The 248,214-nt window shown below is 43.5% G+C and overlaps 4 protein-coding genes, 1 long non-coding RNA gene and 1 pseudogene across 14 annotated transcripts; 3 read left to right on the forward strand and 3 right to left on the reverse strand.

The window, feature by feature from the left end:
- Positions 1-6,945: 6,945 nt before the first annotated feature.
- On the reverse strand, positions 6,946-7,197 carry LOC123862249 (small ribosomal subunit protein eS27-like). Its single transcript, XM_045901841.1, has one exon. The coding sequence runs from the start codon at positions 7,195-7,197 to the stop codon at positions 6,946-6,948; it is 252 nt and encodes an 83-aa protein (XP_045757797.1).
- Positions 7,198-22,833: 15,636 nt separating this feature from the next.
- BNC1 (basonuclin zinc finger protein 1) lies at positions 22,834-51,070 on the forward strand. Its single transcript, XM_045901842.2, has 5 exons — positions 22,834-22,959; positions 39,183-39,282; positions 40,624-40,859; positions 42,664-44,525; positions 48,905-51,070. The coding sequence occupies exons 1-5, from the start codon at positions 22,861-22,863 to the stop codon at positions 49,584-49,586; spliced, it is 2,979 nt and encodes a 992-aa protein (XP_045757798.1). The 5' UTR covers positions 22,834-22,860; the 3' UTR covers positions 49,587-51,070.
- Positions 36,312-36,932, reverse strand: LOC123862251 (ATP synthase subunit d, mitochondrial-like; annotated as a pseudogene).
- A 52,931-nt stretch (positions 51,071-104,001) lies between the features above and the next one.
- Positions 104,002-185,557, forward strand: HDGFL3 (HDGF like 3). The gene is made up of 6 exons (XM_045899311.3): positions 104,002-104,497; positions 157,104-157,180; positions 162,685-162,823; positions 163,161-163,319; positions 167,230-167,376; positions 180,968-185,557. Exons 1-6 carry the CDS (start codon positions 104,414-104,416, stop codon positions 180,971-180,973), a joined length of 612 nt encoding a protein of 203 aa, XP_045755267.1. The 5' UTR covers positions 104,002-104,413; the 3' UTR covers positions 180,974-185,557.
- Positions 182,869-210,055, reverse strand: TM6SF1 (transmembrane 6 superfamily member 1). Of its 10 annotated transcripts, none has more exons than XM_064569813.1 (11): positions 209,881-210,055; positions 206,144-206,222; positions 204,793-204,896; positions 201,555-201,652; positions 197,570-197,673; positions 195,874-195,956; positions 195,142-195,263; positions 193,344-193,448; positions 191,153-191,245; positions 190,849-190,968; positions 182,869-183,760 (listed from the first exon to the last, which is right to left on the reverse strand). In XM_064569813.1, the coding sequence occupies exons 4-11, from the start codon at positions 201,573-201,575 to the stop codon at positions 183,569-183,571; spliced, it is 840 nt and encodes a 279-aa protein (XP_064425883.1). In that variant the 5' UTR covers positions 201,576-201,652; positions 204,793-204,896; positions 206,144-206,222; positions 209,881-210,055; the 3' UTR covers positions 182,869-183,568. The 10 variants fall into 10 exon arrangements, with proteins under 10 accessions (XP_064425883.1, XP_064425885.1, XP_064425878.1 ...); XM_064569815.1 differs by lacking the exon at positions 206,144-206,222 and adding an exon at positions 205,324-205,481 and having other exon boundaries at positions 209,881-210,048; XM_064569808.1 differs by lacking the exon at positions 206,144-206,222 and having other exon boundaries at positions 209,881-210,021.
- A 63-nt stretch (positions 210,056-210,118) lies between these two features.
- On the forward strand, positions 210,119-215,439 carry LOC123841514 (uncharacterized). The gene is made up of 4 exons (XR_010404807.1): positions 210,119-210,203; positions 210,758-211,011; positions 212,289-212,425; positions 215,059-215,439. It is a non-coding gene; the product is annotated as an uncharacterized LOC123841514 (long non-coding RNA).
- The last annotated feature ends 32,775 nt before the right edge of the window (positions 215,440-248,214 follow it).

Raw genomic sequence — 248,214 nt, forward strand, 5'->3', positions numbered from 1 at the left:
GATCTATAACATCATGAAGGTATTACTCTCCCATTTTACAGGTGGGAAAATGGGGATACCTAGCCCTGGGGCCATAAAAACCCTACTTGGTAACTCTGGCTGCAGTTGAATTTATTTTAATAAACACTCAGCGTCTGTTAATGCAGTCTGCAGAGGGCTCTGTTCCAGAACAGCCCTAACGATTGCTTACAGCCAGAATGTACCGCTGATGGGTCAGTGACTGTGCCGCACTGGTTGGTAAACGTTCGCCCTTAGAATTAACGGACATATATTAGGCACCAGGCACTTTGTCCGACCACTGCTGTTGCTAGATCCACAACAAAGGTGAACAAGGTGCGGCCGCCACGCTCGAAGGCTCATGCCTCGAGGGGGAAGTGGATGCTGCAGCACTCACAACGGGGTATGTTGCACAATCGAAGAGGGTGTAAGCTGAGTGTGTGAGACCATCAAGAGGGCAGCATGGGGCGCCTGGGTGGCTCAGTTGGTTAAGCGACTGCCTTCGGCTCAGGTCGTGATCCCGGGGTCCTGGGATCGAGTCCCGCATCGGGCTCCCTGCTCGGCAGGGAGCCTGCTTCTGCCTCTGACCCTCCTGTCTCATGCTGTTTCTCTCTCGCTCGCTCTCTAATAAATAAATAAATAAAATCTTTAAAAAGAAAAAAAAGAGGGCAGCATGTACTTCGACCTGCAGACACCAAGGAAGGCTCACAGAGCAAGAGATATTTAGACCGGCATCTTGAAAGATGAGTAGGCGTTTCCCAGGCAGAGGAGGGGGAGAGTGGGTGGAGGTAACCTGCTAAGCAAAGGCACCGAGGTGCCCCACGGCCCAGCGTGTTTGGAAAACTTGGCTTTGAGTCAGGAAAAGAATTCTAGATTCCCTTGAACGTCACTTTATCCTGCTTACCTATGAACCTAATGGTTCTGAATGGCCTCGATAATTTTTTTCAGTATGTGGCCCATCGAGGTGAGTTGCAGATGAGTTTTCCAGCTGCAAAGACGGAGCTCACGGCCACAGCATCTCTCTTCTGTTACCCAGCACCCCTTCTTTTCAAATAGCATTCCAGAAATCTAAAAGGGACCCTTATCTCCAGCAGAAAGTAATCTCTTTTCCTCTCTCACTGTATACATATATATATATGTATACACACACACAAACACATAATTAGCCCCACTGGCGTTGCTAATTACCTTACATTGGCTAATTCCAATGGCAGCATAATTAAAAAAAAATCACAGGAAAAAGATGGAAATCCCAGAAAAAGGAGCACATAATGTAAACACTAATACTCGGGATATTTGCTTAAACTCGTCTTGGGACAGAGCCTAAGTCATTCCACTGATCAATACACTCACATGAATGTCTGTCATTCCTCTTGTCCAAGTCTCTTAAAATCCACACTCTGTCGCTTCCCCTGGAAAAAAAGATTTTTTTCAACGCTGTTGAATTCAGAAATTACGGATTTTTATATTCAAGCCCTGTGAGTTATCTAAAGGCTTTTATTTGATCTGATTATGGCTCCACCTTCTTAAGTGAATGCATCCTCAGAAGTAGCATCGCCTTGTCCGAGATCAGCCGAAATGTCTGTGCATGATCCTGCACTTCTCCTTTCCACGTGCATGTGTGTTAGCCCGAAGCAATGTACATGACTTTGATATTCTTCAATATATGCAAGCTTAATTACAAACTTAGGGGCCTAGGGTAGGTCAGCCCTTCATTATCATTAATGAACCTTCTTCATCTGTACTGAGAGACCTCTAATTGGGTTTATTTCTTAAAGTAGGCATGAAAGCATCCTTCAGAAGTATACTTTGCCAATCTACTTTGTGGGGTAAACCTGCTAATCCACGCAAGCTGGAGGACCCGCGGAAGATAAATAAGGTTCATGACATGAGCTGGTTGAGGAAGCCACAATGAAAATCCACTACATTGCAACATATACTTGGTTCATTAATCTGTAAGTAGAACCTGGCCTTAATTATTCATGATAATAGCCCTTAATATACTAGTCCGCCACAGCGTATTTTGTATCAGTAATGGAGGTCTCTGTCCTTTACGAACTTATTACAACTCTCTGCTATTAAATCTTCATGGAGAGGTGGGGTAAGAGCCTGGCCAGGGTTTTCATGGGAATGTCATGTTCGAAGCGTAATAACCAGGCTTTACTGTTCTGGAGAGACTTTCATCCTAAGGATCTCAAAGCGCTTTACAAGCCTCCATTAGTGCCAGGAACACCCCGAAGTTACCCTGGTTTTACTATCTTTGTTTTATAGGTGAAGAAACAAGACCCAGGCTGGTGAAGTGACTTGCCCAAGGTCACGAAACAGATCAACCAGACATCTTGCAGGGCTCAGGCAGGTTTAGGTGGTGACTGGTTTTCTCCCGAAGAAACCACTTGAGTGTCTTTTTGAGCTAAAGTCACCGTGGCCGTGGCTTTCAGTGTGTGGGTGGCCCCCCCCCACCTGGTACTCCGGCACGTTCCAGGCACTTAACAGACCCTCGGTGCCTGCTGAAGGGAGAGACTAACAATCATCCTGCTGGTGCTTCCGATGATTCAAAATGCCTTGTGAGTTACTCAGACTCTTTTTTTTCACAATTTCTGTCCCACTTGGTCTAGCTTATGGAGAGTCCTGCGAAGTATGCTAAATATGCCACCACTCTTACTTTCATATCACACTAAGCAGAAGTGAGTGTTTGCAGGGTTTTGCTCTTAGGAAGAGACAGACAGAGATTGCCATGCCCCATATTATAGGATATTAATAAAAGACCTTCGCTCAAGGCAGGCTCTGCTGTTGTTTTGGAGAGTTCTAGATAATTAAGTGGTAGGTTCTCCTGCTAAGTCCAGCTATACTTTCTAAAGCCTCAAGCTTCAAGAAAATGGAGAAAGAGCTTTGAAAAAGGTATTTTTTTTAATGCCTAGTGACATGTAGACTACGGATCCTACTTTGAGGTTGGTGAGGGTGGATCTTTTTTGTTTGTTTTGCTTTAAATGTGTGTATTTGAACCCAGCTCAGATTTACATTTAAGACATTTTTAAAAGCGTCCGCACTCCCCGTTGTGTGGAATGCCAGGAAACGGGTTCATTCCACGAGGAATGAGCTTTCAGCTCTGTCCTTTGTGACAGATTCCAGAGCGTCTCTACCTTCAGGCAGGCGGGTCACCAGGCCGCTCCGCTGACCCCCCCTAACCTGTACCAGGCTGTCGGCAAGCACTCCTGTCAGCTCTGTTTACTCTGGCAAGACTGATGGCATCCAGGTGGATTTCCCAACCCCCGCGCCTCCTCACTCCGCCCCCACCGCTCCTCTCCGACCCACAGCCCCTCGGCCTTTGCCGGTTGCAGAGATCCCCGTGCAAGCCCGGGCTTCTGGCTCGGCTTCTAGGAGAGCAGGCCCGAGGCGGGGCGGCCACCTGAGTCCTCCACCCCCCTCCCCCCCAGCCATCACCCCCTGCCCCAGCCCCAGAGCGTGTCCTCTGGCCTCTGGGAGAATGTGCCTTTGTGCTTGTCACTGCCCTGGCTTCTCTCTGGACACAGTCACTGGCCTGGGAGGGCTGTGCTGTCAGGCAGATAATCCTGTGAAGCATCTGGAAGGGCCTGGTCAGGAGATGCTCAGCTCAAGAATGTCAGGAGGAGATGGAAGGGTGCCGGAGCCGGGCTCCCGGCTCGGGCCGAGGGTAAACAGGCTGTTTCCTGGTGCACGCAGCCTCGGGTCGGCCGGCACCCTGGGCTGGTGATTGCTGGTGACCTTCAGGACTCGGGATCACCGTGACTGTTAGGTACTGAGAAGTGTTGTTAGGCTTTCCCGGACGTGGCGCTGAGCACTAGGGTCTCGACCACGAGTAAGGCTCTGTTCCCCGGGGAATGTGTGTGTGTGGAGGCGGGGAAGGAGGGGGGCAAGTTAAAAGATAGGAAAGCAAACACTAAACTCCATGCTACAGAATCCGGAAAGGGAGTGGAGAGGGTGTCCAAAGGCACAAAAGGGACGGGGACATGGGGGCTGGAAAGGAGAGCATACCTGACAGAAGAGCAGAGGTGTGTTCAGGGACCGTGGCAGAGGGATGTCTGGTGCAAGGGTTCGCATATGGGGGGTGGGGCGGTGAGGGGTCTGGGAGAAGAGGGTCTTGAGTGCCAGGCAGAGGGGTTATTCAGCAGGCGAAAAGAAAAATGTTCTGGAAGGATTAGCCAGGAAGGTGGGAGACTGGCATGATCCAGGCGGTGTTCTAGAAAATTAATCTGGCATCAGTGTGTAGGTGGAAAGAGACTGAGAGCAGGAAGCCGGTTGATGATAGGAACCCACACATGATTTGATAAGGCCTGCTTAACCTGTTCACAGTCGAGAGCTTTCTTCAACCCCAGAGCCTCCACACCCTTCCATGGTGACCTTCATTCATCCCTCAGGTCTTGGCCACTTCTTCTGGGGAGACCTCCCTGACTGACCCCACCTTAGGCAGGGTTCCCCAAAGCCCCCTTGCTTTGTCCCAATGACCTCATTGTGTTTTATGTGTGGTTAAAACAACAACGACAAACACCACCTAACATAAAATTTACCATCTTCACTATTTAAATATACAGCTCAGTCATGTTAAGTAAAATCACCATTTTGTGCACGAAGCACCACCATCCATCTCTAGAACTCATTTATCTTGCAAAACTGAAATTCCGTATCCATCTACAGCTCCCCTTTTCCCTCTCCCCCAGCCCCTGGCCACCACCCTTCTGCTTTCTGTCTCTGTGAATTTAACTACCCTTAGGTACCTCATATAACAAGTGGAATCATACAGTACTTGTCTTTTAGTCTAGCCAGTGTTTGGCTACTTCACTTAATGTAATGTCCTCAAGGTTCATCCGTATGATAGCATGTGACAGGATTTCCATCCTTTGTAAGGTGAAATAATATTCCATTCCGTAAATATCCACGATAGATAGATAGATAGATAGATAGATAGATAGATAGATAGATGATAGATAGATCATATTTTGTTTACCCATTCACCCATTCATGAAAACTGGCAGACTTTTTATTTTTAGATAAAATGGACTCTGATAGAATAAAACAGAACAGAATAAAAATAGGAGAGTGCATTCTTGTAATAAGGGTATGTATTGAGTTGAGAGCCCCTTATCAGAACGCCTATATAACAAGGTTGGCAAGATGGGAAACAAAATTTAGGAACATGAAAACTCCCTCCTCTCTCTTGTGTAACAGCGCAAGTGGGCAGGGGGGGTATGGATGACTTTTCTCACCTCAAACCACCAAAATGAGCAAAAGAGGAGTGAGAAAGTGCTACTTCTCCCGGCCACATTTTTGCAGGCATTTTCCACCCCGTGGCACTCTCTGTGTGGCAATATGCATGGGCTGGCTGACTAGAACCAGTCCTCCTACCTGCGTGATCCTAGAGGCACTCACCGAATCAGAATGTAGTCTTCTGCTACTCAGCTTTCCTGGCCACTGAAGGCCCAATTTAGGAGCCATGAGCCTTTTGCCTCTCGGCGTCCTTCCATTTTATGCTCCTCGCACCACATTTTTTTTTTTTAAGATTTTATTTAGTTATTTTGAGAGAGAGAGAATGAGAGAGAGCAAGCACATGAGAGGGGGGAGGGTCAGAGGGAGAAGCAGACCCCCCGCCAAGCAGGGAGCCCGATGCGGGACTCGATCCCGGGACTTCAGGATCATGACCTGAGCCGAAGGCAGTCGCTTAACCAACGGAGCCACCCAGGCGCCCCCTTGCACCGCATATTAAACCCTGGACAGGAGTCCTTCCTTAAGAGCAGGACAGTTGTCTGAAAGGTTTATACCTTGCAGCCACAAAGTGTAAGGAGGGACACACACACACACACACACACATGCACACACACCCTGGGGCCACAGAAGCAAAGGGGAGAGGTTGCAATCATACCTTGGTGACTGTGGGATGGTAAGGAGAGGATATGGGGGTAACCATCACCTCAAATCTTTTCCCTAGCCATCGGCAGAGACACCACCACCACCTCCACCGTATTTTCCCTTTGTTCTGGCTGTTACACAGATGTGGAATGATGTAAGTGTGCACTGAGGTCCGGGGCCTCCGTGGATGCAGCGAGGTCCTCTGTTGACCTATGTCTGGCGCCCTTGATTGCCCGCAGGCCCCAGGACTGCACTGGACCGGGAACAGAGTCATTAATAAATACCCCTGCCTGAGAAAACCAACCAAATCTGTATAAACAAGAACTGTGAGCTGGAAATCACACTGGTAGTTGGTTAACATAATAGTCACATCCCTTGAGATACATCTACAATTCAAAGATCCATAAGGCATTTAGGTGTAGATAAAAGCTGCGGTTGGGATGCTAATGTGTAATATGATTATGCTAATTTTCAATATAGGTGATACCATAGAAATTCAAAATTAAAGAACCATATCTGACACTTGCTTGTTGTAGGTGAACTTTAAAATTGCTCTGGGAACTCAGAACACCTTACTGAGATGTAGAGACACCGAAGACATGAATTGATACTGAACTTCCAATATAAATTATACATTTAGAAGCAGGACTCCAGTCAAAATAGGGTTAAGGTCATACTTTGAGATCCTCTTTACCTCGACAGGTGACAATGATAGATAAAATGTAAAAACGAAACTCAACAAATGCGTAGCCAAGCTCAAAAAGAAAACAAATAATTCCAAGGACTCTAAATTATTCAGAAATACTAGCTGACAAGTGGTAAGCAAAGTTGATGGGTTCAAAAGTACCCCATGAGAGACAGGAGACCAAAGCCAGGATCGTTACAAAACAGCCCAGATTCAAACACTGGTGGCTTCTCTCCAGCCCAGGATACCAGGTGGAGCTTCTCCCACATCCCTAGGTAGGTGGCTTCTTAAGAGCCAGAGGTCCAGGTGATAGTCTTAGCATATTTTTTAGCCAAAATGTGATTATTGGAATGATTTCCCACTCGCCTTGATTCGGGGTGCTTTTAGTGCTGCTTCCTTACAAAGAAGCAACCTTCTGTAAGCCTTGCTTTCCCTCCTGTAGGCTGGCAAAGGACAGTGGGGCAGCCAACCCACACAACCGCTGTTTGTGCATGGCTAAAGATGGTGATGATTTTATAGCATCCTGGGCACTTCACACCCATGAGGTAGGAATTGGGGCTCTGTACCAGGCCCTTCTTCTTGGGCTTCCTCTTTTCTTCCAGGGATGGGTGGAGGAGGTCCTTCACAAGGGGCATGTTCTTGTGGGGAGGTCGTTACCACCAGAAAGGCCATATTTTTCTTCCAGGCTTCCTTAATGGGTCAGGGAGTCCCACTTCAATCTCAATTGTATATAGTGATCCTAGATCTGATTACGACTCTTGCATTAAGTTTTAAATCAACAGTGAGTAGGTGAATTCACTCCAGCTGACATGACAAGAATACAGCTGCCTGAAAATGACTATAAGATGACAATTTTAGGGTCTTCAGAGGGATAAGTGAATGAATAACATCCATAAAAGGATAAAAAAGCTATGAAACAAAACAGGCAGAAACAAAGCAAGAACAGGAGAATATGAAAAAGAATGTATAATAAATCTTAGAACTGAAAAATATATTCACTAAGGCAAAAAAAAAGTATTCCTCTGTATTGGACACAAAAAGAAAAGTAGCAGATTGAGAGATAGTACGAGGAATTTACCCAGCACAATAAAGATAGATTACAAAGAGAGTTCAGAACACAGGGGATGGATAGAGAGGTTCCAGCAAGTTCTAGCATAGATCTAATAATAGTCTGAAGTAAGAGGATGGTGAAGATGAGAACAACAGTTGAAAAATGTTGGCTGAGATTTTTTCCTCATAGTGAAAGAATAAACACACCGAATACAGAGCATGCAAGTAAATCATTCCTAGATACATCATATGAAGCTGCAAAAAATCAAGGATAAAAAGGAAAAAAAACATCAAAGTGACATTAGAGGCAAGACGGATTCTGCAACGGGGTATTAGACCAAGAGTGGACCACTCACGAGCAGTATCAGAAGCCAGAAGACTTACAATGGAATAATGTGGTCGATGTGCTAAAAGAAAAAAAGAATCTGTTCAGAATTCTAAAGTATCGTTCACAAGTAAGAGCAAAAGAAAAGCTTTTTCAGATTTGCAAAGTCAAAGGGCACTTGCCCTTCACAGATCCTCACTGAAAAGACTACCAAAGGACTTAATTCAGCAAGAAGAAAAGTGAACCCAAAGGGATGGGATGGAGTATGAAAAAAGAAAGCCCAAATGAGGGGCAAGGTATAAGGATAGATGAACTGTGGACTGTAAATTTGGGTAGAAGTTATCCGAAGATGTTTAAGATAAGAAGGAAATGTTGTAACATGAGCCAACACAAAGAAATAATTCACCAGCATGAATAAGAAAACACTTGGTCTGCACTAGATTTGCTCTGTTCAGCCATCCACCAGAAGTGGGCTGAGCAACCTGCACCTATTGATTGATTATACTCCAGTCTTATTCCAAGAAAGATTTAGGTTAGCTAACCTGCAGCTATTCCTGGTCTTCGTTTTCAGATCCAGGAACTTCCTAAGGGAGTCATTGGCAGCCTTTTGGTTGAACCTCTGGCACCACTCCCAGGGAGAGCTCTCCGTGTTCAAATGAATCATGGGATGTGGGTTTTTTTGTTGTTTTTTAGAAATCCAGTCCCTCTAGGCTTCCAGACAAACACACTAAAGACTTTTAGAAAAACTCAAAGGAACATGGGACCTATGAAAAAATTCCGCAGCAACTGAAGACTATGGAAGACCCCAAAGGAAAATCTTCCTCTTCACATAGGTTAACATGAAGATAAAGCTGCTTTCTATTTCCAATGAGATAAAGAAATTCATTATGCCAATAAACAGGTCAGCACAAAAAGGGAATGCCACAAAATTATTCCCATAATAGCTGAGATTGGGTCTTCATTAAAAGCAGTAAGAGAGAATGAAAACTGCAGAGAAGCTCTTCATCCAAATAGATGATAATACCAAGCATTATATACCAAAAGCTGGATAAATCAATACAAAATATTTTAAATGAAGCAAAAGAAGACAATATATATGAAGAGGAGGACACTGACCTGACCACCAAACTGTGAATAAAACTTTCCTGATAGGAGCGCCTGGGTGGCTCAGTCGTTAAGAGTCTGCCTTTGGCTCAGGTCGTGATCCCAGGGTCCTGGGATCGAGCCCCGCATCGGGCTCCCTGCTCCGCGGGAAGCCTGCTTCTCCCTCTCCCACTCCCCCTGCTTATGTTCCCTCTCTCGCTGTGTCTCTCTCTGTCAAATAAATAAATAAAATCTTTAAAAAACAAAAACAAAAAACCAAAAATCTTTCCTGATACAGAAGGAACAGCTGATTAAGAATAGATTAGAGACTCCTGGCTGGGTCGGTCCATGGGCGTGTGACTCTTAATCTCAGGGTTGTGACTTCAAGCCCCATGTTGGGCATGGAGCCTACTTTAAAATAAAATTTTAAAAAAGAATAGGTTATAAAAGTTCCCAGAATTTGGCAGGGAAAAAATTGACTTTGGAAATCAGGAGGACTTGCCTTATCCCAGATAAGAGCAATAAAAAGGAAATAATATTAATACATATCCTCATGTATTCTTTAACCTCAAGGGGAAAAAATACTCAAAAGGGTTAAAAATCAAGCTTGCTTTATATGTCTCTTCTGAAATAGCCAACGTTCAAATAGAAGAAATGCCTATAGTCCAATAAGATGTAGACGTGACCCACGAGGATTTCATTTCTAGTCATGGGTTGTTCATATATAAGGGAAATTGAAAGACATTTTAAGATTTGCAGAGACTCAAAAGTATCAATAAGCTTAGTACTGTGTATGCAGATATTCTTCAAGAGTGTTCAAGTCATTGGTCAGAATTAGTGAAGGAACTATTAACTGGGAAGTTATGATTACAAAAAAAAATAGTGATTGTTACTGAAATCAAGTTATGGACTTAAGTATAAAAATCTACGTTAGGTTTTTACAATGAACAGGGGGAAAGTGATACTGTTATCTAAATAACTGATACAGATATTGGAACAGAAGGAAAATCCTTTTAAAAGAATAAAAAGAGGATGTTTTATATTGCAGTGTGCAGCTCTGAAGAGGACTCCATAGAGCCCCTCCCCCGGGGTGTTCAGGTCTTTGTGAAATCTCCCTACGCTGCCGTGTGAGAGGGACACTCTTCTAACAGAGTGGAGCAGAAGGGATGGAATGTCACCTCTGAGATTAGGTTCCAGAACGACTCTGGCTTCCATCTTGCTCACCATGTCTTGTTCTCTCTTGCTTTCTCCCTTGCTCGCTCTGAGCAAAGCACCACCATGTTGAGCTGCCCCCATGGATAGACCCACGTGGCAAGAAACTGTAACTCTGACAAACAGCCAGCCAGGATCTGACGCCTGCCAACAGCCGCATGAGTGAGCTTGGAAGTGGATCTTTTGAGGCCTGCCAATAGCCACATGGGGGAGCTTGGAAGCAAATGCTCCCCCAGTTGACTGCAGTCTTACTGGAGACTGAGCCAGAGGACCCCCAGCTAAGCCATGGTCCCGAGACTAAATAGTTAGTTGTCTTGAGCCACCCCATTTTAGGATAATTTGTTACATGGCAATATATAGCTATAATCTGATTAGATTTTCAACTTTAGAAGAACAGGAAAGGTAAGGAAAGAAGAAGGAGGCTCAGGAGGGCATAATATTTCTTTTTTCCATGAAGGGGAGTCAGAAGATACCAGCTTTGGCTGAGTACAGGACAGAAGTTTACAAAATGTTTCAAGAAAATTGTTACTGGGTGAACAATATGGTGAGGGGCTTCCAAGTAGCCAAAAGTAAACAGGGTTCCTTTCATATGTCAGCACAGAAACAGAGAGAAAGACTAAAGGAAGCACATCACGAAGAAATCTTTCAAGTCAGAACAAGGGTAGCGCTTAGATCGGGTGCTATTTTAGAGAGCCAGGATACTCAAGTTCGTTTAAAAAAGAGAATGCAACAATATAGACTTATTCCATAAACAAGCATCTATTGAGTGCCTTCTGGGATACCTGGTGAGCTGGGCAGATTTCTATCTGATGGTGAATACAAATAAGCCATTGCAACACGGAATAGTAAGTGCAACAACCAGAAAAGTACAGAACATAAGAAAGCTGATTGATGGGACTCTTTCTACCTTGGTATTGTTAACCCTTTCAGTCTGGGACTACCCACAGCTCAGCACCCTCCTCCAAGTAGCCTTCAAGATTCCCAAGCCCTAACCCTAACACACACACACACAGGACTGCAATGAAAACTTTTAATTCACTGTTATCAGGTTGTGATTAAATAGAGTTTGCACACAAAAAAAGAATTCAAGAATAGAGAATATGCGTAATACAACTTTAAGGTAGAATTAGGAGATGATATTTAATAAGCAGAAACACAAGTTATTTTTGACAAAGCCCTGTGAATAAATTCACACAAGTAGAAATTACATCAGCCATAATCTCTGGTCATAATGTCGTAAAGTAAGAAATCATAAGCTAAAGACAAAAAAAAAAAAAAAGCCATCAATCAACTGGAAAGCCTTATGTAATATCTGGCTCACAGGAAAATAACATAAGAAGAGAGGGTTTAGAAAAAAAGGTTATGGAAATATTACACAAGAAGACACAGGAAATGTGACTAATGATATACCAGCGTTGAACTAACAGAATGAAATTATTTTTTGAAAGAATTTAGCATTCAATGTAAGCTGCTAGAAATAGAATGAAAAAGAACTCCTAAGGAAAATAAGAGGAAGGAAATAATAAAGATGAAAGAAGCTGACTCTGAAGAAACAATTAACATGGACAAGATAGTGGCCAATCCCTTAAGAGGACAAAAAGGAAACACAACCAGAATTGAGACAATTGACATAAGGAGAGCGACGATGTATTTTAAAGTTATTATGTGATTGTACATAACTATGTACAAACTATGTATGGGATTTTAAAATAGCAATTAGGTGGACATTGCTCCCTAGAAGTAAATAAATAATTGAAGTAGAAGAAGCAGGAAACTCAGAAAGAAGAAAACGAGTTGAAAAAACAGTTGTGGGCGCATGGGTGGCTCAGTCGTTAAGCGTCTGCCTTCGGCTCAGGTCATGATCCCGGGGTCCTGGGATCGAGTCCCGCATCGGGCTCCTCGCTCAGCACAGAGCCTGCCTCTCCCTCTGCCTGCCTGCCACTCCCCCTGCTTATGCTCTCTCTCTCTCTCACTCTCTCTGTGTCAAATAAACAAATAAAATCTTTTTTAAAAAAAAAGAAAAAACAGTTGTAAAAACAAAACTTCTACCCCTGTCGCCAGGTATCAGGAAGAAGTGAGTAGAAAGGTAGATGCTGTCAAATCTTACAGAAGCAGATCATTTCCATGTTAGAAAAACTCTTCCATCGCACTGGGGAAAATGGGCAGCTACCAGCTGATTGTACAAAATAAACATGTCTAAGGAGTCCAGACTTCCCTGACTTCACATACACCTACTACAAGCCAATTTCCTTTATATAAATACAAAACCTAAAATGGATGGAATGCCATGGGACGTGGACTATACAGTCCTACATCATTTATTGGGTACCTATTGCTGGGCACAGGGGGTACTCCGACACCATGCTAAACCCTGGGAAATCCTATGTCAGTAAGATACGGTCCTTGCCATCCAGGAGCTCATGGTCTCATGGAGAGGAGACACATTAAAAACAACAACAACAACAATAATTAAAATGTGTTACATGCAAATGAAATCATTCTCAGAGTGTAGCGTGGAGTGGGGACATCTAGCCCAGCAAGGAAAGGTTAAACAGGGGGCTCCCGGTAAAGATTTCCCCAGAGGACAGTGTGCTTGAGCTAAGTCTCAAGGAAGAGTAGAAATTAGCCAAAAGGGAGGTGCGGGGAGTGATGCTCTACCTCAGTGCGTGAGGCTATCCCAGGCATGGGGGACAGGCATTCTTAGAACAATCTATGCACCTCGATGGTCTTTGCCTCCCGTTTCTCACGTTGATTTCATCGGGTCTAAACCAAAAGTGGCAGAGCATGAAGCATAAGCAAAGCAGGTGGCTGTGGACAGAACTTGAGAAACATGAAAAGGGCAGGTGGAGGAAGAGGAGCCCATGAAGGACATGGAATAATAGTGAGAGGAACAAACAAAACCAGGAGTACAGGAGGCCATGGCAAGCAGGGAGACGGTGGTCCACAGAGACCAGTACGGGGGAGAGTGCGAGCAACTGAGGAAGGCCTGCTAGATTAGAAATCAAGGATCGAGATGGGAAGTGCAGACGAGTTTGAAAAGCTGGGGCAACAAGAGAAAGTGGACGCGGTGTGAGATCAAGGGAATGTTCTGGGTTTGGCTTTCAAGGTTGTTTCAGATATTTGCTGCTACATACCAAACCGCTCTAAAACTTAGGACTTAAATCAAGGATTTTTTATTTCTCAGGATTCTGTGAATGAATACGGCAGCTCTTCCACTGGTCTCCCCTGTGGTCACTCTCGGGGCTGTATACAGCTGGTGGGTCACCTGCTTGGGAAGGTGGGGACACTAGGCTTCTCTGTCTGCAGAGAGTGGTCTCAGATCCTCTCTCCCAGAGTGGTCACTCACGCTCCAGGGTCTCTGCCACATGGCCATTCTCTCTAGCAGGACAGTCTATAGACTTTCTTAGATATGGTGGCCGGGCTCCCAAAGGGAATAATCCAAGAGAGGTAAGCTCAGCATGCACACACTTGCCAAGGTTCTGCTTGCACCACACCTGCTAAATGACCTTTTACCCAAAACGAACTACATGATCAAGCCTAGAGTCCACCTGGAAGGGGACTACTCAAGGGTGTGCACACGGGGAGAACGGGGAGGGGAGATCTATGGATACAGTAGTCCATTATCAGGGTGTTTTTTTCCCTTAATATGGGAGAGAGTTAAAAATGTTTATAGGTGGAACCCAGGCTAATTGAAAGGGAGGCATTGAAGATACAATCAAAAGAGATTCTTACTAATAGGGTCCCCGAGGATGTGCTTGGTGGGAGGACAGAGAGGAACACCATCCTCTGAGGCTGGGAGAAGAGAGATTAAAAAGGGGTTGGGGATGTGTTTTGGTTAAATCGCTGAGGGGAGGAAAAGGGGGGGGTGTCCATGGAAATGCGGCACTGGGGTAGAGATTCGACGTGTGGGAACACCAACTCCACCGCCATCTTGCTTCTCCATCAACACTCAGTCTGCATGTTGAAGCCAAGGAGGCCGATTATAGTATTGATCTGGGTATAGAACTTGGTTGTTGGATGCTGCAGGAGGATAGTGGTGCCAGGGAATTGTGGGTTACTGGAGAGAGTTATCTGAATCATAGAAACAGGGTTCTGAGTCCGTTGGTCAGAAAGAGAGGCCAGGAGAGAACTGATAGAGGATAGAGCCAGGGAACTGGAGGTCTCTCTAGATTCAAAATACACTCAGGTGTGAGGGAAGATGGGAGAAAGAGAAGAGAAGGTGAAGCCCAAGGAGGGCCAAGGATTGTAGGGCTGGATTATGGGATGGGCAGACCACGTGAACATGGATATCCAGGAATTAACGAAGGCCCCAGTGGGGCGCCAAGCTGTAAGCCAGTCCCCAGTGTCAGCAATGAGTGAAGGGGGTGACAGGAAGGGACAGTCCTGCTGAGGGGCTGTTCGTGAAGGCAGGGACTGGGTCTGTTGTATCCTCGGGCACCGGAACAGTGCCTGGCACCTAGAAGCACTCAGTACTAAGAGTTATTTGTGGAATAAACAAATGACTCCTATCCTCAATTTACGGGTAAGAAAACCGGGGCTCCCGAAGGTTGAATGTATTGCTCCAAGTTACACCGCTAGGGTTCAGCCAGCCAGCGCGTCCTACCTCCTTACCAAACCACACTGTGGATTTCCTTCTCAACCCTCCAAGAGGCAGCTCATGATTTTATTATCTCAAAACTATTTAAATGGCATTTGTCATTCCTTGGGCACTGGGATGGACTATCCCGAAGTTGAATGAATACAGGGAGTGGTTTTATAAAAAAAAAAAAAAAATCTTCCTTGAGGCCTAGAGGGATTTACTCACTTATTGGAAATACATCACATGTCTTTTCCAGGCACATCCAAGGAAGCTGGTCCTGTAACCATATCCTTGCCAGTTGGCCAACATTTCATTATTCTCTCTTCTTCTGCGGTCATGGTCTCATCTTCTTTGTTAAGACTCAGAAAATCAGGAAGAAATACATACACACATGAGAGCTGTCCACCCATTAGTCACCATAGCTTTTTCCACAGACTCTGTAGGATTAAAGAAATTAATTAGCCTTCAGCCAAGCAGATCTGAGGCTGTTCAAGCCTTCCTATCATCCTTAAAGAAAAATGAAAACATCTCCCCAAAGGCTATTGTCCGTTATGGAATCCAACTTAAGAAGGAGGGTGGCGACATGCTCCTCTTTCCCACTGGACCAAAATTTCAAAGCTTCAAATGTGTGGTAAATCTAACCAAAGATAAAGATTTGCAGGTGTTTTTTTGCATAAAAGCAAGAAGGGCAGATGTATCTGGAACGTGCTTCTAGCCAAATGGGACATCTGCAATCCATTAGGGGTGTCCCGAAGAGAGAAAGTGAGAGGAGAGGTTCAAGCAGAAAGCCTGCTCTGTAGAAACACGAGCATGAAGATGTGTGTGGACCCGGCCGTCAGGATCTGAAGACCCCGGGCTTCTACAAAACGTTACCTTTCCAGGGGTAAACTCACATCTCTGCCAAATACCCCAGTTCCTCTTTTTTCTCTCCTCCTCCCAAGTTATCTTTGAAATGTCAGTGCCTTCTCTTTACTCAAGTACACCTACATGTTTTAGTGTTTAAGACTTGGCAGTCACCTCAGATAAAGAGAACATTCCCCTTGGAACGCGCAGACTTTCCTTTCCCAACACTCATGAAGAACGACCCGTGTCCTGACTCGGCTTCTTGCACTGCAGCAGAACAAAGCAAAATTGTCACCAGGGGCATTACTTGCGGGTTACTCACTGGCTGTTACACACCTTGCTTCAGACTCCCAAGGAAACCACTAGCTTTTATTAAAGCGTGTGTAACAAAGCCTCTTGCAAAATACCCATGGCTGTGAACATGATGGGAAGGTGTGTAACTCCAGAATGGGCATGAAGAAAGTCACTGGATTTTGTTCAAATCGAGGATCATTGCCCAGGGCTTGCTTTTGGCCTCCTTTTCGCGGCCTGCCGTTGAACTTCAGTGACTGGGCCCGAATGGAGCGTCCCGTGGAACAAGGGGGCTCCTTAAATACGTTCCTTCACTGAGCGGACCAGGTCTCTTTCCTGTGGAACGGCTCTTCCGTGCTTACTGGCCTTTTGATAAACTATTAGTGCTGGGGCCTTTTGTTAATGACTAAACTCCTGGTGACAGGGGGGAAAAAAAAAAAACCCGGCCTGTTGAAACTTGTGTTGTAATTTGAGGATTAAAAGCCACACCTCTGGGAAACATCAGTATCAAAGCTGATTCGGTGTGGAAGACAAGGTGTTAGAAGCCACAGTTTGACAAAGTGGATTTCCAAGTGCAGTTAGCAATTACATTTGTAGAAGTCCTCAATTATGCCATTTACAAGAAAGTACTTTTAAGAAGCTACAAGTCAGGAATGTGTTTTTAAATCTCTTCATTTACACATTTATAGGGAAAGCCCATATTTATGAAGCACCTACTGGTAAAGAACCCTGTGCTAGCTACCGTGAAAAGCAACAGATCTTACTCTCCAAAATCTCAAAAGCCAAGGAAGAAAAGTCTCTTCAAAAATGAAAATATGTAGTCAGTGCATTTCTGGAAAATACTTAAGATCAAGGAGAAAATCATGACTCCAGCATCAACGTGCTCTGATTGGAAGAACCTCCTCACTTGGCCCAGGGTTTGTGGATTGAGGGCCTGTATCAGAAGAGTGTCTCCTGACCCTCTTGATTACCAGTGTCATCTAAAAGTGAAAGAACAAAGACTGTTACGCCAGAGGACACTTAGTATTTCATTTATCCTTCATCCCAAAATAATCTTCCAGTAAACCTGAATGTAAGTTTCTGTATCAGTTGAGGACCTTTCTACTCACAAAATGAACAACAACAACAAAAAATCTCACATTGGCTTAAATGATAAAAATGATTTAATTGTTCACAAATTTAAAAGGCCAAAGGCTTCAGGCATGGTTTGATCAGGGCTTCAGCTGACTTTACCCGCAATTCTCTCAACTCTACTCAACTCCATGTGTCAGTTCCATTCCCTTTCTGATTCTCCTTTATTATCACAGGATGCTGCCAGGAACAATAGGGATCACATGGCTTTTTTCTTCACAACTGTAGGAAAAGAACAACTTGGCTTCTCATGACCACCAAACAAAAGTCCTGAGCTTTGAGCTGATTGGGCCACTCTGGAGCCAATCTCTGTGGCCAGAAAAATATCTGGGTGCTGATTGGTTTACGCACGGGTTACCTACACCAATCACCTGTGGGATTGAGGTTGGGTACCTCCCCAGAGGATGTGGCTGCTACCTGCTAGGGGAGGAATAGAACAGAGGTTTGAGGAGGCAATCCCAGCGTAATGTCTGCTACAGTCCTTTTTTATACACAGAGTCTGGATCACTAATTGATTTTTATTCACTATCAGATACAAGCTCTGTAAAGAGAAATCCATTTCCTCTATAAACTTGCCAAGTCAGATATTTAAAGATGGCTTTACTTTTTCAAAAACATAGCAAAATAGGTTAACTCTGTTTGTTTTTTCATAGCTCTCTTTCCCTGAAGAATACATTGAAAACCCCAAAGAAATGTTTTTGAAGTTTGATGTAAGTTAGTAATTGAGGATGATTTAAAATCTGTCCTATAGCCCATCTTCCCTAGCCCTTTCTTCCCAATTTCCAAAAGCAACATGAAACCAAGTTGGAATTCTCTGTTACAGAAACCCAAATATTTTCTCCAAAGGTTTAGATAATGGGTCATTAAAGGTGCAGGAGGCGCCACATTCCAAGGTATGATGAACCTGAAAACTTTCCTTCTGATGCATGTTCACCAGCCTCCCAAAACTTATCAAAGCAGCGCCTGTCCTGTCCTCATAAAACTCCCCCCAAATTCATCAGCTCCACATGCCAAGTGCCAGTTGCAGGGATGTTCCACAATATTTGTTCTACGCTTCAGTTGGAAATAGAGCCCCTTCAGTTCAGAGATGTAATTGGAGTAGTCAATTGGAAATAGAGCCCCTTCAGTTCAGAGATGTAATTGGAGTAGTCAATAGAGTGTCCAGGGAGGAGTCCGCCTGTGACCGTTTCCTCCCACCACCTTGGTGAGGAGAGAATGAGCTATTTAGAGGGAAGATCACAGCCTTGAGTGTGGAAAGGCCACGGAAGACAGACTCCCTACACCCCAGACATACCAAAACAACGGTAGCCAAACTTGCAATGCTTTCCCCCAAGCCTTCCACTTGGAAGAAGCATCATGAGCTTTCACCTTGTCCAGGCGGGAAATGAGTATTCTTTCCTGGTTACAGAGGGCGCCCCAACTGCATCCCGGGCACTGGCATTCAGGGAAGCCCCTTGGTAGAATCAGGCTTGGGTTTGTTTTTAGCTTGGAATTGACGACTGTAGGTATCACTTCCTCACTGGAGATCTGGCCGGCTGGGCTACCATAAGCCACAGTGCAAGGCACGGTGCATTCCTCTCTGTATTGCAGCAGGACGCGCAGGCCACTTTGGTCCCTTCGACCCCTTCCGCTGTGTGGAAGATGAAGGAGCAGGAACAGTCCTCGGCCGCCAAAGTCCTGCACCACCTCTGGAATGGCTTCATCTCTCTCTCAATAGGGAGCAGCCCTGGGGCCAGAGGGAAGAACTTGCACACCTGAGCAGACCTGAGGCAGGCCGGCCTGCCCCCCAGCAGGCAGCTGGGGCTGGGGGCGGGGGGGGGGTAGCTTGGCCCGAACGCTGCTTAGTCAGGCTCCCATGCTGAGCTGAGCTGCAGATGTGCCCAGACCTGCCACCACCAGGTGTCGGCGTCTGGGCCGGGAGGTGACGGCACAAATGAGGCTCTTGCCTCCTGCTGTTTCCCAACACTGTCCCCGGAGGAATGTGGAAGACTCAGGCAAGGCCATCTTTGACGGCCTCTGACACAGCCATAGCTCTCTGGCCACCCTGCCACGTCCAAAGCCTCGGCCCATCCTGGCCCTTTGACCCTCACACAGTGCTGCCCACAGCCCCAGGGCCGGCTCCTCCCCGAGCCACAGGGAGGCTCAGGTGGGAGGCAGCTGCCCACCTGCTCTGCTCCAATACACGGCTTTCATCACTACTGCCCAAACCTCCCAAGCTAAAGGTGTTTCTTTTCTTTTTAATACAATGCTCCCATGATTTAAAATGCCTTTGTTGTTGTTGTTGTTAAAAAAATCGTTTTTGAAATTCATTTGTCCCCACTGGGGAAAAATTTCACACTTCCCAAGGAGAAGCTATTCTGTATTTAACAGAATTATTAATGACTAGCACAAGTCTTCCCCAAGTGTAAATATTGGAAAAGCTTACCAGCCCATTAGTGGACTTCCGATGCAACACAAAAAGGTCGTTACTCATCTCTGTGTGGCTTCTGAGAATTCCGTTTTAAGCTCAGGCAGGCTGTGAGCCGTTTGCCATCAAGACTTAATAGACACTCTACAAAAGTTCACTGCACACCTACTATGTACTAAGCCCAGGCCTCAAGAAGACGACCCTGTACGTAGCAGAAGGTGCAAATGAACAGCGCATTGGCCAGATTCAGCCTGCAACCATATTTTGTTTGTCTCGCACCATATCTATCAAAAATTTGAATTAGTTGCCAACTTCTAAATATCAGAATATTTCCAGCTTCTCTTGAAAACTCAGGAAATCTGGCAAAACCGAGCTCACATTCCTGGCTAACAACTGCCCACTTCAGACAGGTGCAAGCGCTCGGTTCACACAGCCCCCATCTGCCCTGCGTCCCTCCGACTTAACCTGCCCAGACCCTCAGCATCTTGCAGCGTATGTCAGGGTGGGCAGTCAAGGCACACCCATCCACCCACCCCGTGAAAGGCCTCACTCAGACACAGAGCAACCCAACCTGGTCTCTCAGTTAAGAAGAGCTGCTTCACGCCTCCAAAGAACAGCTCCCACAGTTTTTCTGATTTTGTGTCTTCTCAGCTTTTCCTCTTTTCAATAAAGATTTTTTTTTTAAATCCCTGGTAATGTAAAGTTCGGGGAAACATTCTGTTTTTAGGGCTACAACAAGGAATTGAACACAAAAGGAAAATGACAAGCTGGAGCACAGAAAGCAACAAGCGAGGACTTTGAGAGCAGGATGGGCACTCGGGGAGGCCCCCGTTGGCCAGATGAAGAGGCTGAGGCCTTGAGAAGGTGAAAGCCATGCCCAGGTCCCACTACTGAGCGGCAGGAGAACAGAAGCTTGATCTGAACAGTCTTTACCCAGCCGGTGACATATTCTTTTTACACGGAGGGGTGGTTTCTCTGTCCCAGCTTCTGCTTCTGTGTTTCCAAGGAATGGCAGAGAAGCCCACCAGATCTGGAAATAAATGTGAGGATTGATTTCACAAGTCGCACGGTAACATCAGATACAGGATTCTAAATGAACCTGCAGAAAATTAATTAGCAATTTTCATCTAGACCTACTGATTCCCTAGATGTGGGTCAAAATTGTCGTATTTGAAGAAATGTGTCTGTTGATCCTGATGGTGTGTGTTGGGAGAGGCGGCCTGTTTGGATGTTTTTCAAATTATATATTGCCAAAATCTTCCTTGTGTTTTTAACCAGGAATAGAGTTAAACAGGTTCATCTTAATATTTGTTGCTAGTGGAAAATTTTGCTAAAGCAAATATAATTATTCAGTTGCAACTGACACAAAGATGCTGACCAACACTCTTCTATTGGACATACTCAAGGTACTAAAAGTGGACCACTGCCTGGGACTTAAAACATTTTGGTGTATTTCTAATAAGCATATATGGCCATTCAATAATACTGCAGCCAAGAACTCCTCTGTAACAAACTGAAATTAATTCAAAAGCCAGCTTTATGTCCAGCAGAAAGGAGGGGAAGAGAGCAGCCTTTGTAGAACAGAGACGATCCTACTTAGCCCCACCAGTCTGGCCAGGGACACAGTTTCATGCCTACTTTTGTAGACGAGGACAGTGAGCCAAGACAGCCGACGTCCTCGGCCAGTTTCCAATTGCTGGGAACTGGCTACACCTGGGTCATTCTAACTCCAAACCCTGAGCTTTGTCTACTACAGTGGCTCAGAGCACGGAAGCCACTGAGAGGAGCAAGGGGTTGGTGGGGCCGGGGAGACTTCTGAGAGGCGGTGACATTTGAGAAAGACCTTGAAGGATACTTTGGGTCACAACGGGCAGAGAAGAGAGGAGCACAAAGGCCTCAAGGCTGAACCCCGGAAGGGAGGGGGAAGTGCACAGAAAAACGGAAGGTGAGGAGTTTAGGTTTGGAATTCACAAAGCAAAGCTTCATCATAAAGTTTCCATGTGCAAAAACATGAATCCTCCCAACACCTGTAAGACAGGCAGCCTCACACCTACAACGAAGGGCCCCACACTGCAGACCAGGACACTTAGGTGGCCAGAAGGCCAGGAATGTGTGTCCAGCCTTGGGAGAGGCAGCAGGGCCCTCTGGACCCCAAGGAGCCGGCGGACCACACTTTCTTGCACGTACACCCTGTTGGCCCCTTTCCCTCCCCTTCCCCTCAGAGCTCTGCGCCTTTCAGAGCCAGAACCAGGCGCCGCTGTCTGCCTGACTGCAATGCGTTTCTTCCTTCCCACTCACATCTTCTCCCCGAGCCTGAGATTAAGGACGGGTTTTGTCTCCTGCCCCAGGATCGACACCCGCAGCAAGGTAGGTAGAATAAACTGCAACACGAGGAAATAGGGCCCCATCTCCCCCACCCAGTCCGGCCTTCAGACAGTCTTTTTAGGGAACTGAAAAGGGAGGGGAGAGAAGGCCTGAGTCTGCTCAGGTTCCGTGTCTGCCCGCCCAGGGGCGTTAGAAGAGCTGCGTCCTGCCTCAGCAGCTGTGGGCCATCTCTGCCAGCTCCTCGGCGGGGTGAAGCCTCGTGGGTTCTCAGGCCCAGGAAGCCGGTTCTCCCAAAGGCTCCGCCCCATCTGCTCCTGGGGGCCAAGCTCCTGTTCGGTTTTCCCAGGACATTTAACTTCCCTTTCTCCTTAGCGCCCTATAGGAGGGGTAAAAATAGGATCCCATTTTACAGCGGAAGCAACTGAGGCTCTGCGAAGTCACTTGTCCTGGGACAGCGGTTCGCCTGGGCCTGGAACTCCCAGCACACAGGGAAGGGGGTGCTTTCCGAGTTCTTAGAGCCTCCTGGGACCCCCTCTCTCCACCTGCTGGGACACGTGCCCACACCTCCTCTGGAAATAAACTTCCCGGGGGCGAGGGGGGCGCCGCCGGCTCCTTGGCCGCGGTGGGACCCCGCGGCGCCCCCGGGGTCGGGAGGGCGGCGGAATCATCCCCCGAGACCCGAGCCAGGGAACTTCAGAGCGCTTCGCCCTTCCCCGCAGAGGCAAACACGGACACGTCCGTGTCTTCGCCGACAAGTGCCTTCAAGCCCGGCGGGCGCAGACACCTCCGCGCCGGCCGCCGGCGAGGTCTCCGCTGCCGGCGGGGGCACGGCCTCGCGCCAGCTGCGCCGAGTTAGCGCGTTCGCCGGCCGCCCGAGCGGGAGGCACTTCCCGGGCGGCGCGGCGGCCCGCGGGGGCGGGGCGGCGGGGCACCCCCCGGGGCGCCAGGGGGCGGGCGTGCGGGCACACGCGGTGCGCGGCGGGCGGGCGGGGGCCGGGGCGCCCGGGGAGCCGCCCACTTGGCCGCAGCGGGCCCCGACGGCCGGAGCTTGGATGCGGCGGCGCCGGCCGAGCCGCGGCGGACGCGGGGCGGCCCGGGCCGGGGACACGCGCCGGCAGTGCCGGCGCTCCAGCGGCCGCGGGATGGCCGAGGTAAGCGCGGCTCTCAGCCCCCTCTGCGCGCGGGGTGGGGCGGGGGCCGGGCGGGGGCGCAGCTCGGGCCGGGCTCGCTCGGCCGCCGGGGGCGCGTCCCGGCCCACCTCCGAGGCCACCTGCGCGGCGGGGCGGCCTGGGGCGCTGGGACCCGTCGCCGCCCGACGTCCCTGAGCCGCAGGCGCGCGCGCGGGCCAGGCGGGCCCCGGCGCCCCCGGTACGGCCTGGGCGCGTCCGAGGCGCGGGGCCCGGGGAGCGTCGGGGCGCCCTCCCGCCGGGGCTGCGGGCTCGGGCGGCCACGGCGAGCGCGCCTCCCCCGCACCCCTGCCGGCGCCCCGGCGCCTCCGGTGAAAGTCCGAGGTCGTTCGCACGGCTTGAACGGCTGCCGTTCACAACGGGCCGTCTTCCTCCCCGGATTTTGTTTCTGGGGAACTAAGCGCGCGGTAACCCCCGGTCTGAGAGATGCGGGGCCCGGCGCGCCGGATCTTTTGTGAAGCGCTGCGGCGCGCGGCGCGGACGGGTCGCCCCGCGAGCCCCCCGGGACGCGAGGGCGCGGAGGGGGCGCGGAGGGGGCGCGGAGGGGGCGCGGCCCCACGGGTGCCCGCGCTGCAGCCGCCGAGCGCGCGGGTGGAAGCCGGACCCGCCGGCGGCCGGCCCCTCCGCGGTGCTCATTTGCCTGCGAGTGCCCGGCGCCGCCCGGGGCGCGGGGTCTCCCGGGGCTGCGCGCCCGGGGCTGGAACTCGGGCCGGGGAGGCGGCCGCGTCGGCTCGGCCCCGAGGGCCGGGGCTTGGGGGCCAGGGGGGTGGGATGGGGGCGCCTCCTGCCCCCTGCGCCCTCGCGCGCCCCCCGCCAAACCCCGGCCCCGCCGGCCGCCGCGTCGGGTCGGCCCCAAGGGCCGGGGCTTGGGGGCCAGGGGGGTGGGATGGGGGCGCCTCCTGCCCCCTGCGCCCTCGCGCGCCCCCCGCCAAACCCCGGCCCCGCCGGCCGCCTGGCTTTGCATCAGCCTCCACGGATTTGTCAGCCAGATGTGACAAGATCGCGGAGAGGCGAGGGAAGGAGGAGATCTGATATTAATCAGTGCATAGCTCGGAGCCAAACTTTCTCAGATGCGGTGTGGGAACATGCTCTTCTCATTTAAGGCATCCCTTGTGGCTGTGGGGCTGCCACCGGTCGTGGTTTGACAGTTAAATGGAATGCCAACGAGCAGCCGTAATTGTAGGAGTAAAATTGTGTGTGTTGGGGCGGGGGGGGGGGCGGTTAGACACTCTAAGGTTCAGTTATGTCCCCTAGTTTTATGGCCGTGCTCACCGCAGTTCTCTGAAGACAGGGCATTTAAATCGGGCCAGACGCCTGGTCGCAGCCAGGCCTCTGCTGTTAACACTTAAGGGGCCTAGAAGAGGCCCGGTGTCCTGGGAATCCCTGTCAGTGAGTGAGTGTGAGAGTGTGTGTGCGCGTGTGTGTGCAGGGGAAGACGTGTGTTCCTGCAGCTTTGGGCTGACACAGCAGAGCTAGCAGCGATTTTTTTTTTTTTTTAATATATTCCCATCAAAGTGACCAAGATTTCGGCTTGAAAGTGAATTGAAAACCAGCATTTGGCAGATCACCTTATTCCTTTCTTTCTGGCGCCTTTTCATTCCCAGTTTATCGTTTTAATTTGCAGAGTTCATGGAGCCTTTTCGAACGATCTCTTAGACTCGTCGCTTGCAGATGCGTGCTTATGTGTTAAAACTTTTGTTCGTCGCTTGCAGATGCGTGCTTATGTGTTAAAACTTTTGTTCAGTGGTAAATATCCTGGCTTCTCCGTTGTCCCTTCCCAAATCCATTGATATATATTATGAAAGCCTCATCTGCGGTGTTAATAAGTCAGAATAGCATTTTCTCGTGTGGCGCGTAAAACAACATGACTTTGCAAACACGACCAGTTGTCCAGGATTTGATTTTTGCTTTCAGTGGGTGTGGAAAGATAACCACCACGTCTGCTATGATAAGTCTTGATAAATAACTTTATCCTTTCTGGCAGACCTAAAAGAGTGAGATGTGAGTCATCATTTGATTTCTCATCCGATAGGTTTGCTAACTTGAATTTCACCAAGAAAGCATGAGGATTTCAACTCAGCTGTTGGTTTGAACGTGTTGGTGTTGCAGTTCAATGCCAAGGAAGGGTGGTGAGCTCTCCAGCGAGCGCCGGCACGGCTCGTGCTCTGGGAACTCGTAATTATGTTCAGACATCTGCGTAGTTTAATTTGGAAAATCATCTGTACCTGTAAATGCTATTGCATTCAGAATAGTAAGGATTGAACCACACATCCCTCCTTCAGTCAGAAAGTGGTTAGCCGGGAGGGGTTATATAGCCCTTGATATTCGCTGGGGTGAGCAGACCTCTGTCTGCTCTAGTTATAATTCACATTAGAAATATTAACCAACATGAAATAATTCCCGTGGAAGCATAAGGTTTGCACAGGGCGTGATTTTTATTTATTCGTTCATTTTTAACATCTCTGTCCTGAAATGGTTAGGCCGGCATCCCAGGCCCATATTCCGTATCTCAGAACCATCAGCTTGGAAAGAAGAAAGATCCACCCCAGTGGGTGAGAAAAACCATACAAGTTTCCCCGTGGAACAAATAATAATTGTCCTTTAAGCATACTGTTATCATTTATGAATGTCTAGGGATAAATATAAACATTTTAAAAGTTCAGTTTGTCGGTAAAATTAAACCGCAGCATACGGGGTGAGGGGCAGAAGTGTCTTTTAGTCTTTGTATATGGCTTTAGAAGTTATTTTGACAGTGGCCATTAAAAAAGTTGCCCCGAAGGTTCCACAGGTAAATTACTTGCAGGAGGAGCATGTTTTACCCCAGGGTGAATTTTCACCTCTACAAATGTCACTTAGAGTGAGTTACTTTTGTCAGAAACAGCCCTGTTTAAAAAGAACTAGAAGTACCCCAAGTAAGATGAAATTTCAATTGCTGAGCCACCCATTTTTTTTATATATCTAAAATCAAGATTTAGAGAACCAATAAATTTTTTTAATTACCTTACTCCAAATATCCTACTGCAGATTTTTAAAATTGTATTTATTTATTTACCTCTTTTATTTTCGATGCCTTATCTGAGAGATGTTAAAAGATAACTGGGTTCGGTGCAGAAGAGACATCTGGAAAGTTTTGTGTGTGTGTGTGTGTTTTTTTTTTTTCTTTTAAATTGGTTTCCACCTGAAAACCTTATTTCCTCTTAATCTTGTCATTCTTTGAAGCTCTTTTTCTTAATTCTGAAAATTCTCAGTTTCCGGTGTAGCCCCCCTCTGCATAGACACATGCCTATTTTATCCCAAAAAGGGTGAATCAAAACAAAGAGCAGACCTGTTTTGCCGCAGTCCGATTTGGGGCCTTCTCAAACTTCATATAGGTGAGCCAGGCAAAAGGGCTCTCGCCATTCTCATCCACGCTTGGGTTCATTACTATAAACCAGCCTAACCCATCATAGGAGAAGTTTGCCTTGGGGGGATGATAATTTCACTCCGCTAACGTGGAGGGGAATGGTTGTCTCAGTGAAGGAAAACTTTAATTCAGGCTACTAACTTTTTCTTGCATATGGTTATATTTGCTGTCTCCTCTTACAGATTACTTGTATGATCCTTCCACACACTCAAACAAACATCACAATTATTTTCCAGCCCTCCACCAGCTTCCAGAAGCCTTGTCCCGGTCCTGTAGCCCTCTGACTGTTTCTTGCATTATTCATTACAAAGGTAAAATTTTTATATGGACCTCTCGAACATTTCATGATACAGCATGCTGGATTTTAAGGCAGGGATCAGGACGGCATAACTCGCTAACTCTGGTCTTTTCTCTTTAAAAATTTCATTTTGAAAATCTAGGGTTGCTTTTATTTATTTATTTTTCCCCCTTCGTTCTTAAACTCTAGTTCTCGTTAAGTCCTTAAAAGAAACATCTGCAGAATTTTCCTTAGAAATGTTCACAATTTCATTATCTTGCCGTGGTGGGCACCATACGCAAAGTTGCATCGCCTGTGTGACTGGCCACCTTATCCTAAATTATCCTCAAGTATAAATGTCTTTTTTTGTGTGTTGGTTTTTGTTTTTTATTCCCCCTGACTCTGTTGCGTTCAGAAGTTCCTGCACAGTCCGTTAACATCCCTCCGTTTTTTGTTATCAAAGGTTTCTGAAGACTGCCTCGGAGGTCCTCCCAAATTTGGGTTATAAAGGAGGGAGAAAAAAATGTGTCCATTGTCATTTATATTTTCGTATAGTTTTTTGTTATTGTTAGGTTGCCTTATTTTTTTTTAATGAAGAAATATTTGGTTTGGTTCGTAAGGTAACATTTGGATGTTTTTCTAGTTTTTGTGTTTTCTGTTTTCAGAACTAATAATTTTAAGAAAAAAGGGCACAGCTGTTCAATTATTTTGGCACAGTTTATACTTTGGTTTATAGAGATCAAAAGAACAAGTATTTTCCCCCACCATCCTCTTTGAACTAAGCAACAAGAGAACAAGGCAAGGGTGTCCCGCATACTTTCTACTCACAGGTAGACTTGGCCCAACATCTGTGCCCTGGGTTCTATCTCCCCTCTGCCCCTCCTCTGCCAGACCCTTCTCCATGCTCTCTTTCTTCCTTGGCCTCTCTTCTCAGCCCCGTGCTTGCAGTGAGAAAGCAGACTCTGTTGTTTTTGTATTGCAAATGATGCCTACCTGGTTTGGGAGGCTTCTCAGGGCCCTTTTTTCAACTGTGCTCATGGTAAAGGGTGTCCCCTAGTTGTTGGGAATCCAGATGGTTCCATGAAGCCAACAGAGAGATGCCTGGCTGCCCATCTGGACAGCCCACACCCATCTCACCCCATTGCCTCTCGAGGTGTGTTCCCCTGGCCCAGGGCAGAAACCTCTGGTCTGTGGCCGGGCCTCCTGGCCTTGACACATGGGGACAGGATGAGCCTAGGACCGTGGCATTTCCTGCACACGGTGAGGAGAGCACACCTCCTCCGGCCTCATAGAGCGCCTAAAAAAAATTAACCGTAACTCTTTAATGTCATTAAATTCCCAGTCCGTGTTCAAATGCCCTTGATTGTCTGGCAAGCCTTATTTAACCATTGATGGGTCCAAATCAAGATCCAGAGAAGATCCCTACAGTGTCTCTCTTCATGTGTCGGTTTAGACTTTTTTCCTCGCAGTTTCTCTGTGGGAAAAGCTGGTCCATTTGTTCTGTAGGATGCTCCCCAGTCTGGATTAGCGATTACTTCCTCATGGTATTGTTTACATTGTGGTTATTCCTCTGTCCCTGTGTTTTCTGGTCACCGGAGTTGACCGAGGGGCTTGATCTGATTCAGATTTGAATGTTTTCCACAAGAGCACACCGTCCACAGTAGTACCTATCTTTCCATCCAGGGGCAAATGGCCTGGTCGTCATCTTTTATATTAGGACTTGTGGAATTCTAATTCTTCATTCATTTATTCACTGGACACTTCTCTAAAGGGAATCTCTGTCTCATCAGAGGTTTGGTTACCCGGAAATACAGTTGTATAAAAAAGATATATACTTGATTCTTTCCCTCTGTTTACCAGTTTGGGGAACAATTCATTGGTTTCCTAAAGGCGGCCAATGAGCCTTTCTTTTGTCTTTAGTATCTTTTGAATTGCTAGATTCTAATATAGTGAATGACTCACGCCAATTTTTGACGAGCCATATTGTCTGCTCTGCGATTCTTGACCAGTCGAGTTGTATGGCTTTCTTCCTCCGGTGAAGACATGAGCTCCCTTAGGGCAGACGCTGAGAGATCCTCGTCTTTTTATCCCCAGGAGGCTCCCTACAATTACCAGTGCATAGTAGATGCTTTAAAAACAAAAACCACCAGCAACAACAAAAGCAATTTGTTAAATAAATTGGTACCGTTCTGTTGAACTTCTCATGGAGGAAGATGGCATGAGACTAACGTCTGGTCTTGTGTCTCTCTCTCTAGGCCGCCTTCAGTCCAGGGCCACCTGCAGCCTCCCCTGAAAGGCCCTCATGGCTTCTCTCCTCTCTTCTTCCCCGTTGTCCTTGTTGCCCATCTGGCAAATGGGGATACTATTTTCAGAATCCTAGTTGTGCTTCTGTGGGTTTGTATATGTAAGGAAAACTTAAAAATTGAAAGAAGGCACAGAAAAATGAGAGAACAGGAGGCAGGGAGCAAAAAAATCCAATTCTCACAAAAGACCTAAGAAGTTACAAAATGTGTGTAAGAGGTAGATGCCGAGCGGCCCAAAGAGCAGTTTGGTAGAGACCTCCCTCCCTTGAATGATGCAGTGTCCTGAACCACGACGCCTAGCCCTGCAGCCACAGTGAGAATGGGGTGATGATTTCACTTTGGGAGAAACCAGGTCCTCACCCCACAAGCTGAGGGTGGTCCTTAGAAGACGTTGTGTAGTATAAATCCTGACTGGCAGTTTTTGATCTGCACTGTAGCCTTCCAAGACGCAAACATATTAATGATTGTCTGTATCAACACTTACAAATATAACTTGGAAAAACCTGAATCAGCTTTATGCTAAAGGTTGGTGACTTAAAAAGTTATTTGTGATTTAGCAGATTGGCTCCTTTGATTTTAAGTTAGGGAATTATGATTCTTACCACTGAGAGTCTGGCACAGTCTTAGAATCTCACACTTAAGACATGACTACAGACTCTAAACTTGGCCTCGGTGATTTCTCCTCATTAGCCACTTTCCACATGATTTTTTATGTGGCCCTCTGCATGGCCAGCAGGACAGTCGGTGTGTAAATTAGGAACTACATCCTGCTGCTAGTATAAGCTCCTAACCGTCACCATCCTTTCCGTGCAACCTTCCTTAGGACATGACCTCAGAGTTGCCTCATGGTCACAAAATGGCATCTACAGTCCAGCCATCATATTCTTGTTCCAAGAAGGAAGAATGAGGAGAAGCAAAGAAGTCTCTCCACTGAGTCAGCTCCCATTTACAAGGAGCTTTCTGTAAAGCTCCACCTAGCAACTTCCACGTGCATACCACTGGCCAATGCTTAGTCACCCGGCCACCCACAGAGACTCAGAAAGGAAGATCCCGCGAAAGGCTGTTGGGTGGGCATCTATAATTAGTGAGCACAGCGCCACTGCCTCGTTCTTTCACTCATTCTTCTCTCAGCTAGTCCCAGTGGAGGGCCTACAGAGTATCAGGCCCCCTGCTAGCTGCTGGGTGCTAGGTTAGGGTTCATGGGTTCCTCGCCTCTTTTAGGAGTGATTCATTGTGTCACAATGTTTATGGAGGATTTTATAATAGGTATTTTTGGTAGCTCTGTCTGTGTTGAGTCAGGCCACCAGAGCCCAGAGGACCCAAGAACCTTGGTGTGGGCCTTGTCCAGCAACACTCCCATCGTACGGATAGTTCTTTTCAGCTCTTAGCTGTATATCCTCATTAATATGGCTAATAGGGGGGCGCCTGGGTGGCTCAGCCGTTAAGCGTCTGCCTTTGGCTCAAGTCATGATCCCAGGGTCCTGCGATCGAGCCCCGCATCAGGCTCCCTGCTCCGCGGGAAGCCTGCTTCTCCCTCTCCCACTCCCCTTGCTTGTGTTCCGAACCTCTCTCACTGTGTCTCTCTCTGTCAAATAAATAAAATCTTAAAAAATATATATATATATATATGGCTAATAGGCCTCTGAGGTCGGCAGAAACAGATCCCCAGCCCTTTGTAGGCAAAGGCTCCAAGGCATGGAGCTGAAGGTTCTGTGGCTTAATGGAAAGGAAGACCTAAGTCAGCTGAAGCCAGTTGTAGGTTTTACTGCCTCCCAGTGGAAGATGCTCAGTGAGGGGCAGGGAGCGCAGGCTCCCCACCTCTGCATCCAGAGGGACTCTTTTTAACACAGGCAGAGCAAACTCAGTTCGTATTTTTTTATAAAGGATTACTTAGGGGACGCCTGGGTGGCTCAGTCGGTTAAGCATCTGCCTTCAGCTCAGGTCATGATCCCAGGGTCCTGGGAACGAGTCCCACATCAGGCTCCCTGCTCAGTGGAGAGCCTGCTTCTCCCTCTGCCACTCCCCCTGCTTGTGCTCTCTCGCGTGCTCTGTCAAATTAATTTTTTAAAAAGATTACTTAGAACAAAATCCAGACTCCTTGGCCTGTCCCACAAGATCCTATGCAGAGTGCTCTCTCCCACCTCTCTGACCCACGTTTTCTACGGTTAACCTTACTAACTCACTCCATCTACAGACTCCTTTTCTGTTCCTAAGCACTCAGCCTCTTCGTGCCTCAGAGCCTTTGCACTGACTATGCCCTCTGCCCTAAAACACTTCTTCCCTCTCCACTTCTTCACTGGCTCCTTGGTGTCCCTTGGATTCAGTTCAGCTCTCGCCTCTTCAAAAGTCTCCAACAATGACCTTATCTAAGGGGCACTTACTTATACCCCTAGCCCTCCATGCCACCCAGTAAAATTGCTAGCATAGCTTTCGGTTTAGTTTATTCATAGCACTACCTTACTCTGAACTGGTACTGTTTATTGTTTATTTTCTGTCTTCCTCTAGATTGTAAGTCCCTGGAGGGCAGGGACCTCGTTGGTCTTGTTCAACACTTTAACCCCAGAGTTTAGAACAGTGCCTGGCTCATTAACGTTCAGTAACTGTGTATTCATGTATTATAAGTGAAGTTCCTTTGTGGTGTGAAACTTCACTGTCCTTATCTGCAGAATGTGGATGATAATGCCTGACTCCCAGAGTTGCTGTAGGAATTAAATGAAACCATAAATGTTAGTGCCATATACTGATATTTCAATATAGAACCTACCTCCAGTATCCAGATTAGAGACCACCCTGACAGCCCGTGAGTTCCTCAGCTTCCTCATCCATAAAATGGGGACAGTCATACCTGCCTCCCGGGAGGTGGTGATGAAGAAATGAGACCGTACAGGGGCCTGCTTAGTGCAGTACCTCACACGCAGTGAAATGCTCAGGAAAGCTCACCAACTGTGACTTTGGGAAAATTACGAATCTTCCGTAAATATAAGTTTCCTGGGAAGAATGCCCTCCTCACAGCCGCGTAGTGAGGGTCGAATGAGGACAGCTGTGAAAGCTTGCCACCACATGAAAGGCCAGGTGCTGTAAGAACATCCAGTCTCACCATTGGACTCACAGTGTCGAGGAGAACTTTCTGTGATGGTGGGAGTGCCCTGTATGTCCACCGTCCAGTATGGTGGCCACGAAACCACGTGTGTCTGCTGAGCACTTGAAATGTGGCTGGTGTGACCAAAGAATTGAACTTTTCATTGTTTCATTTTTATTAATTTAAGTTTAAATAGGCTGGGTGCCTGGGTGGCTCAGCCGGTTGAACATCGGCCTTCAGCTCAGGTCATGATCCCAGGGCCTCTAATTTTTCTTCTTCCTCTTGCATTCTATCCCTAAGACTATCCCCCTGAGTTTATCCTCAGGGATAGGAAAATATCTGCATGCGCTAAAGATGAAATCAGCTTTAAAGTGGACGGTTTTTACTCTCAAGCTCAAGCATTCAGATCCGGTCAGAGGCCTTGCACCATCCAGCCACGGATGTCTAGGCATTGACCCCGCTGTGTGTCTGGGCCGGCGGCTGTCAGTATCTCCCCAAATGGAGGGTAGACCAGGGGTGTCTGCAGAAGGAAGTGGGACCCTCGAGCTTACCTAAAAATGAGGTCATAACTTTCCATCCCACAGACTGCAAGTCACGGATGCATCCGTCACATACTAGGTGTGTCAGTAACTTCTGGATGAATGAAGGAGCAGATGATAGCTACAAAAAAAGCAAACCAGAATTTTGAATGTTGATTCGTAGCACATCAAAGTGACTAATAACAATTCGGAAATAGTCTGATTAAAATGAGTGCATAAAAAGCAATAATCATGTCTTGATGAGTTCAGAATGTTGTAAACATCTGCTTTATGTTTCTGAAGAATGGAACAAGTGTTAGGATTCCAGGGGAAAGGATGTAAGTTTTAAGAGTTTTCCATATTGATTTGCATGAGTACTTTTCGTCCTGTAATTAGAATTTTTTTTGGTTTGATTTCATTTTAGAAGTTTTAATTTGTCTTTAGATAATGGTGCTATAATTTTTACCACACCATGGAATTCTGATATGGGTAGAAAAACTCAAGGGCCTTAATACTGGAAGTTTTCTGAGGCACCGTAATTAGCTTTTTTTAGCTCATAAATAATTCCTCCGAGATTTATTTCCATGGATGTTTAATGAGCTTTATTAAGCCTTATTCAAATAGGTTCATATAGAGCCACATGAATATTTCTAATAAAACAGCATTCATACATTGAATTTATACATAAAGCTGCTTAAAATTCTGTCCCCAAACTAAAAGCTGCGAAAACTGAATAGTCAGGTTCGGCCAGTGGGTCTCAACTGGAGGCAGTTTTGCCCCACGGGCATTTGGCAATGTCTGGGGAGGATTTTGGTTTTCACAACTGGAAGAGGGAGAGGCGTTTCTGTGGTGTCTGATGGGTAGAGACCAGGGATGCTGCTGGTCATCGTACAATGCCCAGGACGGCCACCGCAAAGAGTTACGTGACTCAAGATGTCAGTCATCCTGGAGTTGAAGAACCCTGAGTCAGGTGTCAAAGAGATACAGAAGAAGTGAGTTTCAATCTTAGGCGATGAAATGTGCTTGGGCTTGTTCCCTCTGTAGCTTTGTTGTGCTGGGCCTGAGATGGGCTCACCCAGAGCTTCCCGGGGCTTTGCCCGAGCGAGAGCCTCTTAAGCAAAATCTTCAGGAAAGCAAGAAGTGTGTGCTCCCGGACATCTTTCTGTGCGTGAAGCGGGTCCTATTCTCTGAATAAATGAATGTGAGTTCACTCTGTGTTGTTCCAGCGTCTTGCTTGCAAACAGCGAATGGCATCTTGAGGGACAGGGTCCAAAATAAGGATTTTTTTTGTCCTTTTAAAAATTTCCTTTAAAGCAGTCATATTTATCAAAATGTAGGTTGTGAAATATTCCAGAGGCTTAGTACAGAGTATGCTGGGAGCTGTTGAGAATACAGATGGCTGGTTCCTGGGTCAGCTGGTGTTGAGAGTCACAGGGTTGTTTGAGAATCTGGACAGCACGTTAGGTATGCTACCGACAATGGGCCGTTCTTGTTGGGACCGCGTGTAATAGAACTTAAACCAGTACTCGTTTTTATCTTTCCAGTCAAAGGATATTATGTCATCATGTGCATAGGAATCTAGATGTATGTGTTCAGTACAGAGGAGTAGAATCTCTATAACCGAAAGGCGAAATAATTTCTGGCACAGTATTTCTCAATCTTTTCTTCATTAGGAGACTGGATTTTTTTTTTTTTTCCCTAATTGTGCCTCCCCCAGTGAAATTTTAGTATACCATATACTGTGTTTCTGTTCATGTATATGTATCTGTGTTTTGTACGTAAAGTGATTATTTTTTTTACCTCCCCCCAAGAACTAGTTTTCACCCCACTGGAATGATACCACCCCTGATAAGAGTGCATGCATTATTACAGTAAGAGGTGGTTGTGATCACAGGGACTTCTTTGTAGGATATTGCATGGCTTTACAAAGAGCAAAGACGTTTTCTGTTTTCTGATACATGTTTTCTCTTTTCTGTGTTGTGATCCTTCTGGAAGGGATCAGGAAACACCATTACTCTCTGCTGCATACCTCAGTTATGAGCAGCCCTGTTCCTTCACCTGAAAATCTCATCTAGTTGCTCTGTTCAGGCCCATGGTAACCCGAAAGGAATCATAAATAACCGTCACATCAGGGAGATTTTAGCCTGTATTCAAGCAAAGTCACTGATTGGGGTGGGGGACTTTATTTTTTAGAACACTTTCAGATTCACAGCAAAATTGAAAGTAAAGATTTCCCATACACTCGTGTCCTCACACATGCATAGCCACCCTATTATCCACATCCCCCACCGGAGAGTTGTCACATTTGTGACAACTGATGAACCTACATGGACATGTCATCATCACCCAAAGTCCGTGGTTTACCTTAGAATTCACTCTTGGTGCTGTACATCCTACGGGTTTGGACAAATGTATGATGACATGTCTCCGTCATTATAGTATCATACGGAGTATTTTCACTGCCCTAAAAATCCTCTGTGTTCTCCCTGACCCCTGGCAAGCACTGTTCTTTTTACTGCCTCCATAGTTTTGCCTTTTCCAATGCTGCAGTCATATAGTGTGTAGACTTTTCAGATTGACTTCTTCCACTTAGTAATATGTACTGAAGTTTCCTCCATGTCTCTTCATGGCTTGGTGGCTCATGTCTTTTTAGCGCTGGGTAATATTCCATTGCCTGGATGGACCACAGTGTACTTACCTATTCACCCACTGAAGGGCATCTTGGTTGCTTCCAAGTTTTGGCAATCATGAATAAAGCTGCTGCTATAAATATGTGCATGCAGGTTTTCGTGTGGACATACGTTTTCAGCTTCTTTTGGTAAATACCAAGGAATGTGATGGCTGGGTTGTATGGTAAGAATATGTTTAGTTTTGTAAGAAACCACCAAACTGTCTTCCAGAGTGGCTGCACCATTTTGCATTCCCGCTAGTAGTGAATGAGAGTCTCTGTTGCTCTCCTGATGAGCATTTGGTGTTGTCAGGGTTCTGGGCTTTGGCCATTCTAACAGGTGTGTAGAGGACTGGCTTTTTTTTTTTTTTTTTCAGTAATATTTCTATTGAGATATAATTTACTGACTATAAAATTCATCCTTATAAAGTCTATAACTGAGTGGTTTCACTATATTCACAGAGTTGTGCAACCATCACTACTATGTAATTTTAGAACATCTTCACCTTAAAAAGCAACTCTGGTCAAAATTTAAAACATCTGTACTTCAAAGGACACCATGAAGAAAGTGAAAAGATAATCCAAGGGCAGGAGAAAACATTTGCAAATTATCTGTTAAGGGACTTATACTAAGAATATATAAAGAACTCTTACAACTCAAAGCTAAAAGACAAACAGCCCAGTTAAAAATGAGCAAAGCCATCCGAACAGACGTGTCCCCAGGGAAGACCTACAAATGAATGGTCAATGAGCTCATGAAAAGATGCTGATCGCCATTAGCCATTGAGGAAATGCACATCAAAACCACAGTAAGATACCACTTCGTGCCCACTAGGCTAGCTCTTTCAAGACAGACAACAACAGTGTTGGGAAGGACATGGAGAAATTGGAACCATCCTACATTGCTGATGTGGATGCAGAAGAGTGCGCCGCTTTGGAAAAACCGTTTGATGGATTCTCAAGTTAAACAGAATTACTATACAATCCAGCAGCTCCATTCCTAGGAAGACCTAGAAATGAATACCTATGCCCATCATAAACATGTACACAGGGCTCCTTCTTTTTTTTTTCACCGTATCATTATTTTTAATGTCCAGCATTTACAATACGAGGGCCAGAGCTTTCTCCCCAACTCAAGTTTATAAATTCTCAATTGGCTTGTGAGGCCAATAGGGATACTTCTTCTTATCTAATTTGGTTTCTGGAAAGACTTCATTCAGGTCTTCAATGGTCATCTGATCAAATGGAATTATGTTCCTCATCTTCTCCAGCTCTTTTTCATATTCCTCAATCCTGGCCTTTGAGAGAGACAAAAACTCGGCACAACTTTTCACATCTTCTTTTTCTTCAGCATCCACCTGAACAGTATATTTATCCTCTGGCACAGGAACCTTCAGGGCATTAAACTTCTTCTCAAAGGCATCTACCAAACCAGCCTTCACCACATTGGCCTTGTAGTAAGCCCAGTCGATAGCAGGTGGTTTCTCAGGGAGAGTAGCCAACCTGGAGGTAAGGGTCTCATTGCAGGATTTCAGGGAGTTAGCAGTGGCCTTCTGGTTTCGGGGTATGATCTCCCCAAAAGCTACCCAGTCAATGGATTTTAGAGCAAGTTTTCACGCAGCCATCTTGAGATCCTTCACCGACCCCGGCGGCCCAGAGACCACAGCAGCAAGGAACGGAACTGGGTCCCACAGGCTCCTTCTGCAGGTGATGGAAATGTTCTAAAATCAGATCGTGATGTTTGCACAACTCTGTGAATATACTAAAAATCATTGAATTGGATACTTTAAGTGGGTGAATTGTGTGATATCTGAATTGTATCTCAATTTAAAGCTATTTTTTAAAAGATGAAAACAAACAAAAATAACAATATTCCTCCCCCCAATGCCACCCATTAACCGTCCCTCCTCACTCCTGCCCACTCCACGCAGCCCTGGTCACCGCTAGGCTGCTTCCGGCCTCAGTCGATTGACCTCCTCTTGACATTTCATGTGAATGGAATCCTACCACCTGTGACTTTCTTCCTTGGTTTATTTCACTGAGCGTGTTTTCAAGGTTCATACATGCTGTAGTATATGTCAGTACTTCATTTCTTTTTATGGCTGAATAGTCCATTGCATGGATACGCCCCATTTTGTTTATCCATTCATCAGTTGGTGGACACTGGGGTGGTTTTCAGTTTTTGACTATAAATAATGTAGCTATGCCCATTCGGGTACAAGCTTCTACGTGGGCCTGTGTTTTCATTTCTTTTGGGCGCATACCTAGGGGTGGAATTGCAGGGTCACATGGTAACCTCACGTTTAACTTTTTGAGGTACTGCCAGACTGGTTTTCCAAAGTCGATGTGCCATTTTACGTTCCCACCGGCAACTGATTTTTTTTTTTTTAAGATTTTATTTTTATTATTTATTTGACAGAGAGACACAGCGAGAGAGGGAACACAAGCAGGGGGAGTGGGAGAGGGAGAAGCAGGCTCCCCGCAGAGCGGGGAGCCCGACACGGGACTCGATCCCAGGACCCTGGGATCATGACCTGAGCCGAAGGCAGTCGCTTAACCGACTGAGCCACCCAGGTGCCCCTCGGCAACTGATTTTTAAGTGAAGACTAGTCACATTCTCCTTAAAGTGAGTTTCCCAAGTCCTGGGACAGAGTGTACCCTTTCCTGTCCCCACACGAGGCCACAGAGTCCCTTAACTGACAGATGGAGGTCCCCCCCAAACACGCACACCCCAGTTCAGGGAGGCTCTTCTGGGAGCTTCACTGATGCAGCTCCCCGGGGGAGCTTTTTCTCAATAATACATCACATTCCTCAGACCTCTATCCCCTTTGGAGGAATTCGTCTTAAAAATGCATGGGAAGCTTTGTTCTCAATACCAGAACTTAGCCGACACGTACCTTTGTGTATTCTCTTTCCGCCGAGTGAACGTGAACGTGCAGCTGGGCGTGCGCACGGGTCCACCCGCCTGGCCGGGCCTCGGCAGCCACGCAGCCCAGGGGGTGGAACCCGGGAGTCGTCCTCAGTGTGGTCGGCCTCGGCATGTCCTCTGTCCATGTGGACTTTTAGCCTCGGCCCACGTGGGGAAATAACTGTGTCCACATTTGGATGATTCTCCATTCAGATCATTCTCTCTCACTTGTTCCAGGACGGTCCCCGTGTAACTTTCGGGGGCGACTGCTTTGGTCAACTTAGAGATTGGTGAAGATGTGACTGTTCACCCTTTCTGTGCTCTTAATAACAAGCAAGGGGGCACCTGGGGGGCTCAGTCGGTTGAGCATCTGCCTTCGGCTCAGGTCATGATCCCAGAGTTCTGGGATCGAGCCGGGAGTCAGGCTCCCTTCTCAGCAGGGAGTCTGCTTGTCCCTCTGCTTCTCCCAGTACCCCCCCCCCCGTCGTGTGCTTTATTTTTTCTATAAATATTTCACTTTTTTAAAGATTCTTATTTATTTGTCAGATAGGGGGAGAGAGCACGCGCACAAGCAGGGGGAGTGGCAGGCAGAGGGAGAAGCAAACTCGCTGCAGAGCAGGGAGCCCGATGCGGGGCTCGATCCCAGGACCTTGAGATCCTGACCTGAGCTGAAGACAGACGCTTAACCGACTGAGCCACCCAGGCGTCCCTCTCTCTCTCTCTCTCTCTCTCTTTAATAAATGAATAAAATCTTAAAAAAAAAGATTAACAAGCAAGATACCTCTGTCCAGAATATTCCCACAGAGCGTGCTGATGGTCCCTGGCCCCCTGCCGCGCGCAGAGCCGCTGTGGGATGTGTTCGCCAGTCGCTCTTGGGTCCGGGGTCCGGGGCCTCCCGCCTGGGCCTGGCACGGCGTGGGCACACGCTGCCCCGTGGACGTTACCGGGCCGCGGCCCACGGCGGGTGTTGCGAGCGCGGCCGGGCCCCTGCGCACCACTCCCGTGCTCGCGGTCCGCGTTCTCTCTTGCAGGCCATCGGCTGCACCCTGGACTGTAGCTGCCAGAGTTTCAAACCCGGGAAGATAAACCACCGCCAGTGTGAGCAGTGCAGACACGGATGGGTGGCCCATGGTAACCTTATTTTTCCTCCTCCTCCCTCGGCCCCTCGTGTCCCCTCTGAATGACTTAGAGTAAATCGCGAACGGAGCTCATGCCTGAGAAGGACAGCCAACACGTGGGTGTCCCCGCTCTTGCCAGCCGCCAGGCTGAGAGCTTTCTGTATGGTCCCTTTTTGAAGCTTAAGGACGCTGCATGGTGGGTGGGGTCTTGTCTTAGCCCCGCTCTGCAGACAGAGAAGCAGGGGCTTCGGGGCGGTCCTCCTGCAGCAACAGAAATGTCCTGCGTTGTCCTAACGCAGCAGCCTCCAGGATTGCCGGGTAAAATGATTACTTTAGCCTACGTATGTCCCGGTGAATATTTTTAGGATAAACCTATCCCACTTACTCCCTGTTTATGTGAAATCCATGTTCACATTTCACCGGGCATCCTGTATTTTTTTTTTTTTTTTTTGTAATGGTTAAATAAGATACACTTTAAATTCCAGCCTAGAGAAATATCTTTTTTTTTTTTTTTTAGGTTTCGTTAGTTCTTTTTATTTTTTTTAATTTTATTTTGTTATGTTATGTTAATCACCATACATGACATCATTGCTTTTGGATGTAGTGTTCCATGATTCATTATTTTCGTATAACACTCAGTGCTCCATTCAATACATGCCCTCTTTAATACCCATCACCAGGCTAACCTGTCCCCCTCCCCCCCTCCCCTCTAGAACCCTCAGTTTGTCCCCGTATTTTTATTTGCTGATCCCACACTTAGCCCCATGTGGCTGCTGAATACTTGAAATGTGACCAGTGGGACTCTGAAGAACTGAATTTCTGATTTTATTTAATTTAAGAAATAAAATAATTTAAGAAAGTAAAAATAATTCCATAAAATTAAAAATCTAAATCTACAAAGCTGTGTGCAACCGAGGACTGTCGCATGGGACAGCGTAGATTTTGGCAGCTTAACTGGCCAAGCCTGACAGCCAGGACGTGGCAGACGAGGGGACGAACCCAGATCCATCCGATCCCCAAGCCCCAGCTCTTCACCAGCAGACCCTGTTCTGCCCGATTTTTCAGCCTTTTGATTCATGTGCCTGCCACCTTTGTCTTTATCCCTTTTCCTTGCACCTGCCCTACATGGGGCTGTTTCTCACCCCTTAGGGACAGGGACGGGAGAAAAGAAGTCTCAGGCCAGTTCATTTTATTTTAGAAATTCCTGTGAATAACGTAGAGCCTGGTAGCTGTTAGGATTGTGAGCCATTTGCCTATTCCCGTCGGAAAACATAGCGCTAGCCCACCCCCGTGCAGTGTTTCTCTGAGAAGTAAAAATCTTTATGAAGGGTGTTTCTTCGATTTGATTTTTCAGCTCTGAGCAAGCTGAGGATCCCCCCCGTGTATCCCACAAGCCAGGTAGAAATTGTCCAGCCCAATGTGGCGTTTGATATCAGCAGCCTCATGCTCTACGGGACCCAGGCCATCCCTGTCCGCCTGAAAATCCTATTGGACCGGCTCTTCAGTGTGCTGAAGCAAGATGAGGTGCTGCAGATCCTGCACGCGTTGGACTGGACCCTCCAGGATTACATCCGGGGATACGTGCTTCAGGTATGGGGAACATGGGCACGGTTCTCCTGGAATGTCTTCTCCAATCCACGTGCGTGTAACTGGTGTAACCCGGTTGCTCCAGCCGTGGGCAGGCATCCTTTCGTAATGGCTTGAACCCCCACCTGATGTTCTGGGAAGAATCTGGTGCTTTCCTTGATACCAGTGAAACTTCCAGACACGGGAGCATGGACATATTCTGTGATCTGGGTATTATCACTAAGCCGACTGTCCTACAGTGAAGCCTTGGCCCCCGGGTTACTATCCGCAGGCCACCTACGGACACAAGACTGAGGGTTTGGGGGTGAGAGGAGCATATGTTCCAGAAGCACATTGCAGAAGCTGGCCTTCCTTCCCAGGCTCCGTCACCCTGTGATGCGTCTGTGTTCTGGCTCCTGCTTGTTCTCTCTCCCCTTGATTCCCCTTTGGCCTCTTCACGTGTTCTCTGCATCCCTCCCTTGTGCCTTTAGCCCCTTCTCCCTGTCTGTTCCCTTGCAGAGTAGTCTTACGTCCTTCTAGACCTTGTCATGGAGGTAGGCCCTCGTGTTTCATATCCACAGGCAAAGAACATAATTTCCTGGGACGAATTATATCATTTCTGCGACGTAGGGAGCAATGACAGCTTTTTTTTTTTTTTTTACCCCTTGACACTCTACTAGAAAATGTCAAAATTTCAGTGAAATGGGGGGATGAATATACTTCCAAGACTAACATGCACTTGAGTCTTACCCCAGGTAGGCCATGTCATCATCAACACAAGCACTTAGTCTTTTATCAGCCTGGACCCTCTTCCAGTAAAATTTCTCAGGGCAGGTGAATTATCCCCATTTTCCAGTTGAAAAAGCCAGAGGCTCAGAGTGCTTCTGAATCTTGGCCAACGGCATTCAGGTCGTAAGTGGCAGACCCAGGATTCGAACCTGTTTCTTTTTGACTCTGAAGCCCATGATCATCCTGTGGAGGCGCGTTTGCTCACCTCGGGTGCAGGACCCCCAGCAGGCTAGAAGCAACCTTTTATGTAGGGTAGCATTATGATCTTACATTATGACATAGATCAATATTTAATGATCCTAATAATCTTGCTTTCTAGTGTTAGGATTAAAAATATGGAATCGATTACCTTGAACCTCTAGTGCATCAAAAATTTATGACGTTACATCCCTCATCATCTTCAAAACTCTTCCATGCATTGTGAAAAATCTCAGTAGGCCATCAAATACATGTTCTGTGATAAAATATTTATTGTAGTTTTGGGAAAAGTTAGGCCTTGCTAGAGTTTGAAAGATCTCCAACACGCCAGTGTAATTAAAGCTCTGCTTTTTGAACACGGGCGGTAGATCGATACGGGTTCATTTGTTTTCTGATGTTAGTTGCTGGGGAAGATTATTAACCTTGCAGCAAATAAATACTTGAGCTCTGTCTAGGTCTGACTGCTCCCTCCCTCCTTCTGAGACCTAGAAGTGACTACTGTTCAAACGATACAGATGTTCATTTTATAGTGGGGAAAGGTATGACACCGGATGCAAGACAACCAATTGGTTTGAAGTAAGATGGAAAAGAATCACTCAATTTCCCTTCGGCCGGAGTCCTAGCATTTTACTGCTCTCTTTTAGAGCACTGTTTACATTCGTGCAGTTGGTTTTCCGTGTAGGGTTTCTGGCCCAGGAGAGTAGCGTGAGTGGGGGGCTGGCCAGAGGGGGTGTCACCTTCTGATACTCACGTGTGCTAGTGGAGGCCCCGACCGTATGACCCCTTCTAGAGAAGAGGGTGCGGAGTAGGAAATTAATTGCGCTTCACGATTCTGGTTTAGGATGCGTCAGGAAAGGTGCTGGATCACTGGAGCATCATGACCAGTGAGGAAGAGGTGGCCACCCTGCAGCAGTTCCTTCGCTTTGGGGAGACCAAGTCCATCGTGGAGCTCATGGCGATCCAAGAGAAGGAGGAGCAGTCCATCATCCTCCCGCCGGCCGCGGCGAACGTGGACATCAGGGCGTTCATCGAGAGCTGCAACCATAGGAGCACCAGCCTGCCCGCCCCTGCGGACAAGGGGACCCCCAGCAGCCTGCACCCCTTTGAGAACCTCATAAGCAACATGACTTTCATGCTGCCCTTCCAGTTCTTCAACCCCGTGCCCCCCACGCTGATAGGGTCGCTGCCCGAACAGTACGTGCTGGAGCCGGGGCAGGACCAGAGTCAGGAGCCCAAACAGGAGATGCACGGCCCCTTCCCCGGCGGCGGCTTCTTAACCTCCAGTCCCGCGTCATTTCAGGCGGAAAAAGAGCCGTGTCTAAACTGCCCGGACACGGTTCCCAAAAAGGAAGACGGCGCCCCTTTGAGTGATTCCAGCCCCTACAACATTGTCACTAAGCTTGAAAGGACACAGTTGTCCCCCGAGGCCAAAGCGAGGCCCGAGAGGCACAGCCTGGGCGCCAAGAAGGGCCGCGTGTTCTGCATGGCGTGTGAGAAGACCTTCTACGACAAAGGCACGCTCAAGATCCACTACAACGCCGTGCACCTGAAGATCAAGCACAAGTGCACCATCGAGGGGTGCAACATGGTCTTCAGCTCCCTGAGGAGCCGGAACCGCCACAGTGCCAACCCCAACCCCCGGCTGCACATGCCCATGAACAGAAACAACAGGGACAGAGACCTGAGGAACGGCCTGCACCTGGCCGCCTCGGGGGGCTACGAGCGCCCGGGCTTCCCGGCCCCAGACTGCAGGCCCCTGCCTGGCTACGCGGCGTCCGGGGACGACCCGGGGGGCCAGCCGGCCTTCCCGAGCGTGGGGCAAAACGGGGTGCTTTTCCCCAACCTGAAGACGGTGCAGCCGGTCCTTCCTTTCTACCGCAGTCCGGCCACCCCGGCCGAGTTGGCGAACACCCCCGGCGTGCTCCCTTCTCTCCCTCTCCTGTCCTCTTCCATCCCAGAGCAGCTGGTTTCAAACGAAGGCCCGTTCGATGCCCTTCCCAAGAAGAAATCCCGCAAGTCCAGTATGCCCATCAAAATAGAGAAGGAGGCCGCGGGGGTAGCCAGTGACAAGAGGCACGCTCTCAGCTCAGACGAAGACGCGCCCCTGCGGGTGGCCGGGGATGACGAGCCCGAGGCCTGCAGCCCCCGGTCGTCGGACAGAGCTCCTGGGGCGCGGCACGCACAGTCCGGGGGCCCGGGCGCGCCCCTCCCGGAGGGGGAGAGGGTCTGCCGTCTAGACTCAGGGACGGAGTCGAGTGGAGCCACGAGCAGGACCCCCGAGCGGGCCACACGGCCCTCAGAGAGGGCGGCTGAGCAGAAGCCGGCCCTGACCGCCGTGCCAAGGGAGCCGGAGGCTGGTGGCCGCGAGCCTCGCCTCACAGCCGGGACAGAGCCCTGTGTCCCCTTCCCTGACTACATCCACCTGCAGCAGCGCCTGCTGGCTGGCGGGCTCTTCAGCGCTCTGTCCGGCGGAGGAATGGCTTTTCCTTGTTTCGAGGACGCCAGGGAGCAGGAACCCGTGGGTCAGCACGCGTTAGGGAGGCAGAAGGAAGACACTCGCTTCCAGTGTGACATCTGCAAGAAGACCTTCAAAAACGCTTGCGGTGTGAAAATGCACCACAAGAACATGCACGCTAAAGAAACGCACGTGTGCACGGTGGAGGGCTGCAGGGCCACCTTCCCCTCGCGCAGGAGCAGAGACAGGTAAGACGCATCTTGGCCATCATTTCTTCCAGAGCCGTGATGCCGAAACTCCAGCATGCACCCGAATCTCCGGGAGGGTTGCTGAAAACACACCCTTCTGAGCCCTGCCCGTAGAATTTCTGCTTCCGCGGGTATGGGATGAGGCCCGAGGGTTTGCGTTTCTGAGTTCCCAGGTCATACTCTCCTGCCATCCCAGGGACCACGGCTTGAGAAACACTGCTCTCTACATCCGCATGCTGGAATTTTCAGTTCCAGATCTAAACGCATTTGACCACAAAACCTGACCTTTTAAAGCACATGAGGCTGTGGGTTGTCTTGTTTTTTGTTGTGGTGGTGGTTTTTTTTAAAGTCTCCCTTTGTGTGGATTTTTTAAATTATACATTCAGTGCAGAAATACTCGTGGATTTATTACGGGGACATGAACAAAATAGTAGAGTTTATGCGTCACTCTGCCTTTCTCAAGTCTGAGAAACCCTGAATTCGGAAACGTGTCTGGCGCAGATGGTTTGGGATAAGGAATTATGAACTAGTCTCACATGGAGGGGGGGTTAAAGCATCACCAAAGACAACAAAACTTGTCTACTTTTCCATTTTATGATACGAAGCCCATCAAATGAAACGTTTTCTCTTACGTCCAGTTAACCAGCTACATTCGCAGGGAAGAACAACTGTGTGGTTGGAGAATGTTTCATTATTAAGCAATCAGAGAAGAGAGGCACTCATTAGCAGGTTACTTCGGGGGTTGTGATGTTGGTTGAAAGCTTGAGAAGTCTTTGGGTGGGGGGCATTCATGAGCCCCACACAGCGTCTCGCTGTTTGCCGAGCGCCCAGGCGGAGAGAGTCGGTCATCACTCTGGGACACAGCACCGGCCCAACTGCCTTGTGCTTTTCTTCATGAACTCAAGTCCCATCACCCCAGCCTGGGAAGGGGAGGACACGTATAACCCAGAGGTGACCCCCGGAGGCTTTAGGGGAAGGACTAGCTCTCCCAAGAAATGCAACGTGAAATATACCAAATGGTTTGCAGAATGGTAAAATGTTACATTTGCTCAGAGGAGCTTGACTTGATGCACTTGGGCGAGAACATCCTCCCATTGAGCTAAGAGGATAGAGCATGGGTGATATTAGTTAAAACTCCTGTTTCTGTTGCTGGCATGTTGAACCAGACCACCAGGGTCCCCAGATTAGCAAAGCTGTCCTTCTCCTTCGTCCTCCAAGAGGAGAGTTTGTTCATGAACGAGCTCTGTGTTGGAAGAAGAGACAGTCCCATCAATCGGATCATCCTTGATACTTATAATACCATTCTGGCCTACAGTGTGCACTAAATTAGAAGGCATATTGAATTTAACACTCGCCTTTGTCTTATATTTATTTTTTCATATATTTAATATTTTCTTATATTCTGAGCTATTTGTAGACACAGGTCTTCTCCCCCACCACAGGAAAGCATCTTGAATTCTAAATTTAGACTACTAGTTCTGGTGGTCTAGAACTTGGAACTCATTTTACCTAGAACTTGATTAAAATGGCAGCATTTTATCTTATTTTATATATTTTGAAGATTTTATTTATTTATTTTGACAGAGCACACAAGCAGGGGGAGCTCAGGCAGAGGGAGAAGCAGAGTCCCCGCGGAGCAGGGAGCCCGATGCGGGGCTCGACCGCGGGACCCTGGGATCACGACCCGAGCCGAAGGCAGGCGCTTAACCCACTGAGCTGCGCAGGCGCCCCAAAATGGCACCATTTTAAAAAGAGCTTTGTGGGCAGGCCGGGGGCCACCACCCTTTCTCCGGGCCAGCGATGAGAACTGTGTTATCAGGACAGGTGTCTTCCCCTCTTGAATCTGATGCCAACAGTAGTCAGTAGGAGCCCGCAGGAAGGGACTGGGACGATGCCGCGGATGCTTATTTAGCCAAAAAATATTTAAAAACCTTCTGTTAGGTGCTGTGGACACAGTCCCTGCTCACAAAGGCCAGTGGGGGAGACAGAGCAGTAAATAGGCGTTGACGGTTGATTGCAGCAGCCGCTATAATGGGAGAGAGAGACTGCTGTGGGCACGCAGTGGGGGCCCCTGACGAGACTCTTCTGAGAAGTTAGGGAGGGCTTCCTGGAGGAATAGGCATGACTAAACCAGCAGCTCTCAGACATTTTGGTCTCAGAGCCCCTTTTACAAATTCTTAGAACTTCAGGGCCCTCAAGAACTTGTCTATTTGGGTTTATAAGTTATCGATGTTCATTGCATTAGAAACCAAAACAGAAGAAAATTAATATTTATTTCATCACTTAAAATAATAAACCTATTATATGTTAACATACATAACATGAAAAACAAGGGGGAAAAAAAAACCGTACATAACATGTCATGAAAAATAACCCCGTTTTCCAGCACAAAAACTCCGTGAGAAGAGTGGCTTTGTCTTACATTTTTGCCAATCTCTGTAACGTCTGGCTTAGCAGAAAACAGTTGGTTTCTCACATCGGCTTCTGCCTTCAGCCTGTTCCAATACCACATGTCACGTAGCCTCTGGAAAACCACGGTAGGCTCATGAAGGAACGACAGTGGAAAAGATCATGTCTGAGTATCACGATGATGAGATGAGTTTTGACTTCAGGGCACCCCTGAAAAAAGCTCAGGGACCACGAGGGGTGCCCAGACCCTACTTTGAGAACCACTGGCCTGACGAGGCCAAAACGGAGGAGGAGGAGGGGGTGGGGATGGGGATGCTCGGCATCAGCAGTCCTGATAGCAACAGGAAGCCTGGCACGTGGCCCAGAGGGTTTTGCATTTGTGGTCGTCACTGGTTTTAGGAGACGTGGCACCTCGGGAAATGCACCTAACCCTCCAGGGCTTAAGGAGAAGGTTGGAGGATCCCACAGGTTCACTTCTGGTGTTCCTGGGGGACTCAGGCCCAGAGCTTTGCTTTGTTGTCTCAGGGACCTTCCTGTGCAAGGTTCCGGTAAACGTGTCTGACTTTTTTTCCTACCACTTATGTGCCAGGACCTGCGTGTCAATCCAGTGTCTGGTTTTCTGCCGACACATACCTGCCCCTTCTACCCAGAACGCCGACATAATCACAGGGCGGAGCTGCCATTGATAAGAGTTGTTTGCACAGTGGGTGATCTGGGAGCACGGCTCTGATTATGTCCAGAGAAAGAATGTGTAAGGGATAGAAGAGAGACGTGGAATAGCAGATTTGATACGTTTTATGAAATAAGACTGAGTTTCCCCCCACCCCACCCCACCCCAGCCCACCCCCACTGTGTCTTTGGAGGTTTCAAAGAGAAAACTCGATTCTTAGTTATTTTGGTGGGGGTGTTTTTCACCTGGTGGTCCTGGCAGGCATTCTGATCTGTACGGGTGGTGGGGGAGGTATTTTCTCTGTTTGGAATCGCTTTCCTATCACCTTTAAGCTCATACCCTCGCAGTTAGGGCTATTTTTGCCAGTCCGAAGTCAGCAGGGGATCTGCCAACATTGATTGACAAGTTACATCCAAATGATATTGTGTGAGCAAGAATGTGTCGTGATGGATACTCATTATCTGCCCTTCAGGAATAATCAGTGGGTAGAAGATTGGTGGTGGGTTCAGTGCTGCATTTGCAAAACTCCTGTCTGGTTTATTGTGAAACGTTGCAAATATGAACTGAACTTAAATTCTCTCTCTCTCTCTCTCTCTCTCACACACACACACACACACAATGTCTAGCCAATCAGATTTTCTCCCCTGTAGCACTTCTGTGGTCATGTGAGTGTGAATGCTGTAGACCCTGATGCCACATAGAAAATTTTAAATTTTCTAGGAACCACATTAAAGAAGTATAAAAAGACACAGGCGAAATAAGTCTTAATAATGTATTTTGTTTTAGTCAGTCTATCCAGATATCATTTCTGCGTATGACGCAGCCGTGTTTCAGGTGCTCACTCGTCCTGTGGGAGTAGCTATCCTCCTGGACAGTGCCGCTCTAGAGGGTATTTCTTGGTTTCATTGCAATAAAGTCCTCTGCTTAACTTATGGGGACGAGTGTTCTCTGGGATCCCCTGGTTCCAGGGTCCCAGGGGAAGTGACCTAATTGGAGTAGGCTGGCCGTCCTCAGTAGATGAGGTGCGGGAAGTTACATGTCCGTCACATGGTAGAAATTAAGAACTACATATTCCCAGCTTCCAGACGGCCGGCTTTCCTGGCCAGTGCTAACTTCCGACAGGCAGTGAACAGCCCTGGGCCATTGTCCACTGGACACATATTTCATCCCATCCCCTCTATGGTCACTCCTTCCACGCCACAAGATTTTTCTGGTATCTACCTAGTGTCTCCACTCGGAATGATGACTGTTTTTACAACAACAGCCCAACCCACCGCTAACCATGTTTTCACTCTTGTAGACACAGTTCAAACCTAAACCTCCACCAAAAAGTGTTGACCCAGAAAGCACTCGAGAGCCCCGAAGACCATTTCCATGCGGCTTACCTTCTGAAGGACGTGGCGAAGGAGACCTTCCAGGATGTGGCTTTCACGCAGCAAGCCTCCCAGACGTCTGTCATCTTCAAGGGAGCGAGTCGGATGGGCAGCCTGGTTTACCCGATAACCCAAGTCCACAGTGCCGGCCTGGAGAGCTACAACTCGGGTCCGCCAAGCGAGGGCACCGTCTTGGATCTGAGCACTACCTCGAGCATGAAGTCGGAGAGCAGCAACCATTCCTCTTGGGACTCAGACGGGGCCAGCGAGGAGGGCACCGTGCTCATGGAGGACAGCGATGGGAACTGTGACGGGCCGAACCTTGTCCCTGGGGAAGATGAGTACCCCATCTGTGTCCTGATGGACAAGGCTGACCAGAGCCTCGCCAGCCTGCCTTCTGGGTTGCCCATCACGTGTCACCTCTGCCAAAAGACGTACAGTAATAAAGGGACCTTCAGGGCTCACTACAAAACCGTGCACCTCCGGCAGCCCCACAAATGCAAGATCCCAGGCTGCAACACCACGTTCTCATCTGTCCGCAGCCGGAACAGACACAGCCAGAATCCCAACCTGCATAAAAGCCTGGCCTCCTCTCCCGGTCATCTATAGTAACAAGAGGGCGGACCGAGTCCGTGAGGAGAAGCGTTTACCCTAATTCAGGAGTGATAAGGGCTCTCATTTTGTTTAATAACGTTTGAGGCAAGCCGGGCAAAAGGTCTTGGAGTTGACTTTCTCGTCTTGTGCGGCGGGATGAGCAAAAGACAAGCCTTGTAGGAAGTCAACTTTAGGGGGCTGCCCTTCCTTGTTTTTTTTCTTAGCCCCAGGGGTTTTTCCCTGACATAACAAACACTGGCAGAAACACGGTTTTTTCCCACATTTGTTTACACATTCCCCGGGAGCGCGCCAGGTCTGCAAATTGACCGGGGGGCCCAGGACCTTGGGGCAGCTTGAAGTGAAGGGTCAGCTGAGTGTCCCGGGGAAGCAGACGGCCACCGCGGGTGAGGAGCCAGGCCCCAAGATCACATTTTTTCAGTTCCTGCTTTTAATGAGTCTGAAATCCAGACTCGGGGTTGGGAGTATGGCTTTTTGAGACTATGCCTCCGTTTGGAGAGGAGAGTTGCTTTTACTTTGTGTCTTCCCCTTCGGGGGTGTCATGGACCTTCAAGGAGCCCCGAGAGGAGGCAGGTGGGTTTCCAGCACGCAGGAACAAAGATGTTACGAGGATGTCTGTGCTCGCTGCGTGGCAAGCATTCAGGAAACCTAGTGGTCTTCAATTTAATTTAAAATGACTTTGGTAATATTTAATTTGTGTTTGTTACGTGAGTCATTGGGGTGAGTGCAGACGTGCCACAATGTGACCTCTGGGTCTCTGCTCGAGGGCAGAGCGAGGGCCGGCCTCAACTTGAGAGCGGCTGCCCGTTTCCATTCGGTGAACCTCGGAGTCTGGTCATTTCGGTCCCCTGTGGAAGGAGTGCAGGACCACCTGTAAATACTCGGCCGAAGCGTTTAGAGAATGCGGTTCTGATCTTCAGTTATCACTGGGTCCCTCAGCCCTCCTCCTTTTATAAATGCGTAAGGTTAGGAACATTCCAATGTACACGGTAGAAGAAAAGTAGGGCAGGACTGCCATACCATACGTCTTAATATTTAACTTATTCTGAAATATATTCCACACCATGGTACACATTTGCTATTGTAAAAAGGGAAGTTTCATCGGTCCTGTGAAAAGAGACCATCTCTTGAAATTTGGCATTTACGGTACTCGGGAGGGAGAAATTGACTTCTCGTTAAGACTTCAGGTGAACCGTCTTTTAAACTCACAGTGGATTTAAGTAATGAAAAACATCCTCAAAGAGAATTGGGGGTTATAAGAGAGAGGATTCCTCCGGCCCAAGGGTGAAAAAAGCCAACAACCTGTTATGGATTGTTTCAGCGTTTTGTTTTGTTTTTTTTAATAAATGTGACGACACTTGGTCTTGGCTTAAAGTAAAGATGTATCTTTCCACTGTTTTGTTACCCAGCTGTTTATTATTCCAGTTTGCCCAAAGTGGAACGATTTGTATACAAATGAGTTTTCTATGATTTAATAAAAATGTATGCCACACGTTTTTGTTTAAAGAGGCAAACATTCGGAAGACCGGTTTTGTCGGATGCACGGCGTGGTGTGAGGACACTGCAGTCATTCACACGCACACAAACGCGCTCGCGTGAATTTACGGAGCTGGAAACCCAGGGTGGGCGGGTGGGCACAGAACAGCATCGGTAAGTATGGCCACGCGGAAACAGGGAGGGCAGGTTTTAATACGTTCCAGAGGTGGGGAGTGGCTACTTGATGGGGAGGAGGGGCTGGCCATCAATTTATTATTAAGAAAAATACAAAACAAAGTGATTGTTGAAAAATTCCTGTGGTGTCAAAGATAAGTCTTCCAGGCGGTGCTGGAAGTCGAATGCAGTGAGCGATTTCTGCTGCTTTCATTCTTAAACGTGCAGGGTTTGGGGTTTTTTTTATTTTTAAAGATTTTATTGTATTTATTTGAGAGAGAGAGTGAGGGAGAGCACATGAGCATGGGGAGGGGTGGAGGGAGAGGGAGAAGCAGGCTCCCCGATGAGTGGGGACCCTGATGCGGAACTCGATCCCAGGACCCTGAGATCATGACCTGAGCCGAAGGCAGATTAAGTAACTGACTGAGCCACCCAGGTGCCCAGTTGCAGGGGGTTTTTTTTAAGCCAGTTTTTATAATTGATCTTTTAACTTCCTCACCTCTTTTACCTGCCCTTCCAATACACAGATAAAAGCATGATTCCCTTGAAGGAAAAATAAGAGGAAAACAGAGAGGGAGACACACCATAAGAGACTCTTAAGTCTAGGGAGCAAAGCGGGGGTCGCTGGAGGGGAGGGGGGTCAGTGGGGGGATGGGCGTTAAGGAGGGCACGTGATGGGATGAGCACTGGGTGTGATATGTAACTGATGAATCCCTGAACTCTACCTCTGAAACTAATAATACAATATATGTTAATTAAATTGAATTTAAATAATTAAAAAAAAAAAAAAAAACAGAAAAAGCATGATCCCCTCTACCCTCCAGCCCCCCTGTCAGGGGAGGCCCATGTCCCTGCTTCTTGGTGGGTTGAGAGGAAGAGGCGACCAGAGGGGGACATTCTCACCCTCCAGCACATGTGCCCGCCCGGTCTTCTAGGCCAGGCCGCCTCCTGCCCATATGGCCGCTGTAGCCTCCTAACTGGTCAGTCGTGCCCATGCTCGCCTCCTAGAGCAGCCGGAGTGGTCCTTCTAAGATGTAACCAGGTCACGTGGTGCCCCAGCTCAGAGCCCCACAGTGGCTGCCGTTAGCAGTTAGGATAAAATCCAGAGACTCTCAAGGTCAACGAGGTCGTACACCGCCCTCCTGCCCCTGCGACTTTTCCCTCCTCTTGCCCGCTCGCCTTTCATGACAGCCTCTGTGGGCTTTCTCTTCCCTCGTGGCAGCTACAGGAGCTGACTCACTTCCTGCTCTCAGAATTGGCTGGGAACCCTTCAGGGTCTCCCCCACTGGGCACCACCCCCCTGTCGATTTGTCCATCTTCACGCCTGTCCTCCTGGGGTCTCCTCTGGCCTGACTCTGCTGTCAGACCCCCCCCCCCGGGGTCTCCTTAGGCTGCACACTGCTCCCTGAGGCATCTGGGTCCCCTAGCTCAGCCTTTCTGATTCCACGGGCTTGTGCCTGTGGGTGGCTGCGTTCGTCTGAATCCCCCAAGAAGTGGATGCCAAGAGGACTCAACATGCAAGGGTTTTATTAAGAGAGAAAATACTATTGGAAACAGGCAGGGAGCTGGCAGACGGAGGGCAGGTCTGACCCCCGAGGGAAGGACAGAGGGAGGGAAGGTTGGGTGAAAGAATCCAAGGCTGCCATATAGTCTGCGGAGGGGTCAGCAAGGGCCCTGCAGAGGCTGTGACCGGGGTCAGCCGTCAGAGCAGCCCCCCATCTCCCCGGAGTGGGTTCCCTGGGAATTAACCCCTGCCACACTCAGTCTGGCTGTGAGCAGCCTGCAGGGGCACAGTACCTGGAGCCCTGGGCCAAGTCCTACCTTACTGAAGTCCCCGCGTTCTGTTCAAGGTGCATTCAAACTTGTATTTTTCTCTGGACTCAAAAGTAGTGTTCCTGCTCTTTCTGAAGGCTGATGCCCTCACTCACCCCGCCGGGTGCCTCAAGGATGGCGTCCCACCCCCTCTCCCCTCTCCCCTCTCCCCTCCTCATCCACCCCATCCTTTCTACCACTTCCATCTCTAGCCTGTGACTCTTGCAAGTCTCTCTCGTCTTAATGATTGAAAGAAAGAAAAAATAGCTCTCTGGACCCCATGCCCCTTCTGGTGACTCTTCTTCCCTTCTCTGTGGATAGCTGAGGTCCTTAGGATAGTCGATTTACCTCTCCCCAGATAGGCCTTATCCACAGGACACGCGTGGCCCTGTGGTGCACCCTGGTCCCTCCTCACGCTCATGCTCTCTGGGACGTCTCATTCATCCCCACGACTCCAACCATCTGCAGGCTGCACCTCCGGAGCTGCCCTCTTGACCAGCAGGTGCCCACTGGATATCAGAATTATCCACAACACCCCTGTCCAGCTCCACTGGGGCTGAACCCAATTTGTCATCCCCCCACCAATCAAACATCTTCCTCCTTTTGTTTCCTTGGATTGAGGTTCGAGGGAGCGGTGCCATTACCCGGCCGACCTTCACCGAGGCTCAAAGGGCACGGTGCGTGAAAAGTGCCCAGCACAGTGCCTGGCACGTAAGCGCTCACCACACGCTGGCTGTAAGCACCTTCACCATCATCATCTTCATCATCATCACCACCACGACCCTGGACTTTTCCTTCATCCCACTCCCAGCAGCAACCACCAGTCACCAAACTCCAATGAGTCCGCCTGCCGGCAAATGCCCTCAGATCCTCCCCCTTTTTCATGCTTGCGGCCGGTGTCTGTCCAACAAGGAAGGTCCTCTACGTCCCCCTTCCCTGAGAGCGGGGTAGCAGCCTCCCGCTGTCCATGATCCCTCAGACCCACCCGCCCCACAGCAGCCCCAGGGGGCTCCATCACGGCACAGGGCGGACTGCCCCCCGCCCTCCAGGCACTTCCCGCTGCCCCCGTGAGGGTGGGACCCCGCTAGGCTGGCCTCAGCCCAGCTGACCCCTGCGGTTGCCCCACAGGCCCGGGCTTGTGTGTCCCCAAGGCTCTGCATCTGTCGCTTTCTCTCCAGGAGCCACCTCTCCAGTCTCTGACCCCTAACCCTCCATCCTCCTCTGAGACCCAGGTCACGGGCCCTCCCTTCCAGGAAGCCCCTGGTGACCTCCCTCTCCTTCTCTCTCAGCGAGGAGTGAAGCGAGTCCTTCTGGGCACCCATGTGCTATCGGGGCTTTGCTCACAGATGTGCTTTACCCCACCCCCAGCCCTCATTTAGCAGCTCTGCTGTCAGCATTCACCCCTCACCAAGGGGCCTCCAGCTGCCGGTCAACAGATTGATCCAGAACCCACCTACTATGCGCCAGGCGCTGCTGAGCATACCGCGCTGAATGCATAGACACGGTGCGTGCCCCTCTGGCATTTAGAGCAAGGAGGGCAGGTATTAAACCTAAATAAATAATTAATAAATAAAGGGGGGCAGGTATTAAACCTAAATAAATAATAAAGAAATAAAGGGGGGCAGGTATTAAACCTAAAAAAATAATAAAGAAATAAAGGGGGCAGGTATTAAACCTAAAAAAATAATAAAGAAATAAAAGGGGGCAGGTATTAAACCTAAAAAAATAATAAAGAAATAAAGGGGGCAGGTATTAAACCTAAAAAAATAATAAAGAAATAAAGGGGGCAGGTATTAAACCTAAATAATTAATAAAGAAATAAAGGGGGGCAGGTATTAAACCTAAAAAATAATAAAGAAATAAAGGGGGCAGGTATTAAACCTAAAAAAATAATAAAGAAATAAAGGGGGGCAGGTATTAAACCTAAAAAAATAATAAAGAAATAAAGGGGGGCAGGTATTAAACCTAAAAAAATAATAAAGAAATAAAGGGGGCAGGTATTAAACCTAAAAAAATAATAAAGAAATAAAGGGGGCAGGTATTAAACCTAAATAATTAATAAAGAAATAAAGGAGAGCAGGTATTAAACCTAAAAAAATAATAAAGAAATAAAGGGGGCAGGTATTAAACCTAAATAAATAATAAAGAAAGAAAGGGGGGCAGGTGTTAAACCTAAAGAAATAATAAAGAAATAAAGGAGGGCAGGTGTTAAACCTAAAGAAATAATAAATAAATAAAGGGGGGCAGGTATTAAACCTAAATGAATATATAAATAAATAAACTTAAATAAATAAAAATTATAGAAGCTTAATTTCCAGAAGAAAGAGGTCTCGATCTCCGATTTGTCTCGCTAGCACCCCTCCTGGTCAGGCCTGAGGGCACAGGGTCGTGACCTCCCCATGACCTCTCCACCTCAAGGTTGGGCACTCTGGGTCTCCCTTCCGGGGCCCGGGGGGGTTACATAAACGTAACTTAACTGTCGATTGCCAGCACATTGCTAAACCTTCAGCCTTGTGGGGTCATCCTTCTGTTTATATTCAAATTAAATAATCTGAAACTTCCCCCTCCCCACCCCCCCACCCCCGCTCTTAAGAAAACTGACCTCGGTGATCACTTTCTCCATCAACCTCTGAACAAGAGAAAGGCATGAGCCTCCCCGATGCTGAGCGCATACTTGCAAATCAACACAAGTTCAGCTGACAGCTGAAAACTGGCTTTTTCGCCCTAATCACAGGGATCTGATAGCAAGCTCTCAAACACCCTTTACTCCCTAACCTAGCAGAGTTGACTCAAAGACCACAGAGGGGGCACATCCGTGGCTTTTTGGTCTAGCGTAGGGTGTTTTTCCTAAGTGGCTAATCGACTCACACCCAGATTTTGTCTGATTTCTCAAAATCCCCCTCTATTAGGAAAGTTTATGCATCCCTGACTCATTTTCTTTCTTTCCTTTTTTCACGGAGATAAAATTCGCACAGCATAAAGCTTATTTAAAGGGTACAACTCAGTAGCATTTCATACGCTCCGCTGTGTGCGCCTCTGTCCAGTTCAGAACATTTCGATCACCCCAAAATAAAACCCCATCCCCGGTCACAGTCACTCCCCATTAGTCTGCTAACTAATCTACCTTCCGCCTCCATGGATTTGCTTATTCTGGATATGTCCTATAAATGGAATTGCACACCACACGGTCTTCTTCCATTCAGCCGGATGTTCTCAAGGTTCGTCCACCATGTAACATCCATCAGTCCTTCTTGGGGCTCAGTAATAATCCACGGTGTGGATATACCACATCCATATTAATTTGTCTTTCTACTCATCAGTTGATGGCCAGGTGGGTTGTTTCCACTTTGGGGCCAATCATGAATAATGCCGCTGTGGACATTGGTGAACAAGTTTTGGTGTTGTGGACATACGTTTTCTGTTCACACGGGTATGTAAGAGTGGAATTGCTGGGTCATACGGTAATTCTGTTTGATTCCAGACTCTTCGAAGGTCACTGATTCTTAAGCACAGTTGCACGTTGGAATCCCCGAGGCATCTTTTTAAAGTACTGCTTCCGGGGCGCCTGGGTGGCTCAGTTGGTTAAGCGTCTGCCTTCAGCTCAGGTCATGATCCCAGGGTCCTGGGATCGAGCCCCTCATCGGGCTCCCTGCTCCGCGGGAAGCCTGCTTCTCCCTCTCCCCCTGCTTGTGTTCCCTCTCTCGCTGTGTCTCTCTGTGTCAAATAAATAAATAAAATCTTTAAAAATAATTAAAAATAAAGTACTGCTTCCTAGTCGTACCCTAAGAGGGTCTGATATAATCGGTCTGCTCTGTGACCATGTACGGAGAGTTTTGAAGTTCCCTGGGGGTTCCTCCCAGCCCAGGCTGAGAACTTCTACTCATAGACAAAGGGGACTCACAGACGACATCATTAATCAATGACTCCTGAACTTGCCCTCTGAGGTCAGTTTTTTCAGACCTGCTTGATCATGAGAATCTTCTTGGGGTACTCTTTCAAGATTCAGATTCCCAGACCCCTCCCCCTGGAGATGTCCTAAGTACTTAGTGGGCCTCGGGGCGGGGGAGCCTGGGAATCTGAAATTTCAACAGACACTTGGGGTCTAATGATCTGGCAAGTTTTGGAACCAGTATCTTGGATTCTTCTCAAAATGTGGGCGGTCACCAGCGGTGGCGGCAGCAGGTGGAGCTTGTAAAAAATGCAAATTCTCACGATAGCTAAATCAGACTCTGCTTTGTCACCATCCCAGGGTGACTGTAAGCACGCTAGTATCTTAGAAGCACAGTGTTAGACTACTTATCTCGAGCAGTAGAGTCTGCAGGTAAGTGGCTCTTAAACTTGAGCATGCATTACGTCATCTGAAAGGCTCATTAAAGCATGGGCTGCCCCTGGAGCTTGTGATTTAGTAGGTCCGACGCAGGGCACCTGTCCCAAGCCCCCAGGTGCTGCTGATGCCCTTGGTCTGGGAACCACACTTTGAGAATCCCAGATCTAGGGCACCTGGGGGGCTCAGATGGTGAAGCGACTGCCTTCGGCTCAGGTCATGATCCCAGGGTCCTGGGATCGAGTCCCACATCGGGCTCCCTGCTTCTTGGGAGCCTGCTTCTCCCTCTGCTTCTCTCTCATGAATAAATAAATAAAATCTTTAAAAAAAAGAGAGAGAGAGAATCCCAGATCTAGAATCTAGACTAGGGTCTCTCAAACTAGGCACTGTTAACGTTCTGAGCCAGATAATTCTGTCCTGGGTGGGGCAGGGAGCTGTGCTGCGTATTGTAAGATGTTCAGCTGCTTCTCAGACCCCCCCCACCCACTAGATTACAGGAGCACCCCCAAAATTGTGACAGCTAATTATGTCTTCATACATTGCCAAATACCCCCCCCCAGTGGGGTGGGTGACCAAAGAGCCCCCGGTTGAGAATCACTGGTTTAGAACATTCCTAAAAGGGAGGGGTCCTGTCTCTCGTCCCATTCATGGGGAGAGCAGACTTGAGCCCTAGCTTGGGCATCCTCTCTTAGCCTCTCCTCCCAGATCCTGGGGCATTACAGAGGAGCCTGAGACCCCGTGGGGCAACCCCCTTGAACCAGGATTTCCTCATCTGGGGAAATGATACCATGTTCCCACCTCCCTGGCAATGGTGAGTGGAAACGTCTGAACCTCTGAACACCAGGTGTCCCTGTCACCCTCCCCTCCTCGTCCGGAGCTCCTGCTTTGCAAGGTAGGCTTTGTCTATTCATAAAAAGCAGATTTTCCAAGAAATTTTAACAGTGGCTTGAGGCAAACTACATAAAGAACTGAATGTCTACTGGTCACCTGATGTTTTAAAGCTACACCCTAGGAGTCTATGTGATTGGTAAGCTCTACTTAGTCTGAATGTTGTACTTTCTTTTTTTTAATAAGTATTTTTTTAAAGATATTGTATTTATTTATTTGACAGAGAGAGACACAGCGAGAGAGGGAACACAAGCAGGGGGAGTGGGAGAGGGAGAAGCAGGCTTCCTGCTGAGCAGAGAGCCTGATGTCGGGCTCAATCCCAGGACCCTGGGATCATGACCTGAGCCGAAGGCAGACGCTTAACCAGCTGAGCCACCCAGGTGCCCCTAGAAGTGATTTTTTAAAAGAGATTTTATTTATTTGAGAGACAGGGAGAGAGAGAGAGTGCACAAGCATGGGGAGGGGCAGAAGGAGAGGGAGAAGCTGATTCCCTGCTGAGCAGAGAGCCTGATGTGGGGCTCGATCCCAGGACCCTGGGATCATGACCTGAGCTGAAGGCAGACGCTTAACGACTGAGCCACCCAGGCGCCCTAATGTTGTACTTTCTATATATTCTTTGCAGAGAGCTGGGAATATTGGGGGGGGGGGGAGACTTTTTTAAAGAAGTTTCTTGGCTCTCGCGTCTTCCTCGACACTGCTTCCCATTTCGGATTGTTGGGGAACAGTGCCCTCTGCTGGAATGTTCTGGTTACTGCGATCGCCGCTGAGCGCTAGTCTTGAGTCCTGTGGGACCCAGACAACTGTGTTTGGAAATTCCCCTGGTGACCCATCCATGTCCTCCAGCTCCAGGGCTAGCTGAAAAGAGGACGTGTTTCCTGGAGTTGAGTGCCTCGGGCTAGGACGCTGGTCAGGGTAGGGTTCACACCGGGCCCCCCCTCCCCGGCACTCCCCATTAAAGAGAATGGTAGGGGTTGAGGGCGACCTCTTTCTTCACCCAGCCCAAAGTAAGTGCTCCGTGTGTGTGTGTGTGTGTGTGTGTGTGATCGTGGCCCCCTCTGAAAACAATCTTGTGGCAACAAGCCCCCTACCTTGTCAGATTCCAGTTATCTTAGTTATCCTCTAAGAAGAAATTGTGTTTGGTCGGTAAAAATAAGCTCACTGGAATTGGCCAGTAAGGTTGGTGGGTGCAGCCTCCTTGGCCGGCTCCATTGTACATTTTCCAAAGTTTAGCTTTTAAAATGTAAGCCTGGGGTGCCTGGGTGGCTCAGTCGGTTAAGCACTGACTCTTGACTTCCCCTCAGGTCATGATCTCAGGGTCATGGGATCAAGCCCCGCGTCAGGCTCTGTGCTCAGCAAGGCATCTGCTTGGGATTCTCTCTCTCCCTCCCTTTTCGCCCCTCCCCCTGCTCTCTGTCTCTTTCAAATGAATAAATACATCTTTAAAAATTGCTTTAAATAAAATGTAAGCCTAAGGAAACGGTATATGCCAGAGCCTATGAAGTGCGATTTAGACCCTATAAAGGTATTTATAGGTATTTATCCCTGTATCTCTATTTTTTAAAATATTTTTTATTTTTTGGCAAATAAAAATTATATGTATTTAAGATATACAATATGTTTTGATGTATGTATATGTCTTGAAATGATTTCCACAGTCAAACTAATTAACATATCCATCTCCTTCCATGTTGCTTTTTTGTGTGTATGTGATGAGAACACTTGATATCTACTCTTAGAGAATTTCAAATGTATAGGACATTATTACTAACTACAGTCACCACGCTTTACATTAGATCCCCAGAATGTATTCAACTTAAAACTGGAAGTCTGTGCCCTTTGATCAAAGTCTCCCTCTCCTCCGCCAACTCCAATCCTCTGCTAACCACCATTCTCCTCTGTTACTGTGAGTTCAGCTTTTGTTTGGTTTTTTTTCAGATTCCACAGATAAGTGAGCTCCTAAAACATTTGTCTTTCTGTGTCTGATTTATTTCACTTTGTCCTTCAGTTTCATCCATGTTGTAAATGATTTGCAGGATTTACTGCTTTTTAAAAAAGATTTTATTTATTTATTTATTTATTTGAGAGAGAACACGCACACGGGGTTGGGGGGCAGAGGCAGAGGGAGAAGCGGGCTCCCCACTGACCAGGGAGCCCGATGGAGGGCTCAATCCCAGGACTCTGGGATCACAACCCAAGAAGGCAGACGCTTAACTGACTGAGCCACCCAGGTGCTCCTGATTTACTGCTTTTTTTGAGGCTGATAGTCCATTGTGGGTGTGCACCACATCTTCTTTATCCATTCATCTGCCCATGGGCTCTTAGGTTGTTTCCAAGTCTTGGCTACTCTGAATGATGCTGCAGTGAACATGGGAGTGAAGATGCCTCTTTGAGATAGTGATTCTATTTCCCTCAGATCTATACCCAGAAGAAAGATTGCTAGATCACATGGTAATTCTATTCCTAACTTTTTGAGGAATCTCCATCCTGTTTTCTACAGGGGCTGCACCAGTTTGCATTCCCACCAACAGTGCACAAATGTTCCCCTTTCTCCGCATCCTCACCAACCCTTGTTATCTTTTGAGTCTTTTTTTTAATTTAAATTCAATTAGCCAACATATCATACATCATTAGTTTCAGATGTAGAGTTCAACAATTCATCAGCTGCATATAACACCCAGGGCTCTTCACATCACGTGCCCTCCTTAATGCCCATTCCCCAGTTACCCCGTCCCTCTACCACCCCTCTTCCCTCCAGCAACCCTCAGTTTGTTTCCTACAGTTAAGAGTCTCATGGTTTTTCTGCCTCTCTGATGACTTCCCCTTCAGTTTTCCCTCCCTTCCCCTATGATCCTCTGTCCTGTTTCTTATATTCCACATATAGGTGAATTTTTTGAGGCTTTGATTATAACAATCCTAACAGGTGTGAGGTAGTTTTGATTTGCATTGCCCTGAGGATGAGTGATGTTGAGCACCTTTTCATATTCCTGCTGACCATTTGTATGTCTGCTTTGGAAAAATGTCTGTTCAGGTCCTTGGCCCATTTTTTAATCAGGTTTTTCATTTGGTTTTTTGTTGCAATTGAATTAGGAGTTCCTTATATTTTTTAATATTAACCCCTCATCAGATAGATGGTTTACAAATATCTGTCTCCCATTTCCTAGGTGGCCTTTTAATTTTGTTGATTGTTTCCTTTGCTGTGTAGAATCTGTTTAGTTTGATGTAGTCCCGCTTGTTTATTTTTGCTTTTGTTTCCTGTGCTTTCAGCATCTATTCCGAAAAATCCTTGCCAAAACCAATGTCAAGGGCGTTTTATCCTGTGCTTTGTTCTAGGAGTTTAATGGTTTCAGTCCTTTCATTTAAGTATGTAATCCATTAATTGTGTATTGTATACGAGTCTAATTTCATTCTTTTGCATGTGGCTGTCCAGTTTCCCTAACACCATTTACTGAAGAGACTGTCCTTTCTCTAGTGCATATTCTTGTCACGTTTGTCAAAAATGAGTTAACTATATATGTGTGTTTCCGGGCTCTCTCTTCTGTTCTGTTCTTGTTGGTATATGTGTCTGTTTTCATGCCAGCACCATGTGGTTTTTACTACTATAGTTTTATAATGTAGTTTGAAGTCAGGAAGTATGATGCCTACAGCTTTTTTCTTCCCGCTCAAGATTAGCTATTTGGTGGGGCGCCTGGGTGGCTCCGTTGGTTAAGCGACTGCCTTCGGCTCAGGTCATGATCCTGGAGTCCCTGGATCGAGTCCCGCATTGGGCTCCCTGATCAGTGGAGAGTCTGCTTCTCCCTCTGACCCTATCCCCTCTCATTGTTCTTTCTCTCTCATTCTCTCTTTCTCAAATAAATAAATAAAATCTTAAAAAAAAAAAAAGCACTTTAAAAAAAAAGATTAGCTATTTGGGCTCTTTTGCAAATTTTAGGCTTGTTTTTCTATTTCTGTGAAAAACACCATTGGAATTTTGATAGGGATTGCATTGAATCTATAGATCACTTTGGGTAGCATGGATATTTTAACAATATTAATTCTTCCAGTCCATGAACAAAGGATATCTGTCTCTATATTTCTAAGTCACATGCTTATAAAGCTGTTACTTAATCATCCATTTTATTATTTTTTAAAGGTTTTATTTATTTATTTGACGGACAGAGACACAGCAAAAGAGGGAACACAAGCAGGGGGAGTGGGAGAGGGAGAAGCAGGCTTCCCAAAGAGCAGGGAGCCCGATGCGGGGCTCGATCCCAGGACCCTGAGATCATGACCTGAGCCGAAGGCAGACGCTTAATGACTGAGCCACCCAGGTGCCCCTTAATCATCCATTTTAGACAGTAACTATTTTCTTCCTACTGTGGAAAATGGAGATTTAAGTCTGTTGTGTTTATAAACAAATAGCTTTCTAAAAGTTATCACTATACCTATTGAAATTCTTTAATTGAATCAATAGTAGCTGCAGGGGAAAAAATCCAATCGTCTTAGTCATGAAAGACCCTAACCTCTATGTTCAATACATGAGAGGCTCCCAGGCAAAAAAAAAACAAAAACAAAACAAAACCTCAGAAGTAAACTGAGCTAACACCACTGTCTCATTATTATAATAAATTATATTGATTAATAATTAATAATTCCTTGTGGTTTTGAAAAGCACCATATAAATTACAAGATGATAACACAGTTAATTGTCACAACACCCCTGTAAGGGCTGCAAAGCAGCTCCATTTTACAGGTAAAGAGGAGCACAAAGCCGGAGGGGCCTGAAGGCACAGAGCTGGGACAGCGCTCAGGCCCGGTGGTCCCCCCGACCCTCAGGACCCCCGGCCTGGGGAGGAAGGACACACAGGTTAGAGCGCTCAGCCACCTGCTCTCCTGACTCCCAGATCCGGCCCTTCCTGTCCTCTCCTCCTTCACTCTGTGCTCCCTCTTCCCGACGTGGGTTGACAGGACCTGGGCTGAGGTCGGCATCCCCCGGGCAGGGCAGGAAAGCGGCTGCACAAAGCTCACGTGAAAAGTAGATACATACACAGGATAGCACGGCTCGTACTTTCTGACCTAAAACCCAAGCCACCAGAGGAGAGACCTGAGAATATAATGGTGTTAACTTTTCTTAAATACTGGGGCTTTTTTCAGAATGCGAAAGTAACCCAAACTCATGTGGGGTGGGGGTGCGGATGCTGGAAACACACAAAAAGACAAAGATAGAGAAAAGCTCCCAAATAATTCTACCACCCTGCCAACATTCTTCCATCTTTTTCCTTTCTTTGGTTGAAGGGGGGAGTGTTTGTTTAAGCGTTGACTTTTCATTTTTATCTAAGTAATATTTATTTTGCTATTATGTTTCTATTACTTTGGATACTACCCCTAAGAACTCCATGTGTCAAAGGAGTAATTCTTTAGGGGCACCTGGGTGGCTCAGTCGGTTAAGCGTCTGCCTTCGGCTCAGGTCATGATCCCAGGGTCCTGGGATCAAGCCCCGCATCGGGCTCCTGCTCAGTGGGGAGCCTGTTTCTCCCTCTGCCTCTCTGCTCTCACCGTTCCTCTGTGCTCTCTCTCTCTCGATCTTGCTCTATCTCAAGTATATAAATAAAATCTTAAAAAAAAAAAGGAGTAATTCTTGAGATGCAGGTTTTCCAACTGCCTAAGGTTCCTCCCTCCTTTGCTTTTGTTGCTCTCATGAACAAAACCTGTACGAGTTTGTTTCTGAGGCCTTATCTGTGAATGAGGCCAGCTACATGCTGCAGAATAGGTGGGGATGAGTGATGCTGGGTGGGGGCAGGAAATGGTCTGTAATTTTATTCTATAATGTGGGTGTCCTGCAGCACTTGGGAATGCTTTAGAGCATACAACAGAAAATTAAAAAAAAAAAAAAAACAACCCACAAAAACTAGTGTCAAACAAACAGAATTTATTCCAAATAACATTCTTGTTATCTGGGCACAAGTAATGGCTGGTGTTTGTTCAGGGGCCCAACCTGTGGGGGTCAGCATCTGTGCAGGTCACTTGACTTCTCCCTCCATGTTGTCAGGGAACAACGAGGCTGCTGCGACTCCGGCCATCACACCTGAACCGAAGGTAGGAAGAAGGAGTAGAGAAGCAGCAGGAATTATGTGGTTTTCTGTATTATCAGGAAGAGCAAATGTTTTCCTAAAAGGCCCTAGCAGAAATCTACTTGTGTATCCTTGACCAGAATCATGTCATGTGGCAGAATAAGCAATTATTTCAGTTTCCCTTCCCTCCACAGTGGGGTTGATGAAAAAGAAAGAGTTTGGAACTGTCTATTGAGTTAGCCAAATAACAGTGGCTCCCATGTCTTTCCTTTGTCCTGGGCATAAGTCTCCCCTCCTATTCCACTTTCAAGTGGGTAGTTGGCTCAGAGGCTGAGTCACAAGTCCCTGTGCTGTGGTCTGGAGATCCTGCCTCCCCTCAGGAGCCATCCTCAGCCACACAGACCAGGTCACGAGCTAAACGTTCAGCCTTCCAGGGCAGCTTCTCTGTTAGGTCCACCTCTGCTGCCTTTGCAGTGTCCCACCGGTCACGCAGGAAGAGCCCCTTTCGTGACTGCCTCCCGGATCTCACTGCTCCCAGCCAGTCTCCTGTGGTGGGGGGGGGGGGGCACTCACTCCCTAGGGGATGCCCAAGACGACCCGTGGGGGTCCAAGAAGGAAAGAGGGAGCTCCAGGTGATGGTATTTTTATCTTAACTAAAGAAAATACACAGTTGAGGAAGGACACGCCCCTTCAGCTGGTATACCAGGTGGACACGTGGTACATATGGGGAAGGCAGGAGCTGCATAAGGAGTGTTGTTGGCAGTGACTTCTTCGCTGTTTGTCCCCTCCCAGGGTATGACAAGATAGTGTGGTTACGTGTGCCTAGCTTAGAGGACTAGCAATTATTACACTACCTAGTTTTAAAGCCTAGCCAGCGCAAAGTGAACAAGGACGCTACAAAAATCCCTGCCAGCACATTCTGCATGGAGCACTGGGTGTTATGCACAAACAATGAATCATGGAACACTTCATCTAAAACTAATGATGTAATGTATGGGGATTAACATAAGAATAAAAAAAAATTAAAAAAAAAAATCCCTGCCAAAACAAAACAAAGCAACACAAAAAACACTCCCCCCCCCCCAAAAAAAGGCTATGGACTGAAGATAATATGAAAGCAAACACAAGCAAGACAGTAAGACCAAAAGGGCAGACATTTTACTGCTGGAAATGAACTTTTCATCAGCCACATTACAAAGTAGAAACTACAGCAGTCTCATCAGATCTACTGAAAGTCAGTCCAAAAAAAAAAAAAAAGCGCCAGATTTTATCAAGAAAATTACTTGGAGTGTGGGTTTTATATCAGTAAAGATGTGCTGTTAATAAATAAAATAAAAATGAGTTGGTTTTAAGTATTGTTTACTTCTGTCTCATCAGATTAAAACTTATACTTGAAGGGCACCTGGGGTGGCTCAGTGGGTCAAGTGTCCGACTCTTGGTTTTGGCTCAGGTCACGATCTTAGGGTCCTGGGATCGAGCCCCATGTTGGGCTCCATGCTCAGCAGGGAGTCTGCTTGAGATTCTCTCTTTCTCTTCCTCTCTCTCTAATAAATAAATCTTAAAAAAATAAAACCTGAATCTATTTTACCATTTATATGATTCATGAACATATCATAATCTGTGTATAAGCTATAGGGTAATAAGTGTATGTTCAGGTACACCTAGTTTATTCTGATAATGGGTGGCCATAAAAAAAAAAAAAAAGTTTGGAGAAGACTGCCCCAATCAATGGACCTTCAGGACTCTGACTTTCTTCCTATCAGTAAGGGTTCTTGGTCATTAAGTATAAAACTCACTGTAGCGATTTTAATAAAAAAAAAAAAAGTAACTTATCAAGGGACATTAAGTAGCTCATAAAACCTTTAGGTAAGTCAGTCAGATTTGGAGGCTACATAGCCAGAAGCATGATTACCTGTCCCACAGCAGGACTCACCCAGCAAAGACCTTTCTTCTCCCACTGAAGACCCTGTTCCACCTGGGACCTGGTTCACTGGGTCTGGATGTTCTGAAACTCCACCACACTGCGCCCAAAGCCAGCCCCCCACCCCAGCCAACCTTCCAGAAAATGGAATTCACTGCTTCACCTTGGGCTCTCTTCCAGATCAAAGAAAGTCTCGTCCTATTGCAGAGCCTCAATTACATTCTCTTTGGTGAGTTTTGAGAGAGGGAGTAGTAAGAGAAGGAAAAATGACTTGATTTTGCCAATTCTAATAGTAATTCTCCAATTTTGGCAATTTATTTTTTTATTTGAGCATAGTTTATCTATTCATCTATTAATAGACACTTAGGTTGCTTCCGTGTCTTGGCTATTGTAAATAATGCTGCAATAAACATAGGGGTGCATATATCTTTTTGAATTAGTGTTTTCATTTTCCCTGGGTCAGTACCCAGAAGTAGAATTATTGGGTCATATGGTAGTTCTATTTTTAATTTTCTGGTGAACCTCCATACTGTTTTCCACAGTGGCTGCACCAGTTTGCATTCTCACCAGAAGTGCACGAGGGTTCCTTTTTCTCCACATCCTCACCAACACTTGTTGCTTCTTGTGTTTTTTATTTCATCCATTCTAACAAGCATGAGGTGATATCTCATTGTGGTTTTTATTTGCATTTCCCTGATGATGAGTGATGCTGAGCATCTTTTCATGTGTCTGTTGGGGCATCTGTATGTCTTCTTTGGAAAAATGTCTATTCAGGTCCTCTGCCCATTTTTAATCAGATTATTTGTTTTTTGATGTTGGATTTTATAATTTCTTTATATATTTTGGCTACTAATCCCTTATCAGATATGTCATTTGCAAATATCTTCTCCTGTTCAGTAGGTCTTTTGTTTTGTTGATTGTCTTCTTTGCTGTACAAGAGTTTTTCATTTTGATGTAGTCCCATAAGTTTATTTTTGCTTTTGTTTCTCTTTCCTTAGGAGATGTATCTAGAAAAATGTTGCTATGGCTGATGTCAGAGAAATTACTGCATGTGTTTTCTTCTAGGATTTTTATTGTCTCAGGTCTCACGTTTAGATCTTTAATACATTTTTTAGTTTATTTTTACGTATGGTGTTATAAAGTAGTTCAGTTTCATTCTTTTGCATGTAGCTGTTCAGTTTTCCCAACACTGTTTATTGAAAAGACTGTCTTTCCCCATGGTATATTCTTGCCTCCTTTGTCATAGATTAATTGACCACATATGTGTGAGTTTATTTCTGGGGTCTCTATCTTGTTCTATTGATCTGTGTGTCTATTTTTGTGCCAGTACCATACTGTTTTGATTACTACAGCTTTGTGGTGTATTTTGAAATCTGGAATTGTGATACCTTGGCTTTGTTCTTCTTTCTCAGGATTGCTTTGGCTATTTGGGATATTCTGTGTTTCCACACAAAGTTTAGTATTATTTGTTCTACTTTTGTGAAAAAATGCTGTCGGTATTTTGATAGAGATTGCATTGAATCTGTAGATTGCTTTGGGTAGTATGGACATTTTGACAACATTAATTCTTCCAATCCATGAGCATGGTATATCCATCTTTCCATTTGTTTGTATCTTCTTCAATTTCTTTCATCAGTGTTTTGCAATTTTCAGAATACAGATCTTTCACCTCTTTGGTTAAGTTTATTCCTACGTATGTTATTATTTCTGGTGTAATTGTATGTGGTGATTTGTTTTTTAATTTCTCTTTCTGCAACTTCACTGTTAGTGTATAGAAACACTATCAATTTCTGGGTATTAATTTTGTATCCTGCCACTTTACTGAATTCATTTATAACTTCTAGCAGTTCTTCAGTGGAATCTTGAGGGTTTTCTATGTATACTATCATGCTGTCAGCAAACAGTGACAGTTTAAGTTCTTCTTTACCAATTTGGATGCCTCTCATTTCTTTTTCTTGTCTGACTGCCATGGCTAGGACTTCTAGTACTAGGTTGAATAAAAGTGGCAAGAGTGAACATCCTTGTTTTGTTCCTGACCTTAGAGGGAAAGCTCTGTTTTTCACCGTTGAGGATAATGTTAGCTGTGGTTTTATTATATATGGCCTTTCTTATGTTGGGGTATGTTTCCTCTAACCCCATTTTGTTGAGAGTTTTTATCATAAATTGATGTTGAATCTTGTCACATGCATTTTCTGCCTCTGTTGAGATGATCATCTGATTTTTACCCTTCATTTTGCTGATATGGTGTATGACATTTATCAATTTGCAAATATTGAATCATTCCTTGCATCCCAGGAATAAATCCCACCTAATCATGATAAATGATCTTTTTAATGTATTGCTGTATACGTTTTACTAGTATTTTGTTGAGGATTTTTGCATCTATGTCCATCAGGGATATTAGCCTGTAGTTTTCTTTTTTTGTGGTGTCTTTGTCTGGTTTTGGTGACAGGGTAATGTTGGCCTTCCTTCCTCTTCTATTTTTTGGAATAGTTTGAAGAGAATAGGTATTAACCCTTCTTTGAGTGTCTGGTACCCATCACTTGTGAATCCATCTGGTTTTGGACTTCTATTTTTTGGTAGTTTTTTGATTACCAATTCAGTTTCATTACTTATAAATTAGTGTCAGATTTTCTATTTCTTCCTGTTGTTTTGGAAGACTGTACAATTCTAGGAATTTATCCATTTCTTCCAGGTTGTGCAGTTTGTTGGCATGTAATTCTTCATAGTATTCTCTTATAATATCTCTGTGGTATCAGTTTTTACTTCTTCTCTCTCATTTCTGATTTTACTTATTTGGGTCCTTTCTCTTTTCTTGATGAGTCTGGCTAAGGGTTTGTCGATTTTGTTTATCTTTTCAAAGAACCAGCTCTTAGTTTCATTGATTTTTTTTCTATTGTTATTTTAGTCTCTGTGTCATTTATTTCTGCTCTGATCTTTATTATGTTCTTTCTTCTAGTCACCGTGGGCTTTCTTCATTCTTCTTTTTCTAGTCCCTTTAGGTGTAAGATTAGATTGTTTATTTGAGCAATTCTGTTAATTTAAATATGTGTTTTCTTTACTCTTTCTTGGTGAGTCTGGCCAGAAATCTACATTATTTTTTTCCTTCAATTTGTTTATCAATAACACTGCTTCATTTTTCTATTCACTAATACCCTACCTTTATCCTTATTAATTCCTTATTCCTGCCTTTCTTGGGCTTGTTTTCTGTTTTCATGAATTGAATGCTCAATCTTTTATTCTCATACCAAGTATCTACCTCATATTATGGAGGTTTTGAAATGTAATGTCATCATTATTATTACTATTATTATTATTTTCTGTGTACTATAATTTTAACTTTTATTTTCTCTTTGATCCAAGATTTAATAAGAAGCATTTTGTTTTGTTTTTATTTCAAGTTTTACAAGATCTTTGTTTGCTTAATCTTGGGTTTTTACTCTCTGACTTTATTACATGGTGTTAAGGTAGTGTGACCTGTACATTTTCAGCTTTGAAGAATTAATCAGGGTTTCCTGTGTAGCCTAATATACAATCAATTTTTGTAGATGTTCCATAGATATTGGAAAAATTAAGCCTAATCTAATATTTTTAAATTTCTAAGTGGAAGGGTCTTTTAAATTATTTTTTTTATTTTTAGTTTAATTTCATAATCAGAGAGTACTATTAGTAATTTTCTACTTTATGGAGTTTAATAATATTTTCTTTGTAACCTTATATATGACCAGTTTTTGCTAGTGACTCATGCATGCTTGAGAAAATGTATTTCCCATAATGAGGGTGTAAAACTTATATATGCATAAAATCTACCTTATTGGTTATGTTAAGTCATTATTCTTGCTTGTTTTTCCTCCATTTGATCTGTCTCGTACTTACAGTGATGTGTTAAAGTCTCCTATCATTAGTGTGTTTCTATCTGTAGCTCCTTACCTCTCCATACTTTCTCGTTTTATAGCTGGTTGCTGTGTTATTTGGTGCATAGCTATTCATTATTATATCTTAACTGTAAGTTGTAATTTTAAAATCTTTATTTGTTATGCTTCATGTTTTTTGACTTGAATACTATTTTGTTTGACATGAGGATCACAACTTCAGTTCTTTTCATTTCCATTTACCTGATTTATTTTGCCTTTTTAAAAAAACCTCTTCTGAAAAACTGTTTTAGGTATGTCTCTTGTATATATATTGACTTTATGAGCCAACTTGAAAATCATTCTATGAGGTGAGTTAAGTCCACTAACATTTATTGATATGGTTTATATGTTTGGCCTCAATTCTGTCTTATTACTTTATAATTACTACATATGTGTATTTATTATATTTCTCTCTTTGATGTATTTTCTTTGTTCTGATTTTTAAATTTTGTTTCGTTATTTAGGAAGGTTGGCCAAGTCATAGAATATTTGTTTAGTTACCTTTATAGTTAAACCTTTTACAATACTCTTTGTCCTATATTTTTTATCCCTTTGGTTTCTCAGTTCTGAAAAGTATTCACTGACTCCTCCCTATTGCCTATATAGCAATCTATAAACTTAGTTTAATGTCCCTTTATATATTTTTCTTCCACCCCTCCCTCCCCTTTGTTTTAGTCTTAGAGCTACAATTAATATGTTAAATTATTTGCATTTATAGTATTCTTTGTCTTCTAGTATGCTAAAGTTATGGGTTGATGGTAGTTTTATTTGTTCTTGTTGTTCTGTACAGTGTTTTGAAGAAAATGTGGAGAGATACAAATTTAAGGACCCACCCATACCATGGATACCTGGTAGTTCTCTTGCACTTTCAGAACCCCAAACAACAAAATGTCTGCTGCAAACATGTGCTTTTCTGGCTCATGAGCATTTTGCTAGCCTCCTTTCAAGTCATAGAATATTGCTTCTATGTGTATGCACATGTATTTATTTAGACTTGGCTGCTGAGAGTTCCATCCATGCCTGTATTTGCCCCTGACATTCTCCTTAGATCATCGCATGCATGACTCAGGTGCTGATGGCATTCTTCCTTCATATCTTAAGATCAAGACCTTGTAATGGTTCTGTGATCAAGACCTCAAAGGGAACAAGGAGAGGGCCAGAGCTGTGGGCCAAGGTCTCTGTCTTCTCTGTATCTATTAGAGACTCTGCACCATGAACCAAGACCCATAAATGTTACTGATATTTATAGGCGAGAAGGTACTGGGTTGAGTGCTGCCAGTGTGTCCTATAGCCCACTCTATTTCCTCCTGAACTTAAAAAAAGAAAAGAAAAGAAAAGAGGGGTGCCTGGGTGGCTCAGTTGGTTGAGTATTTGACTCTTGGTTTCGGCTCGGGTCATGATCTCATGGGTCATGAGATTGAGCCCCAGGTTGGGCTCTGCACTCAGTGGGGAATCTGCTTGAAGATTCTCTCCTCTGCCCCTCCCCTGCTCATGCAGGCTCACTTGCAGGCACTCTCTCTCTGTCACTCTCTCAAATAAATAAATCTGAAAAGAAAAGAAAAAACCTAGGGAATATTCTTGGATTCAAGAATGCAGAAGTTCAGGCTGCTCTCTTGGAAAGGGAATTACAGATTAATTCTTGGTATTCTTGATCATGTCCCAGCTCACTGTGACTTCCAGAAATTCATTTTCTGTCATGTGACAGTCCTCTTCCACAGAAAGGGATAAGACAATTTCCAGTGTTTTTATTCCCTTGTTTATTTCCGTTGGGATTTAGATAGGAGTAGGTTGCCTTTACTCAAGTCCAAATTTAACCCTGTAATCTTATATAAGGATATTATACTTTTATAGCAACATCTAAATACAATGTTAAGAAAAAATGTACAGTGTCATTCTTAACAGAAGTTAACAGCTCATTAACTGCCCACGTTGTGTGCTGGACTCCAGAGATAAGACATGGTCCTCAAGAAACTTGTACTTTTGTGCATTAGGGGAAGGATGAATATGTAGGATAAATAACAGGCAGTAATAAAATGCCTGGTATGGACACCAAATGCTACAGCATCTGAGAGGGACCTAAATCATAGAGGGGAGTTTTGGTGCAAGAGAAATGAACAAAATTGGGGCCCAAAGCGAGAGAACCCTCAACCAAAGGGAACTTGGGGAAGAGAGAAAGTGAACAAAGATGATAATAGGACGTCTAGTGTGGTCTGGGTGAGCTATAAAAGTGCTTTACTTTAATCACTAGCTGATGCAAGTTACCTTCTTTCTCTGAATGCTTGGAAGAAATTCTGGTCTTCCCAAAGCTGTGAGTACAATTATTGACTCATCATCCGTAATTGTTGTTGCCATCCTCTTGAATGAATAAAATGCCACCTACTGGATCAGCCTGTATTAAAGAGTACAGGTGTTTACCTCAGAAGCTTTGTGCTTCTGGAAAGTACAGTTGGCTGATGATATCCATTTTACATGTTTGAAGATAATTTGCCCATTTCTGGTTACCCGTTTTTTTCATAACACCAGTATTCAGAAAATATTAGCATAGTACTGTGATGGTTAACTTTATGTGTCAACTCTGCTGGGACACAGTGTTCAGATACTTGGTCAACCATGATTCTGGATGCTTCTGTGAAGGTTTTTTGGGGGGTTTTTTTGGATGAGATTAACATTTTTTTAATGTTTATTATTTTAGTTGACAAATGTTATATTAGCTTCAGGTGTACAACACTTTTATTCAACAATTCTATATATATAATGCTCACCAAGACAAGCATAGTCACCATCTGTCACCAGATGATGTTATTACAGTATTATTGACTATATTCCCTTTCCTATACTTTTCATCTCTGTGACTTATTTTATAACTGGAAGTTTGTACCTCTTAATCCCCTTCATCTATTTCACCCATTTCCCCAACCCCCTACCCTCTGGCAACACTAGTTTGTTCTCTGTATTTATGAGTCTCTTTCTGTTCATTTTGTTTTTTAGGTTCCACATATAAATGAAATTATATGGTATTTGTCTTTCTCCTTCTGACTTTTTTTCACTTAGCATAATACCCTCTAGGTCCATTCCTGTTGTCAAAAATGGCAAGATCTCATTCATTTTTACAGCTGAGTAATATTCCTTTGTATATGTATTTTATATAAGTATATATGTATAATACACACATACACACACACGCCCCACATCTTCTTTATCCACTCACCTACCGATGGACACTTGGGCTGCTTCCATATCTTGACTATTGCAAATAATGCTACAATAAACATAGAGTGCATATATCTTTTCGAATTAGTGTTTTCTTTGTGTAACTATGTGGTAGTATAATTACTGGATCATAGGGTATTTCTACTTTTAATTTTTTGAGGAACCTCCTTACTGTTTTCCACAGTGGCTGCACCAGTTTGCATTCCCACCAACAGTGCAAGAGGGTTCCTCTTTCTCCACATCCTCGCCAATACTTGTTATTTCTTGTCTTTTTAATTCAAGCCATTCTGACATGTGTGAGCTGATTTCTCATTGTGGTTTTGATTTGCATTTCCCTGATGCTGAGTGATGCTGAGCATTTTCTCATGTGTCTGTTGGCCATCTGGTTGTCTTCTTTGGAAAAAAATGTCTATTCAGGTCCTCTTCTGCCCATTTTAATAGGATTATTTGTTTTTTGATGTTGGATTTTATAAGTTCTTTGTATATTTTGGATATTAATCCCGTATCAGACATGTCATTTATAAATATTCTCTCCCATTCAGTAGGTTGCCTTTTTGTTTTATTGACAATTTCCATTGCTGTGCAAACCCTTTTTATTTTTATGTAGTCCCAGTAGTTTATTTTTGCTTTTGTTTCCCTTGCCTGAGGAGTCATATCCATAAATATGTTGCTAAGGCTGATGTCCAAGAGATTTCTGCCTTCTTTTTAGAATTCTGTTTTCTTTTAGGGGTTTTGTGGTTTCAGTCTCCCATTTAGGCCTTCAATCCATTTTGAGTTTATTTTTGTGTCTGGTGTAAGAAAGTGGTGAGGTTAACATTTTTTTAAGTTTATTTATTTGAGAGAAAGTGCACATAAGCGGGGGAGGGAGCAGAGGGAGAGGGAGGAGTAGACTCCCCACTGAGCAAGAAACCCGATATGGGGCTCAATCCCAGGCCCCTGAGATCATGACCTGAGCCAAAGGCAGATGCTTAACAAACTGAGCCACCCAGGTGCTCCGGTAACATTTAAATTAGTGGCCTTTCAGTAAAGCAGATTACCATCCATAATGTGGATGGGCCTCATCCAATCAGTTGAAGGCCTTCATAGAACAAAGACTGACCTCACCTGAGAAAGAGGGAATTCTGCCAGCAGACTGCCTTTGGCCTCAAACTGCAACTCTTCCCTGAGTCTCCAGCCTGCTATCCTAAGCCATCAGATACACACATACACACATGCTGTTTGGTTCTTTTTCTTTGGAGAACTCTGACTAGTACAAGTACCTAGGTAACTTCTTTGTGAGAATGAACAAGTGTAATCATGGGTAGGGCTATTCACAAACGATGGACTGGCCCTCCTTAGAGAAATGATTCCAGACCTTTAAACAAGTGAAAAGTCCTTTTCAGGCAACAGAGGTACCCTAGGGGGGAAAAGGAAATACCAGGAATAAATGTGTTGTGCCCTCAAAGTTCAAGACCATGAAATGTCTGAAAGAAAAGGTTAAATGTGCAAACATAACTCAATAGACTAAGAATAATAGGAAGATTTCAGAGGCAAGGAAAGAAACTGAAGACCAAAAAAAGGCCTGTAGAGAACTAATTCATAAATGAGAATAAAATTCAAGGAAGATAATGAATTACACACACACACAAATCCCACAGAAAGGAAAAAGGCAAACAAATGAAAGTAATTAGAGATAAAATGAAGACTATGGGAGACACACACAGATAAATGATGTCCCTAAACCAAGAATAAACAAATGGGATGCAAAAAAAAGTATCCAAAATTAGGACAGATGAAACACCCCTGAAATGAAGAAAGAACTATTATCTTCAAAGTCAGGCCACTGAAAGTGACCATGTTGCTGGGGGGAAATATGATATACTAACATCAATGCTGAGACATATCCTGAAGATGTTTCTCAGCTCTAAAGTTGAAGAACAGTGTTGCCACAGGGGCAAGCACCTCTTTTGGGGAACAAAGTCTCCAAAAGGACAAAGCCAGAAGTCAGGGGTGCAAGACGAGAACAATAGCTCCACGCTTCCACCAAACGGGAGGGGACCATTTCTTGTACATCAAAGCCCTCTGCCTTTTCCAAAAAAATGGAGACACAAAATCCTAACCATCCCCATACACATCTCTGGGTGAGGCTGATTTCTCTTCTAATTCAGTTGGAATCCACATGAACCATTTGGAACCTAAAGACTAACAGCAAGCCTTATATAAAATAACAAGGAGGAGGGCACCTGGGTGGCTCAGTTGGTTAAGCGACTGCCTTCGGCTCAGGTCATGATCCTGGAGTCCCTGGATCGAGTCCTGCATCGGGCTCCCTGCTCGACAGGGAGTCTGCTTCTCCCTCTGGCCCTCCCCCCTCTCATGTGCTCTCTCTCATTCTCTCTCTCTCAAATAAATAAATAAAATCTTTAAAAAAAAATAAAATAAAATAACAAGGAGAAGTGGGAAGGAAAAAATAATATACATACAGATGTATATGCGTATGTCAAGCAAGGAAGAAATAGGCATGGCTACTCTACCCCATGTCTGTAACTGGTACTCAAGTGGCAGTCCTTAGACCTGCTGCAGAAGACTGGAGCTGGAACCCATTCAGATGTAGCATATAGGTGACCTCCAAGTGGTAAGTCAAGCATTTTATCTCTTTTATAACGGTAGGCAGTCTAAAAGAATGTGTCGATCCCTTTGGAAGGAATATCCCAACAAGCTTTAGACCCATGAACTTCCAAAAACTGTTGTTAAGTATGCCCCTGAAATCTTGTGGTTCTTATTTCCCACCTTCTGACACACACGTATGTTAATAAAACATCCTAAATACTTGTTATGCCTGTTCATCAGAACTTCCAGTTCATCATCAGAACTGTTCATCATTATATCACTGATGTCGTAGGTTATTATGATTTTCTATAGGATGTCAAGACAACCAAGATCTCCCTACTGATTAGATTATGGTAGAGAGCAGAAGAATTAACATGGACCTGGATGCCTGGGTGGCTCAGTCGTTAAGCATCTGCCTTCGGCTCAGGTCACGATCCCAGGGTCCTGGGATCGAACCCCGCATTGGGCTCCCTGCTCCGCGGGAAGCCTGCTTCTCCCTCTCCCACTCTCCCTGCTTGTGTTTCTGCTCTCACTCTCTCTGTCAAATAAATAAATAAAATCTTTTTTTAAATATGGACATGCAGTAGAATTAACATCCCTGTAGCTCTTAACTCTTTGAGGTGGCACCGACCTCAGAAATTCCTCCAGATATGTTTTTGGCTTACATCTTGGAAGGGGAGGAAGGTTCCAAGGCCTTCTACTTGGGTCTTCCTATCATAATAGTCCTCACGAAATAGATCAGGGAGCCAATGTAGGGATCTTGCAGCTGTTAAATGTGTCCATCTCAATTATACATTAAAGAACTATGGAAAAAGCCTGGTTTATTTGGTTAATCTCAAAATGTATTGATGAACAAAACTTAACTCATGTATCTAAAACAAAACATCTCTGAAAGGTTGAAAGGCAAAGTATGGACATAGACATAGGAAGAAAGTGAAAACATAAAGAACACAGTGCTTAGCATCCAATTTATGATCTCTAAATATCTTTACCCGCTAAAGAGAGTCAGAGCTTCTTGGGGAAATGACTGATTCTATATCTGGGACAAGAAAATTCAATCTGGGACATCTTATCATACCAGAAAGCAAGGAACATACCAAAGACTGCTATGGTTGTCGTATCAAAGGGATTCGTGATGTAAATTGAAGAGCTCCCAAAGTCCAAAGATGAGACAACTCCAACATCAGTAAAAATGACAATTTCCAATGAATTGCAGCACATCAAATATTTTTAAATCTATGAGTTCATAATAACACTAAAAAATAAAAAAAGAAAAGGAGAAATTAAGGGATTACCTTAGGTGAATGCTAGAGAACCAACTCATTATCTTGAAAATTTAAGGAAACGGAACTGACTTTCTCATGTGAACTGTACCTCAGAGTAACCAAATAGTTGATTAGAAGGTCCCTTCTTAGAGAAATAATCCAGTTAACAAATGAAGAAGAAATTATAGGATATAGGATATGATATTGCACCATTTTATTACCCAGAATGAATTAGTGGATCTTTTAAAAATGAGATATTATTAAAATGAGAAAAGTAGACATCATATGCTGATTGATGAAAGTACATAACACCACCTGTGAAGTATTCTTGCCAAAACGTTGAACCTGAATTTGATCAAGCCTCTAGATCTAAATACTGGTTTGTAGGAAATACAAGGATTGAGGAACACACTAAGTACCATAGAGGAGAACTCTTCAAAATCAAGGCTCTAGGAAATGCTACAGAGGAAAAAAAATCTAGTATTTCTGACAAATATATTGCAAAGAAAAGAAAGAGATGGAGAGAAAACTTACAGCCTAAAAGACACATTGTAATATATGGACTTTATCTGGCTTATGATTTAGATAGACTATAAAATTAGGAAACCATTAGGTGAGTTTGAATGCTATGATGTTATTTCATAATGATATCAGATAATGACTGTCAATTGTTTAAAGAATGACAATCATAGGGACACCTGGGTGGCTCAGTCTGTTAAGCGGCTACCTTCGGCCCGGGTCATGATCCCAGAGTCCTGGGATCGAGTCCCACATCGGGCTCCTGGCTCAGCAGGGAGCCTGCTTCTCCCTCTGTCTCCCTCTGCTTGTGCTCTCTCTGTCAAATAAATAAAAATCTTTAAAAAAAAAAAAAAGAATGACAATCATATTATGGTTATTTTTAAAGACTCCTTATCTTTCGGAGATACACATTGAGATATTCACAGATGAAGTTATATAATATTGGGGATTGGCTTCAAAATAATCCAGGTATAGAGGGAGTTTTCAGAGTATGGACAAGATGGGTCATCAGTTGATAATTGTTGGAACTGGATACAAGATACAATGTGGGTTCATTATACTATTTTTTCATGATTTTGCACATGTTTGAAAATTTGCACAATCAAAAGCTTTAAGGATTTAATAAAAATTATATACAGGGTAATAATTTAAAATCAGGTAAGGTTAAATTAAGTGAAAAAGTAGTTTATAAAACAAGGAGACTTTAGAATGTTAAAGGGAACAATCCGCAATGAAGTTACAGCAGTTGTGAATCTTTTTGCAATAAATAAACTGTGTAATACAAACCAGCAAAGAAATAATAAGAAATTGGCAAAAGCATAATAGCAGTAAGAGATGATAATTCATTTCTCTGAGCAAATGATGGATACAATAGACACAAAAATAAGTAGGGCTATTAAAGTTCTGGATTATATAATCAATAAGGTTGCGTTCCATATCCTGAGCACAGTGAACACTCTCTGCTTAAGTACCAACACAACATTTATAAAAATCAATCTTTTGTAATGCCATAAAGAATACCTACATTAGTTCAAAAAAAGTAGAATAAAATCAGACCCCATTCTGTTTTAATAATGCAATAAAACCAGAAATTATTAAAAAAAAAAAAATAAGATCCGGGGCACCTGGGTGGCTCAGTCGTTAAGCGTCTGCCTTCGGTTCAGGTCATGATCCCAGGGTCCTGGGATCGAGCCCCACATCAGGCTCCCTGCTCAGCGGGAAGCTTGCTTCTCCCTCTCCCACTCCCCCTGCTTGTGTTCCCTCTCTCGCTGTGTCTCTCTCTGTTGAATAAATAAATAAAATCTTTTTAAAAAATTTTTTTTCAAATTAAAGAAAATAAAAAATAAAATAAGATCCAAAATACTCTCCTACATTGCTAGTGGGAATGGCAAGTGGTATAGCCACTTTGCAACACAGCATGGCAGTTTCTTAATAAGTTAAACATACATTTATCATATGGCCCAAATACCTCACTCCTCCATATTTACCAAAGAAAAAAGAAAGAAAGCACATGTCTATAAAAAGATTTGTACACAAGTATTCATAGCAGCTTTATTTGCAATAACGAAATACTGGAAACCACCCTAACGCCCTTCAGCAACTGAATGGATAGACAACTTATGGTGTATTCGTACAATGGAATAGTACTCAGCAATAAAGAAGACAAACTATGGATACATGGAACAATGTGAATGAATCTCAAAATAATGATGCTGAGTAAAAGAAGCCAGACATAAAAGAGTATATATTGCACGAGTCCATTTATATGGAATCCTAGAAAATGCAAACTAGTCTGTAGTGACTGAAAGCACATCTGTAGTTATTTGGGGAAGTGATGATTACAAAGGGGCATGGGGGAATTTTGAGAATTACAGATATATTCATTGTCTTGATTGCAGTGGTGCTTTCATGATTACAAACATTTGTCGAAACCTATCAAGTTGTGTGCCTTAAAAATGTGCAGTTTACTATATAACAATTGTACTTCAATTTTTTAAAATCCTAGGAATAAACTTAATAAGTACGTAGGACTTAAATGAAGAAAGTCTTAAAAGTTTATCAAAACACATAATACAGATGTGAACCAGTGGAAAGGCAGATTTAATCTCATAGGGATACTCGATTTCATAATTTCGGTGCAATAAAAATATCAAGGGATATTGATTCACTTAATTATTTGAAGTTGAAAAATGATTCCAAAATTATTCTAGAAAAATGAAACCCAAGAAAATATCCAAGCTATCCAGAAATAGAAGAGTAACATTGGTGCAGGAATAGACATATCAATGGAAGAGAATTGGGAGTACAGAAATAAACCCCAAAATAGGTGTCTGGGATGTGAATAAGATGGTATTTCAGATCAGTGGGGAGAGGATTATTTAATAATTGAAATTGTTTAATTAGCTAACTATTGTGAAGTGGTGAAACTGGATTTCTCTTTTTTCTGTCTTTGTCACACACACTCCCCCACCAAAAAAAAAGTTGTTTTAAATAATAAAAAATTTTAATGTAAATGAAATTATCAAAGTACTAAAACAAGGCATGGATAAACATTTTTATAACTGTGAATTGAGAAAAACCTTTAGTAAATTTGAATCAAAATCTAAAAGGCACAATGGAAAAAATTGGTCAGTTAAGCCACAATAAAGATTTAAAACTCCTGTAATGGAAATATAATAAAAAAAATTATAAACTGTGAAAAATGTGGTGCAATACATGTGACCAACAAAGGGCTGATTTCCTTGGTGTAGCTCTTTATATATTAGTAAGATAAAGATAATCCAATAAAAATAAATTAAATGAGCAAGTCAAAGATGAAAGAAAATAAGTAGCCATCAAACATGCAAAAAGATGCCAAATCTTATTAAAATTAAAGGAAATGTGAATCAAAGCACTGTTTTAGTTATCTATTGCTATGTGACAAATTACCCAATGCTTAGTAACTAAAAACAATAGATATATAGATACAGATTTTTTTTTAAGAGGATGAGAGAGAGGGGATAGTGAGGGGCAGAGGGAGAGGGAAAGAGAATCTCAAGCAGACTCCCCACTGAGCCCAGAGCTCAACCTGGGCTCTCACAATCTCACAACGCTGAGATCATGTCCTGAGCTGAAATCAGGAGTTGGATGCTTAACCAACTGAGCCACCCAGGCACCCCAATAGATATTTATGGTCTCTACTATTTTTGTAGATGATAATTCAGAGTGGCTAAGCTAGGAAATTCTGTCTTGGGTTCTTTCCGGAGGTTGTAGTCAAGATGTTCCCTGGGGCTGAATTCATCTGAAGGCAAGAATAGAGCCAGAGGCCATTTGCAAGGCAGCTTATTCATATGGCTAGCAAGTTTGTGCTAGCTATTGGCAAAAGGCTTCCATTCCTCCCCAAGTAGGCCTTTCTGCAGTTCTGTTTGAGTGTTCCCACAAAGTGGCAACCGACTTCCCTAGGGCAAGCAATCCAAGAGAACAAAGCAGAAGCTACAGGGACATTTATGACCTAGCCTTGGCAGTCATACGTATGTATCACTGTTACCTGGGGCTGGCTTCATGGACATGCAATCTGCTCAGTCACAGGATCTGCATTTAGAAGAGTCCTGCATTTGGTTTAAAGCTCTGCTATTGCCATATTGATATTCTTAATAATTTTCTCTTTGGACTTTTGTCAGGGAGGTCCATAGGACAATGGAGATGACATGTGAGCAGAGAGGATACATGCGATATGTGTGTGCACCACTATTTTTTGCCACCTGTTTGCATATAGTGTTAGCAACGCCCAGAATTTTGGTGGGAATTCAGTGAGACTCAAAGCATGGACAAGGTCAGTATGTTTAGGAAGTACCCAGCTTCCAGAGTGCTGGGAAAATGTGCATATATTAAGAAGTAAAATAAGGGGTGCCTGGGTGGCTCCGTCGTTAAGTGTCTGCCTTTGGCACAGGTCATGATCCCGGGGTCCTGGGATCAAGCCCCGTATTGGGGTCCCTGCTCAGCAGGAAGCCTACTTCTCCCTCTCCTACTCCCCCTGCTTGTGTTCTCTCTCTCACTGTGTCTCTCTCTGTCAAATAAATAAATAAAATCTTAAAAAAAAAAAAAGAAGAAGAAGAAGTAAAATAAAAAGAGGTGCCTGGGTGGCTCAGTCAGTTGAGCATCCGACTCCTGATTGTGGCTCAGGTCATGGTCTCATGGTCTTGGGGTTGTGAGACCAAGCCCTGTTTTGGGCTCCACACTGGGCATGGAGCCTGCTTAAGATTCTCTCTCTCTCCCTCTGCCCTTTCTCCTGGCTTGCATGTGCATGCTCTCTCTCTCTCCCTCAAAAAAAAAAAAAAAAAAAAAAAGTGAAATAAAAAGAGTTAAGTTAATTTTGTACCTCACTTTCACTGTTCTGGTAAGAAAAAATTACATATGCATATACAAGCTATGAAATATGAATTGTGTTATTTGGGTGATTCTGCGTGAGTTAAATGCTCTCATATTTGCATTTAAAACTGGCATTGCACATATAAAGATGAATGGTAAAATTTGCTAACATTTTAACATTTTGATTTTTCTTTACTTAAGACATTAATTAGCAAATAAAAAAACACTATGACAAGTTGAGAGAGAGATTGCAGAAGAAAAAGAAAACCTTTATTTATAGCATCCTTAACCCTGCATTGTTCAAGTGTCAGGTAGAGCTTTAGTTTTAGGAATTTTGTTCAAAAGCACTTCCAAAATTATGGAGAAGTATATGCACAAGGATATTCACCATAGCATTGTTAGTGAAACATTGGAAACAATATATTAGTGGAAATTTGGAAACAATGTAAAGATACATCTTTATCTCCTGACACCAAAAGATGTCTGCAATTGATTGCTAAAGGAAACAAGCAAGTTATAGACCAATATGTTTAGTAGGATATACTATTCGTGATTTTTGTAAATAGAAGATGTTAACAGTGAACTAGAGAGTGGAAGTGGATACGGACTAGTGGGATGGGGTAGCAGGGCATATTTTGCTTTTATGTATTTCTCTCTGTGTTAAAATTAACACAAAGATATTACCTAACATTTTAGACTAAATTTTAAAATCTATTTTTTATTCAATTCCAAGGGGTTAATGATGTTTTCCAATTACACAATCTAAAAAAAACCATAAAGGGATGCCTGTCTAGCTCAGTCAGTGGAGCTTGCAATTCTTGATCTTGGGGTTGTGAGTTTGAGCTCCACATTGGGTGTAGAGCTTACTTAAAAATGAAATCTAAATAGGAGCGCCTGGGTGGCTCAGTTGGTTAAGTGTCTGCCTTCGGCTCAGGTCAAGATCCCGGGATCCTGGGATCGAGCCCTGCATCAGGCTTCCTGCTCAGTGGGGAGCCTGCTTCTCCCTCTGCCTCTGCCACTCCCCCTGCTTGTGCTGATGCTCTCTCTCTCTCTGTCAAATAAATAAAAATAAAACCTTTTAAAAAAATGAAATCTAAATAAATAAATAAATAATCAGATCATTGATTCACATGTTCAAATCATATCTAGTTGCTGATCAGAACAAGGCCAAAAACAGAGACCAGGTACTTATCACCAGAGCCTGTCCCCAGATTTCCAGGAATCCATTAATCAATACTCTTTTGATAAGATTACTTTTTAATCAGGTCCAATTTATTGCTTTAATATCAAAGCACATCAATTTTCTTTGTAAGACGTTGGATGCAGGATGCCTTCGGCATTCTCCTCAGAGCGGGTCTAGCACACCTATCTTAAAAGAAAGTCTTCTTGAACCCCCTTTTCTCTTTTTAAGTAGTCACAAACCATTTCCAGTTGGTTTTGCATTGATGAGCACCAAAACCTTGCTCCTAACAGGTAGGGTCTGCCCAGCTCAGGTAACTGCCAAATGCAAATTAGCAGCCCATGAACCACATTCAGCTCATGCATATATTTCTTTGTCCCACACAGTGGTGGTGTTTTTTTTAAAAAAACAAAAACAAAAAAAAATAGAAGCCATAGAAATACTTGGACCTCATTCCATTGTGGTCACAATCAGCTGCAGTTAAGCAGAGCTGTCTCCCTTTACGAGTACCCCCTTCCCCCTGTTTGCCATGGCCCCCACTGTTCCTTTTCTTACGCTTAATTTTTTCAACCACTTAACACTTCTTGCCTTGCCTTGTAGCCATTTGAGTATAACTGGTTTGTTAAAAAATCCAACTTATTTTTACTTAAACAAAATTTACTCTGTACTTCACCCATTCCTAAGTGCTTACAGGTAGTAGTAACTCTTCCATGCCCAAAATAACCTTATGAAATAGATACTCTTATCAAGCCCATTTTACAGAAGAGGTAACTGAGTCCTGGAGAAATTAAGTAACATGCCAAAAGTCACTCAGCTAATGAAAGGAGGAGCCAACATTTCAGTATAGGTAGTCTGGCCCCAAAAATCTATGCTTTTAACAACACCACTACGGGAAATAGTTTTATTTATTTCTTCTTCTCTGGAGAAACCCCTTTCCTACTGGGTAGAGGGCTCTTTCTCAAACTAATTCCCTAAATTCAGGGAATTTTTGTTTTTTTAAAGATTCAGTCTGGTTGACTTTATTGTGTCAATCACAAATCTGACTTCAGGCTTCAAGCTTCAATCCCTCTCCACCTCATCTTCCTGACTAAGGTGGAGGGAAGAGCTTTTTCACAAACACTGCACTGCCCTGCAGGGCGGCTTCCTGATCCTGCCCAGGCCTTGTAGGAGGAAACTTTGTACACTAAGGTATAGCAACATTTCCCAAATTCTGCTCCCTGCAGCACTCCAGTCCTGTGAATTGTTCCAAGAATAAAGGACCCCATGGGTGAATTTGTTTGGGATGAGCTGCATCCTTTGTCCCGCTCTTGAAGATTCCCAATTTTGTTAGATTTACGGCCCTTTTGTTAAATTTTCTAACATAATTAGAAGCTCTAAGAATGCCCACAGTAAAGATGACTTAACTGTGCATTAACTTAACATTTACCAAACTTATAGGACTATGAAATTCATTTTGCCCTACACTTATTACTGTACCAGTCACAGACCCAGGGAACAGGGAACATTGCCCTGGGCCCTGCCTATCAGGACTCAGAGCAAAGCTTCTGTCCATCAGTTTCCCTGCAACCTCAAAACCAAAGGTGACTGTGTCAAAACACAGAGGTTTGTGGGTGGCTCTGCTCCAGAGTGAATGGTAAACACTGGCTGGGAGTGTGAAGAACATCTGAGTGGGAGAAGTACTTAAGAGAAGAGAAAAAATAAACTTGTCAAATCCTCTGATAGCTTGAATACAATACATTTTTGCATAACAAAATATCTTTTCCAGGTAGAACTAAGCTTCCTGTTTTTCCTTTCTTCATATTCCAATTCATCATTTTCCTGTGCATTAGCAAAGTTATCAGCCAACAGTTGCAGGGGTGGCTGAAGAACATTTTGCAATACTAAACAATTAAAATGAATCTTTTTTAGCTTTTGCACAGCAAAGGAAAGTCAACAAAACCAAAAGACAACTGACAGAATAGGAGAAGATATTTGCAAATGACATATCAGATAAAGGGCTAGTATCCAAAACCTCTAAAGAACTTATCAAACTCAACACCCAAAGAACAAAGAATCCAATCAAGAAATGGGCAGAAGACATGAACAGACATTTCTGCAAAGAAGACATCCAAATGGCCAACAGACACATGAAAAAGTGCTCAACATCACTTGGCATCAGGGAAATCCAAATCAAAACCTCAATGAGATACCACCTCACACCAGTCAGAATGGCTAAAATTAACAAGTCAGGAAACGACAGATGTTGGCGAGGATGCGGAGAAAGGGGAACCCTCTTACACTGTTGGTGGGAATGCAAGCTGGTGCAGCCACTCTGGAAAACAGTATGGAGTTTCCTCAAGAAGTTGAAAATAGGGGTGCCTGGGTGGCTCAGTCGTTAAGTGTCTGCCTTCGGCTCAGGTCATGATCCCAGGGTCCTGGGATCGAGCCCCGAGTCCGGCTCCCTGCTCCACGGGAAGCCTGCTTCTCCCTCTACCACCCCCCCCCCCCCGCTTGTGTTCCCTCTCTCGCTGTCTCTCTCTCTGTCAAATAAATAAATAAAATCTTTAAAAAAAAAAAAGTTGAAAATAGAGCTACCTTACAACCCAGCAATTGCACTACTGGGTATTTACCTCAAAGATACAAATGTAGTGATCCGAAGGGGTACGTGCACCCCAATGTTTATAGCAGCAATGTCCACAATAGCCAAACTGTGGAAAGAGCCAAGATGTCCATCAACAGATGAGTGGATAAAGAAGATGTGGTATATATATACAATGGAATATTATGCAGCCATCAAAAGGAATGAGATCTTGCCATTTGCAACGACGTGGATGGAACTGGAGGGTGTTATGCTGAGCGAAATAAGTCAAACAGAGAAAGACAAAGTATCATATGATCTCACAGATATGAGGAATTTGGGAAACAAGCAGAGGATTATAGGGGAAGGGAGGGAAAAATGAAACAAGAGGAAACCAGAGAGGGAGACAAACCATAAGAGACTCTTAATCTCAGGAAACAAACTGAGGGTTGCTGGAGTGGAGGGGGGGTGGGAGGGATGGGGTGGCTGGGTGATGGACATATGGGGAGGGTATGTACTATGATGAGCACTGTGAATTGTGTAAGACTGTTGAATCACAGACCTGTATCCCTGAAACAAATAATATATGTTAATAAAAAAAATCTCAATTAAATCTTTAAAAAAATAAAATAAAACAAATCTTTTTTTAAAGATTCAATTTAGTTAACATATAGTATATTATTAATTTCAGGGGTAGAATTTAGTGATTCATCAGTTGCAGATAACACCCAGTGCTCATAACATCAAGTGCCTTCCTTAATGCCCAACACCCAGTTACCCCATCCCACCAACCACCTCCCCTCCAGCAGCCCTCAGTTTCTTCCCTATAGTTAAGAGTCTCTTATGGTTGCCTCCCTCTCAAACTAATCATAAATGTGTGTATATCCTTACATGTGTTCTTTACCTTAGCATAAAATAGACATGTTATGCTTGAATGGGAAATTGTTTTATCTTCATGAAAATACTTTATAAAGATTAATTAAAGTTCAAATTAAAACATTTGGTTTTATAGAAATAAGTAAGTCATATCAAAAATTGTGGAGGCTGTTTTTCCAAAAAAAATATATACAGAGGACCAACAGATACTTGAAAAGGTGCTCAATATCATTAATCATTAGAGAAACACAAACCACAATGAAAGATCACCTCACCTGTCAGTATGGCTAATATCAAAAAGACAAGAAATGACAAGGGATGGCGAGGATGTGGGGAAAACAGAACCCTCCTGTGCTGTTGGTAGAATGCAAACTGGTGCAGCCATTGTGGAAAAGAGTACAGAGATTCCTCAAAAAATTAAAAATAGAACTACCCTATAATCTACTAATTCCACCCAATAATTCCACCTAGTAATTACCCAGTAATTCTGGGTATTTCTCTGAAGGAAATAGAATCACTCTCTCAAAGAGATATTTGTACTCCCATGTTCATTGCAACATTATTCACACTAGCCAAGATGTGAAAACTACCTAAGTGCCCACCAACAGATGGATGGATGAAGAAAATGTACAGGATGTCTGCGTACACAATAGAATATAATTCAGCCATAAAAAAGGAAATTCTGCCATTTGCAACAACATGGATGAAACATAAAGACATTATGTTAAGTGAAATAAGTCAGGCAAAGAAAGGCAAATGCTGTGTAATCTCATATGTGGAATCTAAAAAAAACTGAACTCCAAGAAACAGAGAGTAGATTGGCATTTGCCAGGAGCTGGGGGGGGGGGGGGAATGGGTGATGGTCAGAAGGTCCGAGCTTCTAGTTATTAGATGAATAAGGTCTGAGGATCTACAGAGTGGTAGCTGTAGTTAACAATACTGAATTATATACTTGAAAGTTGCTGAGAGAGTAAATCTTAGAAGTTCCTACCACACACAAGAAGATGGTAGCTACGGGAGGTGATGGATGTGTTAACTAACCTCATTGTGGTAGTCATATCACAACATATATGTTTCAAGTCATCATGTTACACACCTAAACTTTCACAATGTTATATGTCAATGATATCTCAGTAAAGCTGGAAAACAAATTGTCAAGGGCACTAACAGTTAATAAAGAAAAGCATGTCTAAGCCAGAAATTTGGCCCCAGATCCAGAAGCATTCTTTGTGCGGTATATGGTGTGTTGTGTGAATCTGGTATTAGATGTGGCCTCATCTGTTATGATAGAGACATTGTTTGAATCCGTTGGAAGGTTATACCTGATATTGAAGGACATCAGAACATACCATCTCAAAATATGCCTCTGTGACATAAGGATTATCTTGAGCTGAAGGCAATAAAGCAGCAAATGCAAAAAACAAAACAATATAAAACAAAAAAACTGGCCTTTACCCTCACCCTATCCTCCTAAAAGCAAGACATCAATTTCCCTTTGTGAAGGTGCTCCCCCTCCTCACTCCCCTATTAGGAGAACAATTCTTAGCACTGCAGACAGAAAGTACCAAGGCGGGTCTGCACAAACAAATCTTAACTAATCATTATCTTCCATCGGTTTCTCCCATATACTTACCTTCCCACAATTTATACCCCTAGAAGCCCATAACCCCCTTTTCCTTTGTCTTGTTTGCTTCTCCACATTCATCATGCTTTGTTAAAATGGTATGTAAGCCCCAGATCTCACTACTTCTTTGGGGTCTTAATTTGTTTTCTACAAAGGCCTCCATACACATAAAAATTAAAATATTAACCTCAAGTAAAATGTGTGTGCCTTTTTCTGGTTAATCTGTCTTTATTGGCCTAATTCTCAGGCCCCAGTCATAGAATTTAAGAAGGTAGAGGAGTGTTTTCTTTCTTCCCCTACAAGTCTTCTAGATCTGCTCAAAGACAGGACAATCTTGATGAAAATAAATCAAATTTGACCTTAAACCTATTCTAGGACACTAATTAGTAATCCAACTGAAGGTTGTTAAGGCGATTAGGTTTCATATAGACAAGATATGAAATGCCCCAAAAAAGTTCAATGGAATAACTGAAAATTCTCAAGTGAAAGATGAGTCATGGTATTCTCTGGAAAATAAAAATTATTTTGAATTTGCACTATTCACAGTTATTTGGCATAAACTGTGGTTAGATACTAACATTGTTAGCAAAAGTTTATTTTAAAAAACTATTTCACTTTTTAAAGGATTAGGATTTTAAGGATAAAGGATGTTGATTTTAGAGAAAGTATCCTTTTTTTTGGATTTATTTATTTATTGTTTTAGAGAAAGAGCATGAGCAGGGGGAGGGGCAGAGGGAGAGAAAGAATCTCAAGCCGACTCCCTGCTGAAGGCGGAGTCCCAAGGGGGGGGCTCAACCTCATGACCCAGAGATCCTGACCTGAGCCAAAATCAAGAGTCAGACACTTAACTGACTGAGCCCCTCCATGCAGCCAGAGAAAATGTCTTTCAACATCAAGAGAATCTGCATAGAAAATCTACAACAACAGGGGCGGGGGGGGGTGAGCCCAATAAAATATTAGGATATCAGAACATGGAAACAGTTTGCGTGATTCTGAAGAAGATTTACTTACGAAGGATCCTAACACTAACTTCTATGGAGGCCACTTTCTGATAAAAGTATGTCAAGGAAAGAGAAATTTAAGCCAATCAATCAAACCTATTTTAGGTCTTCTATAGAGTATCTCAACATTGAAAAAGATTTTATTTTATTTTTTTTAAGATTTTATTTATTTGAGAGAGAGAGAGAAAGAGAGGGAGAGAGAGCAAGAGCACAAGAGCAGGGGGAGGGAGAAGCAGACTCCCCACTAAGCAGGGAGCCCCGAAAAAGCTTTTAAAAGAATTTGAGGGGTGCCTGGGTGGCTCAGTTGGTTAAGCGTCTGCCTATGGCTCAGGTCATGATCTCAGCATCCTGGGATCCAGTCCCGCATCGGGCTCCTGCTCAGCAGGGAGCCTGCTTCTCCATCTGCCTGCCGTTCCCCCCTGTTTGTGCTCTCACTCTCTGTGTCAAATAAAAATAAAAAATAAAGGAACTTAAGAAATGCCATATGTATCCAGACATTGCTTTAGGAAATAATAAAAATCATGATATAAATATTAATAATATATGATGAAATAAAAATATTTTTATAAAAATTCTGTAATAATGACCACTTTATATATGCAACCCTATTGTTGCTTATCATGATATACATGACATGTAAAATTCTGGGTTTGTTCCCAAATCTAGATATTGCTTAGAGAATATTATTGGCAATTATAATTGCTATTGCCCCAGCAGAGCAGTATTTCTCCCAAATGAAACAACTTTTAAAAATTACCCAAGAGGGGGGCCTGGGTGGCTCAGTAGTTAAGCGTCTGCCTTCAGCTGAGGTCATGATCTCAGGGTCCTGGGATCGAGCTCAGCATCGGGCTCCCTGCTCAGCGGGAAGCCTGCTTCTCCCTCTCCTCCTCCCTCCTCAGCGGGAAGCCTGCTTCTCCCTCCCTCCCTTGTGCTCTCTCTCACTATCTCTGTCTCTCTCTCTCAAATAAATAAAATCTAAAAAAAAAAAACCAAAAAACCGTAAGAGACTCTTAATCTCAGGAAACAAACTGAGGGTTGCTGGACTGAAAGGGGGTGGCAGGGATGGGGTGGCTGGGTGATGTTGTGGAGGGTATGGGCTATGGTGAGCACTGTGAGTTGTGTAAGATTGATGAATCACAGAGCTGTGCCTCTGAAACAAATAATACATTATATGTTAATAAAAAAATAAAATAAAATAAATTAAAAAAAAGAATTACCTCCCGAAGTCACTTTGAAAGCCAGAAATCGCCTTCATTTCAGGAATTTGTTCAAGGAAAGCAACATTGGACATAAAAGCATTTAAAGGGAGTTGATTTCAGAATTTTTAGCTGTGGTCCCAAAACCCACCATTCATTTTGTTTTATTAATGTTTTATTTTTTTTTTAAGTAATCTCCATACCCAATGGAGATCTGCCTATGGCTCAGGTCATGATCTCGGCATCCTGGGATCCAGTCCCGCATCGGGCTCCCTGAGATCAAGAGTCACCTGCTCCACTGATAAGCCAGCCAATTTATTTTGAAATAAACTTTATTCAAATATGGAAATTATACAGACGTGGAAAAAACATGTGTAGAGTATGAATAATTGTCATAAGGTGAACAGAATTGTGTGAATACTCCCCCAGATGGAGAAGAACATAACCAGCACCCAAAAGTCCCCTGTGCCCCTTTCCTACAATTATCTGCATCTTCCATCCTAAAGGTAATTGCTGTCCCAAATTCTAATACCAGAGATACATTTTGAATTTTTGTAAGTAAAATCACACAGTATTGATTCTTTCATGTGTCTGGCTTCTTTGTCCAACATTATAAGGTTAATCCATGTTACTGAATGTGATAGTAGTTTGTTCATTCCTATGAAGTATTCCATTATATGACTATTCTACAGTTTACCCAACTAGATTGTTTCTAGGTTTTGACAATAATGAAGAATGCTTGTAAGAAAATTATTGTTCATGACTTTTGTTGCACATATGTTTACATTTATATATCTAAAGAGTGGATCTTTTTTTATCTTAAACTTCAGTGTATCATATCTTCAATTTTAGTAAGTCATGACAAATTGCTTTCCAAATGGGTCAGACCAATTTATACTTCTGGTAGCTCATTTGGAAGCTTCAGTTACCCCGCATCCTTGGCAACACTTGGTATTGTTGGTACTTTTTTTTTTTTTAAGGATTTTATTTATTTATTTGACAGAGAGAAACACAGCAAGAGAGGGAACACAAGCAGGGGGAGTGGGAGAGGGAGAAGCAGGCTTCCCGCAGAGCAGGGAGCCCAATGTGGGGCTAGATCCCAGGACCCTGGGATCATGACCTGAGCTGAAGGCAGATGCTTAATGACTGAGCCACCCAGGTACCCAGGATTATTGGTACTTTTAATTTTAGCCTTGCAGAAGTATAATAGTATTTCATTGTTACTGTAAGTTACATTTTCCTGGTAACTAATGATTTGAGATGCTTTTCATTTGTCTCTTTGCCATATGTCCAAAATCTTCTGTGAAGTGCCTGTTCAAGTTTTTTAACCATCTTTCTTTTGGGCTGTTGCTTTTTTTTTTTTATTAAAGATTTTATTTATTTATTTATTTATTATTTATTTATTTATTTATTTATTTATTTAAGAGAGAGAGTGTCAGGAGGAGCAGAGGGAGAGGTACAAGCAGATTCCGTGCTGAGTTGCAGAGCCCAAAGCAGAGCCTCGAGCCCACAACCATAAGATCATGACCTGAGCTGAAATCAAGTCAGGCATTTAACTGACTGAGCCACCCAGGCATCCCTGGGCTGTTGCTTTTTCTTATTGATTTGTAGTTCTTTTTTATATTCTAGATATAAAACCCTTTGCGATTATGTGTCTTGCAAATATTTTCTCACACTCGATAGTTTGTCTTTTTACTGGCTTAATGTTGTCTAAATTTCTAATTTTAGTGTACTTCAATGAATCAAATCTTTCCTTTATAGTTATTCGGGGATTTGGGATGGGGGTATCCTATTTAAGAAAGTTTTGCCTTCCACATATTTGTTATTTTATTCTTCTACTTATCACACTTAAAACCACAATATGCCTGGAATTGATTTTTGCATATATTTTGAGATAAAAGTAAAGAAATTTTATTGACCCAGCACTATTTATGTAAAAGGCAGGACTTTCCCCAAAGTGTATCTTTTTCATAAGTCAAATATCCATATATATGTGGATTGGTTTCTCTTCCAGTTTTGTCTCATTGTTTATTTATCTATCTCGGTGCTATAACTTCACTGTCTTAAACACTTCACCTTGATAAATATTGATATCTGATAAAGTAATTCCTCCAACTTTGTTCTTTTAGTGTTGTATTGGCTATTCTTGCCTCTTTGCCTTTCATATACATTTTAGAATCAGCTTGTCATTTTCCCCACACACTCACTCACACACAGACACACACACACACACACGAAGTTGGTGGGATTTTAATTTGGTTTATTGGGACCCATAGATCAGTTTGGGGAGGATTAACACATTTATAATGTTGACTCTTCCAATCTAAGAAAATAGTATCTCTTTCCATTTAGTCTTCTTTAATTTCTCTAAATAATATATTATAGTTTTCTGTGTAAAGTTCCTACAGATCTTTCATTAGATTTACTCCTATGTAGGGGTGCCGGGGTGGCTCAGTCGTTAAGCATCGGCCTTCAGCTCAGGCCATGATCCCCGGGTCCGGCTCCCTGCTCAGTGGGAGGCCTGCTTCTCCCTCTCCCACTCCCCCTGCTTGCGTTCCCTCTCTCGCTGTGTCTCTCTCTGTCAAATAAATAAATAAAATCTTTAAAAAAACAAAGAAACAAAAAGATTTACTCCTATGTAATTGATGTTTTTTAATGCTATTGCAAATGTAACATTTCTAAAATTTCATTTTCTAATTGTTTATTGCTGGTATACAGAAATTCAATTGATTTTTTTCTACATTGACCTTTTGTGCAATGACATTGCTGAATTCACTTAGTCTACTAGTTTATTGATAGATTCGTTTAGACTTTTACATATATAATTATGTCATCTGCAAATAACAGCATTTTATTCTTTTTTTTCCTTACCTTATTTCACAGGATAAGAATCTTGAAAAGAAGTAATAGCAAATATCCTTATCTTGTTCACAATCCTAGGGAAAAATTTCAGTATTTCACCATTAAGTAGGAAGTTTGTTGTAAGTTTTTTGTAGATACCCTTTATCAAAATCCTAGAGGAGAACACAAGCAGCAACCTCTTTGACCTCAGCCACAGCAACTTCCTCCTAGAAACATTGCCAAAGGCAAGGGAAGCAAGGGCAAAAATGAACTATTGGGACTTCATCAAGATAAAAAGCTTTTGCACAGCAAAAGAAACAGTCAACAAAACCAAAAGACAACTGACAGAACGGGAGAAGATATTTGCAAGTGACATATCAGATAAAGGGCTAGTATCCAAAACCTATAAAGAACTTATCAAACTCAACACCCAAAGAACAAAGAATTCAATCAAGAAATGGGCAGAAGACATGAACAGACATTTCTGCAAAGAAGACATCCAAATGGCCAACAGACACATGAAAAAGTGCTCAACACCACTTGGCATCAGGGAAATCCAAATCAAAACCTCAACAAGATACCACCTCACACCAGTCAGAATGGCTAAAATTAACAAGTCAGGAAACGACAGATGTTGGCGAGGATGCGGAGAAAGGGGAACCCTCCTACACTGTTGGTGGGAATGCAAGCTGGTGCAGCCACTCTGGAAAACAGTATGGAGTTTCCTCAAAAAGTTGAAAATAGAGCTAGTGTACGATCCAGCAATTGTACTACTGGGTATTTACCCCAAAGATACAAATGTAGGGATCCGAAGGGGTACGTGCACCCCAATGTTTATAGCAGCAATGTCCACAATAGCCAAACTATGGAAAGAGCCAAGATGTCCATCAACAGATGAATGGATAAAGAAGATTTGGTATATATACACAATGGAATATTATGCAGCCATCAAAAATAAAATGAAATCCTGCCATTTGCAACGACGTGGATGGAACTAGAGGGTATTATGCTAAGCGAAATAAGTCAATCAGAGAAAGACATGTGTCATATGACCTCACTGATATGAGGAATTCTTAATCTCAGGAAACAAACTGAGGGTTGCTGGAGTAGTGGGGGTGGGTGGGATGGGGTGGCTGGGTGATAGACATTGGGGAGGGTATGGGCTATGGTGAGCACTGTGAATTGTGTAAGACTGTTGAATCACAGACCTGTACTTCTGAAACAAAAAATACATTATATGTTAAAAAAAAAAAAAAAGGAAGATAGTAGGAAGGGAAAAATGAGGGGAGGGGAATCAGAGGGGGAGACAAACCATGAGAGACTAGGGACTCTGAGAAACCAATTGAGGGTTTTAGAGGGGAGGCGGGTGGGGGGATGGGTTAGCCTGGTGATGGGTATTAAAGAGGGCATGTACTGAATGGAGCACTGGGTGTTATACGCAAACAATGAATCATGGAACACTACATCAAAAACTAATGATGTAATGTATGGTGATTAACATAACATAATAAAATAAAATTTAAAAAAAAGATTCCCTTCTATTTCTAATTTGCTGTTTTTTAAAAATGTATGCTGAATTTTATCATTTTCCTGCATCTCTTGAAAGGATCATGTTAACGTTTCTCCTTGAATCTATTAATGTTATGAATGACATTGATTGATTCTCAAATGTTAAACAACCTGCATTCTAGACTAGATTAAAATTTGCCAGGATATATTATTCTTTTTGTATATATCAGGATTTGATTTGCTGATATTTTGGTTGAGATTTTTTCATCTATATTATAAGAGCGATTTGTATGCACTTTTCCTCTTTGGTGTTGTACTTGTCAGGTTTTGGTATTAAGATTATGTTGGAGGGTGCCTGGCTGGCTCATTTGGTAGAGTATGTGACTCTTGATCTCAGGGTTGTAAGTTCAAATTCACACTGGGTATAGAGATTACTTAAAAATAATCTTTAAAAAAAAAAAAAGATTGCTTTGGCCTCATAAGACAAGTTGGGAAGTCTTTTCTCTTTTTCTGTTCTCTGCGTTTGTGTGAGATTGGCACTATTTCTTCCTAAAATGTGTGGTATGATACACCAGTAAAGCCATCTAGGCTTGTAATTTTCTTTGGGGGAAGATTTTACTTACAGATGAAATTTCTTTCTTTAGCAGATTTAGGACTATTCCCATTTCTCTTTCTTCTTGTGTCAATTTTGGTAAGATATATTTTCCTAGGACATTGTCAATTTCACTAAATTTTCAAATTATAGGCATAAAATTTTCTACTGTGTGATTCTTATTATTTTAAATATCTGTAGAATTTGAAATGATTTCCCTTTTTCATTCTTCATACTTGTTATTTGTGCTTTCCTATATCTTTTGATCAGTCTTGACAGAGGTTTAACCATTTTAGTCCTTTTAGAAAACCAGCCTTTGGCTCTGTAGATGTCCTCTATGAGATATATATAGATACACATGTGTGTGTGTCTGTGCGTGTGTGTGTTTAAGTAGGCTCCACACCCAGCCTACTTGGAGCCCAACTTGGGGCTTGAACTCAGGACCCTGAGATCAAGACCCAAACTGAGATCAAGAGTCAAATGCTTAACCAACTGAGCCACCCAGGTGCCCCTATGCCCTCTATGATATATATTTATAACTTATTAATTTCTGCTTTTTGTTATTCCCTTCCTTCTCTCTCTCTTTTTTTTTTTTTTTTTTTGGTGTGTGTGTGTGGGGGGGTTACCTTTCTGTTATTTTTCTAAGTTCTTGAGATAGATACATTAACCATTGCTTTTTATCCTTTTTTCCTTAATATATGCATTTAAGACTTTCTAAACAGCTTTAGCTTCATCTTAGAAGTTTAGATACATTGTGTTTCTGGCATTATTCAGTTAAAAATATGTTTTTATTTCCATTGATTTCTTTCTTGACTCATAGGTTATTTTAAATTAGGCAACAAAAATATTATTTATTTCCAAACATTTGGGAATTTCCTAGTTTCTTTTTTGCTGTTGATTTCTAGCTTAATTCCACTGTGGTCAGAGAGTATACCATGACTAATTTTAATCCTTTGAAAGCTCTTGGGACTAACTCTATGAGCTAGCATATGGTCAATTTTGGTAAATGTTCCATGTGTATTTAAAAATGCTGTGGGTGTGGCTGGGTGGCCCAGTCATTAAGCCTCTGCCTTTGGCTCAGGTCATGATCCCAGGGTCCTGGGATCGAGCCTTACATCGGGCTCCCTGCTCCACGGGAAGCCTGCTTCTCCCTCTCCCACACCCCCTGCTTGTGTTCCCTCTCTTGCTGTCTCTCTCTCTAATAAATAAATAAATCTTTAAAAAAATAAAAATGCTGTGATTCTGTAGATATTTGATACTGTGTTACAATAAGATTATGTTTGTTACTTGTGTTATTTGAATAATCTATCTTTTTACTGATTTTTTTGTCTACTTGTTCTATCAGCTCCCAAGAAAACTATATTGAAATCTCCCATCATAATTGTGGATTCGTCTATTCTCCTTTTATTTCTGTCAACTTTTTGCTTTATATATTTTGAGGCTGTGTTATTAGTGTATACAAAAAAAGAATTTTATTTCTTTCTGGTGAATTGACCTTTTTATTTCTATGTAATGTCTCTTTATAGCTGTATTTTTCAATTATGGCTATTGACATTTTGGGCAGAATAGTTCTTTGTTGGGGGGATGGGGTGCCATCCTGTGTACTATAGGATATTTAGCAGCATCCTTGTTCTCTATCCACTAGATGCCAGTAACATCCCCACCCCCAGTTGTGACAGGCAAAAATATCTCTAGACATTACCTAATGTGCACTGGGGGGCAAAATCACTCCTGGTTGAGAGCCACTGATCTATAGCAATGCTTTGTGTCTTAAAGTCTATTTTGTCTGATCATCAGTAATGGCATTTTCTATTGGTGTTTGCAATAGAAAAACTTCTACTTTGAACCTTTCAGTATCCTTAGTTGTGATGTGTCTCTTATAAGCAGTATTAGGTTGATTGATTTTTTAATCCAGTCTGAAAATCTTTTTTTTTTTTTTAAGATTTTATTTATTTACTTGACAGAGAGAGAGAGAGAGGGATCACAAGCAGGCAGAGTGGCAGGCAAAAGGAGAGGGAGAAGCAGGCTCTCCACTGAGAGAGCGTGACACGAGGCTTGATCCCAGGACCCTGGGATCATGACCTGAGCCGAGGGCAGATGCTTCACCGACTGAGCCACCCAGGCGCCCCCAGTCTGACAATCTTTTAATTGTAATTGAAGTATTTGTCCCTTTTACCTTTAATGTGATTAGTGATGTTTGGGTTAAATATGCTATATGACTATTTATTTCATATTTAACCCATGTGGTCTGTTGTTATATCCCTGTTATGTTATTCTGGTTGTTTTTTTTTTTTTCTCTCTCCTTTCCTGCTTTCTTGGGTTCTGTATTATTTTACTATTTTGCTATCTTTCCCATTCGTTGAGCATTCTTTTATTATTGTTTTAGTGTTGAGAGGTCACAACATGTATCTTTAACTCATGAAAATGTAATGTTAGTGCTTCTGCCCCTTTCTGTGTTCCTACCTTAATACTTTCTGTATTAGGACCTTAGACCTTTTTATTCTGTTTCCCTCATTCTCACATTTTGTGAATTTTTATTTCTCCATAAATAGAACCAAAGTAATTCATCATTTCTTAATTTTATACAGTCAGTGTTTATTTAGACTTACTCAAATATTCATGTTTTCCATTGTTCTTCATTTCTTCCTGCATCTCTCTGCCTCCATCTGGGCTTATTTTCTTTCTGCCTGACTAGCTCTCTTTAGTCTTTCACTTAATGCAGATCTATGATTGCTGAATTCTCTAGGTTTATACTTGCCTAACAATTGTCTTTCTCTTATTTGAAAGACAGTTCGCTTGGTTTTGGGATTTCAGGTTGTGATTGTTTTCTTTATAAAGAAATCAGTTATCAGTCTTTTTGCTACATCATTGAAGAGAATGAATGTGGTTTTGTGTTTGCCTTCTCTTTGCCTATGGGTTTCAGCAATTTTACTATAATGTTCTTGTGTATGGTTTTCTTTGTATTTATCAGAACTGGCACTCAAAATACTTTTTAAATCAGCTATCAGTCTTTTTGCTGCACCACTGAAGAGAATGCGGTTTTGTGTGCTTTCTCTTTGCCTATGGGTTTCAGCAATTTTACTATAATGTTCTTGCATATGGTTTTCTTTGCATTTATCAGAACTGGCACTCAAAATACTTTTTAACACATGGCTTAATAGCCTTCATCAGTTTTAGAAAATTCTTGGCCATCGTGGCTTTAAATATTGCTTCTGTCCCATTCTCTTTTTCACCTCCTCATCTGAGACTTCATATTAGACTTTCTAATCATATCACACAGATAGAAAATACCTTACAAATATGAACCAATAGAAAGCTGATGTGGCTATACTATGTTATTTTCTATTTTTTTTCTTTTCTTTTTATCTCTCTGGGCTTCAGTCTGAATATCTTTCCTTTTGACCTATCTTCCAGATCACTAGCTCTCTTTAGCTGTATCTAATCTACTATTAAACTCCGCTTCAGTTATCTGTTGCTATGTAACAACGTACTCCAAAATTTTGTGGCTTAAAACAACTGCCACCATTTATTTGCATGTGTTTCTGCAGTTTAGGCAAGCTTCAGTAGGCTAGACATACTGTGGACTAGAGTAGCTTAATTGGGGTTGGGGGATCCAAAGTGACTTTACTCACATGTATGGCACTTCAACGAGGGGGACCAGAAGAGATGACTGGCTGGATGTCCTCTCTCTCTCTCTCTGTATTCTTTCATTCTCTAGGGCCTCTCTCCATGTGCCGCTCCCCTTCCATACCAGCAGGGTATTTGTAAGTATTCACATGGTAGGTTGGAACTCCACGAGGGTGAAAACAGAAGCTGCTATGCCTCTTAATGCCTAGACCTAGAACTGGCCAGGCCTCATCTCTCTCACATCCTTCACTCCACATAGTTGCCCATCAGATGGTTGAACTTAGATACTGTCCTCTCCCCAGACTCCTGCAATACTACTCCACATGGCATGGTTTTCGCTCCTTCACCATCCTCCTGGTTCTCCATGGCTCCTAGACCTAGAGCAATGACTGGTGCAGAGCGCTACTCAACAAGTATTTTTTTCAGTAAACAAAGAAATGAATGCAAACTGTTGATCCAATGCTCTCTTCGGCAGCATCTATGCTAATACTGGAACCATGCTGGCCAAAATGGTGGCCAACGCTGCAAATTCTTCAAGCCTTTAATGTCTTTTACATCTTGAATCCCTTCCCCCACGAAAAACTTAGTAACTCATTAACATTCTCCAGTTTGCTCCTCAGCCAGTGAGGGGGTGAGAATGAGAACAGTCGCAATGCAAACAGCCTTCGGACTCGAGTGTCAGGGGTTAGAATTCCCAGGACCTGAAACAATCCTCCTTTCCTTCTCCACATAAGATCCCAAGTGGCTCAAGTAGTATCTTCAGAGACCATAACATGCTTCCGGGATCATTATCAGGGTGCTCTCTTCTCCTCTCTTTGGTGGCCTGAGTAAAGTTGCTCTGTTATACCCAGCAATGTGACTGACCCCAACCTTTGACACCTATCTTGTCCTATCATGGCCCAGGTTGACTTTAATGATTCCTTCTGCCAACCCAGAACTGCCCAATGCCCACACCAAGGGGGGCGTTCTCTCTCCCACCACGGCTAGTGCACAATAGTCCTTTCGCTGACTCTCGAGAAGGTGTATCTCATAGCCCTTTCTCTTTCAAGGAATGTGAGACCAGTTCCTCTTGGACATTTCAAAGACACCTCTAATGGCAAAAGTAGTAGAAATGAACTCTGATGCAAAGTACAGGGAACTCCCCAGACATACTGATGTGTGTGTGTGTGTGTGTGTGTATGGTTAAAACCAAATTTTCCTGACTCCCTTTCTACACTTCTTTTCACCGCAGCAAAGATAACACTACCAACTAATATTTAGTGAGTACTTACTATTTGCCAGGCATTGTTCTAGGTGCTTTATATATATCATCTCACACATAATTTGGGGAGGAGGAATCGATTTTAGGCAACTGAAGCATCATAGAGTGGGTGAATCTGGGGGACAAATCTAGAGTTTTATTAGGAAGTTGAGTCAAGATATGAAAGGTGAAGGTGAAAACCGGACAGGGTCAACAAACTGTGGGGATGTGTATGAGTGAGAAGACGAACAGCAAAATGCAGACCAAAGTGCCAAGGGCAGGGCGAAGTAGTAGCCCGTAGGGATTTTAGGATAATAAAATCAAAAGTGATCAAAGGACAGTGATACTATTATCATTTGTGAATTGAATTCTTTCCAAGTTTCAGAAGTAAAATTAATGTGTACTATTCTGACATAGCAAAGAGACCAGCTCTTGGGGCCAAACAAAAATAAAATACATCAGACTCTTAATGGGCTTAGTGGTATCTCTAAAGGGTTAGTTATTATCTGTTAAATATTTGAATAGAGCATTGTTCTGGAATAGCCACAGGAACAGCCCTTTGCCTAAAAGCAGAGGAACAAGTCTGAAAGCCCTGTCTGCAGTGAGAGCCACAGGGCAATGCTTCAACCCCAGCAACACTGTGTTGACAAGGTGGTCTGCATCCAGCCTGGCTGCAGAGACAGATGGGCTCCTAGCCAAGCGCATTAGGAGATTCCCGAGGACCAGTGAGAAGGAGCCTAGAAGGAGATCCCCTGTGTGTTTGTTATTAAGGCTGACTTGGTCAGGGCACGAGAGGCAGGCAGATGACGTGTGCTGAGCAGTGAGACCAGGTTTAGAAGAAACCCTGAAACCAAAGCCTCACTGGAAGAAATCTCCACATTCTCAAAAAACAAAACAAAACAAAACAAAAGCCACAAAAAAACAAACAAGAGAACCCTATCAATGATCCCCTTTGGCCTCTGTCTTCAACCTCTCCATTGACTGCTTCTCCTCATTATAAACTCACATTTCTCCAATCTTTGACAAAGCAACCAATCACAATGGAACAATTCACCCTTCATGCGTTCTTGCTAGTCCTTCTCCACTACTGGGAATGAGGTGTCTACACTTCCTGCCTCCACAATCCCGCCTCTCACTCGTCAAGCCACTGCTCCCTGGTTTCTTCCCGTCACCATTTCAGGGACACAGTTTCCACCAAGGTCACCAAAGACGTCTCAATCACCAGATTCAGTGCATCCATCTCCTTTCTTAGCTCACTTGACCTTCCTGTGGCATCTATCTGGACAGGTCCCTCCTTTTGGAAATTCTTTAATTTTTTTTTTTTTCTCCTCCAGCATTACTGTCCTCTTCTTTTGCTGCCTGACCCTTAATGGTTAGGGTTACCTGGCTCCATCTTTGGTCACTGCATTTCTTATCTGACACAGTCTCCTGGGAACCTCCCACAGGGTTTCAATCACCACCTGTATATTGATGTCACACAAATCTCTATATTCTGCCTTGACTTCTTTCTCAAAGCTGTATGTTCAGCTGTTCACTAAACATCCCTTTCTGCATGCCCCACGGAAATTTCGACACACAAAACCACCCATTATCTCATCCCCAAATTGTCCTTTCTTCATGGATTTTCTCAACTGAGTGCCAAAACTAATCATCCTGTTGCTTAAGCCAGAAACCAGGGAATGGTTTCTGATTTGTTCTTCCTACCCAGTTGGCACCTAGTGAGTCAGCAAGCCCTGTCTCAGCCCTTCTGTCTCCTGGTGAGAGCCCCCCAACTGAGCCTCTGCCTCCAGACTCTTACCCTCAAATCTACCTCCACAGTGGCCACCGGAGTAATTTGTCTGTACCCAAACCATGATCATGACCCTCCTCTGCTGAAAGTCTTCCTGTGGCTTCCAACTGACAACCTGTCTGTTCTCATTTCTTCCCCCCCTCCTGTTCCCACGCTATGCCCACACGGACACCAGACGGTAGGGGGCAAGCAGCCAATAGCTAGGGCTTTGGCAGCTAATCAGAGGGATTTCGGTTTGACAGAAGAGGATCTAGGAACCAGGTTCATGAGTGGGGCATGATGGCAGGTCATAGAAGTGGGAGACACATTAGCAGACTGCTAGGAATTGAACTCAAGTCTGCGTCCTCCCAAAATTCAGATGCTAAATCCTAATGTCCCATGTATTTGGAAGTGAGGCCTTTGGGAGGGGATCAGGTCATGAGGGTGGAGCCCTCATAAATGAGATTAGTGCCTTTATAAAAGAGACCCCAGAGAGCTGCCATGCCATCCTCCCCCTCCTACCTGTGGAAGAACGCAGGGTAAAAACTGTCCTCTAGGAACCAGGAAGTGGGGCCTCACCAGAAAACAGAATCACCAGCACCTTGTTCTTGGACCTCCCAGCCTCCAGAACTGTGAGAAATAAACTTTCCCGTGTTTGTAAGTCACCCCTTCCATGGTATTTTGTTATAGCCGCCTGAAGGGACGGATACTGGCTATTACAACGGAGACAAAGCGGTGAGAAAAGAGGACAGGTGAGCCTGCAGGACCCATGAAGAAGGGGTGATGTCTAAAAGGGAGAATCACCAGGTACAAGTAGTAAATAAATGTATAAGCAGGTCATGTCAGGCAGGCACTAGGAACAATGTAAACAAGCCTCCGGAAGTCTAGAGACTTTAAAGCCCCATTATTGGAAGCCCAGCACCAAGAACAGGAGCCCACACACACTCCAAGGCAAGGGCGGGGGGGGGGGGTGGGGGGGGGGCAGATGCTGCTAGAAAGGAATAGCTTCTACAAAAGGGGAGAGCAGGGAAGTTCAGAAGAGGGGACAAACGTACAAGAACTGTCCTTGTGACAAAGGCCGCTGTAAGTAGGTTACACTCAGGGGCTGCGCCAGTGACTTCTTACAGGTGGGCTTCGGGATGATGAGAGAAGCGGCATTCATCATCAGGCAGATGCAAAACACGGTGTCCGAAATGTTGCCAGGACTGCAAACAAGTGACCCGCCAGAGTTAAGTCCCTTTCCCAAAACCACAGGCCTTGGAGAAGCACGACCGCGCTTGGACTCTGGAGTCCTGCAGGTCCGCGTTCGAATCCCGACTGTGCCGCCAGGCAAATGAGAGCCACCTCCCGTGACTCCGGCTGAAGAGCCTGCCCTGGGTGGGTCACACTGCACTGTCAAGGGCAGACCTGGGGCGAGGACCCAGCAAGGTCGCTGACTCCAAAGCGGGGCTCTTTGCAGGCAGCCTGATGGCCGGGGCGGCGGGTCCCCTCGCGCAGCCGTCCGCCAGGCCCGCAGCGCCTTAGTGCCCCCCTCACCGGAGAGCACCCGCAGCAGGGGCCCGCGGGGGGCGGGCGTGGGACTGGGGGGCGCAGGGGGAGGGCAGCGCCCCCCAGAGTGGCGCGGGCCGGCGGGGAGGGGGGCGGCCAGGTGGTGATTGGCTGCGCTGCGGCAGGCAGCTCCGGGCCCAGAACAAAAGAGAGCGGGCGGCGGGCGTCCCCCGGAGTAGGCGCTCCCGCCCGCCCCGCGCGGGCTTCGGTGCTGGGGGAGGACGCGCCCACCGCCCGCCCGCCCGCCGAGCAGCCGGGCTGGCGCGCTCGGTTTCTGGGCGAAAGCCGGCCGTGCACCTAGGAATTAACCGGCCGGCGCGGGAGGGGAGGGGAGCGGGAAGCGGGCGGGGGGGATGCGGAGCGCGCGCGAGAACAACAATAAGATCGTGTTTGCGGTCGCTGCCCGAGGAGGAATTCGGAGGAGGCGCGAGGCCCGGCGCTCGCGCCGCGCCCGGGAGCCCGGGAGCCCGGGAGGGAGGCCGGCGGCGGCATGAGGCAGGCGACGCGGCGCCTGTGAGCAGCGCGCGGCGGCGGCGGGGACCTCGGCGCGGGCGAGAGCCGAGCGGCCGGGGGCCCCCCTCCCCCGCTGCCGGGCCGTGATTTGCCGGGCCCGCTGCGCCCCCCGCCCACCCCTCGCCTCAGCCGCCGCCTCGCCGCTTCCCCTCGTCGGAGCGGCCGCTCGAGGCCCGCGGGGAGCGCGGCGCAGCCCGTCGGCCCGCGGGGGGGCGGCCTCCCGGCATCTTCGCGGCGACCGAGGACGAGCGGGGGAGGAAGCGGCCGGGATGGCGCGTCCGCGGCCCCGCGAGTACAAGGCGGGCGACCTGGTCTTCGCCAAGATGAAGGGCTACCCGCACTGGCCGGCCCGGGTGAGTACGGCGGCCGCGGGCCCGCCCGCCCACCATCTTCCCCTTCGTGATGGCGCGCCCGCCCCCTTTCCCCGTCCGCCTCAGCCCGGAGCCCGGAGCCCGGCGCCCGGCCCCGCGAGCCGGCCGCGGCCGGGGCTGGAGGCGCGGGCGGCGCTGCGCACGGAGCTCGGGCCCGGGCCGGAGGCGACGCTTCCGGGCCGCGCCCGCTCCCCGCTCCCCGCTCCCCGCTCCCCGCGAGGGCGGCCATCCTTCCGCCCCCTCTCGAGGGCGGCTCCGGCCCGGGCAGCCGCGAAGCCGCGCCGCCGGGCAGCGGGCCCGGGCGGGAGGCAGCGCTGCGGGCCGGGTCGCGGGTGGGAGGCCGGGCCCGGGCGAACGTCGGGGCGCGCAGGGGAGCGCAATGCAAATGGCTGTCGGCGAGCCGGCGGGGCCGCGCGGCGAATCCGGGGAAGGGCCGGTGGTCCCCCGAGGCCAGCAGGGGCCTCTTGGCAGCCGTTCCTCCATCCCTCGGCGCCTCCTTCGCCCTCAGACTTGTTGAGCCTCCCCTGAGCGCGGTTCCGGGAGCCCCGCCGGCCCCACCATTGTCCTGGGGTGCGCGCCTGCACCCCCCGGGGTGGCCGCGAGCTCGCAGCCCGGCGCCGAGCTGGCGGGTCCGGGAAGCTCCTCGTGCCTTTCACCTCCATGTTTGTTCTAGGTCGGATCCCAGACCTTCTCCTTGGCCTCGCGCCACGGTCCACAGTAGCTCTCTCGCCCCGTGTGGCAAGGTTGTCGCAGGGCTCTTTCTCTAGAAAGCATCTGCGTGTAATTCACAGCATTCATTTTTTCATTTCTTTTTTTATCGGGCCCTTGGAGCGAGGAGCTCAGCACTGCCGCGTGTGCTTTGCGTTTTAAAAATAAATCCCTTTTACTTTTGATTTTTATCCTGGTTGGCAGTTAGTTGTTTGAAACGAGAGAGGCAGAGAAAAGGAGGGTCAGGGCATTTGGAGGCTCTGCTGGTATCCTTGGGCAACAGAGGTGGACGTGGGAAACACTGGCATAAATAAGAGTGTGAGCTCTAAAATGTGGTATTACAGTCAAGTGGAGGTAGCGAGACCAAGGGGGGGGAGAAGAACACCCATTCACAAAAGGAAGTGACATCACGGGTGGCCAGGCTGAAATTCGTGAAGTTGAAGTAACGATGGACATGGTCACTTTTTTTGTATTTAGTTTGGCACGATTGTAAAATAGAAAGAACAGTTGGCCTGGGAATGGGGGGTGGGGGGCTGGTGTTTGGTTTGGGCTTTGTTATGGGCTAATCATTTCAACTGTCTGAACATCCATTTCTGCAGCTATAAAATGATCATCTCTAGGATTCCTTCCAATACTAACACCTCAGATTTCAAGCGAGGGTCAGGTTCCATTAGGCTGTGAAAATAACTTTGGAGAGTCAAAAAAAAAAAAAAACCCAAAACTTAAAATTTCATTAATAAGTTGCCACCTGTAGTAATTTTGAAACAAAAAAAGTGCTGCAGAAGTAGTCCTAGCTGTGTATCTAATTGCACGTGAAATTCCTAGAAGTTGTAATTCCAAAACCAAGGCAAAATGGAAAATAAAATGAGGAAACAAAATCAGGTTGTTAGATAAAATAAATGCAGGGGGAAAAAATCTATCTCTTCCCCATTTAACATAAACTTTTCAAGGAAAGGACATGTCTCTCTCTTTTTTTTAATTAAAAAAAAGGTATTTTATACTGAGTAGCATGTTATAATTTCCAAGGAAAGGTAAGGGTTAGAAAAAGGTATTTGAGTCCCTACTCTGTTAGTACCATGCTGTATGCTTCATGTATGTTCTCATGTTATTTCCACTCCAGTTCTCTGAGGCATTATCCCCATTTTACACCTAGCTATAGCTTTGTAGATGATATTACAAAATGCTAACTGGGGGAAAAAAAATCCTACTTATTCAAATTTCAAATACTGTCACTCGATATGAAGGCCTGTCTTGTGGGGATTAGATTTTGTATGGCCCCAAGGGATCAGACCTAGGAGGAAAAACATGGGGGAGACAGATTTCGGTTCAGACTGTGGGGAGGACTTTTCTATCAAAGAAGGTCCATGCTTGAATGGAGAAGCAACTTCCCAGCTGTAGGGAAGATGTTGGGTCCTAGGCAGCCCCTTGTGAGGAATGTGGGCCAAAAGGATTCACTCATCTAGTATATTTGGTCAGGTTGGATTCCACTTTTGGCTGCGCTTCATACTCTGTGACCTTAGGCATATTCTGTAATCTTTCAAAATTTTAATTTACTAGCCTGTGAAATAGGCATAATTCTCACCTCACAGATTTAAGGGTGTGTAAAAGCACCAAGCAGCGGTGCTTGGGTGTTCCTCCCTTTTTTCCATTTTGGATTTCTAACTTTTCCCCTGTATTACTATACTGTTTTTAATTTTCAACTTTTGAGTTAGATGGGTTATTTTCCCCAACATTTTGTTGAAATGAATCATTTCAAATGTATAGAAAAGTTAAAATAATTGTACAGTGAACACCCTTATATCTACCACTCAAATTCTACAATTAACATTTACCGTACTTGCTTTATCATATTATTCATGTATCCATCGCTCTATCCATACAGCAGTCCATCTTACTTTAATGCATTTTAAAGTAAGTTGCAGGCATCAGTATAATTTACTCCTAGACACTTCAGCATGCATTATCATTAACTAGAGGTCAATATTTTTCATAGATCCTTTTTCTTTTTTCTTTTTGTCTTTTGAGGTAAAATTTATATAAACAAGCACACTTAATGTACTATTCAGTGAGTTTGACAGATATACACTGGTATAATCCAAACCCTGCGCAAGATAGAGGGTAGTATCAGTACCCATGAAAGTTCCCTCATGGCTCTTCCCAGTTAATTCCTCTCCTCTTCCCTATTCAGATGTATTATATTAACATTTAGTAGCCAGCTAGCTGTTTCTGATGGAGTATGTTTTATATTGCATATGACTTAAAAATACAAGTTCATTTGTACCTAAGGATTAACTAGCTTGATATTAAAAATACTTATGCTAAAATAAGAGTCTCTGAACCCTGTTGATTGTGTACCCTATTGGTTAAAAAAAAAATTGAGCATGCATCCCTAATATGTATAAATTTACCTTAAATTATATATACATGTACTATTACATACATTATAAAATAAATACCCAAAGAAACTAAAGGGGATGACAGATGATATAATTTATGTTTTAAAATTCTTATTAGCAAAATATTAATAGTAGATGAAGTCTGTATGTTTAAAGATATTAACTTTTGGAATATTTTTTCCCTGTTTCTTGTGGGATATGACTAGATAGTTTTTCTGAAGAGATTTTCTATAATAGAACTGTCAGCTGGGCCATTTCCTTGTTTGCTTGTGCTTACATTATTGGTATTATCTTTGCAGGACTCCTTTTAGCCACTTGTTCATTTGGCAAGAGTTCATTTAGAAGTGAATATTTCGTAATTTTGCTCAACTAGGCACTCCCACATGGCAGTAAATCACAGTGTGCCCAAAGTGAATAAATATAACCATCTGAATAAGGACACCAGTGTCAATTTATATATTAAATATTATACGTTTTAGGTAAAAGAATAAGAAACTAAAAAAGAAATTGTACTGTTTTCTTCTTACACCCTCCCCCCAAATTGTCTTGTATATCCCCTGAGGTGTGAACACTCTGTGTATGTTAGTTACCCCTGCTCTAAAAGATGGAAATAAAACAAAAGTCTCAAAACTCTTGTGTTTCAACCAAAGAACTCTTTTTAAATTTAAAAACTTTGTATGAGATCTCTCCAGCATTGCTAATCGGAGAGTAAATTGGTATGATCACTTTGGAAAACTGGCCCAATCTATATAGTTAATTTATATTGTACCTTGTAATTTAGAATTCTGTTCTAGGCATATACCCGAGAGAAATGAGTGTTTATGTCCACCAAGACTTGTACAAGAATGCTCATACATGACAGCTTTATTCATAATAGCAGAAGATTGAAAACAACCCAAATGTCCATCAACAGGAGAATGGCTAAACCAAATTGTAGCGTATTCATGCAGTGGAGTACTGCTCAGCAGTAAAAAGACACAGACTACTGATGCCCACAAAAATAGGGATGTATTTAAAAATTTGGGTTTGAGTGAAAAAAGCCAACACAGGAGTACATTCTGTATGATACCATGACCATCAAAAATCAAAAGCAGGCAAAATTGCTAAGTGGTGATCAGTTCTTGGTGGGGTGGAGGGGGGTGTTACAGACTGGGAGGAAGTCCTGAAAATGTACGTTATCATGATCTGGATGTGTACGTGTAAAACCTTATCAAACTGTACATTCAAGATTTGCACACTGTACTGTTTTACCTCAATTTAAAAAATGCATACTTTGTATGAAGTGGGAGAAAAGAATCTAATACTTCAGACTTCATGGATTGAATTTGACCATTCTTAGCTTTCTGTGAGAATTTTTTTTTTCTTTAAGGCTTCAGTGCTACCAATTTGCATCTTCCTGTTCCCTTTTGACCATCTTAGAAACTTCATTTACTACTTTACAGCTTTCTCGTTACATTTCTTTTTAGTTCTGGTTTCTGGCTGTCTTTTGTTTAACTATATTAGAGTCTTTCTGTTCGTTTCATACTAAATCGTTGCTCATCATATTTTTTGATCTAGCTCTTAACTTCTTACCTGATAAGAATAAAGCATCTGGGGGCACCTGGGTGGCTCTCTTGGTTTGGGCGTCTGCCTTTAGCTCAGGTCATGATCTCAGGGTCCTGGGATAGGGCCCCATGTTGGGCTTCCTGCTTGGCAGTGAGCCTGCTTCTCCCTCTCCCTCTGCCCCTCCCCACTGCTCCTGCTTTCACTCTTGCTCTCTCAAATGAATAAAATCTTAAAAAAAGAAAGCATTTGACTACCATTCTAGGACAGCTCGAAGCGCTAAACTCTTAGCTAAACTTTTACTGAGCACCTACTGTGTGTAAGGCACTGTGCTAGGTATAGTTTTTCAATTTTCTACCTACTTTAAATTTGCAGCAATTTAAAAATATTAAAATTACATAATTAAAGTGTTTCCATACCCTTTATTAATATAAACACTGATTGAGAATCCTTAGTTCTGATCGATCGTACTTTCAGTTTTTTTGCTTTTGACAGTAAATTACTAAACTGAACCTTTATTTCTGGAGACCAGGCTACATAATTTCAGGGAATCACTTGGGATTTAAATTCTTTTTAATCTCAACATAAAGTAAGATGTTTATAATTCCCATTTCTTTGGCATGAGTCCAGGGAAGCCCATCATTGGTTCATTCCTCAGGTGGAGTGGCAGGGATTCATTCAGCCTTTCCCTGGGGACTATATTCCTGTTGCCAAGGGACTGGCACACTGTCACATTTTCTTCTGCTTAACTCTGGGAGGAGATAGGCAACTTAAACCCTCAGTATCAATATGTACATTTTTCATTGCTCCCATTTCAACCAGATGAATCTGTATTTCTGGCACATCCCCTTTGCTATGCCCTAATGACTGCTGTTTCCCCGGGATTTGGAAAATGTTAATTTTCTGAAGTCAGGTTTCTACTTTATGAGATTGTGTTTGATTCTTTTGGAAAATGATGGTTTAAAATTATGTTTGACTTTATTGAAAATGTCTATTAGCATAAGAAAAAACAAAGTAAGCTAGTAAATATGATAAACATAATAGGGGAAGAGCCCAAATACTCCTGTTTATTGGAGAGAGTTATCTTCTGTTGCAGAAGATTGTCCAGATGTTCAATCAGAATCCAGTCTACTTGATGCAGTGGTTAGTCCACTGCAAAAAGGCTTCTTAATCACTTAGAGCCTTGCTTACTGAGAGCATGGTCTGCAGACTGTTACCTGTCAAGGACCAGATAGGTGCAGAAATTGAAAGTAAGAATTTAGAAACCTTTTCTTTTAGCAATCTGATAGAATGACTTTATGTTTGTGAATTTAGTTTTTAAAATTAAGTTTATATTTTATATAACTTTAATTTTATTTTTCTAATATTTCATTTTTCATGTATTATAAAAAAGTCAGTCTGTAACAAATTAGAAATAAAAAAAAAAAGGCCTTTCACCACAGAATACTGACTATAGAGGATCCTTGAAGGTCAGTAGTATTCCTTGCATCTAAAAGAATCTGCTCATACTATAAACTTTTTTTAAAGATTTTATTTTGGGGGTGCCTGGATGGCTCAGTTGCTTAAGCATCAGACTCTTGATTTCTGCTCAAGTCATGATTTCAGGGTCATGAGATCAATCCCTACGTGGGGCTCTGTGCTGGACGTGGAGCCTGCTTAAATACTCTCTCTCTCTGTCCCTCTCCACCCAGCACTCTGGCTTGCTTGCTTTTGCTTGCTCTCCTAAAAAGAAAAAAAATTTCTTTAAGTAATCTCTACACCCAACATGTGGCTCGAACTCAAAACCCCAAGATCGAGAGTCACTCTCTCCACTGACCGAGTCAGCCAGGCACCCCTGCTCATACTGTAAATATTTAAACTATCTTTAACTATTTAAAAGAGAGAATGGATTGACTTTTATGTTATAAATTTTATATCTCATCTGTGTAAAAAGTTTTTATAAATAGTATTCATTGTAGAAAGATCCCTCTACCTAGTCATAAGCATGAATATGCACCTACATGTGTAAGTACATAATTTTTGTAATATATACAGTTTTGCAGCCTTTTATCCCCACTTAAACAGTGTATATATATTTTTTAAAGATTTTATTTATTTATTTGAGAGAGAGAGAATGAGAGAGAGCGAGTACATGAGAGGGGGGAGGGTCAGAGGGAGAAGCAGACTCCCTGCCGAGCAGGGAGCCCGATGCGGGACTCGATCCCGGGACTCCAGGATCATGACCTGAGCCGAAGGCAGTTGCTTAACCAACTGAGCCACCCAGGCGCCCTTAAACAGTATATTTTAGATGACTTTCAATGGCAATGAATATATTCCTATAGCATTATTTGTAGTAGCCATCTGGTAATTTATGGTATAGACCTATTTTTTTTTTTTAAGATTTTATTTATTTGACAGAGAGAGACACAGCGAGAGAGGGAACATAAGCAGTGGGGAGTGGGAGAGGGAGAAGCAGGCTTCCTATGGAGCAGGGAGCCCGATGAGGAGCTCGATCCCAGGAGACCTGAGCCGAAGGCAGACGCTTAACGACTGAGCCACCCAGGCGTCCCTGGTATAGACCTATTTGTTATAAATTATAACCAGTGCCTGTTATAGGGCATCTAGGTTATTTCCAGTTTTATACTGTAAAATAATACTCTGAGAAGCATGCTTTTAGCTAAATCATTAGTTAACTTGCTCAGGACAAGTCTCTGGGAATTATATTTCTCAGTCGAGTGGCGTGGTGTGTGCATGTTTTAAAACTTTGGATTTATATTGTTACATTGTCATCCAGAGAAGTTTTGACTGTCTTACCCAGTAGCAGAATAAGAGAATACCTGTTTTCTCACACATTCACTAAAAGTAGAGGATTCAAATTTTTTAAAATATTTGTCAGTTTAGTAAATACAAGTATTTAATTGAATTAATTTCTTGTTTACAAGTTAGGCAGAGTATATATATATCATATATGACATCAAATCATGTATCATATATGTCTTGATTACAGGTTAGGACAAATATCTGATAATGCTACTGTAAGGTATATATCCCCATAAGAAAACCAAGACTTAAGAAATTCACCTAAGATTACACACTGAGTAAGTGTGTTAATCCCAGATCATTAAGAATGCCACAGGAACAGAAGAAATGTGATAACAGAGTAGGTGATGAAGGGACTGAAGAAGCATTTGGTGGTGTTTAAGAAGACCATATAGTAGTACTCAGAAGCTGCTGGGAGGCTGGCATTCTCAAGTCAGAGAACATTTATTGTGACATTTATTATATTATTTTTCTCTAGTCTGTATCTCTTTGAAAGCCCTTTGACACAAGGCAGTAAAAACTAAGAAAGATATTAGTTATGCATACAGGGAAAGCAGAGACCCATTAAAATCAATTCTGAGTGACTAGCATGGTGTTGACTTAGTGTAGGTTCTAAAACCTTTATGTGTGAGAGAATACATATACTTTGAACACCAGGTGGGGCAGTTTTGAGTTACTGGATCAGTAGAGCCTAGAAGCTAAATCACAAGAACTACTACTAGCCACTGTTTTCTTAATCCCTATAACAGCATCTTCCTGTGTTCTTTCCCTGCCACTCATATATGTAATCGCTTCTCAGCTGTGTTAGTGAGTGAATTTTTCTTTCTATTTCTTACCAAGGAATTTGCTGCAGTTAGGTAAATAGCTGTATGGTCACAGGGAACCACATAGAGATAAAAAGAATGAAGTAATCTAATAATTGGTGAGTTAAGCATTTAGAAGGATATCCTCCAGATATCTGAGCAAGATTTCCTGTGATGTTGGGAAGAACAATGACACCAGGAGTTAAAAGACATGTACTTTATTCTACCACTGTCTTGGTTTGTCAGGTTTGGGCATCTTTTTTTATTATAGCCTTTTTGTAAAATAGGATGATAATTCTTATTTTCTTTCCCTTTTTTCCTTGGAATCAGATGTTGAAATGTACATGAAGTAAGTTTGCTAATTAAGGATCATAGACCATATATATAGTTTGCCTAACTTGTAACCAAAGACATTAATTCAGTTAAATATTTGTGTTTATTAATACCACAGTGTCATATAGGTCGTATACCTATATCATCCTCAGTGGGGAAAAACTGAGAGCTTTTCCCCTAAGGTCAGGAACACAACAGGGATGTCCTATCACCGCTGTTGTTCCACATAGTACTGGAAGTCTTTGCCTCAGCAATCAGACAACAAAAAGAAATAAAAGGCATCCAAATCAGCAAGGAGGAAGTCAAACTTCCACTTTTTGCAGACAACATGATACTCTAGAAAACCTGAAAGACTCCACCAAAAAATTGCTAAAACTGATGCATGAATTTAACAAAGTTGCAGGATATAAAGTCAGCATACAGAAATTTGTTACATTTCTATACATCAATAATGAAGCAGCAGAAAGAGAAATCAAGGAATCAATCCCATTAACAGTTGCACAAAAACCAGAAGATACCTAGGAATAAACCTAACCAAAGAGGTAAAAGATGTGTACACTGAAAACTGTAGAACACTAATGAAAGAAATTTAAGAGGACACAAAGAAATGGAAAAACATTCCATGCTCCTGGATTAGAAGAAAATACTGTTTAAATGTCTATACTGCCTATCCAAAGCAATCTACACATTCATTGCAATCCCAATCAAGTAACACCAGCATTTTTTCACAGAACTAGAACAAACAATCCTAAAATCTGTATGGAACCAGAAAAGACCCTGAATAGCCAGAGGTATGTTGAAAAAGAAAAGCAAAGTGGGAGGCATCACAATTCCAGACTTCAAGCTATATTGCAAAGCTGTAGTCATCAAGACAGTATGTACTGGCACAAAAACAGGCACATGGATCAATGGAACAGAATAGAGAGCCTAGAAATGAACTGTCACCTCTGTGGTCAACTAATCTTTGACAAAGCAGGAAAGAATATCCACTGGAAAAAAAGACAGTCTCTTCAACAGATGATCTTGGGAAAACTGGAGAGCAATATGCAGAAGAATGAAACTGGACCACTTTCTTATGCTAGACACTGAAATAAATTGAAAATGGATGGAAGACCTAAATGTAAGATAGGAAACCATCAAAATCCCAGAGGAGAAACAGGCAGCAATGTCTTTGACCCTGGCCACAGCAGCTTCTTACTAGGAACGTCTCCAGAGGCAAGGGAAACAAAAACAAAAACTATTGGGACTTAATCAGGATAAAAAGCTTCTGCACAGCAAAGGAAACAATTGAAAAAGCTAAAAGGCAACCGTCGGAATGGAAGAAGATATTTGCAAATGACATTGATTAATGGGCTAGTATCCAGAATCTATAAAGAACTCATCAAAATAACATCCAAAAAATAACTAATCCAGTTAAGAAATGGGCAGAAGACATGAACAGACATTTCTCCAAAGACGACATACAGATGCCCAACAGACACGTGAAAAGATGCTCAGCATCCCTCTGCATCAGGGAAATCCAAATCAAAATCACAATGAGATACCACCTCACACCTGTCAGAATGGCTAAAAGTAACTATTCTGGAAACAACAGATGTGGGTGAGGATGCGGAGAAAGGGGAACCCTCCTACACTGTTGGTGAGAATGCAAGCTGGTGCAGCCACTCTGGAAAACAGTATGGAGGTTCCTCAAAAAGTTAAAAAATAGAGCTACCGTACAACCCAGCAATTGCACTACTGGGTATTTATCCAAAGGATATAAAAATGCTGATTTGAAGGGGCACATGCACCCCAGTGTCTATAGCAACACTATCAACAGTAGCCAAGTTACGGAAAGAGCCCAAATGCCCATCAACTGATGAATGGATAAAGAAGGCGTGTGTACCTACATACACACACAGGAATATTACTCAGCCATCAAAAGAATGGAATCCTGGGGCCCCTGGGTGGCTCAGTTGGATGAGCATCTGACTTGGGCTTAAGTCATGATTTCAGAGTCCTGGGATTGAGCCCCATGCCCCAAGTCAGGCTCTGCGCTCAGCGGAGAGTCTGCTTTTCCCTTTCCCTTTGCCCCTCCCCCTGCTTGTGTTCTCTCTCTCTCTCAAATAAATAAAATCTTCTTAAAAAATGAAATCTTGCCATTTGCAATGATGTGGATGGAACTCCGAGTGTGTTATGTTAAGTGAGATAGTCAGAGAAGGACAAATACCATATGATTTTACTCATATGTGGAATTTAAGAAACAAAACAGATGAACATAGGGAGGGAAGGAAAAATAAGATAAAAACAGGGACGCAAACCATAAAAGACTCTTAACTGTAGAGAACTAACAGTTGGAGGAGAGGTTAGGGGGGATGGGCATTGAGGAGGGCACTTGTGATGAGCACTGGATGTTATATATAAGTGATGAATCACTATATTTTACTCCTGAAACCAATACTTGAATTTAAATTTTAAAAAATTGTTTTTACTAAATTTCTATTTGCTTTCCCTTTTTTCCTAGTAATCATGCGTTAAGATGTGCCAGTTACCTACCAGAGCACCAAACTACTTCTTATATGATGGTAGAAACCTGGTGAAGTCTCAGTAAATGCTTTTGTGGTTTGGCAGGTGTCTTTCAGTAGTTTCCTTGTGACTTTATAATAATACTGAGTTGGCTCTAGGCTCTGAGCATTGTGGGCACTTCTCATTGGTACTCCTCCCTCAGATTCCTGTGTGTCGTGGGCCATTTCTGGAGGTTCCCCATAGCTTAAGTATTTGGGGGCAAACTAAACTGGACTATGTCAGCATACAGAAAGGATCTGTGAAAAAACTACTCTTCCCACTTGATCATGGACACTTGAGCTCTGAGTGGACTCTAAATTGATTATAGTTTGCAAGGCTACCCAGAAGTGGACGTTACCTGGTTGTCAGAGTGGGGGGGGGCTCCATGCTAACAACAAAGTTGCCTCCATGGGGACTGGAAAATTCTTGATAACATAGCATTAACTTCTCAGTTTGTATTGCAAAATAAATTTAAGATAAGAGCTGTTAGAAGTGCTGGGTTTTTTAGGTTCAGAAGTGATTACCAATATAAAAATGAGTGTCACAAAAGATTCAAAAATTTTTATGTAGGAAGAAATGTCAAAAAATAAACTCATGCTTTAGATCTGTTTTTCCTTTTTCTTTGTCACCAAAGTAGAACTTTTGTGCTAATGGCGTCTTTAATTTGGAGGAAATGTATATTCAGAGGGAGCGGTAGGACAGATCCTTGGTTCATTTTTTTTAGAGTTACATATGTTGACTAGATTGAAAATTAATTCCCTCCAGACCTCTGTTTGACTTTCAAAATGAGATCAACTACATTCAAATAAGGCATGACTGTTCTTATTTCCCCTCACTGAACTGCTACGTGAGGATTAAGTCAATAATTTTGAAAATATTTAGATCTTGGAAATAAGTCATTGTTGCTGATTAATTCTGATGCAGTCAGTCTGGTGGCTTTGAGACTTTTTTTTTTACTATATTAAGAAATAAAGCCCATAGTAAGAAAAGAAATAACTAATTTCACACACACACACACCAGTAATAAGTTTTCACCAAATCATACTATATGTGATGCATTCTGATATTTTTATATTTTTATTTTGTATAAAATCAGGTTGCAACCCACTAAATCAGTTTCACTACCTACAGTTTGAAAACCACTGGTCTGCTCTTGTTAGGCCAAAGGGAAATTAATCTATATGTAAGTATATATGTGTGTGTGTATATATATATGACAGTAGTTGGATTTTTTATTTTATTTTTATTTTTATTTTTTTAAAGATTTTTTATTTATTTATTTGCGAGAGAGAGGATGAGAGAGAGCATGAGAGGGAGGAGGGTCAGAGGGAGAAGCAGACTCCCTGCCGAGCAGGGAGCCCGACGCGGGACTCGATCCTGGGACTCCAGGATCATGACCTGAGCCGAAGGCAGTCGCTTAACCAACTGAGCCACCCAGGCGCCCAGTAGTTGGATTTTTTAAAAAGATTATTTATTTACTTACTTATTTACTTACTTACTTACTTAAGAGAACGAAAGAGAGCCCGAACTAGGGGGAGGGGCACAGGGAGAGAGACAAGCAGACTCCCCACTGAGCAGGGAGCTCAATTCCAGGACCCTGGGATCATGACCTGAACTGACAGCAGACACTTAACTGACTGACCCACCCAGGCGCCCTGACAATAGTAGGATTTTTGAGATGAGTTAGCAGTCCTGAGCTTTGTATTCTGCTGTAGCCACAGTCTTACGTGAAGATCACATGAACATAAACAATGAAAGCTATATTATTTTAGTCATTTAACCATCCAGGCCAGTATTGCCCTTGATCTCAAAAGGCTTCGTATACAGATCCAGTATTTCTACCCTCATCTTCCATCTACTCTTTGAACTGTACATGCATCTAACAACTCTCTCACAGCTAATTAGAGTTTCATCTATATGCCTTCTTAAGGATAGTAAGCTCCATGCATTTCTTAAGTACCCAGCTACATACACTGTTGGACTACATAGTGTTCCCTGGCTAATAGTATTGAGGCTCTGGGGTTTTCTTGGGTTTGTGAGACTAGACTGGAGGTTACCAGGCTGTCTATGACTGAGGATGAGGGGCTTTTGTGAAGTTTAGAAGACTTGGACGTGGGGCGTGTGTGGTACCTTCTGAGGTGGGTGTAAAGTCATGGGACTAACGCATTTCTAATAGTTCTGTATTTCCTTTTAAAATCACTTTGTCTAATCAAAAAGAGACTTCCTTGCTATTATTAAATAGAGCAGCCTCAGTAGAGAGAACCTAGTCTTGATGATAGTAAGGCATTCTTCGATTTCTGTAAAAGATACATTTCTGAAAAGGTGTATAGTAAACACGGTTTCAGAGCTCATATCTGGGTGGTTGACTCACACAAAATAAGTACACTTCTATTAGAAAACACCCCCACGGTACCAAATGGAAGGATCTTGGAACTAAAAGGAAACTATTCGGTTAATCTTTGTGCTATGCCAGGTATTCAGGAGCTCTGCTTGTTCTCCAGCTCAGTCCTTTGTTGCTGCTGGGGTCCGCTGGCCCTACCTTGTGCGAGGCCAGGTGGGAGGGGAGAGACAGAGCCTGTGATCCAGTTATGAAATATGATGGTTTCCACTGTTTGTTTTAATAAGCTCCTTGTCTGGGGCGAGGATTTATTTAACTACAAGGGATCAGGTAACCCAGAACAAATGTGTCCCTTGTTTTTATATTGTGCTAAGAGCAAATTACAGAAGTAGAGCGGTTCAGCGGGCGTGGGCAGTTTGAGCAGTTTGCCGAAGTGACGAGGAGAGGACAGTGATGGAGGATGCCTCCTTTGCTCTGGTGCAGTCGTTTCTCATTCAGTGTTACGTACACTCTTGAGTGAGCCCTGGACCTCTCCACTTTCTCTTGCTACGTCCACTACCTCTGGGCTTCATTCCTTCTTACCCAGATTTAACCAACGTGATCACTTGAACTGCTCCCACCCTAGTCTCCTTTTTTACTTTGATACGTTCATCCTAGAAACCCCTTCCTGGGTCATCCTTATAGTCTGCCTTGTCTGCTCCCTACTGCAACCAGCAGGATGTAATCACAAAGACATGCAGCCCGGGCCTGCCCCAGGATTACTTCCATCTAGGTCCTCAACGCCCCTTGTCCATCCTTCTTGAGTGTTCGACATACCGTTACTATTCTCTTCCAACTCAGATGTTTTCCACAAGTCATTTTACCTTCATATTCCATATGTTCATTTTGAAGGTGAAATGGAAGAGCAAGAGGTTAGTGGGCAGATGAAGCTATGTCTGCATGTTGCTTCTGTCCCTCAGCAGGCAAATGACCTTGGGTAGATTACCTAATCTCTTGGCCTCAGTGGACCCTTCTGTAAAATGGAGACATGGAGACAGTAAGGACTTGTTTTCAAGGATTTTGAACATAAACAGCCTGGAGTTTAACATGATTAAAAAATGTTTGTTTCCCTCCTGTTCACCTTTTCCCTGTCCTCCTTACTAAGACCCTCCTCTTGCCTGACTCCACCATTTTCCTTCTTGCATTCAACATTCAGTAAATATTTTTGGAATGTTTGCTATGTCCCAGGTGCTCTAATAGGTCCTGGGAGTGGAGAGAAGGGACCTCAGCAGTCTTTTCCCCTGCACTCGTTCTCTCTCTCCTGACCAGAAAGAATCCTCTCTCTTGTCTTCTAGGCACTGTTCCCTCTGCTTTCCCTGGTAGCCAAGCTTCTTAAATAACCGACCTTACTGTCTTTCTGCTGTTCTCCCAAAGGTCACCATGATCTCCTAGTCCAAAGAACACATTTCAATCCTTATTTTTGCCTCCATGGAATTTAATACCGCCTTTTAAAAAATTCTCTTCCCTTGGCTTCCTTCCTGTATTTCTTTTCTTGAAAGATTCTTCCACTTCTCTGCCTGTGCCTTTGCAGGATCTTCTTTGTCTTCAAGCCACCATTTAATATCTTCTAAACCTCTGTTTCAAGCCTAGACTTAACTATTGTGAGCTTCAAACCCATATATCCATTTACCATCTAAACAGCCCCATCTAGCCATCGCTCAGGTGCCACAAATTCATTGTCAAAACGAATCTAGCTGCCCCTACCCACCTAAGTATTTCTGTTTCTGTGAAAGATTACTATTCAGCCAGTCACCCCAAAAAACAAAGACCTTAGATTATTCTAGGTGCTCTTTTTCCCTCATCACCCACATCTTCCTGGTCACCTAGTGATGTCTAGATGGGCCATGCAAACGCAGGCCTCCTGGTAGTTCAGCTAGAGAAGAGTGGTGTGAAGTCTGATTCATCACACAGCCCACGGCAAAGTAAGGATGCTAAATGCAAGAGAACCCGAGACATACTCATGTTGTAAACAGGATATAATTTCAGCAAAATAATAGGATACTAAATTAACATCATTAATCTGGATTTTATTGATGTTACTTTATTTATTTATTTTTTAATGCTTTCCGAAGTTTGAAATGCCGTGGTTTCCTTCTGGGTGGCAGGCTGAGTCCTCTGGCATTGCTCAGGTGTCCCCAATCCCTGGGGCTTTGGAGCCAGGCCTCTGGGGACAGACCCCTCAGAAGCCATGCTAGGGTTAGGGTTAAGGCATAGGGGCATGGCAGTCCTCATCTCCCGGCGCTGTGGTGAGCTTCCCAGGGTTCTGTGTTAAGGGCGTGGGTCAGGGTGAGTGATAGGCTCAGCGTTTAAGGTGAGGGGTTCGCTGAAATTGGTTGTTCGCTGGGTTGTGCTTGCAGTGTTCTCCTTCTCTGAATGCCTTCCGGAGTTCCAAATGGCATGGGTATCTTCTGGGTGAAGGGGCCATTCAGTGTGGGAGTTCGCTTGAATGGCATGCAGATTTCTCCAGCAGTGTATGGTTTCTACAGTTCAGAATGGCTCATTTTCCTTCTGGGTGGCAGCCTGCGGCCTCTTTTAGTGCTCAGGGACCCCAAACACTAGGGCTTTGGAGCCTTTTTAAGAAAGGCAGACTGCCGGGGCGCCTGGGTGGCTCAGTCGTTAAGCGTCTGCCTTCGGCTCAGGTCATGGTCCCACGGTCCTTCGATCGAGCCCCGCATCGGGCTCCCTGCTCCGCGGGAAGCCTACTTCTCCCTCTCCCACTCCCCTTGCTTCTGTTCCCTCTCTTGCTGGGTCTCTCTCTGTCAAATAAATAAATAAAAATCTTAAAAAAAAAAAAAAAAGGCAGACTGCCACATGCAGCACCTCATTTGGATGTGTCTTTATTTCTACTTAATATATAAATTAACCTTGGTTTTATAGTATATGGTTATAATATATTTGTGTATGTTTTAGAACATTATGATAAAATTTTATGACAGCTGGGGGTCTACAAGATTTTGTTCTCTTTAAAAATGATTACAGTTGCCCCTTGAACAATGAGGGACCAGTAGTTAGGGGCACTGACCCCCACAGTCGAAAACCCAGTAACTTTTGGCTTCCCGAAAACTTAAGTACAAGTAGCCTGCTGTTGACCAGAAGCCTTACCAATAACAGAAACAGTTGATTAACACATATATATGTTTATTCTTACAATAAAGTAAGCTGGAGAAAAGAAAATATTGTTAAAATGATAAGGAAGAGAAAATACATTTACAGTACTGTATTAGAAAAACCTCACATATACATGGACCCGTGCAGTTCAAACCCATGTTGTTCAAGGGTCAGCTGTAGTTTAAGATGCCACAGATTAAAGAGACCTCAACAAATTAGAATGAATTCTTGAAAATGAGGGACCTAGAAAGACATATAAGGACATAATCAGGGATTTGAATGTTTAGTCAAAGAAGGAAAGATGTACGTGCTGACAGTGATTTTCAAATATTTAAGGGACTCATATACAAGAAGAAATAGGAAGTATGGGGTAGCAGAAAGAGCGTATACTTTGGAGCCAAAGTATGGGTTCAAATGAAGCTCTACCACTTACTAAATGTGTGATCTTGGGCAGATTGCCTAATCTCCCTTAGCCTCTGTTTCCTTTTCTTTAAAGTGGAGTTGGTATTACCTACCCTCACAAGGTTGGGGGGTACCTGACACATGGTTGAAGCTAAGCAAATATTAGTTTCTTTCTTCGGTAGTTTTTAAAAGGGTGGAACTAGAATTAGGGATAGAAATTTTGAGAGAACTGCTTTAAAAGTAGGCTTATTGTAAGGAAGAACTGTTAAGAGAGAGAAAATCTTAGCATTAATTATTGAGAGCTTATATGCCATTACTTCATTTGTTATCGCGTAACCCTCTGCTATTCATGTTGATGCCCCTTCTTTTTTTTTTTTTTAAAGATTTTATTTATTTATTTGAGAGAGAGAGAATGAGAGAGAGTACATGAGAGGGGGGAGGGTCAGAGGGAGAAGCAGGCTCCTCGCTGAGCAGGGAGCCCGACGCGGGACTCGATCCCGGGACTCCAGGATCATGACCTGAGCCGAAGGCAGTTGCCCAACCGACTGAGCCACCCAGGCGCCCCAGATGCCCCTTCTTTACAGATGAAAAACCTGAAGTTCAGAGAGACTTTAAATGTCTTTCTACAGATTGCCAGTTAGAGCAAATGATAAACCTGATCCCTGGCTCCAGAGCCTGTGCCCGGAACCACCACAGTGCCCTGTGTTCTGTCTGCAGTAATGCATGTTTATGCCTCCATTCATTCAACAACTGTTGATTGAACACCTACTCTACTCCAGGCACTGTTCCCCACACAGGCAGAGTTTCCAGTACAGAACATGACAAAACCTACCCTCTAGTGATTTTTCTCTAGGGCGAGAAACAGTTGAAGGGACAGGAAGTGCTCTCAGTGGTGCAGAGTAAAGAGAGCATCTTGCTGTGTTTTATATAGAATGTTCAGGGAAAGCCTCTAATAAGATGGCATTTGAACAGAGACCTGAAGGAAGGGAGGAAGCCCTGTGGATATGCATTTTAGGCAGAGAAGAGCAAGTTTCTCATAATTTTTTTATTAAGAATAATTATTCTTAACCATTTTCACTTACTTGTTTTTCTAGATTGACTTTAGAAACGCTTGAGTTTCCAGAGAAATCTCAATGGAATTTTAGTTGGAAGTGAATTAAATTGTAAATTAATAGGAGAAATGACCCTTTTTCCAACATTGAAACATTCCTGCCAGAGGCATAGAATATTTCTATTTATTTTTCGATCTCAGTAGAGTTTTGTGGTTTTCTTCCTAAAGGATCCACACATTTTAAAAAAATTACTGGGTGTTGTTTCTTGTTGCTGATGCTTTTATAAAAGGAATTTGAGTAGCTCAGAGCAAGCACCTTGGTGTCATCCCCGACATTGTAGCTCTTCTCCCACGCCTGGTGTGCTGGCAAATCCTGTTAATTCCAACTTCAAAGTGTATGCAGAATCCAAAGACTTCCACAGCCACCATCCTTACTCTTATTAAATACATTATTTGAGTCGATTTCTAGCTGGTCTCCCTTCCATTTCTGCCCTTGAAAGTCTGTTCTCAGCAGTGTAGGCACAGCCACCTATTAAAGCGGCATGTACCTGCAGCCTCCTCTCTTCTTGCTCCGTCCAGCCCAGGGCCTCCTCCCTGCTCCTCATGTGCCAGTGGTGGTGCTGCCTCCGGGGCTTTGCTCAGGCTCTCACGCTACATCCCTCCCAGACCTCTTCCAGGTCTCTATGCAGGCATCCCATTTCAGTGAGCGATTTTACCATCCAGTTTCTTCATCCTTGGTTCTGATTTTATATAGCTCTTTATTTACATTCTTATGTACTAAATTATTTACTTATTTAATAGAGTTATGTTCTATTTTATTTTGCCCCTTCTTTGTCAGTATATCCTTAACACCTGTAACAGTGCCTGGCTCACAGAAAACTAAATATTTGTGGAAGGACTAAATTCTGTCTTTTTCTTTTATATTTTCAACCCAGTCTCTGATGGTACATGCCAAAGCTTTTTATTTTTACTTATTTGTCATCCTGCTATACTTTATTTTTTAAAAAAGATTTATTATAGAGAGCAAGTAAGTGGGGAGAGGGGGAGAGGGAGAGAGAATCCTGAAGCAGGCTTCCCACTGAGTGGGGAGCTTGACACAGGGCTCGATCCCAGGACCCTGAGATCATGACCTGAGCTGAAATCAAGAGTCGGTGGCATAACCCCAAGTCACCCAGGTGCCCCATTCTGCTATACTTTAATTCTGTTTTTCTAGTGATACACATTTTCTTAAATCATATGCAGATAATGATTCTTCTGTCTTTTCTGTTTCAGTATTTGTTGAAAGGTGGGGTGAGAATTCTCTTAATATAGTAACTAAAACTTTCAGAACAGTGTTAAGCATTGGAGATAATTGACATCCTTGTCTCCTTGATTTTTAGGAATACATCTTATTGTATTACTCTATATAATTTTGCCTGTTTTCAGATAGATAGTCTTTATCATGTTGAAATATTCTTTTATTCCTGTTTTTCGAGGAATTCTTAAGAAGTTAAATTTTGTCAAATGCCTTTTTTACCATACATTGTAATAATCATAAAGTTTTCTCTTTTAGCCTTCGTATTGATTGTATAAACAGATGTTAAATGTTAAATTGTACTTGCATACCTGGAATTTACCATTACTTTGTCTCAGTATATATATGTGTGTGTTTCTTTTTTTGTTGAGATATAATTCAGATACCATAAAATTCACCCTTTTAAATTATGTAATTTAGTGGTTTTTATTACATTCACAAGGTTGTACAACCATTATCACTAATTCCAGAACATTTTACCAATCCAAAGGGAAACCCTGTATTCATGAAGCAGTTGCTTCCTATCACCCATACCCCTGCCAATTACAAATCCACTTTATCTCTATGAATTTGCTTGTTCTGGATATTTCATTTAAGTGGAATCATAGAATATGTAGCCTTTTGTATCTCGCTTCTTTCACTTACCGTCATGTTTACCCATATTTCATCCATGTAGAGCAAATATCAGTACTTCATTCCTTTTCATAGCTGAATAACATTCCACTGTGTGGATATTCCACATTTCTTAAAACCACTCATCAGTTGATGGGTATTTGGGTTGTTTCTGCTTTTGGCTATTATGGATAATGCTGTGATGAATATTCATGTAACGGTTGGTTATGTGGACTTAATGTTTTCAGTCTTTTGGCTATATACCTGGAAATGGAATTCCTGGGTCATATTATTACTCTGTGTTTGAAAAATTGCTGTACTCTTTCCCAATGCCGCTTACTACTTTACATTCCCAGTAGCCTAATTGCCCTGGCTGAACCCCTAGTACAATGCTGACAAGAAATGAGAGTGAATGTCCTCATCTTGTTTCTGATCCTATGTGGAAATTTTTTAGTCTTTCACCATTAAGTATGATATTAACTAAGGTTTTGTTTTTTTTTTTATAGATGCCCTTTATCAGCTTAAGGATATTTCCTTCTGTTCCCAGTTGGTCGAATTTTTTTTTTAATTTTTTAATTTAGTTTTTGACAGAGAGAGACAGCAAGAGAGGGAACACAAGCAGGGGGAGTGGGAGAGGGAGAAGTAGGCTTCCTGCGGAACAGGGAGCCTGATGCGGGGCTTGATCCCAGACCCTGGGATCATGACCTGAACTGAAGGCAGACGCTTAACGACTGAGCAACCCAGGTGCCCCTAGTCAAATGTTTTTATCATGAAGGGATGTTGGATCTTTTCAAATGTTTTTCCTGTGTCTATTGAGATTATCATGTGGTCTTTGTCTTTGGTTCTATTAATGTGGCATGTTATAGTGATTGATTTTGATATGTTGAACCAACTTGCATTCCTGGGATAAAGTCTCTGGGTTATGGTACATAATTTAAAAAAAATCAAAACCAGTTTTATTTAAAAAGTTTGAGTCATTTCCTTCCTTATCATTCTAGCTTTCCCAGTCTGCCAGCACACATGGGTGGTACACATGAAATTGAATCCTGATTGACCCTTCTTTTATGTTGTTTCATGAACATGAAACCCAATAACAGTGCTAACCCATTAACCTTAAAAGTGTCCTCTTATTAGATGTCTTTACTTGTCAGTGAATCAGTGTCTACCTCATTCCCCTCTGTTCAATAGAATTAAATGCTTTCCTTTGAGAGGCTATGGACTCTGAGACACAAACTGAGGGTTCTAAAGGGGAGGGGGGTGGGGGATGGGTTAGCCTGGTGATGGGTATTAAAGAGGGCACATACTGAATGGAGCACTGGGTGTTATATGCAAACAATGAATCATGCAACACTAAAAAAAAAGAAGAAAAAAAAATTAAATGCTTTGCCTATTCCAGATAGTGTCTTTACAAACTGTCTTCTATTTTGGTCTTTCTTCCTACAGGTGAGTTTATTTCCTTCACTTCTCTTTCTTTTTTTTTTTTTTAATGTTCAGTTAGCCAACATATAGTACATCATTAGTTTTTTTTTTAAATTTTTTTATTCTTATGTTAATCCCCATACATTACATCATTAGTTTTAGATGTAGTGTTCCATGATTCATTGTTTGTGCATAACACCCTGTGCTCCATGCAGAATGTGCCCTCCTCAATACCCATCACCAGGCTAACCCATCCTCCCACCCCCCTCCCCTCTAGAACCCTCAGTTTGTTTATCAGAGTCCATCGTCTCTCATGGTTCGTCTACCCCTCCGATTTCTCCCCCTTCATTCTTGCCCTCCTGTTACCTTCTTCTTTTTTTTTTTTTTTAAGATTTTATTTATTTATTTGACAGAGAGATAGAGAGCACAAGTAGGCAGAGAGGCAGGCAGAGGGAGAGGGAGAAGCAGACTCTCCACCAAGCAGGGAGCCCAACGTGGGGCTCGATCCCAGGACCCTGGGATCATGACCTGAGCTGAAGGCAGCCGCTTAACTGACTGAGCCACCCAGGTGCCCCCCCCCCTTTTTTTTCTTAACATATATTGCATTATTTGTTTCAGAGGTACAGATCTGAGATTCAACAGTCTTACACAATTCACAGCGCTTACCAGAGCACATACCCTCCCCAGTGTCTATCACCCAGTCACCCCATCCCTCCCACCCCACCCCCCACTCCAGCAACCCTCAGTTTGTTTCCTGAGATTAAGAATTCCTCTTATCAGTGAGGTCATATGATACATGTCTTTCTCTGTTTGACTTATTTCGCTCAACATAATACCCTCCAGTTCCATCCACGTCGTTGCAAATGGCAAGATCTCATTCCTTTTGATGGCTGTATAATATTCCATTGTATATATACACCACCTCTTCTTTATCCATTCATCTGTCGATGGACATCTTGGCTCTTTCCACAGTTTGGCTATTGTGGACATTGCTGCTATAAACATCGGGGTGCACATACCCTTTTGGATCCCTACTTTTGTATCTTTGGGGTAAATACCCAGTAGTGCAATTGCTGGATCATATGGTAGCTCTATTTTCAACTTTTTGAGGAACCTCCATACTGTTTTCCAGAGTGGCTGCACCAGCTTGCAGTACAACATAATATATAGGAGGGTTAGGAGGGTTCCCCTTTCTCCGCATCCCCACCAACATCTGTCATTTCCTGACTTGTTAATTTTAGCCATTCTGACTGGTGTGAGGTGGTATCTCATTGAGTTTTGATTTAGATTTCCCTGATGCCGAGCGATATTGAGCACTTTTTCATGTGTCTGTTGGCCATTTGGATGTCTTCTTTCGAAAAATGTCTGTTCATGTCTTCTGCCCATTTCTTGATTGGATTCTTTGTTCTTTGGGTGTTGAGTTTGATAAGTTCTTTATAGGTTTTGGATACTAGCCCTTTATCTGATATGTCATTTGCAAATATCTTCTCCCATTCTGTCAGTTGTCTTTTGGTTTTGTTGACTGTTTCTTTTGCTGTGCAAAAGCTTTTTATCTTGATGAAGTCAAGAGTTCATTTTTGCCCTTGCTTCCCTTGCCTTTGGCGATGTTTCTAGGAAGAAGTTGCTGCGGCTGAGGTCGAAGAGGTTGCTGCCTGTGTTTTCCTTTAGGATTTTGATGGTCTCCTGTCTCACATTGAGGTCTTTGAACCATTTGGAGTCTATTTTTGTGTGTGGTGTAAGGAAGTGGTCCAGTTTCATTCTTCTGCATGTGGCTATCCAATTTTCCCAACACCATTTGTTGAAGAGACTGTCTTTGTTCCATTGGACATTCTTTCCTGCTTTGTTGAAGATTAGTTGACCATAGAGTTGAGGGTCCATTTCTGGGCTCTCTGTTCTGTTCCATTGATCTATGTGCCTGTTTTTGTGCCAGTACCATACTGTCTTGATGATGACAGCTTTGTAATAGAGCTGGAAGTCCGGAATCGTGATGCCGCCAGCTTTGCTTTTCTTTTTCAACATTCCTCTGGCTATGCGGGGTCTTTTCTGGTTCCATACAAATTTTAGGATTATTTGTTCCATTTCTTTGAAGAAAGTGGATGGTATTTTGATGGGGATTGCATTGAATGTGTAGATTTATTTCCTTCATTTCTTAAATGATTTGGTTTAGTTTCTTTGTTTTATAATGTTCTTTTATGTTGGAGCAGGTTCTAGTTTTAGCCAATTTGATTCTTTTCCTTACTGTCACTTTTTATCTTGTGTTCTGAAATTCTTTCCATAAGTGGCATTCAAGTCCTTTGGGTGCTTGGTGTTTTTTTTGTTTGGTTTTTTTGAAGTATAGTTAGCATACAATGTTATATTAGTTTCAGGTGTATGACAGTGATTTGCCAATCCTATATATTATGTTGTGCTGGCCATTATAAATGTAGTTACTGTCTGTCACCATACAGTGTTATTACAGTATTACTGACTGTTCCCCTATGCTGTACTTTTTGTCCCTGTGATTTATTTATTTTATAACTGCAAGTTTGTATCTCTTAATTCCCTTCACTTATTTCATCTATCCCCCCAACCCTGTCCCTTTATGCAACCATCAGTTTTGTTCTCTGTATTTAAGATTGTTTGTTTTGTTTTTTAGATTCCACATATAAGTGAAATCATATGGCATTTGTCTTTCTCTGTCTGAGTTATTTCACTTAGTGTAATACCCTCTAGATCCATCTGTGTTATTGCAAATAGCAAGATTTTATCCTTTTTTGTGGCTGAGTAATAATTATATATGTGTACCACATCTTCTTTATCCATTCATCTATTGATGGACACTTAGGTTGCTTGCATAAGTTGGCTAATGTAAATAATGCTGCAGTAAATATAAGGGTGCGTATATCTTACTGAATTTCATTTTATTTGGGTAAATACCCAATAGTATAATTACTAGAGTCATAGGGTATTTCTGTTTTTAATTTTTTGAGGAACCTCCATACTGTTTTCCTACAGTGGTTACACCAATTTACATTCCCACCAACAGTGCACAAGGGTTCCCTTTTCTCGACATCCTTGCTAACACTTATTATTTCTTGTCTTCTTGGTATTAGCCATTCTAGCAGGTTTAAGGTGATATCTCATTGTGATTTTGATTTGCATTTCCCAAATGACTAGTGATGTTGAGCATCTTTTCATGTGTCGTTGGCCATCTGTATGTTGTCTTTAGATAAATGTCTGTCGTGTCCTCTGCTGACTTTTTAATCAGATTTTTTTTTGGCCGTTTAGTATAAATTGTTCGTAAAATTTGGGTATTGACCCCTTATTGCATATATCATTTTGAAATATCTTCTCCCATTCAGTAGGTTGCCTTCTTAATTTGTTGATGGTTTCCTTCTCTGAAAGCTTCTTATTTTGGTGTAGTCTCTGTAATTTATTTTTACTTTTGTTTCCCTTGCCTGAGGAGACTTATCTATGGAAATGTTGCTAAGGCCAATGTTTAAGAGGTGACTGCCTATGTTTTCTTTTAGAAGTTTTATGGTTTCAGGTCTCACATTTAGGTCTTTAATCCATTTTGAGTTTATTTTTGTGTATGGTATAGGAAAGTGATCCAGTTTCATTCTTTTGCATGTAGCTGTCTGGTTTTCCCAACATCATTTATTGAAGGGACTGTCTTTTACCCATTGTATACTCTTGCTTCCTTGGTCATAGGTTAATTGATCATATAAGCATGGGCTTATTTCTGGGCTCTCTGTTAAATTGATCTGTGTGTCTAGTTCAGTGCCAGTGCCATACTGTTTTGATTACTGTAACTTTATAGTATGTCTTGAAATCTGAGATTTTGTTACCTCCAGCTTTGTTCTTCTTTTTCAAGATTGCTTTGGCTATTTGGGGTCATTTGTGGTTCCATACAAATTTTAGGATCTTTCTAGTTCTGTGAAAAATGCCACTGGTATTTTGAAAGGGATTCATTGAATCTGTACATTTCTTTGGGCAGTTATGGACATTTTAACAATATTAATTCCTCCAGTCCATGAGTACAGTATATCTTTCCATTTGTGTTGTCCTAAATTTTTTTCATCAGTGTTTTATAGTTTTCACAGTACAAGTTTTTTCACCTCCTTGGTTAAATTTCTAGGTATTTTATTTTTGGTGAAAATGTAAATGGGATTGTTAATCTCTTTTTCTGCTACATCATTATTAGTATATGGAAACACAACAGATATTTCTGTATATTAATTTTGTATCCTACAACTTTACTGAATTCATTTATTCTAGTAGTTTTTTGATGGAGTCTTTAGGGTTTTCTATATATAATATGTCATCTGCAGATAGTGACAGTTTTACTTATTACCAATTTAGATGCCTTGTATTTTTTTTCTTCTCTGATTATTACTATGACATTCAGTACTGTGTTGACTAGAACTGATGAGTGTGGACATCTTTGTTTTGTTCCTGATCTTAGAGGAAAGCTCTGTCTTTCACCATTGGGTATTATATTAGCTGTGAGTTTGTCATATGTGGTCTTTATTGTGGTGAGGTATGTTCCCTCTAAAGCCACTCTGTTGACAGTTTTTCATGAATGGATGTTGGATTTTGTCAAATGCTTTTTCTGTATCAAGATGATCATATGGTTTTTATCCTTCATTTTGTTAATGTATCACATTGCAGATATTGAACCATCCTCGCATCCCTGGAATAAATCCCACTTGATCGTGGTGAATGATCCTTTCAAAGTATTTTTGAATTTATGGGGTGCCTGGGTGGCTCAGTCGGTTGAGTGTCTGCCTTGGCTCAGGTCTTGATCCCCAGGTCCTGGGAGCAAGCCCTGCGTCTGGCTCCCTGCTCAGCGGGGAGTCCTCGTCTCCCTCTGTCTCTGCTCGAGTGTGCTCTCTCTCTTGCTCACTCTCTCTCTCAAATAAATAAATAAAATGTTAAAAAAATTAAGTATTGTTGAATTAAGTTTGCTAATATTTTGTTGGAGATTTTTGCATCTGTATTCATCAGAAATGTTGGCCTGTAGTGGGTTTTTTGTTGTTTGTATATTTGTTTTTGTAATGTCTTTGTCTGGTTTTAGTATCATGGAATGAATTTGGAAGCTTTCCTTTCTCCTATTTTTTTTTGGAATAGTCTGAAAAGAAAAAGTATTAGTTCTTCTTTAAATGTTTGCTAGAATTAAACGTGAAGCCATCTGGTCCTGGACTTGTGTTTGTTGGCAGTTTTTTGATTACCAATTCAATTTAGTTACTAGTAATTGCTCTGTTCAGATTGTGTCTTCCTGATTCAGGTTTGGAAGATTGTATGTTTCTAGGAATTTGTCTATTTCTTCTATGTTCAGTTTGTTAGCATATAATTTTCATAGTAATCTCTTATAACCCTTTGTATTTCGGTGATCTTGGTTGTTGCTTCTCTTTCATTTCTGACTTTATTTGAGTCTCTTTTTTTTTTGATGAGTCTGGCTAAAGGTGTATCAATTTTATTTTTCAAAGAATCAGCTCATGGTTTCGTTGACCTTTTCTCCTCTTGTTGTTAGTCTCTATTTTGTTTATTTCTGCTCTGATCTTTATTATTTCCTTCTATGGGCTTTGTTCTTTCTCTAATTCTTTTTTTTTTTTTAAGATTTTATTTGTTTATTTGAAAGAGAGAATGAGAGAGAGAGCACGAGATGGGGGAGGGTCAGAGGTAGAAGCAGACTCCCCACTGAGCAGGGAGCCCCATGTGGGACTTCATCCCGGGACTCTAGGACCATGACCTGAGCCGAAGGCAGTTGCTTAACCAACTGAGCCACCCAGGAGTCCTTTCACTAATTCTTTAGGTGTATGGTTAGGTTGTTTGAGATTTTTCTTGCTATTTGAGGTAGGCCTGTATTGCTATAAACTTCCTCTTAGAACTGCTTTTGCTGCTTCCCAGAGATTTTGGGCTGTTTTTTCATTTTCATCTGTCTCCCTGTACTTTTTATTTCATCTTTGATTTCTTTATTGACCCATTGGTTGTTTAGTAGCATATTGTTTAGCTTCCACATGTTTGTGTTTTTTCCATTTTTTAAAAATATTTTATTTATTCATTTGACAAAGAGATAGAGCAAGAGAGGGAACACAAGCAGGGGGAGTGGGAGAGGGAGAAGCAGGCTTCCTGCTGAGCAGGGAGCCCAATGTGGGGCTCGATTCCAGGACCCCGGGATCACGACCTGAGCTGAAGGCAGCCGCTTAACCGACTGAGCCACCCAGGCGCCCCATGTGTTTTTTCCATTTTTTTCCTTGTAATTGATTTCTAGTTTCATACCATTGTTGTAGAAAAGATGCTGATAGGATTTCAATATCTTCTTAAATATATTGAGACTTGTGGCCTAACATTTGATCTGTCCTGGAGAATGTTCCATGTGCACTTGAAAAGTATGTGTATTCTGCTGTTTGGAGATGGAATGTTCTGTATATATCTGTTAAGTCCATCAGGTCTAATGCGTCATTCAAAGCCACTGCTTCCTTATTGATTTTCTTTCTGGATGATCTGTCCATTGATGTAAGTGGGGCATAATTTTTTTTGTGTTGCTGGATTCAGTTTGCTAATTGTCATTTTGTTGAAGATTATTGCATCTTAATCATAAGTGATATTGATCTATAGTTTTGTTTTCTTGTGATGTCTGTGTCTGGTTTTGGTATCAGAGGAATATTGGCCCCCCCCTAGAAAAATGAGTTTGGGAATGTTTCTTGTCTATTTTTTGAGAGTTTATTTCTGCATTATTTATGATAGGACTGTGTACTCTTATTCATCAGAGAGAGATAACACTGCATCCTAAATGAACCTTATCTTACATTTTGTTCTCTTGCTTCTTCACTCCCTGCAGACAATTTTGAAGTCTTTAATGAAAAGTTAAATGATAGTACCTCCTGAGACAAGACTTAAGATGACTTCCAGTGTTGTTATATTGTTGTTATTTGGGGGGGATGGATAAGAAAACTAAAATGCATTAATTTTTTGATTGAGTGATTTGCGAGCAAATTAGTGGAAAGAGCTGCCCTAAAATCCATTGCCCTCTTTACTCACCTTCATGGGATGAGAGGAAGAAGAAAAGGACATACAGAATTCACACTAGCTATTTTGACAGGGAGAAACCTGATTTAATTTAGAAAATTAAAAGTTCAGGTAAGGAAAGGATCAAAACCAGACTTGGGATGAGCTATTTATGTGTTTATCACTTTTTTTCTTTTTTAATTGTGGCAAAATATACATAAAATATACCATCTTAACTATTTTTAAGTGTTTAATTCAGTAGTATTATGTGTATTTCCATTGTTGTGCAACCACCACCATCTCTCCGACACTCCTCTCATCTCACAAAAGTGAAACTCTGTTCCTATTAGGCGGTAACTCCTCACCCCCCAAGCCCCTGGCAACCACTATTCTACTTTCTGTCTCTGTGAATTTGACTAAGTACCTCATATAAGTGAAATCATATAGTACCTGTCTTCTTGCGACTGGTTTATTTCACTTAGCATGATGTCCTTGTGTTCATCCATGTTGTAGCATTTGTCAGAATTTCTTCCTTTTTTTTTTTTTTAAGATTTTATTTATTTATTTGAGAGAGAGAGAATGAGAGACAGAGAGCATGAGAGGGAGGAGGGTCAGAGGGAGAAGCAGACTCCCTGCCGAGCAGGGAGCCCGATGCGGGACTTGATCCTGGGACTCCAGGATCATGACCTGAGCCGAAGGCAGTGGCTTAACCAACTGAGCCACCCAGGCGCCCCAGAATTTCTTCCTTTTTAAGGCTAAATAATATTTCATTATATGTGTATACCATATTTTGTTTATCCATTCATCCATCGATTAAAACCTGGTTGCTTCCACTTTTTAGCTATTATAAATGTTACTATGAACTTAAGGGTACAGATATGTCTTTGAGACCCTGCTTTTAATTCTTTTGGGTATGTGTCCAGAAGTGGAACTGCTAGATTATATGATAATTCTATTTTTAATTTTTTGAGGGAATGCCGTAGGGACCTTTTTCATAGGAACTATACCATTTTACGTTCTCACCAACAGTGCACAAAAGTTCCAATTCTCTGTATCTTTGCCAACACTTGTTATTTTCTGGATTTTTAAAAAAGATTTTATTTATTTATTTGTCAGAGAGAGAGAGAAAGCACACAAGCAGGGGGAGTGGCAGACAGAGGGAGAAGCAGGCTCCCTGCCAAGCAAGGAGCCCGATGCGGGACTCGATTCCAGGACCCTGGGATCATGACCTGAGCCAAAGGCAGAAGCTTAACTGACTGAGCCATCCAGGCGTCCTGGATTTTTTTTTTTTTTTTTTAATAGTAGCCATCCTAATGGGTGTGAGGTGATACCTATCTCACTGTGGTTTTGATTTGCATTTCCCTAGTTGATTAGAGATTTTGAACATCTTTTCATGTGGTTATTGGCCATTTGTATGTATCTTTCGAGAAATACCTGTTCAAGTTCTTTGCCCATTTTTTAATTGGGTTGTTTTTTGTTTTTGAGTTGTAGGAGTTGTTTATATACTCTGGGTGTTAATTACTTATCAGAAACATGATTTGTAAATATTTTCTCCTGTTGTGTGGGTTGCCTTTTTATTCTGTATAAATAAGTGAAGAACAGGTCTCTGAAAGAGATGTTTTCAAGACAGTGAGATTCTATGGTAGCATATGTAGGGAAGGCAAGAGCTAAGAAATAAGACACTAGGGTCACTGTGATCTGTGTTATCATATACATAGACTGAAACAAGAGAGTAAGTTACTGACAGATGAAAATATAAGACTGAAAGCAAACCTACCTAGTTGTCCAGGCTTAGCCTTAGATGAGGCAGTTGGATAGAATTGAGAACAAGGGAAACAAGATAGTGTTTAGAAAATAACTGTGACTGATTATTTAAATGATCAAACGAGTTTTTGCATAAATAAGGTGGTCAAGATGGTTCAGCTAAGCCACCACCTTTATTTGTCAAAAACAATCATATTTTAAGACTAAATATGGTTTATGGAACGCCTGGCTGCCTCAGTCGGTAGACCACACAACGCTTGATCTCAGGGTGAGTTCAAGCCCTGTTGGTGTGGAGCCTACTTAATTAAAAAAAAAAAAAAAGTCTAAATATTGTTTAATTTTGTTTTATACCGAGAATTACTGAAATTTTCATGTGGTGAATTTCGTCCCTGAGGCAGAAACTGAAGGAAGGGGTCTCTGAGAAAGTTATCTAAAAAGAATTGTATTTTCTGGACACTCTTGTGACAGGAACTAAGTCTTGTCCTCTACTTGTAGAAGTGTAACAGTTTGCTCATTGTGTTTTGTTTTGTTTTTATTTTATGGACAATTACACTGAAACATCAAAAGTTAACATTAGTTTCCTCATCAGTGTGCTTGCCATCGTCTGCTCTTCACTGTGGCATAGATTGCTGTTTTCTTCTTACGGCCTGCCTTCTATTACTAAATATTTGTTTAGCAACCCTGTCAGGAACACATGTCCATCAAAGTTTTTTTTGTTTTGTTCTTTGCTTTTGTTTTTTATTTTTACATTGGTGTTTTTGGCAGAAAGACAAACTATCTTCACATTTTTATCCTTAAAGAGATAGATCACAGCAGGATGCATTTTTAACAGATGGTTCTAAGCCCTTACAATCATAATGCTACTATAGGTTAAATTTTTGAGGCACTTGATGAATTCTCATACTTGTACACTGATTCAGTGATTGGGCCTTTTGTCTGGTATCAGCAGTGGAAAGCACAGGTTCCTTTCCAGAGGCATTCAGGGTTAATTGCTGCTATCCTAGATTCGAATGTGTTTTCTCCCTTCAGCCTTTCTGCTGTTTCTTCCCTCTCCCCACGCTTTTTAAAAGTCCTTTTGTGCTATGCCTTATGATTGTCCAAAGCCCTTCTTTCTGGTAGTCTACCACATTTGTGTTTCTCAAATGTTTTTTCCAGTGAAGAAAAATAGTATGTATATAGTGAGTCTGTTAAATAAAAAGTCCAGAATAGAGAGTACATAGACACCCCAAATAGCAAGCAGAATTAGTGTTAGAGAAAATAAATTAGCCAAATAGAAGACAGACTCTGTGGAACATATCTAGAAAGCAAAAGAAGTGGTTAGAGACAAATATAAGGAAAGGATGATAATTAAGCATCAAATATATTTCAGAGAGAGTCAGCTTGCAAACAACATGGACTCTAGCAGAAGACAGGACAGATCAAAACTGATTATCAGAATTATAATGAAACTTTCTAGACTTGAACAGGAAAAAAAAACAAACAGCCCTAACACTGGAGATAGATAAGGCTTGCCACGTTTTGGATTCTAAGACATACTTTGGTTAAAGTTTTATATCTTACATTAAACTTCTAATTCTTTATGCTTTTTTTTTTTTTTAAATTCTTTATGCTTCTAATCAAGCAGTGGAGTGCAAACGATATATTAGCTTGTTGAAATTCACAATAAAAACGGTGTTGAGGGGCGCCTGGGTGGCTCAGTTGGTTGGGCGACTGCTTTCGGCTCAGGTCATGATCCTGGAGTCCCTGGATCGAGTCCCACATTGGGCTCCCTGCTCGGCGGGGAGCCTGCTTCTCCCTCTGACCCTCCCCCCTCTCATGTGCTCTCTCTCTCTCATTCTCTCTGTCTCAAATAAATAAAATCTTTAAAAAACAAAACAAAACAAAACTGTGTTGAGATTTTGATTGGATTTGGATTATATCCATGGATTAATATGGGAAAGTTAGTATCTTAAAATATTGAGGTTTCTAATACATGAATATGGTCTATTTCTCCATTTATTTGGGGTGGTTTAAATGTTTTTGGATTGCTTTATAATTTTACACATCTATTTTTAGATGTATTCTTAGGTATCTTACACTTTCTGCTGCTGTTATAAATGTGTGTATGTTTCTAAATGATGTTTTCTTTTTGTTGCTGTCCTTTAAAATGTATATGGAAGGGTGGAAAGCCAGACAAGATATTTCGTAGAAGAAATACATAAGGCCTAAAATTTATGAAAAGATGCTTGACCTTATTAGTAATTAGGGAAATACAAATTAATATCATTGAGATTACCAAAATTAAGAGATTTGCCAGTATTATGTGTTGGAGAGAATGTAAATCAACGGGAACTCTTGTACACCACTGAAAGAATATAAGTTGGTTCAGCCACTCTGAAAAACAATTTAACTTTGTTGTAAAGTTGAATTTTACATACTTTCTGACTCAGCATTTTTCTTTCTTTCCTTCCTTCCTTCCTCCCTCCCTCCCTCCCTCGGAGCCTAATGCAGGGCTTGATTTCATGACCCTGAGATCAACACCTGGGCTGAGATCAGGAGTCGGACATTTAATGGACTGAGTCACCTGGGTCCACTGACTCAGCATTTCTAATCCTAGTTATATACCCTAGAAACACATAAACATGTGCACTAGAGGATATATGAGAATATTCACAACAGCACGATTCATAATGGCAAAAAGAAACTTGGAAATAACCCAAATGTCCTTTGACAAAGAATGGAAAATTAAGTTGTGGTATAGTGATATAAAAATATTATACACCATTAAAAACAAATGAACTACAGCTATACATTGGTTGCTTTCAGCGTAGTCAGGCTAGCTTTACAATGATCAGTGTCAAAAAATAAAGAATAAAACAACCTTTACTCATTGGTTTAAAACACACACACACACACACACACACACACAACTTACTGAATTCCTGCTATGTGCCAGACAGCATTTTGGGTGCTGAAATTTAGTAGTGAACAAGGTGGACAAATTTCCTATCCTCATGAAGCTTACATTTTAGTTTAGAGGGGGACAGATAAATAAGCAAAGCAGTATGTAATTTAATATAATTCATAAAAGCTGTGGAAAAAGATGAAGCAGGGTAAGAGGACAGCATATAATTTGATGGTGTGTGTGTGTGTTTCTGCAGATTACGGAAGGGTTTTTTGAAAATGTAACATTTGAAAAGAGTTGAATGTCCTACGGGAAAGAGTGTTAGTACTTTCTGAGGGGGGAAGTAGGAAGGAGCCTGGCATTTACAAGGAAGACCAAGAAGGCAGGTGAGTCTGATACAGAATAAGCTGGGACTAGGGGAAGAGGGCAGGAGAGAAGTTTGAGGGCATAGACAAAATTCATATCATGTAGGGTCTTACAATTTTAGTAATAAGTTTAGGATTTTAAAAAATATGGAAAGTCATCGGAGAATTTGGGGCAGAATGACATAATCTGACTCATGTTTAGAGTCTGAAGAACTGATTATTGGGGAGAGGGGGGTGGTGGGGGAGTTGGAAGGTGGACACAAGGGCCCAGTTAGGAGGCTTTTGTTGAAGTGCAGACATTAGATGATGTAGATGTAGTAGACCAGATGTAGATGTAGTAGACCAGAAGGGACATCAACAAATACAGAAGGAAGTGGTTAGTTTGGTGATATATTTGGGGGGTATAATTGAAAGGACTCAGTGTTAGATGAAATATATATGAGAGAGAAATAAATCAATAAAGACTTCTAGCTTTCTCCTGGGAGCAGCTAGTTGGACAGTAATGCCATTTACTCACTGGGGAATACCGAAATATAAGCAGGTTGGGCCATAAGATTGCCTGTGAGACACCCCAAGTACATGAGTGTAAGCCCTCAGAAGGGAGGTCTGGAGTTCAAGGGGTAGAAATACGAGATTCATCAGCATACAGATGGCATTCAAAACCTTGGAGTCCAAAGAGATCACTGAGGGGGTAAGTGTAGATAGAGTAGAGGAACTAGGAAAGGAGACTACTGAGAAGTGGATGGGGGGAAAAGGGGAAAGTGCCAGGAGACATGGTGTCCAGGAACTCAAAAGAAGAAAATGTGTCAGTAGACATATTATGTAATGGAAAAATATATTTGCAATAGAAATTACAGATACCAGGTAAATATATCACAAATGACTAGTAAAAAGACTTGTGTAGAGAAATGCAAAAATGATATGAATAGGCAGTTCACTGAAGGGTAAGTCCTAATGGCCAGTACACCTATGAAAAGATGCTTAACCTCATCATTAATCAGGGAAATGCAAATTTAAAAGAGCAATAATACCTAATGCTGTCAAAGATTGGAAGGGAGGTCATTTTCATACCTTAGTGGCAGTGTGAATTATTACAGCCTTTTGTGAAAGCAGCCTGGCAATATCTATTAAAATGAAAAATAGGTGTTTGATCCAACAATTTCACTCCTAGAAATCTGTCTCCTGGAAAAAGAAGCACCAGTGCATAAAAATCTAAGTATGTTTACCATAGCCTTTTTAAAGGGCAAATACACTAAAAATAGGGTAAATGCCCATCCTCAGGGAAAAGTTGAATAATTATAGGTTATCCAGTCATTGGATTATTATGCAGCCGGTTGAAGTCAGGGACCTTTCATGATGCAGACAATTTTATAAAATATTCAGTGTGTGTACATGTGTGAAACACAGTAATCTTCCTCTTTCCAGAAAAACGTCTGCCTGTGTATACAACATTTGTATATATATGAAGGTGGAGAAAAGCATAGTTCCAAATAATACTTGTCTGGGGTAAGTAAATCTGAGGAAGGTTGTAGAGGTAAGCCTCTACTCATTCATTCACTCAATAAACAAATACACACATCTCTATTTAAAAGAAAGGATCCCCAGGATAAAACAGCTTCTCTGATATATCCCATTTATGTAAAATACATATGTAATATATATAGGCATATATATAAAGATGTGAAAAGATAGCCACCAAAATTATTATCCTGAAGTATAATTAACTTTTTAAAATAAAATGCTAAATTGGGGTGTAGTTGTCACCATTTTTTCCTCCTTTTAATGCTGGTTCAAATGGAGAATCTTGATATTGACCAGATAAATTCCATTTTCAAAAGAATACTTTTTATTTTTTATTTTTGTAAGAATAATTTTTAAATAAATTTACAGGATTAGTACCATTTTATGCTCTTCATTAACTTCTATTTCAGCATTCATTTTCCTCTTGTTTTCTTAGCTTTCAGTCTTTAACCAGCCGTTTGTTTTGGGTATAAACTAAGAATAAAAATTAGAACAGATTAGCCATCAAACCCACAAGTAGCTAGCTGTGTTCAGGTGAGTGATAAACCTCACTATGGTGATTAACATAACATAGTAAAAAAAAAAACAACTCACCGAGTATCTGAATCATGAACAGTTATCTAATATTTACTGTTCATATTTGTTCAGTAGGTATAAAGAGACGCTCATACTGTTCAGTTTTAGAAAATATTTAAGTTATATTTACTGATTTTTAAAATATTGTATGCTTTTTTTTTCTTTTTAGTATAGTTGACACACAATGTTACATTAGTTTCAGGCGTACAACATAGTGATTTGACAGCTCTGTACCTTACGTGGGGCTCACCACAAGTGTAGCTCTATTCCAATATCATTGACTATATTCCCTGTGCAATACTTTTTATTCCCGTGACTTACTCATCCCATAACTGTAAACCTGGACCTCCCACTCCCCTTCACCCATTTTGCCCGTCCCCTGACTCCCCTCCCCTCTGGCAGTCATCAGTTTGTTCTCTATATTTATCGGTCTGATTCTGCTGTTTATTCATTTGTTTTTAAGATTCCACATGTATGTAAAATCATACAGTAATTGTTTTTCTCTTTCTTCACTTAGCATAATACCCTCTAGTCCATCTATGTTGTCACAGGTGGCAAGATCTCATTTTTATGGCTGAGTAATATTCCGTTGTGCCTATATACTGTGTCTTTATCCATTCATCTATCAATATAGACACTTGAGTTGCTTCCATATCTTGGCTATTATAAATAATGCTGCAATAAACACAGGAGTGCATATATCTTTTCAAGTTAGTGTTTTCATTTGCTTTGGGTAAATACCCAGTAGTGGAATTATTGGATCATATGGTAGTTCTGTTCTTAATTTTTTGAGGAACCTTCATATTGTTTTCAACAATGGCTGCACTAGTTTGCATTCTTACCAACAGTGAACAAGGGTTCCTTTTCCTTCACATCCTTGCCAACACTTGTTATGTCTTGTGTTTTTTTATTCTGGCCATTCTGACAGGTGTAAGTGTATTTATTGATTTTTAAATTGAAATTAAAATGGACCTCATGAGTGTCATTAATTATGTGAACTTCTAGAGCACTGTGGGAGCCTGTGGGTTGGGAAACTACCATTTACAGAAGGTTGGGTCTAGCCTGGCTGATTTTCTTTTAAGTCTTATCTTCATGCATTACTTGGTGTTCATCCTGACAGGTCTCCCACCTTTGCTCTTTCTCTCTATGATTTAACTGCTGTGTCTTCTTTCCTCATTTTACTTATTTGAAGCTTTGTTCTGCCTCTACTCTATGTTCAGAGCCATTTTGTGATGCTAGCATTGTTCCTGTCTCTTTGGATAAGGTCCTGTAACTATTCTGGGTCACTCTCTGCTAATGAAAAGCCCCCAAATCAGTTCTAGTCACAAAAGCAAACCAAGTTCAGTAATTAATATGGTCACTTCTCTGTAATAATATAAAAGTTCAGACTTTATTTAAAGCCAAAATTTCGCCCTTCTAAAGAAGTTTCTAACTCCTGAAGTAGGTTGGCTTACTACAGTGGGAAGGAGGAGAGGTCAACTAATTTTTTGACTTTACCTAACATACTGACTGCTCTTCCAGCATTCTTCAGCCCTCTGGGGATGAAGTGGGGTGGAAGGTGGCAGGAAAGTTCTTACTCAACTATGACTGTTGTGAGCTGGTGTTGATGCTGTCTGGACTTGGCAACTGTTTAGAGCTGATTGTTTTGCTTATGAGCTCTTTTGTAGTTTCTTCAGAGCCACCCAGTATTATCTTAACCACATAACACATCTCTCCAAAACTTAGTGGCTTAAAACAACACATGTTTGTTATCTTACAATTTCTATGGATCAAGAATCTAGGCATGGCTTACCTGGATCCTCTACCTCTTGGTAGATGTGTCTCTCACATCATAGTCATCTTAGGTCTTGACTAGGGGATAGATTTGCTTCCAAACTCACTCCATTAACTGTTGGCAGGATTTAGTTCCTCATGCACTAATGGCCTAATGGCCTCATTTCTTCATGAGCTGTTGGCTAGAGCCTTCCCTCGGTACCTTGCCGCATAGGCTTCTCCATAGAGCAACTCACAATATGGCAGCTGGCTTTATTACAGCAAGAGGGGAAGAGTCAAAAAGATGGAAGTGACAGTCTTTTGTAACCCAATCTTGGAAGTTATATCCTATCACTTTTGCCATATTCCATTCATTGAAAGAAAGTAACTAGATCTAACACACACTCAAGAAGAGAGGAGTACACAGGCCATGAATACCAGGAAATAAAAATCATTGGGAGCCATTTTAGAAGCAGCCAACTACCAGTATTTCTAGGATTAATCTCATTTTCACTTCTCCTGATTTGGGCAATTGTATCTCTCTTCTGAGTAGTCACTTATAACTCCCTCCTCCTTGGACATCTTTCTGCTTGGGCCACCCTCACCTCCAGGTGGCCCTCTTGAACAAGATTTAAGACAACCCCATACTATCAATCTTTAGCTAATGGTGCATAGAAAACTTGCATCCTTTACCACAAGAGAATTTGAGAATACAAGACAATCCCAGTGTAATTATCACCCATTTCAGTCTGCCACCAGAGCAACTACCAGAAAATCTGTACTCTTTCTCAATATTTCTCAGTCTTGAGTCAATCACTGGTCTTCTATGACTCCCTAGCTCTAGAAAACATGCCATAAGCTCTTCCAAGTGGTCTTGTTGAAGCTTTTTTTCCCTAGGTCAAGGTACTTGGGGAAAGAAGGGCCTTTTATCAGCTCTCTTTACCTCCAACTTTTTTTTTTTTTTTTTGCTAGATCTAAAGTAACAAGGAGGTTTTTTCTTTTTTTTTTTAAGATTTTTTTTATTTATTTGAGAGCGAGAGAGCACGAGTGGGGGGGAGGAACAGAGGGAAAGGGAGAAGCATACTCCCTGCTGAGCAGGGAACCCGATGTGGGGCTTAATCCCAAGACCCTGATATCATGACCTGAGCCAAAGGCTCAGTTGACTGAACCACCCAGGCACCCCTACAAGGAGTTTTGACCACATTCTTGGATCTGTAGCTGAAACTGACACTCGAGTAGTTCCATGTTGACATCCTGTTCCATCTGTTGTTTGCTTTCTTCCTAATCCTTTGAAGGCATTTGCTTTGGGTGGTTGCCTATAGTCATTGTAACAAGAAAAATGATTACCAATTTATTAAATCAAACAGTGGAACATAATAGCAGAGAGATGGGAGAAAGATTAATAATGAGAAAGGGAAGGGAAGAAGATAGGAGAAAGCACTAGACACCTTATTTGGTTTCAGATTAGAATAAATAGGTAAATATTGTCTTAATGCTACTGTGTAATTATATTGTTTTAATAGTGTTCTTGAAATATTTGAGGCACTTGTAGAATTAAAATTGAGATATTTGAGTTTAATTCGTAGAATAAAGGAGAACACAAAGAGAGAAAAGAGGCATAAAAAGCCAAACATTATATTGGAAGCATAAATGTTCTCTGTTTAGACCCATAAATAAAATCCAACAATATAATGTTTGTAAGAGACCGACCTAACACAAAATAGTGGGAGGTAAAAATTACTCCCAAATTGGAAAGATCTATTTATCAGACCTGAATAAGACAGAGAGATGGCAGTAATTTATATCAGACAAAATAGAACTTAAGGGGGGAAAAAAAGCAGACCGTGCATGTCATATTATATTGACAACATAAAGTCCAATGAAATTGATACCAAAAATAAAAGATGTGCCCAAATTGGCACAAGTCTTGTGAATTGGACTTACAAGCATCCAAATTTAGTTTTACATGATTATCTTTCTTTAAGTTTTTTGGTGGGGGAAGCAGGGTTTGGAAGATCTGGGTAAAGCAATAAATTCTCTTTGTATTAAAACATACCATATAAAATTTTGTGTATAATTACGGAAGTTTCGCTGGTGGAGGACCAGCTAAGGATCCTTGCTGGGGAAATGGGAAAGGCAAGGCTAAAGTTATGCATATATAGTTTCCTAGGAATTCAAACCAGGTTTAGAACTGGAGGCTAGTGCCAAGCCCGCTTTGCGGTGGGAAAAGATGCTCTTTCTGTCCAATCAGACAAGGTTCTTATGGTTTTAAAAAGGTCATCCCCAACTAACATAGAAGAATCTGAGAAGTTTAATTGTCCAGCCGTTCTTCACCTAATAAAAATTCCATTCTGCAGGGTTTTTTTTTTTAATCAGACTTTTGGGGGCAAGCCCTAAGCATTTATACTTTTGTTGATTTAGTTTTAAAAAATAGTGTTCTGGTTTGTTTTTAATTTCATTCCTCCTACTCTGATGTCACTAGCATTGATAGTTGGCAGTATACCCTTCCTAATGTTTTCTTATGCTTATGTAAGCATTTGTATATATAGATAGATACACACACACACACACACACTAATAATTTGATGCAGTTAACATTTTCTGATCTGCAACTTGCTCTTTTCACTTGTCCTTGATAATAACTGCTAGCTTTCCGAGTCAATACATACAGATCTTGGCTATGGATAGGCCTAGCATGGCTGCAGCGTAATTCAATTAATCATTTCTATACTGATGGCCCATTGTTTCTTCTTTTGGCAGGAGAACTTCAGTGAATATCTTGGTTTGTTTATCTTTACATGCTCATGCTCTTCTATAGAATAGATTGGTTCCTAGAAGTAGAATTGTTAGGCATGTGGCATGTATGTTTTTAATCTTATAGTATATGAAATCATACCCACTTCTTAAATGTAGCAGTTTATCTTTCGTTTATGTAGTCGTTTATGTGGGTGCTGATTTCCCTACACTTACAGTTAAGCACGTTTCTAGCTTAGGAAAATAATTCATTAAAACCACAAAAGTGATACAAGGGAAAATATGAGAAAATTTTTTTGTAGTCTTGGAATAAGAAAGGCCTTTTAAGCAAGATACAAACCCATAAGCCTTAAATAAAAAGATTTAATAGCTTTTCCTATTAAAAAATTAAGAATTTCTGCTGGCCAAAAAAAAATGTTGAAGATGAAATCAAGACAAATGATAAATGGGTAAAAAACACTTGTGGCATATGATAGAAAAAGGGCTGAGATACAGATATACACAAAATGAGCTTTTACAGGTCAATAACAAAAGACCAACAACCCAGTAGAAGCATGAATATTGGATGTGAAAAAACAGCTTATAGAAAACATAATACAAATAACTCTTAACATATGAAAAGATGTTCAACGTCATCTATAATTAAGAAAGTGCAAATTAAAACACCATTTTTCACATAGCAAGTTGAGATAAGCTGTATTGCTAATCCCCATTATTAGTGAAGATACAGGAATATGGGACTCATAGGTGGAAGTATAGTTGGTACAATCTCTGTAATTGACATTTTGGTGGTTTTAAAAAATTCTTTTTGAACTGTTTTTAGCTAAAGTATGTACACAGTTTTACAAATCAACCTTTGCTTATAATGAAGTACAACATTCTCCTTTCTCATCTTATTAACTCATTGACTAGACAGTGTCTGTTGACTTTCTATCTTAAGAGACAAGGATATAACCAACTTGCTCTACTACCCTCATATTCTCTCCTCCTACCTATTTTTACCCCAAAGTATTATGAAAATTTTGAAAAAACAGAAAAGTTAAAATATAAAGTGAACACCGTATACCCACCACCTGGATTCTACAATTAACATTTTGCTAGGTTTGTTTTATCACACTCTGTCCTTCTAACAATCTCTATCCATCCATCAATCCACTTTATTTTTTATGTATTTTAAATTAATTTGCATAGAATTTCATCCTATATACTTCAGCATGCATATAATTAACTGGAATTTAACATTTATTTACATTTTTGAGGAAAGTTGATGCACAGTGAATACATAAATCTTAAGTGTTTCATATGATGAGTTGTGACACATTTATACATCTGTGTAACCCAAACCCGTCAGTATATGTCGTATTACCATCACCTCAGAAAATTTTCTCATGCTTCTTCCCAGTCACTCACAACCCCTGAGTCCCCCAAAAGTTACATGTTTAGATTTGTTTCACCATAAAGTAGCTTTTCCTTCTCTAGAACTTCATATAAATGGAATCATGCAGTATTCCACTAGTACTCTTTTATGTAAGACTTCTGTCATTTAGCATTTTAAGATTCATCCATCTTATTGTATGATTATCATTACATCTTTTTATTGTTGAATATTATTCCCTTGTATGAGTATACCACAGTTTGTTTAGCTACTCATGCTGATGAATGCCTGGGCTGTTTTCAGACTTGGACTCTTTTGAATAAAGCTGCTGTTGTACATCCTTGTACAGATCTTTGTGTGGAGATTTGCTTTCACTTCTTCTGGGTCAATGCATAGAGTATTGTGACAGTTTGGTATGTTAAAAGATGATCACGACAGATACCACTTCATACCGAATAGAATGGCTGAAATTGGAAAGGCTGGCCATACCAAATGTTGGTTCGGATGTAGAGCAAATGGAGCTCTCATATGTTGTTTGAAAGAACAATATGACACAATAACCACTTAGGAAAATAGCCTGGCAGTTACTTACAAAGTTAAACGTTTACCTATGCCTTACCCTGTAATCATGCTCCTGGGTATTTATCCAAGAGAAGTGAAAGCATATATTTAAAAAAAAAAAAAAAGTGCAAGAATGTTTATAGCAGTTTCATTCGCAGTAGCCAAGCCTGGAAACAATACAAATGTCCATCAGTATATCCATAGGTGAATGGATACAGTGGAAGACTACTTGGCAGTATAAAAGAATACACTACTTATATAATATGAAATCATCTCAAAAACACATTGAATGGGTGCCTGGGTGGCGCAGTTGGTTAAGCAGCCAACTCTTGTTCTGGCTCAGGTCATGATCTCAAAGTCATGGGATCAAGCCCCGTGATGGGCTCCAAGCTCAGTGTGGAGTCCACTTGAGTCTCTCTCCCTCTCCCTCTGTGTCTCCCACTTGTACTCTCTCATCTCTCTCTCTCAAAAATAAATAGATACTTTTTTTAAAAGATTTTATTTATTTATTTTGACAGAGAGAGACACAGCAAGAGAGGGAACACAAGGAGAGGGAATGGGAGAGGGAGAAGCAGGCTCTCCGCTGAGCAGGGAGCCTGATGTGGGGCTCGATCCCAGGACCTGGGATCATGACCTGAGCTGAAGGTAGACGCTTAACGACTGAGCCACCCACGTGCCCCTAAACAGATAAATCTTTAAAAAAAACAAAAAACAAAAACAAATACCAATCGTTGAGCAAAAGAGGCCAATAACCAGAGACTTCTTCCTTTTTTTAATTTATTCTTCTTTTTTTTTTTTTAATTTTAAGTTTGGGAACAGGCAAAACTGTTCTATGGTGACAGAAATCAGGAAAAGTGGTTGCCTTTGGTGGGCGTGAAATAACTGGTAGGGAGTATGAGGAAACTTTCTGAGATGACTTAAATGTTACATACTTGATTAGGTTGCATTATATGGCTTTTTGATGTATCAAATTCTTACTCATTTAAGATTGGTATATTTCACTATGTATAAATTTTTACCTCAATAAAAGTGAAAATAAACCCTAAAAACAAGTGTATTTTATACCTCTTCAAAATTGAACCCATGTGGACAGTTGCTTAGAAAACTGGGGACTGAGGGAGAGTTGAGGGAATATGCCAAATTTTTAGACATTTCAATTTAAAATGTGACTTCTGAAATTTAAAAAAAAAAAAAGAGGACCTGGAGAAATAAAAAAAAATAAAAAATAAAGAGGGGATGCCTGGGTGGCTCAGTTGGTTAAGAGTCTGCCTTCGGCTCAGGTCATGATCCCAGGGTCCTGGGATCAAGCCCCGTGTCAGGCTCCCTGCTCAGTGGGGAGTCTGCTTCTCCCTCTCCCCCCTGCTCATTCTCTCTCTCTCTCTCTCTCTCTCAAATAAATAAATAAATAAAATCTTAAAAAAAAGAGGACCTGGAAGTTTAAATGAAGATCTTCTATGATGATCATAAACCAAATCCCTTACTTTTTACAACCTGAGTTTTTCCAGTTGTCCAAGACTGGCTCTCCCTAAGGTATACCATGAGGATGAGGGGTGAGATAATACCCAGCATATGCTCGTCCAGAGTCAGTAGTACTAATGAGGGACTGCAATAAGTCATCTGGCCTGTCCCCTACAGAGAGCCTACCACAGGGTTAAAATCACTGCATTCTAAGTATATCTCGACCTCTCAAAATTATTTATAATTCTTTTAAAGATAAAATTGTCAAGGTTTCTGAAAGTTTTGTGGAGTAAAAAACAAAATGTCTTTATGAAATTGCTCTATCAACTAATAGGTGGTGGTTTTTATGTGCTTAAAGATATTAGGGACTAGTTTTCTAGAGATTTTTTGAATTGTTATTTTGGAAACTATTTCCATATGAGCAAGGAGCCTGATGCAGGACCTCATCCCAGGACCCTGAGATCATGACCTGAGCCTCAGGCAGATGCTTAACCGACACCCAGGCGTCCCAGAGATTATATTCTAATGTGAAGAGGCAAACAAAATACTCAATGTCAGGAAAATGTTCAGAATCAAAATAAAAGAAGAATGAGGAAATAGAGAATGACAGGGGAAGAGGTGCTATTTTTTTTTAAAGATTTCATTTATTTGCCAGAGAGAGAGTGAGCACAAGCAGGGAGAGCGGCAGAGGGAGAAGCAGGCTCCCTGCTGAGCAAGGAGCCCAATGCGGGACTCGATCCTAGGACCCTCGAAGGTAGACACTTAACCACCCAGGTGTCCCAAAGGGGTGCTATTTTTTTTTAAGGATTTTTTTTTTTTTAAGATTTTTATTTATTTATTTGACAGAGAGAGAAATAGCGAGAGAGGAAACACAAGCAGGGGGAGTGAGAGGGAGAAGCAGGCCTCCCACGGAGTAGGGAGCCAGATGCAGGGCTCAATCCCAGGACCCTGGGATCATCACCTGAGCTGAAGGCAGACGCTTAACGACTGAGCCACCTAGGCGCCCCAAGAGATGCTATTTTTAAATGGGTTGTAAGGAAGTCTCTCTGATGGGGTACTATTTGAGCAGAGATTTGAACAAAGTAAGGGAATGGGCCAAGGGCATTTCTGAGAGGAAAGGCATTGCTAAAGGAGGAAGCTTGGGTATCTCTGCCTACCTTTCTGGCTCTTAGGACTCCTCACCGTCCACTGCACCCTCACCCCCAACTACTATGTGGACTACAGTGAATGAAACCATTAAGCTACCACATGTATAAATTTGAGCTGCAGTGTGGAACCCCTTACCCCCCCAGGATCCTGATTAGATTCCCCTGATGTTGGTGCCTGTATTTTCATACCCTTCTATTCACCCTATTGCTGAGAGAGGGATTCCCACCATATGGTTATGGGAATGCCTCAACACACATCATTGGACAGATGAGATAGACCACAGCTTATTAATTACATAAACTTACATCCCAGAGGAAGAGGAAACCATGTGCCATACAGGGCCATGTGGGGGTTGCATGTGGGGGTTGCACTGAGGAACAGAATGAACAGCCAGGGGTAGTGGAAGTAGGATTTGTAGTCTGAAGAGAGTGGGTATCCCACAGAAGAATGTGGTTGGCTTGTTTGAATAATTTGAAGGGTTGGCAATATTGAGCTTCAGGTCTTACACCACAATCTGAGCCAAATAAATTTTTTCCCAGGGAGAACTCTGATCTCAGCAGCATCATAAGAGTTCTCAGAGATGGATCCCTTGATTAAGATAGGAACTTGGATATCTGAAAATAATGAATAAGGACTTAATATGTTTTAAATTAACAGAAGATAGTAACCCAGTTTTAAGAACCATAACTCTTTAGCAAGGAACTTTTGTTTGTTTAAAAACAAATTTAGGGATATGACAGCATGAAGTCTAGGAAGTTATTCTAGTGAAATAGGCATTTCTGCTATCTACATGGATTATTCTGAGAGTAAGGAATACCATTTTCTACCACATCTTGTTAGGAATAGACAGGATACTCCAAGACCCAATTTGTTATTTTAACAGAGAAAACCAAATTCTGGTTTTGTGTTAATAAATATTTGACATTAATGGATTTATAAACTCACCCTAACTGAGCCAGCTATATCAAAAAGACAAAATAACAAGTGTTAGCAAGGATGTAGAAAAAAAGGAACACTCATACCCTGTTGTGGGAATGTAAACTGGTGCGGTCACTATGGAAAACAGTAGGGAGGTTCCTCAAAAAACTAAAAATAGAAATACTATACAATCCAGCAATTCCAGTGCCGGGTATTTGTTCAAAGAAAATGAAGATAGGGGCGCCTGGGTGGCTCAGTTGGTTAAGCAACTGCCTTCGGCTCAGGTCATGATCCTGGAGTCCCGGGATCAAGTCCCGCATCGGGCTCCCTGCTCGGCAGGGAGTCTGCTTCTCCCACTGACCCTCCCCCTCTCATGCTCTCTCTATCTCACTCTCTCTCAAATGAATAAATAAAATCTTTAAAAAAAAAAAAAAGAAAAAAAAAAGAAGAAAATGAAGATAACAATCTGTAGACATATATGCATCCCGGTTTATTGTAGCATCATTTATAATAGCCAAGATATGGAAATAACCCAAGTGTATGTCAATAGATGATTGGATAAAGAAGATGTGGTGTAATGTATGCAGTGGAATATTACTCGCCCACAAAAAAGGATGAAACCTTGCCATTTATACAACATGGATCTAGAGGGGTTTATGATAAGTGAAATAAGTCAGATGGAGAAAGACAAATACCATATGATTTCACTTGTATGTGGAATCTGAAAAACAAATGAAAAAACAAAACCCAGAAACTTATAAAATTGAAAAACAAAACAGACTCATAGAGAAAACCTCTCATAGAGGTTATGAGAGTGGGGAGGGGTTGGAGATGGGGCGGGCAAACAGGTGAAGAGGATTGAGAGGTACAACCTTAGTGACAAGTCGTGAGATGTAAAGTACTGGGTGTAGTCACTAATGTCACTTTGTATGGTGACAGATGATGACTCACTGGGGGGATCATTTCATAATACATAACTGTTGAATGGATATGATGTATGTGTGAAACTGATAGGATATTGTATGTCAGTTATAGTTCAATTAAAAAAAAAACAAACTAAACCAGCTTTGGCAACATTTTAGTATTTCATTGCATATTTTTAGACTATTTGTAGTTATACAGTTCAAAGCAAGTAAACTTTCCTTTCTACAAACCTACAGCTTTCAGTATTCATTGAATATTGGGTTTTATCCTTCTTAATCCTCTCCCACATGCTGGAATAACCCAGATACTTGACTTCAAGTACAAAACTAATCTTTTCCCATTAATAAGCAAAACACATCCCATTACCTTGCCTACCTGGTTATACTTCTGTGCCACCACTGTTCTTAGTATAGTCTCAATCCCCCTATTTATAATTTAACCAAAGTAACTAACCTCTGTTTCACAGAGAGTCAGATACTTGAGGAATTATTGTCGTATATGTTTTAGCAATCCGTCAAAACTCATGGACAAGCATAACACACATAACCTTTCTCTGCCTTCTTAGACTAGCAAAAATATTCACTACATAATATATGAAAGTTAAAATTCTATATATTTTATTTATTTTTTTATTTTTTTAAGATTTTATTTATTTATTTGACAGAGAGAGACACAGCGAGAGAGGGAATACAAGTGAGGGAGAGGGAGAAACAGGCTTCCCCCTGAGCAGGAAGCCCAACGCGGGGCTCGATCCCAGGACCCTGAGATCATGACCTGAGCCGAAGGCAGACGCCTAATGACTAAGCCACCCAGGCGCCCCAAAATTCTATACATCTTAAAACTACACATCGTTACCAATGTTTCAGTATTCTGTTTTATTTAGAAATTATTAAAGGATACAAAGATTATCCATTAATTAATTCAGTTTAATACTAGTCCAGTGTCCTAAGGTTAACTATTGGAAATTAATGTTTAATCTAACATAACACATGCTATACTGTTGATATAGAAAAGCTTGCCAGAAATATAATTCATTTATGTTCTCCTTAATCTTTAACATTATATGGAAGTAATATTAGCTTATCAGTAGACCTGTTTAAGAAGTTACAATGTAATTAGTGTCTTCATGAGAAAACCCAAATTTTACTTAAAAAAATAAAATATTTGCTTATATTACATTCAACAATGATTAAATCCAAAGTTGTTTTTACACCAATATTATCACATCTGATTTGTTCACTTTGATTACTTAAATTTGGATTTTTTATAGAGATGCCTCTGACCTGTTTCTGTGAGAAGGATTTTTTCTTAGTAATATAATAAAGTACTCCTTTAATAAAAAATAGAAATGTTGACATTTTATACATTTTAAAGCATTAGGAAAGCAATCCTGCATTGGTGCATTTTTGCAATCTCCGTGCAAAAATCCTGCAGATATATTGAGACTCATATTAATCACAAGAAATGAAGGCAATCCACCCACAGGAACCACAGCAAGAGGATGGAACATCTTATAATGTAATTCAAAATCAGCTGGAGGCTTCTTAAAACACTGATTCTTGGGCTTAACTCTCAAGGTGTCTACGTCAGTTGGTCAGGGTTCTGGACTGAGAACTAGCATTTCTAATGAGTCCCCAGGTAACACTAATGGTGAAGGTCTAGGGATGAAACTCTGAGGTTTTCTAGGAAATAAGAGGTTGCCTCCCTCTCTTAGGGCTATAGACTTGTAGACTCCAAGGGATAGAGGCTTGGTCTCCAACTGACATCCCCTGAGTGTCTCTATAATGTTCAAAGCAGACAAATAAATAGAGAACAATAAGGCTACCATATTTATTTTTAAGATTTTATTTATTTGCGAGAGAGAGAATGAGAGACAGAGAGCATGAGAGGGAGGAGGGTCAGAGGGAGAAGCAGACTCCCTGCTGAGCAGGGAGCCTGATGCGGGACTCGATCCCGGGACTCCAGGATCATGACCTGAGCCGAAGGCAGTCGCTTAACCAACTGAGCCACCCAGGCGCCCAAGGCTACCATATTTAAATTACTATACATTCATTTTTTTTTTCCTGAGGATTCTTAGGTTTATATTAGATTTTTATATTCCTTTATATTATATGCAAATATATAAAGAAACCTTATATATATAAATATGTATGTTTTTATATTTTTTTCCTTTATATCAAATTTTTGTAAGTCATATTAGTATCTATAAACCAATAAAAAGAGCTCTTTTATTTTAAGAAAATTATATCTAATTTGTTAAGACCCTTTCCCGAAGTAGAAAAATGTTTCAGAATCACAAAAGGGGAGGGGTAAGGGAGGGGTTTGTACTGTCAAATACAAACACATAGAGAGCTTATGGCTTCAGGTCCAGGTTAAAGGAAACACAGAATACACACATTCACTGATCTAGGTCTCCAAAGGGCTTTTCTTCTTTCTAATAGAAGCAAGACATTCTTCTACAAACTAAAACACTGATATACCAGATTTTTGCCATGTCATACCCAAAGACAAGAGGTCACCATCATCCTGTAATGGGGAATAACATTTGGCTGTGTGCAAACCAGAGTCAGAACCAAACATAGCCCAGAACCAGAAACAAAAGTAAAAATACAAAGTACAAAGTCAGGAGAACAAACAGTAGAGAAAAACAAACTCTGAAGATAAAGTTCTGTTGCCACTTGCTCTTCACTGTAGGAGCCAGAAACAGTGGGAGGTACATTTTTTTTTTAAGATTTTATTTATTTATTTGACAGAGAGAGACACAGCGAGAGAGGGAACACAAGCAGGGGGAGTGGGAGAGGGAGAAGCAGGCTTCCCGCTGAGCAGGGAGCCCGATGCGGGGCTCCATCCCAGGACCCCGGGATCATGACCTGAGCCAAAGGCAGACGCCTAAGGACTGAGCCACCCAGGCGCCCCTGGAAGGTACATTTTTTAATAGATTCAGGAAGATGTATCTATTCCAAAATTGCCAAAGTCTAATTTTCAAAAGAGTTAAAAACAAAGACTCAATAAAACGCAGTGAGTACATGTCTCAACACATTATTTAACCTCTTTCTTGGAGTGGGGGGGGGAACAGCATGGTGGTAAGGCCAGTTATACTATTTTTTGATGGTATTTATTATAGGGACACAAACTTATATGTTTCAGGGGCCGGGTAGGCAATATAAATAAGAACACAGGCATTTATAACATTATCTAGAGCGTGGTGGGCGTGTAACGTACTCGAGGGCACATACTTTGTCTAAAGGTGGCAACTCTTGAAAATGTTGGTGAATTGTTACCTTGTGGGAATGCTTATTTATCCCTGTCTTTAATATTTTTTTCACAGAAGTGATTAATCTGGATTTTAATGTGAATCTTCCTGTTTTAAAGTGTTGATAACTAATTCAGTTTAAAATAAAAAACACTGTATCGGCCAAACAAAACTTATCTTCAGGTCAGAAATGGCCCAAGGGCCATCACTTTATGACTTATACAGTAGATATTACTTGTGTAACATTATAGCAGAAGAGTTTAACCAAAAGTTGTATTTTTGTTGGAAAGAAAATTTTAAAAGATTTCTTTTTAAATTGTTTACTTTCACTTATTTTATAAGAGTGACAAAAACATGACAGTGGTGTTTTGTCAAATGGTATGCCCACCACATACTTAACATGCATTTCCATTTAAGTTCTATTTTTTGGCCATTAAAAATGTAGTTATTCACCTTCTGGAGATCTGTTTCACAACAATGTGAATATTGTTACTACTGAACTGTACATGTAAAAATGGTTAAGATGGAAATTTTTATGTTGTGATTTTTACCATATATTATCATACACACATTATTGAATGTTTAGTGAATTGATTCAGATTAAATTACTCATTTTAAACTGTCTTTTTAGGGTAATAGTGAATGTAATGGGAAAAAGCCTGGAGAAAAGGAGATACTTCAAAAGCCCGCTATAGTGGCCTTGTTGAAAGATCATGAGAACTTGTTTAGGGAACTAAATTTACTCATGGGAATGGTGATCAATTTAAGAGACATGTCTGGAGCTGAACTGGAGAATTAGGTGAAAAACTGAATATGGGGCTTGAGGAAATAATAAAAAGATGAAGGTTTCTTTCTTAGTAACAGACTATACCAATAATTAAGATAGAAAACAAAAACAGATTCAGGGGACGTTAGTTCATTTTAAGACAAGCCGTGGTATTTCAGGACTTGAAATTGAGAGGCCACGTGCAGCCATCTCATTTTACAGATGGGAAAGTCAAGGCCCCAAGAGATGAATGAGGTGATACCTTTGATGTCTCAGTTTAGATCAGAAGCAGGACTTCACACATTCAGACTCGAAGTTCATCTTTACTCCGCACACAGAGTGTCTGCTCTGACACAGGCTTCCCTTGGTTCCAAGGGAGCGTGTGATGGATGGTGTCCTCCCCAGGCTGCTGCTGTGTGTGAGTGAAGGGGGCCTGCACAGCTCCTCAGGAGACGGGCTACCATGCCCTGCCTCTTGCTCTCTGAGTTGCAGGTGTGCCCCTTCTCCTCTTTGTAGCCTTTTCAACTTAAGCTGCTTGGAGGGCCTGTAAATGGAAGTGGTTTGTAGACATCGGCAATTTCATGCCTGCAGTTCAACATAATCCGGTCAGAATTATAGGAGTTCAAAGGAAAGGCTGGGGCTGCAGATGGAGATTTGTGAGTCAAGGACCATTTCCTGAAACACTGTAAGGACTTATGAATATGTAACTATATAACTAAGGAATTTCAACTTTATCTTATTAGAGTTTCTCAACCCCAGCTATACATAAGAATCTGTAGGTCTGGGATGCCTGGGTGGCTCAGGCGGTTAAGCGGCTGCCTTCGGCTCAGGTCATGATCCCAGGGTCCTGGGATCGAGTCCCACATTGGGCTCCCTGCTCAGCGGGGAGCCTGCTTCTCCCTCTGCCGTTCTCCCTGCTTGTGCTCTGTCTCTCTCTCTGACAAATAAATAAATAAAAAATCTTAAAAAAAAAAAAAAAAAGAATCTAGGTCTTTGGGGGAGGACTGAAGTGTGTATGTGCGTGTGTATGTTTTTTTTTTTTAAAGATTTTATTAATTTATTTGACAGAGGGCACAAATGGGAGGAGCTGCAGGCAGAGGTAGAGGGAGAAGCTGGCTCCCTGCGGGGCTCGATCCAGGACCCTGGGATCATGACCTGAGCGGAAGGCAGACGCTTAACCAAACTGAGCCACCCAGGTGCCCCTGAAGTATATTTTTTTTAAAGTTCCAGAGGTTTCATATGCACAGATAAGAATGCTCTAAGCAATGAGAAGCTATAGAAGGATTTGAAGCAAGAAAGTGAGATAATCAAATGTTTGTTTTAAAAGGTAATTCTAGGGACACCTGGGTGGCTCAGTTGGTTAAGCGTCTGCCTTCAGCTCAGGTCCTGACTTCAGGGATTGAGTCCCACATTGGGCTCCTTGCTCAGTGGGGAGCCTGCTTCTCCCTCTCCTTCTGCCTGCCACTCCCCCTACTTGTGCTCTCTCTCTGTCCCTCTGACAAATAAATACATAAAATATTAAAATAAATAAATAAATGGTAATTTCTGGAGCTCCTGGGTGGCTCAGTCAGTTGGGCGTCAGACTCTTGATCTCTGCTCAGGTCTTGATCTCAGGGTCATGAGTTCAGGCCCCATGTTGGGCTCCACGCTGGGGTGGAGCCTACTTAAAAAATAAAATAAAATAAAGGTAATTCTAGCTTAAATGGGTGGAGAGAGAAACTTGCAGTAGTCTAGGCAAGAGTTGATAATTTTTAATGACAATATAATATTGCATTGAGTTAATTTTCTATAATCTCTATCGTGCAACACATGTTTCTGGGTGTGTGTGTGTATAAAAATTCACTGTCATCTCCAAAAAGTGCATCTTTTTGGGGTTTTTTTGTTCTTGATACTCTTTTTAATTATTTCACTAGGACAGATTCCTAGCAGTAATTCTGTTGAGTCAAAGGAAATGAGTAGTTTTGGCTCCTGATTATGTATTATCATAATGGTTATAATCAATTTACAGTGTTACTCTCCATGTGGTGGGCCAGATATGAACTTTGGAATCATTTGTAAAGTTCAAAAAAATTATTGGGATTTTGATTAGAATAATTTTATTTTGAAGTTATCAGAATAATGTTTATATCATGTTTATGCTATTTTACATGATTTAACTGAATATTTAATAACTAAATTTATCTTTAACAGATTGATGAACTCCCAGAGGGAGCTGTGAAGCCCCCAGCAAACAAATATCCTATCTTCTTTTTTGGCACCCATGAAACGTAAGTCAACAAAACAACTTAAAGCTTCAGCAGCTCTAATTTGGATCTACTAGACTACGATGTTTATACCTGATCTATGACATTTTATATGTTATTAAAAGGATCACAATTATATAAAATTACCAAGCTTAATAATGTATTTTTCTTAATGTGAAGATTTTTCACTCATTTTGCTTTTGAATGTTATTTCTGTGTAAATGTTGGACATCACCCAGAATCTCCTTTAGGACACAAAAGGGTAGTCTCCTTACCACTCCCAGTAATTTCTTTTGTTGCTCTTATATATTTCCTTTCTAGAGAAACTTCATCTATTTATATTTCATACAACAAAGTTATGTTGTCTCAGGTTCTTTTCAATTTGTTGAACCCTGAAGCAAACATACCAACTTAATAAGGTTTTAAAATTGTATTGGTTAGACTACAGGCTAAACTACTGAATAATGGAACCTGAAAATACAGTGTCTCAAATAATATAGAAAATTCTTTCTTTTGAAACAATCCAGAGATAGGCAGGTAGATCAAGGTGGGTAGACTACTCTGCTCTAGGGACCCAGGTTCCTTCTGTCACATTGTCCTGCCATTTCCAGGAGTGTTGCTCTTGTCTGCTTACTTAAAAACAAACAAACAAAACGGGGCTCAGCAGCATCTGTGCATCTTCCAGGTAGAGGGAAAGGGGGGAAGAAAGAGAAAACATGAAGAGCAGGTAACTTCTTTGTACGGAAATAACAAGGAAGTTGCATATATCACTTACACTCACACTCATTGCAGTGGCAAGAACTCAGTCATTTGGCCACATGCTGCTGTCAGGAATTGGGAAACATATCCTCTAGCTGGGCAACTCTTAATGGGGAAACAATTGGAAGGAGTACACAGTAAAAATGTGTATGGTCAATCAGAGCAAGGACATAAATGGAATAGGAATTGCATGTGTGGGGGTGCCTGGGTGGCTCAGTCATTAAGCGTCTGCCTTTGGCCCAAGTCATGATTCCAGGGTCCTGGGATCGAGCCCCGCATTAGGCTCTTTGCTCAGCGGGAAGCCTGCTTCTCCCTCTCCCACTTCCCCTGCTTGTGTGCCCTCTCTTGCTGTCTTTCTCTCTCTCTCTGTTAAATAAATAAATAAAATCTTAAAAAAAAAAAAAAAAGGAATTGCATGTGTGGGGGGGGAAAGCTACAAACTGTCATGAAATTTTACAACTCTTCAAATATAGGATCCTCCCTTGTGTTCATTTGAAAGAGTAGAGCCAGGCGTGAACTTTTTCTTAGCTTGCAGTGTCTGCCTGTCTGACATCTTCTTCATTTTTATCTGGAAAAAGCTAGCCACAGGGCGCCTGGGTGGTTCAGTTGGTTGAGTGTCCACCTCTTGATTTTAGCTTAGGTCGTGATCTCAGGGTCATGAGATCGAGCCCTGCATTGGGCTCCATGCTCCCCGCGGAGCCTGCTAGAGAGTCTCTTTCCATCTCCCTCTGTCCCTCCCCCAACTCATGTTCTCTCTCTTTCTAAATAAAAATAAATAAAATCTTTAAAAAAAATAAAAAAAAGAAAGCGAGCTAGCCAGGAGACAGAAGGCCCTTAAGACATATTTATTTCTTGGCTTCATGTGAGAAATAATTGTTTTTTTCAGAAAGTTGGTTTTATTTTCTTTTGTTGTTATCTGATAGACACTGTGTACATACTATGCACCATGTTTTCCTCCATAGAGATCGCTAGAAAGCTTGGACATGTTTTATCTGTAACAAGTGCAAAGGGCTTTGTGATACATATGTTTCTATTTGCCCCATTCCTGTCTCCAGTTTACATCTATATCATTATTGTGCTTTTTGTCTAGGACCTATTTCCAAATGATTGGATTGTATTCCTGGAACCAGGCAGGATTTAATAAACAAGATTATCACATTTCCAGTATATAGGACAAATCAACCATTTACTAACATTATGTGGTCACTTTTATTTACTTACTAAACATTTTCTAGGCATTCCTGAAAGCGCTACATAACTAAAGAGTTTCCACCTGGTATATTGCTGGTGAATGTAACAGGATCATTTCAGCGAACAGTGTGAAGGGTTTCACAGAGCTGTTTTTTACAGCATCCTTAATAGAAGCCAGTGGCATCATTCCAAGGCTCAATTCAGTAAACCCAGTTCTACCACGGAGCAGTATAATATCGTCCATATGTGGGTTTTTTGCTGGTTTGATCATCCAAAGGTAGATTTTGAAACATCTAGAGGAAAATGAATTTCACAAAACCTGCCATAAGTTTGTTTCAGCAGAGCGTTTCTTAGGTATTGGGTGTCCCTGAACCTGAGACTGTATGCCTGGGCAGGTACCTAAAGTTCAGCCTCTCTGTGGAGGCAGAGATCATGTAGGGGTTGCTTACTCCTGTGGACACAGTGCTTAGCACAGTGCCTGGCTAATGGTAAGTGTTTAAAATAATAGCTGAATGGATGAATTAAAATTTAATTAAATTAAAATGAAATAAATGAAAGGGAGAAAAAATACATGAAAGGTGAGGAACTTAGCAAGAAAGCTGTGTGCAGGTCAGCCAGAGGAGCACCCCCACGCAGACTAGAATTTTCCTCAGAACATCGACTTGAATTTACTCTAATGCCCAGACAGATAGGTCACTGGAGCCCCCAAATTCTTCTGCTCCACATTACCACCCCAGCGGTTTTAGCCTGGACACTTTTCAAGGCAGCCTTGGCCAGGAGAAAAAAAAATAATATCCTTAGAGCATGGAGCTTTGAACAATTTTATTTCTTGGCCTACACTTTAAGATTTGTGAAACATGCAGGAAAGTTAACCAATTGGGAGAAAATTTGATTTGAGGAAATATCTTTCTATAATCTAGGAAAGAACAAGGTTATGTATCAAAAATACGTTGTTTTAGAACAGTACATTCAGGGCTCTTGTTTTTGGCAGCGGCTGCCATGGCCATTTGAACCATTAACCCTGCCTCAGTAAAGTACAGGCAAGCTCTGGTTAGCAGCAGTAACTGGTGGGAACCTCAGCAGCTTAGCCCGTAGTTAATTCCTACACGCAGAGTCAAATGCTGGAGAAAGGTCAAAAACCATAGTCTAATAGCGCGTGACAGACTTTTCGAAAAGTAAAATGGACATACCCGAAGTCCATTTCTTTCTCATGTTCCATTTGTCATGCAAGACAGTGACATGCCTTTGATTAAAATGTCCAGTAACCTAATAAATTATGTCTGGATTCAATGAGAGAATCGTGTTGACCAAGCAATTAAAGGTCAAGGGAGTTTTGGCGGTTGGGCTCAGAAAGCTTCCGCAGGTATTTTTATCAACTTGAAGTTTTTGATCAGCTAGGCAATGAGGAATCAGTACTAAGACCCAGTCAGAAAATGGAATTTAAATATATATGTGTGTGTGTGTATATATAAATATATATGTATAAAATATCTATATTTTGGTGGGAAGCAAAGTTTATTAAGCAATAGCATCAAGCGATAGTACAAAGCTCCTGAAGAGGGAGGGGACCCGAGAGGGTTGCCCAGAAAATGGAATTTATGAAGATTAACAGTAAACTGTTACCTCACAGTCCCAGAGCTTTTATATCTCCAGCTCAGACCTTTCCCCTGAGTTCCAGAATTACCTCTCCAACTGCCTACTTGACCTCCTCACTTGGATGTCAAACCAGGGTTTCAAACTTAACATCTCAAACTGAGCTTTTCACCTTCAAGTCTGGTTCTCTCAAAAATCTTTCAGTTCAGTAAGTGCCACCTCTGTTCTTCTCATTTCTCAGCCTGACACCTTGGAGACAGCCTCACCTCCTTCCTTTCTCCCACACGCCATCTCCAGCCCATTGACAGTCACGTCGGCTCTTTCTTGAGCGTGAATTCAGAATCCAGCAGCCCCTCACCCACTGCACCGCGCACACCCTGGTCCGAGTCACCACCATCCCTGTGGTGGGCTGATTTGTCTCCCTGCTTCTACCCTAGTGCCCACTTCCTCAGTCTGTTTCCAGCACAGCAGCTAGAAGGATCCTATTAAAACACAGATCGTCACTTCTCTTCTCAAACCTTTCATGGTTGCCCGTCTGTCTCTGAGCCTCAGTAGCAACCTTCAAGGCCCCACATAATCTGCACCTCCCGGTCCCCTCTCTGACCTCCTCTCATCCTGCTCTCACTCTAGGCACGCTGGCCGCTTCGTTTCTTCAACACGGCAGGCACCCCCACCTCGGGGCCTGTTGTACTCGCTCTTCCCTGGGTCTGTTGCCCTCTCCCCCCGGAGACTGCGCGGTCTGCTTCCTCACCTCCTGTGCTGTTTCGATGCTCCCCTCTCAGGGAGGCCTTCCATGATCAGTAGATCTTAAATAACCAGATCCACCCCCAGTCTTGCCATCCCCTTCTCTGCTTTATTTATGTGAGCACACAGTACTGTGTTTTTTCTTCTCTGTGTTTGTCCAAACCCTACTCGCACTCCTAGAATGTGTGCTCCATGAGGGTAGAGACAGTCGTCCGTGGGTTCCCTACAGAATTCGCCACACCTCAGCAGTGCCTGACACATTATAGATGTTCAGTCAGATTTGTCAAATGGAAGGATCTGTGACTCTTAGTTTGAAATGTAAGCTTCTTGGGTGTCAGCCAGGGTATGGGCCTCTACCATCTCATTCACCAGGTTAATATGTTATAGGTGACAATGCTGAAGAGACTCTAGTTTGAATGCTCAGATCTTTTAGCCAGTCCCAGGATTTACTCGAACTCATTTCCTTTTTCTGGTTATGATTAAATTAGGATAAAGTTTAAATTGCATAACATTCTATTTGCTAGATCTGATTTTTTTCTTATTTGTGCCCCATTAATCACTAATATGATTTTTTAATTTATAGAAATAATAGTGAATAAATATACTAATGTGATATATAGAGTTAAAATCACTTTTGTAATCCAGTGTTTATATTTTTACTGTAAATCTCACAAAACCTTACCAGTGGAAGGTTAACATAAGTAAGTCTTAGTTTAAGATGATGATTTAAGTGGTCAACGTTTGGACATCTTTAACACTATGTGTGTAACTAAAAGTCAGTTTTAAAACAAAAAAATAAATTGGTAATTTAAAAGTAAAATAAAAGTACCACAGTCTAGAGTTGCTGGCTTATATAGCCAGCTATCCAGTTTTCCTGCCTAGAAGCATATGTATAAACTTTTTTTAAGATTTTATTAGAGAGCGAGCAAGAGTACGAGCAGGGAGTGTCAGAGAGAGAGGGAGAGGAAGAAGCAGACTCCCCGCTGAGTGCATGAGCCCAACAGGGCTCCATCCCCGGACCCTGAGATCATGACTTGAGCCAAAGTCAGACGTTTAACCGACTGAGCCACCCAGGCGCTCCATATATATGTAAACTATTTTATGATATGTGCCCAACTCAGAGGGGTTATATATACTTTGTTTACTAAAATATGCTGTGATACCTTAGTTGATACTGATATTAAAAATAGCTTATATTTGAAGGTCAAAGTGTCAATTCTATTTCTAATATATCTCTGCAGTGCATTTTTAGGTCCGAAAGACCTTTTTCCATATAAGGAATACAAAGACAAGTTTGGAAAGTCAAACAAACGGAAAGGATTTAATGAAGGATTGTGGGAAATAGAGAATAACCCGGGAGTGAAGTTTACTGGGTACCAGGTAATGGTTTGCTTCATTGTTAGATCTCATTTCTTTGGTTTTTAACTCTCTTTGGGGTCTTTCTTACCTGTCCTTTGTACTAGTAGTTACCCTCCATCTATTTGAAATCAGAATTCTTTTTAACTCCAGTAACATTTTGGATTAAATGTAATTCTGTTACTCAAGAGGGTTCAAATCAAGTGGTCACTGGAAAATTGAAGTTGACGGTCCTTTATTTTGAAAATTTTAAGAGTAAGCTGAACCCTTTCAGATTAAAATAGAATGATTCTTTTCACAGTCTGTATTCTTTGCTATGTTTTTCAAAAATGTAATTAGCCAATATCTTGCTATTTCCTAGGCAATTCAGCAGCAGAGCTCCTCAGAAACTGAGGGAGAAGGTGGGAATACTGCAGATGCAAGCAGTGAGGAAGAAGGGGATAGAGTAGAAGAAGATGGAAAAGGCAAAAGAAAGAATGAAAAAGCGGGCTCAAAACGGAAAAAGTCCTACACTTCAAAGGTGACTGAGAACCTTTTCCATTGTTATTAATGTTATATGCATGTTCATTAAGGTTTTAGATTATTCTTAATTCATTCCTTGGGCGCACAGAAGTATCCTAGTTCTGTGGACCTCTGCCTCTAGAGACCATAAGATAGCCAAGGGGAATAGGACAGGTAACCTTAGATGTGAGGGCATCTTCAGAGCTGATCTGGCACTGAAAATACCACTTCTCAGTTGGAGAAGGACTGTTCTTTCATCAAGGGTACAAGAGTAGGTATGCCTCCTACAAGAACCTCCAAATGAACTCTGAAGAATTTAGGAATATAGGAGACTCAGTACCATTCAGGACAAGTCTATGTAAATAGATGTACTCTTAATCTGTCTTTCTGCTTTAAAGACTGTGAATAATAAATATAAATTATGAGGGGGCTCTGAAGGCAATGAGTGGGAAGAGCATGTGGTTCAGATAGGGTGGCCAGGCTTTTCTAAAGAGGCAAAGTTTATACCGAGGGCTGAAGAAAGAGCAGGGGAGGAGGGCTGGGTGGGGCAGAGCAACCAAGATCCGAGGCAAAAAGGGTCTGGCATGTCCTGAATTGAAAGAAGACAAGCATTGTTGGGGATCATGACCAAAAGGGAGAGGCAGACAAAGGCTCAGTGATGGAGACTTGGGTGCCACATTAAGGAATTTGGATTTATTCCCAATGTGATGGTAATTTATTGAAGGCTTTAAACAGGAGTGACATGATCCTAGATTTACATTGAAAGTCTAGGTTTTTCATACAGTAATTCAGACATGCAGTTGAACAGACTATGAGATTGTGAACATTGTTCACCTTTAGAAAGATGGGCAAGATAAATAGATCTTTGAAGACCAGAAATTGGTACAGGTTTCACTATAATTGGTCTGTCACACGATTGAATACTTGGATAAATTACTTCCCTTTAGATTCTGGTATTTAGTGGCTGGACAGACTTAGGCAACTCCTTAAAAACCAAGCACCAGGAGTTGATTGGATTATCAGCATATTATTTTACGATCTATAAAATCCACCCAACTTGCATACAGGTGAAATTGTATGATTACACATTACTTCCCGTGCACCCAATGAAAAACACGGTATCTGCCTTGGATGGGGATAAAGTTTGCAAATCACAACAAAATAATTGGAATTTTCGTCGTCAGACTGTATCTTCCAATGCATTTTTTTAAGCTGAATTTTTTTTTTAGTATTTTGGATTTCATTTAAATACCCAATTCAGTTGATATTTTTAATTTATGATTTCCTGCTGAGCTGTATGATGTGTTGTACCCTTCTGAATTACCTAAGCTACCTGAGGTATCTGAGGCATTTGCTTGTGGATATGCAGCTTTTCAACGTCATTATTTCCTTGCTTGTTGTGAAGACCAGAAGTCATGGGGCTCAGACCTGATGTGGAAATATAATTTAAAGCAGTGAAGGGGTAAAGACAAACTTTACTTACTAAGGTTTATCTATTTTAGATTAAGGGATCATCTTTTTTTTTCTTCTTTTCCTTCAAGATCACAACTTCCATGATCACTTAAGAACCATGATTTTTAAATTTCTTTGACTTTTTACTGTTTTATTTATTGTCAAGACAAATTATGCACAAACACAAAAACTTTGGAAATGCATAAATGATTTTTTTTTTAAAGATTCCATTTATTTATTTGACAGAGAGAGAGATAGCGAGAGCAGGAACACAAGCAGGGGGAGTGGGAGAGGGAGAAGCAGGCCTCCCACTGAGCAGGGAGCCCGATGCGGGGCTCGATCCCAGGACCCTGGGATCATGACCTGAGCCGAAGGCAGATGCTTAACAACTGAGCCACCCAGGTGCCCCACACATAAATGATTTTTATTTTTAATATTGACTGAGAAACTTAGCACAGTGGTTCTCAAATTTACATACGCATCAGAGAGCTTGTTAAAACACACATCGCTAAGCCTCACTGCCTGAATTTCTGTTTGAGTAGGCCTTGGGTGTGGGGTCCGAGAATTAAATTTTCAGGTAAGGTTGATGCTGTTGATCTGGGAACCACATGTAGAGAAGCACTTTCCTGACATAATCTCCTTTCTCCTTGGCTTCCCAAATGTTTCCTTTTTGTTGAATATGGTGATCTTTTTTACACCTATTTCTTAAGGTTGAATAGTCTTCCTTTGCCACTGAAAACCAGTGGTTCACAAACTTTTAACTACATCTCAGTCAAAAAGCAGATTTGAAGGAAGTTATGTGTGTATCTCTTTGGCAGTAAGTATATGGATGATTCATATCTGAGCCATAGCAGATACTGGAAAATTACAGGTCAGAATATATTGCACGCACGTTACTTACTGTATAAAGCAGGGCAAACCAGAGAGCCTCACAAGACAGTAAACTGGTGATGATGCTAAACCACTAGTCATTTTAGTTAAAAAAAACAAAGGCGGCAACAGTTAGACACACAACCAATTCAAGACTAGAGTGCTGAGACAGATGGAGGGTCCTTTTCCAGCATCACAAGAACTGCCGTGATCTTGAGTTTGCGGGCTTACCAAAGCTCGCCGGGCAGCCAGATTTCTTTAAGTACTGAGTGTGACTCTGAGCAGAACTGCAGTAGGGCCCTAATTCTGGTCCACGTGCCAGACTCTGGTACTTACAGATAGGTCACTGTGGGGTTGCTCGTTAGGATCCTTGGTGAGCCTTGTGAACTTCAGGGAGTTGTGTATCATTACCTCTAAGAACTGTAGGCCAGAGACTATTATTTGAGAATTACTACATAAAGCATTCACTACATTTCAATAATTATACTGTATTTACTAGAAGAACAAAAAGTAGTGTGCTTTTGGTATTGTCATACTTGGTGTTAGCTTTGACTGTAGACATGCCACATTTGGATGATTAAATCTCTGCTTTTCCATCCTGTAAAAAGTAAAGATGACCTCATTTTTTAAACTGACATTTTGAGCTTGGTTGGTGGTTTCAGTTAAGTAAAATAGAAGCAATGTAATTACATGCTCTGTCACATAGCTAGAAGATATTTTCTCTTCGCAAGTTGTATTTAAAATATTGATTGTGTGAGGAAGCTCCAGTTTGCTAGTTCATTTCTGGAAGACCAGAAGTGACATGGCTAAATCAGTTTTGCCTCAGCTCTTATTTGCCATGTGCTTAAAGATTCTTAAAATTCCTGAGAGGACATGTTAGTGAAATGGTACATTTTACTTTCTTTTTTAAAGGTGCACAGCAGGGCCGGCTTTTGATCATTTTAATGCTGTTCTGCAAAACAACTCTGGCTGTAAACTAGAACTCTATTTTCATCTTCCCTAGAGTTCATCTTGATTTCAAAGGCAAGGCGATAAGAAAAAAGGGCTGGTTCCCTCGGGCCCTTCAAAAACCATCCGTAATTTAAAAGATTAAAGTTCGTTTCTATCACATGGTGATATAAATGTCTGCTCTTAACCAAAGAGCTTCAACAGGTACCTTAACATGAATATTCATCTGTTATCTTAGATAATTCACCTCACTCTCTGGACCTGAGTTTCTACCGTGAGATGCTGGGGAAGCCTTGTAGCTCTGTAGCCTCCTAAGGTGGTGCCGTGCTGTCCACCCAGCTATCATTCACCCGTTGGCAGTGCTCTGGGGACATGACTCTTTCTTTTCTGCTTTTAACATTGTGCTGCTGGAAAGAACGAACAGGTCATCGAGTACACCTGTACCTCCTTTTCCAGCTGGTTACACTGAGGCCCAGTGAGGTGGCTCGGTCTGTCCCAGGTCACCTGGCCCAGCCTCCGCACACCGCCCCGTTGTACTGGTCTGTCCCGCGGCGAGCCCCATGACTGGATGTAGGCCAACCACTTCTGCGTTTCTTACTTACACTTGTGCATTGGAGTTGTACTCTTGACTATAATTTTTAACTTGTCCGAACGTTTAGAAATCCTCTAAACAGTCCCGGAAATCTCCAGGAGATGAAGATGACAAGGACTGCAAAGAAGAGGAAAACAAAAGCAGCTCTGAGGGCGGAGACGCTGGCAATGACACACGGAACACGACTTCAGACTTGCAGAAAACCAGTGAAGGGGTAAGGACGGTGTGCGGTCACACTCACCTTCTAACCTGGAAGCCATGGCGCTTCAGAGCCAGCGCCAGTAAACCCTGTCCTAGCACACGGAGGGAGGCTCGCAGCCTCATGGGAGGGCCCGCACAGCGCCCGGGTGAATGATCGGCTGCCCAGGGTCTGAGAACGCAAGAGAAACGGGGGGCAGTGCACCCGCCTCTCAGTTTGGACTCTAGCAACAGGTCTCTCCTTTTTTATTTATTTATTTATTTTTTTTTTTATTATGTTATGTTAATCACCACACGTTACATCATTAGTTTTTGATGTAGTGTTCCATGATTCATTGCGTATAGCACCCAGAGCTCCATGCAATATGTGCCCTCTTGAATACCCATCACCGGGCTAACCCATCCCCCGACCCCCCTCCCCTGGTCTCTTCTTTTTTAAACGGACTACAACAACTTGACAGTCTTTTAAAAAGGACGGTGTGAAATACTGAAATTATGAAATGCCATCTCAAAATTTTACAGCTGTATTTCTTTTATTATAAGACGGCACGTTCAAAGTAGGGGATTTCATACTGCGGCTTCTTTCCTAGAAGCAGTTTGTACTTTAATGTACCCACAGGGACTTTAAACATTTAGGTATTCCAACAATACGTGAAGACTGGTATTTAAAGTACAGAAGGGGAAGACTTGTCCACTTTGAATTTTGTTAACTCTATTTTAAAGTGTAGTTGTGTAGTTGACATACAGTATTGTATGACTTTCTGGTGCACAACAGTGAGTCCGTATCTATAGACATTACTAAATGTTCACTGTGATAGTCTGGTTCCAGTCCATCATCATACAAAGTTACTCCGATATTATTGTCTATTCCCTATGCTGGACTTTGCATCCCTGTGACTGACTTGTATAACTGGAAGTTTGTACCTCTCAGTCCTCTTCACCTAGTTCACCCACTTCGCCCACTCCTCAACCCCTCCCTCTGGTGGTAACCAAAGTCTGTCTCCTATATCTGGGACTCTGTGTTTTGTTTTATTTTGTTTGTTTTGGTTTGGTTTTTAGATTCCCCGTACAAATGAAATCGTATGGTATTTGTCTTTCTGTTTGACTTGTTTCACTTACCATAATACCGTCTAGGTCCATTCATGTTGTCACAGATGGTGAGATCTCATTCTTTTTTACAGCTGAGTAATATTCTGTTGTACATATACACCACATCTTTATTCATTCATCTATCAATGGATGCTTGGGCTGCTTCCATATCTTGGCTGTTGTAAATAATGCAGTGAACATAGGGATGCATGTATCTCTTTAAATTGGTGTTTTCATTTTCTTCAGATAAATACCCAGAAGTGGAATTGCCACTATTTCTAACTTTTTAAGGGCCCTCCATACTATTTTCCACAGTGGCTGCACCAGTTTATAAACATTCCCACCAACAGTGCACAACGGTTTCCTTTTTTCCACATCCTTGCCAACACTTGTTACTTCTTACCTTTTTGATTCTAGCCATTCTGACAGGTCCGCAGTGATATCTCACCGTGGTTTTGATACGCATTTCCCTGATGATGAGAGGTGTTGAGCATTTTTTTCATCCGTCTTTTGGCCATCTGGATGTCTTTGATCTTAACTTTTATTAACCTCTGTTAACTTAAAAGTGTTCGTGAAGGGCGCCTGGGTGGCTCAGTTGGTTAAGCGACTGCCTTCGGCTCAGGTCATGATCCTGGAGTCCCTGGATCGAGTCCTGCATCGGGCTCCCTGCTCGGCAGGGAGCCTGCTTCGCCCTCTGACCCTCCCCCCTCTCATGCTCTCTCTCAAATAAATAAATATAATCTTTAAAAAAAAAAAAAGTGTTTGTGAAGGCACATTTTGCCCCTGGGCATTTTCTGTTAGTCTTTTCTCTATGAAGACTAATTGGATAGGGCAAATCATTTTGAAACAGTAATCCACGAAATACATTCTTCTTCTTCTTCTTTGAGATTCTGGTTTCAGCTGAGTGCTTGACTATTCTTGTCAGTACTGTTTACCTCTCAACTCCTCCTTCATGCACTTATCCAAAATTACTCCCCATTTATGATTCTGATTGTTCCCTTATCCCTCTTAGCCACTCAGCTTTACTCTGTCCTCTAAGTGTCGTTCTTCTCTTGACCTCTTTCCAGTAAAGAGTCCTCTATTGTTACCTTTGCTGGTAGTCCTCCTGGGAACCGTCCTGTTAACAGTCACCAAAGGCTTGAGTACCTGACTCGTTTGATTTTCTTTTTATCCCACCTGCTGTCTTCATGCCAGCTGGCTTCAGTGTGCATACAGCAAAACTCTCACAACTTGTCTCCCTTTATGACTCCCTTCTGTCTGCCTTTCTGTGACAGAGGAAGAGATGGTCTACACCCGTACTGCTCAGAGTGTGATCTGTGGGCAAGTAGCGTCAGTATCACCTGCAAGCTTGTTAGAGATGTAGAATTCTAGGCCTGACTCCAGGCCTTCCGAATCAGAGTCATTTTAATTAACCCCCCCCCAGGTCACTCATATGCATATTAAAGTCTGAGAAGCATTATTCTGCACCTTTCTGTTACCAGGGTCCAGAGTATCGTCTCCTCCTCCTTCCTCCAAGGCCTCACCCAGTCAGTGGTCACCTGTCATCCTCTACCTTTATCTTCTTTTCCCTCTGCCTAGAAATAGTGTCAGGCCTCCCTTCCCCCCACATATCCCACTCTTTTCACTTTTCTCTTTATCTCTAAACTTCCTGAAAGAGTTCTCTTTCCTCCAGTGTCCATTCCCTCACCTCCGCATGCCTTCCTCCATTGCACTCTCGTTGCTTCTTTACCATTTCACAGAAACTGCTCTTGTAAAGGTCCGTGGCGATCCTCTTATTGCCAAATCCAGGGTTGTCTTTAGTCTTTATTTTACCTGTGCAGCATTTAATGCCACTATCCACCTTCTCTCCTGACTTTGCCTCCAGGTCACCAGTCTCTTCTGCTTCTGCATCCAGTTCCTTCTCAGTCTCTTTCTAGAGCTCCTTCCTCCCATCTGTCTTGGCATACTACTATTCTGAAAGCTTTCCCTGTGTCCATCTTATCCCCTCTCATGGTTTCAACTATTAATATATTACTGATGACTTCCAACTCTGTATCTCCTGCATTGTAGACCCATTTTTCTAATGGTTAATGAAACCATTTCAACTCAGATACCTTGAACACACTTGAGAAAAGAGTTGCTATTGGAAGTAAGCAACAGCTGCAGACTCGGAGTGAAGGCTAACATCTTTACTGTGCTGAATGCTGTCTGTGCATTGTCTCATTTAATCCCCACGCAACTCCCAAGACATAGGTGGCAGTGTTCTCTCCATTTTGTACCTGGGGAAACTGCGGCTGGAAAGATTGGCCCAGGGTCACATAGCTGGTAAGAGCCTGAATGTAAAGCAGGAGCCTGAGAGCCATTCATGTATTCATTCAGTCATTCTTTAAGTTGAAGTATAGTTGACACACAATGTTGTGTTAGTTTCGAGTGTACAACATAGTGATTGGACGAGTCTGTACTTACGCTGTGCTCACCACACGTGTAACCACTACCTGTCACCACACAGCACTATTACAATACCATTCACTATATTCCCTGCTGTGCCTTGTCCCGTGACTTATTCATCCCATACCTGGAAGCCTGGACCTCCCACTCCCCTTCACCCATTTTGCCCGTTCCCTGACTCCCCTCCCCTCCAGCAACCATCAGTTTGTTCTCCGTATTTATGGGTCTGATTCTGTTTAGATTCCACATATAAGTGAAATCAATGGTCTTTGTCTTTGACTTAATTCACTTAGCATAATACTCACTAGATCCATCCATGTTGTCACAGATGGCAAGATCTCATTCTTTTTATGGCTAAGTAATATTCCATTGTGTGTGTGTGTGTGTGTGTGTAATATCTTCTTTATCTATTCATCTATCAGGATGGACGCTGAGTTTGCTTCCACAGCTTGGCTAATATAAATAATGCAGCAGTATACACAAGAGTGCATATATCTTTTTTTTTTTTTTTTAAGATTTATTTAGTTTAGAGAGAGAGCACATGCGAGTGGTGGAGGGGGGTGCAGAAGGAGAGGGTGAGAGAGAATCTTCAAACACACTCTCCCTGCCCAGTGCAGAGCCTGCTGTGGGGCTCAATACCAGGACCCTGAGATCATGACCTGAGTCGAAATCAAGAGTTGGCTGCTTAACCTACTGAGCCACCCAGACGCCCCCATATATCTTTTTGAATTAGTGTTTTCATTTTCTTTGGGTAAATACGCAGTAGTGGAATTATTGTATCATATGGTAGTTCTACTGTTAATTTTTTGAGGAACCTCCACACTGTTTTCCACAAGGGCTGCACCAATTTACATTCCCACCAACAGTGCACGAGGGTTCCTTTTTCTCCACATTTTCGCCAACACCTGTTTTTTCTTGTCCTTTTGATATTGGCCATTCTGACCAGTCTGAGGTTATCTTATTGTGGTTTTGATTTGCATTTCCCTGATGACTAGTGATATTGAACATTTTTTCATGTTCAGGTCCTCTGCCCATTTTTTAATAGGAGTATTTGGTTTTTTTGGTTTTGAGTTGTAGGCGTTCTATATACATGTCGGATATTAACCCCTTATCACATATATCATTTGCAGATATCTTCTCCCATCCCATAGGTTGCCTTCTTATCTTAATGAGGTGTCAGGAGTTTATTTTTGCTTTTGTTTCCTTTTCCTAAGGAGACACATCTAGAAAAATGTTGCTAAACCTGATGTCCAAGATGACTGCCTGTGTTTTCTTTTAGGAGTTTTATGGTTTCAGGTCTCACATTTAGGTCTTTAATCCATTTTGAGTTTATTTTTGTGTATAGTATAAGAATGGGTCCACTTTCATTCTTTTGCATGTAGCTGTTCAGTTTTCCAGCAACATTTATTAAGACTGTCTTTTCCCCCATTGTATATTCATGCCTCCTTTGTCAAAGATTAATTGACCCTGTAACTATGGGTTGATTTTTGGGCTTTCTATTCTGTTCCATTGATGTGTGTGTGTGTGTGTGTGTGTATCTTTTTGTGCCAGTACCATACTCTTTGATTAATGTAGCTTTGTAGTATATCTTGAAGTCTGGGATTGTGATACCTCCAGCTTTGTTCTTCTTTCTAAAGATTGCTTTGGCTATTCAGGATCTTTTATGGTTCCATACACATGTTAATATTTATTTGTTCTAGTTCTGTGAAGAATGCTTTGGTATTTGATAGGAATTGCCTTGCATCTGTGGATTGCTCCTGATAGTGTGGACATTTTGAAAATATTTGTTCTTCCAATCTGTGAGCATGGAATATCTTTCCATTGGTGTCATCTTCAATTTCTTTCATCAATGATTTATTGTTTTCAGAGTATACGTCTGTCACGAACTTGGTTAGGTTTATTCCTAGGTATTCTTTTTTATTCTTTCTGGTGTAATTATAAATGGAATTGTTTTCTAAATTTCTTTCTGCTACTTCATTATTAGTATGTAGAAACAACAGATTTCTGTATATTAATTTTGTATCTTACAACTTCACTGAATTCATTTATTCTAACAGTTTTTTTGGTGGAATCTTTAGGGTTTTCTATCTGTTATATCATGTCATCTGCAGACAGTGACCGATTTACTTCTTCCTTACCAGTTTGGATGCCTTTTTTTTCTTGTCCAATTGCTATGGCTAGGACATGAGTACTACATTGAGTAAAAATGGCGAGAATGGACATCCTTGTCTTATTCCTGATCTTAGAGGAACAGCTCTCCGTTTTTCACCATTGGGTATTAATGAGCTGTGGGTTTTTCATATATGGCCTTTATTATGTTGAGGTATATTCTCTCTAGACCCACTCTGTTGAAAGTCAGATCCTTTTATTTTTAACCCTTTTTTTTTTTTAAGATTTTATTTATTTGAGACAGAAAGACAGAGCATGAGCAGGGGGAGAGTCAGAGGGAGAGGGAGAAGCAGACTCCCCACCAAGGCGGGAGCCTGACATGGGGCTTGATCCCAGGACCTGGAGATCATGACCTGAGCCGAAGGCAGACGTTTAACCACCCAGGTGCCCCTTTAACCCATTTTTAACAATATATTTGTCATATACAAAAGAATGTATATGTAATATAAATATAAAATAATAAACGTATTCTAAAGAATATCATTGACCCTACCACTCAACCCAAAAACTAAAACAGAACAATAACTTGCATCTAATTACATATTCTTCCCTTGTCCCATCTTATCACTAGTGTATTACTTTGTTTCCTTTTCAAAATTTTAGTTCGTATCTAACATACAGGTATATAATTAAATAATACATTGTTTAATTTTGCTCATTTTTGAGCTTTTTAAACAGCAGTGACATTCACTTACTAGTTTGCTTCCAGGAGTCCCTCACATGGTTGTGCACAGAGTAGCTTGTTAACTCTCCACTGCTATGTAAGACTCAGCCTTATGAATACACCACACTTGACTCAGTCTCCTCTGGATGGGCATGGTGGTTGTTTCCAGCTTTTTGCAATTATGAACTGCATTGCTGTGAACATCCTCCTATTCACCTCTCTGTGCACATATGCAAGAGGTTCTTTAGGGTATGTACACGAGAACTGGCCATGCCAGCTCATGAGCTCATGGTTTCTAACTTCATAAGAGAATGCTGAAGGACATCCCTAAGTATCTGGGCCAGTTCACACTCCCACCGTCAGCGTACGGGTTTCCTGTGACTGATGTGTCATTGTCAGACTTTTTGCCTGTAATCATGAGTGTAAATTACAGTCTTAATTGCATTTCTTTGATTAATAGTGAGGCTGAGCTTCTTTTCACATGTTTATCTACTACCCATGTTTCTTCTGGGCATCTTCTTGATTTTGTATTTTTGCCCGTTCTCCTATTGGATTATTTTTGGTTACTGATTTATAGGACTCCTTTACACATTCTGGATTCTAACTACTATGGTTGGTCATGTGCATTGTACATATCTTCTCCACATTTGTAGCTTGTCTGATTTTTTTATACCTTTTGGTGAACAGACTTTCTCTATTGTAATCAAATGTCTCAGACTTTTCTTATGGTTAGCATTTTTTTTATTATGTTATGTTAATCACCATACATTACATCATTAGTTTTTGATGTAGTGTTCCATGATTCATTATTTGCATATAACACCCAGTGCTCCATGCAGAACGTGCCCTCTTTAATACCCATCACCAGGCTAACCCATCCTCCCACCCTATGGTTAGCATTCTTCTGTCTTGTTTAAGAAACCTATCCCTTTCCCAAGATCGGAAAGATACTCTCCTGCATTTCCTTTTAAATTTGTAAAGTTTTGTTTTTAACATTTAATCCATCTGGAATTGATTTTGGGGTATAATATGTGGTAGGATCCTGTTGCCTTTTTACCCACAGCGTAACCATGGGAACGAGCACCATTTATTAAATTGTCCCTCTTTTCCTCTCTGACCTGCAGTGTCATCTGTCACAGCCATGGCTCGCTCTCTGGGTTTTCTGTTAATGTTCCTTTGGTCAGTACCATACTTTTATTAGTTACAGCAGCATATAATGAGTCCCGATGCCTCGTAGGGCTAGTAGACAAATCTTAAACTTCTTTTCAGATACTTAATCGCCATGGTCCAAGATAGAAAGTCAAGAGGGGCTTTTTTTCTTGATGGGAGAATTTACAGCCCATGTGCTGGTAAGAATGATTCACATGAGGGATGATCACAAAATGATAATGTAGGAAAGAATTGCCAAAGCAGTGCTCTTCAGAAGACAAGGAGGCTTAATATCCAGGGCACATCTGGAAGGGTTCCCTTGGTTCACCCGCTGAAGTGGGAGGGAAGGCAGGTAAGTGGGTAGTTAGGGTGAGAGCTTGCAAAAGTTCTCATCTGATTGCCTCTGTTTTCTTAGGAAGCAAGGTCAGCATTTGAGAGTGATAATGGGAAGAAGTGTTGGAAGTTTAGAGAGAGAGGAAATGGGGCAAAGTAGTCACTTAGAAGAAGAGAAGAGTGAGTAGACTTGGGAAATGAAGTGGGATGCCAGGCAGCAGTGAGGGCTCACTTGTGGTTAGTGGTCGTGATTTAAAGTGAGAACGCTTGTCGGGATGGGTATGTGACCCTCTCCGGGCGCATTCAACTGTGCAACTACAGAAAGTCCGGGAATTGAATGTAACTGGAAGTGGGGTTTGCCCAGAGTACAGGGAAGGGGGATAGAGGCAGGAAATGGATTTGGTGCAAGGAAGGGAGCAGTTACAGTGATGGATCATTGAACCCAAAATATGTTTGGAAGGAGGGAAAAAAAGGCATGAGGAAAGGAGTGGGTCAGAGGATTTTTAGTATCAAAGAATTATTGGAGGTGGCATCCTAGCTAAAGAGAGATAGCTGGAGACAAGTGGTGATGGCAGAGTGGGACGTTTCATCAGATCATGGAAGAGTTGTGGTGGTTGCTGCTGTCCCACAGGTGGTGCGGGTACTTGAGTGGGACATTTCACTGGGTGAGCACCGTCTGTGGCACAGTTCCCCTGATGCCTGCCCGTAAAATATCAGACAGCCCCCAAGTTATGACAGCCAAAAATGCTTCCATAACTTTGCCCCCAAAACAGTGACTTAAAACCATGTTTGCAAATGCACTTGTCCCCCCTTATCTGCAGGAGATACAGTCCCAGACCCCCCAGTAGATGCCTGAAACTGTGGGTAGTACGAACCCCATATATACTCTGTTTTCACCGGTACGTACGCACCTGTGATACAGCTTAAGGTGTAAGTTAGGCACCGTAAGAGGTTAACAGCAACAGCTCATAATAAAATAGAACAACTGTAACAGTATTCTGTAACAGAAGTTAAGTGAAAGTGACCTCTCTCAAAATACCTCAGTGTGCTGTGATTGATGAAGGGCAATGACAGAATGCCTAGGAAGTGAGGGGAATGATGAAGCCCCTGTGACGTAGGCTACTGTCGACCTTCCGATGGAGGAAAGTCAGAAGGAAGATCGTCTGCTTCCTGATCACAGTTGACCAAAGAAAGTGAAACCGCAGATCTGTGGGGGATTCCTGTACTCCCAGGGGTTGAGAAACACTTGCCTAAGAACTAGCCATGGGGGGTGAGTGACTGAGGTAGGGTGGAGGACAAGATCTCTGGAGGAGAGAAAATCAAGGCACTGAGAGGTCAGAGTTTTGGAACGACAGCCTACATGGAGAGATTTCCCAATGGTTATGATACTGAATGACAGTGTAACCCAGGGAGTCTGGAGGTGACTGCAGGCAAGAGGGGTGGAAGTTCACAGTACTGAGGTTCAAAGCTGGGAGGATTGGGTGGTCGGGCGAGAGCACAGAAGAGAGGAGGAACAGCTTAGAAACAGTGGTGACGATCAGGAAGGACACCTTCCCCACCTCTGGGCCGGTCATATAAGAGCTGTGGCAGAGAAAAGAGCTACCACGTGAAGGCTGCAGGAGAAGCAACAGCACAATCCCCAGGGAGAACCAGGTTTCCGTTAGAACAAATTAGGGGGCAGAATACCCGAGAAATGCAAGTTGGGAATATGGGAGATTTGCTAGTGGCTGACTGATTTCCAATGGGCCTAGTGGAGGAGATCAAGGAATCTGGGTGGGCGCAGGAGAGTTTAAGAGATGAGGTCAAAAACTAACATGGACAGAGCTGACTGGGGATGAGAGTCTAGGAAGTGACAGGTGCTCAGGAGCCCATCTGTGGTAACTGCAATAAGTAAAAGGCCATGAGGATAAGAGGTTTGATAGTCTCGAGGCAGATGGTGTTGAGGTTATAAGTATTGGTGAAGGAAGGAGAGAAGAGGTTCTTACGAGGAACCCACCGAGTTCTGGGGTCCCCTTTACTTCCAGAGGCTCTCGACAACATCTTTACTCCTGACAGTTCGAAGCATGAAGCAGAAAAGGGCAGGCTCCAGAACACTTGGAGCTTCCCTTCTTGATTCATGGGGCTGTGAAGCAGAGGTTACTAATCTTTATGACAGGAATACTGTGCACTGATTGGCTTGGGCCTGCTGTATCATTTACTGCCATGTAACAAATTACCTCCAGACACAGTGGCTTAAAATTCATTTATCATCTGGCATTTCCCATGGATCAGGTGAAACTTGTTGAGTCCTCCATCTCTGGGTCTCTCCAAAGCTGCAGTTAAGGTGTTAGCAGGGGCTCAAATCATTTTGAGGCTCAGCTGGGGGTTGGTCCTCTTCCAAGCTCACTCAGTAGTTGTTGGCAGGATTTAGTTCCTCACTAACTTTGGCCAGAGGCCCCCTAGGTTCCTTGACATGTGAGCCTCTCCCTAAGGCAGCTCCATCATGGCGGCTAGTTTCATCGGCAACGGAGAGCATGCTAGCAAGACCAAAGCCAGTCCTTCGTAATCTAATCTCTGATTCCCATCACTTTTTCCTCATCCTGTTCATTAGAAGCAAGTCAAAAGGTCCAGCCCACACTCAAGGGGAGAGGGCATTACACCAGGCTGTGAATACCAGGAGGCAGGGATCACTGGAGACGTGTCAGAGAGTTGCCCATCCCTGAACCAACCGCTGATAACAGATCAAAACTGGCTTGGGCCAGCCAGCTTCTGCCCACCCCTGGATCTGGAGTCAAGTCCCCACACCACAAGGCCGCACGTAATAGCAGGGAGGAGCAGAGGCTGCTGGGTTCGCTGTAACTGCTAAGCAGCGTCCACGCTTTTATTCTTCCGACGCTGACCTATTTTCTTTCTGTAGTATGGGCATACATCCTTACGTCTCCCCATTGCCCTCAAGATCAAGTCCAGACTCCTTACTTCAGCATGCAGTGGCCTTTGTACTCTGACCCCAGTTTATCTGTCCAGCCTTACTTCTAACCATGTAGTCTCTTATCTTCTAAGACAGTGGTTCATCAAACTTTTTGGTCTCAGCACCCCTTTAATACTCTTATAAGTTATTGAGGGCCCCAAAGAGCTTTTGTTACACTATGGGTATTTATTTAATTAGGAATAAAAACTAATTTTAAGATATTTATTAATTTGTTGTAAAATAGTACTCATTACTTAATATAAATAACACATTTTTATGAAAACTGCCTTTTTCAGGAAGTGCTTTGAGAAAAATGACATTGCTTTACTTTTTTTTTTTTAAGTTTTTATTTAATTTTTTTTAGCAACCTCTACTGTACCCAGCACGGGACTCGAGCTCACACACTACTGAAAGCCAGCCAGGTGCCCCATAATGTTTTGCATTTAAAAAATTTCTTTAATGTCTGGCTTAATAGAAGACATCAGGGCTCTCATACCTGCTTCTGTATTTAGTCTCTGGCGATATGTTGTTTGGTTGAGGTGTATGAAGAAAATGTGGCCTCACATAGATATGTGGTTGGAAAGTGGAGATACAAGTATTTTAATAGTTTCTTCAGATTGTTGCGAATGTTCTTCTTTGGTACTACACCAGCTCTGTGTAAGTGGTGCTTTCTTAAAGGTTAGTTGCAATGTGCAATCTGAACTTTCTGGATTCTGGTAATAAAGTCCATTGGACTGTTGAATCGCTTTTACCCATTTGAAAAATAGTGGTTCCCTGAGTTATTTGGGTCTTCCAAATATTTCATTATAAAGTATTTTTAATCACATTTTTAAAATATCAGGTATATCGTGTCAGAAAAATCCTTATTGGGAAGTCTTGATCATGGAGGATTAAGTTTTCCAGAATTCTAAGTTTCACTTAAAAGCTCAAACTTCGTCGTTGGCAACAAATACTGCCAGTTGTCTTCCTTGATGTAATAGGTTCACTTCACTTACTTTTGAGAAAGCGTCTGATAACCATAGTTTATCTGTCGTCATTTTGTCAAGGGACAGTGGTGCTCCACGAAAAGATCTATGACTTTTGTGTTCTGGGTATCGTTCAGCTTGCGTCCACCCACAGCCTCTTCGTGTGTCTCGCATTCACGTGCCTCAGGGGAATCTGATTGCATTAGTCAGCCATTACCTGACCCGAGGGCGGCCTGGCACAGAGCATGGCCACCAGCACAGAAGGAACCACTGCTGGCCGCTTACTTGGAGGAGACTTCCAGGCTAGTAAATACTCCGAGCACCATGTCCAGGATATATAGCATTATGAATTAGCAAGGTAGTTTTTGATGCAGAGATGCAAATAGAGTGATGATGGTATGACAATTTGAAAAAATGGATTTATAATTCGCTTTTTATAAGCACCCATTTGACAATACCTTGCTGAAAGACCCAAAAAAACCCCATGTCCTTAAAGTTGTGGTCACATTCTAGTACCACCTTTACTTTGTTTGGAGCATTAATTCTATTCCGAGGCTGCTGTGGGACCATCTGTCCCAAAAATGTTCTTCAATACAGTTTGAGTAGTTGTTACTGTGAATGTTCTACCAATGTAAACACAGATTTTATTGCCTTTCACATTGATATTAATAAAAAGACGTTATTAAATAAATTTGTTAACAATTTTTCGTTGCTTTAAATGGGTGTCTTCCTCCTTCACAAGGGAGGAAAATCCCCCAAGGTCTGTGAGTATAATCATATGTAGTATTTTTATGTGTTAATAAATAATTAAGAGTCACTAGTTACTGCATTTTGCAGGTTCACAGATTTTAAATGTGATTTTTATTATTTCTTTTTAATTGACTTTCTTATTCTGGTAGGAAAAGAACAGGCTGTGAGAGAAATTTTCTGTATTTCTGCCATCTTGAGGTTTAGTAACTTTTCCTATTTGAAGTCCTGGAATTATTTATGTATGGTATACTGTACACTGTAGATTTGGACCATGTATGTGAGCGCTCCTGAGCTCACAAGCAAGTTCATTCAGTTAGCAAAGGGAAGAATGGAAGCAAGCTGTTTTAGGAAAAAATATTGGGGCCTGAGTTCCCTCTTTCATTCATCCCTTGAGAGCATTAGGGGGTTGGGAGAGTAATGTATTTGGGTTAATGACGAAAAAAACAAAAACAGCATCCCTCTGAGGAAATGTAACCTGATACAATTTAAAGTAGGACCCAGACGGAAACGGAGTTCTTTTCGGATATGGAAATACTTGGTCACACGGCTGCCATCTAAATTTTCAAAGAAATCTAGACTTCCTTTCTTTTCGTACATCTTGATTTTGTTAAATCTCGTATTTCTTTGAGCCATATGTCCCAAGTAATTAAGTTATAAATATTATACAGAAAAAAAAAGTATACAGAATAATTTGCACACATTCCAGATGCTTTTTAAATTTGAAGCAACTTGCCTTTCTTTCTGACACCACAGTCCTCACAGAGATGGGTTATTTCGGTTTCTCCAGCGACTTTTCCCAGCAATACACATTATCCTGAGCTGTATGAATGCACACTGCTGCACTCTGTCCCTGCCAGACAGCAGACAGAGTTCGTTGTTTTGTTCCCTGTTTTTGAACGGGGCACTAAAGATGCCCTAGCACCTCCTTTAGCTTTCTGAACTGATACGTATCAGGCAAAGCCTCACGGGCTGTTCTTGCTGAGTATTGTTAATGCTGCAGTACAGATTAAAATCTCAGAAACCCCCACTTATTATGTACTTCATAGGTATGGATAGCTTTTATTGTTAATATCCTGAATCATCTAAAGGCTTGTTTTCTTTCTTTTTTTTACAGACCTAACTACCATAATGAATGCTGCATATTAAGAGAAACCACAAGAAGGTTATACATTTGGTTGTCTAATAATCTTGGATTTGATATGAACCAACACATACTCCTTGTTGTCATTGACAGAACCCCAGTTTGTATGTACATTATTCACATTCCTCTCTGTTGTGTTTGGGGGAAAAAAAGACATTTTAGCCTTTTTTAAGGTTATTGATTTAATTCCATGTTATTTGGTTGCATGAAGTTGCCCTTAACCACTAAGGATTATCAAGATTTTTGCACAGACTTATCATGTCTAGGATCCTTTTATCAAGGCAGTTACATTCCTCATTCTCCTGCCTTTACTCCACTATCACCAGACACCCCATTAAATATAAATTAGCATTTTTAAAAAATGACCACTCAACATAATGCTTAAGGGATTTCCTCTCTGTGACAGAACCCAGGAACCAGTTCCTAAACACACAACGTTGGCATATTGAAGATGAAATTAAAATTGTCCTTCAGTTTTGAGGCCATGTGTAAAGTTTAATCATATTGTAAAATATCTATTCCGTATTAGAAATAGCTAGTCGACAGCTTATACTTCTCAAAACTCATATTGTTACGTACACAAACTCAGTTTTTATATGTGAAGTTAGTGAGTCTTTTGTGTTATTCCAAAATAAAGGCAATGATTTATTTTTTCCCCAATGCCAATACAATTTGAGCTAATCACTCAAGGTGGATAATTTACATTTTAAAGCTGGAATCAGCAGTAGCCCTATGGGAAATCAGACAAAGCATTGACTTTTAAATGAACCATTGTTTTCTTTTGGAACTAGAATTAGAATAGTTGATATTCATCCACAAACCATTATTATGTGTACATTATTGTTGCTATTGTGATAATAGAGAATTTTATTTATTTTTATGCCAGCTTATATTGTGAGAACACATTTAGTCAGTTTGAGTTTTATCAATCCTGTTATGCTTGTCCTTGGAACATCTTTCGCGTATTCGAGGTTTGTAGTTGAAAAATTTACTGTAAAAAAAAAAAATCAAAAACAAAAAAATGTATTGTTTTTACAGAATAAATTTATTGGAATGTGTACTGGGAGTAAGATTTGAGGTTGTAAACAACAAAGTTAGTGTAATTTGGCTTCATCTATGTAATGTGAGGTATTAATGTAATTCATATATTAAAGCAAAAATTGTTAACAGCAAGTTGACAATAGAATCAAGTGCAGGTGAGGGTTTTCTTTTTCTTTCTTTCTTTTTTTTTTTTAAACACTGCCTGGGTTTTAGGTGTTTTGTAAACATGGGGGAGGGAAAGGAATGGCTACACCATTGCTTGCACATCTCAGATAAAACTTACCAGCTCAGTGGACCCTAAATTCGCACACTTTACATTATCCATGCATTGGTTTCAACTCCCATTTTCTTTTTGTTTTCTTATTTTGGTGAAGAGCTAATAAATAACATGGAGAGAAAATGTGAGACGTTCTAAAAGCCCAGGGCCATTGAGGATGGTGCTCAGCACGGTGCTGGTTATGGCAGCTGAGCATAGGAAAGCACCGTCTGCTTACCCCTCTAGGGCACTAAGAGGGCGGCTTAACAAATACTAATTTTTCTCTATACTCACAATTCCAAATATGAAAAGTTCATTAAAAGATAGTAGGGATGCCACTCCAGTTCTTTTTCCTTGAAAAGTACTTTTTAATTTTGAGTGTTTTAGTTCAATCTTAAATTAATGAAATTTAATTAATTCATCAAAAGTCCTCTTCATTGCTCACACTAAAACATAAGGAGAATGTAGATGACATTTTGAATTGGAACATGTAACTGACAGATTTTTAAAATAAAAATCCTAAAGACTACAAAACTGTTTCTGAAAAAAATTACAAAATGTTTCAAATTTAATAAGATTTGTTTTCATAAAAGGCCAAAAAAAATTTATTAAAAATATACACAGAAATACAATAGAAATATTTCCAGTCACCAATAAAACAAGTATTCATTAAGGGTAATGATAAAGTTATCGATCCCTCCTTAGCTATTTAGACTCACAAAAAAATTTTATTAAAAGCAATTTTTAAAACAGCAGTAAATAATATACTTTCCTTGGGAAAACATATTTCAAGTAACATTTTAAAATATTGTGATGATTTGCTTTTTATATTGAGGTTAATAATGACACATATGTATCTTATATGCCAAAAGTATCTCTCCAGTATGTATTTGCTGTTTTGAATTTTTTAATATGCATAGGCCATATTCACTTTTGAATAGTTCATTTTCATGCTCACTATTGTAGGAGCTAAGTTGTAATTGTTTACAGTTATATTTAATATGTGCAAACAGAATATTGAAATAGAAGGTCAAGCTTATTCACAAATAATTTTGAATATATTTCTTTAAACAAACTGTTTCTCAACTTCACTTTTCCTTCAAAAAAAGAAAATTTACCCACACAAAACCATATGAGAGCTCACACATAGAGTGCAGAGCAAGAATTTACATATTCTTAAGTATTCCTGTATGGGAAGGGAGTGAAATGGGACAAAATATCAGTACCAGGATAACAAAAGTCTGTAATCTAGAGAGGAAGAACATGAAATAATATCTTTATTCAACTTTTTCATCTGCCTTTGTTTTTATAAAAAACTCTGGTTTGTAGATACAACGATAGGCCAAGAGCTGAGGAAGAACTCCATATGCTATGTTTAATGCTAGAAAAAGGGTTTTCGCTTCTTCGGGGACTCTGTAGACATAAGCAGTTCTAGCATGAAGAGAAGCACCGATGTGAGAAAACTGAGCCTGTTGCATTTAAAAAAAAGGGGGGAGGTAAGCATGAGTTCTGTGTTCAGTTGGATTCACAATGTGTTCTGGATGACTCATTCAGACCATGTTTCCTGTGCCCTCAAACAATCCATAATCTTCAGGATTTCACTGAATTCAGGGCCAGTCTTAACATAACTGTTCAAATAACGTAAACCTTCCTTAGTGTGGCTTTATCATCCATCCAGTGCCCCTTACCAAACATTAGTGCTCAATTTAAAAGAAAAATTGAATAAAATCTCAGGTTTTTTTCCCTTCTGATTTGCATTCTGGAGATCTATACAGGCACTCGTTGTGGCTTATTACTAAATGTGTTCCAATAAAAATGAAGAAAGTACAGAGTTTAGAAAGTGAAAATATTTTTAATACAGCTATTTAAAGAGAAGCACTGAGGACCTCAGCTTCATTCATCAGTCTTTTTTACCTATTCCTTGCAACAAAAGCTCAAAGCCCTTCATTATATATTTTCTGTTTAGTTCTTCATGTATTTGTTTTTTATGCAACTTTAAAAATACTTAAGGGTTGTTTTGTAAGTAAGGTTGTTACCAGCTTGAGTGGGGGTAGGACTGTGGTTGCTCTTTATAAAATGGTAAATGTACATGTAGGCAACCTTTTCAAATCAAATTCTAATTTATTTAGAAGTACAGCTTGTCAGCATAACCTGAGGCTAGAGCTTCCCATTTGTACTTATATACTTGTTCATAACGTACATTCAGAATGTATCTTTTTTGATACTTTTTCATAAGCACAGGGGAAAACTGTATTAGAAAAGGCTTCTGTGTGAGGATTTCCTCAAGATTCTCGTATTGTTACAAAATGCAACCCTGGAGTCTGGAAATCTAAGCTATATGTGAATAAAGGATTGGAAATCTAAATACAACAAGTGATGAATTATTAGTTCATCAGGATCAAAGTGAAGAGAGAAGATACTATAACCTAAAGAAGTCACAGAATAAGAATGAAAAACTAAATAATTTGCTTATTTAAATACGTATAAGTTCTTACACTTCCTTCTGTATGAAATCAGTTTATTCTGCTAAGTGGTTAACAGATAAAAGTGTTCCTTAGCACTTGACTTTACCAAGAGAAGAAAAGGACAAGCTTTCATTGGCAGCATGCGTATGGCTCTGTATCAGTGACAGGTACTTTAACAGGCTACGTTTTTACAAAGTACTGATACATTCTAGGGACCTCACAGTACAGTTTTGCTACTCTCTGGAGATAAGAAATTAGTGTGGCGTGTTACCAAGGACCAACACAGAAACTGTCCACCTCTATCTGCACTGTGATCCCTGAGGCTCCGTGAGGGCTCTGCCCTCAAGCACATGTCCCCCAGGCAGAGGCCCAGAGGGCACCCCGCAGGTGGTAAGCATTCCATCTCCGGGCGCTGAAGACAAACGGCCTTGTGGGTAAAGGGTACTGGAGGGGCTACTCGGAGGAGCCGCTCTTGGGTAGTTCTAGGAGCACTGATCAGGAGCTTGGCCCCTGTTGCCATTTTTCCCTCGGGCTTCTTTTGAGTAACACTGTTTTTCTGAATAGTATAACCAAACTTCTGGACTAGAGGCCAGATATGAACCTCCATCTCCAGAAATGTGTGTTCGGTGTCTCTGTCTTTATAGACACTTGTACACATGACAAAAATCACCAGGTTTGGGCAAGTGCCAACCGTACTTTGAGAGATTAATATGAGCAATCATGCCTACTTGCATAGGAAACCTGCATAAAAAGTCAGTGATTCCGTAGGCTCTTTTCCTGCACTCCCCAGTGCAGTTAATACCTCATTTTCAAAAAACAGCAAAATCATGGCAACATTACAAAATGATCATGTCCTTAGATTAGATTGTAAGCCCACCGGGCAGGTACTGTGTCTTATGTTTTGTGTGGCGCCTCTCGCATTGTTAGAGCTCAATAAACATTAAACAACAATGGTCTTGTGACTGTCAAAGTACAGAAAGGTTCTACAAAGCATTTCTCTATTTTTATACCTATTTCGGCAGGCCTGCCTTCTCCAGAATTACCTACTTATGTTTCTAATGCAAAGAGGTGTCCGCAGGTGAGAGAAGCCTGAGGCCAGTGTTCTGCGGTTTCTGGCAGTGGGTGCACTCTAACAGGTGTCTTTACGGTGGCCACACCTCCCGCTGAGTCAGCACCCAACCACTGCTTCCTCCCCAGGCTTCAGAAAAACCCCATCTCGCTGAGAACGGTTCCCTCCCCCAGCACACGAGGCCTGCCGATGGCAGGACCGAGAGCTCAGCCTGGCCCCTGGGCTGGCATCCGGGGGCTCCGGGCTCAGTGCCGCTGAGCTGTCACCCAGGATCATAGGTACGACTTGTGGAGCCCAGAAACTTCTGCCAAGTTCAGTGATCTGACGTTGGGAGCCCCTAATCCTCTTTCTTGCCCTTCTAAATCAGCTTCCACCTCAAGTAAAGTTACAAGATATGCGTTGATTTTTTTTTTTAATGGATGATTAGAATGGAAAATGCGGCCCCCCCCCCCAAAAAAAAGCCAAGAACGGTTAAATTTTAATAGCTCCCTTTTCTTATATTTAGAGACAACATGGAAAGGATGGCTAAAAATCATGATCTCGGTTCCAGAAAGAAGAGCTGAAAGAGTATCATGTGTCCACATAAGTATCATAGGCCAAAACTAATATTGGGACAGCAGCCAGGCTATTTGGCTGATACAATATAAGTAGTTAATCCAGAACTGTGTCATTTTTTAGGGTTTTCTGAACAGCACAGTCCAGGGGTTAAGAACACTGCATCTGGAACCAGACCTCCAGTGTCAGAGCCCATCTCTACCGGCAGTATGACCTTGGGTTAGGTACGTAACCTTTTTTGGCTTCCTCGTCTATAAAAGTAGGATAATATGGAGCCTACCTCGTAGGGATTGCTATGCCTGTTCAATGAGCTGATCTTTGTGGAGTGCTTAGGGCAGGGCCAAGAGAATCGCCTGTTCATGTCTGAAATTCTACTTTGTTGAGAACTCAGGTGGGTTCTTTGTTTCTAGATACCCTTGCTGACCTTTTGACAATTTCAAGACGATCTGTCTCCACCAAAGGATAATCATGTGAAGACATTAAACCCAAAGTCTAATTTTAATACTAAATAAAGATGTTTTCTGATGAATTACACTTGAAGCAAACTATTAAAAGAGGATTTGCATTAGTATCCCAATTATCCATGTTCTTCCGAAATCTTTCAGGTATTTCCTAAAGGTTTCCATAAGGAAAAAAAACATAAAATTCGCCTCCAGGAGAGTCAACTCTACAACCAAATTATCCACAGATAAGCTTCCAGACCCTTTTGTGAGGAAGTACACAGCATCCGCTGTAGCCAGGGAGTGGGAGAGTCTGAGCAGCCAGTGGGAAGGGGTGTTTCCCGACCCAGGGGAGACTGTTCCTGCTTCCAGGGCTGTGGGTGGCACTGGATGGGCGGCAGGCTCCCTGACAAACCCACTGCGAGTCTATCCCAAAGCTCTCTCCCAGTCTCTCTGATCTTTAGGTAATAATATCTGTTACACATGGCTACAGATGAATGAATCTCCTGAGCAACACAAGGCACTTCCTCTCTAGACTCCTGTTGGGAATCTTAAACCAACAAGAAGAACAGCAACAAAGACCCACAGCGCATTCTGTGCCAGGCACTGTTGTAAGCCTTTTACATATATGCCCTCATTTAATCCCCTCCCAGCAGCTTTAGGAGAAAGCTCCTGTATTATCCTAACTTTCACAGCAGAGGAATCCAAGGTGGTGAAGGTCACGAGCTCCTCAGGGACCGGCTGAGATAATGACACAGTCTCTCTAGCGCTCGTGCTCTTAACCATATTGACTAGATTGTTTTCTTCTAATGTTCAGTGATATTTTAGCAGAGAAAAATTCTTCAGTTGCTAGAAGGTACTAATAAGTGGATCTAAGCAGCCTGCAATACTTTTCAAACTAGACTTGCAACTTCAATCCTACAATAGGAATTTTATAAGAAAAGACAATTGAGTTATGAATAAGTCCCCACTGGCTCTTTGGTGTAAAATGTGTCCTGCTTATTTGATTTTATTTTACTTTTTGATTTCTGAAGACAGCAGATTTGGCAGATTCCTACAGAATCTGAAATCAGGGACCCATAAGAACTTAACATGTTTTCCATGGACTTGTACTGATCTAGAATTTTTTCAAACATTTTTTTTTCTTACTAAATCACAGAGTCTTGGGAGTTCACTAGGCCTTTCAAGAAATGCAAACTTTGATAAAGTTAGTGGGATCGTGAGTGCATAAACCTTCTAAATGACAGTTTTAGCAGCGAGGGATGCGAGTTGGGTTAGGGAGGGTGTTTTCTGTGATGAAAGTTTCAGATGCCCTCCCAAGGCGAGAATTCGTTTCAGAAGCCAGTATTGGCCAGGTAGAAAACCAATCACATACCTGGAATTCAACATTCTCATCATGGGCACTTTGGTTCCAGTGTGATTTGTAACTTTTCCTTTGGCTAAACACTCCGAGTAGATAGATACTAAAGCCCAGCCCAGAGTTGTGGGACTGTCAGACACCCAGTTCTCAGATGACACCGTTCTGGGTTGGGAGAAACCTCCTTCTGACATTTGCAGGCTCTGGTCTGTAGCCTCCAGCTACCTTGTCAAACTGGGCAGTGGTGGATAAGCCCAAGGATTCCGGCAAGGCCCGGGGTCTGGCTGAAGCCCCTGCTACTGCTGCTGAGGGCTCTATCGGCCCCGCCGCCCTTCCCCGAACCGCCTGGCCGGAGCCACAGGGCCTGTCTGCAGGCCTGGCCCTCACCAGCAGGTACAGTCGGGATTAGTCTTAGTGCTATCGCTTTAAGCGCCCCCTGGCCCCCAAGGTGTGACCTTCCCAAGCCTCCTGACTGCCCACTGTCCGCCTGGCTGGGTCCAACAGTGGCTCACTCTTGTCAGCTCCCTCGATGATGACGGTCCATGTTCCTGCACCGGGGCCCACTACGGGGCAGACCCAGGTACAGGGCCTGGAGAGGGACGGCAACCACGTCAAACTCTGAGCAAGCTAATCCTCGAAGGAAGGGACTGGTGAGAGTGAGGCTGGTGGGAGGCCCTCTCTCCTGGGGAGCACGGGAGAATAAGGCCAGGAAAATAAAAGCCAAGGTTTACTCCACCCTCTGACCTGCTGCCCACTGCAACACCTAAACGCTTCCCTGGCCAAACACAGTGCACGCTGTGTCCCTGCCTCCCACCACCCAGAGGCTGGCTCCTCCAGGCCCATAAAAGGTCTGGCTTTGTGCCGTAGGACCCCACCGCCCCTAACGTCTGCATGAGAAGAGGGATACCAGTGGAGAAGAATGTGGGCATTGGGGTCAGGCAGGATTCCAGATCCCTATTCTGCCATTTAGTAACTATGACCCCAGGCAAGTAATAAGCTGCCCAGAGCCTCTGCTTTCTTATCTTTAAGTAAGGCTTTAAAAAAACAAAACAAAACTGCAGGGGTAATGCTGTATTCGTCACACTGTTTCTTCTGGGGCACACAGGAAGACCACATTCATCTGCTTCCCGTGCAGTCAGTCAGGTTGGTGCCAGGCCTGGCTCTTGAAAATATCCCACATGATCTTTGCCCAAGCAAGAAAGAAGACTTCATTGTGTTAAGCCCCTGCGTATTTCCTACTCCAGCAGAGCACACAGCCTATCTTTACAGATAAGTAAGTACAACACTTAGCCTGCTTTGCCTTCCGTAAAGTAAGAGGTGACAGCGCAGACCACTGTAGGGCCATGAGCTGTAAGCGCTGGTTTTGCGGATTCCTCTGGAGACAGAACTAGACCTAGTGACGGGCTAGATGTAGTGGTGAGGGAATGGAAAAGGCTGTTTGCAGGGATGGTGGAAATGGGGGTAAGATGTAGGGAAGGTCAGGAGTCCTATTTTAGACACTAACTCCAAGACAGCCAAGTGAAAAGACTGAGTCTGGGATTAGGTCTAGGAGTCTGGGAACAGTTTGGCCTAAAGACAGAAAACTGGAAGTCAGCTTATAGTTGGTATTGGAAGATAGGGAAATAAAGGCTCAAAACCTGGCCTAAGGAATCAGCTAGTCAGAGGTCTGCCAAGAGGGTAAATATTAGTTCTCTTCCCTCTTAAGTCCTTCAGGGAAAGAACAGGAACCCTTACTTGGCAGATGCTGTACCAACTTTTTTGATACTAATACTCAAATTCTGTAATTGAGAATTACCTCAGACTGGGAGGAGTTAGCCTAAAGTATTAACCCATGAATCCTATAGCTATTTTCCCAGCCTGTAAAGGGCAGAGTGCTGTTGTACTGTCCCAAAACTGTATGTTCTGACCGCTTCCACATGAGCCTCATTCTGAGGCCTGCTCGAAAAGAGCAAGATGCAAGAGAATGATTTTACAAGATGGATTCATTTGTTTCTTTTTTATTTATAGTGAGAAGGGGGGAAAGATAAAATTACTTAATAATTTTCTTCCTTGTTCATAAGATCAGTTTGTCTTGCTGGTACCTTGTAAAAATGTACTTTGGGTAATAATACACTTCCATAGATAATTTTATTTCCAGTTCAGTGAAGTAAGCATTCGCTGAACCCGTGCTCATGCTCGAGGCCAGGGCCTTGACTGAGTAGCAGGGGGAAGGAATGGCATGACTGGGAACAGAATGTTCTCAAACCCAGTTTCCCTGGCTCAGTGTAGTGTAGCACAACAGAATCTGACATCTTCGGTGTGAGACTGACATCTCAAAGATGACGGCTCCCAATTCTTGTTTAGTAGCCATGGTGTTCAGAGACTGGGAGACAGCACCGGGAACCAGCGGTGCCCCTTGCTGGGTGTGTGACCTGGGACAGACCGTTAACCTCACTGGGCCTCAGCTTCCTCACCTGTAGAGCTGGCTGCCACACCTACCATGTAGTTATTGCAAGATCTGAATAACATGCATACGCAGAAATGTCTCCCAAAGAACTGCAGAACAAAAGGGGACGAGTCTAGGACCTGCTTCCCACCCACCCTTAAACACCAAGAAGAGATGTTTCTCAGATTCTTGACAATGACAGCCAGATCCCCAGCGGACATTCTGAACAGAGCGTATGTTTAGTACCTGAGCTAGACCTCCGGCATGCATCAGTGTTATGTCAGGCATCCAGGAGCATCCAGGAACCACTAAGCCATAAAGCGCAATCACAAAGTAAGGGACAGAGTAGAAGAGATAGGCCAGCATCTGCATTGAACAGAGAAATAACATCGTCAGCAACTTCACAGCCTGGCCTGACGAAAAGCAGCAAAGACGAACATTTTTATCTCTGAGAATATTAACTCCCGTTTCCTACATGGGTCCACACGTTCCCATTCTTAAAGAATGAACATTAACTTCAGAAAGACCATGGGCTTCATAACTACTTGACCTGGATTTTAGGATAAGCAGCAGGATCCTTTAGGTAGGGCTCTTGAAATTGTGTATAAAATCGACAGAGCTCAGCCGGGCAATCCAAAGCAATCTGGGAACAAAAACGAATTCATTATAAAGTTACAATCACATCTGATTCTCAACGTTTGCTAAGAGGGCTGAATGTTCCGGGTTCAGCCACAAGCTGTTTTGCTATTTAACAAAAACTGTGTATCGTAGAAGCTCATCAGTAGAAGGGAAAGAAAAGAAATATTCTACAGATCTACTCGAAGGAGATGAAGAAGTTAACAGTAGAGCAGGAAATAACTAATGCTCTATTCTTGGGTACCTCCTAAGTATCTAGATTTCCACCGGCCAAAACAGCTCGCAGCTCGCGCTAGATTACCAGTTTCACTTCTCCTGGGAATAAATAGCTAGCCAGCTGTTCTGCGGGAAGAAAAGCACATCCCTAGACCAAATTCATCTTACTATGCATTGCAGACTTTAAAAAAACAGCCTCCTCCTCTCTCCAGTGGCTCACGGAGCACAGGGCCTTTGGGGGCAGTAAAGGGTGATCTGAAAGCAGGGTCGTCCTGTGTGAAGCCACATCCTGTGTCCACTTTGAAAGGGAGCGGGGAGCAGAGTTGGTCACAGCAGGCTCTTGGCCACAGAAGAGACACAGTCTCTCTGGCACGTAACCAGCCAGGTCCCCTCTGAGTCCCCTCCCTCCTGCATCACTCTTCATGTCTTTGGCCATAAATGCTGTCCCATCTAGATAGCATCTATGAACACGGGCCAGTGGCAGAGTTGGTAAAAAATGGGCCCAAACTTAAAAGCCCGTCTGCAAAAGTCCTGCCCACATGCACACATCTTTCTGGTGCACAGAGTGGATATGGCTATGCAGGAATACAGCTGGGGCTCATTTTTGTTGTTACTGTTCTTTTCGCTTTGGGAATTAGAGCAAACTAACCAAAGAACAGTTTTAAGGACGCCTGGCTGGCTCAGTCGGTAGCATGTGTGACTGTTCTCGGGATCATGGGTTCAAGCCCCATGTTGGGCATGGAGATTACTTAGGGAAAAAAAGCAGTTTTAACTGCTCTGTGCTCTGAGCAAAGCCTACGGCTCTGCTTTCTCCTTTACATCCCTTCCCTGTGCCACTCCTCCTATTAGCTGACTCGACTCCAGGAAATTCCTGATTTACTGATGGAGACCGCTCTTAAGACAGCTTCTCGCTCTGAACCCAGCCAGCCGCACAGAGTATATGGTTCAAGGACCCCAAGACAGTAAGTCAGCTACATCAGTTCACACTTGCCACTCGGCTCCCCAACTGTTGTGCAAGCCGGCAGGCTTAGAAGAGTAATTGTCACTGAGGCTGAATATAGTTACCCATATGATTCTGGCTGCTGAAATTCGTTTCCACTAAGAATAAACCATGAAACTAAGCACTGCAAAGGATCATCCATCAATAAAATTAGTAACCAGTAGGGCATCTGGGTGGCTCAGTCAGTTAAGTGTCTGCCTTCGGCTCAAGTCCCACGTCAGGCTCCCTGCTTGATGGGCAGCCTGCTTCTCCCTCACCATTGCTTGTGCTCCCTCTCTTGCACTCTCTCTCTCTCTTAAATAAATAAATAAATAAATAAATAAATAAATAATATTAAGAAAAAAATAGTAACTTGTAACCCCATGTAGTGAACACTTACCACGTATAAGTGTTTGATGTTTATTCTCTTATTTAATCTTCAAAACAGCACCGTAAGATAGGTACTGTTATTTTATAACAGTACCTCAGAAGAAACTGAGGTCAAAGAGATTAAGTCATTTTTCAAGGCCACACAGCTGGTAAATAGCCAGGATCCTAACTCCTTACTCTGGGCCCTTCCTCAATGCCATGTCTCTACTCCGGGGAGCACAATCATGGAGGCCTCCGGTACCACCCTTCCCAAAGACATTTACATTTAAATCAGAAACAGCAAAGAAACCAAAGGAATGAGACTCTACTAGCTAATTTTTCAGGCACCCTAACATCGGGGAAGGAAGAGACTTCCAGGTGGGCTTAATCCAAGGAGCTGAAGGAGGTGCACGTGGGAGAGTGGCAGCAAGCAGGGCCGGGTCTCCAGGCTCTAACAGGAGGAATGTTGTGAGGGCACTAGGAAGTCTGATTAAATACATGTTTTTCTTTTTTTAATGTTACTTTGATCTGTGATGCTTACCAAGCCTCTAAACAGACAAAATCCAGTTGCCAGGAGGAGACACACGACCAACAATAAATCAAATGGTCTTCTCAGCAGGTCCCTGGCTTGGACTTCTTGAATGACCTAAAATAAGAGTTTGTAACCAATGAGCAGGCCCAGAGTGCCAAAGAAGAATCTGAGATCTGCTGACGCCTAAGTGCTATGGTGCTGGATGGGGAGAGAATTCAGCAGACAGGTGATTCATGTCATAAACCACTAGCCGCCTAACTTACGAAAATCATGTCCCGCCTCCTCTCTGCTTCCACTTTGCTCCTCTGTGAGATTGGGCTGGGTCATCCTGAAGGGACTTTCAAGCTCTAAGAGTCATATTTTTTTTTCTTGCAATAGGAGTTTTGTGATTATAAATGTAAGATACGTTCATTTTAAAAGTAAGGTAACCATAAACCCAACCCACTATTAAGAGTCACTATGTTTTTCCAGAGCTATCTATCATCTATCTGATCTACACTTATTTTTTACAAAATTAAGACTTTACATATAGCCAATTGCGTATTTGTTCTTTGGACCCTCAACGGCTATCTTACATTATAAGCACTTGCCCACATTATTAAAAACTCTTCTAAAACGTAGTATCATGTGGAAGGACCATATTTCAGCCACTCTTGCAGTGTTGGACATTTAGGCATTTGCACTGTTAATGTGATGGTGAGCAGTTCTGCACAAAGATCTTTGACTGCATCTCTCTGATGACCTTCCGAGGACAGGGCCTTCGACGTGGGATTACTAGGCTAAGGGGTTAAATTTGCTAAGGTTGATAACACCGCCACATTGCCTTGCAGAGCAAGTCTGGATGTGTGTTCCTAGCAGCACTGTGTGACCATGTCCATTTCTCCCTGGCCATCACTGCGTTTGAACATTTAAAAAATGGTAACAGTGTCCTGTGTCTCACGGCATGAACAGTGTTGACACACTGACACGGAGACTTTTTTAAAAGCCGTGGAGCCCAGGACGATGGGTACCGTTTGCTTTTTCTTCGTAACAACCACCTCGTTCCTCAAAAGGATGTCAGTGTGTCATCCCGAGTGTGCACAGCGGGTGTCTCATTGTTTACAAATGAGGTGTTTGTAAATTACAGTGCATTTTAAGGAATTCTGTAAATCTTAGAGTCAACTGAATAATCATGTTCTGACAATCTCTAGTAATTCGTATTTCCGTATATCACTTTGCTTAAGGATCTATTACCTATAAAAGGAAGAGAAACTTAGATGTTACTGGCTTAGAAATGAAGACCTTAACGGAGTACCTGCCCAGCCGGCACTGCTTCGCCTTGACCACCTTGGCTGTGAGTGGAAGGGAGGTGTCTCGGAAGACGTCCTGTAGCCAGTCTTCGTGTGCCTGGATCCCTTGGTACATTAGACCCTGAGGCTGTGTGTGCTACCCCGAACAGCAGGATCCCTCCAGCCTCCCCTTGGAAAGGCCCTGGCATCTCTGCAAGAGCTACCCAAATGCTCAAACACCAGGCCGTGTTTGTGTGTACTCCACACCCTGAACAGGCTCTGTTGGGAACAGTCAGTGTGACCCAGGGCACAGGAAGGTCCAGAAAGCACAGCCTGGCCAGTTGAAGCAGATGTATTCAGACAGAAACAGACCATCTCTGCCACTGTAACTAAGGTGTGACCAATGCACAGAATCAACACAGTCAAACGATCTGCCCCAGACCTCCAGTGCCCGGAGGCACAGTTTGATCCAGTAGCCGGGAGATGTGAGTGCGCCCCGTGAGTTTGGGAACAGGTTACAGTTAACATAATAAAATCACCTTTGAGGGATAATTATAATTTTCTGATGGCTGATTATAGATTCTGAAACCAGCCCAGACAGGAAGACAAGTATATGGTATGCTTAAGAAGAAAGCAGGGCAAATGCGGGTTCCATACTTCCCTATTTAAAAGAAAGAGAGAGAGAGAAAGTCAAACGTTTGCCAAAAAGCATCTCTAAACACCAGTAACATTGAGGACACCCACCTCAAGTCATTTAACACTGTGCTGTGGACCAGACCATATTCTTCATGAGACCAAATAAAACAGGTCAATTTAAAACTATGAGGTGCACATTACCAGGCATATCCTAGCTACCGTATTCTTAAAGAATATTTAATATAATACCCTGATTGTTTGCACACATAAATGATAATCCTTTCACGTTAACTTTTAAGAGCCTTAGTTCTCAAATACATTTATCGAATGTGTCAAGAGTTACGTATGATACAAAAAGTTGTAAGAAATATTTGCACACCGCAGACAGCCGCAGACACAAATTACCCCCTCTAGATCCTAAATGTCAGGAATCGCTGATTGTCTCATCGTTCAGCGTACACTTCTGAAAGTTGCTCAAAAGCATTTTTTAACAGGTGAAATGATGGAGGGGAAAAGGAAGGATTCTGCATAACCGCTTTTCAGTAAGCTTGGAATAACAACCAAGATGGCTTCTCTATTTACAAACACGCCCCCATTGTTTCAGAAGAGGAAAGTGTTAAGATAAAGTTTCTTACCCACAATGTTTCCTGGCACAAAAACAACAATACTCATGATAATAGATCCAACCCAATAGAGGCCAATAGTTCTATAACTCTCCCTGCAACGAAAAAATGTCAGCTTAGTTCACTCGTCTTAGAATACTGTTAGCAAAAGATGGTCCACATGATTAGCATTATCCTAAGTAGTGAAGTGTATGAATCGCAACTTACTGAGCCGATAGTAATCAATCAACCCTAAGGGGCCCTAGTGATCAAATTTCATTTCCATCTGTGATATATTATAGAACCCTCTTTGTGTCCTTTGAATAGGAATTATGCTTGCTGCCCTGATCATCTGTTAAACTACAACACGGTCAATCACACTCCAAGGAGTCCTGCATTTCACTGTGTCCTATGAAACTCACAGCAGGAAAGGAAAAAGACGGTTCAAAACAGAAGGGAAACTGGACCCATATTTTAAAGCATTACAATGAGTATGAGTAACAGGATGTGAAATGGACTTTCCCTGGTATCAGAATTGTGGCCGGAGCCCTAGTGATGAAGATCATAAGTGCCACCTAGCCCGTGTCCTAATGGGGCAGCTGGACACGGACCCCGAATCTTCATAGGCGAGGTTGACAAAAAGCTCTTTCAGCTGGTAACCCTGCTACCCCACCTCCGTAAGGGGCCATGAGAGATCACAGGGAGATTCTCTGAAGAGAAACGGAGGTGGACCTTTCTGCCTTGCCCCACCTCCCAAGCCAAGAGCTGCCACTTCCCAAGAGGCCAGTTCACAATGACTGGGACTGTCAGCAGGAGGACAAACAAGAATCTTCTTCCATAGCAGAACTTCTCTAATAGAGCCAAAGAAACTCCAACCCACTCCTGGCCGCCTCCAAGCAGAGTCCAGGCATTCTCTGAAATACCTGACGTGTGCCCTGGAGGCTTGGGAACGTTCATGAAGAGATAGGCTAGGACCTGAAAGAGTCCCAAACTCAGCTGGAGCTGTCCTTGAGCTCATGACTGAGGGGGCAGGGGCATAGGGCAAGGAGTTGGTCATGCTGAATTTCCACCTCAATCTGGGGCAAGAATGCATCATTTTCTCCAACCTGGAGCCACGGGAAGGCCTGGGAAGGTAGCTGGGCTTGAAAGGATCCTGCCACAAAGGGTACACGTTCTGGGTGACAGGGACGCCAGCAGAAAGCCGCCGTGGGTGTCCCAGCAAGGGCGGGGAAGTCCCACGAACTCAGCCAGCAAGAGCACTGCTCATGTCAGGCCTCTGTGCCACACACAGTCTCCTGGGGTAGGGGTCTCTGAAGAGCCCACACCTGGGCTCCACACGACAGTCCTGGCATAGCAGAACTGAGGGCACCGATCCCCAGAAACCAGAAATCGTCATGTAAGACTCTGCCCCCCTTTCTTTAGCCCCACGTGCATCCCCGAGGACCCAGCTGCAGACGAGACTGTCCTTCTTGGACAACAGAGTCAGAAGCGTAAGGGGTCTGCCCAAGCTGTCCCCATGGCAGGGGATCATCCAAAGGGGACCTGTTCAAAAGGCAGCGGGGCCAAGAAAGGAACTTGTGTTGACTACGTCTAACTCATGTCCGTGGAGCGTATCTTCACGTGCATGTGTAGCTGTTTGTGCCCTGCCCCTCTGTCTGGTTTCCTTACATACGTGCGTATCGGCTGCTAGGCTGGCAAAGGGACACACCCGGCGGACGGACTGACTTACTCCCACGCTATGGCCGCCACCATCACCAGATACATCAGATAATGAGCAGAGCCGTCCCAGTAGCAGATCATGTGCCCATACGCAGTGTTCAGATACGGTTCACCCTAAGGAAAGAGCAAAAGAGGAGTCTACTTTAAATAGGACTCAAACATCTCCACCCAGGACACCAGACCTGTATTTCAAGTAAAATGGAACAGCAGAGCTGGCTTGTGTTCGTCTGCTAAGCTAAACCTAGCCTCAGTCCCATACGGGACTCTTCCCGTACAAACTTTGCCCTGGAGCCGCCGTCGCCAGAGTCTGCCATGGGATGGCCCCGAGCCTGCCTGGCCATCCTCTGGGTGACGCACGTGGACAGTGACACCAGGCAGGTGGAATCGTGGGCAACCGTGGTTGCACGGCTAATGCGCCGAGGCCGAGTCAAATCTGGGACCAAAGGTGCGTCAGCTCTGGCCGGAGGGGGTGGCCAGAGAAGACCCCGCCCGCCACAACCACCAGCTGCCCTGCGTCATTCGCCTGCGTGCTGATCCCCAGGCTTGTTGGGCTGAGGCTGAGGAAGGCACATCTTGCCCACACCCAGACACACAGACAGACAGACGGACAGGCACCCCACCCCCTCGACCTTCCCAGCCACCCTACGGGACCCACAGCTCACTCCACTCTACAGATGAGGAAACAGGGCACCAAGGGGTCACAGGACCAGCCTAAGGTCACATAGCGAACGCCTAGCACGGAGCATACCATCAAGAAAAGCCACACTTCTCCTGAGAAATTAATTTTATGAACCTGAGATTTTATGACGCACTACATTTCCCTCTTCCGGACGGCTCCCAGAAAGTCACGGTCTAATTCGCAGGGGAGTTAATGTCATTCTGACGCCCCCTCGTTCTTTCTCCTCGCTCCCACGTTCATGCTCTCCTGCCTTGTGTCCCCCTGAGACGCCCTCAGTCCTGTCGGCAGCGGCCAAGAAGCGGCCCCGCTGGAGCCCCACGCTCCCGGGGCAGGGACTGCTCTGTCGCCACTCCCCACGCATCTGATGGCATGAGGACTGTGGAGCAGGTGGGAGTGCCTCGGCAGCTGGACTTGCGTGCCCGCATCCCTTCTCTCCGACATGCTATGACTGGACAAAGCAATGCCGTGTCACGACATCATGGTCATGCCTATGCACCTGGCCCTCGGAGCCGGCCTCGCCTGGTGGCTTGATGGGTGTCTTTAACTGGACGGCCCTTTGAGGGCCCTCCAAACGCCCCTGAACTCCTTCCACTCCTCAGCTTCTGCCCTCCGCCGAGCCCCGCCCAGCCTCCCGATGAACCATGACAGCACCCAGCCCACCTGGCTCAAAGCCACAGGGCCATTTTTGTCACTCCTCTCTCCTCTGCAGTCTGCGGGCAAGTCTGGTCAATTCTCTCTCTCTGAGGTCACTGCGGGCCACCCTCCCTGTCCGTACATGGCCCTGTTCAAGCCCTCAGTGCCCCTCACGGAGCCAGTCCCACACGGTCTCTCTGTCTCCCTCTCTTTCCAATCCACCTGCCAGATGAAGACTCATGAGGCCTGGCTCCTAACGCATCTCTTCCACTCAAAAGCCTCCCAAAGCTGGTGGCCGCCCGCAGTCCCGGCCCCACCTCCCCTACCTGGCAGCCAGGCGCCCAGAACCTGGCCCTGCAAACCTTCCCAGAGCAACACCCCATCCCAGCTTCTCATGCCTCACCACTTGACACCCTCAACACCTCAACCTCTGCCCCCTTTCAGCAGCCACCTCCTCCCCAAGAGCTCCCCACTCTTTGGACTCAGAGGTCCCAGGCTCTCCAGCTGTTCCGTCTGCCTCTTGGCCTCACAATCCGCTTCAGGGACTCTTCTGGCCACGGCCTCCAGAGGTCCACTCACTCCACCCTTGGCCATCTTCTCTCTCCCCCTTCTCCCGAGCAAGACTTCAGGTACCATCTATACTCAGATGACCCCCAAATTTCTCCGTCAGGAATGGTCCTCAGAGCTCAAGACCTGCAAAGCCCTGCCAACTGGGACATTTGCCAGGATGTCCCTCCACCACCTGAAACTCCACATGTCCCCAAATGAACTCAACATCATCCCTGCACACCTGCACCCTGGGCTGACCATGGGGAGACACCTGCCTTTTCTCACCTCCAAGCTCTTGATCAAGCCGACCCTTCTCCTTGGAATGCCCTCCACCCTCCTCGTCTATCTGGAAAATGTTTACCTTCCAATGTCATTGCCATTTGAAAAAATGCTAGAGCGGTGTCACTAATTCAGTGAGGACTCCCCTGACCGCTTCCAGGCCCAGTTCTTCCCTGCGTACAGGCTGACCTTGTTTTATCGCCCTTCACTTTACTGTGCATTGCAGACATTGTGTTTTTTACAAACTGAAGGTTTGTGGCAACCCCGCGTCAAGCAAGTCTCTCGGGGCCGTTTCTCCAACAGCATTTACTCGCTGTGTGTCTCTGAGTCACATTTGGGTAATCCTGGCGATATTTCAAGCTTTTCCATTATTATTCTATTTGTGATGGTGATCTGGGACCGGTGATCTCTGATGTCACTACTGTGACTGTTTGGGGGGCCCCACGAACTGCACCCATATACGATGGTGATTGTTGGGTGTGGTCTGACTGCTTCGCCTACCTGCATCCCTCCCTCCCTCTCTCTCCCTGTCCTCGGCAAACTTCACTGTTGTCTTATTTTAAGAAACTGCCACAGCCACCCCAAACCTTCAGCAGCCACCCTCCTGATCAGGCAGCAGCCAGCGACATCACGGTAAAGACCCTCCACCAGCAAAAAGATGAGGACTCGTTGAAAGCTCAGATAATAATCAAGTTTTTAGCAAAAAAGTATTTTAATATTAAGGTATATACGGTTTTTAGACGCAATGCTCTTGTACACTTCATAGACTACCGTATAGTGTAAATACAACTTTTAGGTGCATCGGGAAGCCAAAACCTTCATGTGGCTTGCTTTATTGTGATATTTGCTTTATTGCAACGGTCCGGGACCGAACCCGCACTATCTCCACAGTGTGCCCATACCCTGTGCCCAACTCCTGTCTGCGGGGCTGAACTCCCCGTCATCCCTCTAGTTTAATAACACCACCATTCTCCCAAAAGCAGGAAGCAAGAGGTCTTCTTGGACCTTACTCTCCCCATCACCCCCAGCTAATCCCTGAGTCCTACCCACTCCAAGCACTCAAAGCCTCTGAAATTCGTCCCTCCTCCCTACCTCCTGTGCTTGGCTCTGCCTAGGCCATCCTCAAGCCCTTGCTGGCCCTGCAAAAGCCTCCTGACTTGAGTCCCAGCTCTCAGCCCAGACACTCCCCTTCAAGCCCATCGTTCCCAGAGCTGACTGCATGTTCCCTGACTCAAATTCTTCCTTCGAATGTGAGATAAAATCCAAACTCCCTTTGCTTAACACATGAAGCTCGCCGCTACTTGAAACACAGATGAAAACTGTACTTTCCTGTGTGACCTTGAGTAAGTTACTTAACCTCTGGAGCTGGATTCATCACACCACTAAAACAGGGGAAGAGGACTAGCTCTCTCAAGGGCAGGTAGCACTATAATATGACAGCAAGGGAAGGATCATCGCCATCAAATGGCTTCATTAAGTGTCTGTGTTCTCTAACACACGTAAGACCGACCTGGGCTTTCGGATATAGTAATGTTTTAATAATAAGACACCAAATACTAAATTCCTTTAGAGTATCTCATTTATATTAAATACAAGCAAAGGAAAAAGGTAGTGGACCAGGTGTGAGGGAGAAGGTATCAGACGAAGATGCTGAAAAGAAGTGTCTCCCATGATCAAATCCTAACTTTCTGCTTCACTTCCCACATGAATAAACCACCTACATCTGTGGCAGTAAAAGAAATACCACGGATCTTACCACCTTACACTAAATGTAGGGATTTCGTCTTTCTGAGCAATGGGACTTGGGGTGCTGACCCTTCGGCATAAGGCTTACAGTCACTAAGCGATCCCATACCTCTCTCAAGTAGTACGTCATGAACCCGTCAATGATTCCATCCTGTTCCAAGCCTATGATGAGGTTCACCACGCTGGTAAATCCGAAAACTGCATACACTAGAGCAAAGGAAGAAGTAGTTATTTATTTATTTATATTTTTGTAAATTAATCTCTACGCTCAATGTGGGGCCTGAACCCACAACCTCCAAGATCAAGAGTCACACACGCCCCACTGACTGAGCCAGCCAGGCGCCCCAAGAAAGCAATAGTTTAAAAAGCAGTAGCTCAGGAGGCAATGACTAAGAGCTTGGCATTCACCAAAAATGGTGACTTCGTCTTCATCTTTTCCAGAAGACACTGGGCACTGTCAAGATGGACGAACAGAAGGTCCCTCCTGTACAGAAGGACCCTCGCCTTTGTTATGGATCTCCGTGTCATTGCCCGAGTGCTCTCTCCAAGGGGACACCCACCACGGGGACAGAATGACATGCTCACCCACTAACTGTGCCACGGGATCCTACCAGGTCACCCCATCCATCCTCCACAACCTACCAGTGGCTGCCCGGGGCCATACCAGCATCCTACCTGCAGCCAGCTCGTCTGATGTTTGCCCTAGTCCACACTGAAGAGCCTAAAGACGGATGATGACTGATGGGCAAGTTGTAAGAAGAAAGGCCAGTGATTTTTAAAATGGGTACAAGACGGCACAATTGAATACGAAAGAAGCCAAGCCACAACGTCTTAGAGACTCTCACTCAGGTTGGGAGAATCTCCTAAACAGGCTTAAAGCTACCAGCAACACACAGCTATAGAATGATACGTTTTACATGGCAAAAGATCAACTTAGTGCATGTTAGTTTATCAATAAGGATGCATTTTCAAGCTGTACCCCATCAGAAGCCCTGTGGCGGGCACGGGTAGGACAAGAATTCGAAGGTGGACAGAAGAACAGCCATGATAAAATGGGGAGGTTACTTCCCAGAGAAGGGAAGCCAGCCTTGCCAAGTCTGCAGCCAAGCCCCCGGCGTTCACATCTTCCCCAGGATGCAAGGCCCGCAAGTGCCCTGCCCTACAGACCCTGCCTTCCCGTGCCTTCCAGGTCTGTGCTCCAGACCTTGCTGTCAGGATCAGCCCCCGAAGGTCCCCCAGGAAAGAAAGCGCTCAGCATCTGATCACTGAGGCTGACGGGAGTGTCGGATGCTGGGTCCAAGGTGACAAGCCCCGGCCCCAGGGCTGCAGTGTGCTCAAGCTAGGACATAGATGAGAACAGAGGGCTGAGGGCGTAGGAACAAGGGTGCTCAATCCTGGGGAATTGGGAGAGACCCAAGTCAGCTAAGCATGGGCTCCACGGAGTGGGGTGGAAAGACAGCAGCAGGAGACCACTCTCGAAACCTAGGCTGGGGTCAGAGCAAAGACAGGTGGTGTGGGGCCAGAGAAATGATGTGGGCCTTGAACTCAGACAGGTCCAACTCATCTCCCCACTGGCTGTCCAACCTTAGGCAAGTCACATGATTTACCTAAGCTTCAGGGTCTTTTATATGCAAGTTGGGAGAAATTAGTTACAATTCTTCTTCCCCTCCCCACCTTTGCCAAGATCCACGGTGGGCAGAGAATATTCCCCATGCCATTGATGATGGACGCAGCCACACGACTTCCTTTGGCCACTGGAGTGTGCATGGAAGTGACAGTGGCCAACTCCCAAGTCTCCTCTGCCATGAGAAGGACCCACCATGGGGAGCTGCTGGTCCAAGAACAAGGAGACACATGGGACAGCTCTGAATATGACCCGCAGCCTGATGCACAACAGTCCTAGCTAACCTGCAGACCGGTGAGCGTGGGCACTAAATGTTTGTACCCAAGACTGGAAGTACCCGAAGTGTGGGTACAGAAGACAGGCATAAACAAAATGGAGTATGACTCAGCCATAAACAAAGAAGGAAATCCTGCCATTTCCAACAACCTGGGTGGACTCTGAGGGCACTGTGCTAAGCGAGATGAGTCAGCAGAGAAAGACCGAGACTGTGTGATCTCACTCGGGGACGTGGAAGCCAAACAAGCTGAACTCATAGAAACAGAGGCTGGAACGGTGGTTGCAGGGCCGGTGAGTTGGGGACAGACACGGGGAGACGCCGGGCAAAGGGTACAAACTTCCAGTTGTAAGATGAGTAAGTTGACAGCGTGGTGACTGCGGTGAACAAGACCGCACTGTACCCTAAATGTCCTCACCACACGCCAGAAAAAGGCAATTCTGTGAGGTGAGGGACCCTGCGGCGAACAACCCCGTTGTGCCCACCATCTCACGGTGCAGCCGTGTATCACATCGTCACGGGGTAGACCTTACGCCTGCCCGGTGTCCGGCGTCAGTTACATCCCCGAAAAGCCGCAGAAACATGGGAAATGTCTGTTGCTCTGGCAGGACACCGAGGCCTGGGGGCGCCTGATACGCAGCCTCGCTAAAGCAGAAACTGAGCAAGTGAAGGCGCAGCCCAGCCCCCGGCAGGGGACGCGCTTGAAGGCGGGACGGCTTGGCTGGAGGCAGCGTGGTGCAAAGAAGAGCGTGGCTTCGGGGGTCAATGCCGTTCTCACTATGTGACCTTGACCACGTGTCTTAGCGGCTCCGAGCCCGCGTCTTCATCTGTAAGGGGAGGGCATCTGTTGGCGAGGATTAAATAAGCTAATACTTTGAAGTGCTCGGGGCCACACCAGGCACGCTCGCTGTAAGTGCTGGATCAGGGGTGTTTTCACTTACGTAATGCACGAGCGTACTTTTCAGGCACTGTTTAAATATTTGACTAATATCACCGAATGTTTGTAGCAGCCCTCCACGGGGAGCACTGTTTTCCTCAGTGGACCAAGACACTGTACAGCTCAGTTCCACGCCGGGTGGAGGGGGCGGCAAGAAGCAAGGCAAAGGCAAGAAGCACGGGAAGGAGCCGCTGCAAGAGTCGAGGGCAGAGGTCAGAGCACGGCTGGGGGTGGGGGTGAGGAACAGAGGAGCCTCCTGCTTGGCCCTGGCAGTGACTTTCCGCCATGATCCCTGCTGGGAAAGGGTGGGGTCCATGGCTCAGAGGAGGTGTTCATCTGGAGGGGAGGACTGCGTTGCCCTGAAACACTCCTCCGTTTCCTGCCACTTCCCCAGTGGGGCTCAGGGTATGGGAGACAGACTCCTTCTTTGTGGAGGAAGCGTGATGAAGGTGAAGGCCCAAGAGCTGTGCTGCGAGGTGGACACCAACCGTTTCCCTCGCATGGAGACGTACCATAGAACAGTGGGTCCCGGGGTGGTTTTCTTTTGACCAGGACACGAGCCAGCAGGGCTACCAGGAGCAAGATGAGGCCAGCAACCCCTACAATTGTCCAGGAACTGCAACGACCAGAACAGGGAGGCGGTCACTTATCGAAATAAACATGTTGATGCATGGAATTTCCTGGCTATTGAATGCATTCCCCCCACCTCTGCCTCTGCATCCAGTTCCAGTGCTGTGGGCTTAGCCAGGTTTCTCTGCAGTGCTTTGGCCCCCACGGGCCACCCGTGTGACTTTCAGGGACTGGAACCACCAGCTCCTCGCTCTTCCCAGCCTGCCCACCTGCACCCTCCACCCCATCCCAGCCCACCCTGAAGATGGCCCCTGCCTCACTGCCTCTGCGTCCACCCCCCACCCCCGCTCCTCCCAGTCCCGTTCCCCAGTGACTGACAGGCCTAACCACCAAATCTGCCACCTCCCTCAGAGCCAGCCAGAAACCTTCGGACTGAGCTCCAAGGAGCACAGAAGAGTCACAGCTACACACACCTTCCAGGAGGACCAGGAGGAAGGGCCCCAGGATGTGTATAATCAAAGGGGCCAGAGGATAAGGCCAATCCAAGGAAGGAAGAGTTGGGCCAGAGCTGCGGCCAGAAGGAAGCCAGCTCCACACACCCGGGGCAGCAAGCCAGAGTCCAACCCCGCGCCTGGAAGGTAAGGTGAGGCTAGGGTGGGCACAGGAAAAGGACCCGATACCAAGGAGACCAGGGGCCAAGGCCCCCTCCCAGTGGGACAGCATTAGGGCGTGAGGCTCGGTTGAGTTAGCAGTCAAGACACCTAGAGTCTAGGACCTACTCTGCTACTGCCTAGCTGGGCGACCTGAGCAAAGTCCTGTCATTTCATCATCTGTTTATTAACTAATTTTAAAACATATTAAGGATAAAATGTTTTCTGCACCACTATGTGCCAGGCACTGTGGATGAATGGAGGACGTCCCTGTCTCCATGGAGGGTCCTATCTCAATGGACTCCGAGCTCTCTCACCCAGAGGTCACCTCTACACCTACAGAGATTCTCTCTCACACCTCCAGCACCAAGCAGGGCTTGCAGTCCTAGACAGAGGGCCATGGCCCTCTCCAGCAGCCTGCTACACCACAGCCTCCTCAACAGCCCTTCAGAGCTGCCACAAACAGCACTCCTCGGCCAAAACCCCTCCACACCACAGCAGACCGACAAGGGGACTTTTGGATCACCTCTGCCATATGCCCTGGGACTTCTGGAAAGTACCTTTCTCAGTCACAGATTCCACAACCTAACCATACCTACTGACAGCTGAGGGACAAACTCATGCTGAAGTTCACTCCACTCACCTGCAGCTGGAATGGTTGTTAGAAATCTGCCCCCAATGTAAGACTGGTCAGTGAGGAAGTGGGAAGAGATCCATCCAACCTGCAGGTAGATGGGCCCACAGGAGACTGGTCACAGGTGCAGGAGAGCTGTATCTCCAGCACCTGACCCCGGCCCCACAAAGAGTCAGGGAATGGGCTCTGGGCATCAGGAGCACCCAGATTTCCAAATGCCACCCTCGACCCACAGAATCAAATACTTTGGGGTGAGGCATGGGAATATGCAGCTTTTTTCAAGATACCTGGATGAGTATGACAAAGAAAGTCTGCCTGGGGACTTCCGTTAGGATAATAAGAATTGAATGGATGAAGGAGGGAAAGAGGGGAAAAGAAGCCAGGAAGGAGAAGTGGATGGATGGATGGATGGATGGATGGATGGTGGATAATGAATGAATGGACAGATGATGGATCATGGATGGTGGATGGTGATTGAATGGATGGGTGGATGGATGGACAGATGGATGGTGTATAGATGGATGATTGGTGGTAGATGGACGGATGGATGGATGGTGGATGAATGGATGGATGAATGGATAGATGATGGATGGTGGATAGTGAATGAATGGATGGATGGTGGATGGAAGGATGATGGATGGTGGATGATGGATATATGGTAGATGGATGGATGGATGATGGATGGTAAATGAATGGATGAATGAATGGATGATAGATGGTGAATGATGGATGGATGACGGATGGTGGATGAATGGATGGATTACACACTTCTATGATAAGAATGAGGATGACTGTGTCAACGTCCAGTTAAGACGCTGAAATAAGACATTTCTAGTGTTGCACATCAGTGGCTCCTCCTGTAGGGATAAGCTAAAGGAGCAGAGGATGGAAGAGGAAGCTGATGTGGGTCAGGAACATGATACTGGACTGGGCATCCATGAAAAGGGAAGAGGTTAGGTGTGCTAGGTAAGCTGACAAGCATTTTAATCACATTCTGAGGCAGGTGGTAGCCAGGACGTAACCCCCATCCCTGCTCTTACAAGGGCCTATGCTTACAGCTGGCACATCACGCAGCTGGTGCTCTTCTGGAGTATGAGAGCAGCGTAAATTGGTTCACCTGTGTGCTCTCACACTCGCCACCTGGGGGAGGAGCAAAGAACGGAGAGAAACTGGGGCAGCAGATCCTGTGTGTATCCCAGTGACCACCAAGTGCAGAACCTGCTCAGAACAGAGAGAGAAGGATCCAGCAGGGACTTGGGGGGCGGGGGGGAGGGGGTAAGGGCTGAGACACACCCAAGGGTGAAAACGTTGCTAGTCTTGGAATGGGGGGGGTTACTGATGCCCTTCCATGAAGGGGACACCTACTCAAAGGGGATGTGTATGGGTGAGCATGAGTAGAGAAAGTGTGTGTGTGTGTGTGTGTGTGAGAGAGAGAGAGAGAGAGAGAGAGAGAGAGAGGATGAGACTGAGAGATCCCAACTCTTTCCTGACTCCATAACCTGCCTTGCTTTTTCTGGTTTTCAGGCTTTTGTAAAAGGCCGGGTGGGAAGGAAGCTTCAACTAATCCAACTGATTCAAACCTACCTGAGGGCCCGCTAGCACAAGGCCCTGTGCTGGGCCAGACAATGCCACGGGGAGCTGTGGCCGGGGAAGGTGAGTTCTGACCACAGGAAAGTAACTCTCGTGGCAGAAGTGTGATCCCAGGGGGCTAGGTGGATGGAGAGATTACGGGTGCTTGGAGGGAGGTTCTGGAAAAGGAAGAGGCGGCATTGGTGGGAGGCCATCAAGTCAGGTATGACTTCAACAGTCGAGTCAGAGAGGAAGGCCTCCTGGTCAGCGCTTACTGCGGGAGCCAGGGCAAGGAGGCAGGCCGTTGAGGAGCATCCAAGGGCTGGGGCACGGAAGCTCCTGGGGGAGGCTCTGCCAGGGCCCGGGGTGGGGAACTGCAGGGAGGAAACAGATGTTAGCCCAGCCCTGGGGCCAGTGTGGAAGGGGACGGTGGGAGCGGGGACGGTGGGAGCGGGGAGCGGAGAAAGAAGACAGAGCCAGAGGCCACTGGGATTTTAACCTGCAGGGGGATGGGAAGAATCACTGGAACCAGTTATTCAAAACTCTGCAGGGCTTAGCACTGTGCTCAATAATACACGGCAATACATAATTCAGTGTATGCTCAGTAAATGCCGTCACCATCCTGCCAGGGGCTGAGGCCGAAATCTCCGAGTCATCCTCAGACCCTCTCTAGGACATGCAGACCTTCAGTCAGCTGCTCTGCTCTCCCTCCCAAATACCCCTGCACCCTGCCACCGCACCCCTCTGCTCCCACTGTCCCCGTTCCCCTACGTGGAAGGCTCTGTCCCCACCTCTTCCTGTGGCCACCTCCTGCACACGTCACCTCCTCCAAGAAGCTTCCCCTGACCGCCAGTCCCCTTCCCTCATATCACCCCATTTTTCTTTATTGATGTCTGTCTCAACACTCGCCTCCCCAGCCTTTCCTGGCTTGTCCATGGCTATATCCCCAACTGTTGGAACGATGTCAAGCACAGAATATGTACTCAATAAATATTTGTTGAACTGCGCATGATGCCACCGTAGAAATGCAGGGTCTCCTGGGCACTGTGTTCACAGACATGGGACATTTGCTGCCCAGAGCTGCTGCTTCCAGGAGATGCACCCCGAGACTGGGTCAGACCAAGGGCCTCACTGCCAGTGCCCAGGGAGCGCTCCGTATGGATGGGGGCCATCTGGATAAGGCTGTCAGCAAGTGGTGGCCCCAGCAGAGAGAGAGAGAGAGCGAGAAAGGGAGAAGGAAGTCACCGCCCTGGAGGCAGACACTTATCCTCAGCCCCAAGGTCTGGAGGGGGGTTGCCGTGTGCAGACTGATGCAATTTCCTCAGCACCAACTGCTGTGGGAAACCTAATAGGTTAACTTCCTCGTCCCCGCGGACAGCAGGGAACACCAGCAGGCACGGAGGCCTGGCAGCTGTCCCACCGGCCGGGCAGGCGCGCAGCTGCCCGGCGCAGGGTGGCCTAGCCCAAGACTGAGGCGGGGCTTTGAACCAAACCCATCTGCGGCCTCTGTCGGCCCCACCCATTTCCTTGGCCTTGAACTGCTCGGCCTCCCTTCCCTGCGCTGTCCTACCCCCAGCGGCGCCACAATAGGATACAAATACAGGCCATTTGACAGGCCAGACAACTGAGGCCGGGCCACACGGGTAGTGCCGAAGGCACGCCGAGAACCCTGTCGGCCCGGGGTATTTCTGCTAGTCATTCACAACAGTTTCTAAAATTAATAAGAAATGAGAAGTATGTGTGTGTCCATACATGGACACGTCCCTGTGAAACGCGAAACGAACACGGCCCGACCCGAGAGAACACGGCCACGCTCGTCGGTGGTGGTGCCTGCGCCCCCACACCCCCACACCCCTGCCCCTGAGCTGCTCAAGGGCAGGGGCATTGCCTCGTTGACCTCCGCCCCCCGGACACCGGGCCCGGGGTCGGCACGGCGCGCGCGCCCCACACTTGGCTCCAGAACCGCACCGAAGGGCCGGGACGCCCGCCCGAGCCCAGCGCCCCCGCCCCCGCGCCCGCGCGCCCCCCCCCGGCCCGGCGCGGGGAGCCCCCGGAGACCCGCCGGCCCCGGCCCTGCAGGTGGCGGCGCGAGCCCCCTCGGGAAAGTTGCCGGGGCTCGTGCGGCGCGGGGGCCACTTGGCCGCCCCCCGCCGCCCCCGCCGCGCGCGCCCACTCACTCGTGCTGGGCCGCCAGGTGGTTGAAGACGTAAGTGACCGGGATGGCCGAGAGGGACAGCACGAAGACCCCGGTGGCCGCAGAGGCACTCATCGCCGCCGCCGCGCCGCTCGCCCTTCAGCGCATCCCGCGCGGCGCCCCGCCCCAGCTTCCGGCAGCGCCCGCGCCCCTCGCCGTGCCCTTCGGGGCGTCCCGCGCCGCGCCCTCAGCAGCGCCCCCTCGGCGCGCCGGCCCGCAGCCGCCCCGGAGCGCAGCGCCGCCGTGCAGGCCCGGGGGGTGCCCTGGCCGCGCCCCCGCCGAGGAGTGGCGACAGCCCCCGGCCCGGTACAGGTGTCCCCGGCGGGGGGGGGGGGGGGCGCGCTCTGCGGGGAGGCGGCGGCGGCTTGGGGGTGGGTACGGCCGGGCGCTGATCATCGACAACCTGGAGAGGCTCCGGGGCCGAGCTGCGGGCCGGCGGGGGGAGCGGAGGGGGGCGGCGGAGCGGGAAGGGCCCGCGAGATCATCCACGTGGGGAGCCCTAGGCCTGGGGACGCGAGGGACAAATGATCCCGAAACCTTGGATCTTCTCCGCGAGCAGCCAACAGCGGGCAGCCAGCCCGCACAGCTCGGTGCAGAGAACCCGGTTCAAAGCCTGGCCGCTCACTCGCTTGCTGACCTTGGTCAAGTTACTTAACTCGTCGGTCTTTTCCCTTGTGTCAAATGGGGATAACGCACGGCAGTGTGTGGCGGGATTAACTGAGCTGGTGTGCATGAATTGCGCACCCTGCACTGCTCGGAACACTGCTGTCTCCTGCAATTCCCATTTGGGGGGATTGAAACTGACCCTGGGAGAAAGGCCATGATTTCAGAGACCGGAGCGCCATTCATTCCTATTCCAGGTAGCGTTCCTGGAGGCCAGGTTACTGCAGGACAGGAGGCACGGGGCCCTACACAGGGAACAAGGACTGGAAGGCAAGCGCTCTGCGCTCAGACCACCGGCAGACAGACGCCCACCGGTTAAAGAGAAGACGGGCTTGACCATGCTGGGGGCGAGGTCTCAGAAAGCCCCCTGGGGCTGAGCCTGGATTGGTCTACTGTCCTAGAAAGGGGAGGACAGTGAGTTCAGACAGAGCGGCCCTCGCAACCCAGAGAGGTGAGATGTACTTAGTGTACTAAGCCTTCACCTGCCTGGGAGCTGATGACATCATTTGGCTCGTTTCAGAGATGAGGAAAATGAGCCACACAGAGGCTGTGACCTACCTGCTCTGGGACCACTCCACTTTTCCCAAGCCAGCTCTCCTAATCCCCCATCTGGGTGCTTCCGGGAGGCTTATGTCTAACTCTGAGGACATAATGATAAAACCTTGGCCCAAATTGTGACACAGCCAAAGTTTTCCCAAGAGATGTCCTTCACCTCTGACCTGGATGTCACCCTCTTCCACAACTACTCCTCGTCTTCATCACTCTCCTTAAACTCTTCCTCCAGACAACAAATACCTCCGCTGAACCCCTTTCTCTCCTCCCAGCCCATCCCTGAGGCCAGGCCAGCCCCTCCATCACCACCCAAACCCGGCTGCATGAGTTTTGCCTTCTCTCTCATATCTTGAACCCCTCTGGCTGCCCTGTGTCCTTCCCCTCAACCTAGGCACACGCACGACTATGTTCTGATGTAGAAATGTGCTCCCTGGGCCAGAGGCTCCTCTCCGTATTCCACCTTCTCTCTCTCCTTTCTCATCCACGCTCCCTTTTAATGCCTGTGCTTATGCTGAGAGATCCCAAATTACGGTCCCTCGCGCTGGCCTCTCCCCTCAGCGCTGCCACATGGGCATCCCACACACACGTCACAGTCCACGTGGCCAAAATGGACTTCTTCACCTGCCATGAGACCACGCCAGCTTTCTCTCATCTGGTGGCACCACATTCACCTGACTGTCCAACCCAGACACCTGGGAATCCACCTCAGTTCTGGCCAATCCCCAATTCCTCTGGTTACAGTAGTGCTCCCTGTGTTCCTTCCCAAATACTTCTGCACCCCCACTGTCTGTTCAGGTCTGTACCGTCTCCCGTGTCCTACCCCCTCCCTCGTCTCTCTGGTTCTGATCCCATCAACTCCAGAAGACCTCACCTGACCACCCTCCTGGGCCTCCCTCGCCCTCTCCATCAAACCTTGCCTTCTTCACAGCACTTACACTATCCAAGACTATCTTGCTCACATGTCTGCTTTCTGTTCTGCGTCTCTCTCTCCATTATGATGTACGCTCCTCGAGGTCAGGAACTTACCCATCTTGTTTATAATTCTATTCCTATCATTTATATTAGCAGAGGAGGTGCTCGAGAAATCTTTGTTCAGTGAACGAATGCTCAGATCATCATTGTCCAATGGAAATATAATGTGAGCCACATGTGTAATCTTAATTATTTTTTTTTTAGGTAAACTCTACACTCAACATGGGGCTCGAACTTAAGACCCCGAGATCAAGAGTCACACGCTGTACCGACTGAGCCAGCCGGGTGCCCCTGTAATCTTAAATTTTCCAGTAGCCACATTCAAAAGTAAAAGGACACAGGTGAAATTAATTTTCATGATATATTCTATTTAAGCCATACGTCTAAAAGATTATTGTTTCAACAAGTCATCAGTGTCAAAGATATTGAGATATTTTACTTTTTTATACTAAGTCTTGGAAATTTTATGTATTTTACACTTACAGTATATCCTGTTTCAGACTAGTCACATTTCAAGCACTCAACGGCCACACATCGCAAGTGGCATCTATACTAGATTCATGGTTCTAGACTTATTCCTCCTCTCACACTGACCTGGCTCTAGTCGTGCTCTCTGTTAGCTACTGTAAAAATGGGTGTGATAGTAAGTCACTTACAAGCTTTTTCACATGTCCTCAGAGAGTCTACCATGTTTCTAGCATTGTTCTAAGAAGTGGTCACACGAAGATGAATTATAAACACATCTTGCCCAAGAAGACCACAATCTGCTGTGAGAAAGGGATATGTAAACAATTTCCATAAAAGGCGTAAAAGATGTATGTACAGATTGCTGTAGGAACCACCAGTTCTGTCTGGAGGAGTCAAGAAAAGCTTCAGAGAGGAGGTGAGGCTTATGCCCAGACTTGAAGACCAAGTAGAAGCTGGCTGAGCAGACGAGGAAGGGGTGGGGCTTCCAGGCAGTGGAGACAACACTTTTGAAAGGCAGAAGTGGGTGGGCGCATGTCACGTGGTGAACTTCAAGTCATTTGCTCTGGTTGAAAATACCGGGACGTCATGCACCGAGGGGCTGGCAGGAGGTGAAGATGAACAGGTGACCTGGGCCTCGATCTCAAAGACCTCAAGTGCAAGGAGCATTTAATATTTACGAGTGGGAGAGCGTACCATCTTCAGAGCCCTGCCTGGCAGCTGGTGTGGACCACAGTTTAGAAAGAGAAGAGACAGGAGGCAGGAAGGCCAACTAGGAAGCTAGGACAATGGTCCAGCAAGAGATGATGAGGACCGGAGCCAAAGCAATGCGAGGGAAGAAAGGGGGCACGTGAGAAAGATCTGGATAGGAATCGTATGGGGGGAAGTCAGGAGGCAGGGACTGAGCACAGGTTTGGTTTTGGACATGTTGGGTTGTCAGTGTCCATGGGGTTCCCAGGAGGAACTGTCTCATAGGCAACTGGGTATACTAGCCTATGAAACCAAGAGAGACACAGCCTGCAGATACAGATCTGGGGGGTCATGAGCCTGGAGGTGTGGCTGAATATCAAGGAGATGAATTCCCTGTCCCAGGAAGAGGGTAGAGACAAAGAGAATAGTAACAGACACTGCCAGAGAGGGGTGGGTGAGCCCTGACACCAGCAGAGTAGCCCAAGGGCATCTGAGTGCAATGGGAGAAGCATGCCATATCCCAACCCCAGGAGCTGGTCCCTCAGAGTCTGCAAGAGACCAAAGGCCCAAGGCAAAGCTTTGGGTGCTGTGATATACATATTGGCAATTTTATGATTTTCTTGATAACAATTTCTCTTAATCTGAAGATATGAGTGGTCAGAACACTTGTAGTCGAGGAGCCTGTTTGACAGGAACCCTCCCCAGAAACCTGCACAAACCCAGTGAAAATAATCTCATTCCACAACAGTACTGTACTGTGTAGACTCCAACGTGTAGTTAAGCCTTGAACAATGCGGGGGGTGGGGGTGGTGGGGGTGGGGTAGCCCCGCCCCCCATGAAGTAAAAAATCTGTGCATATAACTTTTCACCCCCCGGAAATGTAATACTGATAGCCTACTGTTGACCAATAACATAAACAGTTGATTAATGCATATCTTGTATGTTATATGTATTCTACACTGTTTTCTTTTTCATTTTTTTTTTTAAGATTTTATTTATTTATTTGACAAAGAGAGACACAGTGAAAGAGGGAACACAAGCAGGGGGAGTGGGAGAGGGAGAAGCAGGCTTCCCGCTGAGCAGGGAACCCGATGCGGGGCTCGATCCCAGGACCCCGGGATCACGACCTGAGCTGAAGGCAGATGCTTAACGACTGAGCCACCCAGGCACCCCGTCTACACTGTTTTCTTATAATAAAGTAAGCTAGGGAAAAGAAAATGTTAAGAAAATCATAAGGAGGGGCGCCTGGGTGGCTCAGTCGTTAAGCGTCTGCCTTCGGCTCAGGTCATGATCCCAGGGTCCTGGGATCGAGTCCCGCATCGGGCTCCCTGCTCTGCAGGAAGCCTGCTTCTCACTCTCCCACTCCCCCTGCTTGTGTTCCTGCTCTCACTGTCTCTCTCTCTGTCAAATAAATAAATAAAATCTTTAAAAAAAAAAAAAAAAAGAAAAGAAAATCATAAGGAGGGCGCCTGGGTGGCTCAGTTGGTTAAGCGACTGCCTTCGGCTCAGGTCATGATCCCAGGGTCCTGGGATCGAGTCCCACATCGGGCTCCCGGCTCAGCAGGAAGCCTGCTTCTCCCTCTCCCACTCCCCCTGCTTGTGTTCCTGCTCTCGCTGTCTCTGTCTCTGTCAAATAAATAAATAAAATCTTAAAAAAAAAAAAAAAGAAAATCATAAGGAAGAGAAAATACATTTATAGAACTGGGCTGTATTTATCCAAAAAGAAATCCATGTATAAGTGGATCCATGTAGTCCAAACCCGTGTTGTTCAAGGGTCAAGGGTTATTTCCATTAATATTATCTCTTTTAACCTTCACAGCAGCTCTCTGAAGAATAGAGAGAGCCCTTTATGGATGGAGAAACTGAGGCTCAAAGAGGCGGCATGACTTGCCCAAGGTCAAAAGGCTAAGAGAGAGGGTGAACCTGAATTCAGTCACTATACCCATGAATATATACCCAGTGACTGAGTCTAAGTCACTATACCCATGATGCCACGGCTAACCAAGCACCATGTTGGATGCCTTAGAAATGGCGGAGGGACACACTACAGATTTAGCCAGTTGACTCCTTGCTCAGGAAGCTGAGGTCTGGAGTTCTATTCCAGGCCGATCAGTAAGTATTAAATTCCCATCTTGAAAAAGAGTTGGATATGACTTAAAAGGTATTCGGACAATAAAGTCGTTTGGTTTTTTTAGTTTGTTGTGGGTTTGTTTATGTGTATGCTTTTTAGGAGCATCAATCTTGCAAGCCATGAAGACTAACATCGTAGCTATGAAATTTGACTCAAAGCTTCCTGGAAGCAAGCAAAAATAGACCCATGGAGATACATACCATTCTCTGGTGCGTCACATTGATTCGGAATAATTGACGGATCAGGAATTCAATTGAAGTAGCTCTCACCATGCCCATTTCTGCCACGGAGGGGAAGTGAAAGCAGAACATGAGGGAACTTGGTCCCTAGGAACTAAGAAAGGATGTCGTGGGCGGGGACTGAGGGTAGCACAGAATAACTCTTCCAAAAGAGTAAAGTAGAAGGCAGCCCATAGGTCTGCTGGCCCCCAGTCCCAGAGCTCTTGCTCTTTACATGCTTCAGTTTTGCCCTTTGTAATCCTTCCCGTAAAAGTTGTGTTTATGTTTTTATGAAAGACTGCACACTCTAGATGAATGTGCAAGGGGTAATCAAACTGATTTGTGGGGTGAATAGGGACAGGACAAATAACCTGAGAGTGACCAGGGTAAGTCTGCTGTGCCTTAGTGGGTAGATCACTAGGATCCTGTCCAGAGAAGGCACCAGACAGTGATGAGGCCCCTCAGAGAAACACTGTCACACTAAACACTAGATTTCTCTTTGGTAACCATGAGTGCCCTGACAAGGGCTGCAGTTAGTGATGTGGATATTTTGGGGTGACGACAGCTGTCTGTCCAGCACCTAGAGCTGATGCCCAATAAATGTTAACTGAAGAGAAAAAGGGGAGAGGAAGAAGGGAAGGTGGGGCTTAAAAAAAAAGGAGGTGAAGAGCTAGAGGGAGAGGGAAGGACAAAAGTCTGTAGGAAAGTGCTAAGAAAATAAAATGAAAGGAGAGATGAAGTTAGGATATAAAGTGTTCGTCAAAAGGTCTAGAGCAGTTGCCAGATGAGGTCTGTACCATGGCCCTGGGTTTCCTAGCAACCAAAGCAAGGAGGGAAACATAATAACATTCACAGTATCCATAAGATAAAAACAGATCAGTTGTTCAGAAGAACTCTTCAATGGCTCCTCTTAAAGGGAACACTGTGTCATACTTTGTTCTTAGCAACATTCCTACAATAAATATAGATTCAAATTCTGAACAGTTGTCCTTCAGTACATCCTCCGTGCAGGTGATTGGCATGGCGCCAAGACCCGCTCAGTACACTCAAGGAGCCAAAAAGAATTTCACACAGATAAGCAACTCTCTGAAGGTTTGGCGTGGTGCCAAGGTACATTTTATATTTGGAGGCAGAGTTGCGAAATACCTTCCTGACAGGCACCCCATTGCTCCCAGGGCAGACATCACCCGTGATCACTGACCTCTCTCCCACAGAGATTGAGCATCACCTCACAGACCTTCTCAACACACCAGCAGGCTCTTCTCACCTGCCCAACCTGAATCCATCTCCAGCTCGGATCAAAGGCTATCATTAACATTATCATATGAAATGATATTCCTGGAGCATTGCCTGAAGGGTATTCCTGCATAGCCTTTCATATGATAATGTTTCCATCAAATGAGGCAGTAGGGAATTTGACATCATAGGGGCTGGCAAGAAAGAAGAAATAGTCTACGTTGTTAAGTAAGAACAGAACATTATGGTTGGACAGGCAAACGGGGGGCAAGTGGACATTCCCGCGTGAAAGGGCTGAGCACTCGGACAAGGCCTAAATCCAAACCCAAGGTTGCTGTGGTATTCAGACTGCTTCTGAGGGATAACAAAAAGACCTCGTATGCTAGGGTTTGGGTTGGACAGAAGTGATTGGAGAGGAGGGAGAGGGGCTTCCTGGACAGTCACTCCTCCACTCTAGATGGCTTTTGAACCTCTGATCCAAGAGGTGACATAATAAGTAACATAGAATAATTAACATAATTAACTGGCCAATAAATGAATATGTGTGTGTGTGTATATATATATATATATATATATACATTTAAATATATATATATATATTTTGGGGGGACACTTGGGTGGCTTCGTCAGTTAAGCATCTGCCTTCAGCTTAGGTCAGTCCCGGGTCAGGCTCCCTGCACAATGGGGACTTTGCTTCTCCTTCTCCCTCTGCCCTTCCTCCCCAACTCGTGCTGTCTCTCTCTCAAATAAATAAATAAAATCTTTAAAATCTTTCTTATTTATTTATTTATTTATTTATTTATTTATTTGAGAGAGGGACGGGCAGGGGCAGAGGGAGAGAGAATCCCAAGCAGATGCCATACCGATCGCAGAGCCTGACACAGGGCTCCATCTCATGACCCTGAGATCAGGACCCCAGCTGAAACCAAGACTTGGAGGCTCAACCGACTGTGCCGCCCATGTGTCCCAATAACTATATTTTTTTAAGAAAGAAGAAATAATCCAGTGCTTGAAACAGGAAAGGGTACTCCTGGTTGACCAGAAATTTGAAAGATACCCAGAAGATTGTGGTGGCTTTAGCTTTGGTGGCCCCATGAGCCACACTTGCCACTGTTCATGCCCAATGGTGGGTCCCTACCACCTGGACTCTGGACTTGGCATGTGGCTGGCTTGCTTTGGCCAATGGGACCTTAGAGAGCATTATTGAAACAGAGCTTACACGTTAGAACGTGTCCTCTGGGGATACTGTCTTGGACCCCAGCCACCATGCAGTGAGGAGGCCCAAGCAGCCACGTGGAGAGACGGACATGGTAAAAAAACCAAGGGCCCTGGCTGACAGCCTGAGCTGAGATCCCAGGCAGTAGCCAGCACCCACATGGAAGAAGCTTGGTTCAGACTCCCTTACCCTCCCAACATCAACACCCCATGAAGCAAAACAACTGCATGGTCAGGCCACAGAATCATAAAAAAATAACACATTTTTGGGGTTTTAAGCACTGAAGTTTGGGGTGGTTGGTCATGCAACAGCGGACAACTGAAAACAGAAAGCAGAGATGGAGGAGGGAAGGGCAGCACTGAGGACGGCTCAGTCAGTCAGTCCTTCTCCGTCTCCCGGCAAGAACATGGAGTAGCCAGAAGCAAGGGTGTTCACATGCAGCACTACTCAGGAGCCTGCTCTCCGGAGAAGGTGCACAGTCTGCCTCGAGAATGTCTGAGGCAGGTTGTAGGGCCCAGGAATGAAACAGAACCCGCTGGGACAACTGTGAGAGTCTCTAGCTTGACTACTTGCCTCTTGTCCTGGTACCTGAAAAGATTTCTATATTCTGGAACTCCATGGGCATAGACCCCTCGGACGGCTCCGTCAGCCAAGGGAGAGGCCGCACAGGGGCCAACAAATCTGCAAAGGCACTCACGAAAGCTACGCATGCTAATTCACATAGCCTTTCAGTCATGTCTATAAACAGAAAAAAACAAGGTTGCTAAATATGTTAGGAAAATCCGTAGCATGGAATAGGAGGCTCAAGTTGAACCAATAGAAAAACTGACCTTGGAAGATACAGAAGCAATTTAGGAAAGAAGAGAGGACTTTATAAAAATTGCAGTTAATATCCTTAGAGAAACTTGAGGTGTGTTAGCTGAGAAAGGGGAAGGAGTGGCCAAAATGCAACAGGAAAATTTCAGTTGATGGGCTGAATAATAATTTGGATGCAGCTAAAGGCCAAGCAGTTAATCTAGAATCATAGAATCTTAAAGAATGTAGAGCAAGAAAAATAAAGAGGCAGACAGTATAAGAGTGTGGAGAAGAACCCAAGAGGTCCAGCATCAGTCTAATTAGGAAAGAATAGAGAAAGTAGGGAGAGAAAATAACCAGAGAAGGAACAATAATATTTTCTTAAGCTCAAGAAATACATGAGTATTCAAGTCTGAGAAAGCCCACTGAACAAAATTAAAGAAAAAAGACTAAACTCTCCCCACTAAGCTTTACCAACCTCCCTTACCCTGATCTACTCATTCCCTTTTCCCAGAGCACTTTCCACCTGCTAGCATGCTATACAACTTTCTTATCCATTATGCATATAGTCTATGACCTGGCTCTCCCCGTTAAATTGTGAGCTCCAGGAGGACAAGAATCTTTGCCTGATTTGTTCCTTGTTCGGTGAAGCCTGGCACCTGCCATCTAGTAGGCATGAGTAAATATTTGTTTTGAATTGAGTTAAAATCTAGATAGACAAATCCTGGTAAAATTTTGTAATTCCAAATATAAACAGGAAATCCTAGAATCTTTGGGATTTCCTACAAAAGGACGAGAAACAGAACTGTCATCTAACATTAACAACAGTGGAGCCTGGAAAACAAGCAAGTTGCTCCAGTCTGCATTCTGAGAAACACTGTCCTAATCCATGGCTGGAGACAGACAATACCTGCAAACCTAAATCAGACATTGGGAAGAGGTGTGATTGATCATCAGAGGAATCCGACGAGAAAGTCAGTCATTTCGCCCAGAACATGCTGGTAGCAGAAATTCAGATCTCAAACAGCGGTATAGAATGGCTATAGTTTTACAAGGGAGCGTTTCCCCCCCTACTCTGAGTTCAAGCCACAACACATAAGCTTCATTTTTAACTCTTCTATGATGGGAAATGTTTTGCTGTTTCACCCTTTTATCACAAGATATATCTCCTTAAAGGTCCCAGCTGTCTTCAAGGATGTCAGTTTCAACCTTCTGAATCCAGTGAATTCAAAGCCAGGGCCTCCCAGCCTAGTATAGGCATAAAAACCAAGTTTCCAGGTTATTGAAATGACAACTTCCCTAGAGCTGCAAGCACCTTATCACTCACAGACTCCAGGCCCCCGAGTTTGGTTTCCTCTTAGCCTCTGGGGCTTTCACTTACATTTGTGTGGGTCTGGCCATGTGCTTAAGTGATTCTGTTATACGAGTTATATGTGAGTATTTTCAGGTGTTTTTTAGTGGGAGGGTTTGCAGATGATCTGGTCCGGATAGCTCAGGACTTTAACTTGAAAAAATTAAACTATCAAGTAACAGGTGCCCCCCAAAAAGGGCGTTTTCAGAAACGCAAGTTCTCAAAAAATCAACCTTCTTTAAGCTTTTTCTCAGAAAGCTACGGGAGGATGTGTTCCACTCATATAGGGAAGTGTCCAATGCAGAGGAGGACGTGGGATTCAGAAACAGAAGCTCCAGCCCGTGAAAGGGGCCAAGGGGTCCCCGGGATGAGGGGTAGTGGCTTTGTAGCCTGGAGAACAAGCAGCTCAGCTTAGGGCAGGAGGAAGACAACTCCAGGAGAGCCGTCTCTAGAAAATGATAGAATTGTTTTGTGTGAAGGCACTTAGCAGAAACAACAGAGTTTGAAGGTGAAGTAGTGAGAGGAAGTCGAAACTAAGCACACCGTCTCATTTCCCCATAGTAGAAAGTCAATAAATAACATCGAAACCTGAAAAAATCACATAACAGTGTCAACGTGTTACTTGGAAATATGCGAGCAAAAGCAAGCATTGGAGGATGTTGCCTTTGGAGACAGAAATCAAGGGTGGGAAAGTAGGGTAAGGGACTCCTGCCTTCATATCAAGCCATGTAAGTCTACTTTCATTCAATACGCGTATAACTTTGATAAAAATAAATAAGTAAGTAGAATGGGTATGATAGCATAAGACACAACATTCATTTCATTGTTGAGTTTTGCAGCAAGATCCAAGACAGGTATCTCTGTGTAAGTGTTCAAGAGATTACTCAGTTTTCCAAAGGCAGCTCTCAATCCTTTGACGTTTGGATCACCATCTTCAAGGCACGCATCACGTCTTCATCTTTGCCACTTTGTTCTTCATTTTGTTAATTGGTTTTATGATCAAATTCTCATTTGTGAATAAGCCCTTCTCCAACATCGCCTTCATCAACTTTATGTAATTCCGCAACCCAACAATCCAGAAGAGGCAGACTGACTGCTAGGAATAAAAGCCATTGACTCGATGGGCAGAAATAGACTTTGAGGCTAATCCAGTGGGGACCATTTTTTCACACTGACCCAGTTCATTAGTGAACATGCTGAAGGGTTGATGAGTTTTGCCACTTTAAGTAAACTCAAACTGTGGGGTCTTGAATAATGAATACTCCATAGGAATTCTGTTTGTGGTAAAAAACTAACTGTCCTAACAATCACGTTCACGGCTCACTCATGGGTTCACCACCTGCTTGACGTCCAGAGTGGAAGAAGCTGGCCTACAGGCGGGCAGCAGAAAGGAGAAGGGGAAAGGAAAGATCAATAAGGACTACACAAGCTCTACATTTTACAACCAGCTCCAAGCCCTGGCAAGCTAGATGAATGCCTATGCAAAGGACTAAATGTGAAACGCATTCATCCGATACACGTTTATTTATTGAATGAGTACGATGTGCTCCACACTGTAGTAGGTCACTGTGGTTATAAAAATGGAAAGTCTGAACAGGTTACCAACCCATTCACAATCTACAGGGGACTCAGCCCTGTAAGCCAATGATCACAAAGTTGTACTTGAGAAGGACAAAAATAATAAGGTTCAAAGGCGTATAAGGGAGGGAATGATTAATTTAGCCAGGAATGCAGGCAAGTCGGAGAAGCCTTCTCAGGGGAAGTGATCTCTGAAGGACCAGGGCAGAGAAAGCATCTCAGAAGGAAGTTCCCTAAAACATATGGAACAGAGACTAAAACACCATAGCACAATCTAGGAACTACCAGCCTCCCTGGGGGTGGGGAAGAGAATTAGGGACAATTTTAAGCTGGAGAGGGACATGTCCTGTTTGGCTATTTTAGAAGTTTACCCTGAGAGATGTGCAGAGATCGAGGTGAGGGGAGGAAACGGGGGGCAAAGGGAGGACAGGAGAAGTAATCGAAGCCAAAAAACAAAGGGGTCTGGAATCAGGGCAGATAGGGTGACAGTAGAAAGGAGAAGCTAATTAGGACTCGAATCCTCAGAGCTTGTGGCTACTTGGATGTGAGGGGCAGGGACCAGCGGAGAATTTAGGAATGGCGGCTGGATGGGGAGAAGCAAAGGGACAGGGAACTCTTAGGCTAAGACATAGTGAAACCTATTGGGGTTCTCCTGTAAGGCTCGAAGATGGTCCTCCTCCCTGGTGCTTGCTGCTGCCCAAATAAAATCAAGTTTTAGAAACCAGGAAAGAAAGAACTAGGACCACCTTGCAGAGCTGTCAGGAGCACTTTGAGCTGCAAGTAACAATATAACTCACACTGGGCCTAAGCCATGAAGACATTTGAAAATCTGACATAATAAGAATCCTGGAGAAAGAAGTTTTCCGGTTAGCTGCAGTGGTTCAAGGATGTCACTAAGGACCCAGCCGCTTTGTGTCTTCCTAATCCCCATCCTCAGCAGGGTAGCTTTTCCCCCTTAAGCTGGTCAACACACAGCTCTTTCCTCTCTTGGCTTTTGTTTTTTTATGTTTTTAGATTTATTTATTTTGATTTATTTTTTAAAGATTTTATTTATTTATTTGCAAGAGAGAGCAAGCATGAGTCGGGGGGAGGGGCAGAAGGAGAGGGAGAAGCAGACTACCTTCTGACCATGGAGCCTGATGTGGGGCTCGATCCCAGGACCCTGAGATCACGACCTGAGCCGAAGGCAAATGCCTAACCGATTGAGCCACCCAGGCGCCCCTAGATTTATGTTTTTATTTATTTATTATTTATTTATTTTTAAAGATTTTATTTATTTATTTGAGAGAGAGAGTGAGAGAGAGAAAGAGCACAAGAGGGGGGAGCGGGAGAGGGAGAAGCAGACTCCCTGCTGAGCAGGGAGCCCGATGTGGGACTCGATCCCGGGACTCCAGCATCATGACCTGCGCCGAAGGCAGTTGCTTAACCAACTGAGCCACCCAGGCGCCCTATGTTTTTATTTTTAAGTCATCTCTACACCCAACCTGGGGCTCGAATTCACAACTCCGAGATCAAGAGTCCCAGGCTCTACCGACTGAGCCAGTCAGGCACCCCTCTTGGCTTCTATTTTTGACTGGACTGCAAAATGCTTCCCAAGAGTCTGCTCCCAGACTTCTTCCATCCCATTGGCCAAGCTGGTTGCGTGCTCATTTCAGAACCAATCGCTAAGGGGAATGGTGAGACTTGGTCCCATTACAGTTTTTCTCCGAGGCCTGGTCCCTTCCTTGTAGGGGTTGCTGCCCCAATAAAATCGGGTCTTGCAGACTAGAAAGACGAGATAAGAGGTAGGTAGTGGTCTTAAGTCATATTTCCTGCTTTCAAGACCCAGGCAGAGGGGGGGCACAAAAAGACAAAAAGAAATGACCCAAGTCAGCTTCCTCCTAAACACCTCGATAGCATTTACCGTAGGGAAGAAAACAAAAAGGCCTTATCTGTGCAAGGCACTTGCCAGGATATAACTGGTCTATTTAAGTTCCTTATGGAAAACATGCTGGGAAGGGACGACTTCGTGGGGCCTCGCCTACGGGAGAACATGAGCATCAGCTGGGTCATTACCGGAGTATAAAGTGAACTCTTTCCCGCCCCCTTTGTGTCCGAGCACCCCACACGCAGCACTCATGAGGGCTAATGTTCATTCTGCGCCAGGGTGCACCTGTGCGTGATGAGGAAGGATCTGGGGCCACACTGGGCGCCCAGACTTCTTCGTGTCTCAAGTCTCAAAGTCTCCCATATCTTTGGAATTACTAGAAGTGGCCAATACGGGACAAGATCTCTGATTTCTCGTGAGTCTGGTGGGAAAATCCCGACTTTCTGTGTCATCTCAGGTAGGTGAACTGCTATGTTGTTATCCTTGTTTGAGAGATGAAGAAATGGCAGCTTGCCCACACTCACCTCGCTAGCAATGAGCAGACTAGGACAGGAAGCAGGGCTGGTGGACTTCAGCCAGAGCACGCGGCTGACCCCGGAACAGGGGTGTGAGCACACGGCGTCCCTCAGCTCTGAACACAGTTTTACCACATACAGAACACAATTCTGTTGCATTCAGACATCAATTGATCTATTGAGACCACAGGCTAAAGTCAAACAGCCAGACATTCTTCCCACTTGATTACCAGGATTTCAGCTGGATTTTTTTTTTTTTAAACCAGGTAGCTGCGATTTACTTTAGAAGGTGTTGAAGGAGGTTCCAGGGAAGGAGATGTCATTGGCTCGGTCTGACGTGCTTGCGGGACTCCAGTAGGTACATTTCTAGTGGACATTCAGATATCCAAAACAAGGTTTATGCTAAGAAGAATGATCAGGGTTGAAGACAGAGAGGGCGGAATCACCCGCATTGGCTGAAATCATGGGAACAGATGAGGTTGTGCAGAGAGTGAGTTTGGAGGAGAGAAAAAAAAAGAAGGGCGCTAAGGATGGAGCTCTGAGTAGTACCAATGCTTACGGCCGGGAATAGACGAGGAGCTCATCATGCAAAAAACTGAAAAGGAAAGGTTAGAGAGGTACGAAAAAAAAAATCACAAAACTGCAGCACAAAACCCAGGCAAAGGGGGTGGTCACCTGTCATGCCCAGCGAGGTCAGATGAAATGGTGGGAAAGACTCACTGGACTTGGCAGTTAGAAAATGACCAGTCAACAGCCTTGGGGCGTTTGGCGGAGTGCTGGCCAAAGTGAGACTGTCGTAGCTTGGGGAATGGCAAGAGATAAAGACGTGCAGTGAAGATTCTGGGACAGGAAGGAGGAAGGGGGCCACTTCGAGGCTGACATAGGGTTGAGGACGTCTTTTCTGTTAGGGGACATACGTAAATATTTGTGGGTACCACGAGAAGGTGCCAGTAGGAAGGGAGACGTTGAAGTCACCAGAAAGAAGTGATAGTAGGGCAAGATAGCAAGGGAATGACCTCGAGAGCAAAGGCGGAAAAATCAGCCTCGTAAAAGAAGGTCCGTTGCAGAGGCGGATGGGGAAGTAAGAAGCAGACCTACTTAGAACTGGGTTAATCTCGTTTCTGCTGCTGGGATGGGCAATGTTAAATGAAATGTGTTCACATCACCAGGCTGGTCTATATTTACTTTCCTGTAACCAGAGAGGCGGCATGTCCTAGGGATGTGGACTCTGAAACCCAGCCTGCTGTTTTGAATTGCATTTCTGGCCACGACCTGCTTTGTCGTGGAAGGTCATAGTTAGATCCCTGCAGCAGTCTCGGCCACTGCTCAGGTCCGTGGCTTCTCTCAAAGGCTCAGAACACGTGGGGCAGATCGTTCCGGTTCCTGAATGTCCTTGGAACCCTGATGCTATTTTTATGAACATGACAACAGCTTTGATAATGGGGGTATACACTGGACTAATTTTGGTTATTTATTTTCTCTTATTCTTGATTGCATCAGCATAGTATGTGAGACAGCTGGTAAGGAGGGTACAATGGGACAGTTGAAACAGACTGAAAAGGGAAAAAAGCCGCAACGGTGACAAAAATTTAAAAACTGTTTAGTGTTCCATGGTAATGACCGGAATGTAAATGTGATTTGAAAAATGAGGCACCGTCTATTAAATAATCAAAAAGCAAAGTTGAATGATCAAATCTATGTAGGGTAGACTTCAGGAAAATAGCAATACAGAAAGTGCCAGGGAACATTTAAATTGGTTCAGTTCTTTGAATAATTGCTACTGTTTATTGAGCATTTACTCCGCATCAGACATGGTTCTGATGTGTCTTCATCCAATCTTCACTTAACTCTCTTGAAGTAGATTATGTCCCTATTGTCATCTCGATTTTCCAAATAAGGAAACTTTGCCAAACAGAAGAGTTCAGCAAATTGTCCAAGGTCATGAAGCAAGAAAGTGACCAAGCTGTGATTGAAACCAGGCAGCTGGATTTCAAAGCCCTTGTTCTTAACTAATACTCTATACCAGCAGGACTCCTTTACATTCTTAAAGATTAGCGAGCCTTTCATGATAAAAACACTCAACAAACCCAAAGCTAATATACTCGAGAATAAAAGATTAAAACTTTACCCCTAAAATCAGGAACAAGACAAGGATGCCTACTTTCACCACTGTTAGTCAACAACACTGTATGGGAAGTCCCAGGCAGAGCAATTATGCAAGAAAAAGAAATGAAGGCATCCAAATTAGGAGGAAGGGGGAGAAAAGGAATAAAAGGAAAGAAGGAAGTAAAATTATTTTTAAAAGATCTATTTATTTATTTTAGAGAGAGAGACAGAGAGTGTGTGTAAGTGGGGGTGGTGTGCAGAGGGAGAGGAAGAGAGAATCTCAAGCAGACTCCATGCTGAGCACAGAGCCCGATGCAGGGCTGGATCTCACCACCCTGAGATCACGACCTGGGTTAAAACCAAGAGTCAGGGGCACCTGGGTGGCTCAGTCGTTAAGCAGCTGCCTTCGGCTCAGGTCATGATCCTGGGGTCCTGGGATCGAGCCCCACATGGGGCTCCCTGCTCAGCGGGAAGCCTGCTTCTCCCTCCCCCACACCCCCTGCTTGTGTTCCCTCCCTCGCTGTCTCTCTGTCAAATAAATAAATAAAATCTTTGGGGAAAAAACAAAACAAAACAAGAATCAGACGCTTAACTGCGCCACCCAGGCGCCCCAGTAAAATTATCTTTAGTAACAGATAGCATCATATATAGAATATCCCAAAGAAGACACCCACAAAAAACCTATTAGAGCTAATTAATGGATTCAGCAAAATCATCATATATAAGATCGACACACAGAAATCGGTTGTATTTCTATATACTAGCGATAAACAATCTGAAAATAAATTTTTTTTTAAAGATTTTTTTTTTTATTTATTTATCTGAGACAGAGAGAATGAGAGAGACAGAGAGCACATGAGAGGGGGGAGGGTCACAGGGAGAAGCAGACTCTCTGCTGAGCAGGGAGCCCGATGCGGGACTTGATCCAGGGACTCCAGGATCATGACCTGAGCTGAAGGCAGTCGCTTAACCAACTGAGCCACCCAGGTGCCCTGAAAATAAATTTTTTTAAAAAAACAATTCCAGGGACGCCTGGATGGCTCAGTCGTTAAGCGTCTGCCTTCAGCTCAGGGATCGAGCCCTGCATCGGGGCTTGGCCGGAAGCCTGCTTCTCCCTCTCCCACTCCCTCTGCTTGTGTTCCTGTTCTTGCTATCTCTCTCTCTCTCTCTCTGTCAAATAAATAAAATCTTTAAAAAAAATAAAAAAATAAAAATAAAAAACAATTCCAGTTATAATAACATCAGGAAGAATAAAGTACTCGGGAATCAATTCAGCCAAGTTGGTATTAAGACCTGTGCACGGAACACCATAAAACACTGCTGAAAGAAAATAAAGATCTAAATACAGAGAAAAGACATTCTGGGTTCATGGATTACAAGACTTAATACTGTTAAGATGGCAATACTGGGGCGCCTGGGTGGCTCAGTTGGTTAAACGTCTGCCTTTGGCTCAGGTCATGATCCCAGAGTCCTGGGATCGAGTCCAGCATGAGGCTCCCTGCTCAGCAGGGAGTTTGCTTCTCCCTCTGCCTCTGTCCCTCCGCCCTGTTTGTGCTTGCTCTCTCGCTCTCTTACTCTTGCTCTCTCAAATAAATAAATAAAATCTTAAAAAAAAAAGATGGCAATACTGCCCTTTGTAATCTACAGATTCAATAAAAGCTCTACAAAGATCCCAATGCTCTTTTTTGCAGAAATTGACAAGGTGATTGTAAAATTCATAAGGAATTACAAGGGGCCCTAAATAACCAAAATAATCTTGAAAAGGATAAACAAAGCTCTCTGGAGGACTCACATTTCCCAATTTCAAAGCTATAGGAATCAAGACAGGGCCCCTGGGTGGCTCAGTTGGTTAAGCATCTGCCTTCGGCTCAGGTCATGATCCCAGGTCCTGGGATCGAGCCCTGCGTCGGGCTCCCTGCTCAGTAGGGAATCTGCTTCTCTCTCTCCTTCTGCCCCGTCCTCCTCCCCCCACCACCGCTTGTGCTCATTCTCTCTCTCTCTCCCAAATAAATAAATAAAATCTTAAAAAAAAAAAGGAATCAAGACAGCTTGGTACTGGAATAAGAACAGAAAAAAAAATCATTGGAATAGTATTGAGAGTCCAGAAATAAGTCCAAAAATCTCCGGTCAATTGATTTTCAATATAAGTGTCAGACCATTCAATGGAGAAAAGAAGCTTCTTTAATAAATGGTGCTGGGACAACTGGATATCCACATGCAAAAGAATGGAGTTAGACCTCCACCGCACACAATATAAAAAAGTAACTCGAAATGGATCATAGACCTAAAGATGAAAGCTAAAACTAAAAACTCTCAGAAGAAAATATAGAAGTGAATCTTCATGAGTTTGCATTTGGCAAGATATTCTTAGAAATGACACCAAAACCACAAGTTGGGTGCCTGGGTGGCTCAGTTGGTTAGGCGACTGCCTTCGGCTCCGGTCATGATCCTGGAGTCCTGGGATCGAGTCCCACATCGGGCTCCCTGCTCGGCAGGGAGTCTGCTTCTCCCTCTGACCCTCCTCCCTCTCATGCTCTCTGTCTCTCATTCTCTTGCAAATAAATAAAATCTTAAAAAAAAAAAGAAATGACACCAAAACCACAAGCGACAAAAGAGAAACCAAACCAATGAACTTAATCAAAATGAAAACTTTTGTGCATCAAAAGACATTACCAAAGGGCGCCTGGGTGGTTCAGTGGTTAGTGTCTGCCTTCGGCTCAGGTCATGATCTCAGGGTCCTGGGATCAAGCCCCGCATCGGGCTCTCTGCTTGGCGGGAAGCCTACTTCTTCCTCTCCCACTCCCCCTGCTTGTGTTCCCTCTCTAGCTGTCTCTCTCTCTCTGTCAAATAAATAAATAAAATCTTTAAAAAAAAAACCAAAAACACTACCAAGAAAGTAAGACGACAACCTATAAAATTGGGAAAAGTATTTGTAAATCATATATCTGATAAAGGTCTGGTATCTGAATATAGAAAACTGTTACAACTCTATAACAAAAAGACAACCCAACTCTACATCAAAAAGGCAACCCAATTTCAAAATGAGCAGAGAATTTGAATAGACATACAAATGGCCAGTAAGCACATGAAAAGATGCTCATCACTAATCATTAGGGAAATGCAAATCAAAACCACAAATAAGATGCCACTTCACACCCACTAGGATGGGACTACAATAAAAAAAAAAATGGGAAGCAACAAATGTGGAGGATGTGGAGAAATTGGATCCGTCCTACATTGCTGGTGGGAATATAAGACGATGCAGCTCCTCTGGAAAATAGTTTGTCACTTCCCCAAAAAATGAAACGTAGAGGGGCGCCTGGGTGGCTCAGTTGGTTAAGCAACCAACTCTTGATTTGGGCTCAGGTCAAGATCTCAGGGTCCTGAACTGGAGCCCCATGTTGGGCTCTGCCCTGGGCATGAACCTGCTTAAGAGTCTCTCTCTCCCTAACCCTTTGCCTATCCTCTCTGCTCATGTGCACACTCACTCTTTGTCTCTCTCTAAACAGACAAAAAAATGTAGAATTATCATATGAGCCAATAATCCTTCTCCTAGGTATCATACTTCGAATAACTCAAAACACATAACCCAATAGATACTTGCATACAAATATTCCCAGCATCACTGTTCACAGTAGCTAAAGGGTAGAAACAATCCCAATGTCCATCCACTGATGAATGGATAAAGAAAATATGGTTTTATCGATTGTACAATGGAATATAAAAAGGAATGAAGTACTGATACATGCTACCATGTGGATGAACCTCAAAAACATTGTGCTAAGTGAAAGAGAAGTCACAGAGTGGGCAGATCCATAGAGACAGAATGCTGAGGATCCATCGGTTACTAGGGGCTCAGGGGCGGGAGGAATGGGGAGTGACTGCTTAATGTGCATGGAGTTTCCTTCTGGGGTGATGAAATGTCAAAACTAAAAAAGAGAGGATGGTCACACAATACAGCGATTGTGCTAACTGCCGCCAAATTGTGCACTTTAAAATGGTTAATTTTATGTTACATGAATTTCACCTCAATTTTTAAAATGAATTCATTTAAGAAAGTATTGAGGATGCACACGAGCTTTTGTTTACATGGGTTATATCTATCTGTATTTGTTGTGCTAGGAATCAAACCTGGGAAATGTAAAATGTCTTTAGGCATTCATTTTAAAATAAGAACAAAAACGAATATATAGAAATAAATATGTAAAATTTTAAAATAAGAGCAAAATGCTTTTATGGAAAATAGCTATATTTTCCATAACAGAGATTAGTGAAAAGAGTGGTGTTGCTTTACATTTTTAAAAACCTCTTGAATGCCTGGCTTAATAGAAAACAGTGGGATTCTCTCTTCTACATTCAACCTGTTAAAATACCCCACTGTCAGGCAGCTTTAGGAGAACCTCAGCATGCGCTCCTGAGACAATGAGTGTGAAGAAGGTAAATTATGTCTTTGTGTTACTGTGAAAGTAGTTTTGACCTCACAGAACCCTGGAGCCCCAAGAACCCCAGGGGCCCCGATCGTATTTTAAAACCTGCTGCTGAATACTGTGTGGGAAGGGACAACTTCATGGGCATAGGACCAGTGCAGTCACTCAGGACTCTATGTTTGGAGAGCCCTAAGTTTGGGATTTTATGCTCTGCAGTCCCCATCTTTAAATTCCTAAGAATTTGATCTTTGAATTTATGTATTGTAGGTAAAGTCCGATGGGACAATGGGGCATGCACCGAGGCTTGGAGCCTTGGCTCATGCACTGTTCCCCCCTCTTGCTCCCTCCCTGCTTCCCAGGGACCAACTCAAGTCACCTGTTCCTCCCCCTTGTGCCCTGGGCCTTACCTGGCCTCCCCTCCCTGCTCCTGCCCAGCAACCACCATCACCCTCATCTATGGTGGGGGCCTTGGCTTAGAACAGGAAGGACCCAAGTTGGGCACATACACCCTGTGCTGATTCAGGGCAAGGCCTGGCAGCACCTGACCTCACCCAGGAGTGGAAATGCTGTGGTGCATTCAGCAGACAATTCACAGGGCAAATCCCTCACCCATCCCCAGACCTAGTACCTACCAAGTCCTGGCACGAAGGTTGCAGTGCCCTTGGGTGCCCATCCCACTGGCTTGGGGAAGCAGGTCTATGGGAGGGGACATCCCTGGCACCACTCAGGTGGGTGGCTGGAGGGGGGATGCTGGCAGCTGGTATGGTCCTTACATGCTGCCAGGGGATGGGCCCTGGGGGCACCTGTGAGGTGGGCACTCAGCCTGCCAGTATCCTTGTGCCTAGGGATAGGTTCATTAAATTCAATAGCAAATAGGAAACACCAGGACAAGTCAAGAGGGGATAAGAGGGAGAGACAGTGGAAAAAATAAAAAAGCTTTCAATTTGAGTACCTTAGTGGTACTTATTACTGCTTTTTGGACCAGGGCCTGCATTTTCATTTTTTAGGGGGCCACAAATTATGTAGTGGGTCCTGTATGTGGTCTCTGAGGAAATAACTAAGAAGACACCTGAGTGTTCCCGCCCCCTGTCCTAATAAAGCTACAAAAGTAAATTATCCTGAGCAAATAAATTCAAAGGGGAAAAAAGTTACAAATAAAGGCACTTAGCTGTATTTCTTATTATAATAAAAATACAATCTAAAAATCACTGAGAAAAAATAATTTTTCCTTTCCCTTCCAAAATCTGCTCCTCTCCTGAGTTTCTTTTTCTCATCTCTGTCCACTGAAGAGAACTAGAAATAGCAACCAACCCAGAATAAGTGAGCTTCCTTAGAGGCCAGATTCTGGTTTCTAAATATAGTTCTCACTAAAGGGAACAGAGGTTCCTTAGAGAAAAGGCTGATTTCAGGTCTGGGGCAGCAGATACTCCAAAGCAAGGAAGCTCTCCAAGACTACTGTCCTCATGTCCTATGATTCAGAAACCCAGCGCTTTGAGCAATGACTGACTGACAATGAAAATGCCTAGACACCAGAAGTGAAAACAAGCCCGTGGAGATAGGTGGAACAGTGACCATGGAACAGTGTTGGTTGTCTGCATACCTTCTGTATTTGAAATTTGATGGCAAGGATTGTCGTTCATCTTCTAAGATTTATTTATTTATTTTAGTGGGGGAGGGCAGAGGGAGAGAGAGTCTTAAGCAAAGTCTGCACTGATCATGGAACCCAATGTGGGACTCAGTCTCATGACCCTGAGATCATGACCAGAGCCAGAACCAAGAGTTGGACACTGAACCGACTAAGCCATTCCCAAGATTGCTGTTCATCTTCTAGATCAAAACCTGGCACATGGTTATTGTTTGGGTGGGTTAGATAGATGGTCGGATGATGAATAAATTGACAAAGAGAAACAAATTGCTTTACTAATGAATAAAGGGATGATGGTGGGGAGTTGCAGTGCCAGGAGATTTCTTCTCAAATTCTATTCAAATATCTAGAAAAATTCCTAAAACAAACTATTTTCAGCAGCAAAGTTTACGAGTTGAAAAAAGTCAAAGAAAAATGAACAAAAGAGGAGAAGAGAGCTGCAAATTTTGTCATACTATAATCAAAAGTGCTGCAGAAATACAGTTCCTTGGGGCACCTGGGTGGTTCTGTCATTAAGCGTCTGCCTTTGGCTCAGGTCATGATCCCAAAGTCCTAGGATTGAGCCCTGCATTGGGCTCCCTGCTCCGTGGGGAGCCTGCTTCTCCCTCCTCCCTCTCCCACTCCCCCTGCTTGTGTTCCTCTCTTGCTGTGTCTCTCTGTCAAATAAATAAATAAAATCTTAAAAAAAAAAAGAAATACAGCTCCTTTATTTATTTTTAAGTGATCTGATCTTTCCAGGTCCCACTGATCAGATGACAAGGAGACAAATGTATTCTAGTCTATTCCAGTACAATTAGTCCAAGCCAGGAATGTAACCAATCCCTCTAAGTCAGGCTACTTCAGAGGCAAAATGACTCAGTCCATCACCTACCCACCTCTCCAGCTTATCTCTGGTAGCATTTGGGTTCTGAGAAGGGGTCCCATGTGACCTCAAGATATTGCCGCTTCATGCTGGCCTTTAGGTATATGTGGGCTCATGACCACTGAAGTGTAACTGGCCTGGGCCCTGGTTTCTGGTGTCCACAGCTGACCCCTGTGTTTGCTATCACCTGTAGTCCAGTTTTGTTTCTCTTGGTTGGAGCCTGAGGGTTGCTCTCCAGCTGGCCCTACCTCACCTTGGCTTTCACTGACCTATGGGCTCCACTGAATCACTACCACATTGTCCATCTGGCCCCTGACCAGGAGGTCCAGGCGGTGGGGTCACCTTACTCTCATCCCTTTAGATCCATGGCAGGGCCGCTAGCTCTCAATCCTGCATTCCTGGGGGCTAAAAGAAGCTCAGGAGTGAACACCGCATCTTCTCCCTAGCCACCCTAATTTTAAACCATTCACCTTGATAAAGAGGCCAAACATTCACCCTTTCCTGCTCTGGGAAGATAAGCTTCCTGTTTTGGAGAGAGGAGGCTACAAGGGAACATTATGTAAGAGGGAAATAAAACACAACTATTTATTGTGTGCAAAACATTGTCACCAATTCTCAGGCAAACAAAAACTAATCTAAGGAAAATGACAGTAAAAGGCAGGAAGAGCCTAAGGAAAACTTCTTGACTAAACCATCCCAAAGAAATGCAAGCATTTGGAGAACAAATCTCCAATATTTTTTTGGAAAACCCTAAGGAAGTCTAGTCTTCACTGAAACCTGCACAAATCCTAAGTGTATAGCTAGTGAATTTTCTTTTTCTTTTTCTTTTTTTTTTAAGATTTTATTTATTTTATTTGACAGAGAGATAGCACAAATAAGCAGAGAGGCAGGCAGAGGGAGAGGGAGAAGCAGGCTCTCCGCGGAGCAGGGAGCCCGACATGGGGTTCGATCCCAGGACCCCGGGATCATGACCTGAGCCGAAGGCAGCTGCTTAACCAACTGAGCCACCCAGGCACCCTAGTTCAGTGAATTTTCAAAATGGGTTCTACACCCCTTTAGTAACACCCAGATCTAGAAACAGAACGTCAACAGCACCAGAAGCCCACCTCATGCCATTTCCATTGCTTGGCTTCTCACACCAAAGATTAATTTCTTTTTTTTTTAAATTTTATTTATTTTTTAAATTTATTTGACAGAGAAACAGCGAGAGAGGGAACACAAGCAGGGGGAGTGGGAGAGGGAGAAACAGGCTTCCTGCTGAGCAGGGAGCCCGATGCGGGGGGATCCCAGGACCCCGGGATCATGACCTGAGCCGAAGGCAGATGCTTAAAGACTGAGCCACCCAGATGCCCCCAAAGATTAATTTCTTGATTCTGATCTTTACATATGCAGGATCATACATCACGTACTCCTTGGGGTCTGGCTCTTTTTATTCAATATTATGTTTGTGAAATTTATCTCTTCCATTACATGCATGGATTCATTTTGTGTAGATTTTCTTTTTTTTTTTAAAGATTTTATTTATTTATTTGACAGAGAGAGACACAGCAAGAGAGGGAACACAAGCAGGGGGAGTGGGAGAGGGAGAAGCAAGCTCCCCACTGAGCAGGGAGCCCGATGCAGGACTCGATCTCAGGACCCCGGGATCATGACTTGAGCCGAGGCAGATGCTTAACGACTGAGCCACCCATGTGCCTTTGTGTAGATTTTCATTGTATGAGTATGCCACAATTTATATTTCTGTTCTACTGAAGATGAACACTAGCCTCTAGTTTTTATTACAAATAGTACTTCCACGAACATTTCTGGGCATGTCTTTTGGTGAACATGTATACATATTTCTGTTGGAATTATCCCTAGGTGTCATATCTCTAGGTTATAGATTATAGGTGTGTTCATCTTTGGGAAATAATGTCAAATAGTTTTCCAAAATGATTGCATCGATTTATATCCCCATCGGGATAGTATGAGCATTCTGATTGTTCCACATTCTTGCTAACACTTGTTATTATCAGCCATTTTAATTTTTTGCCATTGTGGTCCTGGGGTGGTGGTATCTTGTTGTAGTTTTAGTTTACATTTCCCTAATGATGGTGAGGTTGAAAAGCTTTTCATGTGCTTTTGACCTTTTGCATTACCTCATTAATGAAGTGCCTATCCAAATCTCTTGCCCATTTTGTATTCAGTTAGCTTCCTTTCTCTTATCAATTTATACACTTGGGATGATAGTCCTTTGTCAGATATATGTATTGCAAATATATTTTCCTAATTTATGACTTGCCTTTTTATTCTCTCTATTGGCATCTTTTGATAAACAGGCGTTCTTAATTTTACTATAATCCAACTTATTCATTTTTCTTTGGAGAGTGAAATGCTCTTTATTTCCTTTTTGTGACATTTCTGTCTGTTCCAATACGTTCTCCTATGTTTTTTACTGTAAGATTTTTTGGAGGGGGCCTTTCACATTTAGATCTGGAATGGATTTTTTGGGATCATGTGAGGTCCACCATTTGTAAAAGAGAGAAATGACATGTATCTAAGAACAATAGGCCAAGGTTTAAAAAAGAAGTTATTATAAAAAGTTCATAATAGATATATAAAGTTATCATTAGAACAATTATTGCAGCATCTACATAAGCTGCCCTCAGAGTGTCCCATCTTTGATTTCTACTTGATTAACAAATCAAGCTTCCCTATACACTCCTCTTTATTGAACAACCCCCTGTGCATTAGTCAACTAAAAACCTAACATTTAGTTCTGTTCTACTGGCCCAGAATAATGCATGCTCTAATGGGGTCAGAGGAAGGGGGTGAAGTTTTGACATAAGATGATGGGTTCAGGGAGTCCATGAGAGTTTTGTAGGATCTGGGGTTCCTAGGAAAAATGGTGGGAAAGCAATAAAGATAAACCGTGGGTTGCGCCCCGGGGCCAGCCAATGTGACGGATGTTGGGAGTTAAGAAACCAGGGCTATTTGAAATTACAAACAACAGCTTTCCCATATGCCTCTCCCAGAAAGCTGGATCAAAGGAATGTTACTGCCTGAGGGGACCTTGGAGATCGGAGAGATCCTCGGCCAGGAGCCAAATAGCTCAGTGTCAGGAATTTGGGGTGAGTAGACCTGTCCCCTCTCCCATGTGGGACACAGATTAAAAGTGTGTATAGGTCATTCAATTCTCATTCAGGTCTAGAAGAATGACTCGTTGGCAAAGTCAGAAGAAAATGTTCTTTCACACCTCGGAGACGAGGTGTGTCTGAGGAAGACCTGTGGCCTCTCTCTCCTCTTCCTAAAGAACCGTCTGACATCGAGTGATGGGGGTCAGAACATAAAGAAGAGAGAGACAACCCACAGAGCATTCAGGTAGCCCATTGCCACTTGGAGCCCAAGATGGAGGGGATGGTCCAGGTGGCAGTGGAGGGGAGGGGCTCAGGGAAACGTCCTGCTGGAGGCTAAGGAGACCCCAAAGCGGACAGGACAGAGAAGGATGAAAGCTGAACAGCCCTGATCTGTCTGAGCAGGGAGAGTGAACCGTAGGGAATCTGGGACAGGGGAGGTCAGCATAGTGACGGGCCAGGGTGTGGAAAGATGGTAGAAAAGCAACTGCTTCGGACTAGGGATGACCTTCTACCTGTCTGCTCTTTAATTCCTGGGGGCATGCTTCCAGAAAAGTCTTCTCAGGAAAGCCTCCAGGAAACACTGACCCTCTTCTGGGTTTTTAGGGCCTAGGTCAACCTCACCTTTTTGAAATGTGTTGATGCTCAATTGGAAACAGGTAAAGCATGGGAAGAAAATTACTATGTCAGGTCAGAGATCTTAGAACTAATTCTCTGCTCTGTGTTGGTGCTAGAGTGAAGTTTGTTGAAGGTTGGGACTGGTTTGAGATTTACAAGAAGGGCAACCTTGGGTCCTTCTAACTCTTACCCTCCCCTTCTTCCCCGGAGCTCAAACTTGGGTCATAGGCATAGTTGCAGGCTTATGAGCCGAGGGTATGATTTCACATGCTTATCAGCCTCTGCAGGACACGTGAGTCTTTTTCTGCCTTGAGCTTCTTGACCTTAGCTTCTATTTATACCTACAATGCTCATCCTTTCAAATCGAGGGTAATCCAATAGCAGCTACATTTTCGTGCTCTCCTGGAATATAAAAATCCTAAGGACGTAATAATTGCCTTTTATATTTTTTTAAATGTCTTCTCTTCCTTTGGCATTAAATTAATTTCCAAAATAGATCTCTTCCTCCTTTCTCCTGCCTGCCTGTCTAGAGTTTTACTAAATGTTTTTTTGCCAATAGGTCTTTTTCTTATAAGTCCTCACATTTGTTCTAATTATAAACTAGCACACATGGTGACATATATTACTTTCCTAGGCTGAATTCCAGAAAGCAATGACAAGCAAAGAAAGAAGAGCTCCATAAGTAAGCTGAATTTAGTCTCGGGCATGGCAAATTGCTTTTGCATTTTTTTAAATGCAAAAAAGAGTTTTATTTCTAGCTGAGCAGGTCCCAGTGGGTTTCCCCCTCCTACTAAATTATTAGCTTCTCTGGGGCAAGTAATATGTTCTAGTTATCTTTGCAATCTCAGGTCTAGTGCCTTGCACCTAGGGGCATGCTGTGAGTGTTGATCTGAATTTAGTTGCATTTAGTCAACCTAATAGCAGCTCAGAGAAAGTCAAAAAAATAAATCATCTTATGGCTTGGGCATGCTACTGTCCTTGCCATGGCTTACCAGTTAGCTAACTCAAAAATCGTGTGTAGGGGCGCCTGGGTGGCTCAGTTGGTTAAGTGTCTGCCTTTAGCTCAGGTCATGATCTGGGCTCCTGAGATCCAGCCCCATATCTGGCTCTCTGCTTGGCGGGGAGCCTGCTTCTCCCTCTGCTGCTCGCCCTGCTTGTGCTCTCTCTCTCTGCCAAATAAATAAAATCTTTTTCAAAAAATCGTATGTAGTCACATATCACAATATTTTGACTTCAAAAAATGACACTTTCTTACCCTCAAATAAAAAAGTAGGGAGAGAAATCACTCACAATCCCATCACACTGCAAAATACCACATCAATAACAGTGGTTATAAGCCTCCAGTCTTTTATATACATAATTCAGACACTTAAACAAGATGGTGTACTCTGAGCCCATAGGGCAAAATGGGATGCTGCACACCTTGTTCTGTAGCCTGCTTTTCCACTCAGCATTATGGGTTGAGAACATCCTCTTATATCTGTAAACACTCTTCAACAGGCATTTATTGCCCTATTACATGCTTGATTGTTCAATAATTTACTTAACCAATCATCTGTCTAGGGTGTTTCCATTTTTAGAAAATATAATGTTTTGATATCTTTGTTGTTGTTTTTAAATTCTGTACCCAGCTCTTCTTTCTTTTTTTTTTTTTTTAAAGATTTTATTTATTTGACAGGGAGAGCACAAGCAGAGGGAGAGAGAGGGAGAAGCGGGTTCCCTGCTGAGCAAGGAGCCCGATGTGGGACTCGATCCCAGGACCCTGGGATCATGACCTGGGCCAAAGGCAGCCGCTTAACCGACTGAGCCACCCAGGTGCCCCTTCTGAATCACTCTTAAGAAAGGTTATAGTTCAGGGCACCTGGGTGGCTCAGTCATTAAGCATCTGCCTATATATATATATATATTTGGGCCTGTTTCTGGACTTCTTAGTCTGCTGTATTTGTCTGTTTATTTCTGTACCAGTAATGTATAATAGATAATATTTGTTGATCACTTACCTTCTTGCCAGGCTGTTCTGTTTCCCATATATTAATTCAGTTAACTATCACATCAAGTCTATGCAGAGGCAGATTTATCATGAAACTAATGAAGCTTAAGCTTCAGGGAGCTTCAATTGTACAAACCTCCTCCAAGACCCTGGAAGGGGTTCTAGCAAGATATTCACACAATGTTGTTATTTTTTTAAAATTTGAAGAGTAGGATAGTGCAATGGCAATTGGTTAAGACTGCTGTTTCTGACAAATCTTCCATCACAATTCCCCTATATCCTTGGGAGGCACTGGAATGGCCTCTGGCATTAAGGAGAAGCTGAGTCAGGAGTACATTCAGTTAGGTTTAGTAGGATTTCCTCGTATGGTTACCAATCACTTTTGCTCAATGCCCCTTATAGAAATAGCCTCCATGAATACTCCTCCTGCCTGTTATGCCAACTTACCTGGCATCACGACACAAAAATACAGGGCCAGAACTCTTTTTCTGTTTTGTTTTGTTTTTTTAAGATTTTATTTTTAAGTAATCTCTACACCCAACGTAGTGCTATTACAATATAAATGGATCCCTCTGGGACTCAGCTCTAGAAGTATATGGGTAGTGGAGGAAAACAAGGTTAAAAATATATGGCAACAGAAGCTGGTGTGTGGAATATTTTTCTAGTCCATCGAAGTGTAAAATTTGGTTATGAACACCTGGTCAAAACAGTAGTCCTCTCTTGTCAGGGATAGTCTTGATAATTCATTTATTGCACTTATAGATAATCATACTCTTTTGAAACAGGAATCACACAAAATAACACTTATTGGAATGCCTGTGTTTGTGGGGTGCAACTCTGTTGCCGTCCTGTTTAAGGGTCGGCTACAGCTTATACAGAAAAGAAACATCACAGAGGGTTAATATGGTTTCCCAGATTTCACAATAATCCTGAAAATGTGCATATTTTCATCAACAAGTTCTGTTTGCTAAACAGCCAATGATAGATTTTTTTTTTATCCCATATGTATATGGGGGAAAAACACAAAAAAAATTCTATTTTTTTTCTAGAAAATGACATACCAAAATCATTTTCATGTGAAGAGACAATCAAAGAGTATGAAGCCAAAACTGCAGGGGGGAAAGTATTATAGAAATGTTTCAGGCAGTTATCTGATTAAAAAAGATAATGTTATTTTCTGGGTTTGTGCTGTTTGTGATATTTTTCAGCTTTTTAAAAATGGATGCTTTGTTATGATTGTCTCCTCGTTATAGTTTCTTCTAATTTTTCTAGTAATTTCAAACAAAAATTTGAAAGATTTGGTGCAACGAAGATCCATATACTCTAAATTTCTATTTGATTTTGCATTATTTTTCTTGTATGAACTTCAGACCCATAAAACCTGTGTCTATGATATTATGATAGAGCTTTTATTATGATGTCATAATAAATTTACAGACAAGGAAACTGGGACAGAGAAAGGTCAATGTCAACAGTTGAATAATACATTATCACATAGGAGTATTGCTACACACTCTAATGCCCTATTAAATTTTGCATTATTTCAGCTGTGTAGCTTATTTAATTTAATTTTATTTATTTTAAAGATTTTATTTATTTGAAGAGAGAGAGAGAGTATGAGCAGAGGGAGGAGCAGGGGGAGAGGGAGAAGCAGACTCCCCACTGAGCAGGGAGCCCGACTTGGGGCTCGATCCCAGCACCCTGGGATCATGACCTGAGCCAAAGGCAGACGTTTAACTGACGGAGCCACCCAGGCGCCCCTGTAGCTCATTTTAATTTATTTTTTTTTTTAATCTTTGTTTTTCACTGGACAATGTAACTTGGAGTGCTTCCCTATCAGTACATACCATACTGCCTCATTTCTTTTTCATGGCTGTATAGTGCTCCACCATAGGAATGTACTGTAATTTAGCCAGTTTTCTCTCTCTCTTTTTTTAAAGATTTATTTATCTACTTGAGAGAGAGAGAGAGAGAGAGAATGAGCAGGGGGAGGAGCAGAGGGAGAGGGAGAAGCAGACTCCCCACTGAGCATGGAGCCCGATGCGGGGCTGGATCTCACGACCGTGAGATCATGACCTGAGCTGAAATGAGGAGATGGACACTCAACTGACTGAGCCACCCAAAAAGATGAAAATTGCAATCTTCTTTTTTACAAATAAAACTGTCATGATATCCAGGTACTTACGGCATTTCACCAAGATGTGAGTATATTTAAATCAGATAAATATCCAAGAGGGAAACTATTGTGTCAAAGAATATACTTGGGTCAAGATGTCCATATTGGAGGTAATAATTACCAGTACCATCTCTTTCTATTGAACTAGCTTTGAATTATTTGAATAAATTTCACTTAGTTGTGGTTAATTATGCTCTTCATTAGTGCCAAATGTGATTTGCTGTTACTGTATTTGAGGTTTCCATATTATATTCATATGTGTGTTTGGTTGATGTCTATTTGTCTACTTATCGTTTCCTTTTTTTTTTTTAAAGATTTTATTTATTTATTTGAGAGAGAATGAGATAGAGAGAGAGAGCATGAGAGGGGGGAGGGTCAGAGGGAGAAGCAGACTCCCTGCTGAGCAGGGAGCCTGATGCGGGACTCGATCCCGGGACTCCAGGATCATGACCTGGGCCGAAGGCAGTCGCTTAACCAACTGAGCCACCCGGGTGCCCTACTTATCGTTTCCTTTCTGTGGGCTTTCTTAGTCAGGTTTTAGTGTCAGAGTTAACTTCATAATATGAATTTGGAATCCATCATCTAAGCTCTCGATAGTTTATTTAGCATCTACTCTTTGAACATTTGAAGGCATTTTGTTCCCAAACTGCTTAGCCCGGGAGGATTTCCACAATCTATTAAGTGAAAAAAAAAAAATCAAGTTTCAGAAACAATATGTATAGTATGATACCGTTTCTATTTTTTTTTTTTATTGTATTTACGGGTATATGTGTTTAGATAGATAGGTAGACAGACAGACAATGTTCTTGGTACACGAGAAAAAGTTTAAAAGTGTACATATCAAACAGATAATGACGGGTAGTGACCCCTGCTGAGTGGCTGCACAAGAAAGAGAGGCAAGAATTGTCAGTCTTTACCTTGATCTCTATATATTCTTTTACAGGTTTTTCACATTTTACTTTCCTATGGAGGTACAACTTACATATAGTAAAGGACACAAGTCCCAAGTAGAAAGCTAAAATAAGTTTGCATATGGGAATACTTATCGCCCACCCTATTTGCTAAAGATGACCTAACAAGATCTCCAGTGCCATGTGGCTGGCCACTCCCCCATCAAGAGTAGAATCTATGTCCCTTCCTTTTGAACCTGGGCAGGGCTTTGTGACCACCTCAGTGTGGAGGTGATATGCTGTGTGACTGTCAAGGCTAGCTCATAGAAGGAGATAGAACCTCTTCCTGGTGCTCTCGCTCTCGCTCTCTCTCAGGCCACCATGGAGCTGCCATGCTGTGAGGAAGCCCAGGCACATGGAGAGGCTCATGTGGAGAGAAACCAAGGTTCTGGGTCCTCAACTCCAACTGAGCTCCCAGCCAACAGCCAGCACCAATTTGGCAGCTACAGGCGTGAGCCTTGGAAAGGGATCTTCTAGCCCCCAGTCAAGCCACCCCAGATGATTCTGGGTGAAGCAGACATGAGCATTCCCTGCCAAGCCCTGCCCACATTGCAGATTCATGAGAAAACAACTAATTGTTTCAAACTGCTGGGTTTGGGGCTGTTTTCCTACACAGTAATATATACCCTGAATAACACCTGTGGAACTACTACCAGTTCTAGATCAAGAAAGTTTCTGTTACCCCAGAAGTTTCCCTCATGCACCCTCCCAGTCAACCACCCAGTGGAAAGTAATTGCTATTCTTTTTTTTTTTTTTTAAAGATTTTATTTATTTATTTGAGAGAGAGGATGAGAGGAGAGAGAGAGCACATGAGGGGGGGAGGGTCAGAGGGAGAAGCAGACTCCCCCCTGAGCAGGGAGCCCGATGTGGGACTCGATCCAGGGACTCCAGGATCATGACCTGAGCTGAAGGCAGTCGCTTAACCAACTGAGCCACCCAGGCGCCCCTGTCCCAGTAATTGCTATTCTGACCCCTAGCATCACGTCTTAGTTTTGCCTATCGGGAAGTTTCACATAAACAGAATCGTGATGTATTTTTGTGTCTGGCTTCTTCAGCTCAGTAGGTTATGAAATTAATCCATATTGTTTCAGGATGAAGGTTTGTTCTTTTTCGCTCAACATATGAATATGCCACCACCATTTATCCGTTCTACTATTGAGAATCACCTGGCCATTTATTATGAGTAAAGCTGCTATGCACCCTCCCATACTTTCTTCGGGTGGGCATAAGTCTTAGTTTTTTGGGGGAGTTCAACAGGAGTTCAACAGCTAGAGCTTTCATAGTGTGGTGGTCTTAAAACCCATCCACAAATTCTCTGATACTCCTGTATCAAGAGGTAGGTACAGTCCTCCCCACCCCCCTGGAATCTGGACAGGCCTTAGTGACTCATTTGTAACTAATGGAATGCAGTGGATATGACCTTGCATGACTTCCAGGCTACGTCCAAAAGGGTCACGCAGTTCTACCTGGTTTCCTTGGGACCCTTGCTCTGGGAAATGTCCAGCTCTTGTTTATTCACATGCCGCTCGACCTCAATCTCTGTTCCCCTTCTAGTACTGCATTATACATCTGTTAGTCCTTTCTCATAGGATTAACAGACATGTATTCTTTTCTGTATTTTCTGCCCTTTTTCCTAACTATGTTTCAATTTGGACATCTACTGACTTGTGTTCTAGTTATAGTAATCATCTGCTCTGCTCTAATTTGCTATTAAACACAAATTATTGGGGCACCTGGGTGGCTCAGTTGATTGAGCGACAGCCTTCGGCTCGGGTCGTGATCCTGGAGTCCCGGGATCGAGTCCCGCATCGGGCTCCCTGCTCAGCAGGGAGTCTGCTTCTCCCTCTGACCCTCATGATCTCTCTATCTCATTCTCTCTCTCAAATAAATAAATAAAATCTTAACGAAAAAAAAAAACACAAATTATTTAGGTATTTATTTGTTCATAGTATTTTTTCAGGTTAAGAGCCTCCATTTGTCCCCTTTTCACGGATTCTGAGTCTCTGGTGAATTTCTCCATCTTTCTTCTATTTTCCTCATCATATCAAGCATGGTTGTTTTATTTTTTTTTATTTTTTATTTTTTATTTTTTAAAGATTTTATCCATTCACTTGAGACACAGAGATACAGAGAGAGAGAGAGAGCATGAGCAGTGGGAGAGGCAGAGGGAGAGGAAGAAGCAGACTCCCCGCTGAGTCAGGAGCCCGATGTGGGACTTGATCCCAGGACCCTGGGATCATGACCCGAGCCGAAGGCAGACGCTTAACCATCTGACCCACCCAGGCGCCCCAAGCATGGTTGTTTTAAAGTCTTTGTCTGATAAATCCAATATCTGAACCATCCATAGATCTGATTCTCTTGTCTATTCTTGGTCTTTCTCTGTCTCTCCTGTTTACCAGGCCTCATAGTTTTTATTTTTTCCCTGACAACATTGTAGAAGAAAAAAATGTTGCGTTTCTGGATGATATATCTTGATGAATATGATTTAGTCTCCTTAAGGCAGCTGTACACAGCACCTTGAACCTGTCAAAGATTGGTTATAGCTCATTTTTTTCTTACTACCAGTGTGTAGTCCTACTTCTAAGGCATGACCCTTTGGTATCTCAACCAAAAGTCCCTTGTGTTTACTAAGGCTCCTCCATCTTGGTGAGACCTAAACTAAAAGCTCAGCGTCCCCAGAGATGTGCAGCGTGTGTGAAGTCTCTAGATCTCTCCTAGCCTCCTGATGCTGGTGTTTCTCTTTGCTCATGTGCCACTTAGAAACTATCCAGTAGCATGAAGCTAATTTGTAGGAAGATTTGGGGGTTCACCTACTTCTCTGTAGTTCCCTTCTTTCCAGGACTTTGCCCAGCTATTTTGGCAATTTCATACTGTCACCTGAGTTGTTTCTGGTTGAGAAACAAGCGACGAATGAGAAAATGTCCTCAGGGAAAAAGCAGGAGTCAATCTCAGGTGTTTCCCTGGCTTCTCTTAAGGACCCTAGTCCCTCAAGTCTTGCCTGTATTATTTATTCTTTAATGCTGACAAAGACTGCCCCTGACCAAACTTTAGTCAGAGCTTTCTTCTGATTGTTCTTCTCAACTGGGCCTCAACCTTGGCCCCAGTGCTATTTTGGTCTGCCTAACTCAGTCTCAGCAAGAATCCTGCTAAGTTAGTTTAGTGAGAATACCCTCACCCTTTATCTTGTTACTCACCATATCTGATCAAGTTCCATATCTCCATATCCATATCCGTATTTGAGCATCTTGGCTTGCCTTCAGCAAGAATCCTGAGTTCACTGAGCAAGAAAATGCCCCTGTCTTGATGTCTCCTCTTGGCCATTTTCCATCCACTGCCCCCCCCCCCCCCACCGCACTTTGCTGGTTGGCTGCAAATCCCCAGCTGTTATTAGCGTCCTCAGAGGGGAGTCTGATTACTCTCCCCTATTGCAACAGACTTGAATGAAGTCTTAGACCAATTTAACAAGTGTTAAAAAAAAAAAAAAGGTTTTCGTTCTGTATTTCTAGGAATTTGTCCATTTCATCTAGGTAGTCCAATTTTGGGGGCATACAATTTGTTCATAGTACTCTCTCTCTCTTTTTAAATATAACACAAATTTTTTTTTACTTTTTAAAATTTGATATTCAATTAATTAACATATAGCGTATTACTAGTTTCAGAGGTAGAGTTCAGTGATTCGTCAGTTGCATATAACACCCAGTGCTCATTACATCACATGCCCATCACCCAGTTACCCCATCCTCCCACCCCCCTCCTCTCCAGCAACCCTCAGTTTGTTTCCCTTAGTGAAGTGTCTCTTACGGTTTGTCCATAGTACTCTCCTTAACCCTTTTTTACTTCTGTAACATGGGTAGTAACATCCCCGCTTTCATTTCTGATTTTAGTAACTTAAGTCTTCTCTCTCTCTCTTTTTCAGTCCATCTAGCTAAAGGTTTATCAATTTTGTTGATCTTTTCAAAGAACAACCTTTGGTTTTACTGATTTTCCATACTGTTTTCCTATTCTCTATTTCGTTTATCCGTGCTCTAACATTTAGTATTTCCTTCCTTCTGCTAGCTTTAGGATTAGTTTCTTCTTCTTCTTCTTGTTCTTTAATTGTAAAGTTAGGTTGTTGATTTGAGATCTCTCATGTTTTTTTAACATAAACATTTATGGCTATAAATTTCCCCCTGAGCACTGCTTTCACTGTGTCCCATAAGTTTTGGTATATTGTGTTTTCATTTTCATTTGTCTCTAAGTATTTTCTAATCTCCCTGGTGATTTCTTCTTTGACCCAGTGGTTGTTTAAAAGTACGTTGTTTAATTTCCACAATTTTGTGTTTTCCAGTTTTCCTTTTGTTAATGATTTCTAACTTCATCCCGTTGTGGCCCCAGATGATGTTTTGTATAACACCTATTTAAATCTACTGGGACTTAATCTGTGTTCTAACATATCGTCTACCCTAGAAAATGTCCCATGGGCCCTTGGCAAGAATGTGTATGCTGTTATGTTTGTAGGACCTTGGTGGTTTGTTGTATTAAGTCCTCTAGTTCCTTATTTATCTTCTGTCTGGTTGTTCTATCCATTATCGTTTGAAATCTTCAACCGTTATTATAGAACTGTCTATTTCTCCCTGCAATTCCATCAGTTTTTGCTTTGTAAGTTTTCAACTATTATTTCTTCAAATATTCTCTCTGCCCCTTTCTCTCTCGTCTTCCAGGACCCTCACAATGTGTAGGTTGGTCTGTCTTACGGTGTCCAGTAGGTCCCTTAGGCTCTGTTTGCTTTTCCTCTGTTTCTTCATTCTGTTCTCTGCCTCAATAATTGCCATTGTCTTATCTTCAAATTTGCAGATTCTTTCTTCTGTCTGCTTAAATTTGCCTCTGAAGCCCCCTTGTGCATTTTTCACTTAGTTATTGTACTTTTTCAATTCCACATCTTCCTTAAGTTCTCTGAACAATTTTAAGACAGTTATTTTAAAGTTTGCCTAGTATATCTGCCATTAGGTCTTTTTCAAGGACTGTTTCTGTTTATTTTTTCCCTTTGAACAGACCATACTTTCCTATTTCTTTGTATGCCTTGTGACTTTTTGTTGAACATGGGATATTTGAATCTAGTAATGTGGTAACTCTGGAAATCATATTCTCTTGCTTCCCCAGGAGATTCCCCAGGATTTCCCCCAAAATCCTTTGCTGTTTTTTATTGTTTTGTTTCTTGACTGCTGTAGGAGTACTGTCTCTATGCCAGCTTAAGGTCTTCCTAGGTCTTCTCTCAGCCTTTCCTTGGGTATGGGTGGTCATTTTCTAATTTGCCCAATACGCAGTTGCTTTTTTTTTTTTTTAAATTGGACTAGTCTTTAATGTCTAGCTCCCCAAAGGGGAAAAGGTAAGAGAATGAAGGCAATGAATTGGGTGCTGGTCCTTTAAATACAGTGGAAGTCACTTCAGCTGCAGGAAGGAAATGCTTGCAACAAAGGGGGAAGTTCAACAACATGCTGCCTGCCTCTTTGGACTCTGGGATTAGAAGCAGGAATCAGCGCCCAGAGCCCAGATATTTGGAGGACAGGTTCCTTTCGTCCACCGTGGCTCCCACAGGCTGTGAACAGCTAGCTGTCTTCCTTCCATGTGACTGGGGATGAGGGATGGGTAGCCGCTTCTGTGCACAGCAGCGGCTGCCCAGGAGGGGAGACAGACGCCCGGGGCTTCCTCCTTTGCCACCTTCCCAGAATCCTCTACTTCATTTAATTTTATTAGTTCCAGTTTTGCAAAAAGAGTGTTTTTGGCTATACTTTAGCTTGAACTAACTCAGCTTTGATTGCATTCCACAAGTTTTCATATGCCGCGTCCTCATATTTTCGCTATTATGACTAGTGCTGGGTACCAGATAATGCGGCTTCTACTATTTCTTGCTCTGGTACACTTGAGCGGCTGTGGGTTTTTCGTTTTTTTTTTTTTTTAGATTTAAAATATTGTGTTTTTGTTTGTTTTTTTTTTTGTTTTTGGTGAGCAGCAGAGCAAGGTTTATTGAGCCATAGCAAAGTGATAGCACAAAGCTCCCAGGGAGGGAGGGAGGGGACCCGAAAGGGTTGCCCTAAAATAGTGTGAATTTTTAGCAATGGATTATAGACATTAAAACGTAATTCCAGGGCGCCTGGGTGGCTCAGTTGGTTGAGCGACTGCCTTCGGCTCAGGTCATGATCC

Source organism: Mirounga angustirostris, unplaced genomic scaffold (genome assembly GCF_029215605.1).
Source record: "Mirounga angustirostris isolate CCGP_5_RB_7025 unplaced genomic scaffold, mMirAng1.0.hap1 SCAF_9, whole genome shotgun sequence".
Lineage (NCBI taxonomy): Eukaryota > Metazoa > Chordata > Mammalia > Carnivora > Phocidae > Mirounga > Mirounga angustirostris.

Bases quoted from the DNA above. Each gene is read 5' to 3' on its own strand.
- LOC123862249 (XM_045901841.1), bottom strand. From the start codon at position 7,197: ATGCCCCTTGTGAAGGACCTCCTCCACCCATCCCTGGAAGAAAAGAGG.
- BNC1 (XM_045901842.2), top strand. From the start codon at position 22,861: ATGCGGCGGCGCCGGCCGAGCCGCGGCGGACGCGGGGCGGCCCGGGCC. The intron at 22,960-39,182 runs GTAAGCGCGGCT...TCTCTCTTGCAG, and splicing joins GCGGCCGCGGGATGGCCGAG to GCCATCGGCTGCACCCTGGA. The intron at 40,860-42,663 runs GTATGGGGAACA...ATTCTGGTTTAG, and splicing joins TCCGGGGATACGTGCTTCAG to GATGCGTCAGGAAAGGTGCT.
- HDGFL3 (XM_045899311.3), top strand. From the start codon at position 104,414: ATGGCGCGTCCGCGGCCCCGCGAGTACAAGGCGGGCGACCTGGTCTTC. The intron at 157,181-162,684 runs GTAAGTCAACAA...ATATCTCTGCAG, and splicing joins TTTTTTGGCACCCATGAAAC to TGCATTTTTAGGTCCGAAAG. The intron at 163,320-167,229 runs GTGACTGAGAAC...CCGAACGTTTAG, and splicing joins AAAAGTCCTACACTTCAAAG to AAATCCTCTAAACAGTCCCG.
- TM6SF1 (XM_064569808.1), bottom strand. From the start codon at position 209,972: ATGAGTGCCTCTGCGGCCACCGGGGTCTTCGTGCTGTCCCTCTCGGCC. The intron at 190,969-191,152 runs GTCAAGTAGTTA...TGTTCAATGCAG, and splicing joins CTGCTTATCCTAAAATCCAG to ATGCTGGCCTATCTCTTCTA. The intron at 183,761-190,848 runs GTACTAAACATA...TAAATGCAACAG, and splicing joins ATGCCGGAGGTCTAGCTCAG to GCTCAGTTTTCTCACATCGG.